This window comes from Crocodylus siamensis, chromosome 2 (assembly GCF_052110815.1).
Source record: "Crocodylus siamensis isolate JL-2025a chromosome 2, ASM5211081v1, whole genome shotgun sequence".
Lineage (NCBI taxonomy): Eukaryota > Metazoa > Chordata > Crocodylia > Crocodylidae > Crocodylus > Crocodylus siamensis.
This window is the reverse complement of record NC_143396.1, coordinates 123,168,840-123,413,354: the sequence shown is the minus strand read 5'-3', so window position 1 is coordinate 123,413,354 and position 244,515 is coordinate 123,168,840. Positions and strand designations below refer to the sequence as shown.

The 244,515-nt window shown below is 44.2% G+C and overlaps 5 protein-coding genes across 17 annotated transcripts; 2 read left to right on the top strand and 3 right to left on the bottom strand.

Moving 5' to 3' along the window:
* The first annotated feature begins 13,325 nt into the window (after window positions 1-13,325).
* Window positions 13,326-135,899, top strand: MCUB (mitochondrial calcium uniporter dominant negative subunit beta). 5 transcript variants are annotated; one of them, XM_090036709.1, is made up of 8 exons: window positions 13,326-13,501; window positions 119,188-119,263; window positions 119,645-119,815; window positions 129,364-129,468; window positions 129,786-129,946; window positions 132,974-133,177; window positions 134,498-134,614; window positions 135,669-135,899. In XM_090036709.1, the coding sequence occupies exons 1-8, from the start codon at window positions 13,421-13,423 to the stop codon at window positions 135,744-135,746; spliced, it is 993 nt and encodes a 330-aa protein (XP_089892835.1). In that variant the 5' UTR covers window positions 13,326-13,420; the 3' UTR covers window positions 135,747-135,899. The 5 variants fall into 5 exon arrangements, with proteins under 5 accessions (XP_089892835.1, XP_089892839.1, XP_089892838.1 ...); XM_090036713.1 differs by lacking the exon at window positions 13,326-13,501 and adding an exon at window positions 13,548-13,607; XM_090036712.1 differs by lacking the exon at window positions 13,326-13,501 and adding an exon at window positions 90,735-90,819.
* Window positions 135,900-138,798: 2,899 nt separating this feature from the next.
* CASP6 (caspase 6) lies at window positions 138,799-154,703 on the bottom strand. Of its 2 annotated transcripts, XM_090036716.1 has the most exons (9): window positions 154,556-154,664; window positions 152,845-153,010; window positions 150,886-150,927; window positions 150,183-150,225; window positions 146,605-146,751; window positions 143,830-143,906; window positions 143,260-143,435; window positions 141,399-141,558; window positions 138,799-140,601 (listed from the first exon to the last, which is right to left on the bottom strand). In XM_090036716.1, exons 5-9 carry the CDS (start codon window positions 146,718-146,720, stop codon window positions 140,363-140,365), a joined length of 768 nt encoding a protein of 255 aa, XP_089892842.1. In that variant the 5' UTR covers window positions 146,721-146,751; window positions 150,183-150,225; window positions 150,886-150,927; window positions 152,845-153,010; window positions 154,556-154,664; the 3' UTR covers window positions 138,799-140,362. The 2 variants fall into 2 exon arrangements, with proteins under 2 accessions (XP_089892842.1, XP_089892840.1); XM_090036714.1 differs by lacking the exon at window positions 152,845-153,010 and having other exon boundaries at window positions 154,556-154,703.
* Window positions 154,704-160,465: 5,762 nt separating this feature from the next.
* PLA2G12A (phospholipase A2 group XIIA) lies at window positions 160,466-174,015 on the bottom strand. Its single transcript, XM_090036708.1, has 4 exons — window positions 173,806-174,015; window positions 169,795-169,871; window positions 169,049-169,214; window positions 160,466-166,526 (listed from the first exon to the last, which is right to left on the bottom strand). The coding sequence occupies exons 1-4, from the start codon at window positions 174,002-174,004 to the stop codon at window positions 166,408-166,410; spliced, it is 561 nt and encodes a 186-aa protein (XP_089892834.1). The 5' UTR covers window positions 174,005-174,015; the 3' UTR covers window positions 160,466-166,407.
* Window positions 174,016-181,132: 7,117 nt separating this feature from the next.
* Window positions 181,133-210,894, bottom strand: CFI (complement factor I). 8 transcript variants are annotated; one of them, XM_090036698.1, is made up of 18 exons: window positions 210,750-210,894; window positions 207,690-208,008; window positions 206,543-206,696; window positions 205,106-205,287; window positions 203,339-203,449; window positions 200,047-200,163; window positions 197,705-197,746; window positions 197,508-197,549; window positions 195,497-195,532; window positions 195,129-195,158; window positions 194,930-194,953; window positions 192,840-192,869; window positions 190,380-190,415; window positions 188,645-188,748; window positions 187,603-187,718; window positions 184,667-184,944; window positions 183,264-183,365; window positions 181,133-181,603 (listed from the first exon to the last, which is right to left on the bottom strand). In XM_090036698.1, exons 1-18 carry the CDS (start codon window positions 210,807-210,809, stop codon window positions 181,386-181,388), a joined length of 2,001 nt encoding a protein of 666 aa, XP_089892824.1. In that variant the 5' UTR covers window positions 210,810-210,894; the 3' UTR covers window positions 181,133-181,385. The 8 variants fall into 8 exon arrangements, with proteins under 8 accessions (XP_089892824.1, XP_089892825.1, XP_089892826.1 ...); XM_090036699.1 differs by lacking the exon at window positions 195,129-195,158; XM_090036700.1 differs by lacking the exon at window positions 195,497-195,532.
* Window positions 210,895-236,830: 25,936 nt separating this feature from the next.
* GAR1 (GAR1 ribonucleoprotein) lies at window positions 236,831-242,456 on the top strand. Its single transcript, XM_090036707.1, has 7 exons — window positions 236,831-236,968; window positions 237,864-238,062; window positions 238,152-238,306; window positions 239,697-239,756; window positions 240,386-240,527; window positions 241,642-241,710; window positions 242,082-242,456. The coding sequence occupies exons 2-7, from the start codon at window positions 237,873-237,875 to the stop codon at window positions 242,093-242,095; spliced, it is 630 nt and encodes a 209-aa protein (XP_089892833.1). The 5' UTR covers window positions 236,831-236,968; window positions 237,864-237,872; the 3' UTR covers window positions 242,096-242,456.
* The last annotated feature ends 2,059 nt before the right edge of the window (window positions 242,457-244,515 follow it).

Sequence of the window (244,515 nt, the reverse complement as noted above, 5' to 3'; positions counted from 1 at the left end):
TTTCTGAGAGGTGCCTTGACTGTAATGAGAGGTCCCTTAAGTCTGTAAAGGTTGAAGACCTAGGTACAAACATTGAAAAAGCCTGAGGTGGAATTGCTCAAACTGGCGCATGTTTCTGTAAGCACCCTAGTTTAGGTCAGGAGCAAACAGAAGTTTGCCTTCCAGGTGGTGGGGAGGGGACCATGGGACTGTGACAGTTTGGGGCTCTCGGCACACCTCCCGGCGTAACCCACAGCCTCCCCAAGCTATCAAAGATTGCTGAGCACTGTGGAGTCAGTGATAGGCTTCTCTAGCCTAGTCTACTGCTTGTCGTTGCAACTGCTTGAGGGAAGCATGGGGGGGTCTCTCATTGGGCTTCCACCCACCCACTGAGACACCCCCATGCTTCCCTCAGGTGGGTGCAGTGCGAGGAAGTCAATTTTCTCCTCTCCTTCCCACCCCAACCCCCAATCGGTGGCAGCATCAGCGAGAGGTGTCTCCAGCATGTGTGGCTCCCTGTCACCACCTGCTTGCAGGATACATGGGGAGATCTCTCGGTGGGGTTACAGGAGCACACTGAAAGACCCCCCCCCATGCCTCCCTCAAGAGAGCACAGTGACAGGGACCTGGGCACGGCAAGCCTCAGTGACAGGGATCCAGGGGAGCCCGCTGAAAGACTCCCCTTCCCTCCTTTCCCCCACATCCACAGCAGTGTCAGTGACAGGCAGGTCCCACCTGCATGGCTCCCTGTGAGGGTGGGTTAGCAGGGGCCCACAAAGGCACCTGGGATGCTAGCAGATAGCAACCAACCTTGATTCATAAGCAGACCTGGTGCTGAAGTTCAATTCGCTGGTCTAACCTAGATCAATCAAGTCTGATACCACATCAATCTAGGTCTATCTTAGATCAGGATCCAGCATTTTTATAGGAGTCTATGCACTCTGAACTTCTGTAATGGGTATAGACTGGTTTCGAGCCACCTAACCAGAAAAAGTGTAATGTCTGTACCCGTCCTATGTTAGTTTGGGTTAAATCACCATGAAGGAATTGGGTGCAAATTGTAAAATATGTTTGTTCCCACTAACAAATGGGCAACCAGCTTTTACAAAGTATCCTACATGTTTACTAGTACTATTTTAGGGGGAAGATATTTTCATGGTGAGTAAACAGAAGTCTTTGGCCATATTAATTTTGTATATGAAACAAGCATCCTTGTAACATGGTGCGTCATAGAATCAAAAATGGAAAGCATCCAACCTAGTGATCAAAAAAGCTGAATTCGGTACATTTTAAATTACTGAAAATATGAACTGGATTGGTCAGGAGTAGATGAACTGACTTCTTGATACCGTATACCCCAAGGTGCCATCTCTACCATTGTTGTTGGGTAAGATTGTAAAGGACTTCTTGCCCTACTTTGAACTGACAGCTATTAAATAGCTATTCTGGTTCTTTTCCTAGTAAATTAATTGCCATAAGATACCCTCAGTAACAACTGTGGCAAAGGAATAAAAAGATTGAACAGACCTGGAAACCTGATTCCCACACTGCCATTTCCTGTTGGTGGCCCACTAGCCCAGCTATAATTAACATTATACTGTCAGTTGTTGATACTGGATATCTTTGTGCCTAATGGCATTAGTCTTATATTCCAGGTACAAATACTAATAGAATATATGTAACTAAAATTGGAAGGTATGTTGACACTTTTTTCTCTGTAACGGTAAGTATATACCAAATTCATTCTGCCACTGTCTTGCACCAATGACACCACTATTTCCAAGCAAGATTAAATTTGTACAATTCACTTCCCATCCAGAGTTATAACATACAAAGAGTTATAACATTCTGCTTTGTGGCAAGGGGTGCAGTTAACAAAGCTTAAAATATACGTATCAGAGAAATTGTCCAGGAAAACATTTGGCTGCAGTTTTAAATTATAAAGAGCGCATAGACTCCATGGGCCAAGTGTGACCTGCAGGGCTCCCTAGGAAGTGGGAAATGTGACAACGGGAGCCCCACCCCTGCTACCTGATTCCCCAGCAGCAGGTTGGATATCACTTAAGTGTCTACAGAAGTGAAACCTCTACCACCATGTTTGCACCACTGATCAGCAGATAGTGCTTAGGGATTGTTAAAGCACAGTTAACCCTTAAATGGAACATGAAATATGAACGCAGACAACTGTGTCCTAAAATCAAAGTCTAACTTTATTAGTACAACAAGTATTATCTTAGCAGTTTCTATATGCAGAGAGAAAAACAGTACGGTGATCTCACCCAATCCCAGATGTTACTTTGCCTCACAGAAAAGATAGCCACTCAGTTCCTGAAACAAAGGGTGCACTGTTGGCTGGGATGATCCAGGCAGGTGTTGAAAGCTGGATTCATGATGTAAATGACAATGACGATGCCACGCTTAACTTTCTTGCTTCCCCCTTTTATGCTTTTCTTTAACTTGACTCCTTTGATGACTTCTTGCTTTTGGATTGGTCTCTCTGCAGTCAGCATATTGTTCATATTTTATCCTGTTAGCATATTCCTTTGTTTAACATCCTGATTACAAGCACACCTCTTAATTTAGCCTTTTTCCAGTGTCTTTAAGCATTGTCCACTGGTCTCCTTTATCACCTTTCATTAACATATCCAATCATTTCATCCCTCTGATTCAGCTGGTTAGTGCCAAGTTCAGTGAATTTGAGCTAGTAACAAAACTATTACTATGTTATGTTAGAAAAACTCACAGTGATAGAAAAAGGAAAGAAACATTGTGCGAGCAAACTCAAGGTCATAAGCTGCTTGCAAGAAACAAGGCCAGCTCATATTGCAAACACCAGTAAAATGAAAAGTTTAGAAAACAGAACTTTAGGTTGAATATAAAATAAAATTTTAAACAATGCTATAATTCACGACTCTATAAACAGGTGCACTTTAAAGCATAAAATATGACCAGCTACACTAACAACCATGTCGGTGTGCAGGTTTGTGAAATATCATTTACAGTGGTGAAAGAACCCAACCAACACTGCAAAAGAGTACCATTGGCTTCCTTTAACAATCAAAAATCCTGAGCACAAATGCATCTGGCTTAAGGTGGTCTACCTGCCTGTAAATGGAAAGTCATCCCTCCACCTAGGCATACTGAAATTCTGTGATATTTTGAGCATGCTAAGCCTTCCTACCTCATCACAGGTGCATAACACATTTATGGCCAAACAGAATACTATTACAAATACTGTAGCTGGTTGCCAAGTGCAATAGGCTGTTCCTGGCAGCAATCAACTGCCAGTATTTCTGCATCAGAAATGGAATTTCTCCCAAGGTTTTGTACTCTACACAAATATAGCAACCTCAGAGAGAATCTCATCAAGAAATTTCCAGTTGATCAACATTTGGTCTTGGAAAGACAATTTTGTCAAATTCATTCTTCAAGCATGGAGATTCCCAGCATAGACTTGTTTCCACAAAATAAAACAAAAAAGGACATCGGTCCTATTGTAAGGCAGAGCTTGTTTTAAGCATGTTCTCAAACAGGTTACAGCCACAAAGTGGGAAGGGGTTTAATGTATTCCTTCCCTTCTCCGTCACCCCACCTCCCCGCTCCACTTATATCAAAATTCATCCTCAAATTGATAAAGAGTGACTAGATTTAGAGATGGTCTCTTCAAATCCTTATAGTTTTGTGTTACATACATATGCTTCCTGATAAAGTTTCCTTCTTTACTGCTTTGAGATCTGTATCAATAAGAGGTTAGCATGAAAGAATTAAGGCATGGTTACAGTAGCTCTGCCCTTTGTGTACATACGAATTATACAATTATACACAAGTGTATGCTATACCTGTAGAGTCAAAGGACTGCCCTGGTGGCAATTCCAGTGCACTCCCAACTGCAGTGCAGTGGAGACTACACACACCTAAGAGTGGAATGGATATGTGTAATACATCTCCAAGAACAACAGGTAACAAGTAAAGTAATGATTTTGTATAACAAGGGTGATTCTAAATTGAAATATGTTTCTATTATAGCAATGGACCAAGTGTTCATTTGTAGCACTACGAAAATAGAATAGGTACGGGACAGGGACACATGCAGAGACTCTTAGCTAAAATGCTGGCAAAGGCATGTTCTCCAGCCAGGGGGGAATCAGGGGGCTGCTGCTTTACCCCCTTCTCTCCCTATACTCAGAGGAGTGTGAAGCAAGCAGGCTGTCAGTGATCAACTGGCAGCTGCTAAAAAGCAGCAGCCAAAGCCTCTCACCACCTGTGGGAGTGTGGTGTGTATGGCAGGGATAAAAAGAACTGTTCTCTTTACTGCTGCCACTAGTGGTGGCTATTCCCATAGCAGCAAAGGCATTTGTAATAGTACAACTGTAACTCTGGCCGATCTGTGCTAGAACTGGAACTGGTTTGCTGAGGAATGAGTAATAGTGAGATACCTCATTCATTTACTGAGGTGTGTTTATGGTTATTAGCAAAATGGTAGCATAAACACAAGGAGGGTAGACATTTTTTTGTACAAAACTGATTGGCTAATCTATACTTGATCCATAGAAGATAAAATTTCCCTTTTGACAACTAAATGTTATATTTGAACATGTAAACATTTGCTCTAAAGTAGGTATGGGGAAGAATGTAGGCTTTAGTGTCATAAACTTTCTGTGGGAAATTTACTGTAGCAAAGCAATAATTTTTTTTTAAGCTACAATCTAGATTTGTGGTTTTGTAGCAAAACTACAGTGTACTGCTGAAGCAATATATGGACACTGTGAAAGAATGAATGCTGACAGTTCATTGTATGCTATGAGTCTGTTTCAACAAAATGATAAAACAAGCATCTATTGCTGTCTGGTCCCAGTTTTTCCTTTCTTTGTCTATTTAGCTTAGCTGAGAAAGCTTCTTATTTGGATTCAAAATAAGTAAGTGCTTGAATACTTCTGAGTGTAGGCAGTAGCCCAAAGACATGTTTTATATATATTTATATAGATAAACATAAGGAAGGGTTGATTCTTTTGAATTTCCAATTTCTCCCTAACAGTATTCCTCTAAGTTATACTTCATTAGTATTATATCACATCTGGATGCATTCAGACTTACCACAGCAGACACACTGGCTTTCCCTTAGCTTTACAATGATCTGGACTATTATAATTAGAAGACCTGCAGTGTACCTGCACTACAATTGCTGTTCTGATAATACAGTGGTTCCACAAATTGTTGAAGCATATTTGAAGATACTTTAATGGGGCTGAAATGACTAACTTTTTGTTTAATGTTAGCTGATCACAATGCAATAGAAATTAAATCTATAGGGCTGTTGGCTGTGATATAAGAAATACAGAAAGGAAGCTTACAGTTGATTTAGTGTCTTTTGAACTCCAAAGGATTTTTTAAATAAAGGTTTGCATTCAGTACAGCCTCATCCCTCCAAAATGACACCAATAAAGACTTTAGAAGGTACACTGTATAGAGTGTTCCATCTACCCTTGAAGAAGGATAGCACAGCCATTATATGTAATTACACAGTAATTATATGGTTGAAGTGTAGGCAACTACAGTGAAGACAGAATAAGAGACAAGAAAGGGGTAGGAAAAACAAAAGTATATATGGGGGAAAATAAGGATGTATGTTCTGTGTTAAATTTGGCTTTCAGTATTTAAAAAAAAAGATCCCAAATAAAAATCACTGCTTGCTTTCACACTAGCTCAAAAAGATTCATCTAAGACCCACATTTGAGAGGACCACTATCAATTCAAATATATAAAATTTGTAATACCTTCTCAGTGATGAATAAGCAGGAGCCACATGAAATCTTTCTTTGTTAATTGTGCAGGGCACTCAGAAGGCAGGACTGTGTTTCCATGTTCACCTGTAAACAATTAGGAGTGTATTTTACTAATACACTTTCACCTGAGGACAATTCAGAAATATGTAGGCATTCCTAAAGGTTTCAAGCACTGCTAGCAATTATTCATGTCTCTTAACCCCAGTGTGTAATAGGTCTTTTTCAGAGGAAAGGGGAGCAAGGTAAAATTTAACACTTTTAAATACTGAGATTGCCATCCTTGACTATTTTCTAGGCTGAGGAGCAGATTTTTCAGAACTTTTCCTTTACTAGATGATATTCTGGTTTATAACAGCATTGTACAAGGAGTTCTGTCAAGGTCAAATAATTCAAGGTAAGATGCTGATAACCCTGAAGGATTATTTTAAACCCAATTCTACCTTAAAATCTTTGGGATATTAGAAGTCCGCTAACCCTAGAATATAGCTTTGCAGCTAGTTGAATCTGCTTCTCTTAAAGCTTTTCTTTTTTATTATTAATACAAATGTTCAGATGTCAAAGTAATCCATAAACATAATTCCTCCTCCATTAATAAGACAGTCCCTGATTTGTTTATTATATGACCCAAGGCACTAAGTTTGCTGGTTTTAAAAAGTAACTGAGTCTTTACTGAGTTTTTGGTTTACCTTTAACTCTTTAAAAGAAGAACTCTGTTATCTATATTTATAAGTATATTATTTTCTTGGTAACTAAAGCAATATGTAGTTAATATATACCTCAGTGATTCAGAATCATAATAGTTAAACCCTAAATATACTGTAGTCTTAATTCTTCCATTTCAGGCTATGTTCAATCCTGCAATTATGTCCGTTTCTTATACATTAAGAGCACTCAGAAATCAAGCTGCTCTTGAAAACACATCTAATAATTTTAGGGCATTAAATGTCAGTGTCAAGCCATTTTTGGCAGTCCCTGTAATTCAGAAAAGTAGGTACCTACTGGGTATGTCATATGTTCATTAATGCGCCATAATTATGGAGCATTACATTTAGTACCTGCATTGACAGGTACTAAATGTGTTGTAATCGGTGCTACCGTAAATTAGCACAGATTAATGGCAGGGGGCGGTTGTGATGCTACTACTCATTAGACTAAATCTGTGCATTAGCGCATTAGAACAGGTGTTGCCCACTCTGCTAATGCACAGTACAGTTAATCTTATGTGCAGTGTCTCATGTATGCCCACTAACATTTATTCTGTTACACCTAAACTGCAGGTGGATTTGAGGTGAGTGGGTCAGTGATAATAAATAAGACCTCAGACCATTCCAGCCATATTGGATACATTGATTTATTGACAGATTGAACAAAGTAAAACAACATGATAAGATTTACTTTTAGGGTGAGTAGTCTTTGCTTGGCAATGTTGCTGGCTAGGCTAAGTTGTCAGGCAAGGGGGATTTTTGTCCTCGTCTGTGGTTGATCAATGCCTTTGATCCCAGTTGGTTCCCACTGCACTGCAAACAGCTTCCTCTTTGTATACCTTCTTTCTTTATCCAGACTATGTTGGCCCAACTTGATTTTTTCTTCCATTAATTTTTTACTTCTTATTTTAGAACTCAAAAGCCCCCTTCCCCTGCTGTCAGCTTCTGCAGCAGCATGACCTTAACCATGTTTTTCTCACATGCTTCTCTCATTCATTTATATGTTTCTCCCCACCCCATTGTGGCCAGTCCAGGCGTATCCTGTTCTGGTCAATCTATACATAATGCTGATTTAAGCTCTACTGTTAAACTTGTTATCCTACAGTTGACAGTTAGTCTTTGTGATCGATGGCTATTCTTATATTTCTAAAAGGGTTACTTGAAGGTTACTGCTTTTGCAACGGCAGCAGAAGGCAGGTTTCCCAGAAGCCTCTGGGCTTAACAGACCTTTCAGGAGCCTAGGGTTACATGTAAAATGAGATATAGGCTACAGTCCCCAACTATACTTGTGTTGCCCTGTCTTTGGGGTACAGAGAAATGTGAAGAGCATGTTTAGGGATATCACAATTAAGTGAAATTTTAAATCATTTTTTGAGACTTAGACTTGCTGATAGTTATTTTTCATGTAATAAAATGTCAGATTCACTGTGGTAGTAGGCCAGTTCTCACATGTGATTAGTGATAGACACAAGGATTACAATTCTACAAAGGCAATACAAGCAAAATAATCCAGCTGCTGTCAATTTTTCCAGTAGAGTTCTCCAACCATTAAATTTCTCTGGTTTCCTCTTCCATTTCCAGGCCCTTTGTTGCCTTACTCTTTCCAGGTTTTGAGAACTAATAGCAATAGTCATTTCTTTTAGAATCTTTATTAGTGTTTCTCTCAAATTTCTTAGCAGAGTCTTCTCCAGTAGTAATGCCTTTTAAAAGACACTCCAACCTGCATGAGATTTAAGGATTTTGGGGACCTTTAAGGAATGGGTCAAAGAGTGAGTACAACTTCTCCAAACAGCCTAGAATCTAGTAGTATCATCTAGAGATGATAGTAGTCCATTGTGCTATTTTTTGGTGGCAGTTGACTCAATATGTCTCTTACATACTGGATGGTTCTGCTCTTAAATTTACCTTTTTTTTTTTTCCTTTCAAAAGAACCATAACAGTTTTACTCAACTTATACATAAAAGGTCAACCTGTAATTCGGCCTCCTACCATCTTGACTTCTGTGTGTGCAACATTTCTGTGTGAGTAATAAAAATGTCAAATCAAAGTTTTATTGTTGAAGTTCTTATTTTAGTACTTTTAGTGCATTTAAACCTTTGGATCCTTTCCTTGATTAGTTGATTCTCCTGGGGTATTTTTTTAAGGGGCAATAGCAGGTGAAGGACTTTATCTGTAGTTTTTTGAAAAAAATAAATTTTGCCCTTAATATTGAATACAAAATGTGTGGTTGACTTATTTATACGGTCAACTTGTAACACTTTAAGAAGTATTTCTTCTTAAAGCCACCTTCCTTGGTTTGCAGAATCATATGCTACTCTATTTCCAAATGTTGGCTGACCCCTATGACAGGAGCACTAACAAGGAACATAACATCGCATATTTAATCCAATAATTTTTTTTCATTCAAACAAGTTACAGGTAGAATCAAGAGGGAAAAGATGGTTTCCAGTTAAAATACAAAATGTAATGTCTGTATTCTGTTTCCTTCTGTGCCATTTATGTAACGGCAAGTCAATACCACTGTGCTTCTGTTTAAATATTTGTATCGTGGGTAAAATATCTGTCTCCTTCAGAGATACTGTGTGGCTTGGTTAATGTTTCTATAACAGCATGGGATTCTTCAATAAGAGAAGCTCTTTCAGCAAAGTATTTATGGAGAAGCAGTGGGAGGGAGGGGTCCAGTATGAGAAGGGTCTGGCATAGACACAATTTAATCCTTTTAGTACTGTATTAATTTAGCTACCAATATACAATATGTCAATTTAAGTCCTCTTTTCAGCAGGAATGTACTAAAAGTAAATTATTACTAAGCAAAGCCAAGCATTCTCTCCCCACTATTCTTTGTCTATACAGTGAGTAAGCCATTCCAGATTCTGCAGCTGGTATGAGGTGTAGTGTTTGCTATTGTCTCCTTACTAGTATATTTGCCATTTGACTTTAGCAGGGGTCTTTTCAGTGCAGTATGTTAAGCCTTGGCATAGATTTTGTGTAGGTTTGGGGCCTTACAATAAAGCTTTTGGAGAAATAGACTTTATTCTTTCTTTAAATTTCCAGTCCTGCAGATACTTACAGTAATGACTTTACGTGTACAAGCAATTCCATTGACTCAAGTATGTTGTTTGCACCTTGGTCAGTAGAGTCGGGACCTTATTGGTCGAGCTACATGTTTATAACATTGCCTATGACAATGCTACCTTAAAGTGCCTAGCAAATTTTGGTGTGATATAAAGTATGTTTGAAGTTCAAAATAAGAAGTTGAGTTTGGGACCTTTTCCCTATATCCCCTCACCCAAAATCTGAAGAAAAAAAATTTTTTTCACTGTCTGCTATTTTGAATAGAATTTTATTAAATGGACTATAAGAAATGTCAACCTCAAAGAGATTTTTTTTTAGAAAGCTTAAGTGCACTGAGATAAATATGTGGAATGAAAATGCATTTTCAACCGGAACTGTCCACAGTGTTGTTATAGATTGGTTCTGCATAAGGAATATCTACAATTATGAGAGGCACTGGAAAAAAATAAGAGCACTAAAGATGGATTTGTAAGCTTTGTAACCACTAGTCAGATCACGGCAAGGTTACCAAAGGGTGCTGTAGACCTATAGCAATTGCCATACTGGATCAAACCCAAGTTTGATAGATAGTCTAGTAGAGCTAGTCTTTGATAGTGGCTGAATCAAACTCCACAATAAACACGAGGTGTCCCTCTCATCTCTTGACAGAGATCAGCTTTAATCCCCAAGGCCTCAGATTTAATATCCCTTCAAATTTTTGTTAATTATAACAACTGGATACGGTTATTCCTTATACAAATCTTTCTAAGTTCTTGGCTTTCATGACTTCCTGTAGCAATTCATTCCACAGTATAATTACATGAGAAAGCTAAGAAAAAACATTTTCCTCTCTGGTTTTGAATTTTATTGAGTGTCCTCTGGTTTCAGGCAGAAGTGACAAAAGTTCCCAATCTACCTTCTGCATGATGTTAATTGTTTCATAAACTTGTACCATGTCCTCTCTTTACCTTCTTTCTGAGGTCCGCTTGTGTGTAATTTCTTTGATTTTACTCCTTCAGTGGAAAAAGTGAAAACGCAAGTGTTTTTATCATCAGCGGAGGTTGGGGATATGGCAGGGTACCACAGCTGGAAGCAGTACTAAAAGCTGGTTGCACAGAAATTATTTTTGTCTTTATGGAATCAATAGTTGAGCATATTAAGTAAGACATGCCATAAGAAGTAGCTAAATATTAGATTTAGTTATGCAACTAATTTTGCCCTCAAGAAAAAAAAATGTCAGAAGGGTCATTTTTGTGCTGTCAGACTGATGCAAATATACATCTGCATCATCTGGTGACAGCGAGGTGTTTGTTGAAGGACAAACTGAAGCAGTGGCACTATAATGTTGCTACTGACCAGATACTGGCCAAAATTTGGAAAAGGAACTCATAACTTTGAGTTGCCTGCCTTAAAAATCTTGTTCCTTTTTAGGTGTCTCAAGTGCCCAGAACATTATTTACTTTTGAGATCTTGGAGAAAAATGAAGTCAGGTGCAGCAGGACAAACAGGAAAAGATGGCCTTATAGGAATACAGATGGCTTTGTTTCGCTTCTCAAGTATAATGAATTAAAATCTCTTACTTTTTCATTAGGGGCTGGAGACCCAAAAGAACCTAATTCATGTCCATGAAACAGTTACAGTACTGAAATTGTTAATCCACAAGAGTTATTTGTGTTGAACTCTAACCATGTAGGCAAAACAAAAGTCTGTTTTACTTATGATTAAGATAGAAGTTTTACAATTCTGAACTGATATAAAAATTATGATATACAGGCGTAGTAGCTATGCCTAGATTCTACCATGGGTATTTCCTGTGCTTCTGGGCTTTGCTGGTTGCCCCCTTTCTGCTACATGGATCAGTGTGTTTTTAAGCCTTCCTCATAGGTATTGGGTGTTGGCTGCAAGCAAACCTGGGGATTTTGACTGTAGTGTACCAGTGGTCCTACTGGGACCTAAAGACAAAGGTTTGTGGCTAGAAAGTCTTGCCTTTCTATGGGTTCAGTGACCACCATATTTGGGGTCAAGAAGGAATTTTACCCCAACGTGGTCAGATTGGTATGGATTATGGGGTGTTTTGCTTTCCCTTGCAGCAGGGGCCCGGCCCTCTACTGGGGATCTCTCAGCATACATTAACAGGTCCTGATTTTATAGAAGCGGGATGTGGGCTGTTGTGATTCCCTTGCTTTGCCTGTTGTAGGTGATGGTTGTACATCTTGTGTTGTCAGGGTTGATGGTAGTTTCACAAAGGGTTTAGATCAGAGGCGGGCAAGTATTTTGGACAGAGGGCCGCTTACTGAGTTTTGGCAAGCCATTGAGGGCTGCATGATGGGCAGCCCAGGGCAGATAAATATTAATTTCCTAAAATTTTTAGAGGCCCTGTGGGCTGGATAGAATAACCTAATGGGCTGCATCTGGCCCCCAGGCCACATCTTGCCCACCCCTGGTTTAGATTATTAATTATATAGAATGGTTTAGGTAGGGATAATTCTGCCTCAGGCAGGGGGTTGCACTAGATGACCTCTGGAGGTCTCTCCAGCCTGACTTCTCTACAGTTCTGTCTAAAACAGGGGACGCCAACCTGCAGGACATGTAAAACAAGGCAGACTGTGTGTCATGCATCAGATCAGGGAGGGGACAGGCACCACAGTGGCAGATAGGGCAGGGAGCAGAAAGCAAAGCAGCAGATGGGGCAGGGTGGATTCAGAACGGGGTGCAGTCATGTACCTGGAGCCTCTGGAGACTTTTAAAAAGTTCCCGAAGAGGATGAGAATTCCCACCCCCGCTTTTTCCTCCATGCTCAGAGGCAAAACCAAGGAAACCAACTCCTTTTCCTCCTTCTTCTGTCCCCTACCTGCTCCAGCTGCTTTCCCCGCTGTCCTGGGACTGGGGAATCTTTAGAGCTGCTCCTTCCCCTTCCAGCAGGGCTCAGGCAGGGGCAGCAACTTCCCACTGCTCCTGTGGGCACTAGGCACCTGCCGCCTCTCCTCATTGCTGCTGCCCCTGTTCCCAATGAAGCCCAGCTGCAGTGGGCAAGAGCAGCTCTGAAGCTTTCTTGCTTCTGGCACAGCTGGGAAAGCAGTGGAGATGGAAGAGGTGCCTCCAAGTTGAAGGGAAGGTGGAAAAAGTCTTTCCAAGCTTTGGAAAGAGTCCCCAGAGACTCCTCCCTGCATGGGTGGGTTGGGGCCTAAGGGGAGGCTGGGAGCAGGAGGCAGCCACTCCAGCACCCCCCTTTCCCAGATCCTGGATCCACCTCTGGGGATGGGAGTGGCACGAGGGGAAAGGGGGGGTGGGGCTAGTTGGTGGCAGCTGGCCGAGAGGCCTGGCCCTATTCATTCACAAGGAGATCTATTACAATCCAGTAGTGTCCTACTGTCCGTGTGTGTGTGGCCAGTGTGAGCAGGGGAAGCCTGGCTACCTGAGTGTGTGTGTGTGTGTGTGTGTTGCTCGTCAGCCTTTTAGGCTCAGTCCAAGTAGATACTTGGTGGGGGCATCCAAACCCCAAGACGTGCAGGCTTGGGGCTGCAGGCAGGACGCTTGCCGATGGATTTGGAAGTAGCTGAAGTCCTGCCTGCTCCGTGGATGTGGTTTTTGGAACGACAGAGTCCTGCTCAGCTGACACGATTTGGAACTGATTTGGGAGACTTGACTTGGAACATGAAATATAATAATAATAAAATGTGTGCATGAAGCCTGGCTGCCAGCGCGTACAGTGTGAGCGCGCTTCTGGCGCCCGAGGCAGGGCGTGGGACGCCAGCTCCGGGCCGGGAAGGAGGGGGCAGGGGGCGGCGCAGCCCGCCGCTCCTCCCCGCCGCAGCCGCCCGGCCGCCGCTTCCTTCGGGGGAAGCAGCCGGAATCGCAGCGGCCAGGCAGAGGGGGCCGGGGCCGGGGCCGCGGCCGGCCATGCTGCCCGCGCTGGGGCGGGCGCTGCGGGCGGGGCCGGCCCGCGCTGCGCAGGGGAGCCGCCGTCAGCCTGCGCCGCTGGTAAGTTTGCGCGGGGCGGCGGGAGCGGCCGGCCGCCACATCCCTGCGCGGGGCGGCGGGAGGAGCCGCGTGGCTGCAGAGAGCGGCCCGCGCTGCGCCGGGGCAGGCAAGAGCCCGGAGCGGGCCGGAGCCTCCGCGGGGGAGGGGAAGAGCAGCCCCGGAGCCCGGGCGGGGCGAGGCGGGAAGGGCTCCCGGACGCAGGGCGTGTCGGAGGGAGCCGTCGGGCTGAGGCAGGGCAGGGATGCGCTTGGGGCGCTCAGGAAGATGCGCCTGTGCGCGCTGATATGTACCCTCAGGGCAGGCAGGAGACAGGGAAGAGTTGCGCCTTACAGGTTCTCTGACTGAGGGTGTGCCTATCTAGACAGACGGGCAGGGGCGAATTGCTCTTTACATAGTCACTGAGTAAGATATATGTATGCTGATATATACCCAGAAGTCGGACAGGAGTGGGGCAGATCGTGCCCTACAGCCTCACCGACTGAGGCACATACACCGGTTTCCCTCGCTGTCTGTAGATTCTGTATGTGCGAATTTGCTCTTATGCAATGACCCTTTTTATACCCAAAATTAATTATATGCAAGGTAAATTCACTCTTTTATGCATGAATGATGCGTGCCTCTGGAGGCGGGGGGGTGGGGGGCAAAGTGGTGGCAGTGGAGAGGTCCTGCAGGCAGCCAGGGCAGTGTTGGCAGTGAGGGCACTGTGAGCACCTACCAGTGACCACCAGCAGTGTCCCGGGGTGGAGAAGTGGCAGTCTCTCAGGGGGTGCACTGCCAATCTCATGCACCCCTTACAACGCATCGCCAATGCTTTTATGCGATCGGAGGGGTGAAAGCCCACAGTCAGCTGCTTGGTGTGGTGAGTTGTGGGAGTGATTTACACTAAAATATGGTCTCCTGTGTGGATCTGTGCTCCTCGCCCATTGTCTGTGGCACATGTTGCTGTAGTTGCCATCCCCATTATGGTAAGATTCATCACCACCCTGTGCTTGTGTGTACTTGTCTGCTGTAGGTGAGTACCAAAATGGTTTTGTGAAAGTAGTAGGAATGGGTCTGGGGATCAGTACAGTTGGGGTCTTGGAATGTATCCCTGTTTGTAAAGTGGGTTCCCTTTATGGAGAGTCAAGTTATGCGCCATTTTCCAGTAATGCGTGTACAGCACAGAGCGAGGGAAACCTGTATAGGTAGATACAAGTCAGGTACCAGGCACCCTGAAGTCAGGCAGAAGTAGGGCAGATCTGTGCCAGACAGACTCACTAACTGAGGTATGTGTATAGGTAGATATGAGCAGGAGAGACTTGAGCTTTATAGATTGACTGACTAAGCTAAACACACACTGATACATGGGTCTGTAAGGTGCAAACCTGCCCTGCTTCTGAAGTCAGGCAGAAGCAGGGCAGGTTTGGACCTTACAGACCCACTGACTGAGGCATGTCTATATGGGTAGATGCAAAGCCTGAAGTCATACAGGAGGCAGGGAAGAATTGCACCCTATAGACTCACTAACCAACACATACATGTACGCTGATGTGTACCCTGAAGTCAGGCAGAAGTAGGGTAAATTGGCCCTGTGTAGACTGAAACAGATTAGTCTCTGAGGTTTGGATCTACCCAAAACTTTCTGCCTTTGCTGAGGGGACGCGTGGCTACGTGCTTTAGGAGCTTGTTGTTTACAGGGTGAACTTTCCTTGCAAGCAATGTAGTGCAAATGTACAGTGCTGCAAGCTAGGCTGACAGGAGAGGAATCTGCCTTGATATTTAAGTCAAGAACCATGACTATTACTGCTGCTTTTCCTTCCCTTTTCCTTTCCCCCTCCCCTCTGCCTTGCAGTTTGTTGCCCTGGTTCCAGATAGACTGATGATGATTCATTATGGTAAACTGCATGAGTAACAGTTGATTTGGCACAGCTGTGTTATACATCTGGGAATAATATTTAAAGAAACAGGTAGGGTGAGGAATCTGCTCAGGAAGCCTTAAGTTCAGTAAAAAACCCTGTAAATAACACCATCGCTACCAAGTGATAAAAGCTAAGGAAGCTACAGTTTAAGCAAGGGGTTACTTGTTTATATGCTGGCAGGTTTAACTTTGTTTCTTTAATTAAAAGTAAGGAGACTAGTAAGGACCCATTAATATGCTGAAATTGAAGGCTTTGTACAATGGTATTTGGTTTTCATTCTTGTAATTGCTTATTTCTTCAGTTTTGCAACAAAACTATCCTGCTTGTGGAATACCTAGCTATTACCTTGTTCAGTTAACACTTCTGTTTGTATGTCATTCTGCTTTGAACTTTAAAGTAATGCAGATTTTATGGGAATGTCTAGCTTTTAGGAAACTTTTTAAAAGGTAGAAAGTATTTTACTTTTTGGCGCAAACTTTAATACCAGTACAGCTTTAATCCAAAGACTGCATTGTTTATTTATTTATTTTTTTTTGAACTATGAAAGATGCATTGTCACATCTTCATTTTGATTTAGGCATGCTCCACTCAGTTTACCGCGTAGGCTAGATCATAATCCAGTACATAGTTCTGGCTGTGTAGGCCTGACTGATGTTTAGGAGTGACTCTGCTCAATCTTTCTGGGGCAGGAAGGTTTCTCATTGGAGCAGAGAGTTGAAAGAAGGGCCGCATCAGCAGTGAGGGCACAACAGCAACAACAAACAGTTACACAAAGGGGGGACACGGGCATAATAGTTCTGGGGAGAACAGTAAATCAGGCTCCAAAATGGGTGTTGCAGTTTCTTGGGAGAAACCACTTTATCTCAGAACATTGCAGTTGTTCATACAGGCATGTCCATTGTCCCAGGATAAATCTTTCCAAGGTTCACAGGATGAAAACTACTAATACTTATTCCAGGACTTTACAAAGTGTATCTGCATAGTTATCCCTGGATTGCATCACTGAATTGGTGACAGAAGAACAGCAGTGTATTCAGCTGCTAACTTGACCCTGACTAGAGCAGTTATGTGTGTATACACCAATCCTAGGATATTTCTGTTCTGGAACAAACTGGGTACAACTTTGTCGAGGGACAAAAACAATATCTGCTCCTAGCCTCAGAAACACCAGACTTGTTAGCTGTTTACCTTTGCATGTTTTGTTTGTATACAGTGGGTCTGCTACTGTTTATCTTCTTGATTTGGGCTGGAAATTCTTTGAGTGGGACCATCTCATAAAAGGTTTTTGTATAACACCCAGTACAGTAGGACTATGGTCCTGTTTTGGGTGACTATGCATTATGGTGCAAATGGTCAATGATAATGGGAACCGTACTACCCAGGAGAGCAGGTGTTGGGCTATTGCTTAAAGCTGTAGGAGACTTTTGAAGATAGCACTTTTATGCTATGCTACTCCTGTGGTTTCTCAGCAGCACACTTCCATAAAGCTCTGTTCAGCTGACTACCAGTAAGGTGATGGTGTTATTGTGGGCTTTGATGTTAAAAGGTTTAATTGAAACAAGGGAGATAGAATGGAGCCTTGGAGCACGTATGATGAGCATGGAAGACTCGCAATGGTTATCAGGTTGACGATGGTATTGTAGGGGTGATTGCTTTTTAGTTGCTGACAAGCAGCTAGTAAGTTTTAATATTTGACTGCTGCTTCTGATTCCTTTGCTTAAGATAGGATCTCTACCATGATACTCTTTTCTTTTGTCCTACTCTCAATGCTGTTAGGAGAAATTCATGTGGTTTAACCTTTTAAGACAAGGGTGTTCCTGATGCTTTACTAACAAACATGAATAAGTGTTTTTTTTCTGTTTTAAACAGACCTCTATTAAGTACCAGTGTTGCACTCTCACCGGGACACTCTATTAGCGGGAATTTCCATCTGGCCAGACAGGTGGGGGCAGGGGAAGCTCTCATGCAGCAGTTGCTGTCACCTCTCTGTTCGACTGCCACCCCCCATTCCCCCTGCTCTGCATCCAGCCAGAAACCCTGTGCCTCAGGTAACCAGCATTTTTAGGTTACCAGCACCCTCCATTCCCCACTTGTGCCAGATAACAGGGATTTTACTGTATAAGAGAGCTACGTTTTTTACATTCCTGAAGTGTAGACTTCAAGACAACCCCAAAAATCATGAGTTGGCAATACTGATTAGTACTCAAATAAAATGCCTGCTCCTAATCTGTCACCACCTGTTAATGTCCTTCAGTCAATGTCTTTACATTTTTCTGCTTTTTTTTCCTTTCTTTAAAATTTTTTCTCCTTACCTTGTATGAAAAGACTGGTAGGGAACAGAAAGTTGAAATTGTCTGACTGTTTACAGGGGAATAGTGAAATGGACTATATACAAAGTACTCTCCAGTGCATTTAGCAAGCAAATTGAAAGCTGAGAAATTATTTAACATAATTGCTTTTACATCTAGCAAACTTAAATGTTAGTGGTGTGCTGATAGAGATTTTTGGGGCCCATACTAATGGCCAATTTTTAATGAGCCATATTGGCCGAGACTGATCCAGTTGGGATTTGTAGCCCTGCAGCATGGAGTGCAGCCAGGTCCAGCTGGTAAGTCTGTTGTGGGAGAAGAGGTGAGGGAGGATGGAAGGGGTTGGGGGGGCAGATTGGGGCCCCCACAGTGAGGGAAGGAGTGGGGCTGAGGCAGGGACTGGAGCAGGTGTTGCATAGCTGGGGCAGGGCACGGGACAGCCGCAGCTCGTCTGGGAGAGTGGGGGGAGGGGGGCGGCTTCCACCACTGCATGCACCCTGGGAGGGCATAGGGGTGTGTACCCCTGGATCTGCACGTGGAGCAAGTTGGGCTGCCACTGTGGGCTAGGGCCGGGGGCTGTTTCAGGCTTTTTCTAGCAGGGCTACAGTGAATTTTGGGGTGGCTACAGCCCCCCTAATCCCCTCTATCAGTGCTGCTGCCTGTTTCTTGGCCCCTTGAAGGCTCAGATCAAGTGTGACTTGGCCACCTTCACCATGGCACCCTGCATGAGAACCTTCCTGGAATGATTCCTGAAGGATGCCTGCCGCAACAAGTACATGTAGAAACCTCTGTGACATCATGGTGGTAACCCACGCCTTCTGCCTCCTGACCTGTCTGGACCCGATGGTAAGTATCATCACCACCAGCGCCTTTGAGGCAACCGACCGGACGTGACTTGGCCACCTTCCTCAGTGGCTTGCTGGACAGCAAGTTCAGCAGAGACAGTGTGGACTTTGCCACACTGTGGAGCCAAGCCTGCAATGCCATGTACCACCTCAAGAAGCACATTGGCTGCACTTGCACTTGGACTGAGGAGCACCAGGAGCTAAGAGTCTTGCTGCAACCAGCCCAGCATACCAACTGTGTGGCTGTTGCATCCTGTATGAGGACCTTCGTGGAGTGGTTCCTGAAGGACGCCGTCTGCAACAAATAAGCCTGGTTACCTGAGGGCCAAACCTGATCGGGGCAAGGTCTTCAATGTCACCTCAAAGTGGGACTCCAGCAACCACTTCACGCAATGGGAGCTTCACACGCTTTGCAGACTGGCACTTCCTCCACCATGCCCACCTCAACTGCCTGCCTCTGAATGGGGCCGTACGCTTTGGCCACTGTGATGAGAGGTGCTGAGGGTGCAGCTGTGTGGCAGACACCCTCCCCCACATGCTGTGCAGCTGCAGGCTGGACACCAGAGCCTGGCAGCTCCGCCACAATGCTGTCCAGGACTGCCTGGTGAGGGCCACCCCAGCCGCAGCGGGAGAGATCTCTGTGAACCGCAGTGTCCTGTGCTGCGAGAGCCAGATGCGCCCTGACATCATGATCACTAATGAAGAGGCCAAGAAGATCATGATCGTGGACATGACCATGCCCTTCAAGAACTGATGCCAAGCCTTCCCCGATGCCTGGGCTCACAAGCAGGAGAAGTATGCCCTGCTGGCCAACATCCTGAGCGGCCGAGACCATGACGTGACAGTCGATGCCCCCTGCAATGAGACTTTATATGGACTGAGAAACTTTCTTCAACTTACTTCCTCCACCATTGAGGACCATTTTATGGGTTTATGTATATCTATCTTCTTTCTCTCTCAGCGTCACGCACCTCCAGGGGAGGCATGAGGGGCATGTACCCCCTGGATTTGTGTGTGGGGTGAGGGTGAGCTGCCTGCTGTGGGTTCGCAACCAGGGGCTGTGCCAGCCTCTTCCTGCTGGCCTGGGGTTGCATTCAGGTGGAGAGGTGGCAGGGTGGGCTCAGCTGTGCAGGGCAGGCAGCAGTGATTGGTAGCACTGGGGGAGGCTTGGGGAGCTATGGTCACCCCAAAATTTCCCATAGTCCCTCTGTAGCCACTGCTCCCAGCGCCACTGCCTGCCCCACACAGCTGAGCCCATGCAGCCTTGGTCTAGCCCCCCTGCCGGGAAGAGGCCACTGCAGCCCCTAGCCCTGAACTTAAAGTGAGCAGCCTGCCCTCATCCTACTGACAGATCAGGTGGGGGGGGGCACATGCCCCCCATGCTTCCCTCGGGGGTGTACACAGCAGTGGGGAGCCACCCCCCTCCCTACCCCTCACTCCCCCTCAGATCAGCTGCCTGCAGCTCCGCCCCATGCCCCACCCTGGCTTGGCAGCACCTACTGCTGCCCTATTCCCTCCTTCACTGGGGGGGCCTCAATATGCCCCTTCCCTCCTCCCTGCCACAGACTTACCAGACATGCTGCTCTCCAAGCTGCTGGGCTGTATTCCTGGCCAAGTGCGTGCTGTGGCTGCACACACTCGCACAGCGTTTATGGGTGACGTTATTGGCTACACCAGCCAAAAAGAGTCAATTGATAATAATATTAATTTTTCTGTTATCAGTGCTGATCCAATATGCCAGCAGTATATCAGTGCACTTTTAGTGCTAATATTGTATGATAGCCCCATGGCACCTTTAAAAGTTTCTCATGGCACCCTGGTTGAGAATCACCTATGTCCTGTCTCATGCAAACTTTAAAATGTATTTCCGTAGATGGATGAAATGTCCTGTCTCCCACTTTCAGGAAACAACAAAAAAGAGCTGCTGTGCAGATATCCCACACAAGGAATTTTGGGAAAGTTAAGGTGAATTAATTAAATATGTGGAATCAGCATGGGTTAACCCTTTAATATGGTTTAAGTGTAAGCCTGAGTCTACTGTACTCCTGAATGAAAGTATTCAAACTAAAGTTTAACACACTGGAGGCGCATCTACATGTGCAATTAATGTTATTTGGCTTTACTGAACCGTAAATGTACCATTTACTGCATAGTAGGCCACTTTACTGTGCAGTAAGTGCCTGCACGTGTAGACGGTGATGCTTTACTGTGCAGTAGATTAGTCTACTGGGCAGTAAAGTGTCTCATGTAGGCATGGCCTGGGACCTCTCTCTCTTACTGATTCCTCTAAACTGGACATTTTCACTGATTTCCCTAAACTGAGTTTTCAGCTGACATTTTAAGATGAGATTAAAAGGTGATGAGTTGGAGAGGTCCAGGAAGCCACACCAAAGGGAAGTGTAGAGACAGTGGAGTAAGAGGAAGATTTGTGAGGGTCCTTCTATCAGTAGTGATGAAGTTGAGGAACAGAACGTGCTGTGGTATCAGACTATATAGTAACAGTGCTGCTGGATAAGATTATGGCGCTGTTATAGTCAGTGGGAGCTTTGCCACTGACTTCAACAGGGCCAAGGTATCCTAATCTGAAATTAATGACTAAGCATTTCCTTAAATATATTTAAGAAAATTGTAATTAAAAAGTTAGAAGCCAATAAAATGTTGCATTAAAGTGGCAATGCCATGTAAAATAAATTAAAATAAATTTGGCACCAATCCTATACTTTGAAAAAACAAGCTCTTGTAACATACCAGACCAAAAGAAATGTTTCTCCAGTGTCTTGTAAATCTTAAATGAGAATTTTTGTTCTTTAAACAAATATTTGCGATGTTTGAAAGCCAAATATTGCAGTAATAAGCTGAAAGTGAAACTAAATATAATTACAAATAAAACTGACTTCTGTAATTACATAACTGAAGCTAAAAGTGTGTTAAAAATCTTGTTGATCTAAAAAAAGATATTATCTCTACTATGAGTCCTGATTGCTTAAAAAAACAATAACACACAAATTCCACCCCCCCCATAAGTGTGGATAGTGGTGAGCAGGGATTCTGCTTTTCCCTGTTTAAAAACTGCAACTTCTCTAATTTAAATCCCATACCTGCATTTTTCTGCAATTTTAAATGAAACACCACTGTATCTCTGTATGTATAGGTATCAGTTGAACACAATGCTTTATTGATATATTTACAGTTTTCAAGTAATTTGGAAGCCTTACTAGTTTCTCAATCATTATAATAAAATAGATTTTAAATTCTGATATTATAAAAAAACTTAGTCTCTCTGTCTGTATGCCTGTCTGTCCATAACGCTTTATTCCCACTTTGATTGGCTGTCTCAGCAGCCAGTCAGTGTTCTACACAGACAGACACAGACAGTAGAGCGCCACCATGACAGTGGGGACTGAGGAGCCGAAGGGGAGGGGGGCAAGGCCACTGGAGCTGGCCTCATCCCCCCCTTTCCTGCTCCTTGGAGGCAGAGGGGGACCAGAGGGAGCAGAGTGCTGCCATAACGGAGGGGATGGAGTGGAGGTGGGGGTGGTCTGCTCCCCAGTGTGCTTTTTGGAGCCAGGGGCTGGCACCTCTCCCCCTCCCCCAACAACAGCTGGCAGGGAGGGGAGCAGAAAGGGAAGGAGGGGATTACTGGTGGCTGCGCCCCACCGCAGCTGCAACTGCCACTGCTGCGGTGACCACCGCTGCCCCGGCTCAAAGGGGTGGGGGGAGGCAGGGAGCAGCCCCAGCTCAAAGCAGCTCAGGCCTCAGCCTGAAGTGGCAGGGGGAGGTGGGGGCCCAGCCTGAAGAGGCAGGGACTGTCCGGGGGGGGGGAAGGGGAGGGCAGATGCAGACCTCTGTCCCTGCCCACTCCCGTCATTCTTGATGGGCAAGTTTCTAGTACCTATATATTTAGGCGTTTTCATTTGTTTTTTTTATCATAGAAAATCAGAGCTCCCCCTGCCCCCTTTGCTTATGAGGAGGTGGGCCCAGGTATGGCTTTGCCCCCCACTGCTTTGTGGTGCTGAGCACCCCTGATATGCTGGTGCCCTGCCCCTGCCATTGCCCCTCACTCTCCCCCCACAGCCACCCAGCCCTGCCAGTGCCCCTTACTCCTCACACATAGCTCACTGCCCCCAAAGCCCCTCACTTATGACCTGCAGCCCCCTGTCACCCCAGCCCTGCTGGAGAGGATCCCCCCTGCCAGGGCTGTGGGGCCAGGGAGAGGAGAGAGGAGCGGGCAGGCTTGCCTGGAGTGAGCTGCAGGAATGTTCTCTGTGCTGTCTGGCTGCCACACACATGTGCGCATGCAAATACACCTGGTACCCCCTGCCTGTGATCGCTTTCTTTCCGCTGCTCCCAGCCCCACACAGCCCCTTGCAGGCTGAAACTGCAAGCCTGCAAGGGGAACCAACCGTTTCCTGTGTTTTTCTCTCTTAAAGGAGAAAAAACACATTCTTTCCTTAAAAGTAGGAAATCTGCATTTTTCTGTTAAAGGAGAAAATCTGGGGGGGGGGGGGGGGGGGGGTTTGCAGCGAATGGAAAACCTGGATCCCTGGTGATAAGCCAACTGAGTATTTAGTGTTCTGTTCTAATAATCTAAGGTATTGGAAGCAAGAAATATATTTATAACATCTGTTTTATAAAGCTTATGATCTGCAGTTATGGACTTTCAGCACGGTTCATTCAGCTGAACCATGTTACCCTAAGGACCAAACTAACACCTTTATTTGTAATTGACAAGATGGTGAGGATTAAAATGGGTCATTCTAGTTCCGTTATGAACCAAGCGGTTTTGATTATCTAGTAAAAGTGGCAGCCAGCTGACTCAGTGTAATAAACATTAAAAGAAAGATTCCCCTGAGTTTTTTTTGTACCAGTAAAATGCCATCTCAATCTGTTTGTTTGTTCTTTTTATTGCAACCTCTTATATTTTAGCTAAGTTTTCCCAGTTATCCTTACGTCTCTGTACATGTTACTAGAACTGTCTGGTGCCATTTTCTGTGCATTAACAACTTATCCAGGGCATAGTTCTGGAGAGGAAGATTGATGCAGTAGTTGGGGCACATACCTGAGGCTCAGAAGTCAACTTCCTGTTTTGCTGTACACATCACTTAAGGTCCAGATCCTCAAGGTATTTAGTCACTTAACTCCTATTAATTTAAATTTGCTTAGATGCATTTGAGAATGTTGTCCTTACTTTCCCCATTTGTAAAGTTGGGACTTTTTAAAAAATCCTGTAAAACTGCTCTCCTTCACCAGAGATTGTGAGGATACATTTGTAAAGTATCATGGGATAGTCAGATACTACAGTATACTTGGCCATGTAAGTACCTAAACTAAATAACGAATACAAATAAACTATGTGGATTTTTGATTAACAAATTGGCTAGTCTGGCAGCGAATGAACCACAGTTCAAAGTTTAAAAGGACAGACAGGTATAATTTGTTTGCAAAACTGGAGCACTGTCTGACGTTCCCTCAGACAGCAGTTTCTCTAATTCTCAGTCTTCCAGCTGAGTAGTTTTCAGACAAAATCAACAGCTTTGCTTACAAAACTGTTCACAGGGATCCAGTGCTGAGTAGTAACTATGCCTTCTGATTAATGAATATACAGAAAAATACTTGAGTTTTGTATAATTTTATTGCATGTGCATCATTGTTTTTGGCATGACTATTTTTTTCCTGAGAAGTGTTGGATGTGTAGGGAGGAGGTTTGCAAGGTATACAAAGCACATTATGATATGGTTTTCACACAGAATTTATGAAGTACAGCTTTTGACCCCTAAAAGGACTGTTGCAGCTAGGCTTATTTATAAGACTTAGAATTTTTGCTTTTTAAAATTATTTTACAAGGAGTCAAGCCTAAAACTTGTAATTTTTTATTTTAATTTCCTCTTGACTGTTACTAAATATTTATTCTTGTAGATTTTGTTCCACTAAGGCAAATGCATTGCTTGCAATGTTCTGTTGAACTAAAACATTCTTCTTTCAATGCAGGAGCAAATCTGAAGTTGTTGATTTGTTGTACTTTTTGGCTACCCAAGAGTGGCAACAAATATTCTGAAGGGTAGAATTTGTAAATTATTCCTGGTAGCTGCGGCTTAACCATGGCTGCTGAATCTGAAGAGCCCTACAACTGGTTGGAGTTTACAGTCATTTTAAGTATGTAAATGAAGTGTGTGTTTGCTGATAGTGGGGATATTTGTACTGATGAACCTACCCCAATGTGGTAGTGCTGCAATTGTGCAAAATGGGGATTGCACTTGTGCAGCATATTTTAGACGCAAGCCAGTCTTCTCTTAAACGGATGCATTCCATCCACATGGTAGTTCTGTAGTCAGACTGATACAAAGGTCTCCCATGCAGGTAGGATCTTTTATTTTTTTTTAACCGGATGGGTGAGAGAAACATGGAAGTTTCATGATCTAGATCTGTAAGTATCAAGAGGGTGTCACGAGAACTGAAGGTAGACAATTTTTTTCATGCAAAGCTAGGAGATGCTCAGAATTCAAGTTTTATGTACTGTGGTAGATAAAATGTTTGTGTTTGTTTTTGGCCATGTTTTATCAAAATTGCTTTGTTACAGTCATTTTAATTTTAGAAATGTGATTGCTCGTGTGTCTACCAATGAATTTTCTGTCACCAGAAAATTTCAGAAGTGAGGCAGTGGGCAAAATGAAACTGAGAATGCTTGAGAGAGGAGGTTGTGGCATTCTGAATGGTCCTAACAAGGGTATAAAGCACATTTCTTTCTGTTGCTGAGGAAAATCTCTTGGGTTGCAGCTTGCAGGCAGTTGGAAAATATATTTACCTACAGACAGCAGGAAATACTTTGTTTTTCAGTTGGTAATGATACCTGCATCCTGTTTAAAAACACGTGACATCCTATCATTCAGTGCTGACACCTGCTATCTGTAAGTTGTTGGGTGATCAGTACCTCAGACTTGCACTTATTTTTTCCCAGTCTTCCTTGTTTCTTCTTGCCAGCTGTCCTCATTTACTTTCACATTATCCTAATGCTTCTGCTAATTTGCCTACCCAATTTTTAAATGTGTGTTACCCATTGGTTCATAAACAAACACTCAAAATGTTTACAGATATTCAAAGTGTTGTTTAAAAGGTAGTAAATCTTGTTTTCTTTTTCCTCCTCCTCCCTGCATTGTGCTGTCAAGTTTTATAATATATATTGTCAAAGCAGTCTCCCCAGGGCATTGCAAGCAGCCACAGGAAAGACGCGCATTAACCCCAAACAGAGGCCCGATGACTAGTATTTCAAGTAATAAACTATGGCTTTGTATAGTTTAACCCTGTTTTTCCCTGTGCATATGCTTCTAAATTTCAGTTCAAATTCACCTTCCATCAGGCCATTGTGTACCATGGCACTGCAGGGGACTTACTGCTAAGAGTTGGTATAACTTGTTCTATGTGGTGTCCAGGCACCAGAGATTATATTAACAAGGGGAAAAGATACTATATTTACCCAAATCCAAAACTACTCTGAATTTAAAATGACCCCTTTTCCCCCCCCGCCCCGAAGTAAGATTCTCTACATGGAAAATTCATAAATTTGTTACAACTTTCTACGCATAAAATCTATTTGTTAGGGGCTCCTCTTAAATTCTTCCCCGCCCCCACCATTGCAGTGGGGAAAGCAGTGGCAGAAGGGGTAGATGGGAGTGGCTGGGGGGGAGGGGACAAGCAGCCTGACCCTTGTGCCTGCTGCCTCCCCACACTTTGCCCCCAGCTGCCTGTCTCCCCAAACACTCCTCTCCCGCCCCCTGCTCCCACCTGGTCTGGAGCATGTGCTCCCTCTGGTCCCCTGCTACTGACCCCTCCCATGCCTGTACCCCTGGCACCTGCCCTTCCCCTGCTGCCCCGCTCTCCTCTGCATCTTCGCCATCTTCATCCTCTGTACCTCCTCTTGCTGCCCCCCCATTCTGCTTACCCTCCAGCTCTGGCAGGCTCTGCTGAAGTTGCTGCTGCTGGGACTGAGGCCGGAGCCAGCATGTGCCCCATGCCCTGAGCTGGAATGGGGCCAGAGCTGGGGGGGGGAGGGGGGTACAGATGTCAATGTGGTGGGGGAACAGGAAGTAGCTGCCATTCCAGCTCAATGTCAGGGCCAGACCAGTGGCCAGAGCTGCAGCAGCCACTTGTTCCCTATCCCCCTGCTGCCTTGTATTTGAATCCAAACAAGGAGCTTCCTACCACACCCCTGCCTGTTAAATAGGATAAAGACTTTGTCTTGGATTTGAGTAAATGGCAGACATGGCTAGAGATACTTGTGCTGTGGTGACTGCTAGTTAGCTCGACATCCCTATGTGGTTATAAGAGCCACCCCAGGTTAGAGCAGCCCTGAAGCACTTTTATTTTATGTAAGGGAATGAACTGGCTACCAGATAGCTTGGGAATTCAGAATGGCACACATTGCTTAAGCTATTTTTTTGCTTCCCTACTCCATCCAGGTCTTGCAGTGATTGTAGCTGTGTCAGACCCAGAATTGTTATTTTCCTTATTTCTGTAATCTAGATACTTTTTTCAACTAACTTGTACTCTGTTTAGCAAAAATGTTGTGCTAAATTCTTGAGTATGAAATACAAAAGAAAGCATACAATCATAAAAAAAAATATGTATTTATCCAGAATATTGCACATTTGTAATTATTTTTGTCAATATTACTTTATAAATGATTAAAGGAAGGCATCCCACACCTTTTAGGAAACATGTCTGCCTCAGCACATTCATTTTTTTTGCCTTTGCTGCTATTCCCATGCCAGCAAATAATAATGGAATTGGGAATAGCTTCTAGTTATTGTATGGAAAGAAGGGAAGTCTTTAGGTAAGAGCACCACTGCCTCCTATTCTTGACCACAGCTGTAATAGTGCAGTGCAGCAGTGAACAATTAAAAAAGTTCATTGGCTTTGTGTGGTTGAGGGGGGAAGGTAGGGGGGAAAAAAGGATCATTCTCAGGTTTAGCTTATGCTAAATGTGGTCCTTCTACTGTATTTCAGTGTGAGTCTCAATTGATTCTACTGAGATCTGGCTCATCTTGAATATCTATTTCAACTGAGATTTTATTTGCTATAAAATAATAAACGATAGGGCTTGTTCCTTTATATCAGAATATTTTAAACTTATGTTATTTATCTTCTGATAGCTTCAAGAGACAACAATTTACGAATGCATATCCACTTGTGTCTAATGATAATAGTAGATTAGGGAAATCTCATGGGTTTAAAGAAGAGGGATTAATTTTTTTTTCTCCCCTACATTCCTGAATTTGGAACGGTTCAGACCCCAGACTCTGAGGATCAGTATAGAGAAGTAATTTTTTCTAACTAGAATGACTCTTCATGGTAACTTCTTTGATAATCTAAAGATAGGAGTAAAGGTTAAACCTCTAGTTGGCTAGCTGCTTACAAGAGATGCTTACCTTTGCAATCTATGAACTAATTCCCCTTAATCCAGAAAAATTTGGTAGAGGTAGGGAGTCTTGCACCTAGTGAGGAAGATATTAAAATTGCTTTAGTGGTAAGGTAAATAGGTAAACTCCCCCCTGTGCTGTGTGTAATACTAACTACTTACGTGTAGTACTACTGTAATACTAACTGCAGAACCTCCCATTGTCAGTTTTTGGCCTACTGCTTCCTTCCCCTTCCTTTGTTATTCTTTGAGTGTCCATCATTATATAAACTATTTTTGTTCTTTTATTTATTTTTTGCTAAAGAAGGCTGAAACAAAAAGGCTCTTGCTGCTAGAAAACCAAATGTATACTACTTAAAAGCTGCATTCATTATACACCAGCATATACAGTGTGCCTTGAAAAATGAGAAGAACTTGAGTACAACTAGATGGGTCTCGCAGTAATTTGTTTTTTGCTTAGGATAAACAATTTGAAAGCAATTACCTTTATACATATTTGCTGTCAAGTTATTTTAGGCCCAAATTACTTGACAGGCTTTATACTCTAATCTGGTACATAAGGGATGCTAAGTGGCTCCCTTTAAAAAAGGTTTAATTTACATGGGGGAAAAAAGTAGTAATTTCATTCCACTAATATCTTGTTATTGTTACTGGAATATGTCATAAGCGTGGGGGTCCATGAAGTTGCTTTATGATGATAGAGTTGTTTTTAGGTAGGAGTTCTGAGTATTATCTACAACAATGTGAAATCTTATTCCTTTCTCCCCCCCTGGAATGTTAAAATATGTCATTTGGAAATCACTTTAGCCAGAGACACGTGCTGCACTATGAGAAGGTTAACATTCCCAATCAGCTCAATACAGATGCCAGTTGTGGATAAGACACTTAAGTCAAAGTACAAAATGTTAGGATGCTTGAAGTCTTCTCTCTCTCCTAAGAACTGTCAGTTTGTTCTCTCTTACTTCACACAGGTCATTTGAAGTGTTTGAAGATGCAGGTCATTTGAAGACTGCACACCCCACAAACCTCACACACCCACACCCAGCCCCCACATATACATCTCAACATAATCTATGCCCCCCCACACAGAGCCACACCCCCTCACCAGCTCCCCCCACACCCCACCACACAATATAAAAGACTAAGACTTTATTTTTTAGTTATTATGCAGTCACTTCTATATACAGTGCAAACACAAATTGTGACAAATTAAAATATGTTACAGTAGGTATTTGACTTTTAGTGTATGATTTGTTTTTTTGTGGTTCTAAGATGGCAACCCCCCTCCCAAAAGGAGTATTTCTGGGGGGCAAGGGGAGGGACTGCTGGTGTCAAAGGGCAGGGGTTAGGGGTGGGACTTCTGGTCCCAAGTTGGTGACCAAGGGGTGGAGCAGCTGTCTCTGGAGGGGGCTACCAAAGCCCTCCAAAGCTCACCAAACCTTGTTAAGAGGCACTCCAACTGAAATAATTGCCTGCACTTCCCATAGATTATGAGGTTAAAGAGGAAAACAGCAGGTGGCCTAGTGACTTGTCAGTTAAGCAATTAGCTGCTCATTCACAGGTGCCAGGAAGCCAACTGGACAGAGATGAGAGACTACTGAAATTTTAAACCTGTCCCCAACTTGTGTTGCCTGTTTCCTCTCTCCTGCCGCACCGGTGGCTACCTTGGGCTGGCAAGCCCCTCTGCTGCTGTTGCGCGCAGCTTCACCTGGGCTGTGTTGTCCAGTGGGGCTTGCCACCATTTTTTTAAATGATATTTACATCCCTACCATAAATAGTGCATGAACCTTACTGAACTAGACTTACTGATTTCACTGTTAGAATGTCAAGTATAAGGATGGCATTTCTGAATTAACTGAGCACTTCATCTATAGGTCTAGGTAGCATCTCAAGTAGATCCTTGTTGAGAGAAAACAATTGGAACCAAAAGGAAAATATTTTTTGTGTCATAAATGTGCTAATTTGCATTTTGATAGTCTAGTAAATTAAGATAATGGCACATTTCACAGATACTGATTTCATTTTTTATCAGGTTTAATTTATTGTGTGTTTTTCACAGCTGCTTAAAACTTAGCAGCTTTGTTATCGCTATTAAGTGTGTTTAAGTTTTGACAGTGAAGTCGGATGTGAAAACAGCAAAGGGGAGATGAGGGCTCTGTCCTCAAAAATGCTTTCCAGTCTTAGGATTGTTCATCCTAATATTAATAATTTTTACAAAGATGTTATCATTGTTTGAAAACTCAGCAAACTGAAACCTACTATGTGTGATGTCAAGTAAATCACTGCCAGCTGATACCAGAATTGAAACTAGAACTCACATCTCCTGATTCCTTTGTGTTTTGATTTGGCCACTAGATTGCCCTGGCAATTTTATGGTACTTTTGTGGGACTAGAAAAAGGGTATAATCCTGAGCAGCCATTTTGTGGTTAACGTTTTTCCTACCGAATAGCAAATTCCCATGACCAACATCTGTGTTAATTTGTTTTGGAGACTTTATAGAAGATTTTTGTTTTCCTTCATAAAATCACTTATCCTTTGTGCCCCTTGATTATCTCCCATGAATGCTGTTACATCTTTTTCATTAGCATTTTTCATGTTAATCTCAGATCACTTAAATTCCACATTGCCTACACTGCTGCACACCATGCAGTTGAATTGGCAATTGGTTTATTGCTTTGGGAAATGTTTGAAAGCTATTGCTTGCTTTCTTTAGCCTCCCAAAATAAGACCTTCTGGAGATGTAGCTTCATAAAAATATCAAGTTAAGAAATGGATTAATTCAAAAGAGAGCCATTAAAAAGTTTGTAATGACTTTTACCAAAACAGATGCCAAATCCCTTGGCATCGTAATGGTATCTGTAATCTAGAAGCCTTATTTGATCAGAACAGGTTTTTTTCAGACAACACTGTCTTTGCTTTGAAAGCTGTTTCCTGTAACGTAAGTAATACTGGCTTTGAAACTTTGGTTAGTCTCCACTTTCATTAACAGACAAGGAAAAGGGGGCATTTCTTCTGAAAAGAAATGTGAAGCAGTTTTGTCTGTCTCTGAGCCATTTAAATACTCCCCTATACCTTGTGTTATTGTATTATTGATAACATGCACATTTTGTATGTGAAGAAATCATACTTTGAGCACAGCAGGATATAAAACCTTACTTGGTTCAGCAAGTGATGTGTGCTGAATAAAGTCTGTAACATTGGTTTTAATAAAATGTGATAAAGTCAGCATACTGTAAATATGATTTTAAAATCATTTGTATTATTACTGATAGCTTCTTAAATTATTATGGTTTTAAATGTATGTAATTTCAGGTCTGGCCTTACAATGCTTCTTCACTGAAAATACACTATTAACGTAATTAGGTGAATGCCAGAACTGGGATAAATTCTGTAGAGTAAGGAGTCTAGGCCCTGGAAACAAATGATCTCTATTAGGACATGATTCTTCCTTTAAAGTGCTAACTCCCTAGCAACACCTTTTGACAGTTTGATCCCTCATGCAACTTTAATCTGGAAGGACTATTTTAGGAGTGCCAATCCTAGGCATTTGAGAATCCTAAGATATTAAAAAAATTAATACAAAGAGTCCTGGAGTAGTCTGATTTTTTGGGGGGCCATATTTTGAAGTCTTTCTCTGCAGCCATGCGAACTGGAACCCTTATTTAAAGGGACCTACTGGATTTGTGATTATTTGAATTTGGGGGACATTGTGAAATCGGGTGGGCTCACTCTGCAAAAAAAAAAAAAAAAAGGAAAAATCCAGCAAGCAGAGAAAGGTGAGGTGGGAGGAGCCCTTTAGTCCTGGAGCATGGGGGAGGATAAAGGGGGAAAGGACTACTTTCAGCAGGAAGCGGGGAAACTGCAGGCAGCTTGCATCAGGGTCCCAGGGCTGGCTGTGGCGGGCAGCTGGGGTGGGCTGCACCAGGGTCCATGGAGTCCTAGCCTGGCTCACTGTGCTCGTGCACCCATGGCTGGTCCATGGACCCTGATGCAGCCTGCCCACTTGGGGATGCCCCCAAACTGTGGCTTAATTACCCATATTAAGTCCAGGAAACCCATTAATCTATGCTTAATAATATGTGGATTAAAGTCTTCCCCAGGTCTAATCAGGGTAATTAAGTTGCAGTTTCGGGCCATCTGGCAATCTGTGGGAAGGGGTGGTATTGCCACAGCCTTTTGGTCAATTGGAGTCATGGGCGGGGGACGACTGCCATGCTCAACCTACTTATTTAATGACAGCTTCAATTGCTGCATAATTGCATAACTAGAGCAACGATTCTCAACTAGGGTGACTGCTTGGATGATTTCTACCCTGCAGCCCTTGCTCAGCCCCTCTACAAGAAGGTGAGCACTGTAATCTATATATATAAAGGACTTAGTCCATCTGTCTGTCTGTCTGTCTGTAATGCTTTTGAGGGGCATGGCTCCTGGCGGGGCGTGACTCCAGCCAGTGCTGCTTCAAGAATGACAGGCAGGGTGCGTGGGGATGGAGAGCTGCCACTCACCACCCCATGCCACTGCCGTCTCTCAGGGAAGGAGTGGGGTGGCACAGGGCTGGACATGGAGTGGGGTGGGGGAGGGTCTTATGGGGGCCGACTGCAGGGGCGGGGAGGGCAGATGCATGCCAGTGTGGGGTGGCAACAGTGGCCGCCACATGCAAGCTACCACCCCCTGCTACTCCTGGGAGGCGGCAGCAGTGCAGGTGGTGGGTGGCAGCACTCTGTCCTCACTCACCCCATCCACCCCACCCCCCCATCATTCTTGAAGGGCAATTCACTAGTGTATATGTTTTTGAAATTGGGTGCTACTCAATTCACTAAAGTTATGGAAGGGTACCTTGAGTCCACTGAGCAGTGCTTAGAGTCCAGAAAGATTGAGAACCACTGTGCTAGGGTCAGAGTTTTAGGCAGATACCAACTACCTCAAGATCTGTGATAGAACTGGCCACCTGTACTAATCCCAAAGTACCAAGAGAAGTCAGCAGGAGCAAATTTGTCAAAAGCAGTGTTTTGTGACCAGGCCAGCCCATATTTGCTAGCATGTCCTAATCCTATCATACAAATGATAGATCATTATATAGTCTTAAACTTTTAAACGGTGGATCTCAATTTGGTAGAGAGAACCTCTTCTGTGCTGCTTTTGTTCTGCTTGTAGCCAGACTCAGAATCGTGACTGAACAACACCACGGGTATATATTTACTAACATACATGTAACTAATTGCACGCTTGTTTCAGAATCTTCACGATGAAGAAACTCACTAGTGTTTGCAAGGTTCTTTGGGTAGTATCTTCTGTTAGACCAAGTAAATGTTTAGTGTTTAGCGTTCCATGAGGAAGTTTTGTTTTTTTTAATATGCCAGTATTTTCTAGTTCCAGTGGAACTATATCTGTTTATACCTGTCCAATGAACCTCTCTTACTGACGTCTGTCCTGTGGCCTCAATAGTGTTTCAGTTTAGTGGTCAACTGTACAATGCAGTCTGGAACTGCAACAAATAGAAAAGATTGTCACGGTGGTGGGGTCTTGGAATAACAGCCAGGTTGTTTCAACTTTGGTCCTACCACACTTTCTGTTTTGGGAGCTGACAGATGCCATTTCCTAGTATGTGGAATTTAGATTAAGTTGTGGTTCTTTGTCTTGAAATTTTCTCTTTTCAGCTGTTTGCAGATGTGGAAAAAACAGAAACAAAACAGGTGCTTTACTCTAAACTTGGCACGGTCCTGCACTGAGCCTAGCGCGTGTCCAGAAGAGGCATCGTGTTAGTTGGATCCAGCTTTCCCAACGTCTGCATAGATCAGGTGCTTTAGTAGGGCTTTTTTGACACTTTTAATAACTGATTGCATCAGCTATTAGATAAAAGTGCCAAAGCCCCCAGCACCTGAACAGAGCTTGGTCAAAGTCACTGCTGCTTCTGGTAAAGCACATAACCCTACAAACTATGAAATATTTTTCCCTTCACACCCATCAGTGCCCTTCATGTCCAATATTAGTTCCTATCTTTTGAAATTTAAGTGAAGGATTAGCTGAGGCTGTACCACTATGTTCATCGTTTCTTGTTTCTACCAGAGTCTTTCATAGTAATAGCTCACTGAGGGTCTAGTGCTACCCCCACCTGCCCCTGCATGTCAAGTTTAATTCTAGGAGCCTGGCCTTCTACCAGCCATCCCCACTGGGATTGAGCCCTGGGGTCTGGTTATGCCTCCTCACTAGCCCCACCATGGGCTGTGGTTGGGCCCTGGGGTTTGACACCCAGCCCTGGGACCTGTGTGCTGGATCAGGCACTGGGATTTGGTGCCTGATCCAGCACACAGGGCCCAGGACTTCCCAGGGGTGCAGAAATTTGGTGGTGGAGTTGATGCCACTGTTCTCTTGCCACCATATTTCCACCCCATATTTCATGGGATCTGAATGACACAGGGTTGTGGGCCAGAGGTTGAGCATCCTGGTGTAGCCTATCAGCTCAGTACCATATTTACTTGTATACCACATGCCTCTGAATAAGATATGCACCTTATTTTGGGAAGGAAGAATGAAGAAGTAAGAATGTTTTTACAGATTCATACCTGCCATGTCACAGGCTTATCATGGCTGAGCTCTTTTGGCTTTATGGAGCAGAAGCAGTTTGCTTGTCAGCATCACCTTCTCCATGCAGCTCCACAGCTAGAACCCTCTCTCAGCTGCTACTGAATTGGCAGCATCTTGTTGCTTAGCTGTTCCTACATCCCCATACCTCTATTCCTATGGGCAAGTGATCTTCCTTGCTTAAAATCTGCATCCCAGTTTGGAGGACTCATTTTCAGGGAAAAGATGCTTGCAGTATGTGAATGAACATGGTATTACTGTAACTGCAATTTTAAAATGGGCATCAAATTCTTCAAATGGTAAAAAACCTGGGAAGAACTTGTACAGTAAGTGCTGTGCAGTGGGTGTGCATACAGGTAAAAAGGGGAGGGGGGGAGCGGGGAACCACAGACAGTAAGGATTTGAAGGGATCTCATTTTCTGAACCTTTAAAAATATGTGGGCATTTATATTCAAAATGTGCATTTTTGGCCCTACCATTCAAAGAATGAACTTAGTCCAGCATAAGCAGAAGTAGAAAAGGCTTGTTACTATTCAGATACAAGTTATTTTAATGTTTTCCACTTCTATACACGTATTGGTGGTAAAGGGAAAAGCACACATGCTAAAAGATATTTGTATAAAAACTAAGCCTCTTAAAATTCTAATCATTCCTTGCTTATACCTATGTGAATGCAGATATAATTTTAAGAACTTGGAATAGCAAAAATCTTCTCCATTGAGTTCTTTCAACCACTGTTGCTTCTGCTGCTATTAAGAACTGAAAGCGTATTGGAGAATTTTTGTGCACCACAACACAAGAATCAGTGTGGTACTTGTTCCCTAGAGGGCACAACTGGGGCAGAAGTCCTCTGGGTGGGGGAGGGTGGGGGGGGCGGGAATGCAAAAATAACTATGACTCCAGTGGTGGCTGATTGTGCTGTTGCAGTCTGCAGTGTATCAGCTGGCTCTGCCCTAGGTGTTTCAGTAATGCCTGGCTACGCCTTTTGAGCGGATGTATCAGAAGTGTGGTCTGTACTTAAGAATTTGGCCAGGATAGCTTTGCCAGCTAAGGATATGATTTTTTCATACTATCTATATTGGCAAAAGCCGTAGTATAGGCAAAGGTATACTACAGGGGGCGGGGGAAGAAAATTCTTTTACCAGTATACCAGAACAGGTATATGCTGTTGTGACAAAACAACTCTTTTGGCAGTCAAAGCTTCCTTTCTGCTAGGAGTGTTTGCTGACTTGACTTTACTGATAAACAGGGATCTTGATTTTCTCTGTTTAAAAACTGCAAATTTTCTGATTAAAAATCCCAGAATCAGCAACTGAAATGAAACGCCCCTCTCTCTTGCTCTGTGCGTGTGTATGTATGTGTGTCTCAGTTGAACACAATGTTTTATTGATACATTTACAATTTGAAAGCCTACCAGCGCTTTAGTCACTATAGTAAAATAAGTTCTAAATATCTATAAATGTTAATGTTTGATTCTGGGTTTTTTATCCTGGAAAATCAGAGCTTCCCTGGCCGCTTTGCTCACCAGGACATGGGTCCAGCTCCGGCTGTCCCCCTTCCACTGTTTTGTGGTGCTGTGCAGCCCTGAAATGGTGGTACGCTACTCCTGCCATTGTCCCTCACTTCCAAACCACAGCCCACCCCCCTCCCCTCAGCCCTGCTGGTGCCCCTCACTCCCCACCCAGAGCCCCCCACTGCCCCAGCCCTGCCAGAGGGGGCTCCCAGCTGCCAGAGCTATGGGCCCCCCTGCAGCACCACCCAAACCCTGGCTGCTGCCCACAGGAGGCAGTGACTGCTGCAGCCCCAGTGGGGAGTGGAGTGCAGAGCATGGCTGAAGCAGGGCCCATTGGAGGAAGGGGAGGCTCCCTGCCCTGCTGCCCTCCTTTTAGGGTCTCCATAGCCCAGCGGGCATGTGGCAGGGCACTGTTTGTGCCTGCCACTTTAAGGGCCTGGAGCTGGCAGCTGCCAGGTGCCTGATGAGGGCAGGCATTTTTAACCAAGGGCTGCCCATATAAACATAGCAGTTCTGCTGCTAGAGGCCCAGGCAACAACATCGCCTGTCTGGAGGGCTGCTGGTATCAGCTGGAGGTAAGGGAGGAGCTGTAGGGGATGGTAAGGAGGCTCCTGGTCCTAGGTACGACCTAAAACTGCACCCTCCTGGGAGTGGGTGGCCTGGTGGGGCTCTCAGTGGCACGGGAGCCCCCAGGAAATGCCAGGCCAGTTATCACTCTGGTGAAAGGTGGGTTGGGGTGCCTTAACCCCTAGTCCCCACGACTGGGTGGGTTACCCCTTGTTTGGAGGGCCTGGAAGGTGGACCTCATAGAGAAAGAGTGAGGTCATAGACTCATGCCTGTCTGAACTTCCCCTGACTGGCCCATGCTGGGACCAGGACTGGAAGGGTCGAAAGGCTGGGGGGCCCACTGTGAGGGATGCCCAAGAGCTGAGGGCCTGGGGTTCTGACTGGCCACCTGCAGCCCTGTTCCACTCCCTGCCTTGGCCCTGTGGCTCCACAGTCGGCCTTGGGCCCCAGCCCCATGCACCATGCAGGCTGGCCAGCAGCCCCAGCCCCAGCCCTGCCCAACTCCCTCCCTCTCTCCCTCCCTCCCTCACTATAAGGGCCTCAATCCCCACACCTCTGCCCAGACTTACCTGCAGGAGCTGCTCTCCAGGCTGCCTGGCAGCCATGTGCATGTGTATGTGTGTGGTGTCCCCTGTCTGACCACTTCCCTTCCGCTCTCCCCAGCCCCTTCCAGGCTGGAACTCTGTCAGCCTGCAAAGGGAAACCAGCTTAGCTTGCATTTTTCTTCTTTAAAGGAGAAAATCTGGGTTTTTCTCCTTAAAATGAGAAAATGCAGGTTTTACTGAATGTTTCCATCATGAAATGGAAAACCCAGATCCCTGCTTAAAAATCCTGGAAAAGAGACATGGTAGAATCTGAAAGCTGCCTTTTTTGTAAAGCCACAACTTAAATGTTCAATTTTTGTAATGTGGAAGAAATGCTTTTAAATCATTCTGAGAAAATGCCTGGTGATTGAATCCTATATTTTTAATAGAAGGTAGATTTTTAAATAGCTGGCATAATGATGAGAGCCGCTGATTTGTATAAATTATGTTTAGGAAAGATGTCCTGTCATTTTATTTTTCTAATGATGCTGATATTGTTAGAGCCACAGCTATACATTTTGTATTCTGATTAGACAACTATTTCTTTCTTTTTGTTGAAAGCAATATAAATATGCAGTAATACAGCATATTACCCAGATGTAAAAGAAGATACTTAGCAAAGATATGACATAGGCACATCAGAAGTAAAAGCTGAAATTATAATATTGTTAATGGATACAGAAGGTCCTGTACTGGCTCCTGAGTCACCCCTTTGATGGTTTTCCAGTATTTTAATACACAATAAATATCTGAATTTCTATGTGCAACCTTCTTAGCAACATTATTTACAAATAGGTGCCCTCTGTTCTCTCACTTGCAACAAGAATTTATATAGTACCTTTCCCTCTATTAGCATAGAGTCTCTCATATGATGAGGTCAGAGAGCAAATAGCAATGAGGGGGAGATTAGGCAGAAGCTCATGTAGATCCTCATCCTGTTACCATGTCACTGTCCCTGATTTGGTTTCTGTGGGCATTTATACACATACCTTTTCATCCTGCGATGCACAGGCGATCTGGTGTGTTGGAGCAGCAGACGCGTACTGCTCTGCTTCTCATGCAGTTGTATAAGTGGCTAAATGCATGTCAGCATGCAGAAAATGGTGGCTGTGTGCTTTGGAACTAAACTAAATCCATGTGTTTTCGTTCAAAAGTGCACCGTTGCCATTTTCTCAGTGCTAACGCACATTTCATGAACATTAGTCACTGACACGTGCTAAATGAACATGAGTTGCCAATGTGACGAGGTAATAAGTAAGGTTAACTGCACTCTTTCTTGCACTACCGTGTTTCCCTGAAAATAAGACACTGTCTTATATTTATTTTTCCTCAAGAAGACACACTATGGCTTATTTTCGGGGGATGTCTTATTTTTAAAACAGCATTTTTTTTTTTTTTTTTCTGACAATACCAGGTCAATGCATGGAGTGGATGGAGCACGCTCTGGTTCCACCACCCAATACCAAAACTATGTATGATGTTAATCCAAAGCCGCAGCCACAGCTTTATTCTTCCCCCTGAGGACACACAATACCTAAAGCAGAACTTCCTGCTCCTCACTTCACTGAGGAGACTTTTACTTCCACTTTCTATTTCTCCCTCTCCGGCCACCTCTGAGAGCAGCTGTCACGATGGGGCAAATGAGAAGGGCTGCCCGTCTTATTTACCGCTTCGCGCCGGTACGCTTAGCCACGCCTATCACTATGTCTTATTTTCGGGGTATGGCTTATATTGCGCAAATACGTAGAAATCCTGCTACGGCTTATTTTATGGGTATGTCTTATTTTCGGGGAAACACGGTAGTAGGTGCATCATGAGCAGGTCTAGGGAGGTGATACTTCCCCTCTATACAGCTCTATGCAGCTGGAGTACTGCATCTGGTTTTGGGCACTGCACTTCAAGAGGGATGTGGATAACCTGGAAAGGGTTCAGAGGACCTGAACCTCTTCAGCCTCCACAAGAGAAGGCTGAGAGGTGATCTTGTGGCTGTTTACAAACTCATCAGGGTGGCTCAGCAGGTAATAGGGCAGGGGTCTGCAACCCCTGGCAGGCGTGCCGAGCGTGGCACACAAGGCCATTTTGCTTGGCATGCTGCAGCCAGCCCCAGCTCCTGGAAGCTGCTGGCAACAACAGAGCCCGGGCTGCTCCCAGCAGGGCTTGCAGTGTCCCAGCTGCCTCCGAGGCGCAGGCGCACATGCTGGTGCGGAGCTGGTGCCGGAGCCCAGCGCAACTGTTTGGAGCCTCCTGGCTGCAGCCGACCCCAGCTCTGGGGAGCTGCTGCCAGCCAGGGTCCCCAGCTGCTCCCAGCAAGGGACACTTCAAGTCCTGCTGGGAGTAGCCTGGGCTCCAGCAGCTACGCAGAGCTGGGGTAGCTGCTGGCAGCCACAGAGCCCGGGCTGGGGGCAAGGGCTCTGGGTGGGGGACAAGGGGCAGTAGAGCTGGGGGAAAGGGGCTTTGGGTGGGGGGCAAGGGGCACAAGCAGGGTATCCTACCACGTACCCCTTGCCCTCATTTTGTTTTTCTGCCATGCCAGCACTCCGGCATCTTCCGAGGTAGGCATTATGGTGTTTTTTTGGCACTCCAGCCAATAAATGTTGCCTAACCCTGGAATAGGGGATGCTCTGTTTACCAGGGTGCCCCTTGGGGTTACTAGAAATAATGGCCATAAACTGAAGGAGAGGAGATTTAAATTAGACATCAGGCAAAAATTATTTACGGTGAGGGTTGCCAAAATATGGAACGGGCTTCCAAGGGAGGTGGTGCTTTCCCCTACCTTGGAGATGTTTAAAAGGAGATTATACAAGCACCTGGCTGGGGTCACTTGACTCCAGTGCTCTTTCCTGCCCAGAGCAGGGAGTCAGACTGGATGATCTAATAGGTCCCTTGCGACCCTAGAAATCTATGAAATCTATTTTGCTGCTTACACAATTGCAAGCACTGCAGCGCTGGGCACTTTTAAAAGCACCTGGCACTGCAATGCAAACATGTACAAATGCCCTGTCTGTCTGTGTTTCTCTCCTTGCTTTCCTTGTCCTCAGCATCCTCCTTCTTGTTACAAAATCTTGTCTTCTCGTAGGAACCCATAATCCGTCACCAGGAGGGAGAGAGCAGTGGTGGTGCAGTTTAGCTGAGCCATCTGGAAAAGTGCTTCTGACTTGAGAAAAGTAGCTAGGAGCACTCCCAGTATCTCCCATTTGCTTGTCTTTCATTTGCCCTTTCTACCTCTCCTCTATTTTATTGGTTATGTTTCAAGGATAAACATTATAGGTGCTTGTACACGTGACGGGTTTAGTTCAGTTTAGTTCTCCCTAAATTGAAACAGTGGGTTTTTAAAAACTTACCGTTTCCACTATTTCAATTTAGGGAGAACTAAACTGAACCAAATCCCTGCTGTGTGTACACAAGGGTTAGGGGGCCCAATCCTTAGAGCTTACCTGCCTATCTTGCGGCAAGGGGGGAAGGTGCCAGTAGGCTGAGCAGTCCCTGAGCTCCAGGGGACCCCGGTGTTTCCCTCCATGACGGTGGTGGCACCTGGCCTGGGTGGTCCCAGGGGGCACTGCAGCCATGGAGGGAAGCACCAGGCCCCTGTGCAGCTCAGGCAGGCTGGCTCCGGGAGGAAAAAATAAAATAAATATCAGGCTCGCCGTTTTTTCCCCCCCGCCTTTTTCAGCTGAGCCTGCCTGCACAAGCTGCTGCTGGGTTGCATAGCCCCTGAGCTTCATGGGGCCCAGTGCTTACCCCTGTGGCTGCAGCGCCCCCTGGGACTGCCCAGGCCAGGTGCGAGTGGGTGGGTGCTGTCTGGGTGCCAGCGCCACCACAGAGGGAAGCATTGGGTTCCCCTGCAGCTCAGCAGTGCTATTGAAGCAGAATATGCCACTGAGCATGCAAACAGTAACTCCATGAAAGTGGTGCAAAAGGGCAGTTAAGCTGCTTTAAACACCAATTTTGTTGTGTGTACAAAGGTCCTATGTCTGCCTTTATTTGCTGCATATACATACTACAGAATGAACTGTGTAAAAATGGGGAACATGATTGTTCTAGGTATCTATATTAGCAAAACATGCCAATCTAGAACAAAAGAGAGTCATCTGGTAACTGATTTTCAAGGATTTTCATTCCTAGCCTACACCTTTGTGAATGCAGATATAATTTTAAGTTGTCCTGTTTTCCCAAACAAAATAGTGGTACATGCATACAGGGAGAATCATATATATCCCCTACAGGATAACAACATATTAGGTTGTATTTCACTTAGCTTTTTGTTTAGTCATCAACTGTTCCTAGAGAACTGAACTCATTTGGGCCCCTAAGGTGATATATATATAAGTATATTCTGCTGCCTTTAAAAAAACAAAAAAAATGAAAACAGAAATTAGTTAGTAGAGAGGAAGTGCAAGATGGAACAAGTTTACCTTGATGATATATTATTTAATGTAGCAAAATCCAATTTAATGCTTCCCATCTTGTGTGACAGAACCTGAAATGTTGCATTTGGTTCTTAATTCCTGGTTTCCTTTTACCATAAATTATACTGGTAATTGGAGAGAGTTCAGCGAAAGGCAGTACAACGAGCCTCTCCAGCGCCTACCTATCTTATGTTGAAAGAAAGAATTATTAAATATGCATATTTTGGGCTAAGAAGCAACTAAGGGATGGTGGGGGGGAATCGTAAATCAACAAATACTTGGAAGCTGTGAACATTAGGGTATAGGAAATATTTAATGGGTGCACAGCCAGTAGTAATGGAATGACATTAGAAGGTGGAAACTATAGATTGGCTATCTTGGGGATGAGCGTCTTCCTGAAAACAAAATGTACTGAGCTGTTGAAGAGCCTTCTCTTGGAGGATGAGTACACCATGGCCTGGCACATTTACACCTAAGCAGTCCAATATACTGGTTAATATGCAGTAGACTGTGCCCTGCCTCTAGCTCCTGATCTAGGCAGAGGGATATAGCTAGGTTATATGATGTAATGGGTCTACTCCCATTCTGTGGCTGATAGTCATTTGGGTAACTCAGGGCTGACACTGCAAAATAATGCTGCTGCCAGGGGCACAATGCACTGAGTGTGCTTACAGTCACGTGCAGTTTGTGCAACCTGTATCCTAGGCTCTGGCATTAGATATGGGAAGGTGAAAGTATTTCCATCAGAAACCACTTTCTCACTCTGTTAGTTGTAGTTAGAGAAGAAAACTCCTCTCCATGTCCTTCCTGTAGCAGGGAGGCACTAGATCTTTGCTGTTCCTTCAAGCAGCCTGCAGCTTAAGCTGTTCTGCTGGCCCAGAGGCTGGTTCTAAAAACCATTGGATTCAACAAGCTTTAGGGAATCATGTGCCTTAAAGGACATCTGGCCAAGAGGCTGCTAAAAGTGGGACCGAGATGCCTACAGTTTTTGTGCTTTAACTCTTGCTTTCAGTCACAACATATGGGGGGGGGTTTTCTGTTGCAAGCCAAGGGAATTCAGGTTATGTAAAAATTAAAGCAGCTTAATGAGATCAAGATACTCGGGTATTTTCATATACATTTAACCATTTCTTAGTTATTTTTCAGACAAAATTGGATGCTGTGTCAAAAAATTTGACTTCCACAATTATTAAAATTACACAAAGTACATTACGTTATTCCCCACATACAGAAGAATCAGACCATGTGAAACAACTTTGGCATCAAATTCTTAAAAAGGAATTATAATTTGATTTTTTGTGACTACTTAGTATACATCATACAAGATGAGAGAGATTTGCAGTAGAGTAAATAGTGTGTAAAATGTGCACTTTGGGCTAGTCATTCTGCTAGTAAGATACTTTCCTTTCTGTTTCTGGGGTTATAAAATCAGTTATCAATTACAACAAAAGTAGTTTAACCAAATTTGCTTTTCCCCATCTCCAGCTTGTAAACCAACAAACTGAATGGGACCACAAGTGTTTCTCCAGGTGGCTCCAAGCGGCAGAAAGTTTCTGAATATGCAGCATGGTGATAAATGGCAGATTCAGAAATAAGACTTTTAATTCAAATGTCAATTGTATAAATTGGTAGTAAATCATTAGGAGCAATTTTCTCTGCTAGGGTGTGATGCAAGATACTAGACTAATAGGATTCTGAGTACCATTTCAGTCACATGAGAGGAAGATTGTTCAAGTAAAGGTGCTAATCTGGGACTCGCTCCATCACATGCTTCTTGTGTGATCCTGGTCAAGTAATTTAACCTTTCCTTGTGTCTCACTTCTTCATATGGAGTCACAGTATTTTCCTGCTTCTCAGTGGGGTTGTGAGAACTGAAGGTAGTGAGATGCTCATAGCCTACGCTAACAGGGACTATATAATTGCCTTAGGGAGATGACATTTGAAATGAACACAGGTGTATTTTCCTCTAAATTCTTTCAAAGGTTCTTTGCCTGGTGGTAAATACAGAATTCCAGATTTCTTTTGTTTTAGATCAGAGTGCTGTTTTAACAGTACTTGTGAGCCCAAGTAATATAGTGGAAAGAATTAAAATGTAAATTTGAATTCTGTCTAATTCCCAAGAAGTTAAAGATGAGGTGTTAGCTGTAGCCATATCGGGTCTGGGGCTGTAGTACATCTATTTCTCCAGAGCATTAAGATCAGCATTCTTGGGCAATGGTGTCCTAGAGCTCCCCATTCCACTTTTGTTTCTGGAATTACTTTGTGCAGGCTGCAAGGTATTAAAAATGCAGTGTGATATTAATCTGACATGGATCTTCTGGCCTTTATCTCCTTTTGCCCAGCAATAAAGGAATGAGGAAAGAACAGCAGCAGCTCTATATTATTGAGGGATCCCCAGCATATGCAGTAATGATCCTTTTGGCTGACTCTTCACTCTGCACTCACTACCCTAGAGCCCCTTAACAGTCAGATGTTTCATAAAGGATTTCAGATGCCCTTGCCAATCCTGGTTTTTCACATAGTCCTTATTCTTTCCCAGCTCTAAAAATCAAGCTGTTGTTTTTCAGCATAGCTGTCTCATGTGCAAGTCATGCTTTTGAAATGTGCTATTAATTCAGTTTGTGAAGTGGGTGCTTGTAATAAAGTCTAGCGAGTGGCATATTGCAGCAGAAATCTAGTTATAAGTACATTTTACTCATAAACAATGATCATGATCATATATAGGGTTGGCAGACCAGTCAGTCAGTCAACTTGACTGCATATTTTTGACTGGTCAAAGATTATAACAATTTTACAAAAAGAGCCCTACATTCTTTTTGTAATTTTGTTGAGGTAAACATAATTTTTTAATTATTTTTGACACATTTCTTAATAGAAAAATTGTGCTTTTTCTGTGTATTATTTGGACCTATTGGCAATCTTTTACAATTTTTGACTGGTCTATTGACAAACCTTTTTTTGGTCAAATACGCAACCCGAATCATATGTAGTGTAGTCTGCTTAATGCACATACATACCCCTTGACTTTTTTCTAAAGTCAAAAGATGCAGATGGTAGTTGGACCCATTGTATCTTCAATTGCTTATACCCCAGGTTTTAAGTCAGTTTAAAAGTGAAGCTATCGCAACAGATTGCCTGACAATAAAGGAAAGAATTGGAAATGACATATAGCTTTGGGGTTTAAATGTTCCACTATAGAAATTTCATGGCATTAGCTTTTTGTGCCATTTCAGATAAAGCTATAAAGAGGATTCTATTTCTCAGCTGAAGTATGGGCATTTTAAAAAAACTGTCACCTAACAGGTATTTTTAGCAGAATCTTGACTCATTTTTTCAAAGATAAGAATAGGAAACATAAATGAAAAGCTATTTAAAAATTAATTGCAAAATATTGATAGTGCTTGATTTCCTGATGACAGTAAAAAAAACAAAAGCAAAACAAACTGAAAACCTTCTGCAGACATGTTCTCTACATGTGTGACAAGAGCTCGCTATTTGAAAGCCTTAAAATGAGACTGCAGTGTGTAAGTTAGTTACTCCACAAATAGAAACTCAGCTGCTTCAGTTGGCTATTTCCTGACTTTCCAAAATGAGGGAAAAAGTTGACTGCTGTGAGATGCATGGCACAGTATGTGAAAGGGCTTTCCTTGGTGCTTTTTAGGCAAAGGATGGAAATGAGCTATGAAGTGGTCTCATCTGTGAGAACAGGTTAAAATGTTATTGAGGAAAATGGCAAGAAACCAAAAAAATCCTTTTCTCTTCTATCCCGTGAGCAGAAGGGATGGAGGAAAGAGTGGTAGCTTGCCAGTGTTGTGGGAGCTGTTCCGTTTGAACACTGCTGCTGGTTGCTTTTCTCTGTTCATTGTTGTCTCCTGATCCTTCAAGTCTATTTTTTCATGCTCAAAGCCGTATAGCATATTAGAACAAACAACCTCCCCCCTCCCAGAAGCAAGGGGCAAAATGACTTCAGGGTTGAAAATGCTGCTATGTTTCCTTTCACTCTATAAAAGTGTTTACACAGAGACTCAAGCAAAGATGATGTGGGATGGAGGACTCAGAAATCCCAAGCTCTCTTCAGATTGCTTGAGAGGCTTGCCCAGCTCTACATGCATTTGGTTCTAGACCATCTGTTTCTGTCTATAATCCTTTCCTTTCCTTACTGTTTTTCGATCTCTTCTTCTAGGTGTACAATCTAAATATATAGACTTTGCCCTGCTACAAGATTCGACCACTCTGTATTTGTTCTTCTGTTCCAGAGGTTTCTGTTATGACACTGCATGCGCATGTGCATGTGTAAATGTGTATAAAAGCAGAGAACTCCAACTTAAGTGAAAGCAACAATGCCACATCAAAAAAACTCATCATGACCATTCTGTGTCCGTTACATCCCCAAAAGTGATCTAATGGAACTACTATGTACACTCTGGGGAATTATGTAATTATTTGCCCATTTGATTTTGTGCATAAAAAGTATGACCATACGTAATGTTGCATAATTTAACTGGCGGGGTCTCCCGGGAGCCCCATGATGTGGAGGCACAGAGCCACACAACTGGACAGTGGGGTAAATGGGATGGGGAGCTCCTGCCTGAAGTGGGTGGGGTGGGGTTGGGCATGGGATTTGTGGGTGGGTATGGGGGTAGTTGTGGGGCTTACAGGTGGGTATGGGCTACACACCATTGGTCCAGGCTGGCTGGTTCCATGCCTCCACATGGGGCTTCCAGCACTCCAGCGGGAAGCTGCATGTGGAGGCAAGCAGGAGCCCTCCTGGCCCAATGGCATGTGACTTTATGCCTCCATGTGCAGCTTCCCACTGGAGTGCTGGAAGACCCACATGGAGCCCACCCAACCCCAGTCAGAGGTGGCTATGTTCCATCCACTTCTGGAGTGTGGTGCATTCAGAGTGGCTTGCTTAATTGCTGTCTTCTGATGGTGTAAACATGCCCTTGTTGACTGTATTTTTAGAGCTCAGACTGTTTGATGGTATAAACAAATGTCTTTGTGCCACCATAACAATTTTTATAGTGGTGAAAGGCGAAAACAAACAGATGTCCGTACCATTTGTTGCACCGCAAATGCCCAAATGTGTAGCCCTGACAAGAGATGGCAATAATTTCTTCTGCTTTATTGTGGCAGACATCTCTTAGATTTATAGCACAAGAGCATGGGCAGCTTGGAGCTGATTAAGCTCTCCAGCCACCTGGGGCAGGTGCTCCTGGGACTTGTGGGGCTCAATCCTGCGTGTCCTGAGAAGTTCCATGCGGGATTGGGCCCATAAAGTCCGAGGGCACCAGCTCACCTTTCCTGTCTTACAGAGGTGTGCCCCTGGAAGTCTCTGGGTTGCATCTCTAAGTAAGAAACACACCACCCATTGTCCCACAGGATCAGCAGGCATGACAATGGGGGTAACGTGTTTCTCCCAATGAAATGGATCAGCTGTGCTGGGACGCATCCTGTCACAGCTGATCCATTTAATTTGGTGTTGTCTATTTATACCCCGAGTAGGGACTACTGCAAGAAGTGGGCACCCTTTCCTTTGTTCTTCAAGGGCTCAGCAAGTTGTCTTGAGATCAGCCTTTGAATTCAAGCAGTGCCACAGTTATTAGAAAAGCTGTGAACTTGCTGTTTGTGTCTTTGAGCTGCCAGAGGACTAGTAGAGTATGTGACAGTTCTCAGCATTCTTGGATGCTTACTTGAGCAATAATTCTGCATGAAAGTAAGGAATCTGTAGACCATTACTGGGAACATAAAAGATTCAATCTGTGTTCCAAGGAATATATTGTCCCCTGTAGCTCATTTTGTGCAGGAGTTGTTTCCATTTTCTCCAGCATAGCTTTGGCAAAAGGTTATTTATTCTTACTGAGATCTTTTATCCACTCCAAATGGTCTCAACAAGCAAAAATTAACACTAGAGTAAATAAACAATACAATTTCATTTACTTTTGTGGATGTCTCCTTCAGTCTCAAAGGGAGAAATGACCATATCCATAAAATTAAAAGTAGCAAAAATTAGAGATCAGACAGGGGTAATCAAAGTACAGAGAGATGTATCTATAGAATATGATGTTATATGTCCCTTAAAGGAAGGTTTTTAGTGTAGTTTTTCATTCTTTTTCCCTCCCCCTACAAGTGCTGAGCACCTGGAGTTCCTATTGATGTTGGTTGGAGCTGTGGGTGTCGAGCATAATTGCAAACCAGATGCTCCCAAATTAGTGTGCAGAATTGAAAGGGTCAGGTGCATTGCTAAGTAATCAGTGACTGACACAAATATAATATAATTTAACATTGTAAATAGAAACATCATTTCTGAAACAAGACTTAAAGCTGATGCAGTTTAGGTTTTATAGTAGCTTGCAACATGCTGTGAAAGCTTGAGAGAGTTACTAACTGCATAAGAAGAAGAAAATTGTGATACTGCACAAAAATGATGTTTCAGGAAGAGAGTCTGAATGTATTTTGTGCTCATGTATTTGGATCTGGATTTTTCCCTGGTGATTTATCTTAATATAAAAAAGACTACATATCTGTCTGTCAAGTGTTTAGCTGAAATGTCTCTGAGGCATTAGGTGAGCCTTGACTAACATCTTCCAACCATACTTTGGCCATTTACTTAAGAAAAAAGAAAAATTTCCCTTGTCATAAGTTTGTTTTTTTTCTTCTTTAGTGAAGCACAAGGGCTGTTGCCTTTGTCCCAAGTGTTTTACTGACTTCATAGTGGGGGTGGTTGTAGTGATGTTTGTTTATTTCTTTCCCTACTGGGTAAAGAACTAAATGTCCAACTGAGGGGCACTGGCAATTTTGAAGAGTGCTTATACCCCAGGTATACTAGTACTCTAGTACAGGTTAAATTTAAAAGCATCTTGGGAGTAATCCTGAGTCAACCCCAGAGCACTCTCCCACTTGTATATATGCGTGTGTGTGTGTATTGATATAGAGAGAGCATATAAATACTGCATTTTCTTGCATACCACACACCCTAGAATAGAATACCAAATTTGTTTTTGAAAGACAGAATGAAGACAAAAAAGATTCTTCCAGAGTTATCGCTTCCTAGAGCAGGGAGAGAGTCTAACCTTCAGCTGACTCACCCTCCTTTTCCTGCTTAAGCTGCTCCATGGGTTATGATTTTGAAAAGAGCTGAAGTGTCTCCAGACTTGTGAAATAGGAGGTGAGAGACCAGGAGCAGTTAATAGCAAGATCACCCTAAGAAAGATTATCTTGATTAGTGGAACATCAAGACCATTAAAAAGGAGAGAATACCATTAAAATCTGGGAATGAAAAACAATGAGCCATTAAGTCAATTGACTTCCTAGGCTGCCTGTAGAGTAATGTCAGAGCTGCTGCATTTTGAAGCAGGACTCAAACCAGGGTGCTTCTATCCCAGGCAGAAGATCAGTTTCCTGATTAATACACCCCCTCAATTTTGGGAGTGATTGGGGAAGGTAGTTTATGTGAGAAATTACAGTATAGGATATTGCTGTAGTTTATAATGATGCTAAGTCTGTAACTTCCCAATTGATTTAAAACATAATGGTGGAAAATTCAGTTTAATCAAAAAACTGCAGTCATATTTAAAGGGTTAAATGAAACTTAAAATCCCCGTTTTAACCCCCCCCCCCATTTTCCATTTAATCACTGGAATTGGAATTCTCCTGTCGTCTTTACAGTGTCAACCATTACACATGCCCTGCAATTACTTTATCTTATGTATCAGTTGACAATGGGACAAATTAATATTTTAAGTAGCTGTTTGCAGGGTGTTGTCTTCCTAGTGAGGGCAAGAGAAAGTAGTATCAATAGCTTTCCATTTAATTCCCCAGAGAAGCCGTTGTCTTCTTGATCTTGCTCCCATTGTGTTTAGCAGCAAATCCTTTTTTTACTTTGGTGCAGGATCAGAAGTATAAAAAATAGAGGAAATCTGTACTTTGCACCTTTTCTACTGTAATTCATATTTTTTCTTCAGTACATTCCCATGCCTCTGGATTTCATGGTAACTGTATTAGGAATGATGTTTTAATTAAGTAAAATTGAGATAAGTTGCTATAAGTAACTATAGGTCCTTTCATATATCAGTTACTGTAGTTACAGTAGAGCCTCACACAGCAATACAAGGCAAGGGTAGTTAATGAAATACAACGTAGAAGAGAGCGGTTTTACATGAATAAACTGAACTAGGTACCATTATGATTTATATTTATGTCTTTTCTGTTTGTATAGTATTTTAATAACTGCATATTTAATATGATCACGTAGCTAGGCACATGTATAACAGGAGTAGTTAGGGTTACTGTGTACCAAAATTGTGTACACCAAAATCAAATGCAAACAACTGTTATTCTAAAGGTTAACTAGTTTTATAAATAGCAAATAGTTGAAGAAAATTACTCATGCTTATTTAAAGTGTGCACCCTTAAATCAGCCAAATGGATTTTCTTCACATTCTCCCAAATTAATCTTGTGGATGAATGATACATTAGTCAAATAGGTAACACTTTTTAATTTTTTTAACCAAAGGATAAGCGTGAAAAACAGGGGTTTGTAAGTGCTTCATCAACCATAATTATAATAAAATCAGCTAATGCACAAGTGCATTCTAGTACAAATGCATAAGAACTGCAGAGCCTGGTATGGACTATTCAGAATTTAGGACACTAGCTGAGTGAATAAACATCAAATGAAGAATGAATATTTTTGTGAGGAATTTTTCTACAGCAAGAAATTGGATTAGGAGTGACTGTATCTAAAAGGGGCTGGAGTTGCACTCTGAGTTAATGAACTAGCTGTGTCTCCTTGGATATTATAGTAATGAGTAATGGATAATGAACAGTATGACTAGAGTGAGAGCTGGCACCTTTCAGTCTCAAAGTATTAGTGCTCCATTAGAGGTAGCTTAGGATTGGGTTAGGTTGCAAGTTTCCGTTTCTGAATAGGGGCAGACATCATGCTGATATACAAAAAATAAATTGTTATTTTCAGTTTTATTTGTTATGTATGTAATTTTATATGCTGAAATGAAAAAGCTTCCAAGTCATAGTGTTTTTTTTTCCTTTGTTTTCCCTGAAGAAGACAGTTAAAGACTGGGATTTTTTTTTTTTTTTTGGGGGGGGGGGAGTGCTGGCCCCCTGTGCTGCATGCAGCACACACATCCAATCCAGTCCCACGCACTACCTGCAGTACATGCGAGTGCCAGAGCTTGCTGTGCATGTGGTACATGGGGTTGGCATAGGGCCTGCACTGCCCATGTGCACTACACGCAGCATAGGGGAGCTGGGGCTCCCCAGACTGGCTCCCTGTGCTGCCTGCAGCACTGGGTCCAACCCACACCCTACAGGTAGCACACACCCTGTTCAAGCCCCATGTGCCACATGCATAGCAAGCTCCAGGGCTGGTGTGTGCGATGCAAAGGCTGGGCCCAGCACCGCAGGAGCTGCACGGGAGGGTGGAGGATGGTTCTGGTCTGGCCTGCAGACCAGCCCAGGACCCTCATCCGGCCTGTGGGGTGAAATAATTTTGACACCCCTGTCATAATGTGTTTCTTACTGTTGCAAAAATGTTGCGGTTCGTTTCTCGGGAGGTGAAGAACTCTCAAACACACACTATTAGCAGAACAAAAGGTGTATTTGCAAATAGGGTCAGAGCAGAGACAGAAAATCTCAGATTACTCTGCCCCCGAGGAAAACTCTTAGCTGGCTTTTATCTCTTTCCTCCTGGGCACGTGTGCAGAAACAGGAACTCTTACAACTCATTTCCGGTTCATACAAACATACATGTGATTACGTCACGTCATCCGTCGCATGTGCATTATAATTAACTACTTAAGTATGCGGGGCGGATAGGCATATATGCATCAGCTAATTACGCACGCTCAGAAAGCTCTCTAGGTCACCAAGAGTTGAAATCCACCCCCCTTTCAAGGACACAGTCAGTTGAATTCCAGCTTCTGTAATCTGCATGTGAATTGTCAGGGGGAGAAGAAAAGAGAGTGATTTAGTATAAGAAGAAGATAGTAAATTGGCCAAGTGGGGGGGAATGTCCTTGGTGGTGTTTCTGCTTATCAGGTACGAGATGCAAACTGTGCAGTTCTAACAACACTCTATTCATTATGCGTTTCTAATAATATTTCTAACAATATCCCCCCTCAAGATGCTTTCTGCTCCTCACTTTCATTTAGGCAAATCAAGATAATTACGAGGAATTTTTCTGAGGACCATGACTTTTGCTGCAGTCTGTGCTTTAAGGGGGACTGCTGCAACTTGCATCCCTTCTACTGTGGTGGTTATCAATCTAGTGAAACAAGGAATAAGGCAAGGGATAAAAATCAAACCAGTCAGAGCACACAAAAGCACAAACCCTACTTTTCCCCACCAGGGTCCTCCTAACAATTTAAACCACCAGTCTTTACCCCATGTGTTTTCCCATGTTTGTATTGGTACATGGGCTATTTTCCTGATCCCTTTGGCAATCTCTAAGACTGCTTTTCCGTTGTCGTCTATTTGGAGGCAACAATTAGAAAGGTTGAGCTTTCCGCAGACTCCGCCATCCTCTGCGAGTAAATAGTCTAAGGCCATCCGATTTTGGTATATGGCTGCTCTCATCTGAGAACTCTGTCGGGCCAGTAACTCGAGAGCAGTGGCAGTCTGGTTAGTAATTATTTCCAAGACTGCCTGCAACCGGATGATTCTATTTAGCATATATATTGGTGTCCGATATCCCCAACTCTCACCATTAGCCCATGTAGCTGGTCCATAATACTCAATAATCCTTTGAGGAGGCCACTCATCCTCCTTCCACTTTTGGGAGCCACCCTGTGTCAAACTTACATCAATACCTCTCTTGGCCCTTTTCCAATCATCATACAAAGAGACTCCCAACTCATTTCCAACCTCAGATGGTAGCAAAAAGAAAGCTGGTACAATCACCCCAATGTAGCAGGTTCCTACCCACCCTTGTGGTAGTATTGTATAGGCCCGTCGTCCACAAATCCAATAGTATCCTCTTAAGGCCCTATTTTCTCTATTAGTGGCATTTGGAGGGGCCCAACCATAGGGCATCTCGGGAAACCCCAAGCCTCCTTCTGGACCCAAAGGACCAGCGGCTGCGAGGCCTCCTTTCATGGAACATTCCCATAGCCCATCCTGGTTCTTGTTTGTACAATTTGTCCAATCATTACTTTGATTTGTGGCACTCCAATACTTATTAAACCATGCAATTGTTCCATTAGGATGCTGCCACACTAGCCGATTATACCCTGGGCTGTTAGGATAATAAAGCTGTTCTAATTTTGTAAGGTTCATCCATCTCACTTTTAAAGTCCATATGCAACGGCTATGTCCCAAACTTTTTCCTGTACCATTATTACTGATGCAATACTCTCCCGATGCCACTTGGGAAAGCTCCCAGCTGCGGTTCTCATCCCATTTTTGACTAGTACTCTTAATATCTGCCTTACTACTCACTAGCCACTTTGGGGCCAAAGGAAAAGCCCTCCAAGGCCACCGGCCTCCGGCCTCTCGGAGCCCCCCACAGGCCCAGCAGTTGGTAAGATTAAAAGTACCTGCAATTCTTTCCATCATGTCAACATACAAATTTGTCCCTGGGGGAGCAATTGGGGAAAGCGGGGGTATAGGCCAATGGCTAAGGCTGCTCAATCCTGCTTCTTTCACTATACAGATAACAACAAGGCATATTAAGATTCCCACCATATTTTCCCTTTCATGAGATCAAACACGGCCTAAATATTTCCCTTTTTACTTTCTTGTCTAATTTTCTGAGCTTTGATTAAGCCGTCTCAGGCGCACTTGGAGATCACCAGTAGGTTCACAGCTCCACTTGCTGGCTTCTTTTTCCGAAGACGACTCAGCTTCCGGAGTGAGCTCGTCTTGGGAGTTGATGTCCTCTGACGCTCGTGGATGTCGTTTCACACGGGTATGGTGTATCCAACGGTCATGGCCAGCAATCTTTACAGCGGTGTGGGTTGTTAGAAGTACCTGAAAAGGGCCACTCCACCTCTCAGTCAAAGGTTCCTTTTTCCACCGCTGCACTAAGACCCAGTCTCCCGGGGAGAAGTCATGTACCGGTATGTCTAAAGGCAGATGCTGAAAGGAGGCTGCATACCTGTGAAGAGAAGACAAGACAGACTGCAAAGCAATAACATACATATGAAGCTCACTATTACCTAATTCAAAAGTTACATTTTCTCGCATCCCAGGGGGTAAGACTCGAGGCGGTTTGCCAAACATAATTTCATATGGGGTCAATTTGAGGCCCCGTCGGGGAGTGTTTCGAATGCAAGTAAGAGCTAGCGGCAATGCTTGAGGCCACTTAAGGCATGTTTCAATACAGATTTTGGTGAGCAGAGTCTTTAAGGTCCTATTCATGCATTCCACTTGTCCTGAACTCTGTGGTCTCCATGGTGTGTGTAGTTTCCAAGTGATCTTGAGAGCTTGCGCGACTTCTTGAACAACCTTTCCCACAAAGTGTTGTCCTTGATTCGACTCGATGGATTCAGGCAGGGAATACCGGGGAATGATCTCCTGCAACAAATACTTCACTACTGTAGCCACAGTGGCAGTCCTGGTGGGCCAGGCCTCGACCCAACCAGAGAGCTGGTCTACCATGACAAGTAAAAACCTGTGATGTCCGGACCGTGGGAGCTCAGCAAAATCAATCTGCCATGCCTGTCCAGGGTACGCTGCCCAGGGTCTACCTCCCATTGGCACAGGGGGTTTCCTTCGAGGGTTTACTTTCTGGCATGTGATGCACTTGGTAGCAATGCGCTGAGCTTCTACATATAGCCCTGGGGCTACTGCTTGGCGGATCACTAGATCACCCATAGCCAAGCCTCCGATATGGGTTCTTGCATGGAGCTGTTGCAGCACCTCCTGAAGCAATGGCCTGGGTATCATGACCTTTCCTCCCGGTACTATCCACCACCCCTGGGAGTTCTTTTCTGCACAAGCTTTCTGTGCAAATTTATCTTCTTCAGGGGAATACTGCGGGACTAAATCCTGGACATATGGCCATATGGCGTGGGACATGACCTGCCTGGATACCTCCTCCGCTTCTCCCCCAATAAATGCGGCTTCCTTTGCTGCCGCATCAGCCTTTGCATTTCCAAGCTTATGCTTTTCCTCAGCAGCCTTCCCATGGGCCCGCACATGAATGACTGCTACCTCTTTAGGCTGGTGGAGTGCCTCTAGTAGCTTGATAATCTGGGGGCCATTAGCAATTTTATTCCCAGAAGCCGTAATGAAACCCCTTTCTTTCCACAATAGTCCGTGGGCATGGACTGTAGAAAAAGCATAGCGAGAGTCAGTGTATATATTAACCCGCTGGTCTGTCCCCAGCTGTAATGCTCGGGTGAGCGCAGTGAGTTCCGCGGCTTGTGCCGACCATGAGCTCGGCAATGACTCCCTCCATACTACCTTATCCAAGGTTACCACTGCACATCCTGTTCGTCTTTTTCCATTGATGACAGAGCTGGAGCCGTCTACGAAGTATTCAACATCTGGGTCTTCAATTGGGTCCTCAGCAAGATCAGGCCGCACCTGTGTGGTTTGATTCAGGACCTCAAGGCAGTCATGCGTCGGTTTCCCTGGCTGCGGCAGCAAGGTTGCAGGGTTCAAGGCTGTAGTATGTTTGAAAGTAAGTCCTGGATTAGAGAGCAAAAATATCTCATACCGTGATTGTCTGGAGGGGTTAAGAAACTTTCCTCCCTCAGTCCCTAGGATCTGGGGAACTCCATGAGGAGTGAGTATTTCCATATCCGCACCCATGACTATCTTCTGGGCTTCTTCAACAACCACTGCTGTGGCTGCCACAGCCCGAAGACAGGCTGGCCACCCGAGTGCAACTGGATCTAGAACCTTTGAGTAATATCCCACGGGTCTCCCAGGTCGGGCCTGATGGCTGTGTCAGCACCCCTGATGCAACCCCTTGATTCTCATGAACATACAGTCGATATGGCTTTTTACTATTTGGGATGGCCAGGGCAGGGGGCTGGATTAATGCTGCCTTCAGCAGATCAAAGGCATGCTGCATTTCTTTATTCCACTTCCATTTAGTGAGACTCTCCTTAGTCAGTGAGTCATACAGTGGTCTAGCCTTCCCACCATAATCTGGTATCCATAGTTGACAGAACCCAGTTAGCCCTAGGAATGCCCGCAGCTCCTTGGGTGACTTAGGTGAGGTTAGACCTTGGATTGCCTGTATGTGATCTGCACTCAGGGCTCTGACTCCTTCTGAGAGCTTATATCCCAAAAATGTGACTCGAGGCTGACATATTTGGGCTTTCTCTCTAGAGACTTTATATCCTTTTTCCCCCAGAGTGTTTAGCAGTGACCTGGTGGCTTCCTCACAGAGCTGCAAGTTTGGGCTTGCAACTAGCAGGTCATCCACATACTGGAGGAGAGTCACTGTGGGGTGTGATCCCTTCCACTCCTCCAAGTCCTTCTGAAGGGCAAGTCCGAAAATATGGGGGGCTGCTATGAATCCTTGTGGAAGAACTGCCCACATGAGTTGGGCTTTATGGAAAGTATCTGGATCCTCCCATTCAAAAGCAAACAATTTTTGACTCTCTCGGTGAAGGGGAATGGAGAAGAAAGCATCTTTCAAATCTAGCACTGAAAATATTTCAGCTTCCCCCAGTACTTGTGTCAAAATCGTGTGAGGGTTCGGGACTACAGGATGGTCTGAAAGGACCTTCTTATTTACTGCTTGTAGGTCTTGGACCAGTCTGTATGAGACCCCATCTGCCTTCGGCACTCCAAGAATGGGGGTGTTATAGGGTGAGGACCCTTCCACTAGCCATCCGCACCTCTTGTATTTCTCTATTAACGGCTTGAGTCCAGCTCTGGCCGCTCGGCTGAGTGGGTACTGCTTTACCCGAACGGGCCCCTCCCCATCCTTGAGTATGATCCTTACCGGGGAGACCGACTTAGCTCGCGCAGGGGTTTCATCAGCCCATACCGAAGGGTCTACTCCAGTCATGTGATCTTCCGAACTTACTGCAGGGCGTTGGTCCTCCAGGAGAGCCATCTGATAGTTTGAGCTCTGCTTGACAGGTAGCTGGACCACCATCTGATCATCTCTGAAAAAGATCTCAGCTTGCAATTTTGTGAGTAAGTCCCGCCCAAGGAGTGCAACCGGGCAACTTGGAGAATATACAAAGGAGTGCTCAAGCAAATGGTCCCCCACTTTCGTGAGGAGTGGTTTACAAACAGGGAGTTGGGATTGCGTTCCCTCAATCCCTTCCACAAGTACATGCTGTTCACTAGTTCCTGCACAGGGTTTTTTTTCTGGAATCATTGAAAATGTAGCCCCAGTATCCACCAAGGCTTCAAAGTTTTTGCCACCAACCCTAATGGTTACCATGGGATCTTCTCGGGCTCTAACCCGAAGGGTAGTGGTCTTAGATCCCTGTCCCCTTCATTCTGTGTCCTCACCCTTTTCTTCTGCCCGCATGAGGTGACCTCTCGGTTCCCCCACTCTCTTCTCCTTCAACTTTGGGCATTCCCTCTTCCAGTGTCCTTTCTCTTTGCAATAAGCACAAACGTCTGCTCCCACTCTTTCTCCTTTCCCCTTCTGTATCCCAGCCTTTCCAGGGTTACCTCTAGTTATAGCAGCTGCCAGTGCTGCCATCTGTCGCTGAGCCTTTTTATCTTCCTTGCACTCCTGCACTTGCTCACGATTCCCATATACCTTATATGCAATTTCCACCAGCTCTGAAATCGGTTTCCCAGCACCTCCCTCAGTTTTCTGTAACTTCTTACGGATATCAGCAGCAGATTGACCAATAAACATAAGATTTACCATGCGTTGATTATCTGGGGCTTCTGGATCTAGGTCCGAAAACCTGCGAAACGTCTCATACAGTCTCCCGAGGAAAGCTGAGGGATCCTCCTCTCTTCCCTGTCTCACTTCATACAACTTAGACAGATTAGTAACTCGAGGCACTGCCTTCCCCATTGCTTCCACTATAATCCCCAGATACCATGCACTCAGCTGTCTTCCTTCTGCAGTATGATTATCCCATCTCTGTTCCTCAACAGGGCAGGTATCATGCAGGGTACGACCAGCAGCTCCCTCTGCCTCTACTCTGGCTGCTGCAATACGCTCTGCTGTCCCCAACACTAATCTCCTTTCCTCCGGGGTCAGGAGGGTTTGGAGCATCATCTGGACATCAGCCCAAGTGGGTCGATGGGTCTGCCCAATAGATCGAAACAGGTCCCTCATCTTTTCAGGGTCTTCACGAAAAGAGGGGCTCTGATTCTTCCAGTTAAATAAATCTGAAGTGCTAAATGGGGTGTAGACAAAAGTTGCAGTGCCCCCCTCTCCAATAACCTCTCGCATCGGGCAGTTCAACACCGGCTGTGACTCTACAGGCTTGCGCAAATAATAGCCCTTATTCCCTGATTCAGATGGGGCACTTGGCTGAGGCTCACACTCTAAATCATTAGGTATGTTTTGATATGCCGGTGGTAGTCTTCCTGAGGGAGGGAGCGGTGGTGCAGAGGGACTGGATCCCGAGGAGTTGTCTGATTCATCCTCACTACCTGACAGGGCAACCGGAGAGCGGGTCCGATACTCAGCCAATTCAGAATCCCCCCCTCATTAGACTCAGGGAGTACAGGCGGTGCTCCTCGAGTCTTTCCTTTAACAACCATCACATGAGACTTTACTAAGCATTTTTTAATCCAAGGTGGTTGATTTTGAACCACCCACAACCAACAATCAATATAAGGAAATTGATTCCAATACCCGTTCTGCATAACTATTTCATGGATAGCTATCACTTCTTTTACTACAAAGGATCCTTTCGGGGTCCAGTGGACCCCAAATGTTGGCCACTTGAGTTGAGAAAACTTAATTAAATCACCCTTTTTCATCTTCACTCCATAATCTGCCGGCTTTGCAAATTTATTAAAATTCCATAACATGCATTTTAAGGGTGTATCCGGGTTTTCTACACGGGAGCTACCCGCACCCATTGCCCACAAATGTGCACCCAATACCAAAAGATCCTTAACAACAGATGATTTACAATGAGAGCCAAGCCAAAAGTTTCTCAGCAATCATTCACATCCTTTGTTTTTGGATCCAGACACCAGATTGGGCAAGGGAATTTGTATACTCACTTAGATACCCCAGAGATCTCGATTAGAATGCCGGAGTGTGTGTCTGGCGTCTCCAGAAACTGAAAATTTGCACGGGATCCTTTAACTTCCCGAATATCCTGACTCACGCCTCAGACTCCAGGGCGAGCCCAAAAAGTCTGCTCGGTGCGCACTCCCCGTGGTGCTGGAGGCGATTCGTTGCTGGATTTCGGGGTAGTCCACGAGAAGGTCCCATCTGGGGTGCCAGGATTTTGTTGCAAAAATGTTGCGGTTCGTTTCTCGGGAGGCGAAGAACTCTCAGACACACACTATTAGCAGAACAAAAGGTGTATTTGCAAATAGGGTCCGAGCAGAGACAGAAAATCTCAGATTACTCTGCCCCCGAGGAAAACTCTTAGCTGGCTTTTATCTCTTTCCTCCTGGGGACATGTGCAGAAACAGGAACTCTTACAACTCATTTCCAGTTCATACAAACATACATGTGATTACGTCACGTCATCCGTCGCATGTGCATTATAATTAACTACTTAAGTATGCGGGGCGGATAGGCATATATGCATCAGCTAATTACGCACGCTCAGAAAGCTCTCTAGGTCACCAAGAGTTGAAATCCACCCCCCTTTCAAGGACACAGTCAGTTGAATTCCAGCTTCTGTAATCTGCATGTGAATTGTCAGGGGGAGAAGAAAAGAGAGTGATTTAGTATAAGAAGAAGATAGTAAATTGGCCAAGTGGGGGGGAATGTCCTTGGTGGTGTTTCTGCTTATCAGGTACGAGATGCAAACTGTGCAGTTCTAACAACACTCTATTCATTATGCGTTTCTAATAATATTTCTAACATTACTACATTGACAACTGTGGTCAGGTGAAGCTGGGAGGGTGTTATGATATATGACAAGTCTCCTCTTCTGTGCAGCTGTTGAGTGTGCTGATGAGAATGCAAGTAACTCGAAAAAAATCTATCTTTAGACCCTCACTGCACTTTTGGAACACCCTGAAGATGGCCTCAGTGGCTGGGTTTGTATCTGCCAGCTGAGGAGCAGGCTCTTACGTATTCAGCAGTTGCATATAAGGCTATAATTTTAAAAAAAAAAGGTCTACCCAGCTGAATATATTCCAGACCTAAAACAAGAATGAGGGAAGAATATGATAATTTTAAGTCAGAGTAAGGGAATTCCTGGGAAAGGAGCTAATCCTGTCCACTACCAGTAAGCTGGTGTGTTTAGCACTAGGATGCACACCCTTTGGCCTACAGGCCAAACACAGCCCATGGAGCTATGGCATCTGACCTGTGGGGCTCCCCAGTTAGCAGCCAGGGAGCAGTGTTCATTAATAGCCCTCCCTCCACCCCCCTGCCAGATTCCCATACCCCAAGCCCTGCGCGGTTGATAGGAGCCTGGCTATAGCCTGGGCCCTGCCTCTTTCCTCCCCTTCTCCCTCCACAAAGGACCAAGTATATCTCTTTTTCTCTGCGGAAGTGCATTAGGGTTGGGCTGTCCCCTTTCCTCCTCTTCATGGCCAGATGGTGCCTGCTGTGCCTACTCGGGCATCTGATTGGGACTGCCAGCCAAATAGGGCCGACACACAGGTTGGGCACTGCCCATGCGGCCTGCCAAGGTAAAAGTTTGACCACTATTGGTTTAGCTGATCAAAATCAAGCCCTCAAGCAATGCTCTGTTATCTTGCTCATGGGCCAACCCCAGCAACAGCTGAGGTTACCGTTATGCAACAGAGAGGCTGCCATGGAAGGCTATTTGCGTTTCATCAGAAAACGGTGAAGGAATTAAAACAACAGCCAAGGAACTGTTAAATGAAATCTGAGGGGTTCAAGTTGAGACTCTAACTCTAGCCAAGCCTGAAAGGCTAACGTGTTGCAGGACAAGTGCTACCCTTAGCTATAATAATGAGTGTATACATACAGGTGAACTAGAGAACCTTAGAATAGTACAAGCTTCCTCCCTAATCAACCTGGAAAAAAGGGAGGAGTGTGTTCTCCCTGCAGTGAGTTTTATCCAGTCTTTGAGTAGGTAGGGGACAGAGGAAATAAAATTAGAAAAAAATACAGAATCCTTTTTTTGGTTCAAGAGATGGCATAGGAGGAGATACTTTAATGAACTAATCCAGTTGTTTCCTTGGCTTTTTATTAATGCCTAAATGTATTGGAAATATTAAAATGAACTATTTCAGTATTTTTGTTTTGCCCCAAACTGCTCAGCAAATTCAGATTGAAGTTGCATCGAGTTTTAGCAGCTTGAAGACTGCACTGCTTTGGAAAACAAGTGATTCACCAGGAAAAAATCTCCAAATAATATAAATGGTCTCCTGAAGTGAAAATATTGCTCTAGGTTCTGCATGCCACACATTCACCTCAGTTCTTCCATTTTGACTCTTCACCAATCCCAACATGTGACTTGGTTAACAATACTTTTTTCTAAATCTTTTCAAGAGAAACCTAGCATTTGACATGATCTGCCTTTTTTACCAGCAGAACTGAATTGCTGAGTCCCCTGAAGACAGTAAATGGTTTTCTTTCTTACAGATTTTCGACTTTTTTTGCATTTATGTCAGTCTGCTTTGCAGATACTTTTATGACATTAATTACAGAGCAGAGATGAGCAAGGACTTTGCTGTCAGCTGAATTCCTTTTGTTGAACTGCTGGAAAGCTTTTACTGAGAGAGAGGCAATTTCCAAGCAGTGACAACCAATGGACTTTTAAAAAAGCAAAGAAGGGATTCAATGGCTCATCATTAACAAAGGTTGGGGTCTTGCTGAGGAGTAATTTTGTAAGAAAATACATAATCCTCTGTAATGTAATGCAGAGCAGGACTGTGGGCTAGTCCAGTGGTTCCTTTTTCATACTGTAGGTCAGCAAACTAACTCAAAGAATTTTGGCAGACTAGCTATAAAAAAACAAAACAAAACAATTTACATATTTAAATGTAATTTGTACATGGTGGAGGGTTGCAAGGATTGGATTGGGTTGGGGCACCACAGCCTTGGGCACCAGGGGATCCTGCAGGGGAGGGGTCTGTGCAGGTGGCCTGGGAGGACCCAGCTAGGGTTGCCTGAGATGAAGGGGCTCTGCTGCCAGGGGAGCCACCTCCCTCCCCCTCTGCCCCGGGCATTTCCCCATCCACATCCCCTGCTCCCAGCTGCAGATGGGGCTGACAGGTCCTGCCCAGCCCACATGGGCCCTGGTACCTGTTGCATGGGCAGTGCCTTGCTGGGCATGGCCATGGCGATGGGAGCAGATCAAGGTACACAGAACCGGCTGCCTCCCTCCTGGAGCTACCCTACCACCCAGCGTTAACCCCTCATGTGACTGCTGCCGGCGGAAGCCAGTCGCCCAGGCGGACAGATGGGGGTCCAAGCTGGGGCAGGCAGACAGGAGCCCACAGGCAGTGGCTGGCAGGGAGCTTGATAACCACGACCTAGCAGCCAACCCTTCACAGTCCAGTATCGAACCATTGCCAGATGGTTGAGCACCTCTGGGCTAGTATGCCTTGGAGGAGGAAAAACACAAGCTTAGTCTTCCTTTGCTGAGAAGCCTTGAGCATTGATTACATTTACTCTGTATGAAGCCCTATACTTTCACTGCTCTTTCATGTTCCTCATCTACCCCCAATTCCTTTTCTTTGTCCATATTTTTTCTCTGCTTGGTTTATAGCTGACTACTGCAGCAGAGTCGGAGATGCTTGGTGTACAAAGGATTTCACAATAATCAGTGTGAGTTTAAAGCTTAAAAATTCCTAGGTTGCAATTGAAGGGGACCTGATGAGCTACCCATGTACTGGCTAGTTGTCTTCTTCCTGCACTTATGCATATTCCACCTTATGAAGTAAACACCTGTTAACTGATTGCAAAAAGCTATTGTAAAAGTAGAACAAGCATCCAGTGTGGAGGTTTATATTAGAGTCTTGCCAGAGACCTATTTGGGGTACAGTGTTGTTCAACACCTTAAACAAGGATCTGGAAGAAAAGATAAAATAGTTACTAATAAAATGTACATCACTAGAGGAGTGGTAAAACATGATGGGACTGATCTGTGTACAGGTTGACTGGGATTGATCGATGCTGTTGATATCCAGCTCTTTTGTATTACTAGCTCTCCAAGCACATTAACAGGGTATCATTACTGCCATTTTGCAAGGTGAAGTGATTTGCTCACGATTACCGAAAATTAATAGTAGAGCTGGAAATACAATCCAGATCTTTCAGCTTCCCGAAACACTGTGCTGTCAGGATAGATTCATTTGAACAGTGTGCTTTTCAATGTAGTTAAATGCAACGGACTTTTGGTCATATAGAATGCAGTGATTGGAAAGTGTGTCAAGTTGTGATAGGTTATTAATCATTATTAGCTATTACTGTGCACATAACCTGGACAGACATGCTATTTGAAATGCTTCAACCAGTGAAGGCTCAAATGTGCATGGCCACAATGATGCTTTAAAAATGGCCAAATCGCATAAAAAATGACATAAAATGAGAAACATCTTTTAAGTACTTTCTAAAGCAAGTTTGCTCCAGCATCCTACAGTGTTCCACTCTGCACCCAACCCCAAGTGCAGGAGCGGGGAAGGGGGAACAAAGCAGGCAGCCACTGAGTGCTCTCTTGTATACTTGGGTCTCCTCAGGAGCCCCCAGAGACAGAAGTGTACATGAATTCCTGCTTTCCAGCCCTGTGACCCGAAAGCAGTGCTGCTTCATGCCTTCAGCCATTCTGAAGTGCCTTACGAGCGGGAGTAGATAGCACACATCTTCACAGTACTGAATTTGAAGTACTTAGCTAATGTTACATCTGGTTGCATAATCATTTAATTCCCCAAATGATGGCTGTATTGGTTGGGACTGGTACTCGGCACAAGTTGGCAACGCATAGGGGGTACATGCAGGTACACATGCACCCTCTGACATTTTGGCGGTGCACCCCCTGAGAAAAGTGCCGCCGGTAGCACCTGCAGGTTGTTGCTGCTCACCCTCCTCCCCTTGCTGCCGACACTACCGGTGGCGTCTGTGGGCGGTTGCCACTTGTCACCCCCTGCCACCAACACCACTGTGGTTGCCTGCGGGAGCTTCTGCTTGCCACTGCCACCTGCGGGCAGTTGCTGTGGCCCCCTAGCCTCCAGGGGCATGTGTCGTTCATGGCACAAGTCCAGAGCAATTCTTGCTGGAAACACAGCAAGATGTCCTAAACACCCTGCCACTGGGCTCAGTCTATTAAAGACGTAATGGAATCCAGTGACTAGAAACTGATTTCGGACAAATTCCAACTAAAAGTAAGCGGCACCTCTTTATATAAGGGTAACTAACAATTATGACTGATTATACAGGGCTGTGGCAGATTTTATGTCTTGCAGTACTTAAATCAAGACTGGGTTTCTTTCTGGAAGATGTGTTTTGGCTCAAACAAAAGTTATGAACTTACTGTAGAAATTACTGGCTGATTTTTCTTTTTTTTTTTTTAACATGTTTACCCAGGCAGGAGTGTTACCAGATTTGCCCGCTACTTTGGGGTGTGTTCATTTATTAGGGCTAGGGTCTTGGTAATTCTATCAATGTGTCGCTTGTGTTACTTGTGTTTCTATACGGAGCTGTATCTCTCCCTTCTGCAAGCCCTCACCCCCAGTGGAGCTATCTTGCAGGACTCGGTTCAGTGGGGCTGGGTTCCTCCTGTCCCCAAATCAGTCATACACACAAACACACACAGATTAACGTGACACGCCTGACCTGGCTGGGTTGATCAGCATGGACAGGCTGACACCCTCATATGCCAAAAATCAGTTCATCAGAGCAACAATAAACTACAGTCAGACACAAGCACACAGTTAAACAGAATACCTCTGAATCTGGCTGGGTGTCCAGATGACACCCTCATGGGCCAGCATTCAGTTCATTAGGGCACGTCTGAGCCAAACTGGGTCAATCAGCCTGTACCAGCTGATCCCCTTATGAGTTTCGAACTCAGCACATCCCAATCTTTGAGTCTCTTGATGAGCAGACCCCACAGTATTTCTGGGCTTCACAGGGATCTTTAGCTTAGGTAAGAGGGGCGTTGCTACAGAGCAAGTGGGGAAAGAGATGTACAGAAGGCAAAATATACCCAGTTACCACCAGTTTGACTATAAAAGTTATATATTGCTAAGTAGATGAAATATATATTGACACTAGTAGTGATAGACATGCAAAGGAAAAACAAACACAAACAGTCACAGTATACCCTGGTTTCACTAAGTATTTGGGGAAACTTAGCTCAAGCTTAACTAATACAGTTCAAGTTCAGAAATCTCTGCTTAGAGGGAGAGAAGAGAAAAGAGAGAGAGAGCTGGGATCTCACCAGTCCAAGGCACTCGGGTTGCAAAGCTGACAGGTTAAAGTTTTCAGCACGATCCTTGAAGGGAGATGATCTTCCTCCTGCAGCCTCTCCAGAAGAAAGTGAGTGGTGTCAGCACCCCCCACTGCTGCTTCTTTTTACAGATTTTTATACCCTCAGTTTAGTTTCTTTCAAGCATTGTTAATATTGTAAATCAAATTGTTTTGACATTTTTATGGATAGCAGATATCTCTCTTGGTGTTTTCAGAAACAACCTCTCCATTGACAAGGGATTATCTGAGTGGAACATCCCAGGAACTTGATTGATACTCAGTAAAACACCTACTTGGAGCCAGCTTGACATTTTTATGGATAGCAGATATCTCTCTTGGTGTTTTTAGAAACTCCCTTTTAATTGACAAGGGGTTTTTGGATTTTTGCTTGCTGTGAACAAGCCTCAGCTTAGCATGACTTTTTAGATCTTACTATAGTCTCTTAACAGACTTAAGGCACTTATTGGAGTGTTCATAACCTGTTGTGGAGAGGACTTCCACCAGTCGTCTCGGGAAAAGTATGACAGCACTTGTGGTCAGGGCTCCAACGGGCTGGACGCTGTGATGAACCCTGTGCCATTGTTCAAATGTTGCCCATACCCCCTCTGACTCGGTCTATTGCCTCAGCATTCCCTAACCCGGCAACCGAGTTTTAGCCAATTAAGTTTACATAGGCCTCTCATAGCGGGACTGGGGAGTGTACGGCCCAAGATGCCTATTAAACTTACTCTTGCTTAGAGGTGTGTGTGTGTGGGGGGGAAAGTCCTTTGTAAATCCAGATTAGAACTGGTCTGATAAATGCTGAGCTGGGTGTAAGGGTCGATTAGCATTTGGAACATAGCTTCCTTATCACGCAGTACTCCCCAGCTTCGTTGATCCCAGAATTTACTGCAGTCTCTGCTTCGGGTTTTCTGTTTAGGTTGGGGGGTGGGGGGGTGAGTCTTTGTGAGTCAGACAGTCTGTGTCCTGTATCAGGGTTCCCCCAAAAACATGGAGCTGACAGGTAACAGGAGTCAGATGAGACAATTGCAATGGACACTTCTAACAGTGTGAAATCTATGGAGCCACTTCTGAACTAGATTGTGTTGCTTTTTTTTTTTTTCTCCCCTCCCCGCAAGCACTCGTGTTTGGAGTTGAAAAACCGAACTGTTGGGATAGCAAATAAACTTCAGGTTGATGGTGTAAACGTTCGGATAAATTTTACAGGCTTCTGCTTCTTCCACAATTCATATATTCCTAAATGGAGGGTGCCCTTTGCTGTGGTATATGAGAATTTTCTACATCAGAACATTTTTATGGATGAATGACCAGGAAGTGGGGCAACTGTCAAGGAGCGGGGCTACCCTTGCAGTCCTCAACAGTTCACCAAACCTTGTTAAGTGGCTCTCCAGCCAAAATAATTGCACGCCCCTGCTATAGACGATACATTTATTTTTTCCCAATTTTACACATATGTAGACTGGTAAAAAAAACCCGTCACAATATATTATTGTTTCAATTGCTGCAAAACCTTGCTTCAGCTGAACTTAGAACTTGGTTGCTTTGAGATACCCACTCAGCAACCAAAGGAAACAGCACTGAGCTTAACCCCACCCCCCAACACACACCTACTGCTGCTCCTGCTGCCTGGCAGGGCTGCATGTTATGGGGAGAGTGTGGGAGGGGTCCCCCCACCCCCCCCACCCTGCCTCACACCCACACCCTGCCCAGCCAAGCTCAGCGCTGCGGCCACCCCTCTGGGTGTGGGCTCCATGCTGCCGCCAGCCTCAGCCTCATGCTCTGTGCTCCTGCCCATCTGTAGCCCTGCCCCTGCCCCCCAGCCTTCCGTACCTGCTGCGTGGAGGGAGCTGGATGCTGGGGAAGCCTGCAGCAGCAGCCTTGCTCAGTGCTAGTGGGGCTGGGCCCTTCTGCCCATGAGGGTGGGAGTGAAGCATAATAGGGTATTTTGGGGGCAGGTGTAGGTGCCTTGCTCCCACCCTCGTGGGCAGAAGGACTGGGTGGGGTACAATTCATTGGTGGGCACTGTGGGCTGGGTGAAAGTGTCTGGTAGCTGTATTTGGCCATCCCTACTCTATAGGCCAGGGGTTGTCAACCGGGGGTATGTGTACCCCTGGGGGTATTTGGACTGGTCCTAGGGGATACACGTGGGTGGGTGGGGACTGAGCACCACTACCTCCTAGGAGCAGGGCCAAGGTGGGGCGAGGGCAGCGGCACCCCTCTGCAGGGTGGGGAAGCTCACATGCAGCGGCTGCCACTACCACCGCACCAGCCTGGTGAGGTTCCCTGCCCCACAGAGGGGCACCGCTGCCCTCACCCCAGCCCAGTGAGCTGCTCCGCCCCATCCGGCCCTGCTCCTAGGAGGCAGTGGGCTCCATCCCCGCTCGCCTGCCCGTGTGCCGTCCCTGCTCGCTGTCTAGCTGCATGCTACTTCGTCTCCCACTGTGCTCAGCGTCTGGCCACCGGGGGTACTTAGACTAAAAAAGGCTGAAAACCCCTGCTAACAAAACTTCCCACAAGCATGAGGAAGGAAGGAATCTTGTGTGAAATGGCTGAGGTTTTAGTCCTGTTAAGTAGCAGCATGTTGTTTATGTATACATAATGCCTCAGCTCTGAACACAGTTCATATGTAGGTCTGTCATTATGGCAATGGGCCATATATTAGTCAGTCTTTCTTTGTAGCGTGTGTTAAGGGTGAGAACTGTTCCGTGGGTGATCTGATATTAATGTTAGCCATGCCATCTGTTTCCTTTGGTTGCTGAGTGGGTATCTCAAAGCAACCAAGTTCTAAGTTCAGCTGAAGTAAGGTTAAGTGTATAAGGAAGGGTATTTTGGGGGCAGGTGTAGGTGCCTTGCTCCCACCCTCATGGGCAGAAGGACTGGGTGGGGTACAATTCATTGGTGGGCACTGTGGGCTGGGTGAAAGTGTCTGGTAGCTGTATTTGGCCATCCCTACTCTATAGGCCAGGGGTTGTCAACCGGGGGTATGCGTACCCCTGGGGGTATTTGGACTGGTCCTAGGGGATACACGTGGGTGGGTGGGGACTGAGCACCACCACCTCCTAGGAGCAGGGCCAAGGTGGGGCGAGGGCAGCGGCACCCCTCTGCAGGGTGGGGAAGCTCACATGCAGCGGCTGCCACTACCACCGCACCAGCCTGGTGAGGTTCCCTGCCCCACAGAGGGGCACCGCTGCCCTCACCCCAGCCCAGTGAGCTGCTCCGCCCCATCCCGGCCCTGCTCCTAGGAGGCAGTGGGCTCCATCCCCGCTCGCCTGCCCGTGTGCCGTCCCTGCTCGCTGTCTAGCTGCATGCTACTTCCTCTCCCACCGTGCTCAGCGTCTGGCCACTGGGGGTACTTAGACTAAAAAAGGCTGAAAACCCCTGCTATAGGCATAAGTTTTTGTTCCTGCAAGAACAGTAAAAGCAGCTTGGTCACTATTTTCATGATGTGTGTCTTTCTGTGGTTTGATCAGACAACCAATTTTACTGTCTTTCTTATGAAAATATGAGAAAACAACAATTGTTTTAAAAACTATTTTCTTTTCAAGCAGTGCTTTTTTCCTTTACTGATATTTATAATAAAGTTTTTTGTGCCAGTGTTCATGTGAATTGTAATTCTAATATATCCAGATCGATGTTTGAAAATAGTTCAGTACATTAGTTTGTATAGTAGTTCCAACAACACATCCGAAATCCATGTATGTTATCCATTAAACTAATTTATTTTTTGGTTGGGTCGGGGGGGGGGGGGGGAGGGGAAGTGGAGATTGTAGCTATGATATGAGAAGCATGATTTGTTTGGTAATTTATTTTACTGAATAGACGTTATAATTGGATAAGGTGTTAGCAAAGCTTTTCTGGGCCACAAATGGCCTCCCTCAAGTCTGGGAAAGCAGCAGGTACAGCCTGTGTTGTGTGCCTGTTCCATTATAAAAATTGCTTCCCTTGTAAAGAAAATTCTATTTTCTTCAAGTTCCTATATTATGTACCTGTGTACATATCTATGGTCTAAGCTAAATATTATACATTATAATATTATAAATATTATATATGTGTATACATATATATGTAGGTGTGAATGTGTGTGTGTGTAATTTACTGCTTGCTACTGAATTATTTCTAAGACAAAAGAAGTAATTTGATTTGCAGAGAATAAATATCTCATAAGCCCAGGTTTCATTTTTTTAGGAATTTTTTTCCCATGTAATGACTGTACATCTATTATATATTTTAATACAATTTTTATTCTGGAATGATCTAATGAAAATTATTAATAGTATGAATGGGGACTGGAAGTCTTGAAGTCTCAGTATTTAAGTTATATGAATAGTCTCAGCCTGCCTCAGTTCAAGAATGCTAATAGTGCTTACTTTGGTTATAAAACTATTTGTAGCCCTTATTTGAAAGGTCAGAGCCTTTTCTGTACTAGAGGTATTTAGGGCCAAGACAGGGTGGTGGATGTGAAGGTTTGTTGCTTTGCACTGTCTCCCCAGTGAATACAGGATTAAATTACAGGTTACTTTTCCTTTTTATATTCAAAGCTCTTAACTAGGGCTAATCACAGTATCTGAAGGAGCACCTTGCATTTAGGCTATTTGCAGACATAACCCCTTCCTCCCTCCCCCCCCCCCCAAAAAAAAACAACAAAACACAACAGCAAAACAAAACCAATATTGCACTTCACTTTAAACTTGGTGCACTCCCACGCTGAACCCGGCACGTGCCCACAAGAGGCATCACATTAGTTGGACCTGGCTTTCTCAACATCTGTACAGATCAGGCTTATTTGTTGCTTTGTTTTTATAGCTGATTAAACCATTTTTTTTGTTTTAGTTTGGTTGTTTCCTTTGTCTGTTAGCAGCCTTAGTGACTAAAACATCCTCAACAACTTTGTTTCCTGGCCATAATGAAAGTGTCAACTAGTAAAGAAAGCTGGTGTACACAGAAATTTCTGAGGGACTGGACCCCTATGGAAGAATTCAGCTATGACTAGAGAAGAATGAGATCTGGCTTGCAGCACTGTCCTCTAGCTCACAAGTCTCCCCATGGGTCTGGAAATCTGGCAGTGGGGGAGCAATGGCACTTCTCCCGTTACAAAATTTCCAGACCCCTGGGAAGACCCAAGTTTGGTGTACGTGTGGGGAGGCAGGAAGGGTGGTGCTGGGCTCCTGGGGCTCTATCCCAGTGTGTGGGGTCAATATTGGGCCTCTGGGACCCAATACTGGTGGGAGGGGGTGACACTGGGCACCCAGAGCCTAATCCCAGCACATGGAACAGGAAGGGTGCAGTGCTGGGCTCCAGAGCTCAATTCCGATCCATGGGGACTGAACCTGCACCACTCATTTAGCCTGCAGGGCCAAAAGGTTGAGTGCCACTGCAATCATTCTAGTCAAGTGTCTATCTAACCTGCTTTTAAAAACTTCAAAGGATGGGAGATTATTCCACAGCCACTCTGGGTAGCCTTTTCTGAAGTTTAATCACCCTCATGGTGAGAGAGTTCTTCTGAACTTTCAACCTAAATTTTCCTTATTGCAATTTAAGATCAGTGCTCGTCTTGTCTCCTTCAGCCACAGAGTAGATAGAATAGTTTATTGCCATTTTCTTTATAACCACCCTTCGGGTATTCAAAGATTGTTATTGAATACCCATCAGTCTTCCTTTCTCCAGGCTAAATAGTCCTATTTCTTTTAACCTTTCCTAGTTAATCATGTTTCCTAAGCCTCTGGTCATTGTTATTGCCCTCCCGTGAACTATTTCTAATCTGTCCATATCTTTCCTGAAGTGAGGGCCCAAAATTGGATGCAGTATTTCAGGTGGGGCCTCACCAGTGCTGACTTAGAGCAGGAGAATCACTTCCCATATTTGCAAGCAACACTCCTTTTAATAAAGCCCAGTAAATTATTGCTTATATTAATCTTATTATCCACTGAAATCCCCAGGTCTTTTTTTGCAGTGCTGTAATCCAGTTAGTTATCCCCCAGTCTGTATTTGTGCATGTGATTTTTCTATCTTGCATGAGGGACTTTGCACTTCTTGTTGGATTTCATTTGTCTGATTTCAAACCATTTCTCCAGTTCATTGAGGTAATTCTGATTCCTAACCCTATCATCCAAAGTGTCTGCAGTCATAGACGGAGGAAGAAAATATTATTTGGGGGGCTGAGTGCACATGTTGGCACAAGAACTACAACTCCCATCGTGCTCTGCACAGTACAGATGCATTTGTGGTTAGCTTCTTCCTCAGTGGTGCAGAGCTCAGCATGCTTGGTGCGCTGGCCCAGCTGCATGCTGAGCAGCGCTGTGTTGCTGCTGTTGTTGTCAGCTGCGGCAAAAGTAGTTTTAGGGGGAAAGGGGGTTAATCTTCCCCAAGCCCTGGCCTATGTCTGCAGTTCCACGCAACTTGCTGTCATCTGCAGGTTTTCTAAGTTGGGTACTTGGTCTCATCCAGGAAATCATCAGTGAAGATATTATTGAACAATACCAGACTCAGGACGGACTCTTAGGGGAACATACTTTATCTCCTCCCAACTAGATGTCAAGCCATAAATGGCTTTTTGTTGAGAAGGCTGATCCTGCTAGTTATGTATGCATCTTACAATACTTTCATCTGGTTTGTATTTCTCTCATTTACTAAAGAGAATGCCATTAATTTTGACATTCACTTGAGTGTGTCATTTTGAGAACTTTTGATTTAAACTAAAACCATTTTAGACTATGACCAGATGTATATATGTGTGCATGAATACCAAACATGCAGGGGTGAATCCAGGCCGGGGGTGCACGGGTGCACTTGCATCCCTCCTTATTCATGCTCTGCCCAAAGTTTAAAACCAACTGTCTAGTAGTGGCAGCAGCATTTCTAGTTAGGCAATGCTGAGGGATTCCCTTGACTTCATGGTTCATTATAGTCTACCTGATCCCTTCTACACTCCTGGTTTCACACGTGTTAATGACCTGCTCTTCTTTTTAATGGTCTTGACAATCAAGTTCTCTTGACAATCAAGTTCTCTCTCCTTTGTTCTGCAATTCTGCAGTCTGTTATCTGGTCCTGGTAATGAAGTTCCTACTTCACAGCCCTGCAGATTTGTTATTAACTCATCCCAATTAATTTATATTTGTTTTTCTTGAATCTTAAACTGTATGATAGATTCCCAGGCTCCTAGCATATTAATAAAGTTTCTAGTATATTTTTAACTGGAGGAAAAAAGGTTGTTCCATATGTGATGGTGCACTCATCATGTGCACTCTCTTTAATATTCTGGATCTGCCTATGCACATGTATTTGTACATATATGTGATGTGTGTATATCAGATAGTACCAGGCATGTTGCCAGAAATAAGCATATAAATGTATTTTCTTTTATTAATCCAAAATTACCAGCCACAGTGATGTATTCAAGTTATGGGAAGGGAGTGGATAGCCAAAATGGAGACCTTTCCTTCAGATATGTTATACAAATTCTTTTAAAAGGAATCTAGGTTATTAGATCTCTGGTTTCCTATTAATTATTCGTTCATTACAGTGAGGGTAATTTAGCTGGATAATTAAATAATTTCAGTTCTTATTGTATGACCCCATCCTTGTACTGAGTTATATGAAGAGAGGATGTGAGCTATGGATCTCTTCAGCTTGGGAAGGTGCAGACTCAGGGGTGACTTGATGGCAGCCTATATGTACGTTAGGGGTGTGCATCAGGATCTGTACACCAAAGCACCCTGGGGGATGATAAGGTCCAATCCTGCAAGACCCTTTCAGGCTGGATATAATGAAACATTTCTTTACTGTCCAAGCCCCCAAGGCCTGGAATAGACTTCCCCCAGAGGTGGTGCAAGCAGGTGGTCCACCTGCTCTGGACACTTTCAAGAAACATTTCGATGTTTATCTTTCTGGGATCCCTTGACCCTAGCAGACTTCCTGCCCCTTGGGCAGAGGTCTGGGCCCAATGATCTTACAAGGTCTCTTCCAACCCTAATGTCTATGAAATCTATATCTTGGTAGGAAAAGGCTTTTATGAAATGACTTTTATTTATGGCTACAACAGTGCCTGCACAGCTTAAATTGGTTGTTATAGCTCGTTTACTGTATAGAGGACATTTGTGCTTTAAATGGTTTCCCTGTGTTTCATAAATGAACGTTTACATTTTTGCTTAGATATGATATTTTTTATTTTGCAAAGAACAATTTTTCCAACTATTTAGTTGGTCTAATAAAAGATATCACATCTACCCAAAGAACCTTGTCTGCTTATGTCCTTCGACCAATACAGCTACAACCAGCAAACCTAAATATTTGTCTAATACTTATAATAACAGGGAATATTATAATGATTAAACATGTGTATGAAATTACTCTTAGTATTAGTCCCATCTAACTTGATAACATTTTTGTTTTAGGGCTTATGTTTGTTAGCCTGGGTATTAGTTTGGTCAGTGTTTACAGAGTCATTGTTTGGTATTCATATACAATGTTGACCCGGCTGACTTTCCAAAGATATATTGTAGACAGCAGAGACATCATTTTCTTACTATCTCTAGTACAAAATTAGCAAGTGGGACAGCAAGTACCCTCAAGTTAACAAGGTGTGTCGTTTTTGGTGTGTGTGTGTCTTTTTTTTTTTTTTTTTTTGAGGGGTGGGGGAGCTGCCTGACAGGAATCAGAAATACCAACTGGAAAAGGATTTAAGGGGTTATGCAGATGAGTCACACGTTCAGTGAAGCAGTTGATTGAATAGATTGCTTAATTGCAATATATTGTATAATTCATATAGATAGCATACGTGTGTAGCTCCGTGAATAGTCCTAGCTGTGACTTGGAGCCATTATTTCTGGTGAATACAATTGTAACTGTTGATGCTTCTTGTTTATTCCATCCTCAAGTCTTAGGTACCAGAGTGGCAAGCTTCTTTTCAAATAACAAAACTGGTTCTGCTGAGACTAACAGTGATACTATTTCTAGTGAGCTTTATGCCTACATGTTTTGAACTGGATTCAGACAATTGCACGCAAGTTTTTATTCTTGTAATGAGAATCTAAATTAAGGATAGAAACTTTCTTTTTTTCCATAAAGACTTGTTTCAGTGCACTCATTACAAACAGTATCAAAATCTAATATATGTGGGCAAAAACTTGTAAAAAAGATGGACTTGCACAGGGCAGACAAAGTGTTACAGGTTTAGGTCCTCATGATTTCAAGGAAAATGTTGCATACCTAAGCAAGCAGATAACATTTCTGAGAGGGACTTTTTTCTTTGAATGCTACACACTGATCATAATATGCTTGTCCTTGCTTGTTCTTGGCCTCCCTGGTTATTTGTTTGTGGAAGAATGGAGATCTCTCTTAGGTGACGTGGGATCCTTTGGAAAAATAGTATGTGATTATATAGTTAAAAACTAGAAGAAGAAGATTACAGTTTTGTAGCAAGTGGAAATGCAAGAAGTCAACTGGAAATAGGAGAAGACAAAATCTTAGTTATGCCCATTATGCATACATCATAAACATCAATGAAACATCATCATTCTGTGCTTCTCTACCAAAAATTAAGTGATAGACTACTTGGTTGCAGTAAGAAGAAATGGCAAGCTATGCCCAGCTGTAATTCTTCCTAAACAAGATGACTTCATCATTACCTCTGCACAGTAGTAGCCAAGGAATGGAGAGCATCAGATCAGGTAATGGCTGCTCCTGATTTTATTGGAAGTTCATCTGAAGGAGCAGTCCTTGCTACATGAACAGCCTTTCATTTTTCCTGGTCCTAGACTTATTAGACCTTGAAGTAACAAATCTATCTGCTATTTCAGAACAGTGAGCTAATACTGAAAGTGTTATGATAGAGGCTGATAGAGAACTTCAGTCTTCTTGATGTTGAGAGAGAGGCCCAAAGTTCATTAGGCTTCTTCAAAAAGATCCAGTGCAGACTAGAGATTTTCCTTAGCATGTGTAAGGATGGCACAGTCGTTGGTAGGGGTGCACTGATAAAGATTTTTTGGGCTGATACCTATGGCCAATTATTTTTATCAAGCTGTACTGGCTGATACTGAGCCAATGTGCCGCCCTGCACCATGGGGAGTGGCCTCCAGCTGGTAAGTCTGTTGTGGGGGTAGGAGGGAGCGAAGGGGCATGGGGGGGTGCATATTGAGGCCCCTGTGGTGAGGGAAGGAGTGGGACTGCCACTGGGACTTGTGCAGGGGCAGGTGCTGCCCAGCTAGGGTGGGGCAGGGCATGGGATGGAGCCGCAAACAGCTCATCCAGAAGGTGCAGGGGAGGAGCAGCTCCCACGGTTGTGCACACCCTAGGAGGGCATGGGGGGGTGCCTGCAGGGCAAGGGCGTGCTGCTGCTACAGGCTGGGGCTGGGGTGGTGGTGTGCTTGGGGCATGAAGCAGTGAATTTTGGAGTGGCTGCAATCCCCCCATCCCGTAGTCCTCTCCCAGCACTGCTGCTGCCCACTCCAAATACGGGCACACGACCCCCCTATGCCCTCCTGGGGTGCATGCAGTGGCAGAAGCCCATCCCCCACATGACCCTGGATGAGCTGCAGCTCCATCCCGTGCCCCACCCTGCCCTGGCTCAGAAGTGCCTGCCCCTACCCCAGCCCCACTCCCACTCCCTCCCTCACTGTGGGGGCCTGGATCTGCCCCCCCCATGCCTCTTCCCTCCCCCTCTCTCCTTCTCCCACAACAGACTTACAAGCCAGACCTGGCTGCTCTCCATGCTGCCAGGATGAGCTCTTGGCTGCCTGCGTGCAGTGCTGTGGCTTTGTGCATGCACAGAGTATTTATCAGTCTCATCAGACAAAAAAAGACATTGCTGATACTCTCAGTTTTCCTCGTTGGTGCTGATCCGACATGGGACAAATGTATTAGTGCACCTCTAGCCATTGGCATATTGAAGATCCAGGATGGTTATTTTGAGTACTTTGATCTTCAAGCAAAAAAGTCCCATGTTGAAGAGTGTTGCATCCATTCAGTATTCAGTGTCAGTTCCAGAAGGAATGCAGTCCTTAATGAGAATCAGGATGACTGAAAAAAAAAAATGGAGAACAGAGTTGGGGCAATGATGCATCCTTGATTGACCCCAGTTCAGATGACAAATGGATCTGTCTCCAGTCCACTACAGAGAAATGACTGCAGTCATCTGGCAATTGAGAAGTCTTAGAACCTTGATGTGCTTTTCAGGACATTCAAATCTGGCCAGTACTTTCCACAAGGCTTCATGGCTGATGGAATCAAAGGCAGGCTTACTGAAGTCATTGAAGGCCATATACAGGTCCTAATGTTGTTCCTGACACTTCTGGACCTAGCAGGCAATGAAGGACATTGTCTGCTGCCCACTCATGTCAGTTGGCCAACACTAAGATTCTGACAGGACTTCCTTAGCAAGAGGTAGAAGACAATTCAGGAGGATGCAGGTGATAATTTCCCCTGCTGTAGAAAGGAAGGCAATATCTCAATACCCAGACACACACTTATCTCCTTTCTTGAAGATAGTCAAGATGTTGGCATTCCTCGGGTCTGCAGGAATATCTTCATTGCTCCAAATTTGAAGAGTAAGTACGTGGAGTCTCAGAACTGGTTCCTCACTGCCATTCTTAGAGATCATAGGTGACTCTTCAGGGAGACGTGGGTGGGCATATGCCCCCCTGAGAGTGCTGCCGCTGGCTTCTGTGGGTGGTCGCCACTTGCAATCCCCCCCACTGCCAATGCCGCCACCAGCTTCTGCAGGTGGTTGCTACTCACCACCATGCTGCTGATGCTGCCACCCACAAATTGTGCCCCCCCCCAGTCTTGGGAGGCACCAGTCATTCATGTTAGAGACTTGAGCAAATATGCCATCCAGTCCAGTAGCCTTGTTGTTCTTGGTTTCTTTGCTGGCATGCCAGACTTCTTCTAGAATAGGAGGGCTGGCAAGGGTTCCCCTTTCAGGATATCGGGAGATGGGTTCAATGGTGATATCCACTGCAATCAACTTACAGTTCTGGAGTGCCTCAAAGTACTCTTTCTGTCTATCTTGGATAGAGTCACTCTCTTTGAGGAGTCACTGCACTGGGTCCTGCAATCACAGGAAATTAGGACCATGAGAAGTTGGGCCATGGATGACTTTCATTGCACAGGAAAAAAAAGTATGCATGTAATGTTTGTCAGTGTAAAGCTGGATTTTCCTCAGTTTTATCTTGTCATGACTGTTTTTTGATTTCCCAGATCCTCCTTTAAACTTCAGCTTTGAGAAGCTGATACATCTCCTTCTGCTAAGATAAGGTGTTTTCTTGCCAGGCAGAATTAATACTTCTCTTCTTGTCGAAGGGACTTGGATATTGACATTGCTGTCATTGAGCCAGTCTTGGTGTCGATAGGTGGCATAGCCAATGGATTCAGCATTGGCCATGTGGATGGCAGTTTTAAATCCCTTCCCTAGTTCCTCAGTGTTGCCTTCACTTGTGAACAGGGAAGAGAGCTTTTCATACAGACACTGTTGGAGATTCTTACAGGCCTTCGGGTCTTAAAGAGATTTGGTGTTGAGAGTCTTTTATATTGCTTTTGGCTGTTTTCCATGTTTCAGAGCAACCCAGGTGTTCATAATGGATCTGACAAGACAGTGATCTGTACAGCAGTCATCAGTTCCTTGCATGGCTCACGTGATATGGACATCTATTTGAGCACTGGCTCTAACAGTAACATAGTCTGGGAGGTGCCAGTGCTTTAGAGCAGCATTTCTCAGCCCAGGGGTCACAACCCAAAAGTGGATCACAAAAATGTATGACAGGGTCATGAACAAACTTTAAAAATGGATTCTCCTTGAAATGAGAAAAATGCAGGCAATCATGGCTTTTCCCTTGCAGGCTGGCAGAATTCCAGCCTGCAAGGGGCCGCCCCCCTGCCCCACACACCCACCCCTTGCTCCACACATGGGGGGTGGGGTGGGGTGGGGGCAGGGGGCAGTGGATTGGGAATGAGGGGTGGTGGGTCGGGACCAGCTGTTGACATTTACAAGTGAGTCTTGGTCTAATGAGAACCACTGCTTTTAGAGCAAAGGTGTCTCCAAGTGGTCCTGTATTTATCACTCTGTCTGAAGGTGGTGTTTGCGATGACAAGACCATGCTCTGCTTATATGTTCAGGAGAAGGATGCTCTTGGAGTTGGTTTCCTCCACTCAAGAAGCAGATAAGACAGCTTTGGTGTAGGGCACCTTTTCTAGGCCCTTCCTCGTGTAGGGTGAGCAGAGGGGTTCTTGAATAGGACTTCTCAGTCATGGTAGAAACTGCCAAATTTCACCCTTGTCTCAATCCAGGTGCAAGACTATCATCAGGCTACTGTCACCTGCATGCAGATTTGTGGCTGGAGACTGCTAGATTCCCTAGGCCTCTCTCCATCACCACTAGTTTATGACTGCAGAGCTTTTGGAAGTTGGTACAGGAGATTGTTGTTTCCTGTGGTAGAAGTGTATGCATGACTTTGTATAATACGAGGAAGCTGGTACATGGAAACAGCAACCACACAATCTCAACGAGGTCTGGGCCCAGTGGCAAGGGAGAACCGTGGATGACAGGAGACCTCCATCTTGCTACAGCCACCTTCTGTCTTTACAGCCATTGAGATCCTGACATCTTCCACCTGATCTGCTGCAATGTAGCTCTGAAGATCGTTGGGACACACAAGCCTCTACTACTTCTAGGTCTCTGTCCACTGAGAGGACAAGCCATGCATCATTCACTGGCTATCCCCAGTTAGAAGTACAAAGCTGTGCTTAACAGAAATGGTCTATGAGACACTTGTGGAAAACCACCTGGCTCTCCTAAGCCATTCCCTCAGCTTTCATTAGTAGATGCCCAAAAACCCCAAACTGATTTTCAGTAACAGCCCTGCTGTTTATGTAGGATACAAGTGACTAAATTCTTCCCCTTTTTTGTCTGACAGTTACCAGAGCTTCAAGTAGCAACCTGTAAGCCAATAGAAGTTTATCTTGAAAACACTGTGTCACTTCAGTAATACAACAGCAAACAGATATTTACAACAATCAAGCAGCTATCTTATTAATAAAATGATGATGCAGGTACAGATACAGTGTAGGTCAGTCATAGGTGCTGACTTTTATTTTTACTGGGGGGTGAGGGGGGCCCTAAGCTGATGGACATGTTCCCTCTAATGTGTGGGGAACAGTATGGATGTGTGGAGAAGGGGGTGTGCACAGGCGATGTGGTGGGGGAGGGGGACACATGCTTCCTGATCTTTTGTGCCCACAGCAGGGTGCAGGACTGCAGCTGGGCTGCACCAGCTGTGGGCAGGTACTGCCTCTACGGTCCAGTGGGTGGGAACAGGTGTGGGAGGAAGTGCCGAACCACCACGGCTGCCAAAGTGAGGCACCTTCTGCCTGCCCAGCAGCAGTGGAGGACACAGCTCCATGCCACCACCACTGCCGCACCTCCCCTGGGCTGCAGAGGCAGTTTCTGCCCTAAACTGGTCTGGCCTCACCCCATACCCTGCTGTGAGTGCAGCAATCTTGGAGGGCCACATTCCCTCCCTTGATAGGTTGTCTTGCCCTCCCACCACTCTCTGCTGCATTGCCTGTTCCCGCCCCCTCCCGCCGATGCATTGTCTGTGCCTGCTTCCCTCCTGCCCCCTTACATTTACCTGGGGGCAGCTGCAGGAGCCACTCTCCATTGCTGCTTGGCTGCCGTGTGCATGTTCATGTGCATGTGGACATACACATGGCACCCCCTGCCTCTCATTGCCCTTTCCTGCTCCTCCCTGCCCCAAGCAGCCTCCTACAGGCTGGAATTCTGCCAGTCTGCAAGGGAAAACATGGGTTTCCTGCATTTTTCTTCTTCCCAAGATGGGCCAGATGACTATGATCAATCAAAAGTATGTGAATACCCCCACTTAAAATTAAAAGGCGTCCACACCTCCATTTTAAATTCCCAAAAGGGTCTGCACCACCATGCTAAATTTTTTAGGGGTCTATAAATGAAATAAGGTTGAAAACCACTGGTGTAGACATTTTGGAGCCCACTTAAAAGAAGAAATCTTCCTCTGTGACCACTGTTGGCATAAACTTTTATTTGTGTATCCCTTTAACAGTTGACTAAGAGGGAAAGATAAGAACCAGATGTGAACGTGAAAATCAATATTATGGTGACGAGTCTAATTCTTCTCGGAGTAGTTATTGGCTTTCCAGTAAATGGCTTGGAAAGAAATGTTGGTTATCTCTAAGCATTAGGCTTTAGCCTAGTTTTAAAGCATTTATTTCAGTCCTTGATTTATGAGGCATACTTTTTTAGATAGGCCTAAATATGCTTTTGTTGGTTTTATTTTTTTCCTGGTCCTTTCTCTTCCATGCCTATTTGAAAAAAAAAAAATTGTATGGGGGCTAGGTGAGGGGAGCGGGGAGGAGAGGCTGGGAGCAATCTAGTTTTTCATTGATTCTGCATCTAATTTACCTGAATCCTAATTGCTGGAAGCAGTGCTGAACAGGATCATGTTTCAAACCTTTTGAATGCAAAGAAAATTTGAGATTTAAATTCCACTGCTTTTAGTTCGTTGTAAAGGGCTATTAAATAACAATGAGTATCATGGGTCTCTTGAGTGAGCATGATAATGAATTAGTTATAAGCAGCATTCTGTACTATCCTCTGGGACTTCACAGATATTGTGTGTATTTGAAAAGGAGATATCTTAGATTTCCCAGTTTATAGGATATTGATTTGAATTGGTTTGAAGCCCAAGAATGTGTAATATATTCACTAATGCAGAGATATCTTGTACAGTTCACTCACTTGAGCTTTTGAAGTTAGTTTTGCTAATGCTTTTCCCATGCAATTCAAATGGCAAGTCTAGAGGAAGACAAGCTTGGGCTTGAGAGCCACAAACATGACCTGATTAGTTGGCAACATGAGAGAATAAACTCTCAGCTGCTTGCAAAAGTTCCTGTTAGCTTCAACTAATATAACCTTTACCTTCTCTAAGTCAGAAATCAGAAGCTTCTGGAGGTTCTGGTTTGGCCTGTTGGAGGTTAAAAGATTGAATGACTGACCGCAATTGCATGATGCATCAGTGATGGTGTAACTCTAACTACTTCATACAAGTATGAACTTGGGTAGGATGTTGTTTTGTAATCATCAAAGTTGAGGCAGAGTTGGTTTGTGTTGGAAAACCAAATAATTTCATTAAATAAATATTTAATGTGTGTCCATACTGGGGCCCTGAAAAGACAAGTTTTGAATATTGTTTATGCAGTATGCATGATCTCAAGTGCTTTAGTTTAGGGCATCCATCCTATAACTGTTCCTCTAATTAGTAGCTAAATACTGCATGTAGGGAGTATGTGTCCTTTTCTCTGAGCTATATTCATATCAGCCTTTGATTTATACGTTTCCTGAGTGAATTAAGGGGAGGGAAGGAGCTGTATATCTTTATTTGGCTGGAGTTCTGAGGAGCTGTGTGGGTGAAAACTAAGACACTAACCCTCAGATTCATCCTTCGGGGGGGTGCAAGGCAATGGCGGCTGGATGCACAGAAACTCCAGGTGTTGCAGTCTGAGACAAAGTGCTTTGATCTATTTGTATCTATCTGAATGATCTTTTCTTATGGTAATAAGCTTTTGGGAAGCTTATTCGTAATCCTTAGTAATGCAGCTGTGTGTTTATAGTCCTGGTACATTGATTTAAACCTCTGTAATATTATGATGATAAATAAAAAGCCTTATTGAACAGATTCCATAGAGTGACTGGTATCTGTGGATGTACCCTAGTGGGTATTTAGTTTCTGTTTTGTCTGCACATTTTATATTTTGCTGAACCTCTGAAGGGAAGAAGGAATGTGTGTGTTATTACTGTTATAGGTTCATAGTTTGTAGGGTCAGAAGGGACCTGAGCAGATCATCAAGTCCGACCTCCTGCCATGGCAGGAAAGAGTACTGGGGTCAAATGACCCTGGCAAAGTGATTGTCAAGCCTTGTCTTAACTACCCCCAGGGTAGAAGCCAGCACCACTTCGCTTGGAAGTTGATTCCAGATCCTAGCCGCCCTGACTGTGGAGTAGCGCCTCCTATTGTCTAATCTGAATTTACCCTCTTCCACCTTGTGACCGTTATTTCTAGTCACTCCTGGTAGTGCTCAGAGAAACAGGGACTCCCCAATGCCTGCTGGTCCCCTCTGACTAGTTTGTAACAGGCCACTGGATCCCCCCTCAGCCTTCTCTTGTGGAGGCTGAACAGGTTCAGGTCCCGTAGCCTCTCCTCATAAAGCCTTCCCTGCTGCCCCCTGATCATACAAGTGGCCCTTCTGGACCCTCTCCATGCTGTCCACATCCCTCCTGAAGTGAGGTGCCCAGAACTGGAGGCAGTACTCCAGCTGTAGCCTGACCAGTGCCGCATAGAGGGGGAGTATCACCTCCCTGGACCTGCTTGAGATGCATCTGTGGATGCATGACAAGGTACGGTTGGCCTTCCTAACTGCTTCCCCACACTGCCGGCCCATGTTCATCTTGGCATCAATGATGACTCCAAGATCCTTTTCTGCCTCTGCACTGACAAGAAGGCAGTTCCCCAGCCTGTAGGTATGGTGCTAGTTCTTCCTCCCCAGGTGCATCACCTTGCACTTGTCAGTGTTGAATCCCATCCTACTTTTGTCCGCCCACCCCTGTAACCTGTCTAGGTGCGATTGTAGCCTATTCCTCCCTTCTAGCATGCCCACATCCCCCCACATCTTAGTGTCATCAGCAAATTTGAACAAATTTACTCCCTTGTCCGAGTCACTGATGAAGAAGAGGACCGAGCCCTGCAGAACCCCACTGCCCACATCCCTCCAAGTCAAAAATGACCCATCCACTCTCTGGGTGTGGCCCTCCAGCCAGTTGGCAACCCAATTGACTGTGTGGGTGTCAACACCACAGCCCCCCTGCTTCTTAATGAGAATGGGGCAAGAGACAGTGTTGAAGGCCTTCCGAAAGTCCAGAAACACAATGTCCACTGCTACCCCTGCATCTAAGGATTTGGTGACCTGGTTGTAGAAGGCCACCAAGTTGGTCTGAAAGGACCTGTCTCTAATGAACCCGTGTTGGTTGCCCCTAAGCATAACCTCCCCTGCTGGCCACTTGTGGACATGTGCCAGAATAATTCTCTCAAAAAGCTTACCCAGGATCGAGGTAAGACTAACTGGCCTGTAGTTTCCTGGGTCCTCTTTCCTCCCTTTTTTGAAGATCGGAATCACATTAGCCCTTTTCCAGTCATCTGGCACCACACCAGAGCACCACGAGTGCTCGTACAGCCGTGCCAGGGGTCCCGCAATGACCTCAGCTAATTCCCTCAGCACTCTGGGGTGGAGATTGTCCTGACCAGCTGCTTTAAATACATCCAGTCCCTCCAGAAGTTCCCTGACTAGATCCTCCCTGACCCCTGGCCTAGGTGCGCCTCCCCTGGGGCTTGAGGGGAGCCTGGTGGGGGGCTGATCTGGTCCCTGCTCAGGAAACAGAGGCAAAGAAGACGTTAAATAGGTTAGCTTTGTCATCTGGTGTGACACCCAAACTTCCCAGCGTGTCTTGCAGGGGCCCCATGCTACCCAGTACCTTTTTTTTTGCCCCCTTTGTATTTAAAAAAGAACTTCTTGTTGTCCTTGATCCGGGAAGCTAGTCCCAGTTCCATCTCCACCTTGGCCTTCCTGGTTGCCCCCCTGCATCCCTGAGCAACCGCAGTATAGTCCTCCCTGGTGATGGCCCCTCCCTTCCATTGGGTGTACGCCTCCCTTTTAGCTAGAAGACAATCCCAGATACTTTTAGTGAGCCATGGGGGCTTTTGTGCCCTCCTGCTCCCTTTGATCCGTGTTGCGATTACCTCCCTTTGGGCTTGGAGGATCATTTCCTTAAGGAGCAACCACTCTTCTTGGACACCTGGCTCCCCTCCCCTCTGGGGCCTCAGTGCTTCCCTAACTATTCTCCTTAGCTCACTGAAGTCCGCCCTCCTGAAATCTAGGGCTGCTGCCTTGCTGTAGGCCTTTGCCACCTTGCGTTGGATGGTGAATTCCAGCAGGCAACGACCACTGTCGCCCAGGTGGTTGAGCACCTGCAGCCCCCTGACCAGGTCGTTGCCCATGGCCAGCACCAGGTCCAACAAGGCATCTCCCCTGATGGGGCTGTGTACCTTCTGGGTTAGATGGAGGTCCTGCATTTGGGCTAGGAACCTACGTGAGTGTTCAGACCTGGCAGACTGCTCTTCCCAGTCTGGAAAGTTCAGGTCAGCCATGATGACCACGTCCTTTGACCTAACTACCTCCGTGAGCTGACTTAAGAATTCCTAGTTGAGCTCTTCCCTTTGGTTGGGAGGTCTGTAGTAGACCCCCACCATTAAGTCTCTTTCCCCTTGACTGCCTTGTATTCTAACCCAGAGCACTTATGTGTGCCCCTCCTCTGACTCTGTGCTACCTGGTGAGGATGTGTATTCCTCCTTAATGTAGAGCGCCACACCCCTGCCTTTCCTCCCTGTTCTGTCCCTCCTGTACAGCCTATAGCCCTTGATATTCACCGCCCAGTCATGTGTTGGGTCCCACCATGATTCAGTGAACCCCACTATGTCTGGGTTGGTGTCGGCTAGGAGGAGGGTAAGTTCCTTCTGCTTGTTTCCCATAGTATAGGCGTTTGTGTAGAGGCATTTGAGGCCTCCTGTGGATGTGTGCACTGCCCCCTGTTGCTTACCTGTGTATATGTTCTGCTAGTCGGTCTAGGCTGGGCTGTACTTGTGAATGCTGCTTGGTTTAGCGGTCAAAGGCTTCCTCCTTCCTCATCTTCCCCTTTCCCCAACGAGCCTAGTTTAAAACTTGCCAGAGGAGATCCGCCAACCTAGAAGAGAACACATGCTTACCTTTAGGGAAAAGGTGGAGCCCATCCCACCCGAGCATGTCTCTTGTCATGATGTGCAGGTTGTAGTCAGGAAGCCAAAGCCTGCCTCAAGACACCATTCCCAAAGCCTCCAGTTGGTCTCTGCGTTGCACATCTCATGCCGTCTTCCACATCTGCTCACTGGTAGAACAGAAGAGAATACCACCTGTGCACCTGTCTCCTTCAGCATGCCCCCCAGAGCGTGGTAGTCTGTCATCAGGTGATCAGGGCTTCTCCTGACCGCATCATTAGTACCCACATGGATTAGGACCATGGGGTAGTAATCAGGGGGCTGGATCATGGCCTGGATCATCCCCATCATGTCATGAATCTTTGCTCCAGGTAGGCAGTAGACCTTGCATGTCGAGGGGTCCTGGCGATAAATGGGGCCCTCTGTACCTCTCAGGATGGAGTAGCCTATGACAATCACTTGATGCTTTCTCCTCCGGGACTGCTTAGCTCCTTCGGCCTGTTCGGAGCGTGGATAGTGTGGAGTTGCTTCCTTTCTGGTTGCCTCCTCTCCCTCCTTCTCCTCCAGTGTTGCCAGGGCCTTGTACCTGTTCTCCAGCTGGACTAGAGGAACGAGTACTGCTGTGTTACAAGCAGCCCTGGTTCTGGAGGTGACTATCTGCCCCTCTGCAGTGGAGGGCACTTCCCGAGGTGCTGCTTCCTTGGGTGTGTGGCCCTTCAGGGAAAGGAAATAGCTGTCAATTTCTTCCTCTACCTTCCTGATTCCCCTCAGCCTGCTAACCTCCTCCTGGAGCTCCCTCACCTGCGCCTCCAGGGCGCTAAGGCAGGCGCCTGGAGGACAGGTGTGGAGGTCCCCAGTCGCTACCCCCCGGGGCCTTGCAGTCCAGGGGGTGGGGGGGATGCCAGCTCCCCCATGGGCTCTGTCTGGGTGGAGGCCTCAGACAAGCCCCGGGTAGGCTGCTCCCCCCAGGCAGGGGCTCTGGCAGCACTCCGCATCAACACCATCATAGGAGTTGCTGCCTGTTTTTAGCTTAGTGCAGAGCCTTTGCCCTGCCCTAGTACGAGTCTCCCCCCTGGCCCTTCCTGCTCGCCCGCCAATGCAAACACTGGCATGCTCTTACAGACCGTGCTCTTTTTGCGTGGCATGGCTCGGGAGCGTGGCTCCCTACCGGCTCAGCTAAGAAGGATCCGGGGGGCTTCCCCTCTGGATCTGACTCAGCTGCATCTGGTCCCTCTGCCCACTTACCTTAGGGGGATCAGCTGCCCCCACTGCTGGCTCCACTGCTGCTCCGTCCACCTCCGCCTCGGGTCTGGTAAGGGGGCACACATGAATGCAGGACACACGTGTACCTGAATCCCTCCTCTCCCCGCTGCTCCTGGCTCCCGAGTACTGGAGGCTACATCAAACCGTGGCTTTTAAAGGCCATGGTTTGAATTTCCTGCCGCTGCCCCAATCAGCCAATTAGGTGCTCCAGTCTTCCCAGAAGTGCCTGCTGGCAGTCCCACTCCCTACTGTCCCCCACTGGGGGCATCCAGTGCCTCCAGAGCCTGCTCCCCGAGGGTTAACCCCAGGGGTGCTCCCTAGCTTGGGGTGACAGTCCCCCCTAGCCCTCCCCCTGTTTGCGCGCTCTGTTTACGCTGCGCAGTGCAGCTTGAGAGCGTTGCTTCCTACCGGCTCAGCTAAGAGGTATTGCATTGGCTTGACCAGTGAGGGGAACAGCATGTGGAGGGGACTGAAAACTTACAGGCTCCTATTCTGAGAAAGTACGGGAAGCTCTAAAAGCCCTGGGCAAATAGGATATCCCATAACCATAGAGGAAGGAAAGCCTGTACAATAGGCACCTTTCATCTATAAAGGATGCTGAAGAGCACCTACAAACCATCTGGGTAGTATTCCAGGTGGAAATAGTTTCAACTGCTGCTTACACCCACTCAGAGGTGGAACGTGGCAGCTGTCTACCAGTACACAGAACCGCTAGGCAAAAGCTGAGGAGACGCAAAGGTATTGGATATAGTCATATTAGGAGGAAAAAGTAAAGGCTTAGATTAGCCAGAAATCCTCTTGGGGTGCATACATTCACACGATACTTCTGCCTGGAGCAGGCAGAGTCTCCAAGGGCCTCCCCAGGTATGCATATGTATGCACACGCACACTTAATTGGCAGATCCTTCCACTTTCGGAGTGCATGGATCAGAAGATTACATCCTTGCCCTCTCCCTTCTCCCAAACATCCATCTGCCTAGCTATTTCTGGCACAGGTGCCAGCAGGGAGCAGGTAATGAATTCTCCAGTGGCCCCATGTTATTGAGGAGAAAGCGAAGAGATTCTGTACTTTACTAATCTGAGCAGCACTTGAGGACTAGGTAAACGTGTAGTTGCAATTATTTCTGGTGTATTTTTAATGTGCTCAGTGCTGGGTTTTGCAGCTTTTATATGATGTACATATATTTTTTCTTTTGGCAAAACAGTGTAGCAGTGTAGTTGGTGTCTTCTCTTAAGTGTTCAGATAACTAATATTCCTACTTTTTAAGCCTGGTTTATTCTTTTTATCCTATTTCCTGTATCTGTTTACAAAGCTACTAGACCTCATTATTTGCTCCAACAGAATCCTTGTTTTGGAAAGCATTCCGTCATTGGCTCTGAGTCACATTTCAACTGCAGAATGGACATTTTGAACATATTTTAGCCTTTAAACAATTGTTTGTAATCCTTTCATGGGGTCTTCTCTCTCGTCAGTCTTTCCATAATTTCTCTGTTCAGAAAGAATAAAGGTAGCATTTTGCAATGCTATTAGAAGTCAGTTTATTTCAACAAATAGCTGAGATGTATATACCGGACTCCTTGTCCTATCTGTCTCACCTCTGGATGTGAGGACTAGCTACATCAGATTTTCACCAGCGTTAAATACCTTGTGAGAAGAGTTCAACCCAGTATCTTTAAGCAAAATGTTTCTGGAACTTGTACTTGGTCTTGTATCAAAAAATTGCATATGAAAAACATACCTAATTAAAAAAAACAAACAGAAATAGTCACTGTTGATCAAAAGTCCTCTCCCAGGATTTATAGAGTGGATTTCAGTGCTTTGGTACAGAATGTATTTACAGAGAGAGGGGTTGTGTGTATGTGTGTGTGTGTGTGTGTGTGTGTGTGTGTGTGTATTATTTGTAGCTTTTGCCTTACTGGAGCTCAAAATTGTTTATGGGGCAGTTAGTACAGTAGCTATATTCATCAGAAAAGACAGATATGTTCGCTTGAACTTTTTAGCTATAATGATTAAAGACAGTGAATCCTAAAGTCAGTACATCTTTCATGTACCTTTTGGCTGTAGCCTCTTAGTCTTTGCAGAAGGATGTAGATCATCTCCTAGCAATTTTCTTTTTTAATTTTTGGCACAAACATACCGATCCCTGTTCTTACACAATTTTAACTTCCCAAGTACTGTAATGTCTCTGTAAGTATCATACATGTTGATGTGCTTCTATTGAAAGCAGACATCTACTTACAACTTTCTTGCTTGTTACTATTCTAACTAAGAGTGTGCTTTGTTTAAACATACAAGCACTTATGCTTTTCATAGATTCACTTTTCACAGATTCCTTCAGCTCTGATGTTTCGGGGGTGCTTTTGATCATACTTTTCAACAAAGCCTGAAGATTCAGAATCAGCTGAGTGTTGGGATCCCCCATAGGCAGCTTTGTATCTTGGGTCTGGGACTTAGAGCTTCTCCCAGCCCCAGATCTGGTTCAAGACGTGTTTGGGACACGTGCTGCATGTTCTGTTCAAAAAAAAAAAAAAAAAAAACACAAAAAAAAAAAAAAAAAAAAAACAAAAAAAAAAAAAAAAAAAAAAAAAAAAAAAAAAAACAAAAAAAAAAAAAAAAAAAAAAAAAAAAAAAAAAAAAAAAAAAAAAAAAAAAAAAAAAAAAAAAAAAAAAAAAAAAAAAAAAAAAAAAAAAAAAAAAAAAAAAACAAAAAAAAAAAAAAAAAAAAAAAAAAAAAAAAAAAAAAAAAAAAAAAAAAAAAAAAAAAAAAAAAAAAAAAAAAAAACAAAAAAAAAAAAAAAAAAAAAAGAAAAAAAAAAAAAACAAGAACAAAAAAAAAAAAAAAAAAAAAAAAAAAAAAACAAAAAAAAAAAAAAAAAAAAAAAAAAAAAAAAAAAAAAAAAAAAAAAAAAAAAACAAAAAAAAAAAAAAAAAAAAAAAAAAAAAAAAAAAAAAAAAAAAAAAAAAAAAAAAAAAAAAAAAAAAAAAAAAAAAAAAAAAAAAAAAAAAAAAAAAAAAAAAAAACAAAAAAAAAAAAAAAAAAAAAAAAGCTACATACAAACCAGCCACCTCTTTGTGGCTGGTTGTCATTTTATGGTACCATAAATTGGCTGAAAATATGGCATATTGCAATCCTAGGGCATGATTAACAAGTTAATTGTACCATAATTGTAAAATGTCAAAGATAAGATTGCTCTGTGAAGCATAATGTTGAATCTTCTAAATGTTGTTCATATAAACTGTCAGCCATTAGATTGTATTAATAATTATGCTATTTTCATTTACTGTAATTCTCTTGGGTGTGTATATCCTTTTAGAGAAGGAAAAAACTTTCATAATTTACATGAATCTAAAGGATCATATATTTATTTTGGTAAAAGTAATTCTCTCTAATTTCCTGTTTAACAGGCCAACGTGCCCTTTTTCTATTACTTTCAGTGGAACAAATCTGGATTTACTCTTGTGTATCAGAGAGCAGAATCTGGCCTACAATTTCAAAATCTCTGTAGTTCTGTCACTTAAATGATTTCCTTTGAAATGTCACTGTGTACCATTTTTATTCCTGGTGGCTTTTTTTTCCCCTTAAAGACTTCCTGTTGTTACCCGTCAGCTCCATGTTCTTGGGGAACCCTGATACAGGACACAGACTGTCTGACTCACAAAGACTCACCCCCCCCCCCCAACCTAAACAGAAAACCCGAAGCAGAGACTGCAGTAAATTCTGGGATCAACGAAGCAGGGGAGTACTGTGTGATAAGGAAGCTATGTTCCAAATGCTAATCGACCCTTACACCCAGCTCAGCATTTATCAGACCAGTTCTAATCTGGATTTACAAAGGACTCCCCCCCGCCACACACACACACAACTCTAAGCAAAAGTAAGTTTAATAGGTGTCTCGGGCTGTACACTCCCCGGTCCCACTATGAGAGGCCTATGTAAACTTAATTGGCTAAAACTCGGTTGCCGGGTTAGGGAATGCTGAGGCAATAGACCGAGTCAGAGGGGGTATGGGCAACATTTGAACAATGGCACAGGGTTCATCACAGTGTCCAGCCCGTTGGAGCCCTGACCACAAGTGCTGTCATACTTTTCCCGAGACGACTGGTGGAAGTCCTCTCCACAACAGGTTATGAACACTCCAGTAAGTGCCTTAAGTCTGTTAAAAGACTATAGTAAGATCTAAAAGGTCATGCTAAGCTGAGGCTTGTTCACAGCAAGCAAAAATCCAAAAACCCCTTGTCAATTAAAAGGGTGTTTCTAAAAACTCCAAGAGAGATATCTGCTATCCATAAAAATGTCAAGCTGGCTCCAAGTAGGTGTTTTACTGAGTATCAATCAAGTTCCTGGGATGTTCCACTCAGATAATCCCTTGTCAATGGAGAGGTTGTTTCTGAAAACACCAAGAGAGATATCTGCTATCCATAAAAATGTCAAAACAATTTGATTTACAATATTAACAATGCTTGAAAGAAACTAAACTGAGGGTATAAAAATCTGTAAAAAGAAGCAGCAGTGGGGGGTGCTGACACCACTCACTTTCTTCTGGAGAGGCTGCAGGAGGAAGATCATCTCCCTTCAAGGATCGTGCTGAAAACTTTAACCTGTCAGCTTTGCAACCCGAGTGCCTTGGACTGGTGAGATCCCAGCTCTCTCTCTCTTTTCTCTTCTCTCCCTCTAAGCAGAGATTTCTGAACTTGAACTGTATTAGTTAAGCTTGAGCTAAGTTTCCCCAAATACTTAGTGAAACCAGGGTATACTGTGACTGTTTGTGTTTGTTTTTCCTTTGCATGTCTGTCACTACTAGTGTCAATATATATTTCATCTACTTAGCAATATATAACTTTTATAGTCAAACTGGTGGTAACTGGGTATATTTTGCCTTCTGTACATCTCTTTCCCACTTGCTCTGTAGCAACGACCCTCTTACCTAAGCTAAAGATCCCTGTGAAGCCCAGAAATACTGTGGGGTCTGCTCATCAAGAGACTCAAAAATTGGGACGTGCTGAGTTTGAAACACATAAGGGGATCAGCTGGTACAGGCTGATTGACCCAATTTGGCTCAGACGTGCCCTAATGAACTGAATGCTGGCCCATGAGGGTGTCATCTGGACACCCAGCCAGATTCAGAGGTATTCTGTTTAACTGTGTGCTTGTGTCTGACTGTAGTTTATTGTTGCTCTGATGAACTGATTTTTGGCATATGAGGGTGTCAGCCTGTCCATGCTGATCAACCCGGCCAGGTCAGGCGTGTCACGTTAATCTGTGTGTGTTTGTGTGTATGACTGATTTGGGGATAGGAGGAACCCAGCCCCACTGAACTGAGTCCTGCAAGAGAGCTCCACTGGGGGTGAGGGCTTGCAGAAGGGAGAGATACAGCTCCGTATAGAAACACAAGTAACACAAGCGACACATTGATAGAATTACCAAGACCCTAGCCCTAATAAATGAGCACACCCCAAAGTAGCGGGCAAATCTGGTAACATTGTTCAAACGTGACATAATATTTGTTGGTCCTGTGTTTTAAACTTTAAAATTGTATTTATTTGGAGGTAGAATAATGGATAACATTTACTGATCTAACACCCAACAGTGAAGGAAAGTCGATGTTAATTGTGGTGGTGATGATTTTATTGACATTAATAGTAATAACAACTCTGGAATACATCACTAGTATAAATCTTCAAATAACTCTGGATCCTATATTAAAACAACACAAAGTAGTCTCAAGATCAGGTTTTAAAAAAAATTGTAGCATAGGAACCTATAGATACCATTTATGACAGTACACCTCAAAATACTGCAGCATATTAGAGCATTCTACTGTAATTCAAGTGAAGATGTGAAATTTAGATGCACTGTCTGCAACCCTGTCTCTCTGCTCTGCATTCACACTATTTAGATGTATTTTAGGAAAAGCTTTAGAATTGTCAACATAAAAAGAAGCTGGACTTTCCTTCTACAGCTGCATAGGAAATTGTGTGTGTGCACTTAAACTAGTTAGTTGCAAATTCTAACTTAAGCATCAGCCATTTGTGTCTAAGTAGTTCCTAGGTACATGATGAGAAATATAAAGTTTGTTTTACTTATTTTCTCCCTTTCTTCATGCATCAAGCACCAGGGCTAGGGACAGACATTACATATAAACTGGTTTAAGTGATCGGAAACTGGTTTAAACCTGTAACAGAACAGATGTTCAGTGCACATAAACCAGTTTGAAAATGACTGAAACTGGTTTGAGATAAACCTGGTCGAATGTAGTATCAGACTTAATTAATTTGGCTCAAACCAGTTTATGCAATGTCTGTCCCAGATCCCTTGCTGGTTGAAGATAAACCAGGCACCCCCAGCATGCTCTCTGGGCTGGGCTGAGCTCTCTGTTCCACACCAGGGCTGGCTTCTCCCCTCTTCTCCCTGGCTGCAGCTCCAGCAGAGACTACAGACACAGCAGGATCTGCCTGGCTTCCCCCTGCCCTTCCTCCCTCTAGCTGCTCACTGCTGAAGCAGGAATTCCCCCCTCCCTACCTTCCTCCCATCTCCCACAGCACAGACTCCAGCCCCATGGACCCTAGGCACGTGATATGCTAGCTAATGCCAAGAGGTGTCTGCGTGTGCATCTCCAATTTCACTAGAACAGGCAGCCAGAACAATGACCGCTTAGGGCTTTTTGGAGCTAATCAATAGGTCAGCTAGTAAGCTGTTTAAGAAGAGTTTGAACTAATGGAGAAAGGCTATTGTTTTGCTGATGGGGTGATAAACACTGTTATCAGCTCCCTGCTGACTTGCTTGCCTGTCAGTTTGCTGCACACAGTATAAAGAAGCAGGGAGGGAGATGGAAAAGCTCTGTATCCTCAACAGATGCATGCATTGCTCACTGCCCCCCCTTGCCTCAGAACGCTGGGGTCTGGCAACATTCTTGCCCCTTAAGCAGCCAGCCAGGAAAAGCCTGGGATGGGACAGACAGACCTCCCTAATCAGAGGTCCTGCCAAGGCCTGGCCATACCTCAGCTCAGCATCGTATAAGGGAAAGGAGGGCTGCTCTGGTGCCTCCCCTCCCCCCAGCTTCTAGCCTGAGCCACTGCAGGCATGTACCTGAATTTCCTCGGTCCAGAGAGAATGTCTGTCTGGTTTCAGAACAGTTCAGCCTAGTTAGGTTAGACTAGCCTGCAATTATTTAATCAATTCAGGCTGAGACTTTTTGCATGGCTGTCCATAGCCTAGGTGTTCAACAGCCATCATGCTGAAAATAATTAAACACATTTTATCACAAGGTGGAAAGGTAAGAATCCACAACCCAGCTGCTGAAGGGCTAGAGATGAAATTCTAGCCCAGTTCAAGTCAGTAGGAGTCTTGACACTCCTTCATTGTGACAGGAATTTTCTCAGTGTATGCTGGGAAAGCAATATGTGAGGGGGTTTTTTTGGGGGGGGAGTTGTTTTGTTTTGCTTTGGGGAGGGTCTTTTTGCTTGTATTTGTTTTAAAGCACCATTTTCCTGCCAGAAAAATAGAATAGGGCTATTCAACCATAGAATAGGGCAGCTCTAGCAGCAGAGACAAGGCCTTTTTACATTAAAAAAATTAAAACCCCTTCAGACCAATAATATGTAGTTTTTTCCTTGACACCTGATGTAGTTTCTCTGCCCAGCACCCCCTTGACTAACTAACTTGAGTGTTTCAGACTTACCTCTATAAAAACAGAGCTAGTTCTAATAAAAACAAACAAAATAAGGTTAGTTTTAAGGGTCCACTCATAGAAGAATGTAAGTACAGGTGCTTCTGCCTAATCTACATGGATTTAATGGAGTCTGTGCAGACTGTGTAGGTTAGTGACACTAATTTCATTCCAGGGTTGAAGTGGGGTACACTAGCCACCTTTTCAGTAACTTCAAAACCAGCAGCCATTTCACCAGCAAAACTTCTGTTTCCCAGTAAATAAATTGCTGTGCAGGCCTATGAGCTTGGATTGCTTTTGAACAAGGTGTGAAGAAAGTTATTTAGAGTATTTATACAGCCCTGGGTAAAGGCTTAGCATTAAGCTGGCTTCTCAAATATAATTTTACTTTTGCTAAAATAAAGCCAGTACACCTGACTTACTATAGCTGTTCCACCAAGCATGTATTGATAGAAACTGCTAAAGTTGTTGTTTGCTGTTGGATGGCAATAGCTTCTTAGGCACTCATTTCTTACAAGTTATGTTCTCCTTTTGTCCAGCGTTGTTCTCTTCTGAATCTTTTCCAGATCTGTTCACTTCCTGCTAGGCTCTGGTGACTGACAGCCCAACTGCCTTTGACATATCAGGCCTGTATTGGTTGTAACTTTCTTCCAAATTTCTTAGGTTTTCATGATCTGGTCCTGAATTAACAATATGGCATATCACCACGTTCCCTCGGCCAGATTTTCTTTCAGTGGGGGGGAGGGGGGGGAGTTTGAACATTACAGGCGACTTACAATGTTTCGAGTTACAATGTTTCGCACTTACAATGTTTATAAATTAACACCCTGTTTCAACTTTATGATGTCAGTTTTAACTTTACAACACTTGATCCAATGCCAAGGCCACACCAGTGAACAAGTTAGCTGTGTCGCTCATCTCCCTGGAGAACATCTGTCCAAACTTCCTTGGACACTTTCTTTAAGAAAGCAGGCAAGATTCCAGAAAAACCTGCAGCCAGGACTCCTGAGAAGACTCCAGCCAAGAGCCCTTCAAAAGTCCAACCAAGAGCCTTTCAAAAAGTCCAGCAAAGTCACCTCAAAGAAGTCCTTCTGAATCAGTGTGATTTCTATTTATAATATAAATACATTAATGTAGCTATATTACTCATTTATAATTGATCAAGTACAAAATTCTGGGGTATTTTTGGTGAAAATAGGGCATCGGGCCTTGGTTCAGGGACCAACCCCCCACTTACAACATTGTTTCTTATGAGAAAATTGGTTTCGAGTTGCAACATTTCAACTTAAGACGCAGTTTTCAGGAACCGGTTGTATCATAAGTCCGAACTCTGCCTGTATTCTGTGTCCCAATTTTTGGTTATCGTTGTTCTGATGGTATCAAAAAGGAAACTTTTTTTAGTATTCTCTATCCACAACTTTTTCTGCCTCAGCCAATGAACTGGTGTTGCTTTCCTGTATCTTTGTGTCTTCTTCCTGCCTTTTTTTCAGTAGTGTTTTAAGGTATGCAAATTATGTTCTATAATTAATGCAGATGTTTCGGGGCATAAGCTAGCCTCCAGTCCCCCTTGTTAGCAAGTTGCTCTATAGCTGTCCTGGATAAGAGCTACTGAAACTTATGTATGGCTTCTTATATGCACATGCTAGTGCTGACCACTGTTAGACTCTGGATACTGGAGTGGATAAACCTGTGGGAGCCAAGCTTTTTGGCAAGAATGCCACAAATTAAGTCCTGTGCCCTCCTGGGTGCCACTCGAATTCCCCTCCCCTGCCTGATCTACTGCTTTGTCTTCTCTTCCCTGCCTGATCCACTTCTCTGTTTCTCTTCCTGCCCAATCTGCCACTTTGCTGCATGCCCCCTCTCTGATCTGTTGTGTACCACATGTGCAATCTGCATGTTGCAGGTTGGCCACCCCTAGGATAGACCATCCATCAGATCAGCGTGGCAGTTTGTGTCCCTACCTCTTTTTTTAAAAGTAATAAAGGGAATGCTGTGTTTTTGTGTGTGGCAGCCCCTGTAGAAGGCTGTTTCCTAAGGACTTGAGCTGGCCTAATTGCAAACCCTTTTTTGGGGGGAAAAATAGTAGTGTTGCAGAGTACAGATATCTTACCAGATGCACATGATGCAATATTGATTAAATTTTGAAGACTTCTGTAAGGCATGATTCTTGTAAATGCAAATACAGAAGAAAAAAGGGACAGCATTCTCTCAAAGCTGCCGCCAGGTGGGCTCTGACTGATGCTGTGCATCACATTTACAAATAATGTACAGTAGTGATTCCCAACTAAGGTCCTAGGGCATCCTGGGGTGCCACATGATCTTTTGAAATAGGGTGCCTGGAGGTGTGAGGAGATAATTACAAACTCAGGCTCCTCCATGCCTGGCCACTGCCTCCACTGTCTGGTCCCTCTGCAAGGAAATAAGCACTAACAATTAGTATAAATTTGTTTGTTCTTAAATGGGGTGCTGTTCAATTCCTAAAAGTTGTGGAAAGTGCTGCAAGTCTAATGAGGGGAGCCTTGAGTCTCAAAAGGTTGAATCAGGGATGTAAAGTGATTTTTGCTCCCCATTCCCATGGGCTTCACCTTTTCGTTATGCCTCTGCACAGGATCTGTGCCTAATGTTTTACTTGCCCACTGGTCACTGTTTGCAAGTGGGCAATCAGATTATTTTTTTGCAAGGTTAGCTGAAGGACATATATTGATTTCCTGGTTTTGTGATTTTTGGGATTGCATTCCTTCCAGTAAACTAAACTTTGAGCTTTGAAGAGCAGATGAAGCAGAAAGTGTGCATGCCTTTAACTGTTGAAGTTTTAAAGCTAAGTTGATAGAAAAAGCTAAACGGAAGTTGGTACAACTGTTGTACATCGACAGCTAACACTGTGTTGTTAAGAAGTATTCTATTTTTGCATGTATGGTAGTGTTTGTACTTGCAGGATGCTAATAATAAAGCAGCATTTCAACTGTTGTGAAATGCCTTTTTATTGTGTCACAGTTAAAACTGACTTGTGTGTGATATATATAGAAAAAATAGAATCGGAATATATGTAGAATATGAATAGCTGGTACAACTGTTGTATACCTACAGCTAACAGTTTGTGTTGTTTAAGTATTCCATTTATCTTCTGTATAAGTCTGTATACATGCTATTAGTGCCCACTTGCTAACAGTGACCAATGGGCATGTAAAACATTAGGGACAGATGCTGTGCTGCATCTCAGAAGCATAATGAGAAGGTGCAGCCCAGAGGAATGGGAAGCACAGATCATTTTACGTCACTGATTCTCAACCTTTTTAGACTGAAGGCTCCCCTTGTTAGATTCAAGGCACTCCACACACTCACACTCTCATGTATATGATCTGAAACTCAGTAAAAAGACAGGGTAATAGAAAAGAATATTATAGCCTTGACTCAACAAGTACTACAGATATCTACATTTGTATAAGTACATGCTTCAGTATGTTGCTTAACTGCAGTCTAAGTAAGGAGGAAACTGTGTAGAGAGAATGGAAGAGGCATATATATATGATAGGAGAGTGATATATAATTGTCTGTAGAGGATGGTAAGTGGTTGGGGAGCATATAAATTGTGTAGTACATCTCAAGAAGTGGATGATATCTTCTGTGCATCTGTGACTGTAGCAGATGATAGAATTCTGTGCAAGTCACTGGTGAGAACAGTTCCAGTGGTGACTTCTAACAGTCTTTAGCACAATAGGAGCCAACCCTTTTGGCAGGTATGCCACAAATCAAACCCCATGCCCTCTTGAGTTGCACTCTGATCCCCTTCCCCTGCCCAGTCTGCTACTCTGTCTTCTGCTCCCTACCTTGTGCTCCCCATCTTATCTGCTGCTGTTTTCTGCTCTCTGCTGTATCCGACTCTGTGTTGCCTACTCCCTCCCTAGTCTGTTGTGTGCCTTGTACACAGTGTGCGCACTGCAGGTTGGCCATCCCTGCCGTAGTAGGCTTCTCTCTTCCAGTAGGATGTTGATTTTTAAATTCTGAATCAATCTAACCTCACTGATGGGTTGATTCTTTTACAGCTAACAGCCTTTGGCACATAGATAAGATACTGAAGGCCAGTTCAGTTAAATAGGTGTGGAGAAACAGCTGTGTTTAAAAACTGAATGTTAGGAGTGTGTCAGTGTATGGGAGACCTGTTTTCTCATGAAGGGGTTAAATGGCCTGTGTTTTGGCTGGGTGATTTAGGAGCTTTTCTCGATGCCCTTTTGCCTTCTAGTGCTTGAACTGGTTCACTTGGTTGCAGTGCTTACTACCTTTGACTGATGAGTCCCCCTTCCTCCACCACCCAGCTACTTCAGCCTCCAAGAGGCTGTCTTTTCTCTTTTATTCTTTGTTCTTTTTCATCCTCACAGTTTCTTTGCTAACTGTCTTTTTTGGTCCCCTCTTTCACGCATCTTCCACTGTCTACTGTACTTCCTGTTATCACTGTGTTCCTTCTTCCTTTCTACACCCTTCCCTCCACAGTGCACAAATCCAAAGGAAAACTGTTTCAAACAGTCTTAAGTTTATTTCATCCTGTTCACTCTTCATCACATCCCATGTTGTCAGGAGTCCACTATCCTTCTGGGAATTATGGTCCTGCTATCCTATCCCATGCAACAAATACTTTATTTACTTGATTTATATCTCTCCCCCCCTCCCCCCCCCCAATAGAAAAAGCTCAGGGCGACTTGCAATAAAAACAAGATGAGTCATAAAAATGGACAACATTAAAATAAAATAAGCAATATGAAAATACCCTGTGATTGCTGATCCTTCTTCTTTCACCACATGGACCAGAACTCTGGGAGTTATGATCTTGCTGGACCAGTGATAAGATGACCCAGGCTGAGTGGCTATGGAAGCACTGAACAAAACGGTTACACAGAAAACTACAGTTAGGACATTAGGACTGGAAAATGACCTCCTGGGCCATCAAGTCTGTCCATTGGATTCACAGGCAACCAGCTTTCCAGAAGGGTCCAAAAGAAAGTCTTCCCTGACCCCTTTTAAAAGCCAACCACAAAATGCTCTGTAAGTAAAACCTCTCAACACACAACAGGTAAAGAGCAATACCAGCATATTGCTACTGCCTTGGCAGGAAATTGGTTAGATTAAAGTATATTCAGATGATGCTGGAAAGGATGCTACATCCAATACTACAGAGAAAGAGGGAGGTGGGTGGTGGAAACCTGATTGTCTATGGCATACTAACCTGGGCAAAAATTCCTCCTTGAAGCCAAATAAATGGGTTAGTGGTTTAGGCTGCATGGAAAGTAAACACACTATTGTTTGAGAGCAAGCATTTACTTTATTTACTATTGATGCCTGACTTGATAGCTTCTGGAGTAAGTTTTCACCTGAAAAACTCATCAGAGGAAAAAAATGCCTTGAGTGAAAGTTCAGTAAAGCAGTGATCAGGTTATGCTGGTTGTTTGCATCCTATTTCTCAGTTATCTTCTCTCGTATTAAAGGGAAAAAACAAAATGTTAGCTTCTCTACACAGCATGAAGAACTTTGCTAGTTCCAGAGATGAGCTGAATTCTTTCTGAATAATGGAACTAGCTAAATATCATGGGTTCAGGTCTTTTCCAAATTTTGTAGGGAGAGATTAACACTCTAGTTTATCTAATGCAGTGATTCTCAGTCAGGGTGCCATGGCACCTTGGGGGGCCCTGGAGATCCTTTCAGGGGTGCTGCTTACCACTGTTAGGTTTACAAACATGATTTACAAGATAAACCCATAGATTTCAAATAGGAATCCCTGACTATGGTTTTCCTGAGCTCTTTGCAATAGAAAAAGTGTTCTATTATTTTTCCATAGTTAAAAGTGAAAATAAGAGCTGCTATTTTCCAAGGGATATCTCGAGTCTATCCAGGGGTGCCTCAAGTCTAAAAAGCGGTCAGGAAGCATTGATCTAATGAGTCCTGCTTTAAGCATGTTTTGAAGAACAAAGTCTCTCTCAATTACTTTCAAAGTTAGATACTGGAATAGATTTTCTTTGGCCAGGATTCTTATTTGTGGAAGATTGAGTTCAAGAATTGTGGTGTTGGAAGGGACTCCAAGGATCATGTAGTCTGACCTTCCTGTAGAGATGTTCTGTGGAACAAATTGAAAACTTCATGTCTGTTTTATAACAAATTAATATCGTAAGCAAGAATCATGATCAAACAGATGTATAGCTCTCAAAGGGAGACTTTGTCTCTGATCAGAAGAAAAGTAGATTTTCTCGCAGTAATCCATTCTCTCTGCTTTCTGACTCATCCTTTAGGATTTGAGCCTCCCTCTGGATCACAGTCCCACCCCACTAAATGAAAGAATCTTTAGAGTTTGAATTCCATAATCCTCAGACTTTCTTGAAAATGGATGGGTCCGGCAGTTTTCTGGTAACCATACTTGTTGTTATTGAGCTCATTATTGGGGTTACTGCTCCCTTTAGAGGGGCAGGGTAAATTAGCAGAAGGGACAGTGCTCACAGCCTGGACAACTTTTCCTGGCTCCTGGTCTATGTGCAGTGGTGGGGGCTGGCTGGGGCATAGTGCAGGGCGCCCTAACCAGCAGGCAGCCTCTGCACCGAGGCACCCTGTGTCACAGGTGCCGACTCTGTGGGTGCTCCAGGGCTCAAGCACCCACCAAAAAAAAATTAGCAGGTGCTCAGCAGCCACAGACCCACTTGCAGATGCTAACCCCCCCCCCCCCCAAAACCAAACCCAAAAAAAGCCCAAAAAGAAAACTGTGCTTTACCAAAAGAAGCAGCATGTGACTTCAGCCTTGCTTTGCAGAGTCTGTAAAGACCAGGCACTTCAGTGGGGGTTTTTTGGGTTTTTTTGCTGCTTTTAGCTACAGCTGATTCAATCAGCTTTTAGATACAAGTGCCCCAAATTCCCATTAAAACGCCCAATCTTTACAGACACTACAGAGCTGGGTAGAAGTAACACACTGCCTTTTCTGGGCTGCCTGCTCCCTCGTCTCTGCATTTGTCCTGGTGGACGCTATTTTCATGTGCTATTTTTTTTCCAAGGGTTGTTTTGTTATCGGAAAATCCTGGTAGTAAATTTTGCTCTTGCACCAAAAATTAGTATGGTTTAATGGGCAATGTGCAGTTTGTGGTGCTACAAACCACATGTGCTTTGATGTCTGGACACACCCTGGAGGTGAAACCCTTATTCCTTTTGAAGTCCATCAGAGTTTTCCTTTTGAATTCAGTGGGGATGTGATTTCATCCAAAGGGAGAGGGAGAGAGTGGCATTGATCTCTGAGGAAGTAAAAATCAGGGTGAAACACGACTGCAACAGAAGATTGGACAATACTTTTAAATTCATTGCTGTAGTTATAGCATGCTGTAATCCCTTCAGAAGCAGAGCAATAATATGTCCACCATTTGTACTACTTCAGTGCACTTGGTGCACGTGTGGAAAGGAGTACATTTAATTTCATTCTTGCATGAAAATCTATGATTTTCTTAGATTAACTATGATTATGACAGAGCTTCTTCCTTTGCTTGTAACATTTAGTTGTGCAGGTCCCTCATAATGCTCTTTGTTTTGATAAGGTAGCCTTGGTCCCCTGTAGTTTTATAATATTAACCTCCTACAGGAGGGTTTCATATGTAATAGCCCCTCTGCTACTATTCGGTCCCATTCTGCTGTGTCCTCCAGAGATGCTCATTTGCAGCATAGTAACAGTGTTACTGGAGCAGTGGAAGTTAAATCTCAATTTTCAGCCTGCCTTAAATGTTACCATTTCGGCATCTGTTGTTATGACAGATTGAATTGGCGCTGATGAGAGCCCAGGTGTCTGCCAAAATATCCAGAACGGAACATCATTTTTTACACAACAGAAAAACTGATATATTTTAAAGATAAAAGTCTAAATTGAGGTAGAGGAAAGGGGTGGGGGGAACAGCAAATGGAAATGTCTGAGAAGTGTGTAATGTTGTATATAGGTATACATAAACAGAGAGAGAATCACCAGCTAACTGCGTATGTGGGAGAGAAGGAAGGGAAGCACACAAAAACAGATGAGGAAGCAGATCAAGATGAAAGATGTTAAGTTCTCCTTGGGCCAAACCCATGCAGCACTTCCACAGCCACTAATGGATAAATTTGGCTTATGTATTTTTTCTGGTGGTTTCAAGTCCAATTGAGCGTTTTGCCCTTTAATGATATAGTTTTTATTACAAGAGACTCAACATTCTTTGTTCCAATACATAAAATTAATACCTAAAATAAATAAAACATGAGACGGTACATACAACAAATACCAAAAAGGCCAAGGGGGTGGGGGTGGGGAAGTCCTCCTGTCTTTCATCCAGGTTTCCTCTGGGGATCCTTAGTTGACCAGTTCTGGAAAAATGCATGAAGTGGACTTAGTCGCCACCTCCCCCCTCCCCCCCCCCCCCCCCCCTCCAATTTTGCCATCTGTTGTATGTGATCATCTCTTTCTCAGCCAGTTCTGCCAGTCCATTATACCTGCTTCCTTGCCTTGGGGGTGCAATTTTATTTTGGTATTGTGAGAGCTTCCAATTACTTGATGCAGTTGTCTGCTTTAAAATCAAGTAACTGAGCATTTACAGTTGCTGTTTATTTGTATCATTAAGTAGGAAATACTGGAGTAATGATGCAAACCTGAGGGGTGTATTGTTGTTTTTTATCTTGGTGGGCTACTGAATAAGATGCATGCGGCTCCCACTTGCAGAAATGTTTTATGTGCCATATATTCTGGTGGTGATGATCTTTTCTTAGAACTAACTTCCTCTGCTTTTAAGAGCTTCCTTGAGGCTGTGCATCTTCTTATGGTAGAAAGCTTAAGTAGATCCAAATATTGTAAATGGTATCTGTGAGCTAGCTTTGAGTAGAGGGTTAAAAACAGGATTACATATTTTGGGGTATATTCTTGTTTTTTTCTGACTTGGCAGATCTATAAGTAGATATATAAAACAGGTTCTTCAGTATATCAGTGACACATACCCTTTCTCCACATAAGTTTAGTGTGCGCTTTTCTGTGAAGGATGGACAGTCAGCGTGGTTTCCTATAGGCTGCGTTTCTAAGAAAGCAGGGCTTGAGAGCCTAGTTTAAAAAGTTATTTTGTTACATTCTCAGTCCCTTTTCTCATGTGACTCCTAACTGGAAAAAAACACATTTTTGTGGTTGAGAAACTGCCATCTAATTTTTCTTCTCTGAATATATAGTTTATATTTGGCACTTCACCTCACTGTAACAGTGAAGCTGGTCCTGCAAGTTTCACCTCTTTGCTCTCCCAGCCCAACAGTGAGACCCTTCTCCAGGACAGGGCCAAGGAATGAGTTACAGAGCTTCAGTGGTGACTGACTGCCTTTTCCCTTCCTTGTAGCTGAGGCAAGGTGTATAGACTCGATGGGGTATCATTTGGCCAAAACAAAAGGTAGGCCTGCTCTGGGCTTGTCTGTATTTCAGGAATGGAAACTTTTGAATTCTGAAATAAATTTAGAAGCATTTATCTGCTCATTAAATGAAGACTGCATTTGGCTTTTTCATGAATTATCTTCAGTGCACTTCATTAAAATTTCCTGTTTAGTCACTGATTCTTATCTGCCTTGTTATTTAAAAACCAGTGTTGGCCATTCATAGGTTAGGCAGGGACTGGAAATTAAAGATCCTTAGTAATGATTAAATATTATGAAGACTTGAAGACAACTGAAAAAAATGACTCCTTTGAGTTCTGTTTATTTTACTAAGCTGTAAGGCCTGGGGTATTCTGGGTAAGAGACATGTGTGAATGTTGGGTTATTATTGGGTGCTCCACAGTTGTTAACATGCTTGGTAATAGTGTGTGTTGAAATCGCTGGTTCCTTCAAGAGCTCTTTTTGCTAAGATCATAACTTTTATTTGCACCTGAAAAAAGATGTTAAAAATCCTGGGACTCTTAAGTAAATTTTTAATGAAACTTTTAATGATATAAGTGTCTCAGTTCAGTCCTCTATAGTACTGTACCAACCAACGGGAAGGGAACATTTTATTTGGGAGCAGACACATGCCTGATACATATTGTAGAAAACTGTAGTTGAGATAGGTTAAGAGAATATATTACCAGTCTCTTGCTCCAGGAAATGGAAACAGGCTATTTCTGATGCTTGGAGTTCTTGGCACTTATGTTTTCTGGGGGCGGGAAATGTACATGTATGCAACCCGACCATTTCACCAAAGGAATGGTCCTTTGAAAAAAAGATATAGCAGTCTTTTAGCTGATAAATTACTCAGCTGTACAATCCTCTTGAGCCATAGGTGTAATTTGCATTCACCACAATTTTTACAACTTTTTGAAATCACTGCAGAATACATTTTCAACATAGTGAAAAATCCTGGGCAGTAAAAGCAAGAATTATTATTGAAATGTGAATGTGAGGTTTGCAGGAACCAGGGAGAGGCGTTTCCTTAGCAAAAAGAAACATTTTTAAAATTTGTGTTGTGTGGCTGTTAGGTCTCCTAATAACTTGCTCTCTTGTATATGTTGTTTTTTTTAATGAGTAAAGAAAATTAATCTTAGAGACCTGTAAAATAACAACTTTGAAATGGAAAAATCTCACTTGTAGTAACTGTAAACTTCTTCAGAAAGACTGATTAATAGTGTGACAAACAAGATAAATTGGTTAGTACTAATCTTGGAAATACAACCCCTTGGAGGCATAGATCCACAAACTAGAAAAATTGAGCCCACAAAATTTATTCTTTTCCACCACCCTCTATATCTTTTAAACCTTGCTTTAATTTCTGGTAGACAGACAGAGTCACAAATCACAGCTTTTGGCTCTTGAGTCTTGTTTATTCCACATGAATTGCTTTTCAGATTTGTTTCCCTTAGAGGAGAAAAATGGTATTAATATTATTCATATGCAGACTTCTCTTGATGGTGGGTGTGCACGCACGTGTATGCACATGCATGCTGGTGGGAATTCTCAAATGTAAGTAAGATGTATTGAGAACATACTACATTTACAATTGTACATATTAATATTAACAGTCTGTATCATAGTATAAAACACTGTTGCTCTGCATAGCTAATCTAATGAACAGTACTATAGAATCAGCTTTCAAGATCAGCGTGGCATCAACTAGAGTAGACCTGTCACTGCGGTTCTGTACTCAGATTGATTTTTAGTCCCTGTGAACTTCGCTAGTTGGGAAGTTCCCTTATAATGGAGTTAAGAGCTGTTGGCAGCGGTTTCTCCTTCAGTCAGACCACAGTCTGAGTAGCTCCTAGATCAGAGACGGCCCGCAGGTCAGATCTGTGCAACCAAGCACTTCCATCTGGCCAGTGTGCAACCAAGCACTTTCATCTGGCCAGTGGGGCCCACCAACAAATTGTGCCCCACCCACAAGAGTGGGAGCGAGGCACCCACATGTACACCCCTCGAAACGTACCCTATTGTGCCTCAGTCCCACCCTTGTGGGTGAAAGGGCCCAGCTCAGCCAGCACACGGCTTCTGGGCAGGGTTGGAGCTGCTGCAGCTTCTGGGCCTACTCTGCTTCCCCGGTCTCCTGCTGGCTCCAGGCAGCAGGTAGGGAAGCAGCAAGGGCAGGGCTGCAGCTGGGCAGGAGCATAAACTGTGCACAGGGGGAGGCAGCGGCATGGAGCTTGGGTGGGCTGCATGTGGGTGGAAAGCTTGAGGGAGGACAGCGTGAGGAAGGGTGGTGGGAGTGTGGGGACCCCCTACACACTTCCCCCCACCCCATCCCACCCCCACAATGGCATGCAGCCTGGCAGGCGGTGGCAGCAGCAGCAGGCAAGGGGAAAGGGGCACTCAGGGGGTTTGTGTCTGGCGCAGGCGACCAGCAGGGCATAGCTCCAGCCAACACTGCACATTGCAGCAAGGGGCACAGCCTCCACTGTGCAGTTTGTATTGCCAGCACTCCCCACCGTGAGCATGCAGCCCCTGCATTCTCACAGCACGAGGGAGAAGTCCCAGGTGCTGGAGCCAGCTGCCTTCTCCTGGGTGGCAGGTAAGGCAGCCAGCTCCAGTGCCCGGGACTTCCCTCCTGTGCTCGCTGAGTGCAGGGAGCACCAGTGATACAGACTGCCTGGTGGAGGCTGTGCCTCTCACCACGATACACAGCACTGGCCAGAGCTGCGCCCTGCTGGGCACCAGTGCCTGCGTTGGCCATGAGTGCTCTGAGCGCCCCACCTGCTGCTGCTGCACCATGGGGGGGAGTGTGGGGATACCCACACCCTGCCCCTACATCCACCCACATACACAGAACCCCCAACATACCCTATGCCCCCCACATCTCCCCCCACACCCTACCATACATACACTCCCACATCCCCCCCAGAAATGCACAATATAGAAGACTAAGAATTTGTTTTTGAGTTATTATGTAATTAACTCTATATACACTACGCAAAAACAAATTGTGACAAAAATATTCTTGTAACGAAATTAAAATATGCTATAGTCTGTGTTTGATTTTTAATGTATGATGTGGTTTTTTTCCGGTTTTAAGATAGCACCCCCCCCCCCAAGTATTTCTGGGGGGCAAGGGGAGGGACTGCTGGTGGCAAAGAGCAGGGGTTACGTGTGGGACTTCTGGTCTCAAGATGGTGGCCAGGGCGTGGGACAACTGTCAAGGGGCAGGGCTATGTATGCAGCCCTCAACAGCCCACCAAAACTTGGTAAGCGGCTCTCTACCTGAAATAATTGGTTGCCCCTGCCCTAGATCAACCTGTCCAGAGGCCTTTTGCAGAACCTTATGTACTGATCTGCATCTACTGATGCACCCAGCTATGCCCATTAGCCCATTAAAGGGGAGTTTTGAAGTTTCAGGGAGTCGAAAGAAAATCCAGACTGTTACCAGTAACCCCCATGGGATGGTGAGAAGGGGTAATGTGTATGTTCTCACTAGTGCAGGCTGATCCATGCCAACTCTGCTCCTACCTAAACAGTGTTGTAAAGACAGGTAAAACCCCTCACTTCCCCTAGACTGTTTGATGTATATGTGCAACCATTAATGCTATTACACCATCTGACCCAGTCTGATATCCTTTTGAAGGAAACTCAGGTTCAGGTTCTCCAGGGCCTTAGGGCACCTATACACAAGCAGCGAGGCTGCTCCAACATGCTGTCATTACAGTACATTGGAGCAGGCTCAAATAATAGAGACTCCAGTGTCACGTGTATCCGCATCCCCGCGCTGAAAAATAGCAGCACAGGCACTTCTAAGCTCTTTCAACGAGCTTTAGTAAAAGCGCCCCCATTGCCATTTTCAGTGTGGGGATGCTGATGCATGTGATGCTCCAGGCACTTTAATTAGAGGGGCTCTCAGAGACACTCTAATTAAAGTCCCTCACCCCCACTACCAGAGAATGTGCGTAAACCCCCTTATTTCCCAGATGATTTTCTTGTGTTGTACATGGTGGTAGTGGGGGGTTTTCCCCTCTAAATAGTACAGAAAATAAATGCTGGAGATCTAGATGCTTATGAGAGACAAATGAGGGCACCAAGACACTGTAGCTAGTAATAAGTGAGCAACCAGTCTGGGGGGGAAGAGCTGCAACACTACATTATTTCTGAAGGGCTCTCCACAAAATGCATTTACTTCTGCTATGCTTTCTACTATGGTATAATTAAAATCATTCTAAAAACATTTACATTTAGCAGGGCATTGTGTTTTATTCCTGAACTTTCCAATTTTAATACATGATCATTTCCTTTGGGAACGAGAGAGATGTGAATATAGGCTGTTGCCTTCTGACTTGTACCTCTGTAGTATGTGTCAGTGGTAATTACTTTCTCTAAACATCGCACGTGGGTTTGTCTATAGGCACTATTGGCAAAATCCCATGAGAGAAGAATGCAGGTATATTAATATTGTTATTCTGTAGGCCCTCTGGAAACATGTATATTTATAGCTATGGCCTTGTACACACGTTAAGTTTTTTACTAGGCAAATTGCCAAAAGCATGCGGATGTTCAAGATTTTTCTTGTGGACCAAAAGTGTCTGCTGTAAGAGAAAAATAACCTGACAACAACCAGGTAGAAACTCTCCTAGGAGTGGTTTCTCCGAGGAGACTGAGCATCTGCACACTCTCCCCTGGTCCCCGGGAGAAGTGGAGACAGGGGAAAAGCAGTTACCCCGGTCTGGAGAAAGCATAGAGGGCAGCTACTCCTGCCCATCCTGTAAACTGGGATAGGAGGGGAGGAGCAGCTGTCTTCTTTTCCCCACCTGCTTCTTACGCTGGAATCCCTGGTGCAAGAAGCAGATGGGAGCTTTGCTGCGCCACTCTGGGAGCTGAGCACGGGGAGTGGCGCTGCTCTCTGTCAGCCTCCCCTTGAGCTCTTCTTCCTCGTTGCTTTGGTGCCCAGCTGAGCAGTGATTTTGAAAATCCATTAGGGCAGAAGCTGGGCTCAGGGGAAGCCTCACGAGCCAATTCCTGCCCTGCGGTGCCGCCCTTGCCCTTTCACCTTACCCCCACCCTCTGCTCAGCTGTGGAGTAGCAGGGGCAAAGCCTCAGTCTGCTCCTTACAGGGAGTCCCAGATATAGGCAGAGTTTTGGCATGAGACTCAATTCACTTGGCTGCCAGGCACTAGTGGGAGCAGCATTGAGAGTTACCTGTCTACTTCTCTCACCCAAGTCCTGGTGTGAGAAGCAGGCAGGAGGCTTTGCCCCATTGCTTCTGTCCCCTAGGAATGGGAGGACTAGGGCAGCCCATGTTTTCCCCAGGCTTGGATCACTCTGGTCTGGGGAAGGTGTAAGGAGTAGGGGAGAGGGGGGCAGTTGTAGACTAAATGTCTGTATTGCTCCTTTTCCCAGAATCATTTCTATTGCTAGAAATAAACGTTTGTACGTGGCCTATATCTATCTCTACTTCTATTTCTATACTGAGAAGAGCTGGTTGATAGTTTTTCAGTGGGGCGGTTTTCCATTAAAAATGTAGTTTAATAGGAAGCAAAATGTTTCACAGGAACATGTCTCCTATGCAGATTTTTGATGGGAACAGTCTAAATGAATCATTTTGATTTTCTGGCCATGATGTCAAAACATTTGTTTCAGGGTCATCCTTTCAGTTCATTGGCTTATTAAAACGTAATATTTTAATATTATAATCATAAAGTCAAAATGAAATGTTTGATCTTATAGCTAAACAGTTTTATCTAAGCAATTGAATGTTTTGATAGTTCTGAAATCATATCTTTGGAATTCTTGTTTCATGGGAAATGTCACTTTTCATTCTGTTTATGAACAGTGTTTTTCATCTAAAAATGTTGAAAGCTTCTTCAAATCAGCAGGTCCAGCTCCTGACTAGCTCTGTTGTGAAGTGTGCAATGTCAAGGGAGTATAACCAAGTTTAATGAGGCAATATTGATGGATGACAACCTGCATATAAATTAGTCTAATATAAATGTGGAGATCGGGTTTGAAAAAATAATCCTAACACTGTGAATAATTGCTTTTTGCAACACTAATTCCAGAGTACACAAGAAGAATTGAGCCAATAAGTAAAAATGACCACATCACAATTCTTTCCCTGACTGGTGAATTTTATTTTACCCAGAAGCATTTCAGTGACTTTAAACGTTTAAAAATGGAGCTTTAAAAAATTGATTAGAAAACTCATCAGATAGAGCTTCTAGTCATGAGTGAGGCAATTACCATCCTTCAGTTCAGGAGAGAGATTGCTTAAGGACACTATCATTGAGTCACAGAAAGTATTTGTACAATAAAGTGAAGGGTAAAGCAAATTAAAAAACATAGTAAAATGGCAAATCTTCAAGAGGTTATTTGAGACAAATCCTTTTAGTAAATAGGAATTCACCCCAAATGTAGTCAACAGAACACATGCCAACCAAGGCAGGTAAGAATTTGTGTTGGAAGTAGGAAGCCTATAAAAGAATCAATGTGTTTTTTGGTCTGTGGGGTGTAGAAGAATAACTGAAAAAAGAAAATGCAGAGATGCTAAATGACTATTTTGCATTCATTCTCAGTAATGGGGATGCTGTGACACTATCAGGTAAAACCTTATCTTCAGGTAATAAAGATGAGAAATTCTTGGGGACTGAGGTGTCAAAAGAGGAGGTGCTACAACAAGTTGATCTATTAAATAGCAATGAATCCTCATAACCTTAAAATCCTTTGAGTTTATCACAGAAACTCAAGAAGGGGATAAGAAGAATAGATAGCTACATTTCTGTCAGGATTGGAAAATATTTGTTGTTTGTACCAAATGGATATAGTAAAGATGCACATACAGGTACACATACTCTGCTCAGCATTTACAATCTAATTTGAAACAAGGTTGTACAATGAGTATGTGTTAAGGGAGAAAAGAAGAAGAGAGCAATGAAAACATCATAGTTACAGAAGTTAGTACACAAATTGATCTGAAAGCAGTTCTAAACATTAAATGGACAAATCAACCAGTCTTTTCTTCCACAAAAGCTAAAATGAGAACATCTGGACAGCATATAGACTGCAAAGCATATACATTTCCTCCAGCACTTTATTAAATGATTGGGTTAGGAAAAAATGTATCATGACGGCTGGTTGCTTTCTTAAAAAAAACCCACTACTGAGAATAGATATTAGACTCTCCAGGCTGTTAATGTGTTCCATTATAGCAGTTTCTATGAAATTTTTGTATTTATCCTAACTCCCGGGCCTGTTTTTAAGAACTACAATTGGTTCTACCCTAGCCTAATTGTGACTTTTCTAGCAGGGCCAATTGCCAAGATATAGCTACCTTAATTTTTAAAGTAGGCCAATTAATGAAGTATCCTAAACACAAGAAGTAACTTTCAGAAGTTGAACTTATATTTCTCTAATATAATGATTAATTTTAAAAGAACAAATTCATGTATATTGGGTTAAATTATTTAGGTTACTACCACCTTTTTTTGACTGAAATTTCATTGTGCTTCCCATCCAGAGGGCTGAACCTTTAACCTGGCCAGTTGTTTTTTCCCCAAGACTCTTGCAATGCATAGTATAGTTGGCTCACTAACCGGATTCTATAAGCTTCTAGCCTGGTTACAAAATACTGTTTGGCTCATACTACAGATATTTCAAAATGGGTCTCCTAATTTGCTTGTATTTCATAGATTTCATAGACATTTGGGCTGGAAGGGACCTTGGAAGATTGAGTCCAGCCCTCCACCCGAAGGGCAGGAAGTCAGCTGGGGTCATAGGTTCCCAGCAAGATAAGTATCCAATTTACTCTTGAAGGTGTTCAGTGTAGGTGCTTAAATCACCTCTGATGGCAGGCTGTTCCAGACCGTTGGGGCTTGGACAATAAAGAAATTTGTCCTTATGTCCAGCCTAAAACGGTCTTGCAGGAGTTTGTGACCGTTCGACCTCGTCATCCCATGGGGTGCTCTGGTGAACAGACGTTCCCCCAGATCCTGGTGGTCACACCTGATAAACTTATAGGTGGCCATCAGATCACCTCTGAGCCTGCGCTTTTCCAGGCTAAAGAGCCTCATAGCTCTCAGCCTGTTGTCATAAAGTCTGTTTTCCTGACCTCTGATTTGTGCCACTGACTTGCCAAAACAGGCTTTTGTTTAGTCTAACAGTGGAAGAAGTGATGCTAAAAGTTGTTAGCTTTTATTGTACCAGTCTGACCTTTCACAGCTCATTAGATTACAGTGCTTTATGCTGGAGGAGATCATGCAGTAACCTCACACTTGAAATTATTTCTGAAAAAAGAGAGTAAATCATGGGGAAGGGTTTCTAACACAGCCCTAATCATTCCTAGCTAGATATACTAGGCTTTCCGCTGCAGCAGTTTCTATTTTGACTTCAGTTCTGCTCTTTTGGTGGTGCATTTATACTTCCTTGGTCTGTACTCTATACATCATGTAGATCAGGGATTTTCAACCTTTTTTTAACAAGTGTACCCTTTCTGTCCCAAAGTTTCAGCTCATGTGCCCCTTTATATTTTTTTTCTTGTTTTTAAGTCAAGGCAGGGGGCAGATTGAGCAGCTAGTCTGGGGATTGCAGGGACAGGGGGAGGGGGGTGGCTCCTGCTGTTGTGTGCACCCTGGGAGGACATGGGGGCATGTGCCCCTTGATCTGCATGCAGAGCAAGCGTGGGCTGATGCTGTGGGGGGGTGGAGATCAAGGCCCCAGTAGTGGGGGAGGGGGGCTAAAGCAGGGGCAGGGGCACAGGGAGGTGACTTCCACCACTACGTGTGCCCCTGGGAGGGCATGGGAGGCGTGTTCCCCCAGATCAGCTTGCGGGGCACAGGCGGGATGTAGTCAGTGCCAGGCTCTTCCTGGTAGGGGGCTGAGCCGGGCTTTACTCGGGGTGGGCGGTAGCAGTGTTGGGAGGGGGAGTGGGGGGGGGGCAACAGCAAATTCTGGAGTGGTGGCAACCTCCCACTGTAGCTCCGCTCCTCTAGGCCCTTGCGGTGAGGGAGGAAGTGGGGATGGGGATGGGGCTGGAGCAGGGGCAGATGCTGCCAAGGTGGGGAAGAGTACGGGTTGGAACCATGAGCAGCTCATCTGGAGGGTGCAGGGGGGGCACACACCCTGGGAGGGCATGGGGAGGCATATGCCTCCCGATCTGCATGCGGGGTGGAGTGGGCTGGGACTGGGGCTGCACTGGGCCCTTCCTAGTGGGGGCTGGGCTGAGTTGTGCTTAGGGTGGGCAGCAGTGGCACTGGGAGGGGGCTATGGGAGGGGCTGCAGCCACCCCATAATTCGCCTCCTGAGGTGCATGCAGCAGCTGGAGCTGCCACCCAACAGCACCCTCTGGACAAGCCACTCGCAGCTCCATCCCTCACTCCACCCCAGCTGGGCAACACCTGCCCCTGCTTCAGCCCCAGCCCCACTCCCTCCCTCACCGCAGGGACATATGGGAGCAGGGCTATGGGGTGGAGGCTGCAGCCACTCCAGAATTTGCTGTAGCCCTCCAGTCCCCACTCCCAGCGCCACTGCTGGGAAGAGCCTGATGCTGCCCCAGCCTGCAGTGGCAGCCTGGCCCCAACCTGCCCCACACCACCCTGCCCCACCCTGTGCACAGATCCAGGGGCAAATGCTCCCTATGCCCTCCCAGGGTGCGTATAGTGGTAGGAGCTGCCCCCATCTGTCAGTCCACTCAGTCCCGCACCCCACCTTAGCTGGACAGCCCCAGCCCCACTCCTTCCCCCATGCCCCTTCCCTCACAACAGACTTGCCAGCCAGACCAAGCTGCTCTCCACATAGCCAGGCTGCGCTCCTGGCCATGTGCAGCTGTGCGCATGTACACGGCAGTTATTGGCCACATCAGTTCTATGACCCTTTTAAGTACCCCTAGGCGTATGTGTTCCCCTGGTTGACAACCACTGATGTAGATCATTGGTGCCCAACTTTTTTGCTCTGTGCAATAGATGAGCATAGATTTCATAGATTGCATAGACATTGGGGCCTGGGAGGGACCTCGAGAGATCATTGGGTCCAGTCAGCTGGGATCAAGTGACCCCAGCAATATATCCACCTGTTTTTGAAGGAGTCCATAGTAGGTGCTTGCACCACCTGTGGGGGGAGTTTGTTCCAGACCCTGGACACATGAACCATAAAGAACTTTTTTCTAATATCCAGTCCAAATCAGCCTTCCTGGAGTTTATGGCCTATAGACCTTGTTATCCCTTGGGGGGCTCTGGTGAACAGATGTTCTCCCAGGTCCTGATGTACCCCTCTTACGAAGTTGTAGGCTGCCACCAAGTCCCCCTGAGCCTTCTCTTCTCCAGACTGAAGAGTCTCAGGTCCCTCATCCTCTCCTCATATAGCCTTCCCTCCAGGCCTTGGATCATATAAGTGGCTCCCCTATGGACTCTCTCAAGCTTCTCCACATTCTTCCTGGAGTGGGGGGCCCGATACTGGACACAATACTCCAGTTGCGGTCTCACCAGGGCCGAGTAAAGCGGGAGGATGACTTCCGTGGTTTTGCTTGAGATGCATTGATGGATGCATGCCAGAGTTTGGTTAACTTTGCCCGCCACCACATCACATTGGTGGCTCATATTCATCTTGTGGTCAATCAAGACCCCCCCAAACCCAAAAAGTCATGGTGCTAGTAAGCATAGCACTGCCAAGCCTGTAAGTATGCTGAGGGTTCTTCCTACCAAGGTGCAGCACCTTGCACTTCTCTGTATTAAAGGCCATCTGGTTTTGGTTGGCCCACCTTGAGAGCATGTCCAAGTTGGCCTGTATCCCCAGCCTGTCCTGCAGTGTGACGGCCCTCCCCCATAAGTTGGTATTGTCCGCGAACTTGGCCAGTTTATACCTGACTCCGAAATCCAGATTGTTGATGAAAATGTTAAAGAGTACTGGCCCAAGTACCAAGCCCTGAGGGACTCCACTGGTAACACTGCACCACGTTGATTTGCTTCCTTCAACTAGTACTCTTTGAGTCTGACCCTGTAGCCAGTTGCCTAGCTATCGGACCGTATGATGATCTAGGCCACAGTTCCCCAGCTTAACCATGAGGATGTCATGGAGAACTAGGTAAAAGGCCTTCTTGAAGTCTAGGATCTCTCAGGGGCGCAATACTGTCGGTATTCTTTTTCCCACTTCCCACATATCTAAAGAAGGACTTTTTGTTGTCCTTGATCCCCGTAGCAAGTCTAAGTTCAGTTTGTGCCTTGGCTTTTGTCGACCACTCTCTGCAGGTATGGGCAAGTGCACAGTGATCTTCTTTGGTAATGTTTCTTGTTTTGCAGCTGGTGTAGGCTAATCTTTTGAGCTTAATGAGGTCCAACAGTTCCTTATTCAGCCATAGGGGCTTCCTTGCTCATTGACTGCATTTCTTGTGAGAAGGGATGGCTTTGTCCTGTGCTTCAAGGATTAAGTTTTTGAGCGATGACCATTCCTCGTATACTCCCTTTTCTGGCGGGGGTATGGCGTCTGATTGCCTGACTGACGTGTTCTCTCAGTTTGCAGAAGCTGGCTTTCCCAAATTTAAAGACTTCTGTTTTACTGAGGAGTTTGCCTGTTCTTCAGTGAACTAAGAAGGTGACTAACTCATGGTTACTGTCACTAAGTTTCCCCTTGATCTGCGGATTGCTCACCAGGTCCTCCCCTTTGGCCAGGACCATATCCAACAATGCCTCTCCTCTAGTCGGCCTATAGACCTCCTGGGTTAGGTAGAGGTCATCGATGCAACTTATCAGATTTGGCCATGTGATCATCCCAAGAGATGTTTGGGAAGTTGAAGTCTCCCATGACAATCAAGCATCAGGAGTGTGACCAGTTCCCTAATGAATTCCCGATCTAGGTCATCCTCTTGGGGGACGGGGGGGTTGTTATAGTAGACAAGTAAGTCACCATCCCCATGTTCTCCTTCTGTCTTGACTCAGAGAGTCTCAAGGCGTCCTTCCTGGTTTGGAAAATCAGTTTGCAGGGAGGTGAACTGATCTGTGACATAGAGAGCAACACCCCCATTCCTCTTCCCCACATACTCTCCCGTATACACACTGTAACCCTCTACTGCCACTGACCAATCATAGGTGGAGTCCTACCAAGTCTCCGTAATTCCTACAAGGTCATAGTCATTGTCATATAGGAGAAGAGCCAGTTCCTCATGCTGGTTTCCCAAGCTCCTGGCATTTGTGTACGGCAGTTAAGTCTGCCATATGAAGCCCAGTGCTTCCCTGAGCGGACCTTTCCTTGGGCTGTTTCCCTTAGGCTGCCCAAGTTATTGGTAGTGCAGCTGACATGACCTGGGCTAAAACTGTTAGTAGACCACCCGTCTTCCAGTGGGGGAGCAGCGTCAAGTCAGTCCATGGGTTGGATTCAGTTGTGCAGGGCTGGCACGACCAGGACCCGCCGGGGGAGCAGTAGGAACGGATTTTGCTAGAATATCTTTTTCATTATTGGTAGCAAATCTATCTTGCATATATTATTCTAACCAAATATAAATTGCTAACAAGTGTAGTTACAGAACAGATTCTCCAGCAAACTACAAATGACTGGAAATCTCCATGAAGTAGATCTAAATTATAGTTGTTTGTTTATACTCTTCTAACTAGCTTTTCTGTGGTGGTGGGACCTGAAGTAGATGGTCTTCTTAAAACTTAGCAGGTTTTTGGGTAATGTCATTGTCCTCTCTTACTGCTGTCGTATAGCAGACTCTGGAACTATGAAGTCCAAGCCATTTCCCTACTTGGTGTTATATGTAGTGCTGTGTGACCACGATGTCTCAGTAATTATATTTAGTGTTACAGCTGCAGAGCATGTCCCAGTGTTTTTGTGTGTTGTACTCTACAACCATCTGCAGTACATCAAGCATTTCTCTGATCATCAGAAGTGTTTTCCTATTGTTCAGAATAGGGAAGGAGTGGGGTATGTGATTGTGTGCATCACCATGCTGGCCAAATTCTGTTATAGCTCATGGACCACTTCTATTCCTGGCTCCTTCTGAAACGGGAGTCCCTCTTTCCACTTCTTCTCATTATCGTAGGCCAGGCGTTTTCAATGTCTTTTAGTAGGTGTACCCCTAGCAGCTGGACACGGAGCATGGGGGGGGGTGGCATGTAGGGATATTTTTACAAAAAAAGTAGAGTGGCAGCAGCGCAGGGTGGTGGGAAGTGGTGGTGGCCATCACATGCAAGCTTCCCCCCGACCTTCATCTGGCTAGCTGGGCAGTGCCTGTACAGCCCACAGAGGGATGCTGCTGCTCTGTGTCCCCCTTCCCCCCCGGGCTCTGTTTCTAGGAGGCGGTGGCACAGGGTGGTGGGGGTGGTGCTCGGTCCCCACCTGCCCACATGTACCCCCTAGGGCCCTCCCAAGTACCCCCAGAGATGCACGTACTCCCAGTTGACAACCCCCATCTTAGGCTTTCTGCAGGGCCTAACGACTCATGGGAGCTTTCCATTATCAGCTTCCTGTAATTCTAGCCCCTATCCTGTGAAGAAGCAATTTGGACCTATTCTCCTGGTTTGCCCAGGATTGGCTCAGCTGGAAGTAGGTGGGCCTTTTGCCTTAGTGGGACCTTGACTTACTTTACTGGAACCCTCAGGTCCCATACTTCAGTGCCCATGTTATTACTATGTATGTATTTGATTTTAAACAGGTTGTTTTGTGTGGGAGATAATGAAATGATCAGTGTACACATTGAGGTTTGTTTGTTTTAATTTGGGGCAGGGAGCAAGCACTAGAAGTCTCTGCAGAAAAAGAAACCGTATAAAACATGTATTGTAAAGCTGTTCCTTTTCTTTCACTTGAACGGTAATTTATTGACAGATTCAAAATATTTATAAATAAAATATACTGAGATTTTCCTATTGGGGTGCAAACAATACACAAAAAGTTTTAAAAAAAGAAAAAAAAAACAAACAAACCAAAAACCCCCAACCCCCTCAAACCAACCATCAAAGAAAAACTCCTTCCAAATAAGTCAGCTATAAAGTAGATATGTACTATCCTTTCTCTAAACAGATGCCAAAATTTGCAACAATGAGAAAAATAGTAGCACCTGCTCATATACAATGCAATATCTAGGAAAAGGTAATCACAGATAATTGGATATTGATCACAGCAAGCATAATTGTATATCAAATGCCAATAAAAAGAGGCATTCCTCAGTAGTCCCCCAAGGGGACATCACTGATATGTTGTGAATATTATATGCCAGACCACTGAGAATTTGTTTTAGGCTATTATCTGTCCTGTTTTTAAATGCCTTCCAGCAAAAGGGGGTTAGAATTTGTTTTTATTATTTTTGTTCCCCAACAGTGATGGCCCATATTCACATTGTGTACATATATTGTCTGCGGCTGGTTCAAACCAAAACAGCTGACCTGTGTCAGAGGTTGTACTTTGCTAATGGAGTGCAAATGGAAGGAATATATGCTTTCAGAACAGATGGGTAGGCGTTCGTTCCATGTTGTTGCACTGAAGCTCTCGCTAGCGTTCAGCATTAATAGGCTTCTGTTGGCCAGAGTGGTTTTTTTCATTTTATTTTTTTTCAAAATTTAAAAAATATTTTTGTATTTACTGTAGGGTCCCCTCCTTTCTTCTGTAGGTAGACTCCATTGTCACAGGTAGGATCACACATTTTTCAACCTGAAAAAACTTAGTTCTGGAAGTATTGTTTGGAGTAGGATGTTTAACTGAGAATTAATCTCTGTAAATGATTACTGCATTTTATAGATTTACTTTTGGTAAACTTCCTCCTTTGGATAGTAAAAGTTCTGTGATGTGTATCAAAAAGCTTCAGTTTCTATATATTAAGTACAAGAATGCGAATGAATCACAAGCTGCCAATCTTTTTGGTAAATTGATCTTAGATTGTTTTCCTTTTTCCTGAGCGTTCAGCTCTCAAGCTTCCACTTCAGTCTTGTCTATCAGGTCTCTTTTAGCTGTTTTCCCTGCAAGAAATACCATGCCAGTATAAAACCTGTTTATACCAGTGTAACTGCATTCCCACTAGTATGATTTTGCTGCCTCAGTGACACTGGAATAATTAAAGCAGTATATCTTTTGTGCATTGTCAGCCCTTAGCTGTGGGTTCTTCTGGTACTGCAAGAGCTCTTTAGAGATTACAGAGTAATAATCCCAGTAATTATTCTGTGCGTTCACTGCAGAAGGTAACATTAACCAAGTTGTTGTATCTTTTACAGTGGGGTATTAAATGGTAGCAATTTTCTATTTTTGGTTGCACTAGCAGAATTGCACTATTGTTCAAACAGTAAGTCTAGATAACAAATAAAAGCTGTTGTTTTTCCTCAAGCTGTGTGGTTAATTTTTTTTTAAATATTGTGAACAGCACTAATACATTTTTAATGTAATGGTGCTGAATCACAGCTCCTTGCACTTTTGCATATAGTGGTATACTATGTAATGCTTTGGTAAAAGTGTTGCTATTTTTCATTGAGAACATGCACATTTTTAATTACATTGCATTATCAACTCGAAAGAATCGTGTATGTAGCGAGTGGTGATAACTGCCTTCTACTCTAAAGCAGCATAATGGAGCAACAATTCAAGTTCCTTTTTGAAGAAGGCAGGGTTACATTACGATTGAGGCATTTTCCTGCATAACAAGACATTTGCTTAAAATTAAAATATAACCACATCTGTCATCTTAAGATATTTATATCATTCTGGATGAAACAGCAGAATTACTTAGCTGTAGCCAACAGTTTATTAATACTCATTAATAATTTTGTCTAGAATAGTAGAGATTCTGCTTGGTAATCAGAATCGCTGCAGCTTTGTGTTTATAGGGAGATGCTTTTTCAGGAATACCTGTATTCTGCCAGTCGACACGGAATATTACCATGTGGATGAGTGATGGCTGGGGACTGCTTTTTACCAAGGTAGTGTTTTATTCCAACTGTGTACACTCTGTCTCAAAAAAAAATCTTTTTTGCAGATGCAGTGCCAGAAGCAAATAGGACATCTGAGGCATTATAAAAGAGTGTGTTATAGCACACTGGTGCCATCTGATGGTAAGTTATCTCATCAGTTATCTTTTTTCAAATCAGCTCACCTTTCAGTCTCAGCCTTCTGAAAATAACAGCTAATAAAAGAAGTGGGAATGTGCATTATTCCTGTTGCATAGATGTATGTATCTTTGTTTCAGCAAGCACTTAGTTTTACAGCACAAAACTGGGGGTCAGGACATCTACCTCTGCCACTGACTTTTCAGGTGATTTTGAACAAGTCACTTTTTCTTTTGGGGCCTGTAAAAGTATTATGCTTTAGATAAGTCTTGTACAGTAAACGAATTTAAGACTTACTATATGCATTTCCATATTTGGCCTCTTATGAAAGCAAGTATGAGTTTAAATTGCATTTAACAAATATGACTCTTTTTTCCTCTTTTTCAGAAGTAACTATTAATTACAGACATGGTCTTCCTGTGATAACTATTATGTTACCCTCAAGAAAAGAGCGCTGCCAGTTTACTGTCAAGCCAATGTTAACAACCGTGGGGACCTTCCTGCAGGACATACAGAAAGAAGATAAAGGAATCGAGAAGGCAGAAATCTTTACAAATGGTATTTATTAATATTGTATTAACACTGTGGTCTGTTTATAAGAAACTAAGGTTAGATCTTTCTTTTTGAGGAAAGAGCTCCTTAATCCCCAGCTGCCTGTGCCCTGGTATGCTTGCACCTAGCTGCAGGCATTGCTGTTAACTGTCTGGGCATCCGGAGAGCCTAGGTTCAGGGACAGGTCTATAACAAGTGCCTGTCCTAGGGTGGTTGGTGGCCACTTCTGGCTCTCATAGATAGATTTCGTAGACATTAGGGCTGGAAGGGACCTTGGAAGATCATCAAGTCCAGCCCCTTGCCCCAGGGGCCAGGACGTCAAAGGATCCCAGCAAGATAGATGTCCAAATGTTTCTTAAAAGAGTCTAGAGAAGGTACTTGCACCACCTCTGGAGGCAGTCTGTTCCAGGCCTTTGGAGCTTGGACAGTAAAGAAGTTTTTCCTTATGTCCAGTTGGAAATGGTCTTGGGGGAGTTTGTGACCTTTGACCTTGTCATTCCTTGGGGCACTCTGGTGAACAAGCATTCCCGCAGATCCTGATGTACACCCCTTATATATTTATAGGCAGCCACCAGGTCCCCCCGGAGCCTGTGCTTTTCGAGGCTGAAGAGTCCCATGGCTCTCAGCCTGTCTTCATAAGGCCTGTTCTCGTGCTCTCTGATCATGTGTGGCCCTCCTTTGGACTCTCAAGCTTCTCCACATTTTTTTAAAATTGTGAAGCCTAGAATTGGATGCAGTGCTCCAGCTGTGGCCTCATCAAGGCTGAATACAGCAGGAGGATGACATCCTGGGATTTGCTCAAGAAGCATCTATGGATACAAGACAGAGTTTTGCTCACTTTACCAGCTGTAACATTGCATTGGTAGCTCATATTCATCTTGTGGTCAATCATGACCTTCAAGTCCCTTTCAGCTGTGGTGTTAGCAAGTGTAGCACTGCCGAGCCTATAAGCGTGCTGTGTTTTTTTTCTCAAGGTGGAGTAACTTGCATTTTTTGATGTTGAATGTCATCAGGTTTTCATCCACCCATTTTCTGAGCCTGTTGAGGTCGGCCTGGATCACAAGCCTATCCTCAGGCGTGGACACTTTACCCCAAAGTTTGGTGTCATTGGTGAACTTGGCCAGTCCGTTTCTGATACCAGTGTCTACATCATTAATAAAGATGGTGAAGAGTATAGGCCAAAGGACGGAGCCTTGAGGGACCCCACTGGTCATGGTGCACCACAATGACTTACTTCCGTCTATTACTACTCTCTGGGTCCAACCTTGGAGCCAATTCCCCAGCTTTTGGATTATGATGTAGCTGAGGCTGCAGTGGGCCAATTTTTTCATGAGGAGATCATGGAACACCAGATTGAAGGCTTTTTTAAAGTCAAGATATATGATGTCAATCACTTCTCCCTTGTCCAGGTGATATACCACCTGGTCATAGAAGATGAGGTTGGTCAGGCAAAACCTACCCGCAGTAAAAACCTGTTCTGGTTATCCCTTAGGATATTGTCATCAGCCAGCTTGTTAAGAATGGTTTCTTTGATAATTTTTTCCAAGACTTTCCCCGGGATAGAGGTCAGGCTGCTGGGCCTATAGTTCCCCAGATCTACTTTCCTCACTTTCTTGAAGATAGGCACCACATTGGCCTTCTTCCAGTCTTCAGGCACTTCACCTGAGTGCCAGGAGTTCTCAAAGATCCATGCCAGGAGCTGAGCTATGATGCCTGCCAGCTCCTTAAGTATCCTGTGGTGTAAACTGTCAGGGCCAGCTGACTTGAAGGTGTCCAGCCTCTCACGGTGTTCCTATACATGGTCTACATTAATGTAGGGTAACAATTCTCCCTCACCCTGGCTGTCCCATACCATATTGAGCAGGGCAGTCCCTTGGGGCTGGTGAAAAACCGACACAAAATACCCATTAAGCAGGTTGGCTTTTTCCTGGGTGTCGGGTGTCAGTTGTCCCATTTGGTTCAGCGGGGATCCAGTGTTACCCTTGCTTTTCTGCCAGCTCCCCACATATCTAAAAAAGGACATTTTATTGTCTTTGATACGTGTAGCCAGTTGGAGTTCAGTCGTAGTCTTGGCATTCCTGGTTTGTTCCCTACAGGTCTGGACCAGTGCAGAATACTTCTCCTTTGAGGCAATTCCAGTCTTCCATCCTTTATAGGTCTTTATTTTAGACACAGGAGGTCCACAAGTTCCCTGCAGAGCCAGGGGGGCTGCTGTGCCCTTTTGCTACCTTTCCTCCGAGATGGGATGGACATTGCATGTGCTTGCAGGATCATCCTCTTGAGGAACAACCACTCACCCTGAACTCCGACCCTTCAGGTTGTGATCCCTTGGGGCCCTCTCTCCTTTACTCACCTGTTATGCTTTGACTATATTAATTTCTGGTAAAAGGGTGGCGGCCCCAGGGCTTCCCAAGCCTGGTCTTACTCTGATGACCATCGGTGTTTGTGGTAATTGCCTTAAGGGCTAGTTTCGTGGGCTCCATGCTCCCCAGTAGCCACTCCCATGCCTTACAGGTGATCTCCTAACTTATGCCTCTCCTGGGTTAGAGACTCCCAGCCCCAGTCCTTGCGCCTCTGGTCTCCAGATCTCTTGAGCTTTCTAGCCCTGCTGATATACTGCCCCTTCAATGGGTTCAGGCACTTTGGCCCCACTCTGGCAGGCCCCGGCACTGGAGCTTCTCTCAATGCAGCTTACTCACCCCTAGGCATCGGACCCCCCACCAGGCACCAGACCTTTGTGCTGTAGTCCCGTTCCCCCCCCGGCACTGGAATCTCCTGGTGTTCCTCCCAGGCACCGGATATTCATGCTCTAGTCCGCCCTAGGCACCAGACCCTCCTGGTCCCCTCCAGGTAAAGGATGTTCTCCCCAAGTTCCTGGGCTCAAGCTCTCCTTCTCTTGTCTCATCTGCTCCCAGGCCTCTCTCTTCCAAGGCCTGGCCAGCTCCTGGGGCTCAGAGCTGCTTACCCCAGCTCAGAGATCTCAGGAGCTCTGCTGCCAGGAGCTCCTCTCCCAGTGGCACTCGGGGCAGACTGCCTGAACAGCTCAGGCCCTCAGCTTATCTAACTCAAGCCCAGCCTCCCTGGTCAACTGACTCCCTAATCATTCCCCTTGCCAACCTGCAGGCTGGTTTTTCAGCAGCTTCTGCTTTTAAAATGATAGGTGCTCCAGGTGCCCTGTCATGGTCTCCAAGCCTAGCAGTTCCCCTGGATCTTGATAAGGCTGGGCTGCAGGTACAGCTTTTAAATATTTAGGCACACTGCAGCCAGGTTGCAGGTGTGCCTTCTCAAAATCCAGGTGTCCGGGCAGCCCAGCCATTTAAAAAGCATGCCAGCAGCTAGCTGTGTTCTGGGGCATGGGGAGCTGTAGATCAGGGAGCTCCATGGATTCCTAGCCTGTGTGAAACTGGCTGCGTATTTACTGGGGTGTGGGGAGCTGTGGATTGGGGAGCTTCTTGATATCTAGCTCCCTGTGTCCTGGACCTGTCAGCCCAGCAGCAGGTTGTATGGCACAGCTTTAAAAATCCCTGCTGTAAGGAAAGCCAATTCTGGGCTGCATACCACATGTTCAGATTAAAGCACAACGCATCTTTGTGGCTGGCTTGCCATTTTATCATGCCATAAATTGGCTGAATGTGGGCATGTTACAACTTATCTCATGATAAATGCCAGGGCCCTAAGGTTTAAGGCGGATGGTTCTTAACACTCAGTGCATAAGAATAATATGGATAAATGCTATTTTGCAATTTAACACCTCTGTCGTTCCAGAGAATTTGGATATTACAGTTGAACCTCCTTAAGATCTGGTATTTTCCTTGAATTGTTCCCTTTCCTAAGATGGCTGTCTTTTTTTTTTTTATAGTGCTATTTAATAAATGTGTTGTCTTCTAGTACCCCATATATTTCCCTCTTTCTTTTCTCCAACTACCAGTCTTAAAGAATCTTCACAAAGCAAGTCTTACTCTGTATGTGATTAGTAATGCTGCCTATGAGTGCTTCTTAGAGCATCAACTAGAAACTTGAAAAGTCCTGCTTCCAACCATCTGAGTCTCTGAGTCCCCTTTAGTGCTAGGCCCTAGGCCTCTCCTTTTGTAAGTGGGAGCACTAAAGTTTCATTATACTGAGAAGGGTATGCTTTTTAAAAACGCCTATCTCTTTGTCTTCAGTGAGACTTAAAATTTGAAGTCACATAGAAGCTTTTATCCTTTTGCGAAGGAAAGATTTTATAATCTGAAATTGGAGATTTAGCTCATGACTACCCTGTCAGTACTGTGGCCTGTTTCTAATGCAGAAACACTGTTATCTCTAATGTAGTATGTTACCACTTAACTAAGTTTCTTGCTTACAATTATATTTTTTCTGTCCAGATTTAAAAAAAAAAAGCAAATCATATTTGAACTACAAAGTAGACTCTTTAAACATTTATTTTTCTTTTACTACTTTTATTCTCTGAATCCATGAAGCATGTAGATAGACTATTCCCTTCATCAGGTCAATCCTTTTATGCACATGATGAAATACCAGCACTACAAAAGAAAACTTGTTCAAGACTTCATATTCCCTGTGGGCATCCCGTAAGGATTGGGGACAGATGACAAATGTGCAAGTATTCACCTAAATTTCATCCAGTAATGGGATGATATAGGCTGTTCCCCACCTTTTTGAGCAGCAAACTCCCTGCAGACAGTTACTTTTATGAACACGGGTATCTTCATTCACAGTCCTGTAGACCAAAGGGAGTATCTGCACTCAGAGGTATCTGCAGAATTCTCTCCTGTCAGGCAGAATGCATCTGTTGTGTCAGTTGCAAAAGTATGAATAAGGATGCTGATGTTCATTTCTATGTAAATTAAAATGAAAATTAAGACCCCCAGTAATCTTAGCATCAGGGTTTACTTCATTGTTCATTACGTGGATTTAGTCCATAATATTATTAGACACAAATTTACAAGGTTAGCAAGACTGTCTGTTGTAGTTGTAAAGGAAATAAATCTAATTTCATCAAGAGGGGGAGTGCCTCATCTGATAATGCTCTTAGCCTAGAACCAAAATCTGTGTTTGAATTAACAGTGACCTTGCTATAGCTAATTTTCTCCTCTTCATACAAGTATTTGGCATTTGAAGGTAACAATGGAGAATAACTTTTAATATATATAAACAGAAAGTTAATATGGTAATGATGGGTCTTGTCACAAGCCAAATGTATATAATTTAAAGGATATGAAGATCTTAAGAAAATTTGATTTAAGTATGAATACTCCTTCCTTCTGTTTTATTTAGCTTCTAGATAAGATGAGGACCTATCTTAGCACTGTACTTTAAAGCTAACTTGAACTGGAAACATTACAGATTGGGTAGCTTTTCATTTGATAATTTTCTATCATTCTTATTCTAGCACTGACAAAGAAAGGCTTTTTGTTCATCTCTTCACCTTCATTATGCTAAGCAGGAAGGAAAGTAGCCTTTTAGAGAGAATTATTCTTGGAAGACCTAAAAATACTTTTCTATTTTCCATCAGTTCATGAATACTAGAATGGACAGTACTGAATCAAATGTGGCACTGTGTGACACTTTCAAACTAGTGCTTTTCTTTTTTGTTCAACATAATTTTAATAAGAATGCTGACGCTCATTTCCATGTAAATTATAAAGGTGACATTTGTAAAGTGTTGAAAAAAGAGAGGATGTACATTTTGAATTTTTGGTTTAATATGTCGACGTTCCAAGTCTGCCAGCCTACCCACACAGGGTGGGTAGAATAGCCAGCTGGTGTGTTAGCCTCCCCTGTTCATGCTGTTATAGCTCAGCAGATATTGCCAAATGCATCCAAGTGTCAAAATTTCAATGAAGAACTCCAGGTGTGTTTCTATAGTAGGCACATAGAGACAGATGGACGGTCTTGGGCAACCCCACAGCAACAAATATTTATATACAAACCATTCATAATGCTTAATCTGGAATAATACTTCTATTTTCCACTTGCATACCACCCCTCAAACAAGGGCTTCAAAGAGCTTTACAGAGATCAGTGTCAATTTAACTAGGGAAACAGAGGCCAAGGTCAAGCATCAAGTGAGAATATAACTTACCGTATTTACTTGAATTTAAAATTACCCTGAATTTAAGATGACCCCCAATGGATAGATTCTATACATGGAAAAATGGAAAATTTATAAAAGTATACATGTATAGAATCAATTCTTGTGGGGTCTTCAATTCATCCCCCACACTGCTTCAGGAGGGTAGGCATTGTGGAAAAGTCAAGCAGTTTGTCCCCCTCCTTGTATCTGCCCCTCTGCAGCCTTGAGCCCCCTTCCCCCTCTACTCCCCTTCCTGTCCTCCCCCCGCCTCTGCTTTCCCCTCTTTTCCATTCCCCGCTCCCCAGCTCCTGCTCCCATTTCCCTTCCCCTTACCTTTGCTCTGTGCTGGCGGGCTCTGTTCCCATTCTAGTCTGGGGCATTGAGCACTGCCCCAGCCCAGCCCAGCGTCTGTAGCAGCAGTGTGGGCTGTGTGCTGCTGCTGCAAGGCCAGGCTGGGGCCGTACTCAGTGCCCTAGGCTGCAGCATGGATGGGAGCCTGCCAATACAGAGCAAGAGTAAGGGGGAGAGGGGCAGGTGGGGGAGGGCAGAGGCTGCATGTGGGGGTGGAAGTGGTGGGATGCAGAGGCAATGGAGGGGTTGGGGAGACAGGCAGCTGCAGCCATGGCTCTAACACCAAGCCAGGTCTGAACCTCAAGCCACAGCAGCCGCCACCCCACCACCACCGTTGTACACAATTCTAAGATGAGGGGTTTTTTTCCCCATGTAAAATGTGGAGGGAAACGTTATTTTAGTCAAGTATGGTACTTTTCCAAATACTCATTCCTATTCACTAATACATATTATAGTTATTTGAAGTATCCACCCCTACTTCAACATAGTACTTTGATAAATAAAAAGGTTGTGTTTGCACAACCAAGGGCAATGGTGCCTGAAGCACTCTGAAATTGGGCATTTGTTTCCACTAGTCTGTAATGTACGACAGGGATGAGACTGATTCAGAATTGTGGGGTTATGGAGGCAAATGGATAGAAATACATGTAACAGACACAACATTGAGGGGCTCTTTAAAAACAACCCCCTCAAAAAACCAGGTAGAACAAAACCAAACCCTCCAATCCAAGCCCCTCAAAATTTGTATCATGGTTTTTGGATTGTTGTTGGCTCTGTTAAAACTGGGACAGATTGGTCTTCCAACACTGGTTTGTATGTAGTTGACCTCATGAGGGTAACAAAGGGGCAGACCCAGAGCAGGTGCATTGGCATGGGATGTAGGGAGGTGCAAGATGCATCCCCATTTGGCCCACACTATGGGAGCAGCGGGCAGAGACTGTTATTTAATCCCCAAACAAGAATCCCTCTCCCTGCAGCACTGTTTCCCTTCCCCTCTGTGCTCAACGGTACATCTCCTTCCCTCCCTATTTCCCCCCTGACATGCATACCCCCTGCCTGCTGCCACCACTGACCCCAGCTAACCTGGGGTGGACGGAGCTCCAGAACTGTCCAGCCAGGACAGCAGCAATGGAAGGCTGCTTTCCCTTCTCTCCCTGGTACCCCTCAGGTGTTTCCCACCAGCCCAGGAGAAGGGGCAGGTCGGAAACCAGTTCGTCACCTCTACTGTTCACAGCCAAGCCCAGCTCTCCATGCAGCCTCTCCCCAAAGACCAGGTTGGAGCATGGCAGGAGATAGTGTTGGTGGTGCCGGGTATGTCTCTTCTTCCTGAGCCCAGAGGCATTGAGTGAGGAGGAGAAGCAGGGGGAGACTTACCTGATTTGGGGGTGGGGCTTAAAAAAGTCTTTGGCTTCTTAGATTTCATAAACATTAGGGCTAGAAGAGACCTCACGAGATCATCAGGTCTAGTCCCCCGCCCAAAGGGCAGGAAGTCAGTTGGGCTCAGATCACCCCAGCAAGATAAGCATCCAAGTGTTTCTTGATGGTACCCAAAGTAGGTGCTTGCACCACTTCCGGGGGGAGTCTATTCCAGACTCTGGAGACTCAGGCGGTAAAGAAGTTTTTTCTAATGTCCAGTCTAAAACGGTCTTCCAGCAGTTTGTGACCGTTAGCCCTTGTCTTCCCTTGGTGCCCTGATGAACAGATGTTCTTCCAATTCCTGATGCACACAGCTTATATACTTATAGGTTGCCACCCAAGGGGTCAGGGCAGCAAATCAGTTCCACTGTCCTGCTCCTGCAGTGTAGTCTTCCTCACCTAGTGTGTGGGGGGAGTCTGTTCAGCCAGTCCTGCAGCACTGGTTTCTGTTGCTGTTTAAAATCCTGGATCTGCCTATGGAGCAATAGTTCTCCTAGGATTCCTCTATCACTGAGTATGGTAGTGAGATAGCAGAAATTTCATGAGCTAAGTTATTTTAGCAATCTTGCAATTACTTCAGAAATAATTTACAAGATTTGAGTGAACAGGAGTGAAAATGCTGGGCGTCTGTAACTATTCTGAAGACTGTTGACAGAATAGTCAACACTTGAAATAGAAGAGAGGTATTTTTTCTTCCCTAATGGTTGAAACTCTGTTTTGAAATAATACATGATTACAAAAGAAAATAGAAATCTGTTGAACAGGGACATCATGATTTAGATTGCAACTACTTTTGCATAATAAGCCTAATTTATTTCCTACTCCTTCCACTAAATTCCTCAGAAGCAAGCAGTCTCTTATAAGCCTTGCTTGAATGCAGGTTCTCTTTGAGGTTAAGATAGGTACTTGCATGAGTAGGGATCTCCAAAACAATTTGAAACAAACTCCATATTTATTTCATTCATAGGTTGCTAGTGAAAGTGTCTGTCCTTTAAATAATGTTGGAAGTTTTGTGTGTTTTCTTAATCTCTCAATAATCCATGACAACTTTTGCAGAATTTCTAGGACGTTTAGTTTTCTTTTTGTAGCATTCTCCATCCAAACATTAATACACTCCTCATAGGAGGCTAAGTGGCAGCATCTCCAGTTGACAGAGACTGACTAACCTGTTTGGACCTTGCAGTTAGTTTTGTGGTGCCTGATCTCCTGACACATGGAGTCTTGGGCTATATTCATTAGAACGTTCTTCCTCTGGAAAGTGAATATGACCTAAATGGTTTAATTTTTCCAAGCTATACAAAATACAAGATGCAAATAAATGTAAAAACAGTAGAGATTTGGTGTCCAGAAATAAAATGGAGAATTTTTAAAGTCTTAATGACACAAGTAAAAACATTTTTAAACTGTGCATTTTATCTTGGCTGCGTTCTTTCTTAAAATGGAAACAAAAGGGAAACTGCCTGTAAACAATGTGCTGAGTTATGTCAGGTATTTCAAACAAGTTCAGAGTTTATATTAAATGTTTCAGATGATGCTTTATCTAACATTTTAACGCACGTTTATTAACAGCACCTTTTTATTGGAGCTACACATTTGTCCACTTCCAAACTGAATGTAATTATTTAAAGATAATTTTTCATCTGGTCTTACTTTTAGAAACCGCTAATGTTGAGGCTAGTGGTCTTTTGATTCTTTCTCTTTTCTCTTCTAGATGGTAGCAAGATTTCTACTAAAACACTGGTGGAAATTTTATTGATGAATGATTTTAAATTGGTCATCAATGATATGACATACAGTGTAAGAGTCCCTATAAAAGGTAAGAGCCACAGCTGTCTTGAAATGTGTGACTATCCAGCTGCATCTGTTCAAAAGCATATTTGTTTTGTTTAGTTTTGATGTGTAGGGGGGGCATGTGCTCCCTGCTGCTGACAGCCTTGGGAGGCACCAGTTGTTCATGTTTGTCATTATATCAGTCCCTACAGAAAACAGGTCTGTTAATTCCCCCTTTTGAATACTTCAAGAAAAAACATTTTGTGGCCAATTTTGTGGCCATATACAAGCAATACTTACTTCTCCTTGAAGGAGTTTGTTTGATACATTTTATCAGTCAGAACAAACATGGTCTTTTCTCAGATAAGTTAAGTAGCGAGCATGCTACTGAAATGGAAGATGTCAAATCCCTGGTTCAGAGACTGTTCACAGCCCTGCATTTAGAAGACCATCAGATAAAGAGGGAGAGAGAACTGCTACTGAAACTGGACCATCTCAAGGAACAGCTGATACCCTTTGAACAGGTGGGAAGGGAATTTTTCCTCTATAAAAAAACAAAAAAAAAACAAAAACAAAAAACAAACCGATTTCACTAATATATGCCATGCTGTGATGACTTAAGCATGGATGAATGGGGCAGGCCAATTCAGGCACAGGATTGTTTTCAACCTCTAGTACCTCTTCCTCCTGTTGTATAACTTTCCCCAGGTGAAATCCTCTAGAGCAAGACAAAAACTCTAGGGAGTTGGCACTCCACTAGTTTCGGAGTCACTTTGCCTGAATCTAATTGTCCAACTGGATGTGCAAACTAATGTTACCACATCACAGAAATAATTAGAGAGGTAGCAAGAAATTTATCTTCTTGTGAATCTGTTACCTATTCTTCCATTATTCTATGGAAAAATGCTTCTGCCTAAGGAACTAGGAAAGGACGGTACAAACATGTTGAATCTAAAGAAGGTTAGGCCAACAGTAAAACAGCAGTGGATCTCAACCAGGATGCTACAGGACCCCCCTCTGGGATGCTGCAGTGTGGGTGGCACTGCCATGACCAGGTAAAGGTTCCCTGGGCACATAGTGGGCAGCCAGACTAGGAAGAGCTATGAAATACATGCACTCTCCTGCCTCTTTAGGATTATCTGATTAAACCTAAAGCAGGCATGAGAACCATTTTGTGCCACAGACCTTCCTGATCCAGTCCCCAAACGCTCCTGTTAGAAACATAAACAGAGGTGCACAGGACAGTTACCTGCATTGTGTACCTCTTTCTGGGAGACACTGTGCAGGGTCCAGGTAGGAAGGGCTGCAGAATGAGCTGGCTCTCCTGCCTGTGTTGGGCTTAACAGGGAATGCTAGAAAGTCAGGACAGCATGTGCATGCTGCAACCCTTCCCAGTCTGGTAATGAAAGAGGTGCATGGGGTAGCTTTTTGTGGTGGCAACACCCCAGTTAAGAGCCATTCAAGTTAGCTGAGGCAGCACAACAGTAGCTCTCAACTGGGGTGCTGCCAAAGTGAAAAAAGTAGGGTGGGGGCCCCAGCTCTAAGAAGGTTGAGAACCACTGCCATGAGGTATGGATGGAATAGCAGACAAATTGGCAGAAGCTCAGAAGCCTAAGGAGCAGTGTCTGTACCCAGAGGGGCAGCAGCTGTCTTCTTGCACCCCATCCACATCAGCATTTGGGGCTAGTGCACTGGTTGCCCAACCCCTGCTACTGCAGCTTATTCCCTCTGCTCATGACCCACTGCTTTATACTGGGTGCATCTACACAAGACACTGACTATGCAGTAGCCTAATAATACTGCGCAGTAGCATGTCACAGCATGGATGGTGCTAATATGCTACTGTGCAGCATTATTAGGTTACTTAAAAGATGTTCGCTGGCACTACTGCACAGTAGCTCCAGTTACTGTGTATTTATTTAGTACTTGCTAATACAAGTGCTAAATAAATGTGCAGTAGCATCTTGTGTAAACATTAGGGTTGCGTGAACTGATGGGTGCTGATTTGATTCGGAGGAGATTTGGCCCCATTTGGCAGCTGATTCTCCGAATCAAATCGGGAGACCAATAAAAAGATCTGAATCGATTCAAAGCCTCTGAATCTATTTGGAAACGATTCGGAGTTTCGGCAATTTGGGCAGTCCTTGCTCACTGCCACAGGGAGCTGGGCCTGGGCTCTGTATCGGTAAGGGGGGTGGGAACCATGGGGGGGGACCCCCTGCAGGCCCCATCCCCTGCCTGGTCCCTCAGCCCCCCTGAGTATCCCCCAACCACTTTCCCAGCCCTGTCAATGGCTGCCTGGCCCCAGCATCCCAGCTCTTTAAAAAAAAAAAAGCCTGCACTCACTGGATGCTGCCAGGTTGTGTGTGTGTGTGTGTGTGGGGGGGGGGGGTGTCGATCCCTGCTGTCCCGCACTGTGTGGGGGGGCTCTGCCACAAGCCCCCATTCCAAGCCCTGTTAATGGCTGCCCCACCTGACCCCAGCATCCTTGCTCTTTTAAAAAAAACAACAAAAAACCCTGTACTCACCAGCTTCTGCAGTGGCTGTCAGGGCTTCTGGGGGTTCATAGCAGAGCTCCCCTCCCTCCCCCCGCAATGCAGTGGGAGGCAGCAGGGATCACACCCCTGCCTGGCAGCATCCAGTGAATGCAGGGCTTTTTTCTTTTTCTTAAAGAGTCAGGACACTGGGGCCAGGCGGGGGCAGCCATTCACTGGGCTAGGAGAGCAGGCAGGAGCTGGGGCCTGTTTGATTTGGAGATTTGGCTGATTCGGCAGCAGCCAAATCTCCAAATCAGATTTGGCCGAATCAATTTGAGACAGTGATTTGAATCACGGAACCGAATTGCTGTCCTCCGAATCAGCCAAGTCCAAAGCGAATGCTAGCCACTTTGCACAGGCCTAGTAGACATGCCCACAGTAAACCAAATTCTCTTTGAGCAGGTAAAGTCTTTAAGCATACAGAAAGAAAACAGAAACTGGTATAAGTGATAAGAAACTGGTTCAAATCTGTAACACAATAGAAGCTGAGTGCACACAAACTGCTTTCAAAATGGCCCAAACCAATTTACGATAAACCTGGATGGGATATAGCATCAGACTTTAACTGATTTAAGTTAAATTGATTTATTGAACTTATGTCCCAGATCCCCTCCAGATTCAAATTGTCACAGTCCCCCAGCATCCCAGGCTGCTTTGTACCTCCCACCTCCCTTGCAGGGTCCAAGCTGTCTGCTCCAACTGAGCCAGGACACGTGCTTTAGTATCCCCTGGCTTCTGGCCTGGGCCACTGCAGGCATGTGTCTGCATTTCCAGAATCAAAAATGAATATCTGTTCACTTGCTTATTGGTTCAGTCTGCAGCTTAGACGAATCTGTGAAGACTGAATCAATTTAGCCTTATGCTTTTTGACTGTCTGTACTTAGCCTAACAGATGAGTTCTGAATACAGTGGGAGAGGAGTTATTAAAATGTGTTCTTTGCTTTGCTTCAGAACAACTGATTCATTATGATGGTGATGTTCTAATTGGACAAATATCTTTCTTTTTCCCCTCAGATGAAAGCTGGAATCACAAAAAGTGCAGATGCAAAGACCTCAAGGCTCTTGTGGACTGGCTTAGCACTAATGTCCACTCAGGGTGGAGCCCTGGCCTGGTTCACATGGTGGGTCTATTCCTGGGATATAATGGAGCCAGTCACATACTTCATCACTTATGGGAGTGCCATGGCATTCTATGCTTACTTTGTACTTACTAAGCAGGTAAATCCCATTATATGAATACATCTGAATTAATACTACATGGGAGATTTATTGTGAAGAGCAAACCTCAAAGCCAGTACACCTGTTGTATAGAATTGTATTCAGGTTCAATTTCTTGTTCAACGTAAGTTTGGCACAAACACTTGGATATCTGGATAACAATACAGGGTTTTTTCAGCTGTGTGATACTTCCTGTTCCTCAAGGGTCAGGTCTTGACCTGAACTGTTTTAAAAAATTTGGTTAATGATCAGGATTACATTTAATGACGTTACAATGAGAATAAGAACTGCCTTGCCCATTTTCTTTGACTCCTGGTACTTGGCTCAGGTGGTAATTGTATTTCAAACTTTGCTACAGAATGTGTAGTGAGCACACTGACCTACTAAAGGGGTATAGTCTGGTAATGATGCCAAAAAAAATCTTTTTGCTGATGTTCGTCTTTTGATGCAGGAAGTCAAAGTGTTTGGAAATTTTCAGGTCTACTATCTACTTTGAAACACATCTACTTGAGCATGTTGCATTTTTTTTCTCCCTTTGTGGCCTATTTTTACTGCTTTTGGATATGGACAGGAGAGATCACTGGGATTGTAATGAGAGATGGCTAGAAGACTGGAGAAATGTTCTTAAATAGCAAAAACCCAGAACCTGGACAAGCTGTAGAATGTGGACAATAGTCATCAAGCTTTAAAAAGCGTTTTTGTTTCTCTCTTATGTCTGGGCCTCTACAGTGGATCACAAATCTTCCTTTTGATTCTGTATATTCAGTAACACAATAGTTTTTTGTTGTTGGGTGTGGAAGCAATTAGAGAATATCCAACACTTGCTTGCATCTTGGGTTACTGAGAGAATATGCAAAACGTGAAATGTCAGGGTCTTGCGGTAAGAAGAAACATGTTGTTGCTCAGCTGGTTTTGACTGAAAATTCTAACCCCCCTCCTTTTCTGTTGACACTCAAAAAGGAAAACCTACTTCTCTTCTCTGGGTAAACCACTCTAGATGCTACCAGTCTGATTTTCATTAATACTTAGCCTTGTCTGGGATGTTCACAAGAACCTTAAGGAGCTCTGAGCCCAGCTCCCTCCAGCACCTTTGAAAATCCCACCTTCTGACTCCAATGGCAGCTGTTGGTACTCAGCACTCCTAAAATCAGGCCACATACTTAATTTTTTCTAACTTCTATAGGATTGTGAGGGCATTTTAACTTGATTATCTTCATACAAAAAGAGTGATTTCAATAATAAAACTTGCCTGCATTTTAATATTTCTGTCTACCAACCTCCATACATTCAAACACCTGCATTGTTTTTTCTTTACCTCAGGACTATGTTTACCCAGATGCTAAAGACAGACAATTCCTTCACTACTTCTACAGGAAATCCAAAAGCCAGTATTTTGATGTGGAGCAATATAACAAATTAAAAGAGGATCTGGCAGAGGTACGTGCATACCTTGCAGACAGTCAATGCCATTGTTGTTTCACCATTTAAGAATCCTTACTAAGCCATGAGCCAAGTAGAAAGTAGCTTCTAGATGTAATTTACACATATTCAGAGATAGACTGAATAAAGGCAGCATGCAAAAACCCCAGTATAACTAATTTATCATCTTCTTTAACATTTGTACTTATCAGTAATTTCCTTATTTTTTTTTCTTTTTGGTTTGCAATTAAATAAAGCCTTTCCACTATATCTGGTATTCTTGCTAGGCAGGAAGATGCTCTAGAATGATGCACGTTAACCTACATAATTTCTTATCTATACTTATTCAGATGTTTAGTTTTCACATTTTATTGTGTCGGAAAAGAAACAAGTAGTTTGTAACAAGTTTGTTTCAAAGTTGTTTTTGGATGGAAACCAGAATTCTGTCTCGTTCCCAAAAAATTAGCATGTTGAGATTGTTACTGTTGCTTCAAATGAGGCTGTTATATGTGCTGGACACCTAAGAAAAAAATTTAACCACATTAAAACCAATTTTTAAAAAAGCAATCAAATTAATTCATTAATAGATAACATGGTAAGTTGAAAATAACTCTTATCTGAGCTACAGCTTAAGGTATTTTTACTACCTGACAGTAACCTTCTGTGGGGAGAATTTTGCAACTGTGTTCTTACATGTAAAATATCATTTTCTGTCCAGTTGTTGGAAAAAATGGGCTTCACTTCATCAGCTAAAGGTGAGAGAGCATGGTGCAGAAGATACATGTTCAGTCTCCTAGAAGGATACTGGTTGCATCTATCTAAGCACTTTCTGTTGGTCAGTCTGTGTGGGAATGGCTTCTAAAAGGTTAATCCTTAAGAGTATTAGGATCAGGAGAATACATTTGTGATTCTTATAGAAAAATCTGTGGCATAAGGTTAGCATCTGGGAAAGCAGAGCCCTGGCTAGGAAAAAGTGATGTCGAAAGCATGAAATGAAGCTGAAAATAAGGGATAATGAAGGAATTAATGCAGGGAAGAAAAACATCTGTTTAATTCTCCCTTGTGTTCATAGGCTGAAGAATCCCTGAGACGCCTGCGTCAGCCCCTACACCTGCGTCTTCCAATCCAGGAAATACATGACAAAGACTAACGGGTGTTTCTGTCTCTCTTTCGCTCTCTTTTTTTTAAATATAATTGAATGTCCTTCCAGAATTGATTAAAACCTTTAGTTTTACAGAATGGGAAAACTGGATATTTTTGACCACTATAGTTTTGAAAATTACAATAAATGTTGTTGAGACTATTAGATAGTTGAGGGGTTTTTTTATAATCATGTAAGGAAATTCCCAAAACAAAAAAGACACTTAACATGAAATCTAGTACACGTTTGGAAGGATCATGTCCATTTTAGTGAACTGATGTGCACTAGGTCACAATGGTGTTCTAGCTTTTATTTTTTGCTAGGACTATTTGCTATGTTACAGGCCCGGAGCAGAGTGGTTAAACCATGTTATTATGGTTTCATAGCTATAAGAATGAGCCCTACTCTGGATTTGTGCCTAAGGATGCCACCAGCTAATGCAATTATTAACAGGTCCCTGGTTGTTCAAGGTGTGAGGTCAAAGGTGCCCAGACATGATGATACCCACATCATGTCCTTGTATACTGCTGGCTACAGAAATTGGTGTACCTTAACCAGGCTGGCCACAGTGGTCTCTCAGACTTGGGAAGGACTTCTGACCTTTTTTAATTAGCTTCAGCAGATTAGTGGCTCAAATAATTAGGTACACATGCCATAAAACCATCTTGGAATTTATGGTCCAGAAATTTTATAGGTTAGTAGGTTTTCTAAGGTCATTATTCAGGTGAGTCCCTAAATTCTTGCTTAAATAGGTATGGGGTTTAAATGTAGTGCTTTAGTCATGAATCAGGGCCAGAAAAGTTCTCAGTGCTATGCTGCTGGCTCCTATATATCCTCTGACACCTTTTCTTCAGGATCTCTTACTATTTATGAAAGGGGCTAAGTAATATCACCCCAAGCTGAAGCAGCCAGAGAATAATTTGGAATCTTATTTGATTTGACAGCATCAGCACTAGGGTTAAAGAAAATGAGGATTTGTTTCCCTCTCTCTGGCTCCAACTTTTAATAACAGTGCTACCCTACCTAACAAAGGCTTAGGCATGGAATCCTGTGCCCACAGACTTAGGATACTGACCTTCAGATTAAGTTACATAATCACAACTGGGTTTTAGAAAAGTAACTATTAAAATAAAGGTATGAGTCAGTTTAATATCAAACTGTTCTTGACATTGTGTTTTAATGAAACAGATGATCCAAATCACTAGTACGTTTAACAACCTTCTATCTGATTTGTGTGATAAAGGTTAATATTTAAAATGAAAATCTTAAGTCACCCTGTAAATAGCCTGAGGCATGTACCTCTAAACTGATATTGAGATAAAAAAACAAACAAACAAACAACTCAATGTTTCTACCATCTGCTATTTTCCTCAGTCAGTCTGTAGTGTATATTAACATTAACCTTGACATATGTACTCATCTTTTGGCAGCTAAAGAATAGGACTGTGCGAAGCTTCGGTAGCCAATTCAATTTCAAGGTGATTTGGCCCAATATGGGGACCAAATCTCCAAATCCAAATTGAATTGGGAGACAAATTAAAAGCTCCGAATCAATTTGAAGCATTCAGATTAATTCAGAAAAGATTCAGGTGCTTCGGAGATTCAGCCATAGACTACAGGCAGGTGACAGCTGCCTCCAGCTGATAAGTCTGTTGGGGCTGGGGGAGGGAAGGCATGTGGGGGAGGGAGGGATTGGGACTGGGACAAGCTGCCAAGCTGGGGAAGGAGGCAGGGGGGTGGGGGGCCACAGGATGCAGGCATGGCTCGCTCTAGGCAGAAGGGAGCGAGCGGCAGCAGGGCAGAGTCCCTGTTCCCAGCGCTGCCGCACCCGCATCTCATGACCTCCGCACTGGCTGGCAAACAGGGCCAGAGCAGAGCCCCCGCTCCCAGCACTGATGTGGGCACGGTAGCACTGGGAGTGGGGGCTATTATGCCCTGCTGCCACCCGTAGTGAGTCGCACCTGCATTGCGTCCCGCCTTCCCCTCCTGCACCAGCTGGGAAAGCGGCAGCAGGGAAGAACTCCTGCACCTCCTCCTGCCAAGGCAGAGGCAGGCACAGCCAGAGGAACCATGGGAGAAGCCCCCATGGCTACCCTGCCTGGCCCCATCCCCTGCCCAGCCCAGCCTCTTGGCACCGTGTAAAAAAATATATATATATCTCTGCACTCACCGGCTCTGGCAGCAGTGATCTGGGTCTCTGAGGGCTTGTGGCAGAGCCTCTTCATGGCACAGATACAGCGTGGCTGGGAAGGGTGCCACACACTGTCTGGGAGCCTGGGCAGCTCCAGTAGTCATCCAGAGCCTGGCACAGGCGCTATGGGAGAACCTGCAGTTGCCCAGCTGTGCCTGCCTCTCCCCAGCTGATCCAAATCTCCTCGAATCTTCTGAAGCCGATTTGGTAAAATCGATTCAGGACAGTGATCCGAATCTCATCGCTGTCCTCTGAATCAGCTGAATCCAAATTGAATACTTCCCTATTCGCACAGGCATATTGGTACCTAGTTCCCGGAGTAACCCTACTCTAAACAGACAGTGCTGTTTCTGAAATAGACTGGCATGCATGACAACTTATTAGAATAGGAGTCTTTCAAATTTACTGACACACTGTCAGGGAAAAAATTATAATCAAGCAGGGTAGATATCAATATTTGATCACTGAAGACTTCCATATTTCTAAGGTAATGTTTGCACTGGAGACTGTCAAGTTACTTAAATCACCTTTTAACTGAGCTAATTCAGTCATCAGAAATGGAGCTCAGTGCAGGTTAACTTACCCTAAGAAGCTGACAAATCTATTCAGCACTGTTTTCAAGTAATTTCAGATTGCAATCCTTTTGTGATTCTTATCTGAAGAAAAGACACAGGAAATTGTGGGAGAGTGGTTGGCTTGGGTTATAAAAAGAATATAATTTGAAATGAGTCTTTTCTGGGTTGTAAAAAGAATATAGCTATCATGTAAGTGAAAGGAGATCTATATTATATAGCTATTTTTCTGATTACAGCTGCGGTCTAATGTTGACAGATAAGGTACCAATCCAGTAAGGAAGAGCCCAAACACAGCTTGTTTTTAAAATTTAGATGTATCACAAATCATGTCACAAATTATACAAGTTGGATGCCTAGAAAAACAAACTGCGCGTACACTGTAAAATGTATTAAAATATTTGTGAAGATACAGAAAAATTCCCACAGATGAACATTACTTTCATTCTCAGTAAACTCTTGTCAGTGCAAAATAAAAGCAAATGCAGTTTTGAGAATCCGTAAAAAATTACAAAATGCATCATAATTAGAAAAGCAGACAACAAAAAACTATTCAAGCACCAACCAAACAGTGATTTACTGATTTCCATTTTCAGAACTTATGGCTCCCATCTTCATAGTATCTGAATGTTTTACACTATTAGTACATGGAAGTCATTATTACAATGATTGTTTTCAAATTCCCTGAGACTGCTATTGCTACAATGCTGATTTATAAAAAGTATTGCTTTGCTAAGTCTGAAATCTGATCCCAACATTCATCTTGTACAGCAGCGGTTCCCAAACTCTGACAGATTGCACACCACCAATTTAAAATGATACAACCTTAAGCACCACCACCAAATTTTTGTCATATATAGTAATAATTAATTACACAGATTATTAAACAAATTAATAATAAATCTGCTAACACATACCACTGACAAGTTGCCTGCATACCATTGGTGGTATGTGTACCACAGATTGGGAATTGCTGTTGTAGAGGAAGATTCATGGTTTCAGTTAGGGGTGCACCGATATATTGGTTGGCTATTGGTTTGGGACCAATAAAAGGAGAAATTATGTTGTTGGCTTTTTTGATTGTTGTAACCAATAATTACAGCCACATGCCTGGAGTACCCTGGTGAGTGCAAGTCACAAAAGGACTGTTACTGGCTCCCGTTTCTGCTGCCATTGTAATGCTGCACACGCAGTAGGACCCTGAGTGCTGGGGCTGCTGCAGAGGCACTGGGACACCCATGGGCAGGGCAAGGCACGCGTGAGGGACGCTCCGCTGTGCTGAGCACCGGATGCCTTTGCAAAAGTGGTTTCTCCCCAGCAGCTGTGGGAGCTCAGTTGCATGGGGCCCGCCAGCACTGAGGCAGCAGTGTGCTCGGGTCCCAAACATGCCAACGCCGCTGTCTGCGTAAGAGTCCACCCAACCTACCTGGGATGGCAGTGCAGGCTGTGCAGGAGCAGGGCTGTGGCTAGGAGCCATAGGCAAGGGGGCAACGTGTGTGGGAATAAGGTGGTCACCACCTTCCTCATGAAGGGCCAGAGCTGGGAGGCATGTGTGTATTAAAAATGCAAAACAAACAAAAAAGGTTTATTTATGTCAATAGTTTAAAATGCCTTGCACGATTACTAAACATCAGTTATCGGATGAGCATCATCCAGCATGGCTGGTTAATTATCAACTATTGGTAATGGCCAAGAAAATCTTTATTGGTGCACCCCTAGTTTCAATAACTCTGCAGTTCTGAAACTGCAGTGAAAAACAGTATAACCGTTCACCCAGTGTAAATTTAGATCAACAAGAAGAAATATTTTTCATGTTTTGGAGTGTCTGTAAAATGAGATGTAGCTCTCACCGCTGCACATCTCTAGTTGGACTTTGGAGGAAAGTACAACTTTCTAGTCAGCATGGAAGCAAAACAAGGAATCTGCTTCTTGCCTACTGCACTACGGTCTTTGCACATATCTACTTTGCGATAAGATACTTTCCTGTTAACCAGAGTGAGAAGTTCCGTGAACTCCAAGGATGAACCATAATGTTGTACCATCTCACATAAGTCTTGAATGTACCAGGAACCATTTATAATTTCACGATGAGAAAAGTAACCTATTGCAGAACAAACACACAGGACTGCACTTAATTTTAAAAGGACTAAAAATGTCAACCAACACCACATTCAGGATTCAGGACTCATTATTCATGACTTTTCTTATAGACTATATGAATATATTTTAAATATACACCTCTGCCTGTCTTATGTGCTGTTGGGTACTTAAGTCTTAGAGATGAAAACAGCAACTTGGAAAATCTGCATATTAAAAAAAATTCAGCTCTGAAATTATTAGTCAGGGGTATTCTATTTCTGTCAAGAGTGATTTCAGTTGTGTTCCAATAAGACTATTGTATTATTCATTCTTTATGCTTTTTAAATAATGATTGAAAAGTTTAGTTGAGTGGAACTCTGATTCTATAGCAGAAAGCTTTTTAAGTTCACTGGCTACTGAATTACAGGAGAGCAGACAGAACTGGGACAATAATGCATTACAACTGAGAGCATCCAGACAAATGTGTGGGACCTTTACAAAAAAAATAAAAAAATCACATGAGTCCAGAAATGCTAAAGAACATTTGCTGCTGAGGTAGCTCAGTGGCCAGGATACAACTGGAATATTTTATAATACAAACTACTTTTCAAATGGACATATTTAATTTATTTTGCCGCTGCCTGACATGTACAGTGCCAACAATGCAGATGTGGAAAGTGAGCTCTACTGGCTGCAGGACTGAAGAAACTCTGGAAAGTTACTACATTCTGCTTGCAAGCAGTAAAGTGGCACTGATACAGGTGTAAGACACCCACAACAACTGAATTCTAGAAGTTTAAATGCAAAGTAATGCTTTACCTTCAGCAACAGAGTAGCACATTAGAAAGTCGGCACCAGCAGGTAATGTATAGACACCAGCTGCATCTACTTCAGTTATGTTGCTGTCTGGCTCTTCTAATGCATAGTCCACTGCATCCTGAACATAAACTGCCTCATCATGTTTATCTCCACGACATGCCTAATAGTGAGGAAAAAGTTAGGTCTTAATATCTGCAGAGTAATCTCAGCTATTGCAAAACAACTCAAGAGTAGTCTCTCTCATTTCCCAAAGTGGTTCTTGCTCACAACCATGAATAAAGGAAGAATGACCTTTATTCTATTTTGTACATACCAGAGACTTTCATTGTTAGGACAGGCTGGTTAGTTGTCAGCAGTGTCAACTGAGTATCAAAACACAGTGGACACCACACTTGGTTATTCTCGAAGTGTTACTAAGAGTAATGTAGTGTGCTTTCATGGGAGTTTTTGATGGCTAAGGAGCAGGTTGAATGAACATGCGGACTCCTGTGGGAGAAGCCAGCAAAAGATGCTGGTACTGTCAGTGAAGCAGAAGGGCCTAAGTAAAAGGGCAAGAGGAGGAAACTCTCTCAGGCAGGCTGACAATCTATGGCCCACAGGCCAGAACCAGCCTGTGGAGCCAAAACAAAATTTCATCACTGAAGTCTACACTATTTCAACAGGAGGTGGAACACCACGGTATTGATGCTTTTAAGCTATAAGTGAATTCTTACCCTAAAATCAATTACACAGTTTCTTTTAAGTGTCTAGTTTGCTTTATGGGTGAGTCTATAATGGCAAAACCTTCTATTTGGATCATCCAGTTGAGGAACCAGGTTTCACCTATGGTTCCTGGCCTTTCCTTTACTCTACAAAATCCAAAATGGAGCTTATCTTTAAGATGAAATAACAGGCAGTTTGCTTCAGGGAGAGCCTCTGTGCCTGAAGGAGGTTTCACACCTAGAAAAGGAAAATTTTTTAAATGGTTCTACCATGGGAATGGCAACTTTGAGCTGAAGCCAGGACTGCTGCAATCACAGTCTCCTGGCAGGTCCTAGCCACTGCCACTTATTTAAAGTTACATTTACCAATTCCAACCCCATTTTAGTGCAACATGAGGTTGCAGGTTTCCTGTGCTAAGAGGCCAGAAGGTGATGTACTACAGGGCTCGAATTCATTGTTTTATGCAACAAAGATTTAAACAAAGATTAGAGCGGAACAAACTCCACTCATAGATTCATAGATGCTAGGGTCGGAAGGGACCTCAACAGATCATCGAGTCCGACCCCCTGCATAAGCAGGAAAGAGTGCTGGGCCTACATTACCCCAGCTAGATACACATCCAGCCTTCGCTTGAAGACCCCCAGGGTAGGGGAGAGCACCACCTCCCTTGGGAGCCCGTTCCAGACCTTGGCCACTCGAACTGTGAAGAAGTTCCTCCTAATATCCAATCTAAATCTGCTCTCTTCTAGCTTGTGGCCATTATTTCTTGTCATTTCTATTTCATATATCAAACAAGCCTGGGAGGGAACCATGTAGGCATGTGGATAGAGTTAATGGACTTTTCCCATTCAGTCCTTGCCCGTCTTAAACCTGGCAGAAGATAGCAACAAGCAAGCAGAAACAAGGCGGAGGCCACCTGCTCCTCCAAAACTGGATGGTAATGTCTTCTTTGCTGCTGATTGGTCATTTATGTTGCCTGGTTTTTATTTGAGCAGATTTTAATGTGCCACGACTTTAAATTCTTTCATAAATTAGCAAAGCCTATTCCAGGATATACAACTGTCACCTTTTACATAGAAGAAAATGAGAAAAGAACTGACTTCTGTATCATAGTAAGAATGGTGCAAGAACAGGTATGATTCAAGAACAGGTATCTTACCTGAATTATAAATATCTTAGGTTTTCCTACTAGGCTTGGGCATTTGTCTCCTCGGAACATGTTTGTCATCATCTGAATTTTAATTTTAGCATCATAGGCATACACGTGATCATCTTCACCGTGGCTTAGGAACACGCATACAAAGCAGTCTGCATCACTGTGGTCATCCACTGACACTGAAAGAGAGAAGTAGTATTTAGAAAGTGTATGAATTTATGATGTTTATGAAACCCAACAGAAAGGGGTCTCAAACACCCAAAGCAGCAAGCAGAAGCACTGACCTACCTTTTGTTATCTCTTTTTCAGGGATTTAAGTAGGGCAGAAAGTATCTCGCTTAGGTACCACCTAGGATCTAGTCTTTAGTACTAATGTTTGTCAGTCACAGAGACATCTTGGTTATTTCAATATGTTTATGCAAGGAAGAAGCTCCAATTAGTACAAAAGAATATATAATAGGACTTCTTCACAGAAAGCCAGCATTGTAGGTTAAGGTGAACTTTAACAATGATGGATGAAATCAAACACAGATTATCTCCTGCAGCTAGAAAGAGACGTATACAGTTCCCTACCTTCAGAAATGTGCTGCAACACTTCTTCTGCTTTTAGGTCATCAAAGCATTTGACTTCAAATCCAAGGTTTGTCATACTGTCATTAAATACAGCAGCATTAATAAACATCCTTCACAAATTATACTAAAAATGCCACTTGATTTTTACTCCCTTTGGAATTTTTTTTGTGAAAACAGATTTTTCTTTTTTATGTAATAGCATCTTAATGCTATAGCCCAAAGTGCCTTAAAAAGGTGTAGAGCTATAAGAAATGCCATTTACAAAATGAGAATGTGCTTATGCAATAGAAATTTTCATAAGGAGAAACAGAAAATGCATAGTCAAGCTACCCCTACAAGGACATGTGTTAACATCTCACACCAAACAAAACATTCTGCTACCAAAACATTTAACTTGGATATTTTCTCCTTTTCATATAACTAAAAACCAAGAGGGCTCAATCTGAGATGTGGCTCCCCACCTTCTTCCCTCCCATGAGGATAATAAAACATGAATTGCCAAAGGATAAACTTCAAATCATGCCCTGAGAGAGGTAGAGGATTCTGGGAATATGGCATTTGCACTGCAGATAGCACTCGGGGGGGGGGTAGGGGGGGTGCACTCACTTGCCCTGTGAACTCTGTGCCAAACCCAAACCTGTGTAACTGCCTACTTTTAAGATCTCAGATCAATACTAGCTTAGCCTGTGCTGTTCCTAGGGTAGCCCTCATAGAGGATGTGCTGGTTTTCTGCTACTGTGTCCTCTAGTGATACAAAAACCAACACCTTTATGCCCTCTATTTTTCTCTTTTCAAGAGAAAAATAGAGGACATAAAGGCATTCAGTTTTGTATCAATAGAGGACAGAGGATAACCGGACTGTCCTCTATGATGGCCACCCTTGCTGTTCACCTTTTGACAGCATGCTCTATTTAAATCAAAGATGGGCAAAATGGTACATCTACCCAGCAGTCAAACTCCATTTCCCAGCAGCCCCTGCCCACATTGCTGAGGCTGGTTTCCATGGAGACCCCAGTAGTGAAGGGCCACAGTTTCCATGGAGACAGGCCCCAGCAGTGCTGGCAGGGCATGGAGCTGGGCAGGGAGCTGTTCCACAGCCGGGGCTTTCACCACTGCTGTCATCCCCACAAGATCCCAGCCGCGGAGCAGCTCCCTGCCCAGCTGTATGCCCTGTCAGTGCTGCTGGGGCTGGTCTCCATAGAAACCTAGGCCCCGTGCTGTCATGGCACTGCTGCTGCGGTCTCCATGGAAACTAGCCACAGTGACATGGACAGGGGTTGTTGGGAAACAAAGTGTGCCATGGGCCTCATCTGGCCCATGGCCTGGACTTTGCCTGTCCCTAATTTAAATGCACAGCTACTGGACTGGAAGAAGGTTTTGTGCTTACTTTTAAGTTTGGGTAAGACAATGCTCATGGACACATTAGCGCTGTGATACTGGCAACCTTGGAAACAACTAATTCCCTTGTTTTTCTGGGGCTTCAAATGATCAGCTTTAAGGCTACTGTTGGAAGCTTTAAAAATGAAGGCCTATAGTCAGTTTTATGATTGCTAGTAGAAGCCCTTGACAGGTGATTTTCCTTCACAGCTTCTGGCCTATGTAATAAGGAGTTAGTTATAAAGTAGACAGTTATAGTTAGTAGCATTTAATTAACTGGTGTGCAATTAACCTAACAGGTACTCAGTGGAACTGAAAGATACTATGCACTTAAGCAGTTTATGTATTTAACACAGAGATAACCCTTGTTTATTATAATGTAAGCAATAGGCAACAAATTGGGACTGGCATTTTTATCTGGCTAAGCGATTTATGCATTTATCTGCTTTAAATAAGTGCAGTGCATTGCTTGTTCCTACTGGATAAAATAGAGTTTGTTATGGAACTGTGCTCACTGTAGATGGGTTAGAGGGTTTGCTATCACTTCTTTTGAGGCACACGACATTCTTGCTACTATATTCAGTGACTTTAGAGTGTGTGCATCTTCCAGTCTGGATTATCACTTAATGTCACAAAACTTTGGAAAAGTATCTACAGGATGTGAAAAACTATATATAATCAGATTGCTACGCTGAACCGTAAACAATTCCCCTGCTATAGGAGCTTGTTACCACCACATCCTGGTTTCTGGTTTACACTTACTGTGGTTCTCTAAGAGATGCAGGAATGTGTAAGGCTAACTTATTTCCTACGTCTCTGACCATAAGCTGCAGAGTTATTACTATCTCCTATTCAAAGCTGTACTGCTGAGATAAGACACGTTGCAGCCAGCTTGGCTAGAATGTACTGAAGTACTGCTGCCAAGCAATATTATGCCTGCCTTAGGTCTCTCTCCTAGTCTGTGATTTCACAGTCAAGTTGCTTTCTCTTTCCAGATTAAGTACTGATAATGCAGGTTTTAATTTTTCCCCTTAAGATACTGCTATTATTTTTCTAATTGGGTTAAACTATAAAATAAAAATGAAAATGAGACCTCCACGTCAAGTCCTCCCCTCCCTACTTATGGGTGCCTATACCTCAGCCTGTTGGAGGATCTGATCCTAATCCCATGGTTTCAATAGGAGTTCTGCCTATACCTTCAATGGAAACAGGCCCTTAACCCTCTTAATCATAAGCTATCTTGGGCAAGAACCTTTATATGGCAACTGTATCTACAAAATAATTTATTCTAGATGTGCTGATATAACCTGGTCTGCCATATCATTTCAAATTTAGATTCTCTTATTTAATTTCTCATTTTAAATGAAAACTCTTTTTTACAGCAATCAAATACCTTACCTGCGCTTCAGATTTTCTCTGTCTGCAAATGTCCCACGTCTATCTGGCAGCTTTAAAAGCCAGTTGAAATGTTCATGATTGAAGATCACAGCAACACCTCTTCTCTTGTGGTTCATTTTGTATTGTGCTGCTGGATCTAAATGTTGCCTGTTGTTACAAAGAATATTCATTTGCTTATGTAAGGTCAGAGATCAAGACTTTGAAAAATAATTAATGATTTGAGGTACTTAATTAAAAATCCATTTTAGTAGCTAGATTTTTAAAAGGGAAGCCCTCAGTGCTGTTTTAGAAACCAGGTCCCTATAAAACAACAGAAGTTAAGCAGTCAAAAAAAATCACTTGTCACTTTTGAAAATCTTGGGAACGTCAAATAAGTCACTTGAAAGCTCATGAAAGATCTGGCTGTTGCTGATAAAAGCCAACACATTCACAGTGTGTTTTGTTTGGACTGTCCTCTGTTCAGAATCTTTCTGACAGAAGTCTAACTCAGTTTAGTAAGCAACCACTCAGTATAATAAATAAAATCCACTTTATTCTTTTAGTCAGGCTTATTTTAACTCAGTACTGCTTGGACACATTTAGGTTTCTTAAAATTTCAGGGGCGATTTATCATTCTTTTCCAAGAAAAGTTACTGAAATCTAAGTAAATTCCAGCCTAGTGAAAACACAGTGTTGTTACTTATAGGTCAGCAATAGTCAGCATCATTATGCTCAGTACTCAGAAAAAAAGATCAGGAAAACGAGCATGCCCCTCCCTTTTTTTTTTTTTTCCAACCAACAGTTAGGAACTTTGGGCACCTATACATGTGCAGCGAGGTTGCTCCAACACACTTTAATTATGGTGTGCCAGAGCAGACTTGATTAACTGAGTCTGCTGGAGCATAGTACTTACCACGCAGACTCCAGCATTGCATGTCTCAGTGTCCTTGCGCTGAAAAATGGCGGCAGGGCCACTTTACCTAAAGCTTGTTCAACAAGTTTTAGTTAAAGTGCCACTGTTGCCATTTTTTCAGTGCAAGAATGCTGATACACATGACACTCTACATGCTTTAATTAGGGCAGCTCTTGGAGCCGCTCTAATTAAAGCACCCACACACACACACACCTCCTGGAGCATGTGTATAAATGGCCCTAGTGACTTTATGACCCTCGCTTGAGTTCCATGTGTGCTCTTTGTAAAATCTGTATCTCCTCAAGAAGCTTCATAGTATCTTAGAAAATATAAATAATAATAGAAGCAAAACATAATGTAAAAAAAACCCTACTTTGTGAAGGACTTTCGTGAGAAGCTAGTCAAGGAAAATTCTTACAGAAGATCTATGCTTTTCAAATACGTACAATGAACTGCTATCATTAAATGCTCACTAAGAAGAGCACACAGTACTCTGAAAACTGGGACCAAAAGTAAACATACCAGAGATGAAAAAGCAGCCCTACCCTGCCAAAAGTAACTACCAGGGATAGAGCTAACTCCAGGGCAGCGCAACCTGACCTTGGCTGCCATCGTTGTCAACTCTTGCTTACCAGCAGTACTGTATGACATGACCTAGTGCTAAGTCATTGCTGCCTGCTTCTTTTTAGCTGCTGCTTCCTACACCACTACCTCCAAGAGGGAGCAGAAAAAGACCATCCATGAATTAACTGAGCTCCATTTTATGCAGTCATGTTGTTTGCCTCTACTACTCCAATTGGAAAGCTGTTCCAGTACCTCACTGTCCTCATGGTCATCAACCCACTTCTAATTTCCAACCTAGTATTCATGGCAGTTCAAACTTGTTTAAACATGTTCCATCATTTTCCTTTTGTTTAAGTAGCTCCTTTGCCCCAATGTATTTATAGACAGCAGTCCCCTCTCACTTTTCTTTTCACTAAGCTAAGTAAGTGAAGCTCTCTGTCTCACATTGTAATACAGGCTCTCCAGTCCCTCAGTCATCCTCCTAATCCTTTTCTGTATCTGTTTTAGTTAATTTTTCTTACCCATGGGCAATCAGAACTGTACACAATATTCCAGATTTGGTCTCACCAATGCTTTGAACAACTTTACTTCATGTATACATAAATATTATATATGCATAGATCTAGTACCCTCTTGGATTAAGCAAATGTATAGAAATATACATATACTACTGGTTCCAGCAATTCAAACAGGGTTGCAATTAAAATATTGTGAGCTGCTCTACACATAACCAAAGCCACTTGGGTCTTGGAATATGACTCAAAAAACTGAAAGGCAATTATAAGAAGGAAGAAGATAGACTATTTTTTTTGGCCATAACAAACATGACTAGGAGCAATGATCTCAAACTGCAACAGAGGAAATTTAAGTTGGAAATTAGGAAGAACTTTTTAGCTACAAGGGAAGTCAAGCATTGGAACAGGCTACCTCGAGAAGTTGTGGAATCTCCATCCCTGGAAATTTTCATGGTTGGACAGACACTTGCCTGGGCTAGTTTAGCCAGGTATGATCCTACTTTGAACACAGGCCTGGGCTAGGTGACTTTGTTGGATCTCTTTCAGCTTTGCTTTCCTATGATCCAATTATCTAGTATATTTATATAAATAATTCACAATTTGTTAGTCATCTGTCACGCCTTGGATTGTGGTGACCTCCAATTAAATATCCACTCTATGACTTGAATGTCTGGAAAGCACTTAGCACACAGGAGGGTACAAATACATTCAAACAAATATCATATGATGCATGTTACTCCTTATGTGCATTTCTCACAGAATTTGTTCCAGACATCATAGCATATGTCTGTCTGGCACCAGCTATATTTATATATAGTTCTCTTCACTCCTCCATTAAGTTATAATTGGAATTACTATTTCAAATTCAAATAGTCTACTGAAAAATACTGCACTGACATAATTTCAACAGCTGCTCAATTTCCAAAGAACTGGGTTATGAGGAATAATAGCCCATGATGTCTCCACTATGGCTCTTATAATACAGTGTTTTGCCTTATATTTGTCTCCCCAGTCTGTGTTACACCTGATATACAGCAATTGCTTCTTACAAGCTAGAGAGAGTGGTCACCTCTGAGGGCAAAGCAATCTCTGTAACAAAAAGTAAAACCAAAGTGCGTGGTTCAATCAGTTCCTACTACGGACCTTGGAAACAAACAGCAAAGGACCCTGATCCTCTCTAGCAATGTGGGTTGAGAGGAAAGAGAACTGGAGTTTGCTAGGGCCAGGTTGCCTGTTATGTTCCCATCTCTTCTCCTTTGTCTGCTTTAGATTTAAGTGATTTAGATCAGAGATCAAGTACTTTTTCCTTGATGTGTATATATGTACAGAGCCTAGCAAAACAAAATCACAAACCCAGCCTTGCCTCTGGACACCTTCACAACAGAGTAATGCTTATGCGTGTTCCAGTGTTACTCAGGTTTGAGACATCTGTTATGTTAGTGTTTGCTTCATGGGTGCTCCACTTGGACTCTTACCAGAGACTTAGAAAACCCAACTAATTTAAATAAATGGCCTTTAATTTCACTTTCCTGCTCGCTAGAAGTCTTATCTGCAGGACTCTGCCATTACCATCATTAGTCATCCTGCTTAAAACAAAGATCTTTTACCTTTTATCAAGGGAATCTTTTTCGATAATGTTTTTATCTTCAGCTATAAAAAAGAGAGAAACAAAAGGTGACTGAACTGTATCATGTAAAGGTACATGTAATCAGAAGTATCAAGAGCAAAGTTTCACATTTAAACTTGCCTGTGTATCTATTTGCAAATGCACTTGTAAAGTGAACAAGCAACTTAAGCATAAGGCAAATGATGAGGCATACAGTCCTCCAATTTCTGCTGAAATGTATTTGAGTGCATGATCTTATAGGGGTCACTTCTGGAGGCCATTCTTAATTACAGTCCTAATGAACTAGATTTTTAAAATTGGGAAATATACAAAGGCACACACAATTTACATGTGTATAATCTTGATTCCAGCATACAGAAATGATGAACTGTTAACTGTCTGGTTATTATACCCTCTCAGTGAACTGATCTAGGTGTAACTAACAGGTGACATTCAGAAACATGAACACCATTTTCTTTTGCTGAACTGTGCACAATACACAAGTTATTTTAATATACTCAAAGCTCCCACTGAAGTCAGTGAAAGTATTGGGTGCACATGGGAGAGAGGACTGGACTCATGTGCTAAAGCTGTTAATGATGATTAGGTCCAACTGAGGCCTTTTCCCATCTTAACACATTTGTACATCTCACAATCCTATTTTTCAGCTAGATGCATTATGAGAGCAGCAATCAGTACTGTACCTTGAAATGTCGGGTGACTATCCACCTGGATCTGCTCTGCAACTAGAAAACACAACATCTCTTACTAAAATTTGAGTCAGCAAAAAAAAAATCAGTATCTTTTTATGACATAACAAGACTTTTCCTAATTTATTTTTGTAACAGATCAGCTGAACAGATTTCAGGTACTCAGACATGATGGGTCTATGCACTTGTGGGGATTTTGTACCCTTTCCTTCACTCCCCACCATTCTAATTGCTAACTACTGAGCCAGTTCAGGTCAATAAAGCCTCATCCACATTACTACTTCCCCTCCATTGCTAGGATAGCCTAATGCTAGGATAGCCTAATGGCAACTCCACTCATGGCAACACAAGCAGAAGTGTTACTAGAGAACAGCGGTTTGTGTTGGTCTAAGGACATAGGCAGACAAGGTTCTTTGGGGAAATCTGGTATATTTTATTAGACCAACTCAAATAGTTGGAAAAAAAATCTTCTCTGCAAGCTTTTGGGTATAATGTCAGGCTGAGGAAGCATCTGCAGTTGGTGTGCGCTCTTCCTGGATGGAATGAATAGTAAAGAAGCCAGAGGCTGGTATACATATACTAGAGAACAGGTAAGCTAGCTAGCTAGGTTAAATTAAATGAAATTTAAAAAAAATAAATCAACTTTCACCTGGTCGACATGGGTCATTTCACCATTGAGATCACGATGTACCAAGCATTCTAGACCAGTGACCAATGATTCTGAACTAGGGTTGTGCAGCACCTTGGGGTGCCTTGAGATCCTTTGAAAGGTTCTGTGGGGTACCATACAATGTCAATACTGTTAGGTGTGCAAACATGATCTACCGGATAAACCAAAAGATTTCAAGTAAGAATCCATAGTGTTAGAGTCATTCTGACCTGTTACAATTTTTATAAGTTCTCTGCACCAAAAGAATTGCTCTATTGTTTTTCCATAGTCAAAAAACAAGTGAAAGCTAAGAACTGGCATTTTCTGAGGGGGGTCCTGAATCTAATGAGGGGAGTCTGCAGTCCATAAAGGTTGAGAACCACTATTCTAGACCAATGGTAGAAGAACCAAAAGTGCAGACGCAGTTTAGCTTAGCGACCACGCTTCATCTGCTACTTCCCTTTTGTACAGCTAAGCAAAGAAAATGTGTGGGTCTGTGTTTCTTTTTTTAATTTCACCTGTGTTTCTGGAGCTCAGTTTGAAAAGTCTTACTTCACTGCAAAAAAAAAAAGCCTTACAAATATTTAACTTTCAAACTTTCAGCAGCCTGAAAATGTCAAGCGGTGTTTCCTCTTTACTGTCAACCTCTCCAAACAAACATTTTAAAGCATGCCATTTTATAGTGATGGTGGGGGACACTGGACTCATCTCATAATTCACTAGGGAAGCTTAAACACTTTTCAGGAAAGGCTACGTTTGCCTGTCCTTAATAATCAATACAGAGATGCTTCCTCAGCCTGATGAAGGGTTTTTAAACCTGAAAGCTTGCTAAGAAAACTTTTTTCAACTATTTAGTTGATCCAATAAAAGATACCAGATTTACCTAAAGAATCTTGTCTGCCTATGTCCTTAGACCAACACGGCTACAACCTACACCCTTGTACACAGTCCTCTGGTGTTAAGAGTCTTGAAAAAGACTGGAACAAGTCAATATTGGCGTGACAGTGCTGTAAATTAGGCTTAAGTACTATACAATAAATTAAGACTATTAAATGAATTACATACTGATCCAGTATGCATAAAAGCGGAATAGAGGACTTCTTTTCATTCCAGAGGAGAGGGCAGAGTTAGGCAAGGGACAGACATTTTTCAAGGGAAGAAGACACAGGTCACAGAAACCATTGCTATTCCAGGTGGACTATGGTAAAATAAGCCTTCCTAGAGGTTTTTTTCTTTTTCTGGGTAGTGTAAGACTACTCACTGGATGCAGACTAAAGCAAACCAAGGAAGATTTTTGGCTTTACCTCTGTAGTTATTATTCAAGTGGTTTCTAGTTAGAAAGCTGTCACATCTGGCTTGTAATTCTTGTTGGGAATCATCCTTCTCTCCCCAATGTATGGAAGCCTCCTGTTGGCCTTAGGTTGTGGAAATTCCAGCTTTATAAAGAAGGGAGTGAGTGAGCCACCCAATCTGCATTGGGATATAAGAGGATCCATCCAGGTACTGAAGTACCTTTAAGAAGTTTTTGAAAATTCATGTTGTGTGCACGTGTATGTGCATTTTATTACAAAATCTAGAGGTGTCAACGTTCCTTTCACTGATCACCAAAGTGAACAATCACAGTCTAAGTCAGGGGTGGCATGCCTCAAGTGGCATGGATACCCTCTGTGTGGCATGGGGCAGATCAGGGAGGGGACAAGCAGTACAGCAGCAGATAGGGCAGGAAGCAGAAGGCAGAGCAGATCGGGCTTGGGACAGAAACAGATTTGGCAGGGGAGGAAAAGGGGAAGGGGATCAGATTAATACTCAGGGAGGAGACAAGGCTAATTTGTGGGACACCTGTCAAACAGTTTGGCCCCCACTGGTCTAAGTGGATGTAATGACTAGCACACAATATAGGTGTATTTACTCATGCCTAAATTGTTTGGTCCTGCTGAAGTTGAGAAACATTTAAAAAAAAAATGCAATGACTCAGTAAGGATGCCCTGAGGACACCCTAAACTGCCAGCTCTGAGCATGCTAGAACGCTTTTATAATGTGACTGCTTATCAGAGCGAGAGACTGGACTCTGTGTAACCTTGAGCAATAAGAACAGATAGATCTCCTATGACTTTCATTTACCATACCATATTTTGCATATACAATATTTACTTCACCTCCCCAAAAATCAGCTCCCTAAATCCAGGGTACGGATATTAAGAAAGCTGATCATCTGCCTGGGATAGAACCATCCTGCTGTGCTTCATAGTCCACAGCGCAGTAGTATTACTATTCAGGCAGTTGAGGAAGTAAACTGACTTAATGGCCCACGGTTCTTCACCGGTCTTAATATGGAGTCGTTTCTCCTTTCCAATGCTCTTCATGTTTCACTAATCAAGCCAACCTTTCTCAGGGAAATTTTGCTATCTGTTAGCTTCTCCCATTAGCTTGAACAGGAACATAAGGAGAAAAGGGTGGGTGGGTCAGGTCCTACTCTATGAATCCGTAACTGGAAAAACTTTTCTTCATTCCTTCCAAAAACATGGTGTGTATTTTATTTCAGGGCACGTTGTACACAATACAGGGTGTTGCGGTTTTCTACATACATGATACTACTGGGGCATTTCGTACACCTGAAAAACAACACTGCTTGTTAAACAACCTTTCAAATATAAGCATTTCTAGAGAGTGGGCATGTTCTGGAGCATCCGTATATATATATAAAATACCATAAGTATATACCTAGATCTCTGTACATCGATAGGTAGAGCCCACAGGAGGTAGCAGAGAGCCTAGCTATATCGATAGCCCACTACCTGGCTCTGCCCGCCGGCCGTGTCCATCCCTCTGCCCATGTCCGCCCCTGCCGCGCTCCCCAGTCCCCGGCGCCCTCCGCCTCCCAGGGCGCCGGCCCCAGCCCAAGGTGGCAGCGGCGGCGGCCGATGGGGCCGGGCACGGCCCTGCCCGGGCCCGGCCCGCGGGCCCCGCCCGGACAAAGCGGTGCGGAGAGGCGAGACGGTGCCCCCCAGGCCCTACCTGCAGCACGCTGCCACCCTGCGCCCGCCATGGCCGCGTCGTCGCCAAGGCTCGGCCCGGCCCAGCCCCGCCTCCGCTGCCTCCTCCCTGCACAGCCGGCGCGGGGCGGGCCTCGGGCTGCCTCTTGCCCCGCGGCCCCGGCCCTGCCTTGCGGGGGCGGCCGTAAGAGTCCGCCACGCCCTGCGGCTCCGGCTCCAGCCGGGCTCCCGCACGAGTCGTGGGTCCAGCGCCTCAGGGCGGGGTGTGCACACGGCCTCAGCTCTCCACCACAGCCCGCAGCGGCCTCCAGCCCCCAGGGGCTGCGGACGCGGCTTTTCGGTTGTAGCCGCGTTGGTCTGAGGACACAGGTAGACGAGGGGCGCTGGGCAGGTGTCATATAAATCCTTGCCTAGGCTTGGAAAGTCTGCCATATAGCGTCTGCCCAAAACACCTTGCCTGGACATGCACAGAGGAGCAGTTGCTGCCCTGCTGCTCCCTCGCTGACAAATGTCCGGAGCGGTGGGGAGCGCGCGGGCCGGGGAGCGGGCCGCTGCCTGAGAGAGCAGGCCCGGGGTGCCCAGGTGAGGTCTCAGTTGGGCAGAGAGGGGCTGGACCCAGCACAAGGCCGGCGTGGGTGGGGTGCTGCACCCTGCCAGTCCAGTGGCCCATGGGCCAATCCTGAGCCACTTGTCTGGCTTGCGGAGGTAAAAAGCTTGTTGATGCTGCTCTACAGCATTAAGGTGCCAGGCCCTGTATGTGCTCCAGTGCTGTGCCAGAGCAGGGGCTGCCTTGCACGCAGCTTGCACCCTCAAAAGAAACGTTAGGGCAATTTAAAATCTCACTCAGAAAAATGAGATGCTCTTCTAGGTTATTCCTCTTCCGAATCTTTCTGCTGCATTGCATTTGAACTGGTTGCCCTTTCCTGGCAGGCACTTCTGTTACAAAACACGAATCCCAAGGGCTGGGCCTCAGCCCCCATCAGACAGTACCAAAGCATGGCATGCATGACCTTGCACACAGCACAGATGTGCAGAGTCCAATTTGAGAGGAAGCCAAGGCACATGCACATAAATGTGCCAGAATTCAAACATTCAGCGGTATGAAATGCTAAATGTGCCCCTACCTGTGCTCCAGCATAAGGAACCTGTGAATAAATGCACAAGAGGGCCCCAATCAACCCTGTGCCCAGGACCTCCAACATCCTTAAGCCAGTCCTCTTTGAAGCCCTCAGTACTTTCCCTTCCAACCTAAAACATGTTTCTGTTTTTATTTTATATTCTTCCCCATCTTTTTCTTCCTAATTCATACTACTTCTATGCTTGGTAAGCAACTTAGCAAGACATCAGGTTCCAAGTTCAGAAAAAACGCTTTCTACCAACAGTCCCCTCCTCCCTCCCTCCAAGTCTATCCTTTAGACTCATGACTTCCAGAAATCTTCCTTATTGTGTCCTAGCTCAGCCTTTTCATATCCTCTGAATTGCTGTTCCCTGTCTAGTCTTGTCTCTGCTGTGACAGTGTAAACTCTCAGGAGCTGGAAATGTGTCTTAATCGGTTTATAAGTCATTGCCTGGACTTGAGATGTGATATAAATGATTAGTAATTATTATTACCTCTGTTTTGTTTTGCAAGGAAAAGCTTTGCCAGGATTAGACACCAGTCTTGTTTTGCAAGGAAAAGCTTTGCCAGGATTAGACACCAGTCCCAGGGCTATGCTTTCTTTTTTTTCGGGGGGGGCGGGGCGGGGGGGGGGGGAGGAGGGAGGAAAGTAATTTACCAGATTCAACATGCTTCCTGAATCACAAGGAATCTGTTTGCCATTTTAAATGGATAGAATCACATCTAATAATTTAACAATAGAAATTTAAAAGGCCAATATTAGGAAAATTAAAGAGCTGCTAGTCAAAATAGCAAATACAGTGTGTGAAGTTAAAAACAGAACAGAAAATGTCATCATACCACTGTATAAATCTATGGCTTGACCACACTGTAAATACTGTGTGCAGTTCTAGTCGCCCACCTCAAAAAAATGACACCATAGAACTAGGAAAGGTGGAGAAAAGGGCTATAAGGATGATCAGAAGTATGGAGAGGCTTCCATCTGAGAAAAGACTAAGTAAACTAGGACTTCTTAGACTAGAGAAGAGCAAGATGACAGAATGATTGTGGGGGGAGGAGATATTAAAGAGATTATAATATAGCTCTTAGCATTGAGAAAGAAAATAAGGTCTTCCTTTTTATTATCTCTCCCAATAGGGAACTAGGGGACAGAATCATTAGGTGGCAGATTTAAAATTAATGAAAGGAAACTCTCTCACACAACTCTAACTTATGACATTAGTTGTTGTGGAAGCTGGTAATTATAACCAGGTTAAAAATGTATTGGATAACTTGATGGAAAATAGGTCCATCATAGGTATTAAAAACATGGAAGTTAGAGGTGCAACCTCAACTTTGGGACTGCCTTGGCTACGGGGGACGACCTAATCGGCGACCTAGTGATCGATGGGAAGCTGGGCGACAGCGACCACAAGCTGATCACCTTCACCATCCGCCGTAAAGCTGGCAAGTCAGTCAGCAACACAGAAGTCCTTGACTTCAGAAAAGCCGACTTTGACAAGCTCAAGAGGCTTGTCGGTCAGGCCCTCAGGGACCATGACCCCAGGGAGATGGGAGTTCAAGAAGAGTGGTTGCTTCTCAAGGAAGCGATCCTCCATGCACAAGCTAAATCTATTCCAACACGGAGGAAAGGCAGCAAGAAGGCACAGCAGCCCTCCTGGCTCTCCAGGGACCTAGCGGACCTCCCGCGGCGAAAAAGGAAAGCCTACAAAGGATGGAGGACGGGATTCACCTCCAAGGAGGATTGCTCCACGCTGGTCTGGTCCTGCAGGGAGCAAACCAGGAAAGCCAAGGCTGCAACTGAACTCCAACTAGCTACAAGCATCAAGGACAACAAAAAGTCCTTTTTCAGATATGTGGGGAGCCAGAGGAAAAGCAAGGGCAATGTTGGACCCCTGCTAAACCAGATGGAGCAACTGACAACTGACACCCAGGAAAAAGCCAACCTATTAAATAGGTACTTTGCGTCAGCCTTTCGTCAGTCCCATGGGACGCCCATGCCTGCTATGGGACAGGGAGATCCGGGTGATGGGGATCCCCTACCCTCCATAAATGCTGACCTCGTGAAGGAACACCTTGAGAAGCTGGATACCTTCAAGTCAGCCGGCCCTGACAATCTGCACCGCAGGGTACTCAAGGAGCTGGCGAGCGTCATAGCCCAGCCCCTGGCACGGATCTTTGAGAACTCCTGGTGCTCTGGTGTAGTGCCTGAAGACTGGAAGAAGGCCAATGTGGTGCCGATCTTCAAGAAAGGGAGGGGAGTGGATCCGGCTAACTACAGGCCCATTAGCCTGACTTCTATCCTGGGGAAGATCTTAGAAAAGTTTATTAAGGAGGCCATCCTTGATGGACTGGCCCAGGCTAACATTCTAAGGGATAGCCAGCACGGGTTTGTTGCGGGTAGGTCTTGTTTGACCAATCTCATTTCCTTCTATGCCCAGGTGACCTATCACCTGGACAAGGGAGAAGAGATTGATGTCATATATCTTGACTTCAAAAAAGCCTTTGATCTGGTATCCCATGATCGCCTCTTGGCCAGGCTGGCCAGTTGTGGCCTTGGCTCCACCACAATTCGCTGGCTGGGAAACTGGCTCCGTGGTCGGACCCAGAGGGTTGTAATTGATGGCAGTCACTCATCGTGGTGCCCTGTGACCAGTGAGGTCCCTCAAGGCTCTGTCCTGGGACCCATCCTGTTCAACATCTTCATTAATGATGTGGACATTGGAGTCAGGAGTGGACTGGCCAAGTTCACCAATGACACCAAACTTTGGGGCAAAGCATCCATGCCAGAAGATAGGCGGGTGATCCAGGCTGACCTGGAGAAGCTCAGCAAATGGGCGGACGAGAACCTGATGGTGTTTAACACTGAAAAATGCAAAGTTCTCCACCTTGGGAGGAAAAACCTGCAGCACCCTTATAGGCTTGGCAGTGCTATGTTGGTTAGCACTACAGAAGAAAGAGACTTGGGGGTCATCATTGACCACAAGATGAACATGAACCTGCAATGCGATGCTGCAGCTAGTAAAGCGACCAAAACGCTGGCTTGCATCCATAGATGCTTCTCGAGCAAATCCCGGGGCGTCATTCTCCCCTTGTACTCGGCCTTGGTGAGGCTGCAGCTGGAGTACTGCGTCCAGTTTTGGGCTCCACAATTCAAAAAGGATGTGGAGAAGCTTGAGAGAGTCCAGAGGAGAGCCTCGCGCATAATCAGAGGTCAGGAAAAGAGATCTTATGATGACAGGCTGAGAGCCATGAGACTCTTTAGCCTGGAAAAGCACAGGCTCAGGGGTGATCTGATGGCCACCTATAAGTTTATCAAGGGTGACCACCAGGATCTGGGGGAACGTTTGTTCACCAGAGCGCCCCAAGGGATGACGAGGTCGAACGGTCACAAACTCCTGCAAGACCGTTTCAGGCTGGACATAAGGAAGAATTTCTTTACTGTCCGAGCCCCCAAGGTCTGGAACAGTCTGCCAGCAGAGGTGGTTCAAGCACCTACACTGAACACCTTCAAGAGTAAACTGGATGCTTATCTTGCTGGGATCGTATGACCCCAGCTGACTTCCTGCCCTTTGGGCAGGGGGCTGGACTCGATGATCTCCCGAGGTCCCTTCCAGCCCTAATGTCTATGAAATCTATTAACACTGTAGGCTGTAGGAAGAAAGCATAGGGCTGTCTGCTTAAATGCTCTTTCCCTTAGCACCACTTTCTGCCAGTATGAAAGGATATCAAACTACCGTTGTGGTCCAACTCAGGATTGCATATCTTATAAAGAAAAATTGCAGAAGAGTGTATTTGTCTTCATTCGTAAAGGAATGACTATAGTAATGTAGCAGAAGGGCCACACTAAGAATCTGTTATCAAGGCACCGTATACAAAAAAAACTGGAAAGGATCCCAAGGCAACTGACAAAGATGATAAAAGTGGGTAAAATGCAAGCCATATGAGAGAAGGTTGCAGGAACTAAGTATAATGAGTTTAGAAAAAAGGATTAAGGAGATGAGCCTGGTAATTTTCAACTATTTGAAAGATTTCTATAAAAAGAGGGAGAAAAACAAACATTCTTCCTTGTGCAAGGGAGGGCAAGAAGCAATGGGTTTAAATTACAGCGAAGCAGATTTAACTCTTAGGAGAAACTTTCTACTTGTTAAAACAATAGGACAACAGCTGCCTATACAAGTTATGGAATCTCCTGCACTGGCAGTTTTGAAGAGACTGGATAAGCATCTTCTGAACTGGCTTAGGAACAGTGGATCAATCCTGCGTCAGTGCTGTGGGCTGGAATACGTTACCTATGAGGACCCTCCCAATTCTACAGGCCTCTTTCATCATAACTTGTTCATAGCATCTTAGCAAACTGTTTTTGTACACTAAATCTTGTTCTTGATGACAACCCAATAGTTATTGAAGCGAGATAGTTAAAACAATTTCACGCTTAAAGGGCTTTGAGGATCTGCCTTCTGAGGAGTCAGATTAAACCAACATGATTGATTTAGTCCTGCACTTTTCAAGAATCAGCTCCAGGCTGCTCTTTGCTGTCTCTTTTGCATGCTCAGTGTTTTGAGGTCTGTTAATAATATACTTCCCGTATATAATAAAAATGCTTCCAATGTCAAAGGGTAGCTAAACAAAGCTGTCTACATTTGCTCCCTTTAGTTTCTCTTATAATATGCATGATCAGTTGCACCAGCATCAGATTACACTTGTATTGTTTGACATTTCACCTGCTGCAGTCTACAAGAAACAAAGGAAGTAGGATGTAAAAACATTTAACAGCTGCTGTAGGTGTAGCAGTAATGGTGGGATACACAGAAGTCCTCAACTTTAGCTTTATTACTTCAGTGAAAACGCACTAAAATTCCTGTTCATTTCAGTGACAACAGTTAGCCTAATCCTGAACACATTCTGGTGACACTTGATCTGATGATGCATCATCCCTTGCATAAAAATACCCCTTTTTTCCAAACTGGGGGCAGGGGGAGGGGGGTTGTAATCCAGAGACCTGAATGTCATGGTAGGTGTGTATTCCAGTTTATCCTAGAGAATAAAGATCATTGTGAAAACCTTCTAAATAGACCAAGTGAGCACTGGGGCAAGTATGGGCAAAAGTCTGCATGGATACGAGTCTTAACTACAGTAAACGGTTATTCTGCATTTGGAATCAGTTACAAAGATGTCTTAAGTAAGAGGTTACTTACTCCTCTCCTTCTAATGGATACCATCCCTGTAATTGCCCTTACTCATTTCTTATCTGCAGTAGTTTGTTGCCTATGAAAGTTCATGCCTCTCTGAACCAATTAGAGTCTAAGGCACATGGGTGGGCAAAATGGTGGATCTGGCCTATGGCTGGACTCCATTTCCTAGCAGCCCCTGCATGTGTGGCTCCCAACCACTCTCCACAAAGATCCTGGGCTCATGTGAACCCAGCACTGTGCTGTTGTGACCCTGCAATCCTGGAGTCTTCTTAGAGAATGGCCAGGAGCCACACCGGCAGGGCACACGGCTGGGTGAGGAGCTGCTTCAGGGCTAGGATCATGGGGTGGTGACAGTGCAGGGACAGGGCAGAACCACGATCCTCTCACTGCACACCCTTATCCACAGAACCCATGTCCATCCCAGGGGCATATGTGCAGCACATCACAGCTCTGCCTCAGCCCCAGCCCCAGCCCTAGGTCTGCACTGTCACTGCCCCAAGATCCTGGGATCTCCCTGGCCATGCCTGTCTCTTGCTCCCAACCAGGGCCCCATCACAGCCAAGCAAGTGGCCACACACCCAGCTTGCGTGAGTCCTACACCCAGCAGTGGGTGAGGGGTGGATGAGCTAGGGTGCCCAGGCAGTGGGGCTGAGTCTGGCAGTGGGGCTGAGGCTGGTGGTAGCAGCCAAAAGGAGTTGCTGCCATAGGAACTGCTGGGAAATTGAGTCCACTGTGGGCTGGATCTGGCCCACAGGCCCGATTTTGCCCATCCCTGCTTTAAATTCATCATCCTGCCCGGTCTTCTGCTTGACCTCAGATTAACACAGCTACCCACCTCTTATCTAGGCACAATAATATGTAACAGCTCTGTGCTTTGACTTGCTATCATCAGACTGGCAGAGGCAGGCTAGAACAAAGCATAATCAAGTTGTAGTTTAAATTGCCTTTGGTTCAAAAAAATTGTGCTGATCATGTAAATTCAGTACGTCTCACCAGAGAGACTTGTTCATGCCAAAAAAAAAAATAAAAAAAAAAAAATTCTTGTATATTGCAGATCCTAATTATTGCTACTCGCTTATCAAAATCATATTTTTAAAAAGAAGCTACGATTATTCTGTATGTTAGCAGCTGCAGTGATATAGTGTGTGCATTTGTATATGTGTTTAAGATAAGAGTGGGCACATCACGTTTATTGCAGAACTGACTAACTAGCTCTGCAGTAAACATCTCAGGATCTACACATACACCCCCAATTAGGATGCAGAAAACTAATAAACTCCACAGCAGGGCAGGACTTGTAAACTCCAGAGCTTATTCATGTGTGCTAATTGCATATGTAGATGTACCCTATGTGTAATACATTCTTAAAACTGCCAGTATAGCTAGGCATGTCAATTTCTGTACCAAATGTGTCAGTATTTTCTAGTTTGAACCCCTGAACTGATGAAAGGGAAGGAATATTTTAGTAAAGCTTAGAAATTGATAGACAGGTTTAAAATGGTTTATAGCAGACAGGCATGATTGTTAATGCCTCAGGGAGCTATGCGTTTTGGTTTAGCATGAGATAAAACAGGCCTAGAACCTACCCAAAGAACATGGGCAGAGACTGAAGCATAGGATTAAAGTATTAGATACCACATGAACTAAAATGGTATTGGACTTCTTGTAGTATTTTGTTTTTGTATCTTGGCAGGCAACTATTTCTTGGATCTCCTGAAAAGGAGAACGAGCTTGGCCTTGTTCAAATAATTTCAACTCTATCTATGGAAAATATTTTCCACAAAATGCTGAACACATTCTAGCTAGTTTGTGTGGAGTTTAGATTCATGCCTCAACTTGAAGAAAAAACAGTGTCTTTAAATCAGTGTTACTCTTGACTATTTAGCAGGGCACATTAATAAGTCAAATGCCAGTAGGGAACAGCAAGGAATTTAGTTACCTCAAATCATTTAATAACATAGCTAACTTTAACTAACTTGTATTTTCTGTTTGGTATTTTTTTTATGGCAGTGATTCTCAGCCAGGATGCCATGACATCCTGGGGTGCTGAGAGATCCTTTTAAGAGTACCATGCAATATTAGCAGCATTAGGTGTACCAACACTTACAAATAAGTTACAAGATAAACTCCAGAGATTGTGTGTAGGAACCCATTGTATTAAAAGCATTCTGAGCTGTTGTGGTCTGAGTTCATTGCCACAAAATATAATTGCTCTTATTATTTTTCCAGTCAAAAATTGCAACACCTAAGAGCTGGCATCTTCAAAGGGATGCCTTGAGTCTGAAAAGGTTGAGAACCACTCATTGTTGATTACATGTCAGAACAAAAACGTGATCCCTGCGAGCAAAAATTCTCAGACTCCAGAAGAAATGAAAGGCTACCTTTGCTCTGCAGGCAGTTTTTCAAGCCGCTAAAACATTCACTAACTATTTACCAGTACTGAAGGTATTTTTCCCCCAAAGTAGTTTGATATTTCCTTTTCTTTGTTGAAATGCTTTCACGCAGCAACTGCAGGATGCAGTAGTAGACAGGCCCTCAACCCTTTATGTGCTTAGTCAAGCACATCGAATAAGATTTTACATATCCAACTTAGTTTAGAACTATAACAGATATTCATTGTTTTGATTAAATAGGTGTTTTACATGAGGCAGCTTCTGTGTTCGTGCTCGCTGTTGTGGTACGGATGATAATCTGGGAACTGGAAACAAAGAGCCCAGGTTAGCTCTGAATAAATTAAGTTAGAAACCTAAACTCAGCTATTCCAAAGCACTCTGTCATCTTTTCCAATTTTAAGAGAGCAAAATGTTTTATAGACTTTAACACGCTGAAATTATAATGCATACAATCCTAGTAAGCCACAATATATACCATACATTTATAAAATAAAACACACACACAGAATAGAACTGTTTAACCCTCTTTTTGTAGGAACACTTCCGTATCAGCAAGATACGTTGTATCACACTATGCATTAGAAAAACTTTTCAAAGCAGAAGTTTCTAAAAACATGACTCATAATACCTTAGTACGCACTTTAAAACTGTCCTAATTCCAGAGAAAGTAAGTATATTTCAGTTACTCAATCACTCTATAAATCAAAGAAAAGCACTAACAGAATTGAGCCCAACTTATCAAGTGATTTTAGGCTATTCGTTTCCATTCCTCTTTCAAGGAAATAGTGTACATTAGGATTCCACAAACAAGTGGAGTAAAAAAATTAAAACAGAACCTGAAGTGAAAGTTGAAGTCTTAGCAGACACAGGGATTTGTTGCAAGTTATCAGTAAATCTGATTGATACACGTACACTGATGTTGCCATAGCAGCTCAAGGAATAGACATGACAGAACTAGAAGAGCCACTGACATGGAACTCATTGCTGACTCATCTCCACAAGTAGTGCTTAAAGTTGAGCATAAAATCGATATCGTCACTCTTCCACCTGCACAGTCACTGAGCCAAGATCACGACAAATATCAGAGTAGGTAACTATATCCTTCCCCGTGTGTATACCCCAACCTACCTAGGAGTTGCATCAGACCATTCCCTCACCTATGAACAAACGTAACTTCCAGAAAGTCAGCAGTAAAGTTTCTGCATGGGTAGTTGTCTTAAGATATTCAGCCAGCCTGACATGGGGTGCCAACTTCGAAGTGCTCAGAACCACCACACTTGCAATGGTATATACCCCAGGAGGATATTGTGCTCCTGTATGGTTCAGAAGGTGTTACACTAAAAAGCTTGACATTTGACACTACTTAATAGTGCACCATGACTCACAACAGGCTGCAAAACCTACACATACGCACATACTCCCCATATTTTTGAGCATTAGAACAAGTGATATAAGAAGACACACCCTAACATCCTTACTGGCAATAGAGGCAACAGTTGATGAAAAATCACCTACACCATGTTAACTGAAGACTCAAAAAGATGGAAGATTAAGAGGCTCAGAAGTCACAAATCATTTGTACATGAAGCCCAGAAGCTCCTGGAAGATGTTGAACTGAACCTATGGGCAGCAATGGAGTAGACAGACTGCTAGAAAAGGTTATATCTATTTCTGCAGCATATTATACCAACACCAAACAAGTCCTCCATCAGGCATAACCTTAACAGAGAAGCGTGGGTCAAGATGAACAGACTGAGATCTGGATGACACTTCAAAACAACACCTTATAAAGATGAATATCTTGGACAACCCTTTGTGCAAATGTGGTATCCAACAAACAGCACAGCATTTAATCAAAAATTGCAATCTTCACAAATGCCCAGATGGGGTCGCACATTGAGTAATAATACCTGATAACTGGTCATAGATTTGGAAGTTGATATCAAACATCATACAAAAGACAGTCTGATAGCTGCAGATAAAAAGAAGTATCATAGTTTCTTGGTGAAGTTCTTGCTTGTTAAAAAAACAAAGTAACCTACTACAGATAGGTCAGTTAAACTAAATAAGATGTTTATGTCCCAAAGGGAACAGTTAGGAATCACAAAGATCTGTTAACTCTGTAGGAGAAATACATTTACATGAAGATGTCTTTAGCACATTTGTCCAACTAGATGAAACATTAAGACACTACAAGTTATGAAAATATTTTTAATTTTTTTATGAAAAAGAATATAGATAAGGTGAAGAGTAGCTAAGAGATGAAGACAGTAACACAGTCAACACAACACAAATATAAATCACCCTCTGAACAGACCAAGATGTATCTTTTGCTATGCAGAAACAAATATACTTTTGTTACAAATAATCAAATATAATTAAATTTGATCTAAAAATACCATCTATTTGAAATTAATTATGAAATTACAGCTGTGTTTCAGCATCATCAGATCAAGTGTCACCTTGCATATTTTTTGGCTGTAAACTGTCTGGTTCTGCAACACAACCTTTGAAAGTATCCACATGGATCTGAGAAGTGCTGCAGAGTAAACTGGGAATATAAGCAGACAGTAAGGCTCTTTGACTTTAGTTGTATCATTAAAGGGTTTCGTCTAGTCAATTCAAACATGGCAAGGTATACAATCAAAGTAGAAAAACAGAAGTCAGTTAATCACAGTAATAGTCTACCAACAGCTTAAAAGTGCAAAACATTTAAGATCAAATATTGAACTCACAAAATCCTTTCAAAGATACACTAGACATTTAAGGCCTGCTTAACCCCTAAATCTGACCTATTTAAAAAAAAACAAAAAAAGCCTGAAGTCTATATTGTTTTCATGTTCCTCACCAAATGTGTGCAGAATTGTTTTAAGTAAAAAGGCATCAGTAGTTTTCAGTAGCATTCAATCAACAGCCTACGAGAAGCTTGTGTGGAAGTAATGAAGGACACTGCTTTCAGTACCAAGCTTCAAGAATGGATGGCTTAAGCAGACACACGTTTTAAATGAGGGGAAAAAAGACCCAATGTCCCTGTGAAAACAGATCCACCTTCATACCAACATTACACTTCACAAAAATGAAATAAAAACAGCTTGTAACAAAATGCTGGTTCTTTTGCTTGGGTTGAGCCTTTCACAGTTCTAGTTCGTAAGGTTTCCAGTATCTTCTTTTAAAGGTCTCTCTTGTCCTCATACTGGCACATACAGGCAGCTCTCTGACTATCCAAGTATGGTTTACATCCTAAATGTATGACTGCATCAAACACCAGCTGAACAGTTGATTCACAGGCTGCAAGACAAAGGGAAATCAGTTTACTGTAGGAATTAAACACGCTCTTATAGTGAAAAAATGAAACAGCTAGGCTGCGTGCAGAAGTTTAGGCAGCCTGTAGGAGAGGCACTACAACCAGGATGGTTTACACAAAGCACCATGAGTTAGAGCACCATTGAACCCAACATGCGCTTCTCCAGAGCTGTAGTGGGGAAAGGGGCAAATGGAGCCCCCTGGCTTGCAGGCCTAGCCCGGCTCCCCTGTAGATCCCCAGAGGGATAGTTGGTCTGGGCCTGCAAGGCCGGGGGGGGGATGGCGGCTCTATTTCCCTTGCTTCAGCTCTGGGCAGGGCTGCGACAGCTGCCACCATACAGATGGTCACTCAGGGGCTGAGGGGAAGGGAGCCCCCTGCTAGAGAGGCCCAGCCCAGCTCTCCCCAAGAACATGTGAATATGGCATGTTACAGGGACTAAGGAACGATCATACATTCATTTAGGTTTTCTTTTCAACATCTAAACCCACTTTTATTGAAAGTTAGAATATCAAAATAAAGTTAACCTTGACTGCATTCACTACGTATGGAAAAAAAAAAAACGTTCTTGAGTACACTAATCTTCGGTATACAGCTTTGTGTTGCTGTTTTATGCCCCCCTTTTTATACAGAATATCCTCTGGCTTTAATGGCAGCTCTGCGTGGATCAGGTCTTTCACAGTTCTAACAAAATGTGCTCTTTGATTGCATACACTTAATTGCAATCAAAGACCTCTGCAAGATCCAGGTAAGTGTCCACTCTGCAGCCAGACTGCTTTCAACAGGAGTACTCACAGTAGGAAGCATGATGGTCCTGTTTCTTAGGCATGTATTTGTCAAATATTGATACAGGTTGTGGCGGTTTTGCCTTCCTTTAGCAGGGGGCATGGGCCATCCAGCTGGGATCTCGAGTGCATATTAACATCTGTTTATAAAACCAAGACACTGGCTACCATGGATCCCCTGCCTTACCTGTGGCAGGTTAGGGTGTTATGTCTTGTGTCAGGGTTGATGATAGTTTTCCAGAGGTTAGATTACTGATTACATGAGATGCTTGGATAGGGATGATCCCGTCTCAGGCAGAGGGTTGGACTAGATGAAATACGGAGGTCCCTTCCAGCCCTACTTCTCTATGAAGTCTAAATACTGATCATTTGCATAACTGGACCCCTAACCAGAAAGGAGTCCAACTTGTACATTCCCACTGAAATACCTACACTACTCACCAAAATAAAAAAGCATGCTTTAAAAGGTAATTATACTGTATGCTATAGTTGCTCAAAATCACTTTCTTCCCCCATAGCTCAGGGAGTCTAATCTATACCTCAATTATGTGGATAGGTAACATCTCTGATATTACTCTAAACAGAGTGGGCTCTAAATTCTATTATTAAAAAAAAGTAAAAGGAATTTACAGATAAAATCTACAGGAGTGCATATACAGCACTGTTTTCTACCTACAGTGTCATTATACATCATTTTAAGATCTTTATTTTGTAGAGGGAAGCAATTTCATATATGCATGCAATTTACAGTAAAACCCTTTTAGAAGATGGACCACACCCAATGCAACAATAAGTATTTATCTTCATTACTGTACAGTGCAAATATGGCTAATCGTTAAACATTTGTTTTTATGAATCTGTAGCATAAGTTTTCATAAGCATTAAGGGGGGAGGGGAGGAAGGTAGGAACTATGCATTTAATGCAAAAGAATTGATATTTAGCATCTAAGTAAGTTGTTGCCTATGAAAGTTAGCACCTCTCTAAGCCAATTAGCCTCTAAGGGCATTTTTACACATGCTGTGCTGCGGTGCAGACATATGTATAAGTGGCAAAATGAGGTGTCAGCACTGAGGAAATAGCAGTGGCGCACTCTTGAACTAAAACACATGGAAGGTATTTTAGTTCAAAAGTGCACCACTGCCATATTTTCAGTGCTGATATGCTTTTCACCATTTATTCAAATGCATGTGCCACAGTGCCAGGCACATCAGCTCACGTGTGGAGCAGACTCGGTTAAATCGAGCCTGCTCCAATGTGCTGGATATCCAGCATATTGGAGCAGACAAATGTATATGTATAAATGCTCTAAGGTGCCAGCTTGGAAAGATTCAACAATTAGCTTAGTGCTTTTCACAGACTTTCACTTACATTTCATTTCAAGGCAACATATTTTAGGGTTTTTTGTTTTTGTTTTTTTATACGCAGGAGATCAATCACTAGTTGTTTAAAACACGCAAGAAAAACAAACAAACAAGCTTTTCCCCTTTCTTTTTATTAACTTTACATATATAAAAAAGCCTGACACATATACCTCAGGCATATCTTCTTCCCATAAGAATACTGGAGGAAAAGGTAATTCACATGAATTTGTTATTCCCCAATTACTGTAATTTACACACTTCATACAAACGTACACATTTAGACCACTGCTGTCTTGTTCTGTACAGAACCACAGTAAAGATCAGGTAAATATATCTTGCATTACATTTTTTTTCAGTCTTACCCTGTACACTTTCTGATATTCCCAATGTTCTCTGTACCTCCCTGCAGATTTTGGAAAGACAATACTGAAACTGTTCATCACACTCGTTTTTCTTATTCCCACAGGTATCATAGCATCTATCATGTTGATTACAGCACTTTGTCATTGAGGGGATACCAATGTCAAACTGTGAAGAAAATTTTCAAGGTTAGTATTTCAGCCGCCAAGATAGTTTATTGCATCCAGTGATCATAAAAATGGCGTGCTAGCCATGCAAATGAACCCATAAAAGCTGGGTACAGTTGCACCATCAACATGTTACTTGTACTCCAAAAGGAAGCTAAATGCTAATAATATGGAAAGTAAGAGTAGAAACTGAACCAGGAGATTATCTGAGGGCAGTTCAGAGTGCTCTATCACTGAAGTGCTGCAAGGTTTTCAGAATCTTCCCTGCATTAAAAGTATTTAATCCTTGATAGTGATCCTATCTTCTGAGCAGAAATAATGAGCGCCAATAGGCATCCTTATTTTTAGGATGTTTAAAAAAAAAGTCTGCATTAGGAAACATCAAGCTGGTAGTCTGTCAATTAACTAACCTCTTTAAAATGCTTCCAAAGTACAACCTGAAGTAACATGCGCACACATTGTTTCTATTTTTAGAATGGAAAGTTCAAAGAGGGCACATTTTAAGTTAACTACTAGTAACATTAAATAAGGAAGACTGAGTAAATATGAAAAGCTCTTGGAAAAAAAAAAAAGTAACTCACATGAACTCCAAACACTGGTGATCCACATCCATTTGGTGGTGAAGGCTTATATCCATAACGTGGAAAAGGCTTTGATCCTACAAAAGAGAATTTAAAACCCCCTAAATAAGTTTTGTTTTTGTTTTTTTGCTTCGGTTGTAAATTAGGTGCATCTGCAAGTGCTAAGTTCCTTTTTTTTAAAAAAAGGCAAGTTTTAATCAGGTATCTATTTTATGCACTCAAGTTTCAACAATTTTGGTTCAAAGTTGCACATATATTCTAGATCAACATTTCTCAAATGGGTCACACCCCCAAAAGTGGGTTGTAAAAATACATGAAAGGGTCGCCAACAAATTTAAAAATGGATCAACAAACTTTTAAAATGGATTCTCCTCTAAAGGAGAAAAACATGGGAGATAGTAGCTTTTGCCTTGCAGGCTGGAGAGTTCCAGGCTGCAAAGGGCTGTTTGGGACCCCGCAATGCCCCACACACTCGAGGGCACTGGGTCAGGAGTCAGGGGCACTGGGTCAGGACTGGTCATCAATGTTTACAAATGGGATCTGGTACAAAAGAGGTTGAGAACAACTGTTCTAGATAAAGCAAGACTCCCTGTCCGCAGTAAAAAAAATATAAATTTACTTCAGCTTTTTAAAATGTTGCATACTTTTTACCTATAAGCAAAGCAGCTGTGCTAACTTCCTTTCTAAAGCATCACACCTACTAAATGGAATGGAACAGGACACAAGTATTTTTGCTAATTTTTACACAACTACAAAATGAAGAGCTCCTGCTTATTTGTGAAAGCCCTGTTCATTTGAAGAGTGCACAACAATATTTGTGTGTATGTAAGAATAGGAAAAGTATGGGGTAAAACAATGCAACTGAACAGGTTCTGGGATCTGAGACCAAACCAAGAAAAGCTTTCTAAAGGAGGGATTGTATAGACAAGGTGCATATAATGAATGAGGTGGGAGTAGGACACATTTCATGGTGGCATGAGATGCACACCAGAGATCACCCTAAGACTTCACCATCAAAAAATCTGCATGTACACCCCCTGTCCCCTCAGTTTCACCCTCAAAAGGAGCTTCATTGAGTGAAAACAAAACAGGTTACTTGGGACTTAGTATGTCTAAGCTGAGACAATCTTAAAGACATGTTTTAATAAATTCTACTTCAAAATTTTCCAACACAATCAGATAAAACACATTCTTAGGTAAGACTACCATGAGAGAAGCCTAGGCCAAAATATCTTACATCTACAAATAGTTTCTAGAGCTGCCTTTGCATTACTCCAGTTATTACTGGTTTCATGCAATGGAAAGTCATCAGGGGCTAAAGACATAAAAAGTGAATCCCTGCATGCTCACACTACCAAATGTAGTGTCATGTAGGTGTGGTAAGGGGTGGGAAAAGTCCTTCCTGACCTTCTCAGGCAAATAATGAAGCCCACAGCACAAAATTAAATTAGTTAACCTAATTCTCACACAGTAAATAACATATGTGAATTTAAATTTCTGATTAATTCCTGTTACATATTTCTCTTCCGTTTTTCAAGTTTACACAAAAATAGTCTCAAGTTGTGAAGCCCGCATTTGTGGCCGAAGTCATTTACCTGACTATACTGAGGGAAGTTTCAGGCAATTTAATAACATCCTAGCAAAGCCAATATCCATTTTCAGATTAGTGTTTATTCCTGGAAGTATCTAATCCTTCTGTAATGAGATGCTTGAAACCATGATGGTACTGAATTACATCTGATGCAACCAGCAACAGTGGGAGTACAATGGTCGCTTTGAAGAGTGTTGCAAAAGACTGCTGTGTTACTACATAACTGCACTCACTTGGGGTTGCTGAACAAGAACCAAGTAAACCAAAGGATTACACGTCAGTGTCATATATAGCAGAAGCTTTTGTGATCTGAAGCTTACTCCCTTCAATACTGTGAAAGGACTGTATAGAAAGCAGAGTATAAGGAGACAGAAATCAGAATACAAAAAAGAAGGGGAGAGAACTTTCTACATTCCCTTCCACAGTATGTGATGAAGTCAGCTTCAGTTTGGGAAACCTTGCGCTACATATAGATCTAATTTAGTTAGTCTATAAGGTGCAAATCTTCTCATCAACTGTCTCAAGCAATCAATGCCTTCACTTGGCCTCCCTGATTAAGGGAGGCTTCTAGTTCCCTTGGCAAGCCTAGGCCCATGTTTCTCTGGGCATAGCAAACAGGCCTGCCTCCCTGACACAGCAGGGAAGCTGTGCAAGACAGAAGGCCGGCATCAGAAAGCAGATACATCCAATCCTATCTGCAGAACCACCAAGGCACTGTCAGGGGTAGCTGGGTACTGCCACCTGCATCCCAACACACCATTCAGGCAATTCTCAACCAGGGACACCGCAGTGGCATGTACAGTTGGCAACTGCCGTCCCCAAAATTAGCCCAAAGCTGCCTTAAAGGCCCCTGCTACGCACTGCATATCTTACACAACTGATTGGTCTATCATGCAATAAATTCAGATTGGCCACCATGCAAAGTAATTGTCACACAATTCACTGGATCATCACGCCATACATTCAGACTGGTGACATGTGCAAAGCAATTATTGCAGAAGTCTCTGCTCTTATAAACTGCCACACGTGCAAATAAATATCACGATGGCCCTGTCATGTGTTACCCAATCAACTGGTCCATCATGTAGTAAATTCCGACTGGACCCTGTACAAACTAAATTATCACACAATCCACCAGTTCATCATGCAACATAGTCCTACTAGCCGCACATGCAAAGCAAGTATCACACCATGGTCCCTAGTACATGTTACATATATTATATAACTGACTGGTCCATCATGCTTTAAAGCAGGGGTGGGCAATTATTTTGGGCAGAGGGCCGCTTATTGAGTTTTGGCAAGCCATTGAGGGCTGCATGACAGGCAGCCAGGGGCAGATAAATATTAATTTTCTAAACTTTTTAGGGACCCTGCAAGCCAGATAGGTTGGCTTGGTGGGCTGCATGCGGCCCGCAGGCTGCATTTTGCCCACCCCTGCTTTAAAGTCACACAATTATCATGTAATTCACTAGCCTGGCATGCCATACATTCAAAATGGCTACACATAGATTTCATAGACATTAGGGCTGGAAGGGACCTCGGAAGATCACTGATCATTGGTTCTCAAAGGGCAGGAAGTCAGCTGGGGTCATAGGATCCCATGTAAATGAATGATCACATGAAAGCCCGAGCCACATGTTACACAGAGAGAGCACACACCATTTCATCCTGCAATACATTCAGATCGGCCACATGGGCAAAGAAATGATCATACCATTCACTGGCCCAGTGTGCACTAAATTCAGACTAGCAACACATGCGAATCTGATCACACGCTGGCCCCGCCACACATTATATAGAAAGCACCATTTCCTCCTGCAGAGCAGCACGGCTGTCCCTAGAGGGGGGCGAATTGAGGCAACCGCCCCAGGCCTCGGGGACAGTGCTGTACCGCCAGCTCACCACCCCTGGCCCTGCATGGGCTATGCCCCTGGCACCCCTAGGGAGGCTCTGCAGATCAGTCACATTGGCCAAACAACCACCTCGCCATTCACTGGCCCAGTGCGCAACTGGCCACACGTGCAAAACAACGATCATGCCAGGGCCCCTCTTGCACGTTACAGAGAGCGCACCAGCAACACATTCATACTGGCCACCCAGGCAAAAGAAGTATCACAGCCACACATTACACGGAGCCCGCCACTCCCTCGGGCACTATTTAGATCGGGTACATGATTCAACACCTTGACTGGCCACATACATAAACCAACTATGGCACGCCAGCGCAGACGTTACACCCAGCGCACCAGCCCCACACTCACACGGCCGAAAGCGACGCTCCCGCGCCGGCCCCGTGCACACGTTACATGGAGCGCGTCACTGCGCCGCGCAATCAACGCAAACGGGCCTGCCCGGCTCCCAGCGAGAAAAGAGCCCGGCCGCTCCCCAGCCTGCGCCGGGCCCCGCTCCGCCGCCCCTACCGTCGCCACACTTGTACTGGCAGAGCCCGTCCTCGCCGCCCAGCAGGTCGAGGGCGGCGTTGAGGTAGACGTCGATGCGGTGCACACCGTTGCGGATGGTCTTGAGGGTCATGCGCCAGTCGGGGGTGTGCGGCGGCTGGTCCTGCGCCCCCAGCGCCGCCACCGCCAGCAGCAGCAGCAGCAGCCGCCCTCCCGCCATCTGTCCCCATCCCGCGCTCCGCCCCCGGCCCCGGCCCCGCCTGCGCTCCGCCCCCGGCCCCGGCCCCGGCCGGGCAGAGGGGACACGCAGTGTCAGCGATGTCCCGGGTGGAAATGCGCGTTCCCGTTTCGCGGGAGAGCCGCAGGTGCGGGTCCTGTTGTTCATGTGCTAAGGAACAAAGCAGCGATTCTCAGCCGAGCTGCCACAGCACCGTAGGTTCCCTCATGAGCTCTCCAAAGGTGCGGCGGGGTCCCACTCAATGTGAACGGTGTTAGGTGTGCAGACGTGAGCCGCAAGGTAAACCCAATGTTGCAAACAGCAGTCCATAGTTGTGGTTTTTCTGAGTTCTTTGGAATAGAAAAACTGCTCTATTTTTATTTATTTATTTATTGGAATAGGTCATTTTTGTAGGCACAGAGAGAGGTTTTTTTAAAAAAGCCGTTTTATTTCAAAGTTGTCTGGTGGCAAGCAGGATGTAGAAGCATATTTCCTTCAGATTGTGAGTTTCATATTTCACAGATGAGAACCCTTGCAATTTACAATGTACAGGAAGAGAAGACCCCCTTGTACGATCAAGAATACTAAACGTGTTCAAAACGTATGATAGGCAGACTTGGTTCTTGGGTAAATCCAATATCTTTCATTGGACCAACTACAGTAGTTGGGGATGTTCTTTGCACACTTTCAGGCACGAGCACTTGGGTGATGGGTCGTGTTTTGACAAACCTCATGTCTGGGAAAACATGACCCATAAAACCTTAGTAGGCACTTTAAAACAGTCCTAATTCCAAAATAAGTAGACTTCAGCTACTCTGTAAGCAAAAGAAAAGTACTGCCAGAATTGAGGCTGACTTACCAAACAATTTTTGGGTACCTGAAAGTGTGTAAAGAAAAATGTTCCTAACTATTGCAGTTGGCCTAATAAAAGATATCAGATTTACCCATAGAACCTCACCTGCCCGTGCCCTTGTAACACAGCTACAACCAATACCTCGTCCATGTAACACAGCTACAACTGATACTCCCAAAATGTACAATGATTTTCGAGGTGGCTGATTAATGCAGTACAAGGAAAATACAAGTTATTCTCAGGGGGTGCCTTTACACGTGCCTCTTTTAAGTGGGCTTAGTCTAAAACCACCATTTTTAAGGCACATAAATGGCATGTATCTACACTCTCAGGGAGTCTTAACTGACTCTCTGGGTGTGTCGTCAATGCTTTCTTATAACTGCTTGCCTCAAAACAAAGAATTGCTTCAATTTTGACTCAGTTTTCACTCACCCACTGCTGATTACAGTGACCAATATAAAGTAAATAAGAAGACTTATTTGCTTACTTATTTGCATTTTTTTAGTGTTCAATTGATACAATAATTTTGAGCTTCCAATACAATCATTTCATATTTAAAAACTGGCAATGCTGTTCTGGACAACTAATCTATGTGCAGTTCAGGGCTGAGAGTAAAGTATGAGTGAGACAGGCTGAACAGTTAGTCTGTCACCAGCAATGTTGTTTTGCCAGTACAGATATCAAATAATATCATGCATCAAGTATACTGCTCCTGTCAGGCCAGGCCTCTCTTGTCCTGGTCTCTGGTACCATGTAAACCAGTACAGGCTGTTCTGTGGTCGGGTCATCAGTGACTAACCTGGCGCCCCCAGTTGGGCTAGCCTGGGTGAGGAGGGGGTGTGTGGACACCCAGCAGGACTAAAAATAAGACCCGTCAAAGGGTGGATGAGCTCACTGTGAGTCAATGCCCGTTCATACCTAGAGAGGAAATGGGCACCACCAGGTCACTGACTGAAGAATTACTAATGATGCAAAGCAACTCAGCTGACCTCATATTGGATCAGTCAAGGCCTGGGCCTACCATGAGTACCTCCAAACACAAGACAGAGTGGAGAAGGGTTGTTACAGCATCTGAGATACCCCAATGCTTGCAGCAACATTGGGGCTGACATGACAAGTACGCAGCCCTGAATACACCTTAGATGAGGCTGGGATTATGAGACAAAATCCTTTTCAGGCCATCCCAAACCACACGTCTCCCCCACCAGGGGCTGCTTCTGAATGACTCACAACCTTGAGTTGTGTCCAGATTAGCTTTTAGAAAGGAACCAGGAACTGGGAAGAAGGATCTGGAAATAAGAAACCAACTTCAGCCTCATCCTCAGACCCTGATTAACCCCCAGGCTGGCAGCAGATGCCACCTGTCCTCTCCTTGGTGCAACCCTGGAGAAGGGCTACTGGCTGGGGCAAAGCATAGGTCTATCTTGCCCCTGTGTGGATCCTGTGAAAGGTCCTCAGCCAGTTGAAGGAGGTGAAGTAGGCTGTTTCTTAGGAAAGCTTTTGCCCCTCTGAAGGAGTTACTGAGTCATAGAGAAATCAGGCTGGAAGGGACTTCCAGAAGACATCTAGTCCAATTCCCTGCCTCAAGCAGAATCATTTCTATCAAACCATCCCATATAGTCATCATCTAAACACTACATAAGATGTACCCTCAATCCTGACACAACACAGACCTAACACCCTAACTTGCCACAGGTAAAGCAGGGCAGCCAATGTCCTGCTTCTATAAAATGTAAAATGCCTCAGACCCCCTTGGATGCTGCCAACCCTCTGCTTTGTGTGGGCCTGAAGAAGGGCCGTTAGTTGGGGCAAAGCAGAGGTCCATCTTGCAACTTCCAGCCTTGCTTGGATCCTACAAGAGCCAACTGGAAGAGGTGAAATAAGCTGTCTCTTGGGAAAGCTTATGCCCCTCTGAAGGAGTTGGTCTGTGAGGTGGCAGCCTGCTGTCTATGAACCCAGGAAAAGAAAGCCATTGTTTTATCTGCTTCCTTAGCCTAGGTGGCATCTGCTTTTGTTCCCAGACTTGAGCAATGGTGTTCGGTGCCCAACAAGTCTGTCCAGCATCTCTCCCACCTATATGTGTGGTCTGTATGGAGCTGGAACACATCCTGCAGCCAGCTCCAGCAATCTGGCACACTCAGGGTCACTTTGTTGCTGGATCCAGCACGTCAACTGTATGCTGGATGTGGCCCACAGGCTGACCCCATCTATGTGATTCAGCTTGCCAAGTCTAGAAGGTGGATTGTCACTGCTGTAGACTATCAGTGTCGCTAAATTGGTACAAGCTGATTTGTAGCCAGGGTTGAAGCTAGACAGCTTTAGGAAGCACCTGCCCTGTCCCCTGGCATCAGCTGATGCACAATTAATGACCCCCTCTAATAACAGGGGGAGCTATCAGGTTCTTGCTGGACTCATATCCGTGATTCCTTGTGCATCAAATAGGCCCGTGTTACACAGTGGCAGAGAGTGGATGCTGAGAGGGAGAGTGAACAGGGTATGACCAGGGTTTTTCTCATTATTCCTTCTCCTTTGTAGCCTGCAGTATTTAAAGTCAAGGAAGTCTGATTCAAAACACCTGAATCCCTGAGTGGAGCCCCTAACTCCCATGCTTGAAGGCTACAGATACAGCTTTCCTCCAAGAAGTTGTCCAGTCCCTTTTTGAATCTGTCTAAACTGCCAACTTTCACAACATCCAGTGGCAAGGAGTTCCAATGTTGCTACCCCTTATTGCATCATCCAAAAGGAAAATCAGTTGGATGACAAAAGGTGGTAATAGGCTCTGCTGCCTTATTGCGGCAGACACCTATGAGTTTTGTGGTAGAAGAATATAAGCACTCTTCTGCCACTTGAGGCAGGTGCTTTGGATGTTTGAGGGGTGCTCAAGCCTCTAAAGCATTTATCCACTTCCCCTGCTTACAGAGGGGCATTTTGGGGAACCTCAGATTGCCTCCCCATAAGCAGGGAAGTCAGGGTTCCCTGCTCAGTCAGACCCACACCTCTGATCTGGCTGGGTGGAGAAAAGCCTCTCTCTGCTTGGCTAGATCTGTGCCCCAGGTATGGCTCACCCTTCTCTGCTCAGTCAAACCCATGCCCTCAGAAAAGCCCCACTTTCCCTACCTAGCCTTACAGAGAGCCAAGCTCAGTGTCCTGCATTAAGTACCTGTGAATTATGTTAATTCACACTTTGCCTTGAAACAATGGTGACTAGTTTGACTTAATTGCCACTGAAGCCTAGCCTGTAAATGGTTGTACAGTGTCTGTTTTGGTTACCCTGGCCTAATCCCACATTTTATAACTGGGGAACTGAGTACCTGCAAGATCAAACCGGTTGTCTGTTTTTAGCTTGAGTGGGCAGGAGATTAGGTTCTCTCATTCCTTGGATCCTCAGAACACCAGAGACTCGCTATGCTTGAAGAAGGCTGACTGGGCCTGAAAGCTTGCCAAGAACTTTTTCCCAACTACTCTGTTGGTCTAATAAAGACATCACACCTACTCAAAGAACCTTGCCTGCCAAGAGATTGCAGAAAGTTTAGTCCTGCGGTGGCAGCTTCCGTGTCAACATCACAGCACACCCTTTTTTAATCACATAGGTCCTGTTGTTCATGTGCTAATGAATAAAGCAGTGATTCTCAATCAAGTTGCCACAGCACGGTAGGTTACCTTAGGTTAGCTTTCCAAAAGTACGGTGGGGTCCCGCACAATGTTAATGCTGTTAGATGTGCAAACATGATTCACAAGATAAACCCAGAGATTTCAAACAGCAGTCCATAGTTGTGGTTTTTCTGAGTTCTTTGGAGTAGAAAAACTGCTCTATTTTTTTTGTAGGCAAGGGAAGAGTGAAAATGAAAAGACCTGGCATTTTCCAAAGGTTGCTTCAAGTCAAAAAGGTTGAGAACCACTGGAATAAGCCAGAGTACAATCCCATGTAGCAAAAGATCTCCAAGTGCTTTACACCTGCAGAGTGGTAATATGCCTGGCCACTCTGTGTGGTGTGTAAATTTAATTTTCCTAGGACTCATCTATTTCTTTCTCCTTGCTTCCCTGAGCAAACAGGAGCTCTGGGGCCAGTACATTTAGCACTTGTCTACTTGAAATCAGCGTGCTTGCCTTATTTACTTGAAATCAATGAAACTGTGTGACTGTGGCCAGCAGGATTTGGACTTCTATCTCTTAAAGCATGCTGATTTGGAATAGTATTTTGATACTGCTAATATGACAGAGACTGATCCTATTTCTGAATCATCTTGTTTCTGCTACAGGAACCTGTTGTGTAAGAAAAGGCTACAAGACAGAGCCAGGATATAAAGGCAATATGATAACAGAACTAGAAACCATGAAGAGCCCAATCCTCTTTTGTTGAGAATAATCATGCCCCACTAAATTAACAGGAATTCTAGAGTTTTGGTAATTTTTTTCTTCTTTTTTTTTAGTTTAGATAGCTGAGTTTGAGTGGGATAATATTGGAAGAGAGATCTAATCCAGGGGACTAAGAATCAGGTTTATGATTTGTTTTGGGTTTTTTGTCAGTTTGTTTGTTTGACCACAACATGTAAAAGTATTGTTTGGGGAATCTTTGTGAGTTTTTTCCCATTATAATCCACTTTGAGCCCATTGGATAGGGTGGGAATATATAATGCAAATGGCTTCTTTTGAGAAAGCACCCTGAGAAATACATGACAACTGACTGATAGTGGTTGAATTAAATAGAAACAGAAGGGGGAGCTCTCTCCAAACCTGCTACAGAAGCACTTCCTATACAGGATTTAAGCATGTGCTAATAGCTCACTTAACTAAGAAGGGGTGCTTTCCTGATTTGGGTTCCAGAAGAGCACGTCAAACTGTAATCCTTTTCTCTAAATGGTAGTCATTGACAAATACATGCTATGATGTGTTTCTAAAAGGTGGTAGAAGAGGAAGAAGAGCAAACCCATGAAAAATAAAGCACAATTTAAACCAGACTGTTGTGAGTTAGTTGTAAATTAGAACTGTGCCATCCTATGCTGCCATGTGGATCCACCTCATCCCATTGTTTAACAGAATTAAGCCTCAGAAGCTCTGCAAACTTGGCTGAATTGGTTCTGATGTTGTCTGAATATTTAATGTTATGAGAGTAACACTAGCCCAAGAGGTAAATTCTGGTCCTCTTGGTTTGACCAGAGCACAGATGCTGACTGCTGTGGGCTTCTGTTCTGATTAGCCCTTTCTGTAGCTCCAGTCCTAGGCCCATGAATAGTTTTTTCTACAAATTATTCTCAAATGTAACTATATTCTTCTTGGGAGGGAGTTTCCTTCGGCATCCATGCCATAGTACCTATTGCCTCTCCTTTTGGTCTGGTTTAGAGCAAAATTCTGGGTGTGTCTACATGTGCAATTAATACAAAGCAATAAACTCCAGAGTTTATCATGCCAAAGTTTATTGGTCCTGTGCATGCCATCTGAATGTGTGCCAGGGACTGCAGTGCATTGAGCTGGGTTGGAGCAGCCCCAGTTGGCAGAGGGCCTCAGGGGTCAGCCTACCAGCCTAGGGCTGCTCCCCCCTGGCTCAGTGTGGTGTGGAAGGGCTGGCTGGGGCATGAGGGTGCTCCAGTGCAAAGCTAGCTAGCAGGCAGCCCCTGTAGTGAAGCACCCTCATGCCCCAGTGAGCCGTGGCAACATCTATAGGTGAGCTGCTTCAGAGTAAAACACTTGGCTGCAGGATACTACTTGTATTTACAAGTACTATCCTGTTGCAGAGTTAATTAGTTTGCTCCACTCCAATAAAGGTATACATGTAGAAGTGTGATATTTACTGCGGAGATAATTAGTTTAATCCACAGTAAATGTCTCATGTAGACATACCCTCTGTCATTAAAGCAGAGTAGCTTCATCACAGATTAAAGGTGAACCAGAATTGAAGTTGAGTACCTCTGTACTCTGCTTCATTGTTGTTATTGACTTCTAAGTTTAGTTCGATTCTGTACCCACTGAAGTCATTTGCACAGGCCCCACTGTTCAGAACTAATCCCTAGCCTACTTTGCAGATGCCTTATGTGGCTTCATTCCTTTGTACTTGGTGTGGTAGGACCATGTTATTTTGAGGATCTGTTGTTTTAGGGCTTTGAGCATTCCCTCAAGTTCTGTAATGTCTGTGTGACATGACAGGATTTCCTCACTATAATTTCTGCCAAGTTTGAATGATGTTTCTGTAGTCACTTTACTTTCAGTGTGAATTTCCATTTTCCATTTTAAACTGACAGGAAATCTCAATGCAGACACAGTGTGAAATGATAACACTTGCAAAGCATCACACATTTTTATTTCCTTCTAATAAGCATGCATTTTTTAGTGAGTCTTGCAGGCAATTAATTACAGTACAAAACACTATTTCCACACAAATCACAACATTTATAGGAGGCTAATTGCATTATCACAATGTGCTTGTTAAACGTTTGTTTTAGGAGTTATTACGTGACAACTTCTGATCATAACATAGAACTGAATTTTCATTTTTGTGTATAGGTGGTAACAATGGAGCACTTCGTTTCCAAACGTTCACACATTATATTTAGAAATGAGGGCCCTCCCCACCTGATGGCTAATCCAGTCAAAATAACTTGCCACCTTTGTGTAAACACCAGGGTAGCCAGCCACTCCACAGTTTTCACCCCAGCTCACAACACCCCACACATAGGCCACATTATTTGAATCAAAACAGACCAGAGGTCCTCCTGAATCACCTTTACAGCTGTCAATGGACCCATCATATGTACCTGAGGGAAGAGAGAGAGAGAGGAAAAAAACATAAGAATTTATTGGGAGGCAGAAGGGGAGGTTCTTACTGTGTGGACTATAAAACTTTTTTTTTTTTTTTTTTTCCATAGAGAGAGGTAGTTAGCCCTGTTAGTCTAAAGTGAGGCAGAAGCCAGGGCAGAGTGGCACCTTATGGACTAACATGTTCAAAAAGGCATGAGCTTTTATAGCTACTTTGTCAGATGCTAAGGTATAGAATTATAGATGGTAGAAATCTTTTCATTTGCATTAGTGTAACTTGATTGATGCTCATTAGCTGAGTCAAGTTATTCTGGTGTTATACCTGTGCAGTAGCACAGGATTCAGCTCTATTATATATTATATTTCTTTTTGAAAAGTAATCTAAGGAAACTGACTGTCTGCTACTGAGATAGGTACCATTGTTTCTAATTAGGTGAATGTAGTCTTTGTGAAGAATGGATCAAGGGCAAAGAATGTGAAGATACCATCTTGTAGAAACATTGCTATAATGCTAGGGCATTGCTTCTAGCTTTCCCTAGTCTCTTGATAATAGGGCTTCACTCTCTTCCATTCTTACTGCACTTTTCCTTACACTTTCTAGCACAGTGTTTCAATTTGTCTGGGAAGAACCTGTTGTAACCATGGCAGGAGTTTATTCTCTGTGCTCATCATAAGATAACTACTTTTAAAAAAAAAATGCCCAGCATACATATTTGTAATGTGTTTTGTAAGCTTGTGAGAGGCAAGCATTTTTGTAGGATGATATCTTTTATTGGACCAACTGCATGTTGGGATAGAATTAGACACGCTTTCAAATTGTGGTATGTAGTTTATTGTAGTTTCATAGTTAGTAGGGTCAAAAGGCACCTGAGCAGATCAAGCCTGCCCCCCTGCCATGGCAGGAAAGAGTACTGGGGTCAAAGGACCCCAGCAAGGTGATTGTCAAGCCTTGTCTTAAAGCACCCCCTGCACAGGAGCCAGCACCACTTTGCTTGGAAGTTGGCTCCAGATCCTAGCTGCCCTGACAGTGAAGTAGTGCCTCCTGACGTCTCTGAATTTACCCTCTGCCAGGTTGTGACCATTATTTCTAGTCACTCCTGGTAGTGCTCAGGGAAACAGGGACTCCCCCAATGCCTGCTGGTCCCCTCTGACTACTTTGTAACAGGCTACTGGATCCCCTGTCAGCCTTCTCTTGTGGAGGCTGAACAGGTTCAGGTCCCATAGCCTCTCCTCATAGGGCCTGCCCTGTTGCCTGCCTCCTGATCATGCGAGTGGCCCTTCTCTGGATCCTCTCTGTGTTGTCCACATCCCTCTTGAAGTGGGGTGCCCAGACCTGGACACAGTACTCCAACTGTGGCCTGACAAGTACTGCATAGAGGAGGAATATCACCTCCCTGGACCTGGTTGAGATGCAGCTGTGGATGCATGACAAGGTACGGTTGGACTTCCTGACTGCATCCCCACACTGCCGGCCTATGTTCATCTTGGTATCAATGATGACTCCAAGATCCTTTTCTGCCTCTGCACTGATGAGAAGAGAGTTCCCCAGCCTGTAGGTATGGTGCTAGTTCATGGCTCTAAAAGAAAATCAGCTCGTAGGACTATGGATATTAGAGATTTAATAGTGACACAATGAATAGTGATGAAATTAATACTTGCCTGCACATTCCATTCCTTTAAAAAAACGGTTCTTGTAGATATCAGTACAATTTGACAGTATATCAATATAGCCCCATTTAAGGACAAATTGTTTGGCACTGTCTAAAAAAAGAGAAAGAACAAATCTCTGTAATATGTAAAATTGTAAATGCATTTTAAACATACTCTAATATAAATCAGAAGTTGTACATTTGCTTTTCCTTAACATGACCTGAACCAATGTATTCACTTTTTTTCTGCACCTTTATGCGGCTGAGTTCTTAGGACAGAACAGAGCCTAACATATTTAACTTTAAGGGAAAATAAAAATAGGATGATGCAGACTCTTTATGATCTTTTGCTGTGAAATGTGTCCAAGCTTTTAACCCATGCAAAATATCATATACAGGCAGTCCTCGATTTACAATGTTTCAAGTTACAACATTTATAAATTGACACCCTGTTTCAACTTTACAGTGCCAGTTTCGACTTTACAATGCTTGATCAGATGCAATGCCACGCCAGTGAACAAGTTAGCTGTATCACTCATCTTGCTGGAGAACATCTGTCCAAACTTCCTTGGACGCTTTCTTTAAGAAAGCAGACAAGACTCCAGAAAAACCTGCAGCCAAGACTCCTGAGAAGACTCCAGCCAAGAACCCTTCAAAAAGTCCAGCCAAGAACCCTTCAAAAAGTCCAACCAAGAGCCTTTCAAAAAGTCCAGCAAAGTCACCTCAAAGAAGTCCTTCCAAATCAATGTGACTGCTATTTACAATATAAATACATTAATGTAGCTATGATACTCATCTATAATTGAATAAGTACAAAATTTTTGGACATTTTTGGTGAAAATAGGGTATTGGGCCTTGGTTTAGGAACTAGTCCCCAATTTATAACATTGTTTCTTATGAAAAAATTGGTTCCAGGTTACAACGTTTTGACTTAAGACGTGGTTTTCAGGAACCAATTGTGTTGCAAGTCCAAGGACTGCCTGTACTCCATTAATCTGTGTATATCAGTCAGACATTGGAGTGTTACTTTCTGTTTGTCTTTGCCCTCCCCTGACTGCAGCCCCTCAGCTGCCCACCCTTCTGTCCTTACATATACCTCCTGCCCCCATCTTATTCTCCACCTATAAAATCCTCCTTCCTACCTGGATTACCCTATTTTACTGACATTTAAAGACATGTATATAACATGATGTATCCAGGGTCATTTTGGACATGTTTTACCTGCATTCCCAACCCTTTCCTGAAATGTATCTATAATGTTTTTAGATTGTTAGCTTTTGGGGACCAGAACAATTTTTTCTAAGTGTTTTCAAGGTACCCAGCATACAAGATTGTGGATCCTGATTGAAGCCTGTGAGTATTACCATGAGGTGAATAAAAAGAAAATACATTAATAAACTATCAATCAAATACCTCTTTCTAGTCCCCATCCAGAAATCTTGCATCTATGTCCAGGTTTAAACATATATTCTGACCATGGGACACAGGCAGGTATGCTGTATGATAATGAGCATGGTCTTCCTTTGTCTATACTTTTCATCTCCAGCAGAGCAATGTCATTTTCATATGTTCCAGCATTATACTTTTCGTGGATTATCACTTTATTCAGCTTAAAAGTATCTATTTCTGGATTATACTGTATTGTGTCCAACAAGCCAGACCATATTCTATATTGATGAACTCGAGTTGCTCTGGAAAGAAATATGAAATACATTTTGCTAATAAATACAGCACAAATGTAAGCTCTCAGTTGTAGCCAACTCTGCCATTTTGCAGAGTATCAGAATTTCTGGAAAAAGAATTAATACTATGTATTAAAGAGTTGTCCTATTCTGAACCAAGTTGTCCAGAGCTTCCTGAAATGTCAGTGTGGATCGACTGGGCACTTCGTCTGATGTGGAGAATATTTTTTAGAGCAAAAATATATTATGGAGAGCACTGAACAGCAAGAGAGGAGGTTCCTTTTAACTATTCCTCATGCAAGGTGGTCACAATGCCCTTTTCTGCATGCTCAGTAGTTCAACAAGCTGCCAATGATTTTCCTTCAAAAACGTATGGTTTTACTTCTACTTAACACCAAAGACTTCAGCAGCCCTCCTGCCAGTAAAGTCAAATTCTGACAACTTAAGGTCCCTTTATTGCTTCTCAAGTAAATCTCAGGTAGTCATCCTCCTGCCCTACTCGGCCTTGGTGAGGCCTCAGCTGAAGTACTGCATCCAATTCTGGGCTTCACAATTCAAGAAGGATGTTGAGAAGCTTGAGAGATCCCAGAGGAGAGCCACGTGCATGATCAGAGGGCAAGATAATAGGCCTTATAAAGAAAGGCTGAGAGCCATGGGACTGTTCAGCCTGGAAAAGCACAGGCTCAGGGGGACCTGGTGGCTGCTTATAAGTACATAAGGGTACTCAGGATCTGGGGGAACGTCTGTTCACCAGAGCGCCCCAAGGAGAAACAAGGACCAATGATCATAACCTCCTCCAAGACCATTTTAGGCCGGACATAAGAAAACATTTCTTTACTGTCCAAGACCCCAAGACCTAGAATAGACTCCCTCCAGAAGTGGTGCAGGCACCTACTCTGGACTCATTCAAGAAACGTTTGGATGCTTATCTTGCTGGGATCCTTTGATCCTAGCTAACTTCCTGGCCCTGGGGCAGGGGACTGGACTTGATGATCTTCAAGGTCCCTTCCAGCCCTAACATCTATGAAATCTATGAAATTGGAAAGCAAGCGCTATTAGGAAAGGTTGAGATAAGCAAGCATGTTTAGCTTGGAATAAAGGCAGTTAAGCGAGGACATGATAGGAGATTCAAACATCTGAAAGTTTGCCATAAAGAAGTAAGAAAACAACTGTTTTCCACTGCTGCAGCGATGTGGAGCACTGGTTTTAAGCTGCAGCAAAGTAGAATTCAACTGAGTACCAGAAAAAAATTCCTTACTTTTAGTATGGCAGTGGAATAGACTACTCAGGAAAGTCATGGATACTTTTATTGGAGAAGTATATCCTAAACTTTTGATACCCGGGGCACAATTCTTTTCTGGATTAGAACTGGTGGCATGCTTTAATCTTATACCCCAAAAGGGGAGCAAAGAAAAGTGGCAGCATCAACCCAGTTTGCCCTGCCACGACTTCTCCCAGCCCCCCCTGCTCTCCAGTTGTGGCATGTGTGCAGCTTCCAGCTGCTAGATGTTCAGTCCTGGCACAGCTTCCAGCTACTGGGGAGTGTGCTGAGACTAGCTGCTGCCATGCACTGACTACATCCTGGGAATACAGCCATGTCAATCTATGCTGCACCTGATTCCAAGCCCCATCCATTGCACAAGGCTTGAGAACAGGCTATGCGATCTTGGTCTTTAGCACATTTGAGAACAACAGGGAGCATCCTCTGAGTCTCTTCCCCCTGACGCCCCCCCTACAGACTTGCCTTGCCGTGCTCTGGGCCTCTGCTTCTCCCCACTCACCCCAGTTCCTGCTGCAGTGGCTCTGGGAACAGCCCACACCACCTGCCTGCTCCACAGGATGGCGCAGCCCATGGGCTGGGGTGAGTGGGGACAAGTGGAGCCCTGGAGCCAATTGCATGAGTGAATTTACTTCGCATATAATGAATTTGGGGTATAAAAAGAGTCATTTCATAAGAGTGAATTTGCATATACAGGACCCACATCAAATTGAGGGAAACCTGTACTACAAAGAGGTACTACACAGAACTTGCAGCCCCGCAAAACTGGGACTATTATGGTGGCTTTATGACTGTGACTAGTCTAAGACGAAGTGCTCAAGCTGTCGGCAAAATTCCCTTCCGCAAGGACTGAAGATGAGTTGGTCACCTTTAGGATAAACTGAAAGATGAACCCTTTTGCCATAATGCTAAGTTACAACAAACAGGAAAAAAATCCCAAATCCCTGCAACAATTTGCCCCTGGAGTAGAGAAAAGTACATTGAAGTGAATTTGTAGATTGTTCTACCTGCAGGATCACCATGCACAAACAGGCAGAATAGTCATTTTGAAGGATACCACTTGGAAATCCTATGTGGTAGAAGCGAGCATGTTCCATATGAACCTGAGAGAGCTAGAGCAGATCTCAGAATAGTCTGATGGTACTGACCGAGATCTACTTAATGTTCCTAATAAGAATTTAGAAGTTTAGCATGGGAACTTTTGCTCATTTTGCTTCTCCTCTAGGGTTCTTTCATGTGTTTCATCATAATAAGTTTTGGTTCAGTGACCTCTGTGGCTCAATATTTTTTGCTTCTAGGAGTCAGCAAATAAGTGGATGAGAAGCACAATCCCCCCAAGCAGTTACATTACCTTGCAAGTAGTATATCATTTCCAAACTGTTTCTTACCTGATGCAATGTGCAGCAGTTAAAATCCAACAGCCACCAATATAAACCCCTCCACAGTACACTGAGGGACCTGTACCACCTTCTTCTTTAATTGCCACTTGCCAAGGGAATTCACCCTATTAAAAAAAAATTCTGCATAGTTCATATTATACAGAGGATTATATAGGACTGCTTTATTTTTTAGTGTATAAAAGGTAGCAGAAAGTCCTTTGCACCCTCTTCTTTTCCCTGATTATCTCTAACCCAACTTCTGCAGTCCAAGAGGTACTAGTAAATTTAGACTCTGCAAAAAGAGGATGCGAGTTCCAACACAATAGTTTCCATGACTCTTTGTCCAACATAATGTCTTCACGACCAGAAGTATCTACCAAAGCGGGTGTGGATTCTGTGTGTGATCAAATATATCATACTACTCAAGAAACAAAGTACTCTTTCTAACTACAACAGTCAGTATTTTTCTGAATGATTTGTTCCAGTACTTTGCTAGTTTCTCTTTAGGTTGCCCTTGTTCCATAGTGCTGCATTACATAACTATGGTAGCACAGTTATGAGTTTTGCATCTCTTTACAATGGTGAGACTTAAAACCTATACTGTTGTGCAGAATACATTTGTGTAATTCTAGTTAAAATAGTTCAGATAGAAATGATCCTGCCTAGAGCAGGGACAACCTCTTGAGATCCCTTCCAACCCTATTTTACTATGGTTTTCTGGTGTCACAGCTAGTACATTTATGTTGTCTGGTCTTTAAAAGGAAAGTATATTTTAAAATTGTAAGTTGTGAATACAGTTTTAGAATCAGTTTAGTATACTGCACTCTCAACTTCCATTTAAGGATTAACATTTTTAATGAAATCTTAGCAGTTGCTTTTTGCTGATTTAATTTGTGTTTAAACATGCAAATGTATCAATGTATGTATCAATTAGGTGTCTGCATTTAGTATGCTTTAAGATAACACTTTTATTATTACATCAAGGTGCTCTAAAGCTAAAAACAACAACATCAATTATAATTGTTAATAAACTAGGTCACCTTGGCTTTACCTTTGTAGCTGGATTTCCTCCTACAATTCGCTTATGTCGAGTTACAGTGTGGTTTGTAATACCACACTGTAACTCAGGTAAAAATGTCTTGATTGCCCTCCGTTCTATAAGAAAAAGGAAAAAAAATATATCATTTAGATAATCAATTAGTTTCCACAAAAAAGGCTTTTGAAATATAATTTGATTCCTATGGCCACTCAGTTCTTTCATAATTGTAGGAATGGATTTCAGCCGAGGAGAAACTGCTGACTAACTGATGAAAAATTATTTTGAAAATACTAGAGCTGTGAGATACTTAGTTTGTTGTGTTCAGGATAGGGTAATTTGACCAGGAACTTTGTGTGTATGCTATAAGCAACAGGTGATAACTTCCTATATTTTATATTCCAAGTTTAGCTTAATTTCCCACTTATAGCATTCATTCAAATAATTTTAAACATATTCTCTGAAATCTGTTTATACTTGCCTGCACCTTTTAGCAAAATAAGCAGAAGCAAATCCATAAGCAGTGTAAACTGTCATAGTACCACAGACATTGGTCACACAAAGACAGTTTAAACCAGGGGTGGGCAATTATTTGGGTCCAACGGCCACCTAGGGAGTTTTAATGAGCTGTTGCAGGCTGGGTCAGCACCACCTTCCCCCACCTCCTCCCACAACAACTCACCAAAACTTTCTATGGGGTTTTGGGCCGGCAGGGAGCAGTGTCTGGGGTGGGCAAGGCCAGGACCATGGAGCCAAGTTGCAGAGCAGTGACAGCTCAGGGCTGGGGCCCAGGCTGAGCTGTGATCCACTCCCTAAATGTCCTCACCCTGTGCGGAGGGTTGGCAGGGACATATGTGTCGGGGTATGTGTGGGGGAATGCCTGGGCACTAGGTCCTGGGAGCCAGCTGGGGGTGAGGGGAGGGAAGGAGGGAGAGACAGGGCAGCATGGGGTGCATGCAGCAGAGCTCCAATGTGGTCTACAGATGCCCTCATGGTGTTCTGCCCAGGGCAGCTTGCACTGTGCCCCTGTCTGCGCCCTCTAGCCCTGGCCCCAGCCAGTGCACAGCTTCTGGCAGGGCTGTTCCCAGTGCGGCTGCAGCTGGTGGGGCTGTTCTGCTCCCCTTGCCTCCAATGGCAGCTCCCCCTCTTGTTCCTGCCCCTGCTGCTCCACTCTGGATAGACAGGAGGGAAGCTTTATCTGTGCAGCTCCTGCCCCAGCATGTGGGGTTCTGGATCTAGCTGCCTACCACCGGCTCCACCCATTTGCAGCTGGCTGCTTATTGTGCCGGGCAGGTGAGCAGGTGGAAGGAAGCTAGGAGCTGGAGCTCGAGCCTCATGCTCTGAGGCAGGAGCTGCCCAGCTGAAGCTCTCCTCTGACCTGGAGCAGCACAGCAGGGGCAGGAGTAGGAGGGGAAACCAAAGCTGGAGGTGAGGGGAGCAGAGTAGCACCTGGCTGACAGGCACGGGCAGAAGCCTGGTGCGGACTGCCCTGGGGCACTGAGGGTTTAAACCATCTGAACATATGCCCTGCAGTGCCCAAATAATTTGGGATTCAATTAATTGTACTTGATTTTAATTTTACAACGTATCACCGAAAGAATTCAATCAATTATTATTGCCTGCACTTGCATGCATTTAATCTATTTTTTAAAGCAATGTGAATGCTCAGTTGAAAAATGTAAGTTTCCTTTGTAAAGTTTGTCTTAATATGTAGTATCTAGCTAAAGTGTTGCACTCTAGGGAAACTTACCTTCATTTGCATTGTAGTTTGGTACAACTTCCGGTGCTGTAATAAGATAATGAAATATTAGTACTCAGATATTTCCAAATATTTTAATTTACCCTGTCAATTTAAACATCTATTTATATATAAAATAACACCAGGTTCTTAACGGATAAAAACATACCATTTCAAACATTAATAGAAATACTTTTCCATCTTAGTTCTTAGAGGTGTTGCATCACAAAACAAACTAGGCACTGTTCGGGCATTTTGACTGAAAAGTGATCTGTAATTAGCACATGACCTACGTCCTATATATGTCATATAATCAACTAAACAAGATTAGAATTTTTTTCTGAACATAAATAACTACTAATAACAATTTCCTCCCTTTTTTATCTTGCTCTCTTTCAGTATAAAATCTCTAGGCTTTATATAAGTCCCCAAACTTTGACGTTTCCCCTGGACAAAACCTCTTATTTTGGGATCCTATACAGGCCCATTATCCCATCCTAAGTATATGTGAAGTACTGAAATAACACTTCCCCCCACCCCAACACACACACAAAACTGGAATCAATTCCAATTAACTGCCATGCAAGAGGCATTTGTAAGACTGTCACTCCCCACCCACCTCTCTCCCCCTTCTCCTCCCACCCTCCCCTTGCCTGTTTTGATGCAAGTCAAAGTCAGGACAGTCAACTCAGGAATAAATCCAACTTGTCTGTTTTTAGCACTCATTTAAAGAAGCTCTCAGGAACCCAAGGACTTTCCTTACTTTAGGTGACACTGTTAATGACAAGATGAAAAGATCCTGAGATAAGAAAATCCTGAGAGAGTCGGGAGAAGGGCTGGGTCTGTGTGGAGGGGGCTTTGTTGGCAGGGGGACTTGTGGGGCTGGGGCAAGGAAAGATTTGCTTGGTGTTCTTGAGCACCCTGAACCAACAGGCTGTTCCCAACCAACCAGGTTTCAGAAACCTGATCAGGGAAGTGGTTCTCTATGGGCACCTTACCAGACAGCAAGGGACCCCGACAACTCGCTTCGACCAGTTCACATCCTGCTTCAGGTTTGCACTATGGAAAGCCAGGGACCTGCTCATAAACTGATGGTCAGACCTCACAGTCGAGGACTGTATTAAAATGGGACTGAGCGAAATGTACTGGTACTACAGGAAGACAGAAGAGGACAACGGGAAAGAAATGGCATACCCCATCTTGTGGAGAGGTGTCTGGCATAGACTTTTTCAGGTGTAGACCCTCTGAGGAGGGCAGTGGGTGGGGGCATGAATGATGCGTGCCCCTGGTGGCTGTGGGGGGGATGGTAGTGGCAGGAGTGAGCGCTGTGGTGATGCCAAGAGCGTGGCAGCAGTAAGCAGGAGCTCCCGCAAATGCTGCCGGTGCTGTTGGCAGCAGAGGGGTGGCGAGTGCCAACCAGGGGTTGAATATATAGAATTTTGCCTATATAAAGATTGAAGAATTGGGCCATTTTTGCAGACTGCACATCAGAATATTGACCTTGAATTTCTGGCTTTAGAATAAAATGTTAAAAAATACAACTAGAACAGACAGACTTACTCTACCTTTAGAGGGCTTGCTCTACCAGGGGCACTTTAACTTTGGGCTCTAAATAAAGTGCCTAGAGCATCTCATGTATCAGCAGCCCCATGCTTAAAAATGGCAGGGGGGTGCTTTATTTAAAGCTCATTGAATGAGCTTTAGTTAAAGTGACCCTGCTGCCATATTAAAGCATTTTTAAGCAAGCACACGTAAGTGTGTAATTACCACACTCCAGCAGACTTGGAATTGTGGCTCATGAATAGGCCCCCATGTGACTAAAGTTTGTTGATGATTTTGCAAAGTTGCCTTAGGTGCAGCTGCTGAGAAAGAGCTCTCATTATGTGAACTGAGTTTGCTTTTTAATTTAATTCCAAAGAAATATAGTTATGTTGATACACTCCAGGCACAACAACTAACTAAAATGAAATCTAAAATTAATAAGGGTAAAGATGAATCAGCAGGGGAGATATGAGAAATGGATTTGAGGGCAAATGGATTCTGCACTCTGCTCCTATTAAAGTCAATGCATAGCTGAGAGAAGAAGAAAGCACAGCTAATTCATATCACAGAAAACTCTGCCTCCTGTATTCATTCTTCTTTCTACATATCCTCTCCAACTGCCTGGGCACTTGCTTCTTATCCCATGATCACCTTTGAGCTTCTCCTTCCCTCTCCCTTGTACATAGAGAATCTTCCCTCAACTTTATACAAAGAAGTACAACCATATCTTTTATATCCTTTCTAAAGACCCACTTCTATTGCAAAGACAACTAGAAATCTTGCAATTTCCTGTAGATAATGATGGTTACAGGAAAAATACACTTCTTAAAAGTCCAATGCTGTGGGCCAAAATCAAATGGCTAATTGGTATAGAGAACTCTGCACAGTGCCAATGCCTAATTAAATATGCAAACATATTAAACATTTTACCTTTCCCTTTTGCTCTTGTGCATATTATCACTGGGAATAAAAAGCAAAGATATTAATATATATCAAATTTTCTCAGACTAACTCAGGTAAATGTTTTCCAGACCTTTAAAATGTTTAATAGGGAGATATTTAATATAATTTTGTGATAAGCATCGTGAAAATGCCTATAAATATGTTAATAACATTAATAGAATATCAGTATCATGTCCTTTTGCAGTTCGTTTACTGTATATTTTCCCTTAAAAAGTCTTTCCCATTTGCACTGATTTTGCAGTTAGGAAAATGATCTTAAGAAATGTTGTCTTAAGAAATTCTTGCCACCTTGAACCACTAATTATGTATTGATGGGTGGATAAAACATTTCTAATGTTTTTATTAAGTCAATTTTGTATTTCTATATCTAAAATTTGCAGGGTGTTAGTGGCTGCAGCGTCTGGAGAAAGAGCTCTCATTATGCGAATCAAGCATGTTTTTGACTGAATTCAGAAGAAATATACATATCTCAGAACATTACAGACGTAACCAGAACATGCAGCATCAGGCTGATTGACTAAAACACGACTCAGAGCCAAACTAAATAATGACAGAGGTGACTCACTAGGTGAGACACTGAAAGAGCTTATCAATTAGAAATAGATTCGGGAGCAAATGATTTACCAGTTCTGGCCTTAGATACAGGGTTGTAGATAGGGGGCTGTGGCGGGGGCAATGGGCATGGTCCACCATTTGTTCAGGGGACAAATAGCAGATGTCTTCATTTAATATAACATTATTTGGAGAGCTCTACTATCATATTTTTATACCTTATGCAAGGTACTTTCCTTCCACAGAAGGTGCCCCTCGCACCTTCCTGAGCATTGTACTTACAGCATTGTGGTCTCTACACTGGGTGTGCCTATAGCATGTCCAGACTCCTTTGGACACCACCACAATTCAGATAAGATAATACTTTTCTAGTTTTCTGGTATAAATTTTATTTTATTTTCCTTCATCTGCTTCTGGAACATATTTAACATGTTCTGCTTGAAAGTTGTCAAAGAAAATCTCTAACCAGAAGAGAACTGAGGGTAGTTGGGGGTGGGTTTGTCTGGACTTTGGAGGAAGCTGGCAAAGGGATATGTTGGTGTAACAGTTACTTCAGGAGTAAGCAAAGTAAAATTAAAAGAAACAAAATTAAATTTAATCTTTTGGAAGTGCATGGAGCGCCACAGCTAAAAGAACTGTAATTACAGTGTGTGGGAACAGTGTCCCTGCATGTCTATAGGCGCCCCTTCTGCTGCTAGTCTTTTCCTCTTGCGTAGCTTAATACATGGACAATCCTTATGTTTTAGTTTAAAATTATCAGAACGTGGGAAATAATGCTATCTAAGTTTAACCTCCAAAACAGAGAGCTTTTCCTGCTCCTATATTGTCTGTTCTGTGGGAAACTTACCACTGAGCAAGAGCTACCAGCAAGAATTAAATGGCTAACTGGCATGAAGAACTTTGCAATACAGGCAGTCAACTTACAATGTTTAGAGTTACAACGTTTTGCACTTACAACGTTTATAAATTGATACCGTTTCAACTTTCTGACATCATTTTCAACTTTACAACACTTGATCTGACGCCACTCCATGCCAGCAAACAAGTTCTCTGCGTTGCCCATCTCCTGTCTGTCCAAACTTCCTTGGACACTTTCTCTAAGAAAGCAGAGAAGGCTCCAGAAAAACCTGTAGCCAGGACTCCTGAGAAGACTCCAGCCAAGAGCCCTTCAAAAAGTCCAGCCAGGATTCCTTCAAAAAGTCCAGCAAAGTCACCTCAAAGCAGTCCTTCCAAATCAATCTGATTGCTATTTACAATATAAATATGTTAAAGTAGCTATATTACTCATCTATAATTGATTGAGTACAAAATTCTGGGGTATTTTTGGTGAAAACAGGGTATTGGGCCTTGGTTCAGGAAACAATCCTCCATTTATAACATCGTTTTCTATGGGAAAATTGGTTCCGAGTTGCAACATTTCGACTTAAGATACAGTTCTCAGGAACCAATTGTGTCGTAAGCCTGAGGACTGCCTGTATACAAAAATAAGAAACTGAAAAACTTACCTTTATGGTTTTCTTCTTTATTACCTTGGAAAAAAAAAGAAATTCATCGGTTACTCTCTCTTCTTCTGACATACAAATGTAAATGCTCTCCAAATGTTTTCCGCATTGCATAAGGAAATAATTAATACACTATCCTGATTAACCTAGTAGAAAAGCCAATGAATAAATATATAAAATTAATGGAATACCAAATATTGACCTTGAACAGCTGGCTCTGGACTCTGTTCACCTAGAAATAAAATGCAAAAACATCAACAAACTCCAAATGACCTCCATCTTTGGATACTTCACGTAAATGGTCTCCAAACTTTTACTGCATTGGACAGTGAAATGTGTAGTATGTTATGGTGGCATGCAGCAAAGGAATGCCTATAAATATGTGAATAAAAATAATAAAATACACAAATATAGGCCTTAAATCTCTGGCCTGGATTTTGTTCATCTGGGAATAAAACATGAAAACATCAATAATATACACCACATTCTCCCTCCATTTCTAAACTTAGTGATCAACATAATAGAAATGCCAATATCTACATCTATATCTGCAGAAAAAAAATTAAATACCAATCTGTTGACTTTGAGTCTCTGAATATTGTGCATCTAAAAATAAAAACAAAAATATTAATACACAGCAACATCTTCCTTTCATTCTGGTATGCACATATACTTTCCAAATTCTTACAGCATTGCTGGGGAAGTATTCAGTATACTATAGCAACTAACATGATAGGAATGTTGATATTTGAATCAATAACTATAGCTGAACAAAAAAATTATACCAAAATGCTGAACTTTGATGTACACTTTGTTCAACTAGGTGTAAAACACAAAAATATCACTATAAAATTTCCATCTCTCACTCTGGCATGTGTCTCTTACAAATTTTACAGTATTGCATAAGGAAATACAGTAACAATATTATACAATAATGTTATGGAAATACATAACATTATATTATGTTGATAACATCATAACAATGCCTATGAGTATATGGCTAGAAATAATAGAATACAAACATGTTGGATATGCACATGACCACCAGGCAGCCTGGAGAGCAGCTCCCGTAGGTCAGTCTGGTGGGGTGGGGATTGAGGCCTACCCCACCAGAAAAGGAGGGAGGGAGGGAGTTGGGTAGGGTTGGGGCTGTTGCCCAGCCAGGCAGTGCATGGGCCTTGGGGTCCAGGGCTGGAATGCGTGATCGCAGGGTCCTGGCAGGGAATGGAACAGGGCTGTGGGCAGCTTATCTGGGGCATAGGAGGGCCTGGTTCCCTGGCCCTGCGTGCACTCCTGGAGAGGGCAGGAGGTGGCACATGCCTTCCAGATTTCTGTGTGGGGCAGGAGAGGGGGCGGGCTGCCTGCTGCAGGCTCAGGGCTCCCCTCCCTGCTGCCCTCCCCCCAGGGCCTCCATAGCCTGGCAGGCAGCCCCCTGCTGTGGCAGGGCAGAGCAGGGCTGGGTAGAGAAGCTCCTTGCCTCTAGGAGCCCTGCACCACCCTGGTGAAGTGACCCCTGCCTGCCCAACAGCAGCAGTGGTGGCAGCTCGGAGTGCCCCTCGCTGCTGCTGGGCTGGCAGAGGACACTTTACCAGGACATTAAGGGGCTCGTGGTGGCAACAAGTTTCCCCGCATGGCCCCATTCTGCCCTGCATGCCAGGTCCTGCCCACTGAGCTGCAAAGGCCCCGGGGGGAGGGCAGCAAGGCAGAGAGCCTGAACCCAGTGGGCAGCCTGCATCTGCCCTCCCTGATGGGCTCTACTCTGGCTGTGCTGCCCATGGGGGAGGAGGGGGATCTGAGCGCCACGCTCTGTTCCCTACTCGGGCCACAGCAGCTGCCACCTCCCATAAGTAGCAGCCAGGGCTTAGGTGTTGCTGCAGGGGGCAGCAGCACCTGAGGCTAGGGTCCTCCGTCCCTGGCCTCGTAGCCCTGGCAGGAGGGGATCCCCTCCAGCAGGGCTGGCAGGGTAAGGGGCTGTGGGTGGGGGGATGAGGGTCACCAGGAGGGCCAGAGGGCTGTGGGTGGGGATGGAAGGGTACCTGCAGGGCTGGGGATTTGTGGCTTGGGAGTGAGGGGCCTGGACCTGTGCCCTGGTGAGTGAAGGGGGCAGGAAGAGCTCTGATTTTCCATGATAAAAAACCCAAAATCAAATACCAAAATTTATAGTTATTTAGAATTAATTTTATTCTAGTGATTGAGGCAATGATGGGTTTCCAAATTGCTTTAAAATTATAACTATATCAATAAAACATTTGGTTTTATTGATATATTGGCCTTTGGTTCTGAACTTTGTTCATCTAGGACTAAATAAGAAAATATTTATCATGCTATGTTCCTGACATAATAACAAAGCCTATGAGAATAGAGTTAATTATAACAGAATGCCAAAAAGTTGATCTTGATTCTCTGGTCTTGGACTTTGTTCACCTAAGAAGGAAACACTGAAACGTCAGTATATAACAAATTCTCTCTTTTTCTGTGGCAAACACATGAAAGCTCTCTCTAAACTTTCATATAATTGCGTAGAAAATTGTTTGGTATACTATGGTGATTAGCATCCTAAAACATTAACATAATAGAATACCATCATCTTGATCTTGAATTTCTAGTTCTTCATTTTGTTCATCTAGGAATAAAACATAAAAACATGAGTATATATCAAGTTATCTTTCATTCTCTAGTATACACATGAAAATACTCTTCATACTTTTACAACATTGCATGGATAAGTATATAGTAACAGCTAGTAATTAATATAAAATTATGAAAATAATAAAATACCATTAGGTTCACCCTGACTTTCTGGTTCTGTCGTTTTTTCACCTATAAATAAAATGCAATATCATCAGCATACCACATATTCTCTCTTTCTTTGGCATACACGTGAAAATGCTCTCCCAGCCTTTCACAACATTGCATCAGGACAGAATTACTACACTAGGGAAGCTAATGTTATAAAAATACCTAAATGTAAACATATAAAACTCCATCATGTTGACCTTAAATTTCAGGCTCGGGACTCCTTTTTATCTAGGAATAAAACACAAAATCATTAATACATTTGAAATTCTCCCTCTTTCTCTGGGATACAGTCCCCAAACTTTTATTTGCTTACATAGGGAAATATTTAATATGGCAAATTGAAATGCCTAAATAAATACATGCAGCACAAACACCAAAACATAATACCAAAATATTGACCTTAATCATTGGCTTTACAGTTTGTTTACCTAGGAATAAAATTCAAATAGGATAATATAGAATGAGCTAACAGACTTATTTTACATTATTTTTAAAAAGGTTCCAACTCAGGCATTCAGCCGAATTTTCGAAAAGCAGTTAATAGAGTACCGTTAGGATAGCTATGGAATAGGTGAGTGTCGCGGGGCACTCCCGCGCCCCGCTCCTAAGGAGATGCCCCAGGAAGAGGAGAGGCCTGGAGCAACACAGATGGGGGTTGCTAGGGCAACCAGGCAGGTCATGTGGCCAGGAGGGGGCAGGGCCAGGCCCTTATAAACAGCTAGGCCAAAGCCTAGGGAGCAGTTCCCTTTGGGCTGTCGCAGGAGCAGGAGCTCTGCGGCTGAGCTGAGCAGCCTGAGGCAAGTGGGGCAGCCTTACCCCACTAACAGGCTGCGATGATGCAGGGAACAAGATCACCCTGACTGCAGGTAGGACTGAGAGCCCTGGCAGGGCTTGGAGGTATTGTTAGGCGTGTGGAGCCTCGGTTTAGGTTGGAGCCAGAGGGCTTGACTTTGAGTTATGGTTAACCGGAGGACCGGGTGAGGCTGTAGGGGAGCGAGGAGGCCTCAGCGGGGCTCCCCAGCAGTTTGGGGGCTCCGGGTGCCCAGTAGGGGCACAGTGCCAGGGGGCCAGGCACGGCTACGGCCACCTGAGCCCCAAGCGCGTGAGGCGCGCAGCGCGGAGAGCGCGGGACAGGCCCCAGGGAGGGCGAGGCCCGGAGAGGGCGCAGCGCGGAGAGCGCGGGACAGGCCCCAGGGAGGGCGAGGCCCGGAGAGGGCGCGGCGCGGAGAGCGCGGGACAGGCCCCAGGGAGGGCGAGGCCCGGAGAGGGCGCGGCGCGGAGAGCGCGGGACAGGCCCCAGAGAGGGCGAGGCCCGGAGAGGGCGCGGCGCGGAGAGCGCGGTACAGGCCCCAGGGAGGGCGAGGCCCGGAGAGGGCGCGGCGCGGAGAGCGCGGTACAGGCCCCAGAGAGGGCGAGGCCCGGAGAGGGCGCGGCGCGGAGAGCGCGGTACAGGCCCCAGGGAGGGCGAGGCCCGGAGAGGGCGCAGCGCGGAGAGCGCGGTACAGGCCCCAGAGAGGGCGCAGAACAGGAAGGGGACCGGACAACGTCCCCCGGGACAGCTGCGAGGCTTGGGGCGTGCTGAAGGGGAGGTTTTGGAGGCACGCATTTGCCCATAAGGCTGGGGTGAGAGTACCCCACTTTGGAACGGAGGGGATGCCACCGAGGTGCCGTTAGGCGTAAGTAGGCAGCCTCCCATTCTGAACTTTAACAGCAAAGACGTGGCGGGCGAGAAGAGGGTGCCAGACCACCCTAATTGGCACGGCAAGGGGGCGCTCGCGAGCTCACGGCCGCTCGCGGGGCCATCCGTGACAGTGAGCAGAATATTTTTATCTCTTTATTTTCTTTATAGATATAGAAGTAGGTTTTGTATCTCTGTAACTAAAATTTGTTGATGGTTTTGCAGCTGTTGGAGAACATGCTCCAATTATGTGAATGAAGATTTTTTTGTATTGTATTCAGAAGAAATATAGCCATCTCAGCACATTTTTGGCATTATCAAGCTGATTAACTAAAACAAAACCCAGAGCCAAACTAAAAAGGTAAAGGTGAATCAGTAACTGAGCTACTGTTGAAGAGCTTATAAATCAGAAATAGATATGGAAGCAAATGGCTGAACAGTTCCGCCCTCAGATTTACAAAGGTATATGATCATGACACCTCCAGCAAGAAAGGGAAGAGCAAGTTCAAAGCAAAATAAAACAATGACTCCATTAATAATTGTTTGGCTTCCCTTTGCATAAGTAGGGATGAAATATGTAAGCATTCTTTATGCTTTAGTTGAAAGTGATCAGGACAGAGAAAATAAAGCTATCAAAAAATACCTTCACAGTTCACTTGTAGTTCATCCTCTCCTGTAAGGCAATCAATTTCCTTGTTACAGAGGTAAGTCTTTGGAATACACACACCAGAGTTACAGAGAAAACTCTTGTTCTTGCATTCTGTAGAGGAAAAGAGAATACCATTTATGTGAATGGCGGCAAAAGGTTCAGCAGCTTAACACATGGCAAAAATAATATCTCCAAATCAGATGTTCGTAACTATATGATGACACCAGACACTGTAAACCTAAGATGAAATGGATGCCGTTAATTCTGTATACTCTATAATTTTCAGTTTCAAGGCAACAAAGATTTAGCAATAGTTCCCAAACTTATTGAGCAAGACTACTTGCTAATTTTTTCCAAAAGTTGTGTTGGAAAACATCAACCCCAGCTAAACATCACTCAGCTTCCTCTCTTGTTAGCATTCCTGATTTCAGTAGCTTTAGGATGCTCCCTGGAGTAGGGCTAACATTTTCAAAAGCAGAAGCCTAAACTATGCTTCTAATGCTCCCCTCTACACATTAAAGGTATTGTACAATTAACTGGTTAATTGCCAATTACCGGGAAAGCAGTTGTCATATAATAACCCCTCCAACCAGCTACTTAGACTTTGAAAAACTGTACTGACTTTATAGTTGCTTGCTACCGAACTTTAATTTGCACATGTAGTAGGGTCTCCCCTGCAGCTGGGAGCCCTGTCAACTGACATAGCTAGTGCAAAACCCCCAGACTCAGGGAACCAAGACAGCTGTGATCCCCAGAGCTCAGGCTGCATAAACCCCCCAGGCCTTGAGGATCGCAACTGCCATTATTCTTAGTGCCTGGGGTTGTGGGAAACTCCCAGACCTTGGGGATCATGGCTACCATGGTCCCTAGCACTCCTTGAGGACATGTGGCATGGCAGAAGGTGAGAATTTGTGAATTGTGCATGAGATCCCATCGTGCCTTTGCCTGCACATGTAGAGCGGGCCTAAGTGACTTACAGGTAGGCCTGTGTGAGTCGGCAGCGATCTGATCCAGCTTCAGAGCTGGCCGCTTCGGATGGCCGCAATCTAATCTGGAGCCCTGGACCGGGTTTCCCCCTCAATCCGGCTGAAGTGGCTCTGAAGCTTCAGAGTCTCCTCAGCGATCCGGCCATAGGGTATAATGGGGAATCAATGAAATATCTATAACTTCGTTGTTTTTTGTCTGATTTGGATGAAACTTGCAGGAATGGTAGCCTCTACTGAGACCATGAAACCTGCCAAGCTTCAAGAAGATCAGTTTAGGGGTTTGGGGAGAACTGTACCCCAAATCCTTGAAAGCCAAACTCCTGTCACTGATGTATGTTACATCATGTGGGGGTCAAATCTGCAGGGCTGGTAGCTCTTACTGAGGCTGCAAACCCTGCCAAGTTTCAAGAAAATAGGTGCAGGGGTTTGGGGGAGCTGCACCTCAAGCTGCAGACAAGCAAAACTTGTGCCATGGATGACATTGCGTGTGTTAAGACGCAGCAGGGTGACAGCTGCAGGGATGGAGGCCCCTGCTGAGGCCACAATGCCTGCCAGCTGTGGAGGAGATGGGTGTGGGGGGTTCTGGGGCCCTGCACCCCTAGCTGCTGACAGGCAAAACTTGTGCCAAGACTGGCTCTGCCTTGGGTCCCTTGGTTGTCTGAATTGATCCTTTCCTCTCCTCAGCCTGGTTTTGTAGGTGCTAATTGCTCTTGTTAAGTCGTTATGCAGCAGCTAGGTCCTGTGTATTGAGCTGGTCCCTGAGTCCCTGGTCCCTGGGTGAATCATGATTGATTGATTGGTAACTGGGAGCACAGCAGCTTAGCAGCCAGGCCTGCAGCAGTGTCTCCCCTCCCTACCCCAGGACAGAGACGGTCAGTCCCACAGCACTCATGGCACGAGTTTTGCTAGCCCCAGCTTGAAGGGCAGTTCCCCCCAAACCACTGCACTGATCTTGAAACTTGCAGTTTTCACCCTGCTATGTTGTAACGGCTAGACACGACATGAGTTTTGCTTTCAAGAATTTGGGGTGCCATTCCCCGCAAACACTTGCACCAATATTCTTGAAACTTGTCAGGCTTCATGCTCTCTGCAGAGTCTACCACCCTGGAAAAGTTCATCTAAATTGGACAAAAAAGTTCATCTAAATTGGACAAAGTTATAGATATGTTATTTTTCCCCCATTATACCCTATGGCCCAATCACAGGTGGCTTGAAGCGCTTCGGGAAACCAAATGAGGCCAGCATGTTGACCTGGACGTGCTGCTTTGGATCCTGAAGCATCTGAAGCTTCTCCGGATACGAAGCTCTGTCCAAAGCCTCACACAGCCTTACTTATAAGCACATGTTCTGTTGAATAGCTTAGGTGCAAGTATAGGATTAGAAGAAAAAACTCCTAGTTTTTTCCTGTGCTTTTACCTACAGTTTATTTGCAGACTTTACCTAACCTGTAAATGTGCTGGTAGAGGGACCTTGTTGTAAGCATAGATGTCTGTAGTTATAAGCATACCTATATGAAAAATACAAAGCCAAAACGCATTTGGCAATTTTAAAAGTTGGCCAGATATATTCATTATGTTTTAATAAAAAATTACTTTTGTCTTTGTTTGCCATCCATTATTAATTCACTTTCTATGAATATTCTAGCAGACAAATTTATTAACAGGAACACTAATAAGAAAACCAAAATCAGGATTATTTGTGGAAATGAATTTTGAATTCATAAGTATGTTCTGCTTGCTTCTGTGTAGTACATTAACCTCATTTTAAAACGTATGGTCCTCCACTTCAGTTATTTGACCTATTTCTCTTCTGTTTTCAGGCAAACTAGCCACAGCTTGAATTTCAAATGCTGACCAAAGTGACTTGTCATGAATGATCTGCAGGTCAAGAATCATCTCAGATATGTTTTTGTGAATTATTTTTCATGAGTAATGCATTTGAGATGATATTAACTTCGTTTAAGGACAGTTTGCTAACAGGAAAAGATGCAGATCTATTTTTACTATCAAAACTTTCCTATAAATACTAATCTTTTTTAATTCAACCAGGCAAACTAATTTTTAACAACAATATTTTTCTGCATCCTAAGTAATGCCACTCTGTCTCTCCTAACACTCTTAGATTATCTATGCACTTCAAGAAGTTACATGACGGATCACTTTCTTTACTTACCTATAAACAAAATAATTACTTTTTTTCCACAGCTCAAATTAAGCAAATTGATAATGCCTTATGCCTCTGAGAGTTCTTGGGGAAGTTACATAAAAGAATGTACATTGAGGCAGACTCAATATTATTACCTTTGCAACACAATTCATCACTTAGGTCTCCACAGTCATTTATCCCATTACAGGTTTCTGTCAGAGGAATGCATTTCTTATTGGCACAACAGAATTCCTCTGGTGTACATTCTGTAAGACAGGAACAAAAATTAACTATATTTGGAAGTTTCTACAAGTCTATAAATGTACTGGGCAATTTCTCATTTATAAGCATACTTTTGCATTAGCTACTCCCCTCCCCCTTGCATTTTAGGGCTTCCTCCAAAGCCCAGAGAATTCAGTAGGTGTCTTTCCATTGATTTCAAAAGGCTTTAATTAGACCTTCAGTATGGCCTCCCTGTTTTTTCCCTTCTCCACCTTCCAGCTGCCTGGAAACCACTCTCTTTGTTAAGTATTCAAATAAAACTATTAATCAGGCATTTTACTCAATGGTATTAGGGATTAATGTGATGGGCACTCTTCCTTGTGAAGGAGACATTGTGTTCAGGAGTATCCAAATTTTTGCTTTTGTGATTATATCAAAAACAGAGCAGATTATAATTTGCCCCAGCCAAGTGCATCTCTCTCTGATGCTACCAAAATAGCCGACAACACTAAAACCCCCAAAACCTGCAACCTAACCCCAATCCTTCAAAGCCATATATCTTCATATTTTACATATAAAACAAAGAACTATAAAAAAAACTTCAGACAAGGACTGACAAGGACTAGTTTACAACGGTAAAGGAATTATTTCAGGTTCAGTCATCTGAGGTGATGAACCCCTTGCAGAAAGCACTAAGAATTCATACAATCCAGCTCTGGGTTTTTGAAGCTACTTAATTTCATTGCATTTTCTTCCTGAAAAGAGCAATGGCTAGGAGAATCTCTCCACCAGTGTTAGAAATTATCCAGAAGGATGCAAGATGGTCAAGAGAAGGAGTTTAGAGTTGCCTTTCTTGATTAGGAAGTGAATCCAATTGGGGATAAAATATTTTGTCATGTTACCCTTTCTGAATGTCTTTCAGAGTATTTTGGGTACAAAGTTTAATTGTATTCCTTGTTTATTATCGTTATTTAAACAGCTCAAAATCATCATAAATTTTACAAAAAAGCAATTCAATACCTCTCTATAGATTACTGACAGACATGCACTCCCCACTGTAACTTATGGTGCTTTGCAAGAAGCACCATGAGTTATAGTGATCCCCTGGACCCAACTGACTTTCACTGTTGGGTCTGGGAGACTGGGGGATCAAGCTTCACAGCCCCCTGCTCCCAGCTCCAGTGTTATCTTCATAATGGGAAGGGGGAAGAGAGTGGAGATGGCTTAGTCTGGGGTTTCCTCAGCCTAGGCTGGAGGGTGGTGCAGGTGGATTGGAGCCCTCCTCCTACCTCAACCTCCAGCACAGGCTGGGGAAACCCCAGACCAAGGTCCTTTTCCTCCTTTCTCCCCATCCCATTCTGAAGACAGCACTGGGGGTGGAGATGGGCCACATCAGCTCAATCCTGCTCCCAGCACATGCTGACATAAGTTAATGAAGGCACTCGGCTCTGGAGCACCTTTATTTGAACCTTCATGTAATGAGGGTTCAGATTGTTACACAATCAAGCAATTTTTAAGTGCTCTACAGCCATGCGCTTCTGTAACGGCATGGCTGTACAGCACTTCAGGGACCCAATCACACAACAAACTGTCACTTCTGTCAGTGCCCATGGTATGTCTATGATGGCATGCTTGATAGTGCAGCTTAAAATGAAGAACCTTAAGAGCGTCTAAAAAAACCTCTTTTTCTTTTTACCAACCTCTCTGGTCTTTATGGCATGCCACCATAGCAAAATTCTTTACACCACCTGGAGGTGATCTCTTAATTAATTTACATTCAGCTAGGCTAGTCTCTAGTCCTCTGCACATCACTCGAAGACACCAAGATGAAGTGTTGGCATGTTCTGGGACAGTGAATGTCTTTCTGTGATATTCAGCACCCCTACGAAGATACAGTTTAAGAAACAATTGTTATAACACAGAATACACTTCCTTCTATTTTGTGATATAGAATTGATTTGATTCCCCTCCCACCACCACCCTGCTGCACAACAGGGTGAGAAGGAAAAAATACACCCCATCAATAAAACGGTCAGTCAATAAAAAGGGGTAAGTAAAAGATGTCTCTTTTGGAAGAAAAGGTAAAACAAAATGGGGTTGTTAGTCTGCAAATTGTTCAATACAATTATTCCCTGCACCCAAGTATAGCCCCATCAAATCCACTGTGCCTCATCATGGGCAGCAATTAAACATGTAGGGTCAGACCTTTAGTTGTATGTGGACTTTTTTAATCAAGAATTTGGGGAACATCCTGCATCATGCTACGTATCTTTGACTTCTCCCAAAGTGAGTGAAAGCCAAAAGTGGTGAGATCAGAGCCAGACTGAGCCCTTAATAAAATTATCTTTTGGTAGCCTTATTCTTGCTTTAATATTGATATTCTCCTGCATTAAGAAATCTGTGTCAAGTAAATAAGCAATTACAGAGGCTTGTCATGGCAAATATGTAATGCTCAACCAAGACTCAGTGCTCTGTCTTGGTACAAATCCCTGCCCATGTTGCTTGAAAAGTTAATGGCCAGGATGGAATTGAACTCTCTCTCATAGTTATTTTGTGGGGTTTTACTGCAGGATAACAGGTCTTATGTAGCATGAAATTGTCACTTAGGTCTTAGACACAAATTCATTTGCAGCTACAGAATGGAGTGTTATAGGCATGGACACATGTGCAGTGCCCCTTGACTGGAGCACTACAAAGTTGCCTCAGATCATGCTCTCTAGCCAGGGGACAATAGGCTCCCTGGAAAATTTGACCGATAAACTCTTGCCATCACAGGAACAGCTGATTGGGTTATCTGAAAGCTGCCCAAGATGGCAACACTAATTGGGGGTCTCTTCTGCCAACCCAAGATGGTAATGGCTGATCTTGTAGGCCCCCCTGCTTGATCAGTTGTGGTTCTCTTATCTGAGAACTCACTCCCTTTCTGGGGAGTTGGGTGTCAAAGGTAGTGCTTAGCCACCCATGTGTGTGGAGCAAGTGAAGAGAACACTGTCTCCTGGTCCTGCAACAGTGGCTTCAAAAACAAACTTGGGGGTGTTGAGAGTGGCAGCTCTTTCCATCACCTGGTGGTGCCCTGGCAACACTGGTTTCCCCATGCAGCATTGCCCTTTTCTATACAAAAACCCTACAAAACTTACGCTTCAAAGCCACGGTGTCTGCAGGCTACATTTGCTTCATTCATACTCCATTTGCTGTTACACAGAAATAACTTCTCAGTGTTGTTCACAAGCTTTACTTGAATTACACCCTCTGACTCTGAATCTCCATAGTTCAGAGAAACGTCAACCGTCTCTAAAACAAGCAAATATATAACCCAGAACACTGTTATTCTTGCAGAAGGGTATTAGAGGAAAGATGAGCTCAGAAAAAATATGGAAGGGTTAGACAAGTAGTGGAATAGATTATGTAGGGAGGTTGTAGAATCTTATCGAAGGAGTTTTTTTAAGAATGGCTTAGACAAGAGATGCTCAACCTCTGGCCCACAGGCCAAATGCAGCTCACAGAGCCTTACAATCTCTCTCGTGGGGCTCCCCGTGCCTTGGCAGTGGGGAAGCAGTGGCAGTTAATACTATGCCCCCACCCCACTTCCAAGATCTCAAGCCCCACGTTGTGGGCCAGAGCCAGGCCACAACCCCCACTTCCCATGGCCAGATCAGGCCTGGGCCACACACCCTTCCTTCTACATGGCCTGGTTGGAGCAGGGCCATGCCCCCTTCTCTCTCAGCAGGGTTGGGCCATGCCCCTTTCCCTCCACTTGGCCAGGTTGGGGCTGAGCCATGCCCCCTTCCTCCCGGGGGCCAGACCATGCTTCCTTCCACCCAGCCTAGTCAGCTTGGGGCTGGGACATGTCCCTTTCCTCCCACAGGGTTGGATCAGGGCTGCGTCTTGCCCCCACAACTGGGCAGGGATGGGGCTGGGCCATGCCCCCTTTCTCCTCACAGCTGGATCAGGGCAGAGCCGCCCCCAACCTCCCACTATGTAGCCAGATGGGTCCCTACCATGTATGCTGTGCATCAGATTGGGTCCACAGGCCAGACACAACCTGTGGAGGGATTGGGCAATGCCCATACAGCCCTACAGACAAAAAGGTTGAGCACCACTGGGTTAGACAGAAGACTTTAGGAATGGTATAGCTATGGATGATCCTGCCTTGGGACATGGGCAAACACTAAGTGGCTTCTTGAGTTTCTTCCCTTTGCAAATAAATGAACATTGTTTTTAATCTGTAGAGAGTGAAGTACCTACAAGTTATCATTATATGCTTGGAAAATAGGATTCTAATACCTCCATGTATGTAATTGCCTTGACTCATATACTTTGCTTCTGGGTGCTGACATTCATAGCTCTTCAGCTGACAGTAATTTCGGAATGTTTTTCCATTGATAGAAGACACTGAGGTGCCATTCTTTGGGCACTGGTAGGGAAGCTTGCAAATACAATTTCCTGACACACATCTCTTCCAGGGCAGACAAAAAACTTTCTGACAAGAGTCCTGTGTGTATTTCTCTTTCAAACATTCTTCTACCAGGTATGTTTCCTTGTGAGTTGGTTGAACCAGCTGAACTGGTTCTTTATTGTACTCAGAGGTCTGGTTCTGGAAGACCTAAAATAAAGAAAAAAAATGAAATAAGTCTAGGAAGCAAATAACTGCTATTTGGGTCCATTTCAAAATCCACTGAAAGCACTGCATGTCCTTCAGCTGATTCTAACTGGGTGTTATATAAGGCCCATCACTACCCTTTTTCTTGTATCAAAAGGGTCTTTCACATCAGGTGTTTTTAGTATTATATATGGTCGCCCCACACTATCTTCTTCCTCTTTCTTCCTTTTTTTTAAAACTTATTTGGGGTTTGGTTAACCCTCTTTCTTTTTGAATCTCTCACCAGGGTCTCTTCTCTCTGATTTCCTGCATACGTAACAGTCTTGCCTTTTCAATATGTCAGTTTTAGTACACAGCAGATTAGAAAATTTTACCCCAGAAGTTGAACACATTAAAAAAGTATGATGAATTGACCATTCAGTGGGATTTACAGTAAATTGCTATAGGGGTGTATGAAGCTGGCTACATTCAATTTGGATTCAGATTCAGCTCAAGTCAGGGACAGTGATTCAATTTTTTGATTTGGACCACTGTCCCCGATTCAATTCAGCTGAATCTGAATCTGAAGATTCGATGCTGATTTAGAGAATCAGCGATTCAGCCATAGACACAGCTTTAGAAGTTTTTTCTACATATCTCAAAGTACTAGTACGTCTCGTGAACGCTGAGATGCTGGGGTGGATGGAGCATCCCACAAGAGTGCAAGGGGCCCCACCACGTGCTCAGTGGCAAGTACTTCTGGTCCACTTCCAGGCCTGCTGGGGAGCATGCAGGGGAGCCCCCCTGTGCCTTGCTGGCTTGACGATCAGCTGCGAGGGGACACCAGGTGCCCCCCAAGACCCAGGAAGCAGGCAGTCACTCAGCTGGGGAGGCATGGGGGCCCCCCCTGCATGCTCACCAGCAGACCCAGAAGTGACCCCCACATTCCTGTGAGGTGCTGCACCTGCCCCAGCATTACAGCATTGACGAGCCACCTGGTACCTTGAGGTATGTAGAAAAAACATTTAAAGCTGCGTCTATGTCCCAATCTTTGAATCTTTCTGAATCTCTCCAAATTGATTTGGAGGGTTCTGATTTGATTTGGATTTGGAGATTTGGCCACCGAATCAGGCCAAATTTTTGCTTAATCGAATCAGGGACTGAAGCTTCGCACAGCTGTAAATTGCTACTAGCAAAATTGCAGCTGGATGCTTCAGAACAGGTGTTCTTTTCTGGCCTAATTTTCTTTGATTTTAAGTGTAACCTACACATTTTTAAGGAGGCACATATGAGCAAATTAAGTGAGAGAGAGATTTGAATCTAAAGTTTTCCTTTAAGGTCTACTGTGGAAACAATTATGTATAATGAACTTCTTGCAAACTTGAACTTTAAATACTGGTATATTTCATGGCCATACATTTTTTTGCCTCAAGCACAAACACAAATTTGTTGGTTGGTGGCCTGTGCTACCCTGTAGTTCTGGCTCTGGCCCATATGAGTTGTGTTTACACCTATACTGACACAGAGCCCCAATAATTCATTCAGGGCCCGATTAATGCATAGGCAAACTAGGCACATGCCTAGGGCCCTGAGCTGAGGGGGAGGGGTGGGGGGGGGAATGCAGTGTGGTGCAAAGGGCCCTGTTCGCCTTCCCTCCTCTCCTCTCCTTCCCCTCTCCTGGATGCCTGCGGGGAGGGTGCTGCTAGGTAAATATAATTTTTTTTTCAGCTTTGACCTAGTTCACATTCACTCTCTGGCCAGCCACAAAAGCAATACAAAACAAACAATGAGACTCATTTGCATACCTATCTTGCATATACCTGGACTATGCAAGTAAAATATCCAAATGAGTCCTCTCCTCACTTATACTACATTGCTCATGGTAACTCGCTAGTGAGTGAATGAGAACCAAGTCACACGCCTCTGCAATGGCAGCACCAAGAGGGGAAAGTGTTCTTTCCCCTGCTGTAGCTGCTCTAGGGGTGGGGAGGCCTTGGCTCCTGGCCTCTCCCACCCCTGCCTTGGGTCTGCTAAATGGTTAATCTGGACCTGATTTCATTGAAGGTTTGCCACTTTTCCTTGCTACTATTTGAGATAAAAAGAATGTTGAAACATAAAAATTACATCAATCAGACTTCTGCATACAGATATAAGAAAAAAGTTAGCCCCCAGATTTGGCTTGGCATTCTTGAACGGGCTTGTTAAATCAATACAATTCAAGTCTAAGGTACTACAGTGAAATCCTGATCTGCTGAAATAATGAGTGCTTTGTTCCAGATTTGAGTGGAAACAGGATTTCACATAGAAACTTTACCCTGTTGTGTAATCATATTAAATTTGTCCTGTTATTCATGGGTCAGTACTTATTCAATTAATTGAATTATATTCTTGATAGAATCAAAACAATGAGACAGATCCTATTGTCCTTATTCTGGCTTAATTCTCATATTTCACTAGAAGTTTTGCCTGAGTATAGCTTGAGAATAAACAGAAGAATTTGACTACCTGGGGCCCTATTCCTGCAACTGAATCAAGTTAGGAGTAACCCTGAACCCATGTGAAACTCCATACAGATTTGGCCCGCTGACATAATACCCAACTAGAATAAATAAAGGAAAGAAAAATATATATCAAGATTTAGATATTCAAGGTTGGAATAATTATATCAGTACCATTAAAGGAAATTTAAAAATCATCTATTTTTCCCAGTTAGTATTTAAGAAAAAAATATTAATTGTTTCATTTAAAATAAATGAAATTCTTACCTTTCCTCCATAAGTACAAAAGAAGACACATGAAAAACCCAAGAGCAGCAATACTTTCATGATGCAGAGTTTTTATCTTTCTTTTTTCGATGAATTTCCCTGGCTAGGATTGTTTTTAATCTCAGATATTTGTCTGTGTTTAATTTTTAACCTTTAGTAAAATATTTAAAAGTTAGTTTAGAAACAGAGTGCAAGAACCTTCACATTGACTGATAAATCTGAGCACGCTGTAAGTATACTGTCTCAGTTTATCTGGTCTTACGGTAACAAGAGAAGATAACGAAAGTAAAGTCTTTAAAGTAAATTATTAAGGGGAAAATCCCATTAGGAATTTACTTTTCCAAGCGCTAAACATTGCTGATTTTTGCTAAGCCTATCCTAGAAATTCTCAGGAAATTCTACCCTAGTTCTTAGTTGGCTTCATGTATGTGTCTCTAAATAATTCTGGAACAGAATACATTTCTTCACAACAGCTAGAAGTAATACCAGGAAGTACCATGCATCACTTTTCAACAACCTAGATGGTCATCATTCAAGATTACATTTGGTACATTGCTCAATGCTTTGGCAAGTAGTACAAACAAACTCTCTATGGGAGAGTCAAATTGCAGGAACATTTTTTTAATGAAAAGAAAAAAATAACCAACATAAATCACTTCAGATTCCAAAAAGCCAGAAATAACACAACTGCTTTTGCATGCAAAACGAAAAAATATCCTACATAATGTGGTGCTGACAGGCTCACAGAAAACTAAAGTTATGACTTCAGATGTCCTGCATAAAAATTCTCTGTTATGAATAGGGGCTTCCTGGTGATGGCATGCACAGAGATGAAGAAAACATGGTTGTGGCCACAGTGCTAGTTTACCCACTTGCCTTTGGGCATGCCACACACCTGACTCGTCTGCCACACCTTGTTAATTAATTAAGATATTAATCAAGGTGGGAGGCTGCCCATTCTTGCCCCGATGCCAGGGGGCGCTATCTGGGGGTCTGTTCCTTCCCTACACCACAGTCCAAGCCTTACAGATGGCATCCAGATGTCACAGTGCTCCCGGCCTACAGCCGGACAAAGCTTAGGCCTCATTGTCAGGCCTTAGACACTCACATTCAAACCTCCCTCCTCTCACTAAGGCCTCTCACACTCCACCCTCTTTCACAGGGTCTCTTTCACGCATCGACAACTTATACTGCCTTGCTCCCTCTTGGAGTAGGCCCCTTAGGCCATAGGCTTTAGCTAGCTCATACCTTGGGTGGCAGACGTACCATCTTTTGAGCCTCTCCCACGACCCTCACTGCGGTAGTGGCCAGCCAATTACCTGACCGGGTCTAAGCTTGCCCTGGCCCCTTCCTGGGGCAACTCTCTCTCTCTCTCTATATAAAAACATACTAGGCTCTCAGTCCTCTGGTTTTCCCCCCCTTCACTGGGGTTCCTCATCTCCGCCCCTCACTGGGGCCACCCCCTCGCTAAGGCTCTACATCTGCCACTGCCCCCCTTCACTGGGGCTCCACACCACCCCCTCACTGGGGCCACCCCTTCACTGGGGCTACTAATCTCTGCCCCCCTCTCACTGGGGCCATGGGGCTTCCCCTCACAAATCTGTTGTGGGGGAAGGGGCATAGGGGAGGGAGTGGGGCTAGGGGAGGGGCAAGGGCTGCTCAGCCAGGGCAGGACACCAGACCGAGCCTTATTGGGGAGGTGGCTCCCACTACTATCTGCACCTCAGGAAGGCATGGGGGGGCATGTGCCCCTGGATCTGCGCGAGGGGTGGGGTGCGATGGGCTGCTGCTGTGGGTTGGGGCTGGAGCAGCATCAGGCTCTTCCTGGTGGTGGCACTGGGAGGAGGTATTGGGGGGGATACGGCAAATTCTGGAGTGGCTGCAGCCTGCTCCCCATAGCCCACTCCCGTAGGCCCCCATGTTGAGGGAGGGAGTGGGCTGAGGCAGGAGCAGGGGCAGGCACTGCCTAGCCAGGGCAGAGTGCAGGATGGAGCCACAAGTGTCTCATCCGGAGGGTGCTGGGGAGTTGGCAGCTCCAGCCGCTGCATGCACCCCAGGAGGGCACAGGGGTGTGTGACCGCAGATGTGCATGTGGGGCAGGGCAGACTGCGGGCAATCCACCCTTGCCCCAGGTGCAGATCCAAGGGAAATGTCTCCATGGTCTCCCAGGGTGTGTGCAGTGGTGGGACCCACCTTCCCCCCCCTCACTGCACCCCCCAGATGACCCACTCGTGGCTCTGTCTTATGTCCTGCCCTGGCTGTGCAGCACCTGCCCCTCACCACGGGGGCCTTGATTGGGAGCTGCTGGTTATAGTAGCAGTGGAGATGTGTTGACTTGTTAAGCACTGGCTGCTAAGGCAAGCTCATGTCCCACTTGATGCCTGTTGGATAGGGGCAGAGTTTGCATCTAATGATGAGGTGGGTAAAGTTAGGGGAGTATTTGAAAGCCAGAAGCTGAAGGGTTGGGAATTCTTCCCTCAAGGAAGGTCTGATGTTTGTTGAGTATAAGCTGTAGTTTGATCAATGATGATTCTTCCGATCAGTTCCAGTGTGGGGTGGTAAGGACCACCAGAGATGTGCAGTCACAGCAGGGTTTCTTTTTGCATTGTAGCAGATTACTGTGTGGTATCTGGATTGCTCTTTCAAATCTACTTTTCAAATCTCTTTCAAGTCTATTTCTCTTAAAGTGTCCTTGTTGTATAAAGGAAGATTTTAAGTTGGCCAGGTGGGTATTCTTCTCAGAGCAGGTGCGGTGGTATCCAAGTGCCTGAGTAGATTACAGCTGTTTTGGTGTGCTTAGGATGATCAGAAGTCTTGTAGGCATAAGCACGGCTTTTTGTATATGGGGTTTGTAGGGTGCCATCCTACAATGTGCTGCCCATTTTTAAGAAGGGGAGAAGGGATGAGCTGGGTAACTTTCGGCCAGTCAGTCTTACGTCTACTTGGGAAAATACTGGAAAAAATCATCAGAGAGTGCATTTGTGAAGGCCCAGCAGGGGAAATGATGCTGAAAAGAAACCAGCATGGGTTCATTACAGGTAGATCCTGCCTGACAAACCTCATAGCCTTTTATGACCAGGTCACATAATACCTTGACATAGGAGCTGAGGCTGATGTCATCTACCTGGACTTTAAGAAGACCTTCGACACAGTTTCACATCCTATTCTCATAGGGAAGAGCAGGCTGTGGAGTGGATGCTTACAGAGTCAGGTGGGTGGCTTAGGAACTGCACCCAGAGAGTGGTGGTGGACAGGTTGTTCTTGGCCTGGAAGAAGGTAGGCAGGGTTCGGTCCTTGGACTGGTGTTATTTGATATCTTCATCAGCGATTTGGATGAGGGTGCGGAGTGCACCCTTTCCAAGTTTGCAGATGATACCAAGTTATGGGGCAAAGTTAACACACCGGAGGGCAGGGAGAAGATACAGGTCTATCTGGACAGGTTGGATCAATGGGCAGAATGAAATAGCATGCAATTCAACCAGGATAAATGCAAGGTACTCCATGTAGGGAGGAGGAATCCCCAGCACATCTAGAGGTTGGGAGATGACCTCCTCAGTGGCTAAGAGGGATCTTGGAGTCATAGTTGACTCCAAGATGAACATGAGCCGTCAGTGTAATGAAGCCATCAACAAGGCCAATTGCACCTTGTCATGCATTAGCAGTTGCATGACCAACAGTTTGAGGGAGGTGATGCTCCCCTTCTCTGCAGCATTGGTCAGGCTGCAGTTGGAGTACTGTGTCCAGTTTTGGGTACCGCACTTCAAGAGGGACACGGAGAATCTGGAGGGGGTTCAAAGGAGGGCCACTCACATGATTAGTAGCCTCCATGAAAGACCCTATGAGGGGAGGCTGGGGGATCTGAGTCTCTTCAGCCTTCACAAGAGACCTCTGAGGGGGGAACTTGTAGCCGCCTATATGTTTATCAAGGGAGGACAACAGGGAATTGAAGATGAGCTATTTACCAGAGCACCCCCAGGAGTAATTAGGAATAATGGGTGCAAACTAGTGGAGAGTAGATTCAGGTTAGACATTAGGAAGAAGTTTTTTACAGTAAGGGGGGCCAGAATCTGGAATGGGTTTCCAAGAGAGGTGGTACTATCACCTAACTTGGAGTTCTTCAAGGGGAGGCTTGATAGACACCTGCCTGGGGTCATCTGACCTCGGTCCTCTTTCCTGCCAGGGGCAGGGGGTCGGACATGATGATCCTTTGTGATCCCTTCTGACTCTGCAATCTATGAATCTATGAATCCTGAATGTGGATTATGGTATCTAGAAAGTTGATGTTAGTTATTCCAGAAAAAGTCTGATTTAGAAGTGATAGTTGTTATTAATCCTGTGGTCAGTAAGTGAGTCCAGATGATAAAAATATTGTTTTATGTAATGCAGGTATAGTACAGGTTTGATGGTGCAGTTTTCTAGAACTTTTTTCTCTAGGTGGCTTATGAAGACGTTGGCATATCCACTTCACCCTCACCCATAACAACTTCATGTTCAACAATCATCACTTCTTCCAAACCATGGGCACAGTATGGGCACAAGGATGGCTCCTCAATATGCCAACCTCATCTCTTCATTTATTTCAGGTACTACCCATATTACAGGCTAAGGTCAGAACATAAGATTCAATTTGAAATTTCCTGGGTTTTGTTATATGTTGTCTTCAAAATATTTAGTACTTTAAATAGAGTTTAATACTCAGTTAACAAACATTTAATATATGGGAAATAAAAATATAGGTTATCTACACATATTTGTCACTGACTTGTTTCTCAGTCATCTTGAATACTAAAAAAACATTGAGAAATGTCTCAATGTTGGCTTACACAAGCCGGAAGGTCTTCTTTACAATACAAACCATCTGAAGACCTTCCAGCTTGTGTAAGCCAATTCGGTTACAAAATATCTTAAAATGGCAGAGGAAGAAAAGGAGCCAAACATATGAAACCAGCAGATCAACACTTAAGCTTTTTCAGACAAACATTAACTATTTTTTGTATGCTTCCTTCCCCACCACCCAAACAATTGGCCTGTCAAAAACAGCAGTAGTTCAATTAGTGATTTCTACAACAAAGGTCCTTCAGCCAGGGCCAGGTGGGAGGACAGCAGCTGTTTGTAGCCTCCTGGCTGCAGCCAGCCCAGGTTCTGGGTAGCTGCTGATAGCCATGGAGCCTGAGCTGCTCCCAGCAGCTGGTTGGAAAGGATGGAAGCCCTGCTGCAAACAGCTGCTGCCTCCCCAGCCTTGGCCCCGCCCCGGCCCCGGCCCCTGGGAGGCAGCTGGGGCTGGAAGGCATGCTCCCTGCTGTGCTGCCTTTGCACGGCTTCTGCAAAGCAGTGTGTGGAACCTGGCACAGCAGGGCACGGGGTGGAGTTGGGGGGCGGTGCAGAAAGCGGCCTGCTGCTCCAATCTCCCTGCTGCCCTGGCCACACTTCCCCTGCAGGCAGGGGCAATAGTGAGGGGCACAACCCTGATGCATAAAGCGGTTCGTTTCTCTGGAGGCCACAAAAATCAAAGACACACTCATTAGATGGCACAAAAGGTGTATTTGCAAATAGGGTCAGAGCAGAGTCAAAAACTCAGATTACTCTGAACCCACCAAGGAATTTTGCAGGCTGTATTTATCTTTTCCCTCCTGGGCACGTGTGTAGAAACAGGAATTCTTACAGCTCACTTCCATTTCATACAAGCATACATGTGGTTACATCACTACATACATCGCGTGTATAGTATAATTAACTACTTAAGTATGCAGGGCAGAGAGGTAAATATGCATCAGCTAATTAAGCATGCTCAGAGACTACTATAGGTCACCAAGAGTTCAACCCCCCCCCTTTCAAGGACACAGTCAGTTGAATTCCAGCTTCTGTAATCTGTATGAGAAAGGCTAGGGAGAAGCTGGGGGAGAGTCTGCGATTTAGTATAAGAAAAGCTGTGGCAAGGCTGGGAAAGGAAAAAAGTCCTTGGCAGTGTTTCTTTCTTATCCGGTGCAAGGTGCAAGCTGTACATTTCTAACAATACTCCATTTCTAACAATATTCCATTTCTAACAACCCTGTGTGCTGCCCAAACTGCTCCCTTGCACATAGGAAAAGTGTGACTGGAGCATTGTGGAGCTTGCAGCAGCAGGCACCTTCCCTGTGCAGCCCCTGTGTGCTGCCGCTACAGGTCACACATGCTCTGGAGGGCCCAGAGGAGGGCAGCAGGGCTGGGAGCTGGCTGCTCCTCCAAGCTCCATGTTGCTTGGGTCACACTTCCCCTGTGCAAGGAAGCAGTGTGGGCATCACGCAGGGTTGTGCCCCTTGCTGTTGCCCCCACCTGCAGGGGAAATGTGGCCATGGCAGTGGGGAGCTCGGGGCAGCAGGCAGCTTTCTGTGCTCCCTGCTGTGTCCTGCCATGCCAGGTTCCACTTGCTGCTTTGCAGAAACAGCGGTGAGGGCAGCACAGTGGGGAGCATCCCTGGTATCTGCTGCCTCCCCGGAGCCCAGGGCTGAGGCTGGGAGGCAGCTGGGCGGGGGCCAGGGTGGGGAGGCAGCAGCTGTTTGCAGCTGGCCCAGGTTCTGGGTAGCTGCTGATAGGCACAGAGCCTGGGCTGAGGGCAGGGGCTTTGGGTGGGGGCAAGGGGCAGCAGAGCTGGGGGTCCAGGGCTTTGTGTGGAAGTCAAGGGGCATAAGCAGGGCTGGGGGGCAGGGGTTTTGGGTGGGGATAAGGGGCACAAGCAGGGCATCCTGCCATGTACCCCCTGCCCTCCTTTTTTGTTTCCGGCATGCAGGCACTCTGGCACTTTCCAAGGTACGCATTGTGGTTTTTTCAGCACTCCAGCCAAAAAATGTTGCCTACCCCTGCTATAAACCCTAGGTTAGCTTGGAAGGCAGCTATGCTCACCACAGAAGCACTACAGCATTCAACTGAGATCATATCAGCTGCTAACAGGTCAACAGCTCAGCACAATGCTGCAACCTTAAATGCAAAACTAGCTCTTCAATTATTTCATTTAAGGATGTAAGTGATAAAGTGCCAAAGCTAAGAGATCACAGAGGTATTTTTTTCTTTAGTCCTCCAGGGGCAGACGAAAATCACACTAGGCAAAAAAGTGTTGCATGGCAACTATGTTCACTGGCTGAAGCTGAACCCCGAGACTTCACAGAACAGCCACTAGCCGGCAGGAGGCTGGTCCACTCCAACAGCACTGGGGCCGTCACACACAGCCTTTTTCACTAAGGTCATTTCACTTAGGAACAATGGAAGAAAACACATTTTTAAAAACATGATAATATGAGGATGCAACTTCTGTGGGGGTAGGGATAGAAGTTCAGGTTGCATATGTACATCAAACTTGTTACTAAAGATTTATTCCATTCGTCTGTGAGAGCTTTGTTTTAAGTTTTAAATTGTGGTTTGAAGATCACATTGGGTCCCATGAACTTTTATAGTGCTTTCAATGAAAAGTTTGATAATAAAGGCGTATAGTGGCCCAGGAGACATTCTGAAGGCTGAAAGTGATCCAACATTTTTGAAACTACTGCTTTAAGTGCTGCATTTGCTGGGCTGGTGTCCTCGGATTTCTGCGTCTAATGATGTGTGGGAGTAGGGATACTGTCCTAATCTAAGATGTTTCAGGGGGCATTTGTACATGCCATGGCATTTGATCCTTGTTAATTTACCGTGACTTTAAAATTTTAACCTAAGGTTATTTTGGTATGTCACATTTGTCTTTGCACGTCATGCGCTTTTGAGCGAGTTAAGTCCCTTGTGTCATTCTCTGTAGCGAGAGGCAAATCACAACCTACCACCCAGTAATGTCTTTCCTAAAGAATTACAGCAGTAAGCACATGTAAACCAGCCTCCACAGTCCCTGCTTCCTGCCCCCCACCGGGACTCTCCTGCTAAGTTCCCTCCCCACCCCCACACCAGGGCATCATCACCCCAAAACCGTGTCACTTGCACCTGCCTAAGCTCAGACCAGTCTCCCAGTAGGCGACCCCATGGCGATCCCGAAAACCAGGCATGTGAATCATCCCCCCCATCCCTTCCTACCAGGTTACAAAGTAATGAGAATTTATACATATGATTTAAAAAACACCTATATAATTGATATGATATCAGAATTGTATGGGGTTGACAGTAGCGGGTGGGTGTTACTGCCCCAGTTGTTTGGCGATTGCGACGGATGACGGTGGTGAGCTCTTACTTTCCTGGCTTTTTAGGACTTTTTTTTTTTTTTTTCTGTTTTTTTGCACCAGTCCTGGAAGCACTGCAATACCAGGTCAATGCATGGAGTGAATGGAGCACGCTCCGGTTCCACCACCCAATACCAAAAAGAATCTGCTCAATATAGACCTCTTAGGGAGGACATATCAGAGACAATTTCCCAGCATGCCCAAGCTGCCAGGGCTTGGAACAATTTCCATGGGGAATATGCCTCCCGCCCCCCACTCAATCACACTATGAAGCTGGTGAGCCAGAGCTTTAGTGGGTAAGCAGTGTTCGCTGTCTTGGAGACTCTGGGTGCAAAATGTCTTTTCTCCACAAGGCCAGGGAGCAGGGAGTTTCTGAGCACACGTGTATCACGCACGCTGCCAGCCTACCCTGTAAAAATGTCCATGAACCATCCCCGGTGGTTCACCGCGGCTTGCAGGATCATGAAGACAAATCCTTTCCTGTTTGTGAAAGACCTCCCCCTCCCCAAAGAGGACTGCATTGGGATGTGAGTGCTGTCTAAAGCCCCCACGCAGTTAGGAAACCTCTTTTCACTGAAGCCATCTATGACTTCCTGCAGCTTTCCCAGGCAAATAGATTTGTTTTCAGCGATATCCTGCAGCAGCTGGCATACATCTCATGTTGCCACCCAAGCCATGCAGGGAGCCACGCCAAACTGGTTCGCGATGTAGTGGAGGCTGGACGGTGTGGCCAGTTTCACGATAGCCATTGCAACTCTTTTGTCTGGCAGGATGTCCTGATGCCTGTTAGCATTCTGCCTCACAGTTGGTGTCCCAAGCATTGAGACAATATGATAAAATGTCTCCCTGGTCATTTAGAACATCTCCAGCTACTGCTGATCATTCCAAGTGGTTAGCACGATTTGCTCCCATCAGCCCAAGCTGCTCTCGCAGGCCCAGACTGTGTGGATGCTGCTCCTGAGGTTTCTCCACAGAGCCCAGTCATCTTCCACTTCTTTGTATGCCTCTTGGTTTTCCCACTCCTCGGAATATCTCCATTTTCTTTTTCACAATTCTTATAAAGCTTGGAGATACGCTGATGCTGAATACACTATCATGCTTATCCCATGGTGCAGCATATATTGTTATATTGTATTACTTTCAAGGCCAGCAGTAGTTCCATTAGCAGCATTGTCAACTCCACCTCCTCCTCCTCCTGCTCACCCATGTCCTCAAGATTCTCCATGTTGGAGGAGTCTTCACTGTGTTGTTCTCCATTCTCCACTTCCCATTCCTCATGTATTTTGTCCTGATTCTCCATTTGGCCCCTCATCATCCACTTCTCAGATCTCTGTGGGGAGGGGAGGGGGTGTTGTGGTCAGGAGCTCTGTCCAGCTGCGTTCAATAGATGACCACTGCTTTTTCAACAAGTAACAGATGCTCATCAGGATCTGGGGGAACGACTGCTCACCAGAGCCCCCCAAGGGATGACAAGATCGAATGGTCACAAACTCTGCTGTGATCGGTTCAGGCTGGACATAAGAAAGAACTTCTTCACTGTCCGAGCCCCCAAGGTTTGGAACAGACTGCCACCAGAGGTGGTTCAAGCATAACAGCTATGAAACTATGAAACCCACTTTGAACGTCTTCAAAACACATTTGGATGCTTATCTTGCTGGGATCCTATGACCCCTGCTGACTTCCTGCCCCTGGTGCAGGGGGCTGGACTCAATGATCCTCCAGCACCCCTTCCAGCCCAAATGTCTATGAAAAAAACCCAAAAACAAAACCCTGGGTCACCGGGTGCTTGTGCAGCCTTTGTTTGGTCCTGAGATAAGAAGCAACAGATGTTCTGTTGCATCAAGTCTTTGTTCAAGACAACTGTAATCAAGCTTGCAAACATAAGATTTTGCCTAGTCCTCTCCTATTAACGTAGGACCAGGCAGCTGAATACTTTTGTGAGGTCAGCAAAAACAGACTGTGCTTCTTCCATAAAATTGTTTTATTCAGCAATAACAAAATGGCCTTCACTGTGCACAAGCGGGCAGGTGTGATCGATTTTTGCAACATTATGGAGCTTATGCTCAAGCCCATTACCATGTCTTTCTTGGTAAACGGGTTCCTTCATTACCTCTGGGTGTTGTAAGACACAGGTGATGACTTCACAATCTTTGGAATTTTCCAAGATCCTCATGCAAGGACAGCATGTGTATAAAGCCGACCCCCAAATTACGCCTTTCGTGAATCACTTGCTGTTGACCATGAACTGCTTCGCCATGTCTCAAAGCCAAGGCCAGCAGAATAGAGGCAATGGAGCAGGAGGCTGATACCTCCAACGCCCATGGACCCAACTGGACCTGGGAAGAACTGCAGGACTTATTCAACTTAATGGTTGGAGCAAAAGATCATAGACCAGCTGGAAAGTAGGAGGAATAAGCCTGTTTATGTTGCTACTGCTAAAGCCACACAGGCGTGAGAGAACAATCGTGACTGGACCCAGGTCTGGTGCAAGATCACGGCCCTAAGATCTGCTTTTTATTGTGCCAATGATGTGAACTCTGTTTTTTAGCTCCCATTCCATTGCTAGCTGCATGCTGCTCCCAGAGCAGGAAGAGAAGAGGAAGAAGAGAAAGAGCCTGACGCCATTTCCTTCAGCATTCTCTCAACTATTATACTTTCATGTATATAATAAATGTCTATAATATATATTATAACATGGTTCCGGGCTCCACACAAATGGAGCCCCTTCGTCTCAGCTGTGGGGGCTGCCTGTCCCTTTTTCAGGTTCTGGGGCCCGGAAGCATGGCTACCTCCCCTTGTGGGATCGGCTCTCTTTTGGGGTCTCTGGTGTGCCAGTTGGAGGAGCTCCAGGCCACAGTCCAGAGACTGGGCGCCACCAGGGACTGTGAGCAGAAGATAGACTCCTACTGCCAGGCCCTTCTCTCCCAGGAGGCAGAGGGTAGACCACGGTCTTCCTCCAGGACAAGGGAGGACTCCGGGACCTCCCATTCTGTCCAGTCAAGGGCCCTAAGGCCCGCCGCACCAAGGCCTCTGCCCCACCAGAGCTTAGCAACAGGCATGAAACTCTTGTAGCCCCAGCAGAGCCTGCTGAGTTGCCAGCTCCCACAGGCAACACAGGCTCAACTGCAACTACAGCCCCCCGCTCTCCCTAAGACAAAACACGAAGTGTTTGTTGTGGGAGACTCCATCCTGAGTGGGACTGAGGGGATAATCTGCCACCCTGACCCCTTATCCTGGGAAGTCTGCTGCTTCCCAGGGGCCTGCATCCAAGGCATTGCAGAGAAGATCCCTAAGCTCCTCCAGCCCACAGACTCCCATGCTCCTTATTCATGTGGGCACCGATGACATGGCTTGGAGCGCTCCCAGCTGGGTCATGAGGCGCTACAGGGATTTCAGAGTGGGGCTAAAGGGTCTGGGGCACAGGCGGTGTTCTCATTGATCCTCCCAGTCTCAGCCTACAGGCTGAGGAGAGGAGAATCCAGGTAGTTAACCAAAGACTGCGGCGCTGGTGTCATTGGGAAGGCTTTGGCTTCCATGACCACAGCCTGCTCTTTGGCATGAGATGCAGCGAGCTGCTGGGAAGAGATGGCCTCCACCTCTCTATGCTAGGGAGGAGCTCTTCTCAACCAGACTGGCTGACCTGCTCCACCAGGCTTTAAACTAAGCCTGCCGGGGGGGCAGGGGGACTACTGCCACTGCTGGCCTGCTGAGCAAACCTTGCAAAGCCAGCAGACCAAGGCACTTAAGGGAGCCCACCCCTGCCCCAGCCCTGGTACAATCTGTTGGCAAAGCAAGAGCTCCCAAGGGGACACTTGCCTGCCTGTACACAAATGCCAGAAGCTTGGGGAATAAGCAGCAGGAGCTCGTCCTCCTGCTCAGTGCAAATAGTTATGACGCCATAGGGATAACGGAGACCTGGTGGGACTCCTCCCATGACTGGACCTCGGGTATAGATGGCTATATGCTGTACAGGAAGGATTGTGTGGCTAAAAGGGGCGGGGGTGTAGCTTTCTATGTTAAGGAAAGCTACGAGTCCCTGCGAGCTGATATTGGTGACCAGGGTGGATGACTGAAGACCCTCTGGGTTAAAATCCATGGGGAACACGGCACAGGGGACACAACAGTGGGAGTCTACTACAGACCTCCCACCTAAAGTCGACAGCTTGACCAGGAGTTCACCCAGGAACTGGCTAAGGTCGCATGCTCCAGGACCATGATTGTCATGGGTGACTTCAGTTACCCGAACATCTTGTGGGAGGATCACTCAGCAAAATCCAAGAGGTTGCAAAGCTTCCTCTTGTGTGTGGATGACCTCTACCTGACTCACGAAGTCTATGGGCCAAGAAGAGGTAAAGCGCTGCTTGTCTTGGTACTGGCTACTGGGGATGACCTAATCGGTGACCTAGTGATTGATGGGAAGCTGGGTGACAGTGATCATGAGCTGATCACCTTCACCATCCGCTGTAAAGCTGGCAAGTCAGTCAGCAACACTGAAGTCCTTGACATCAGGAAAGCTGACTTTGACAAGCTCCGGAGGCTTGTCAGTGAGGCCCTAAGGGACCACGACCCCGGGGGAGGGGAGTTCAGGAAGAGTGGTTGCTCCTCAAGGGAGCGATCCTTAATGCACAAGGTAAGTCTATTTCATCTAGGAGGAAAGGCAGCAAGAGGGCCCCTGGCTCTCCAGAGACCTAGCAGACCTCCTGAGGCTAAAAAGAAAGGCCTACAAAGGATGGAGAATGGAGTTCACCTCCAAGGAGGATTATTCTTCACTGGTCCGGTCCTGCAGGGAGCAAACCAGGAAAGCCAAGGCTGCAACTGAACTCCAACTAGCTTTGAGTATCAAGGACAATAAAAAGTCCTTTTTCAGACATGTGGGGAGCTGGAGGAAAAGCAAGGGCAACGTTGGACTCCTGCTGAACCAGATGGGACAACTGACGCCCAGGAAAAAGCCAAACTATTAAATGGGTAATTTGCATTGGTCTTTCATCAGTCCCATGGGACACCCATGCCCACCACGAGACAGGGAGGTCTGGGTGAGGGAGATCCCCTGACCTCAGTCAGTGCTGACCTCATGAAGGAACACCTGGAGAGGCTGGAAACTTTGATGTCAGCCGGCCCTGACAATCTACACCCCAGGGTACTCAAGGAGCTGGCGAGCGTCATAGCCCAGCCTCTGGCACGGATCTTTGAAAACTCCTGGCACCCTGGTGTAGTGCTCGAAGACTGGAAGAAGGCCAATGTGGTGCCTATCTTCGAAAAAGGGAGGAAAGTGGATCTGGCAAACTATAGGCCCATCAGCCTGACCTCTATCCTGGAGATCTTAGAAAAGTTTATTAAAGAGGCCATCCTTAATGGACTGGCTGACGCCAACATCCTGAGAGATAGCCAGCATGGGTTTGTTGCAGATAGGTCTTTCTTGACCAATCTCATTTCCTTTAATGACCAGATGACCTATCACCTGGACAAGGGGGAAGAGATTGATGTCATATATCTTGACGTCAAAAAAGCCTTCGATCTGGTATCCCATGATCACCTCTTGGCGAAACTGGCCAATTGTGGCCTTGGGTCCACCACGATCTGCTGGCTGGGAAATTGGCTGTGTGTTTGGACCCAGAGAGTGGTTGTTGACAGAAATCAATTGTTGTGATGCGTGTGACCAGTGGGGTCCCCCAAGGCTCTGTCCTTGGACCTATCTTGTTCAACATCTTCATTAATGATGCGGACATTGGAGACAGAAGCAGACTGGCTAAGTTCACCGATGACACCAAACTTTGGGGCAAAGCATCCACACATGAAGACAGGAGGGCAATCCAGGCTGACCTGGACAGGCTCAGCAAATGGGCGGATGAGAATCTGATGGTGTTTAACACCGAAAAATGCAAGGTTCTCCACCTTGGGAGGAAAAACCTGCAGCTTCCTGATAGGCTCGGCAGTGCTACATTGGATAGCACTACAGAAGAAAGAGACTTGGGGGTCATCATTGACCACAAGATGAACATGAGCCTGCAATGCGATGCTGTGGCTAGTAAAGCGACCAAAATGCTGGCTTGCATCCATAGATGCTTCTCGAGCAAATCCCAGGACATCATTCTCCCCTTGCACTTGGCCTTGGTGAGGCCGCAGCTGGAGTACTGCGTCCAGTTTTGGGCTTCACAATTCAAAACGGACATGGAGAATCTTGAGAGAGTCCAGAGAAGAGCCACGTGCATGATCAGAGGTCAGGAAAACAGACCTTATGATGACAGGCTGAGAGCCATGGGGCTCTTTAGCCTGCCAAAGCGCAGGCTCAGGGGTGATCTGATGGCCACCTATAAGTTTATTGGGGTGACCACCAGTATCTGGGGGAACGTTTGTTCACCAGAGCGCCCCAAGGGATGACGAGGTCGAACGGTGATAAATTACTGCAAGACTGTTTCAGGCTGGACATAAGGAAGAATTTCTTTACTGTCCAAGCCCCCAAGGTCTGGAACAGCCTGCCATCGGAGGTGGTTCAAGCACCTACACTGAACACCTTCAAGAGTAAATTGGATGCTTATCTTGCTGGGATCCTGTGACCCCAGCCGACTTCCTGCCCTTCGAGCGGAGGGGCTGGACTCGATGATCTTCCGAGGTCCCTTCCAGCCCTAATGCCTATGAAATCTATGAAATATGTATTATACTTATTGTAGACTTTTATTATATAGACTTATATATAGACTTATAATATAACCAGTAACATAGACGTATATAGTATTATACTATTATATATTACAGTGTTATTATAATACTAATAATCATAACTTATAATACCAGTGCTCTGGGCACCTCATGTTGTAATGATTGTGCACGTTTGTAGCTTGTGGAGTGCAACCATCTCTGGTCTGGCTTTAATTTCTTTTAACTTTCCAGTTGGCTTAATCCAGTTCTACTATAGTATCTTTCAGCTAAAAAACAATCCTTGGTCTCTGCATATTTCCACTGGAAAAAGCAGCTTTGGAGTTAGCAGTCATTTTCTCTGAATTTCCGGCACTGCAAGCAGTTCTTTATTCAGGTCTGAAACCAGGTAAATCTGTACCAGGAAACGGCCTCAGTCCCTCTTCTGAGCTCTAATTCCCTTCTGCCTGGACCCTTTTCCTTGCTGCATGGTATGTACGTGGACACACACACACAAAGCAACGTGCTTCATGCTGGGGAAAAAATACCTCCCTAGCTCCCCCTTGGACCATGGCTGTGGGCTCTTAATACTCGGGGTGGTGTTTTAAGGACCTGCTTTCAGGTTACTGGCTATGTCCCAGTTTGGAAAGTAAACTTTGTGATATAATATTACTGTCTTCACAAATAAAAAAGGGTTTTCAGCCAGGCTTGGCTCTCTGTGAATACTCTGTCCCACCAGGCAGGTCAACTACTGACAAGGTGCTTAGGTTCCGCTGTACCGAAAACTTTAGTGAAGGATGCTCGGGAGGATTGAGGTTTCAGCAGCTCCCTTAATCACATAATCAATAAAATTAATCAAAAATTAAAAGTAATCCAAAACCAATAAAATGTAACTCCCTGCCTAGCTACCCCTTGGCCCATGGCTGGTGGCTCTTAGTTGATTGCCCTCTGGCCATGTCTCCACAAATGAAAAAGTTTTGCTTACTTTACTGTAGATCCTGATGCTGCTGCAACCGTCAACTGTTATTATCAGTCTGCTACAACCTTCAGACTGTTATTATCATTATTACTATCAATCACCACTTGGCTACTAACAGCATTGTTTATAAAAACACTGTCTGTACACTAATACAGTGACTATACTATACACTATTTTCTATAGGACACTACACAGTATACACTACTTAGTATACCCAACTCAGGTCTGAAACATCGTAGGGAAAAATTCCCTCCCTAGGTCCCTGTTGCCCCACGGCACACTGTGTTTTTCTTGGGCAACCTCCCTCCCTTACACATTGTAATTTTTTAATTGGTGCTGGCCACAAACCCTACTGCTGCGGCCTGTCTCCTTACTGCCCCATGGCTGGGGCCCTCTTATGACCCTGCTTCTGGCTGGGGGAAAGTTCCCCCCATAGGTCCCTCACACCCTGCTTCTTGCTGGGGAAAAAAATCCCTCCTCCCTAGGTCTCTGTTGACCCAGGGATGGGGCCTCTTAGCACCCTGCTTCTGGCTGGGGAAATATTTCCCTCCCTCCATCCCTAGCTAGGACATGGCCTGTAACCAGGAAGGGAGATTCCCTCCCTCCTCCCTAGGCTTTGTGACCAGCAACAATTAAAAAATTACAATATGTGAGGGAGGGGCTCCCTTTTGCCCCATAGCTGTTTGTTGCTATGTCAAAATACATGCACACATATTGCATACATGCACACACTCGAATTTCACATGGTGACAAAAAGGGGGTGCACGTGCACCCCTGGAGAGTGCTGGTGTACCCTCTGATAGGCCATGCTCCCTACTAAAGCGGCGGGCAGGGAGGGCAGGAGGGATCGCCGGTGCTCCCCTTGTGAGTGCCAGCTGGGGAGTGGGAGGGCTGGATGAAGTGTCACAGCCACTTCTAGGAACACCGTGGCCGCTTCCCGGTCGATGCGATTGGCCATGGGGGGACTCCTTCCCCAGCTGCTGATTGGTCGCTGTGGGGCACATACCCCGCCCCCAACCAAGGTGGCACCAGTCACCCATGTGGCAATCCATGCACACTTTCTCCAATCAAGTGACATCTGTGAATCAAAACTCTTCCTCCCACCCCTCTGCTAGTTTACTTGCAATGTTTGCAATGTGTTTATTTAGAAGCAAATGTACAACTACCTGTTAAATATCTAATATTAAATACATTATTATTATTCACCACCACTTGACTACCAACAGCATTATTAAAACACTACTGTCTATGTTTTAGCATTTAGATAGTATTTCAATGTATTGTGAATTCCCCAATCAAAATAGATTGCATTTCAATTTATTGTGAAAAACCAAATGACACAAAGAAAAATTGCTGATTTGTACTTGCCTACCTAGGTCCCTCTATCCCCATGGCTGTGGCCTTATTACGCTGCTTTTGGCTGGGGAAAATTACCTTTCTGTCTCCCTTTTGCACCCAGGGCCGGGGCCTCTTATCACCCTGCTTCTGGCTGGGGAAAAATTATTCTTCACCACTTGACTACCAATGGCACTCTTAATTAAAACACTGTCTGTAGACAGTGAAGACCAGTGAAAACCAAAGAACACAAAGAAAAATAATCTCCAATGCTCTTAGTTGAAATATTGTAAGTAGTCAGCGCTAGCTATTAACGTCAAGTCATGAGTGACAACAATTGTGATGTTGTCATGTAGAGATGGATTAGTATTGCTTGGGTGGGATCCCTGTGCCAAGGCTTGGGGGCTGCAACCACCCCACCCTATGTTATTTTTTGGCCTTGGGTGGGTGGGTTTGTGTGTTTTCTCAGTGAATGCTTGGATTCATACAAATGTAACTCACTCATGGTTTTGCTATTGAAAAGAAAAATATAAGGGTAAATAAATATAGTAATGGATCGTTGAAAGATAATGATTCCAGTGACTGTCTCCTTTCTTCGGTGAAACTGAGCAAAAATTTGCAAAGCTGTTTCTGAGCTGCTGCAGTAGATGTTGATGAAGACGGGGAGCCACTACCAAGCCCAAATATTAGCCTTATAATACACGGAAGAGTTGCTAATCAAATCACCTCTTTCAAACGTGAAGGAAGGCTCTATGCCTGCTGAAGTATTGCAGCTTGCCACTTTTTTTTCTTGTCTGCTTGCTGCTGCGGGTGGTGGTGGTGTGGAAGTGGGGGGGGCGGAGATAGTCTTTTCTCTTGCAAAAAATGCTGGCTGCACCCCCAGGCTTGCCTGCATTACTGTACATTGGGATGGAAGGGAATAATACAAGCACTGGACAAGCATCTGACCTTCCATAACAGTTCACCCTGAAACTCTTTCCAGTAATGCCATGATTCCATAAATGCCCCCAAGCAAAGGATCCCCACGCTGGCTGAGGCAGGCGGGCACAGTCATCACCTCTCCCAACCCACTCTACCCACCCCCAAACCACACAATGCCATGCATGTCAATCTCCCCATGAAAGAAAGCATGCCACACATATATACAGACAAAAAAGTTACAAAACTTTATTCAAAAAAGGTGTCGCTTTTCTTTTTTATCAAAAAGGTATAAGTAAAAAAAGTATTTAAATAATAAATAAACTAAAGAAAAATTAAAATAAATAGGAAAACAGAAAAATAGTATAAAAACAAAAAGTCAGGATTTTCCTCCCAGCACCTGTAAAAACAGTATTGTATTACATTATCTATATACAATAACTAAACACTGTTTCCTATATAATTCTCTATAATATCTATCGATCTATCTGTACACTATATACTATTTAAACAATATCTATTGAGCTCTTTATCTATCTATACACTATCTATAAATCTGTACATTACTTAACTAAACTATACATTATTTTCTATAGGAGATTACATAGTATATGCTAAATAACTTGCTGCTTTTTATCCTTATTGGTCTTGGTCTGTGATTTCCGACCACAAAAGTTTTGTGCAGGGAGGAAAAGAAAGAAGAGGATGGGGTTTTGGACCACAGTCCAAAAACTGCCCTCTTGTCTCCCAGTCCCACCTGCACAGGGTCATTTGGACATTTGGATATTACCTATATATCACCTGAGATGCTGCACATCCTGGGCAGTGGGTCTGGCAGGCAGTGATTGCCTGGACTATTCACTGTGGTTCTGGAACGGGAATGTCAATTATAAGAAATAGGAACATTTGAAATATTCAAGGAAGTCTTAGGGGTTAGCACACTACAAACTTTTATAGTTGCAAACTTACCATTCTGGTGATGCCGCTGTGCTCAGCAGTTCTGAACACTGCGGTGGGCACAGCAGGCGGGAGGTGTGGGTGGGGGGTACACAAGCATGGGCGCAGGGGCCGGGTTGGACACACTACAGGTGGTGGCACCGGTGGCAAAGGAAGGGCAAAAATTATCATGGGTAGTATATTACATGCACACCACTGAGTTGCTCCTCCATGTCTCTTTATTCCAGTCTATAACATTCTGAGCCCACATGCTGCACCGTACCCTGACTTACTGTGGTCAGCCATGGAGTAGGAAGGAGGGAGGGGAACCCCCCCCAAAATAAAATCACACCTACTGGCTAAAGGCCTGAACTACAGAAATAGCACAGTGCCACCTGGTGGCGAAGGGGAGTAATTACAGGTCTTTGGGTCTACTGTTTGTGCAACAAGACTCGCCATATAGGGTGAGGTAAGCAGCGGCGATACAAAATAAAACATGTCTGAGCAGTGCCAAAAATTTAATTTAACGTGCCAAAAAATTTAATTTAATGTGCCATAAAGACTTTTAAAGCGGTGGGAAAACACGACTGTGCAAACACAAACGCAGTTGCAGTAACGTAAATGGGAAAGGTCATGGGCGTGTACAAATGCCCAAGGATGCCTGCAGAGCCCTGTGGCAGGAGAGATGTTAAATGCATCTGTGCGTTTGTGTGGGAGAGGGAGGTAACTCACAGTGCTACAGCCCTCCTCCTGTTAGTTTTCTTAGCAATTTTAGGTATTATTTGGATCCTTCAGTAACTCCCTCCCCCCTGTCCTCATCTCAGTATTTCTAGTTTTTCTTTCCTGTTACAGGTAGTTTGGGTACAGGATGGGACAGGACACCCCTCATTGTTAACAAACTGTCATGGCAGTTTTGACTCTGAAATACCCTGTGAAGCAGTCTAGGCCAGGGGTCAGCAACCCTCTGCATATGTGCCAGACCATGGCATGTCAGGCCACATTGCTCGGCATACCACAGCTGGCCTGGGCTCTGGATAGCAGCTGCTGGGCCACAGAGCCCAGACTGCTTGAAGCAGGCAGCCAAGAGGCTGCGAGCCCTTCTGCAAGCAACCCTGGGCTCCATGTCTGGCAGCAGCTGTCCAGAACCTGGGCTGGTTGCAGCCAGGAGCCTGCAAACAACTGCACCAGGCTCTGGATCCCAAGCTGGGCTCTGTGGTGGTGGTGGCTGCATGCGCACCTTAGGGCAGATGGCCCGGAAGGCACATGGGGTAGTGCAACACTGGCCCCTCCCCTGCCTTCTGCCTGGAGGCTTGCATGCAGCTGCTGCTGCCATGGAACTGGTGCCAGTGCTCTGGAGACCGGTCCAGCTGTTTGCCCAGAGCCTGGGATGAGAGGGCTGTGGCTTTGGAGTAAGGGGCACCAGGGGTTGGGGGACTGTGGGCCAGGAGTGCAGGGCAGCAGCAGGGCTGTGGTTTGGGAGTGAGGGGCAGGGCATGGGCATATCACTGCCCGCCACAATCATGTTATTCCCCACCCCCAAAACAGGTGTCCTCTTTTTTGAAATTAGAATATAGTAACCCTAGTTTATCATCAATACCTATTTGAGTTAAAGGCACTTTTACATGTGATAAAGGATCTTTTTTTAAGATAAATTATTTGCAGTCTCTTTCAAAAGGGCAGCCGTATATGCATTGACTGCATTGATGCCAATTCTTCTGAGAGCTCAACATTTTCAGTGATTCTTCAAATGAAAATCAACAACTGGCCTGTGTCTTCGACATCACAACTGTCATTGAGTGTCAATGCAAAGTATGAGAAATCATTATCTTACTTTTCAACTGCTAGTGCACGTTTTCAGAGATATCTTAAATATGTCTCACAATAGTACTCCTTGACAAGCTAACATTTGCAAACTGCTTTTTCTTGTCTGGACACAAATTTGTAGCAAACTTAAGTATACATTCCTTTACAAAGTCTCCATGGGAGAATGGCTTGCTCCTCTTGGTGATTGTGTGCAACCTCATAACTTGTTCTCATAATTCCATCCTGTGCTGCCAATGCTTCTGTGAAAAACTTTGTTCTTTCTGCATTGCAGCAACCATCTCCTCTGCCTCCTTTGTTTTTTCTTGGGCTGACAATTTTTCATATTTGGACGCATGCTTGGTCTCAAAATGCTGATTCAAATTGTATTCTTTGAATACAGCTACACTTTCTTTGCAAATTAATCACACAGCTTTTCCACCTACTTCAGTAAAAAAAAAATTTAGAGGTCCATTCCTTGTTCAATATTTGGCATTCAGCCTCTACCTTCCTCTTCTCTGATGTGCTCATATGCAGATTATTCTTCTGTGGAGTGGTGAGATTAGGGAAGTAAGTATCATTAAAAAAATCCATTTACATTTTTCTAAGTTTGTCACTTAACCATAACATGTCTTAGGGCACTGCCCTTGCCCTGGTCTCTGCCCTTACCAGTCATGTAGATGTCCTTGTTATAACAGCTGCCCAGGTGATTGGGGGAACTTGGTAGGTGTGCCAGTAACTGCAGTAGGAGCATTGGGACTATGTACCTACCAGGGCCCAGTCCACCCCAGGTTGCCCACGGCTCCAATGGCAAGCAGTTCCTCAATACAAGGCCTGCATAGCACAGCAAGGAGCCAGCCCCTCCTGTCCTGTTCTGGTTGCAGCAGCCAGTTGCCAGCTGCAAGCCTGGACCTGCATGTGGGGCAAGGAGCCAGCCAGGGCCAGCCTGGCAGCACCTGGATCCCAGCTACAAGGTTCGGACCTCATGGCCAGGCCCATCCCCTCCCAGCAAGGGATCCTAGCTGCAAGGCAGGGGCTGGCACCCCACAGCACAGCCTGCCCTTCTCCTCACCTGCACGGCAGGACCCGGCTTAGCCCCTCTTACCAGCAGAAGCTAGCCCAACCTCCCTTCCCATCACCAGCACTGGTCACCAGATCTGTCCCACAAGACAGGACCCATCCCACCCCATCAGGCCCCAAGCGGCAAAAGCTGGCCAACCCCCACACCTTTCCCCTCACTGGCGCCAGCATCACCTGGCCCATCCCAGCCGCCCCCCCGCCGCGGCATGGCAGAAGCTAGCCCAGGCCCAGGTTCCCCTCACGGTGCTGGCTTGGCCCTCTCCAGTGCTTCAGGATCTGTCCCATCACAAGTCGCAGGCAGTTCAGCCATAACTTTCCTTCCTCAATGCCGGCCTGGCCGGTCCCGTCCCATCCTGTCCCGTCCCAAGCAGCATTGGGCCAACGCTGGCCTAGCTGTGGCTTCCCCGCGTGTTGCTGGGGATAGGACAAGCCCAGATGGAGTGGCACGTGGCTCAGCTGCACCTTCCCCTACTTGCGCCGGCTGGTCTCAAGCAGCAGTAGGCTCCGCCACCATTTTTCCCGGCTGGTGCCGAGCTGGCCTGGCCCATCTCAGCCTGAGCAGCTTGCTGTCGAAACTGGCTTCCCCACGGCTGCTGGAGATGGGACGAGCCTGGCTGGGTCGGCACCAGCCACCAGAAGTGGTGGCTGAGCCATGTCCGGCTCAGGATGGGATGAGCCTGGCTGGAGTGGCACGTGGTTCAGCTGCACCGGCCAGTCCCAAGCTACTTGCTGGTCCCAATCAGCAGGAGGTTCCACCGCTGCTTTTCCTGGCCTGTGCCGTGCTGGCAGGGCCTGCCCGGTCCCCGTATGGCATGCTGCTGAAGCTGGCCTCTGTGCGTGCTGCTGTGGACGGGACAAGCCCGGCTGGGGCAGCACTGGCCAGCAGAAGCAACGGCTGAGTCGTGTGCCGCTTGGGACCGGCCCAGGAGCGGCTTTCCCTCCCCAGTGCCAGTCCAGCTCAGCCCAGCCAAAGCTGCATGTGGCAAAACAATGGCTTCCCCTTACCTCAGCTGGCCTGGTCCTGCCAGTCCCAAGTGGCACACAGCTCGGCTGCCACCTCTCCTCCCTGGTGCCAACCCGGTCCAAGCTGCATGTGGCAAAGCTTGCCCAGCTGCTTCTTCCCTTTCCCAGTGCCGGCTCAGTCTGGCCCAGCCCGAGTGGCACAACGCGGAGAAAGCCTGCCCAGCAGCCATTTTCCTGGGCTTACCTTTAGGGCAGGATCCTTTCCAGTCCTGTGCAGCAAACCAGAAGCTGGCCCTCCTTCCCCTCACCAATGCCACAGGACCTGGCCTTTGAAGGGTCTCTATGGGCTGCAGGGAAGTGCTTGGCGGCCCCGAGCTGTATTTTGCCTGCCCCTGGCTTATGGACTTCAGCTGTTGCTAACTATAGTTAGCAGACAAAACTACTACAGTGTGTGTGTGCGTGCATGCGCATGTGTGCGCGCGTGTGAGAGAGAGATTTAGGGACTGATACCTATGAGATTGGAGCTGGATAGAAAGGGTACTGTGTGATTGAGAGGTTTGTTTTGAAAAGAGCCATGCTGGGGTTGGCCAAAATGTACCTCCCCTTCCCTAACCAAAATTTTGGATCAAATTTCAACATGATTCTAAATGGCTGCAGTTGACAACGGAAGTTTTGAACAGAAGAATGACGTGTAAGTTTGCTGATGCTCAACACAACTGGTCTTTCACTTCCTCTCAGATATTGGTTAGATACTTCAGCCACATGTTCTCTCACTCAAGTGAGGTATTAGTTCAAGTATTTCAGCCACAGAGCCATTCCAGAGCAATGTTTCTTTTCATCTTCCCTCCCTCTGTTTTGATGTAATTGCAGGCAGGAAATAAAGGTTGAGTTCCTATTGCCTGGCCAGTACATAGCAGAAAATTAAAATAGTAAGGGACTAATTAAGCAACGCAAAACAAACAAAACAGCAAAATTCAGCACTGCAAGAAATGCCTACACAGTGCTAAGATGCAGTGTTAGCCACTGTTCAGGTCCTTGTTTCATAACAATGTCACTTTAAAATTCACAAAGGTAATACAAATTCCCTAGGCTCCTTGTTAATAGTAATGTCTCTTCTGAGCAATGCCACTTCACCAAATAGCTCCAGTAATCTGAGTATAAAAAGATGAAACATTGCTGGATACTGTGAGGCCTGGTCAAAGATTTTTGTGGGTGATTTCTTTTATTGGACCAACTGTTAAGGGAAAGCTGACCTGAATAGTGTCTCTCTGGAACAATTAGTCTCTTTCAGAAGATTTCTCTATCAAGCATGAGGAACATGACTGCTATCTATTGCTTTCTTTAAAACTAAAAGGAGGGGGGACAAAGCAAAACCACAATTGTACCTTTTTGACCATTGGAAGACCAAAAGAGCAAGAAGAGCTTGATCTAAAGTCCATTAAAACCAGTGTGAGTGTTTTGAATCATGTCATTTGGCTTTGCCTGAGGGCTAACTGATATGTGATTAAGGGTGCAAACAGAAGTTACATTTATCACATGACTGGCCCCCTGAAAGCACTCTATAGCCATGCAAGGACACATGTGCATGGCTGCAGACCATTTTAGAAGTGGCTGATCATGTGACAAATTAAGCCTCATCAAATGAGGGATCAGATGAAGGTGCTCCACTTTGGAGCGACTTAGGAAACTTCTGTTAACTAGGGTCAGTCTGTTGCAGCACTCCCAGTGTTGTCTGCATGAAGGAAGGGAAAGCAAGCTGTGGGCTAGTATTTACCCAATCTGAGCTGGAGGATGAGGGCAGGTTGATTGGATCCCTCCTGCCTCAAGCCCTCTAGCTCTTCCTCCTCCAGCTCAGGCCTGGCAAACCCCAGCCCTCAGCTTGTTCCCCTCCCCTTCTCCCCACCTGCTTCCTGAAGACAGCACCAGATTTGGGTGGGGGCAGGCAGGGCTAGGGAAGAGAGGCTGCAGGCAGGCTCCTCCACTCTATCAGCTTCAAAGCAGAGTTTGATTCCCCACAACCCTGACCCAAGAGATTAATGTCTATTGGGATGGGGGGGACAGGACACTCTAACTCATGGTACTTTATGTAAAGTGCCACGAGTTAGAGCAGGGGCTTGCATGTCTGTCAGCACCCTAAATGTAACCACATGTTAAACATGCCCATTGTTGTTGGATGAATAGGGGATATTTATAAAAGGGAAGAATCAAGGATGATTTGGAATATATGTGATAATTTGCCATGAATACTTCAGATGAACAGAGGATAGAGCTTGCCTATGAGCTACTTTCTCATCACCATTTATGTTCTTTCCCTGAAATTCTTAACATTTTAAATGGAGAAGTTCCTTGGTGTGTGTTTATGTGTGTGTGTGTATATATAGTAACAACCTTAATTTAATTTTTGTCAACTTTCATAATTATTTGGCATAAAAGAAATGAAGGCTAGGGGAACATTCTCCTTATTTTCCCTTTTCAACTTAAATATCCAAATCTTTTGTAAATTGACCCAAGTATGATAGCCCTGTTATCAAATCCTGAAGCAACTATAGTATTATATATTCTAACGTTTATAAGACCAAGGCCTAACATAGCCTTCAAAGACGAAGTGAAAAGGAAGAGCTAGAGAAGAAAATAAAGGTGGAAAATTGAACAGCACCAATTACAAATGATACAGCAGAGGTGAAAGAAAATCCTGGTTTTACACCTGGCAAATTTCACAGCAGTGTTATAGTGGCTCCAGAGCTACAAAGATAAAATCCTTCTGGTGCACAAGCAGTGAAACTTTCCAGGATAAGTTCATTATTTTTCACTGCCTTCCACTTTGGGTACTCATCTGCAAGAGGAATACTAACTAGAAAACATTATCCTCATTTTGTAACATCATAGGCAAGTGCAAATAGCTTTAATTTAAAGTCTTCGAGCTGCACAGGACATTTCTGTGTCGGTGACAACAGTGCTGGGCGCAGAAAAAACCCTCCGGCCTCTCCCCACAGCAAGAGCAGCCTACGGGGCAAAGAGGCGCGCAGCACCGCCTGAAGGAAGGGTGAGACACCAACCTTTCTGCGCATGCGCCGCCGGTTGTGAGCTCTTCACCCCTTGCAGCTGTTCACAGTCCGGAGGAGGGGAAGGGAGAAACGTCACTTGGCAATCAACCCCTCCCGAGAGCCCGCCTTTAGGCATATTGCGCATGCGCCCTAAGCGAGTACTGTCTTCTGCCGCAAAGCGGCAGCGGGCGGAAAATTGGCTTCTGTGTCCCCTTCCCGCCCTTCTATGTTTACGACGAAACGTTTCGCTTTACAGCCTCCACGCCCAGTTTTGCTGAGATTAGCTAGGCGCGTGTGAGTGACGACGTCGGAAGTAGCCGGCAGCGCGAGGAGGGTGGCCACGTGGGGCGCCTGCCGGTGAGTGACGGCGGTCGGCTTTGGCCTGGGGACCCCTAGCCTTTCCCCGTCCGTCCCGCGCATGTCCGCCTCAGGAGGGGCCCCTCTCCCCCGGGGGGGGGCGGGGGGAGCTACAGGACCAGCTGCCCACTGTCCCCTGGTAGAGTTGCAAATCCAGGCCTCTCGCCTCTTGTCTTTCCTGGGCCCTCAGCGCTACAGGCTCACTGCCCCGCTCCTGGTTGTCACTGCCAGAGAGACAGACCTGCCTCCTGGGACACCCATGGTTGCCTCGGCACCTGTTTTGTTAATCGCCCTGTCTCCACTTGCCCCATTCCTTGCATTGCACAAACATGTTTGCTTAGCGTCGTTTCCCACAGTTGAGAATAAAGCGTGGGGGCATGTGCACATGTAAATACATCCCTCCTTGTTTTATGCAGTTCTGGTGGGAGATTAGCCAGAATCCCTTGCACAAAATGGCAGGACAAGCTTATTTCATATCCGACCTAGTAATGCCAAAAGAAACAATTTAAACAATTTTGAAATGACACACCAGGGTCATGTTAGGTCATTTGTATCCCTTGTTCTTCCTCATCTGTTTGCTACACATGGCTGTCACGGTAGCTTTAATTTTAGCTGATTGACCAGCCAGGACGTTGTGAAGGTTCAGACTGTGCGAGTTGGGGACAGGAGGAAGGGCAGAGATGTGAGAAGGGGCACACCTGTAAAACCAGACCTGGGAACGTGTAGCGGGGAGAGGATTTGAAATGTGGGCCCCGTTTTAGTCAGGGAACAGAAGAGTTGACCAAGCGTTCAATCTGCAAACCAGAGTGAAACTTTACCTTATAAAGCAAATAAGGAGTGATGTGCCCTTTGGTTTTGTGTTTAATTGGTATTTTTCCTCATCCCAATTTAACAGGTAGCGCAAATGTCTTTTCGAGGGGGAGGAGGTAGAGGTCGAGGAGGAAGAGGGGGCTTCAATCGTGGCGGTGGAGGGGGCTTCAATCGTGGCGGTGGAGGGGGCTTCAATCGTGGCGGACGAGGTGGCTTTGGACGGGGAGGTGGACGCGGAGGCTTCAACAGAGGATATGACCAAGGACCACCAGAAAGCGTAGTTCGTAAGTTATCCCAAGAGCCCTGTTTGTTTTAAGTTGGGATGAGAGTTCCAGGTTTCACTGCAGATCTAAAAAAATAAATTTTAATGCAGTTTTGGGAGAGTTCATGCATCCCTGTGAAGATGACATTGTTTGTAAATGTACGACGGAAGAAAACAGAGTGCCTTATTTCAATGCACCCGTATACTTGGATAACAAAGAGCAGATCGGCAAAGTGGATGAAATATTCGGACAGCTACGAGACTTTGTATCCTTCAGAAGTACGCTATTTGTGTTTGTGTCAGTTATTAAATAAGGTGGTCCTGTGATTTTTAACAATAGGTTGTCTTGTCTATGTATGAGAGATTTACTAGTTAAACGTGTGTAATTATGCAGGTGTATTTAAACTGATGAGAGTTTATACTAGAGTATCTCTCAGTATAGAAGCTTGGCATGCTTTTGTTCTTGGTTTAGCTTAGACTTTGTATAAAGCAACATAGGTGAGAATTAGTGTGCATCTGTAAGTGGAGTCTCTTGTTCTGGGTATTGTTAATAACAGTGAGTTGTCCTACGGTTTTCTCAGTTCATAAACACTCAACCACCCCTACTCCTACCTTCTCCCAGAGAACTGCAACTGATGTGTACAGTACTTAGGTATCTGAATTTCAGGCACTGGTGATAATGAGAGTTAAGTTTGGGCTGAAGTCATTTGCCACTAAGTGAATAACTTGGGGAAAAATTTCCTGACTTTGGTTTCTCGCCTGTTCCATGTCTTTTACTTCCTTATCTTTTCCTCTGTGAAGTTAAGGATTACTGCCTATTTGACCATCTTAAAAGTGATCATTAATGAGGCAATAGTTTTCTTATATCTATACTTTAGAATTGTAATGTCATTGCATTAAATGCCATTGCATTAAAATACTGTGTTCAAGAAGCTGTGCCGTGTGTGTGTTACACATTATTATGGTATTCCAAATGGTAGTGACTCTAGGATGGGTGCTTCTTTTTTCATTTATTGCTGTTTATGTTATTTGTAAGAGGCAGAAAGAAGGTTTGGTAAACAGAAGAATAAACAACAAAAGCAAGTTTGACAGGCTTCTCCTTTCTCAGTATGACTATTAAATCTTCTCCCTACTTTCTCACTTAGCACAGCTGCTCAATGTTAAACTTTTACGTATATTTGAAAATCAGAAAACATGGACTTGAGTCCATATTTAGCTTCCAGATTTTTGGCCCTCATTGTGGGGATGTTGACCTGAATGTAACTTGCTGATTCACTTTTTCTTCTTCAGGATTATATTTGAATTTTCTTTTGATAAAAAGCACATTCCTAAGGAAGAAGTGAACTGAGCTGATTTTGTAGTTCATTACTCCTCCTTTGTCTCAGACAAGTTAAAAGCCTACATTACAGGATAGCACTCAAATTTGTGGTTTTGTAGTTGCATTTAAGCTTTTCTGATGAATTTTTATTGCTATGTTGTTAAAGTTTAAAACACAGAATGGAGAAAATGTAGTTACAGTAATGAGAGGTATTGCTTGGGATAGTAGCAAGTGATATTTGAATAGTTAACCTACAAATAAAATCAGTGCCTATCCATTTCTTGAGATAAATTATAATTGAAGTTACTTTTTAATATAGTCCTTAAAGAAAGTCTCAGTACTTTTCAGTTAAGTTGTCAGAGAACATGAAAGCCTCCTCGTTCAAAAAATTACAAAAGGTGAGTTTATTTTAAGATGCAGTAAAACATGTATTCAATGAGTGATTAGAATTCCATTTTACAAATGTTTTCATAATTTGTATTCTGAAATTTTTGGTACTGCACAATTTGGATAATCCATACCACAATTAAAAAAAAATGATATTGTTTAATTAGGACATTTTAAAATACTGTAAGCAACTTTGTATTGTGCATTTGTTTAAGAAACACTTTAGTGTCACTTTGGAAATTTACTTCTCTTGTTACATGAAACTGTGTAATCCACCTTCTTTCATATGCTAATTTCTGTAATTTTTAGTTCTCCGATAAACTTTTCTAGGCTCCTAAAAACATTGTATCCACCCTTATTCTCTGCTTTCACAAGGATTTTGTTCCCCTGTTAACAGAAGAAGAAAATCTTCACTTTGAAACCTTACTCTGCTTTCTTAATTGGAAACCTTTATCTTTCTGAAGGCCATTTTCAAATATTTTGTCCATGTTATGTAGCTCTTTGCAAAGAAAGAACTTAAAATTGATAACATAAAGAAAAGATTAAGCTCAAATTATGCTTGTATGCAAGTGAGAGAGAGATGTTAAATATTAGGTTTCTTTGGCATTCCTAAAGCCTAACAGTGCTGTTTTTCTTCCAGTTTTATATTGACCCAGCAAAGTTGCTGCCCTTACAAAGGTTTTTACCTAGACCTCCTGGAGAGAAAGGACCTCCAAGAGGTGGTAGAGGAGGACGTGGAGGAGGAAGAGGAGGTGGCAGGGGTGGAGGAGGTCGAGGTGGAGGTAGGTTTCTGTCAAGTAAACAGTTTCTGTAATTATTTTGTTAATACCTACAGCCAATCAAACACTCACATGAGCAGTTGCTTTGTTGGCATGTTTTTAAAAATACATAGAAGACTTGTAAAAGCTGTATTTCATACCCTGATATCTGTCATATCCATAGCCAGCTGTAACTGAATGTAGGGACCTTCTGAAGTCCTGGGATCACATGGGCAGGCCTAGGTCCCTCCACAGCTGAAAGCCTCTTTCTTCTAGGTTCTGGGGAAGGGCCACAGATCCAGCACTCTAAAAACTTGTGTGTACAAGGCAGAATAATCAAATGTAAAGGCCATGAAGTTGAAAAAAGCTTGTTGAATATCAGGGAAAACTTTGTTGCAGGAAGGTCTTCTATACTCCTGAAAGTAGTAGCAGATGCTCTATTTTGCAATAAAGCCTAGGCTGAACAGTATCCTTGATAAATGGAATTGAATGAACTGTTAGAGGTTTTCCACCTCTGCTATAAAAATGTAACTTCAGCTGCTTCCCAGAAAGATTGAAACTAGTTCTTCATTAAAAGCCTGATTTTTATTTTTTTTCCCTTCTGTTGAATGGGTGTGTACCATCCCCAAAAGAAGAATTCTAAAACATTTTATTGTGCATTCCTTCTAAGTAACAGCTTTTGGAGATACTTTGTAAAACATCATTTTTAAAGTTAGGACTTTGAAATTTTAATTTTTTTTTTTTTTAAGATTCTAACATGTTTTGGATTTTGTGATTGTTGCGTCTCCCCATGAAGAAGGGTGTTTGTGCCTGAAAGCTTGCAAAGAACACTTTTTCCAATTCTTTGGTTGTTATAATAAAATATATCACATCTACCCAAAGAACCTTGTTTGCCTTAGTCTAGAAACTTTATAAATTAGCTTTGTATTCCATGAATACTTTCTAGTATTTTGGGGTAGTAAGGAACAAAAGGAACCCAGGAAGGGACTGGAGGTATTACCTTGAGAAAGAGGAGTAGGGCGTGGTACTATACATTCTGGTAATGCTGATGACGCTTGTTGCAAATTTTTCATGTGGAGGCTGTTTGTTGCATTCTTTTGTGTATACTGATGTCTTAAAACTTAATTTCTACTTCCAGGTGGCTTCAGAGGAGGAAGAGGTGGTGGAGGTTTCAGAGGAGGAAGAGGCGGTGGTGGAGGTTTCAGGGGTAAGTGGGCTAGAGTGTAAGTCAGGGTGTAAAAAGTAGTTCAGAATATCTAAATCCGTTATTAAGTATTAACAGTGTACTTTTCTGTTGCTTGTTTTTCAAGGAAGTATACATTTGCACTAGAGTTATGAAAAAAATAAGTAGTCTGTGCATCGTGGTAGGTGCTCTAAAGTCTAAATTTCTCTTTTCCGTGTTATTTAAAACAGTGAGGTATCAGTACAAATAGTTTAGTACAAATAAGAGTGGATTTTACAGTAGATGGGTTTGTTTTTACATTTATGTGCAGACACTACATAATGAAAACAAACAGTGCTTCAAGTAAAACCAAAATGTGAATTACTCGGTCCATATTTTTCTCTTTTTCAAAATAGGCAGAGGACGTTAAAAATGGACCTTCAGGTTACTGGCTTACAATATGATCCACAGAAGTGAAGAGCAAGAGGAATTTTCTAGACATCATCAAAATAGTGAAACATTAGCAATTGCTGTTGTGAGTAATGGATACCTAACAACGATGAAGAGGAATGGGTCACTGATGAATTGGGGAAGCTCTTGATTCTTCACTTGGAATATACTTGACATTTTTTTTAAAGCTGCCTTAAGCAGTTTTTTATATTTTTACATCCTTCATTTCTTACAGACTGTTTTAGTTAATGTGTGACTTCATGTTGAAGTTGAAAGAAAATGATATACTGAACAAGTAAAAAGAAACTGCAGTTTCACTAAATGTAAAGATACAAGCTGTATTTCCAGAACTGAAGTCTTATTCTTCCTGTCTTTTTTTTTATTGTTGAATCTCTCAGTGCTTGTTTTCTACAGAGTACATTTTTAAATAGTCATATTTTAAAATGGGAAGGATCTTTGGGGAATATTAAGAAATATGTCATTTGATTTGTATAAATGTGTCAGTAACACCTTTTGGGAAAGCCATTTCTTTAACAAGTCATTCATGGTAAATATCCATTACTTTTTTATTGGTCACCTAAACATAAATGCTGAAATGGATGAGAGAGGTCTGTTCTTGGCTCTCTTTGTTTTTTGGTTTTTTTAAATGTTCAGGTTGGCAGAAGCAGTGGCATTGCAGCATTATGTCATTTAGAAATACTTGATGGTAGTACAGTAGAAGAAGTGTTACTAGATTTGCCCATTACTTTGCTGTGTGCTTATTTATTAGGGGTACATTTCTAGGGTCTTTGTAATTCTATCAATGTGTTACTTGTGGTTTCTATGTGGAGCTGTATTTCCCTTCTGTAAGTCCTCACTCCCAATGGATCCATCTTGCAGGACTCAGTTTCAATGGGGCTGGGTTCCTCCTGCCACCAAATCAGTCAAATGTGCGCATGCGCACGTGCACACACACTAATGTGGCATGCCTGATCCGGCAGGGTTGATTAGCATGTACAAGCTGTTACCCTTATGTGCCAGGAATCAGTTCGTTAGGGCAACAGTAAAATGTAGTCGAACATAAGCACACAGTGAGCAGAATACTTCTGAATCAGGCTGGGTGTCTAGCCAACACCCTTGTGGGCCAGCATTCAGTTTATTAGGGCATGTCTGAGCCAAACTGGGTCAATCAGCCTATACAAGCTGATCCCCTTATGTGTCTTAAACTCAGCACGTCCCAATATTTTGCTCTAACTGTCCTAGTACTGGTAGCCTCTTGATGAGCAAACCCCATGGTATTTTTTTGGATTTTACAGGGATCTTTGGCTTAGGTAAAGGAAGTGTTGCTGCAGAGCAAGCGGGGAAGGGGAAGTAGAGAAGGAAAAATTCAGCTAGTTACCACCAGTTTTACTATAAAAATTATTTATTGCTAAGTGTATGAGATTTATGATGGTACTAGTAGTAGACATGCAAGGGAAAACAAAAGCAATTACAATATTACCCTGGTTTAATTGAGTATTTGGGGAAACCTGGCTCAAGCTTAACTAATAAAATTCAAGTTCAGAAAGCTATGCCTAGAGAGAAGAAGAAAGAGGGAGAAAGAGAGCGAGAGCTGGGATCTCACCATTCCGAGGCACTTGGGTGGTTTGTTGATGGGCAAAGTTCCTAGCATGATCGTTGAAGGTTAAACAGGCGACCAGAAAGAGACTATCTGTTTATCCCAGCTTCCTGAGAACAACAGCAGATGGTGTCAGAGAGATGTCTCCCTCTTGAAGCACACTATTCGCTGCTTTACAGCTTTCTTGTATTCTTAGTCTAGCCTCTTCAAAGCATTGTTTTAATTGTGTAAATCAAGAGGGTCTCAAGCTGTAATTGACAGGGAAAATCCTGTTTATATAAACAGTCTCAATTTTTAAATGAATTAACCTTTTTCAGTGACTAGCTGTTTGGAACATCTCAAGAAACTGATTAACAACCAGTTTTAAGGAGTAGCCGGACACCTAGGAGCCAGCTTGAAATTATTATGAATATAGAAGATATACTGGAAGAGCTTCTCAGAAGGCCTAGCTATGCTTGCACTGTGAAGTCAGCATCAGTGTTTTGTATTTTACCTGCTGTGAATAAGCTGCAGCTTTGCATAATGTTCAAATCTTACTGTAGTCTTTTAACATACTTAAGGGGATTACTTGGAGTGTTCATAAACTTTGTGGGGAGGACTTTCACCAGTCTCCTGGGAAAAGTATGACAGCATTTGTGATCGGGGCTCTAACAGGCTGGATGTTGTGATGAACATTTAACCATTGTTCAAATGTCACCCATTTCCCCTTTGACTCGGCATTCCCTAACATGGCAACTGAGTTTTAGTCAATCAAGTTTAAATAGGTCTCCTATACTGGGACCAGGGAATGTACGGCCTGAGAT

Coding starts and splice junctions, on each gene's coding strand:
- MCUB (XM_090036709.1), top strand. CDS start 13,421: ATGCTGCCCGCGCTGGGGCGGGCGCTGCGGGCGGGGCCGGCCCGCGCT. Junction 13,502..119,187: donor GCCGTCAGCCTGCGCCGCTG/GTAAGTTTGCGC, acceptor TCTTTTTTGCAG/ATGCAGTGCCAGAAGCAAAT. Junction 119,264..119,644: donor CACACTGGTGCCATCTGATG/GTAAGTTATCTC, acceptor CCTCTTTTTCAG/AAGTAACTATTAATTACAGA.
- CASP6 (XM_090036714.1), bottom strand. CDS start 154,586: ATGGCGGGCGCAGGGTGGCAGCGTGCTGCAG. Junction 143,907..146,604: donor AGAGAAAATCTGAAGCGCAG/GTAAGGTATTTG, acceptor ATTTAATGACAG/TATGACAAACCTTGGATTTG. Junction 140,602..141,398: donor GTGCTACTCTGTTGCTGAAG/GTAAAGCATTAC, acceptor GTTCTGCAATAG/GTTACTTTTCTCATCGTGAA.
- PLA2G12A (XM_090036708.1), bottom strand. CDS start 174,004: ATGGCGGGAGGGCGGCTGCTGCTGCTGCTGCTGGCGGTGGCGGCGCTG. Junction 169,872..173,805: donor CCAGTACAAGTGTGGCGACG/GTAGGGGCGGCG, acceptor TCTCTTTTGTAG/GATCAAAGCCTTTTCCACGT. Junction 169,215..169,794: donor CACCAGTGTTTGGAGTTCAT/GTGAGTTACTTT, acceptor TTTTCTTCACAG/TTTGACATTGGTATCCCCTC.
- CFI (XM_090036698.1), bottom strand. CDS start 210,809: ATGAAAGTATTGCTGCTCTTGGGTTTTTCATGTGTCTTCTTTTGTACT. Junction 203,450..205,105: donor ATGCCATAAAGACCAGAGAG/GTTGGTAAAAAG, acceptor CCTGTCTTACAG/AATGTACACCAGAGGAATTC. Junction 190,416..192,839: donor CACAAGAGCAAAAGGGAAAG/GTAAAATGTTTA, acceptor ATCTTATTACAG/CACCGGAAGTTGTACCAAAC.
- GAR1 (XM_090036707.1), top strand. CDS start 237,873: ATGTCTTTTCGAGGGGGAGGAGGTAGAGGTCGAGGAGGAAGAGGGGGC. Junction 238,307..239,696: donor TCGGACAGCTACGAGACTTT/GTATCCTTCAGA, acceptor AGAAAGTCTCAG/TACTTTTCAGTTAAGTTGTC. Junction 239,757..240,385: donor CGTTCAAAAAATTACAAAAG/GTGAGTTTATTT, acceptor TTTTTCTTCCAG/TTTTATATTGACCCAGCAAA.